A 281776-nucleotide genomic window follows, 5' to 3' on the forward strand; every position below is an offset into this window, starting at 1 on the left:
GGAAGTTTTAATTTTGATGAAGTCCATTCATCAATTTTTTTCTTTTATGATTGATGTTTTTTGTGTCCTAAGATAGCATTGCCTAACCCCAGATCACAGATTTTCTATTTTTTTCTATACGTTTTATAGTTTTAATGTTTGGATCTGTGATCCATTTTGAGGTAATTATTGTACATGGTATGAGGTAAGGGTTGAAGGTCATTTTCTCCCAAGTGAATATCCAGTTGTCCAGCACCACTTGTTGAAATGACTTTGCTTTACTCATTGAATGACTTTGGCACCTTTGTTGAAAATGAACTAACCATGCATGTGTGGGTCTATTTCTGGACTTTCTAGTCTGTTCCACTGATCTCTATGACTATCATAATGCCAATAGCACAGTGTCTTGATTACTATAGCTTTATAGAAAGTCTTGAAATCAGGTAGTAAGTCTTTCTTCAGAATTGTTTTGGCTATTCTAGCTCCTTTCCATTTTCATATAAATTTTATCATCAGCTTGTCAATAACTACCAAAAAATCCTACTAGTGGTTATCTTTTTTAGCATTTGAAACATTTCACTGGCTTCCCGCTGCATGCAGGATGAACTGTTCACCATGACTGACAAAGCCCAGTGCAGTCGGGCTCTCCACCTCCTCTCTGTTCACCTCTCCACTCTCCCCCTGCTCACTGAGCTCCAAACACACTACCTTTCTTCCGGACTCTTCACTTCCTCAGAAAAGTTTTATCACCTCTATCTAAATCAGATACTGGTTACAATCTTTTATCACACGCTTTATATTTCCTTCATAGCACTTAGCAGTTTGTAAACTGTTATATACGTTCAGAAGCATATCTGATTACCAGAAAGCAGAAACTGCACCTATTTGTTCACTGTCGTTATTGGCGTGCTCAGTGCAGTGCCTGGCACAGAGAAATCGCTCGATATTTATTGTTTGAATGAATAAAGGCAGATACACATCTTTCTGAATATTTTATTAGGGCAAAACAGGATATATTTGCATGGGAAAAATCTTAAGTCATCTCAAGTAGCTCCCTTTGGTTCTCAACATGCGCTCTCAAAACTGATACACCTACCCCAACCCACCATTTGTAACTTCACAGTCATCCAACAAAATTAAAAAAAAAAAAATCATCTGCCAAAAAGTGGGCAAGGTGTAAGAGGAAGAGAGACTTAAAATGTTACTGGATTTTCAAAATTTAAAAATTTTTATTTACATGTCCTCTCCTTTCATTTTCCCAGATTACAGCAACAGAGATGAGGTGTCACAGAACACCTTGCAAATTCCAGTTTACAGGTAACTTGATAATGGAAAAATATGGGCCAAGAAAATAAGATATCAGCTCCCCCATAAGCAATTTCTCTATTCTTATTCTATCTCTTTCCCCCTTCTCTCAGTGTTAGCTGCCTTTACACGGAGAGGGATCATCAAGATTCTGTGGGCATGCTGCCTGAACTGACGGGGTGATTTCACCAGTATCCTGGGAAGAACCTGCAAGGATGCTTTTATCACACCAACCACTGTGAAGTTTAACGTCACCAAGGTAACAAGATCTAATGCTAAGGGATAAAGACAAATCACCACTCCGCCCTCATCAGTGATGCCCTCCACTCCCTTGAAGGCCTGGGCCAAACACCCAAGCTTTGCACAAGGAATCTGCAAATTATACTGGAAAAAGCAGACGCTGAGTTGGCTCAGGGCTCCTCGTGCCTGGAAGGGTTATCCATGCAGATGGCAACAAGGCAGGACATGTAGAAAGCACGACATCAGGCTACTCCTCTTATTTTTATCTTAGATTCCATCTGTCCCCAACTGCTCCGAAAGGACAGAGCTTTGGGTATTGCTTCATAGTAACTGCAGTTTAAGAGCCATTGCATTCTTTAGGGTCACTTTATTATAAGTCATCATTCCAAAAAGAATCAACAGTTTAAGGCTATTTATCATGTGCACTATAAACAAAACCTGCCCATAGCTCCCCCTGACCGAGCCTCTCCCAAGGGTAGACCGGGAATGTGAAACCTCCAGAGTCACCAGAGAAGACTAGAAAACATTTTCATTAAGGACACAAGCTAGCCCCCCTGGTGTCCCCCCTAGAAAAGACTCAGTCTATAGCAAAAGATGCCCAGAAAAGAAGTCACTGGAAACAAAAAAAGGGACGACAGTACTCTATACAACTAAAAACAAAGGGCTTACTGGCTAGTGCTAGCTTTTCCTCTGTATGGTTAAGGGAGGAATCCACCCTTCGATTCTGCTGTATGGCAAGAATAGGGCTGGGGGCCTGAGGACTGCATTTCATATGGATAAAGCCGAGCAGAGAACAGACATGCTTCTGTCCCTGTGGAAAGTGTCTGATTAACTAGCACATCTATGGTTTTGGGGTTGTATTTAAGCAAACAGCTGCTCAACAGCCAATAATAATCCTTTGAATTTCATACTTCTCTTCACAACCCCCCTAAGCTAAGCTGATTTTACCTCTGTGAAATGCTCAACAATTCCTGATCTTCATGAAGGTAGGCAGTTAGAAGGAAACTCTTCTCCCTCCTTTCCTAACCACACAAGCAGAGATCAAAACCCATTTTGGGTTACCTAGGACTCGAGGAGAGGAAAGATACCTAAGTGGGAATGAGATTACAGCAGTTCTTTATGCAACAGAACCCCCAACAGTCAATTGTACTAAACTTCTCTAGGTGTTTTTGCCACATGCCTACAAATTCTTACAAAGCGAGAATTGTCCAAATTCTCTTTCTGCACTAACCTACGGCATGACTAGCAGTTCTGCACTGCTGCCCATTCCATTATCACTGGGGGCCAGAGTTGCTCACTAATTTGGAAAAGGGGGCAAAAACAGGGAGGTGGTGGTAGATACTATTTCTTTTTTATCCTTCCCCGAGAAGCCAAGAAATCTCCCTATGTAAGCCATTCTTCCTCCTGGTTTTCACTAACACGAAGGAAGAGAAGTATACTATACACTAGAAAATTTAGCTAGACCACACTAAATCAAAAGACTTGGATACAGGCTCCCTTAGGCTGGCAAGAAATAAAAAGCTCTCTGCCTCCTCTTGGAATGTAAAGCTGAATGTACAAAGAGAATCAGGAGATCTCATTTTCTGAGCCCCCAAGGCCCAGCACTACCACGTATCAGTTTTCTCTGGGGTTGCAATCTAAAAATTGAGAGCCGGAAAACACACAAAGGCCAAATAAAGGCAGGAGAAACTAAAGGGACGAAGCACTGGAAGAATGTTAAATTCTTTGGCTGACATAAGGGCATTAAGCAAGTACAACCTTTAGTAGCTGCGTGGGCTGTTTCTGTTCACCTTACATGACTGCATGAGGAAGATGTTTGCTTTGACTCTCTGACCCTAAAAAGAGGGATGAGAAAAAATGACGAGGATTAGTCATGTCTCCACTGAGTGACCCTATACTGGCTTTCGGTAGTGACAGTTAACTGATGCCCACTTGAATTCCATCAGATTCTTGAATCAGGCCACGTACTAACCTGTGTACTAAACTATACTTGTTGGACCCAAATTTCTACTCATTCTCACTGACTGTATTTATAAATACTTGTACCTTCCCCAAGTGCTTGGATAAATAATGATACCTGTGATATGACTTGGATGACCCTAGATCTCTATTATAGTTTCGAGACAACCAGTATGTATAAGTAAATATAATATTTTGTCTCCTCAAAGTACAGAGGTCCTGGGTAGATCAGAGAACTTTTGTCCCTTCAAAATAAACTTGTGGCTTAACTACATTTATTGTGAAAAAGCTTCGCACTGGCACAGTGATGATAATGTTGTTTAAATGCCCATACTAATTGACGTGTTAATTTGCAGTCATTTCATGCATGCCAACATAAAAAGCACTAGCAGGTGAGTTCATTGCTTAACAAAGTTTGTGACTTTTGCAAACCTTACACCATTAAATATGAAACTAGAGTGTGAGAGCTAGTTAGTACTGTAGTATTGATTCTATGGGAGCATCTAGATGTATATGAAAGGTTAGCAATGTCTTTGATTTTACAGGACTAGTAACTCAGTTTTGCACCCATCGCTTTTTTACTTCCACCTGTACATGCTAAATATTTTCCCTGCATCTCCACTTGGCTCTATTGTTTACCCCTTTCTATTCTTTAAAAGGGTAAAATAAAACTTTGGAATATCTCAAGGGCTTAAAACTCTCAGATGCTGAGAGTAACCAAAGATAACTTCTACTCAAGACAGGAAAACAAAACTTGACAAACAATAAGATTGCAAATATTCCCCACTACACACGTGCAGTGCTATGCGAGAGACCCAGAATAATTTAGACTGACACTTTACCAACAAAAGGAGCAATTTCAAAATAGAGATGTGCAAAACTACTTCCACACATTCCTCTCCCACTCTGTTCACAATCCTTCCCCTGTAATACCTGATGGTGACTAAAAGACAGGCTGATCTTGGGTATAATAAAGCCAAAAGTTCTCTTCAATTAAGCTTTGGCCAACAGAAAAACAAGAACGTAAAAAAATGGTGAATTTCAGCTTTGTTCTTTGGTCATGCAGCATAAAGCTCTCTGAAAAAAGTCCATTTACACTGTTACACTATGAAGACTGAGTTGAACTAAGGGACCCCACTTTAGGAAACGGATATGCCTCCAGAATTTCTCAGAAAAACGGAAGATGGGATGGAGACTGAAAGAAGGAAGGATAGGGAGACTTTAAGCCCCAGATGCTAGGTTAAAATTGTTTTAGGACATCAAGAATAAAAGAAAACTAGCCATCAAAGAGTAATATTTAAATGGGTCAGCTTCTAAAAGGGATAAGTTAATAACTTTAATCCTTCAATAGGAACACGACAATTGATTTCTGAGCAGAGAATTTACCAGTACCTTCCTTTCACAGGTAAAGTCCTGACCTGGACCCAGACACAGCAGAGGCTGTCATGGTTTTGATTAGTGGAAAGCAGTAAGAAACTCAAACCGCAGGCATTCTGCAAAGTAGCAATCAATTCTTTCCACACTTCTCCTGTGCCCTCACGCCACCTGGTGTGCCCGTCACTCTACAGACCAGCTTTGTACACAAAATAGTGAGGTGTGACAATCATCTTCACCACAGAAGTCTGACTAGGATGAGAGTGGGTGCTTTTAAAGCAGTAAATGTTCTAAATAGAGGGTGTGTGTGTGTTAGGGTTAGAGCTTGGGAAGAGCCCAGACCCTGACCCTCATGAAGAAATATTTGATGGTGGAGGAAGAAAACATCTGGTGGCCAGAACAAAATGGAGTAAGATCAAAGCCTGGGGAGGTCTCTGGCCAGGGGGAGTTAGATAATGAGCCTTTCAGCAATGCTACCGGTTACTGTTTTTTCACAGACTAAAGAAAGAATACTTTGGTTGATCACTTGATGGGTTACATAAGGATTCAAAGGTTGGCAAACTGAGACCTGGTGGGAGGTAAGTGGAAGGCACTTGCTCCCTAGTGAAGAGGGCCAGGTGAGTCTCGAGGCTATGGGGCCAGGGCCAACAGTAGTTCTTGATGGGCCCAGAAGTAGAACCCCCAGTCTACATGGTGGATGGGAAAGAGGAATGGCCTGCATGGTTAGCCAGAGACAGGCTGGGGTCAGTGTGATTTCACAAGTAAAATAATTACAAAATTTCTTTTAATGGAAAAAAAAAAAAGTGAGCCACCTTTCTTTTTAAAGGTGAGATGTAGCAAAGGAAGTATATGAAGCAGTTTTTGACTATTTGTAAAACGCCATTTAGAGTGGAGGTGGCCACCTTTAGCAGTTGAGGAAACATCTTTCACGTGAAATGGCCACAGAAGTACGGTTCCTGGAACTGACTCAGAAAGGCCACACACTGTCCTGGACGAGGGAGGGTTCCTCTAAGGGAGCACCAAAAAGGCTCAGTCTTCTGTTTCTTCATATGTAGTCTCATCAAAGGGCCTGTCCAGTAGAGGAACCAACCGATGACGGGAATACTTCAGCTGCAGTAGGTCCCCAACTTCATCTATCTCCTTCAAAGTCTAAAACACACAAGACAAAGCAAAGGTCAGTCAGAGACAGCAGGATGCACTCCTGCTTGCTTCCTGATTTTTCTAAAAATAATCACGGGCAAAGCTATTGGTGGTGGGGCTTTTAGTGTCGAGCCCTTTTACTCAGATCAGAATATAGTACAGCTATTAAAAAAGCTGCTTTTTTGAGCAAGGACTTCAGGCCAACCATGAATAACGTGCTGTCAGCAGTTACGTCACAGAATAAAGGGTATGGTTCAATAAAGTATGATATGCTCAGCAGAAAAACGGATACGCATCCAGACTGGCTGCGATTTGTCATCTCTCCTCTTATACTTCAGTACTTGCTCTTCCAGTATTTCAGAAAACTCATGAAAAGCCTGAGTTAAGATGCTTCCTAGATGCAAGACTAAGAAGGTCCCCACAGTGGGCTACTGTGTGGCCTTACAAGAAAATGTACAAGCTGTTGGGTGGAGACTCTGGGTAGACAACAGAAAGGGTGTGTCTTAGTCATCTACTGCTGCTATAACAAAAATACCACATGTGGATGGCTTTAACAAAGAAAATTTATTCTCCCACAGTCTGGTAGGCTACAAGTCCAAATTCAGGGTGTCAGCTCGAGGGAAAGGCCTTCTCTATCTGTCAGCTCTGGAGGAAGGTCCTTGTCATCAGTCTTTCCTTGGTCTGGGAGCATCTCAGTGCAGGAACCTCGGGTTCAAAGGATGCGCTCTGCTCCAAGCACTGTTTTCTTGGTGGTATGAGTTTCTCCCTCTCGGCTTGCTCCTCTTTCTTTTCATCTCTTGTAAGATAAAAAGTGATGCAGTCTATACTCCAGGGAAAATCCCTTTACATTGGATCAGGGATATGACCTTAGTAAGGGTGTTATGATCCCACCCTAATTCTCTTTAACATAAAATTACAATCACAAAATGAAGGACAACCACACAATACTGGGAACCATGGCCTAACCAAGTTGACACATATTTTGGGAGGACAAAATTCAGTCCATGACAGGGTGTAAGCAAGGAAGTAATTAAAGGTCAGAGCTGGGATGTGAACCCAGGCCTCATTTCAAAGTCCAAAATCCTAAAGTGATGAATTATCTTGTTTTTCTATCAAAAGTCTATTATTTCAGTATAACTTTCTTCATTTTTGGTAAAACTTACTCTTCCGTTTCCAAAGTAAATTTTCTTGTAGAAGATTTCTTTTAAGAACGGTACGAAATGTATAGAAAAATCTCTCCTTGGTCAATCTACCTAACTACTAAAGATAATTCTTATATATATATATATATATATATATATATATATATATATATATATATATATATATATATATATATATATATATATATATATCCCCCATGTGTCTGTCAGTTTGTCATACTGTTAGGGCTTGTGTGGCGCTGGAAGCTATTCAGATTAGCTTCAGATACCGGTATTCAAATACCAACGGGGTCACCCATGGCAGAGAGGTTTCAGCTGAGCTTCCAGACTAAGACAGACTAGGAAGAAGGACCTGACAGTCTATTTCTGAAAACAATTAGCCAGTGAAAACCATATGAATAGCAGTGGAACACTGTTTGATACAGTGCCAGAAGATAAGCCCCCAGGTTGGAAGGTGCTCAAAAGACAACTGGGGAAGAACAGCCTCTTCAAATTAGAGTTGACATTAAAGACACGGATGGAGTCAACCTTCTGGGATCTTCATTTGCCGATGTGGTGTGACTCCGAATGAGAAGAGATAGCTGCAAACATCCATTAATAATTGGAACCTGGAATGTACAAAGTATAAATCTAGGAAAATAGGAAATCATTAAAAATAAAATGGAACGCATAAACGTGGCTATCCTAGGCATTAGTGAGCTGAAATGGACTGGTATTGGCCATTGTGAATCGGACAATCATATGGTCTACTATGCTGGGAATGACAACTTGAAGAGGAGAGATGCATTCATCGTCAAAAAGAACATTTCAAGATCTATCTTGAAGTACAACACTGTCAGTGATAGGATAATATCCATATGCCTACAAGGAAGACCAGCTAATAGGAATACGCACCGACCACTAAGATGAAGAAATTGAAGACTTTTACCAGCTTCTGCAGTCTGTAATTGATCAAACATGCAATCAGGATGCATTGATAATTACTGGTGATTGGAATATGAAAGTAGAAAACAAAGAAGGACTGGTAGTAGGAAAATATCATCTTGGCGATAGAAATGCTAGAGATTGCATAATGGAATTTTGCAAGACCAATGACTTCTTCATTGCAAATACCTTTCTTCACCAACATAAACGGCAAATATGCATGTGGATCTTGCTGGAGGGTATACACAGGAATCAAATTGACTATGTCTGTGGAAAAAGATGATGGAAAAGCTCAGTATCATCAGTCAGAACAAGGCCAGGGGCTGACTGTGGAACCATCAATAGCTTATATGCAAGTTCAAGTTGAAACTGAAGAAAATTAGACCAAGTCCACGAGAGCCAAAGTATGAACCTAAATATAACCCACTTGAATTTAGAGATCATCTCAAGAATAGATTTGACGCGTTGAACACTAATGACCAAAGACCAGACGAGTTGTGGAATGATAGCAAGGACATCACCCATGAAGAAAGCAAAAGGTCATTACAAAGACAGGGAAGAAAGAAGTGACCAGAATGGATGTCAGAAGAGACTCTGAAACTTGCTCTTGAGTGTCGAGTAGCTAAAGCAAAAGGAAGAAATGATGAAATAAAAGAACTGAACAGAAGATTTCAAAGGATGGCTTGAGAAGACAAGTATTATAATGACATATGCAAAGAGCTGGAGAGAGAAAACCAAAAGGGAAGAACACGCTTGGCATTTCTCAAGCTGAAAGAACTGAAGAAAAAATTCAAGCCTCGCGTTGCAATAGTGAAGGATTCTATGGGGAAAATATTAAACAGTGCAGGAAGCATCGAAAGAAGATGGAAGGAATACAGAGTCATTATACCTAAAAGAACTGGTCGACGTTCAACCATTTCAAGAAGTAGCATATGATCAAGAACCGATGGTACTGAAGGAAGAGGTCCAAGCTGCTCTGAAGGCACTGGCGAAAAACAATGCTCCAGGAATTGACGGAATATCAACTGAGATGTTTCAACAAATAGATGCAGCACTGAAAGTGCTCACTTGTCGATGCCAAGAAATTTGGAAGACAGCTTCCTGGCCAACTGACTGGAAGAGATCCATATTTATGCCTATGCCCAAGCAAGGTGATTCAACTGAATGCGGAAATTATAGAACAGTATCATTAATATCACAAGTAAAATTTTGCTGAAGATCATTCAAAAGCAGCTGCAGCAGTATATCAACAGGGAACTGCCAGAAATTCAGGCTGGTTTCAGATTTTTCAGAAGAGGACATCGAACCAGGGATATTACTGCTGATGTCAGATGGATCCTGGCTGAAAGCAGAGAGTATCAGAAAGATGTTTACCTGTGTTTTATTGACTATGCAAAGGCATTCGACTGTGTAGATCATAACAAATTACGGATGACATTGCCAAGAATGAGAATTCCAGAACACTTAATTGTGCTCATGAGGGACCTGTACATAGATCAAGAGGCAGATGTTCAAACAGAACAAGGGGATACTGTGTGGTTTAAAGTCAGGAAAGGTGTGCGACAGGGTTGTATCCTTTCACCATACCTGTTCAATCTGTATGCTGAGCAAATAATTGAAGAGGAACAGGGCATCAGGATTGGAGGAAGACTCATTAACAACCTGTGTTACGCAGATGACACAACCTTGCTTACTGAAGATGAAGAGGACTTGAAGCGCTTACTAATGAAGATCAGAGACCACAGCCTTCAGTATGGATTACATCTCAACATAAAGAGAACAAAAATCCTCACAACTGGACTTGGATCCACAATCAACACCCATGGAAGCAGCAGTCGAAAAATCAAAAGATGCTTTGTGTTGGGCAAATCTGCTGCAAAAAAACTCTTTAAAGTGTTGAAAGCAAAGATGTCACCCTGAAGACTAAGGTGTGCCTGACCCAAGCCACATCTGACCACATGTACATCTGTGGTCCCATAAAGTTATAAAAGAGTTTAGAAATTCCGACTGGACAGCAGAATTTCCCCTGAAGCCAATACCCCGAATTTGGACTTGTAACCTACCAGACTATAAGAAAATAAATTTCTCTTTGTTAAAACCATCTACTTGTGGTATTTCTGTTATGGCAGCACTAGATAGCTAAGACAGGATATTAACTAGTGACTCTGATAAACCAATCTGGGGCTAACGGCCTCAGATGCAGAAACAATGGATATATCTATGACATGAACTCATAAGAGACTAAGAAATCCGGAAGTAAGCATTAGAAGCCCTGTTTCCAAGTATGACTCTCCAATTCTCTATTGCACGGACGGTCTTTTCTCTAGTATTATGGCTATAATTTCATTTCAGAATGTATACTTTACATTTCAGAAAAGGAAATTCATTCATATATACTGTCATATTTAGTATAAGGATATATTTATTCTTAAATTTAACTTTTAAAAACCAGTTTTGGGAGAGAGAAATCAATAGTTTTCCTTATGTATTCTAGCTTAAGAAAAAAGACTCTTCATTTCCAAATGTGAAAAATATAAAAGGCAAATAAGAGTTGGACTTCAATGTGCTACCTGAACAGTGGTTCCTTCAAATCTCCATAAGGGAACAGTTTAAGATAAATTTCAGCTGGGAGAATCCATTAACCATTCTCTCCCTGACCTCTGATATAGGATTTATCAATTTAAAACAAAAGTCCATATGACTTACTAAGATCACAAAGGAAAAGGACATTTATGAACCTTACTTTATGAAAACCACAGCGACCAAAAGGGATACACAGATTACAAGATTTCCTCTGATCTCATGCCAAACACTCCAGGCAAAGCACAGTCATGCGTCACTTAAAGTCCACGATACGTTCTGTGAGAAATAACGTTACGTGATTTGGACGTCGTGTGAACGCCGTATTATAAACAGGCAGTCCCCAGGTTATGAACATCTGACTTACATACCACCTGTAGTTACGAACCAACCCCTGCAAAGGCTATTACATTAACAATCCCAGGTACATACGATGGTTTGTAATAACAAACAGGCACTGCTTTGCAACGTGCTTTAAAACATTATTACTACTATATTATTTATTTATTTTTATTATTATTACGTTAAAGATGTTTTAGTGTATCTGGAAGTGTTTCTTCAATGTGTTGTGTGGAGGAAGCTGTTGTGTTTGCTAAGTCTGGTTATTATGTCTGCTACGTCTGTTCTCCAATCCGAATTTCTGAACTCTACTATAACTTTATGGGACCATGGAACAGATGTTATGTGGTGCATGATTGCAGTTTTATTTACATAAAACATAAAATTGTAACTAGGAACTGCTGGCCATCGCATCTGGTATATTTAATTAGACTAGAACTAAGGAAGCATTACAGGTATCACCATTTGTAACAAAGAGCCTACACTGAACCTCTGGATCAAAGGGTAAGATGGGTTCTTAAGAAAACAAGTGTTAATGATAGGGTTGAGTGTGGTCCCTTGAATGAGGGAATATACTAGGACAGCCATCTCCCTAAAGAGTTGTCCTTGCTGTTCCCATTTTTAAAACAACAGCATTATTGAGATATAATTTACATACTACAAAACTCATCCTTTTAAGTATACAATTCAGTGGCTTTTAGTATATTCACAGAGTTGTGCAGCTATTACCGCTATTAGTTTTTGAACATTTCTATAACCCCAAAATGAAACTCCATACCTATTAGCAGTCATTCCCCATTTCTCCCTTCTTCTGGACCCTGGCAACCATTAATCTATTTTCTGGACCTGTGAATCTGTCTATTGAGGATACTTCATATACAGTTCATTTTCATTATGTGTTCTACAAAGTAACGGTGTTCTGTAAAGTTGCTACAAACACTAATGAGCAGTACTGAACCACTGCTCCCAGGGGAAATACAGGGTTAGGTTCCTGCAAGCCTCTAGTCACACATTTTGGCTAACTGATCAAAACATAGCCTTGTTTTATATGTATTTTTGTTTAAAGACACCTTATTTAATATATAGAGCCCTGGTGACACAGTGATTAAGAGGTAGACTGCTAACCAAAAGGCTGGCAGTTCGAATCTACCAGCTGTTCCTCGGAAACCCTATAGGGCAGTTCTACTCTGTCCTATAGGGCTGCTATGACTCAGAATTGACTCAATGGCAATGGGTTTGGGTTTTTTTTTTTTTTTTTTTAATGGTACTTAATATATATTGTTGATTCACGTTAGCACTGACTCATGGCCAACAGCACTATAATTCATGCTTGAATGAAGCTTATCTAATACACTTTTTTCTCTGTAAGGCACATCACAGCCTTTTTGTATATAGGAACACTAAACAGTATTTTGCTTGGGGTCAACTTTAAACAGTGAAATCAACAAAAAAGCACAAAAATTCAAAAAATGTGGCATCAAGCAGACTGCAAAAAGGACACCTGTTTACATTATGATAGCTGAAATAAGAAGGCTGAGTGAGTATCACCTTGTTAGACCTCAGCTCTGAATGTGTGTGTTGGGCAAGTCAAATTTTTCACCCCTCTGTGCATGTCTGCGAATGACTAAAAATTGCCGAGAGTATTGATTTTGGGATTATAAATAAATTTTGGCAAGTAGGAGAATTTGCAAATACAAAATTCACAAATAGTGAGGACCAACTGTAAATGGAATTATACAATATGTGGCCTTTTGGTCTGGCTTCTTTCACTTACTATAATGTTTTCAAGGTTCATCCACGTTGTACCGTGGATTGGTACTTTATTCTTTTTTTATGGCCATTGTATGGCTATATTTTGTCTATCCATTCATTCTTTAGTTGATAGACATTGGGACTGTTTCCACTCATCGGCTATTATGAATAATGCCAAGTGCATGAGTTTTTGTTTGAACATATGTTTTCGGTTCTCTTGGGTATATACTTAGGAGTGGAGTTCCGGGGTCATATGGTAATTCTCTTTTACTTTTTGAGGAACTGCTAAACTGCTTCCAAAGCAGTTGTGCCATTTTACATTCCCACCAACAATGTATGAGGGTTCCAATTTCTCCACCTCCTCGCCAACACTTGTTATGGTCATCTTTTTTATCATAGCTAACCTAAGGGGCATGATGTGCTTCTCATTGTGATTTTGATTTCCTTTATGACTAATGATGTTGAACATCTTTTGATGTTCTTATTGGTCATTTTTGTACCGTCTTTAGAGAATTATTTATTCAAATCCTTTGCCCACAGATACAATCCTTTATCAGATACATGATTTGCAAATATTTTCTCCCATTCTGTGAGGTTTCTTCTCACTTTCTTGATGATGTCCTTTGAAGCACAAAAATCGTAATTTTGATGAAGTCTAATTTATTTACTATTTCTTTGTCACTTATGCTTTTGGTTCATAGCTAAGAAACCATTAACTAATCCAAGGTCACAAAGATTTAGCCTTAGATTTTTCTTCTAAGAGTTTTATAATTTTACTTTTTATTTAGATTTGGACTAACAAGCAACATCACGATTAACAGACAAAATATTGAAGTTGTCAAGGATTTCATTTTAGTTGGATCCACAATAAATGCCCTTGGAAGCAGCAGTCAAGAAATCAAACAGCGTATTGCACTGGGCAAATGTGCTGCAAAAGACCTCTTTCAAGTGTTGAAAAAAAGTCCATAAAGATGTCACTTTGAGGACTAAGGTGCGCCTGATCCAAGCCATGGTATTTTCAATGGCCTCATATGCATGTGAAAGCTGGACAATGAATAAGGAAGATCAAAGAAGAAGTGATGCCTCTGAATTAAGGTGCCAGCAAAGAATACTGAATATACCATGGACTGCCAGAAGAAAGAACAACTCTGCCTTGGAAGAAGTACAGCCAGAATGCTCCTTAGAAGCAAGGATGGCGAGACTTCATCTCACGTACTTTGGACATGTCGTCAGGAGGAACCAGTCCCTGGAGAAGGACAACATGCTTGGCAGAGAGTCAGCAAGAGGGAAACCTTTAATGAGATGGATTGACACAGTAGCTGCAACAATGGGCTCAAGCATAACAACAATTCTGAGGATGGCTCAGGACCAGAAAGTGTTTCGTTCTGTTGCACAAAGGGCCTCTATGAGTCAGAACTGACTCAACAGCACCTAACAACAGCAGCTTAGGATTATGATTTCTTTTGAGTTAATTTTTAAATATACCGTGAGTTAAGGATCTCACTTCATTCTTTTGCATGTGGATAACCAGTTGTACCAGTATCACTTGCTGAAAACACTATTCTTTCCCAGTTAAACGGTCTTAGCATCCTTGTCAAAAATCAACCATAAAAGGAGAAGTTTACTTCTGGATTCTAAATTCTATTCTATCGATCTATATATGTCTGTTCTTATGTCAGTACCACACTATCTTGATCACTGTAGCTTTGCTGTAATTTCTGAAATAGAGAGATTCCTTGCAAGCAAGTATTCAGTCTTTCACAATTAAGTATGATTTAGCTGTGAAGTTTCCACAGATGGCACATTGAAGAAATTCCCTTTTATCCTTGTTTGTTGAGTGTTTTTATCACGAAAGAGTGTTAAATTTTGTCAGGTGGTTTTCCTATGTCTACTGAGATAATCAGGCATTAAAAAAAAAAAAAACTATTTTGTTAACGTAATTTATTACTCTGATTAATTTTTGTATGTTAAATAAACTTTGCATTATTGGAATAAATTCCACTTGGTCATGGTGCATAATTCTACATATATATTGCTGGATTTGGTTTGCCAGTATTTTCCTGGGGATTTATGTGCCTATTTTCATATGAGCTATTTGGTCTGTAGTTATCTTTTTTGTGTGATGTATTTGTCTGGTTTTGGTATCAGTAATACTGGCCTCACAGAATAAGCTGGGAGGTGTTCCTTCCTATTCTATGTACTGGTAGGGTTTGTGAAGAGGTGATGTTAATGCTTTAAACGTTTAGTAGAATTCACCAGTGAAGCCATCTGGACCTGAGCTGCTTTTGCAAGAAGTTTTTGGATTATTAATTTAATCTCTTTGTTATATGTCTATTCAGGTTTTGTATTTATTCTCGAGTCAGTTTCATTAGTTTGTATCTTTCTAAGAATTTGTCCATTTCATCTAGGCTATGTAATTTATTGCCATATAATTGTTCATAGTAGTCCCTTTTTACTTCTGTAAAGGTGGTTACTGTTTCCCCTTTTTCATTCCTGATTTTAGTAATTTGAGGCTTTTTCTTGTTCAGTCAAGCTAAGGTTTGTCACTTTTGTTGAACTTTAAAGAACCAAATTTGGTTTTGTCCAGTATTTTCTCTATTCTCTATTTCATCAGCTTTTATTCTAATCTTTATTATTTCCTTCCTTTCTTGAACTCATTGGTTACTTATAGGAGTGTGTTGTTTAATTTCCGCATATTTATGAATTTGCGCCAAATTTTCTTCCGGTATCGATTTCTAATTTAAACCCACTGTGGTCAAAGAACATACTGAATATAATTTCAATCTTTTTAAATGTATTGAGGCTTGTTTTATGGCCTAGCCTATCCTGCAGAATATTCCATGTGCATTTGAGAGGAACTGAATTGTGCTGTTGCTTCATGTATTTTAAAGCTCTGCTGTATATATTTTTATAATTGCTTTGTCATCCTGATGGACTCACCATTTATTTTATCATTAAAAAATGTCCTTTTTCCTCTCTGATGAAACAAAATTTTTGTCTAAAAGTCTATTTGGTCTGATGTTAGCATAGCCACTCTAGCTCTTTTGGTTATTGTCTGCATGGAATATGTTTTTCCATCCATTTACATTAAACCTATTTCCATCTCTGAATCTAAAATGTGTGTCTTGCAGACACATATAGTTGATGTTTTTTTCAATTAATTCTGCTAATCTCTGCATTTTGACTGGAGTGTTTAGTCCATTTACATTTAATGTATTTAGCAATAAAGTAGGATTTACTCCTGCCATTTTGCTGTTTGTTTTCTGTTTTTATTGTTCCTGTATTCCTCCATTATTGCCTTCTTTTGTGTTAAATAGGTATTTTGTGGGATACCATTTTAATTCCCTTTTTTCTTTTACTATATATATATATATATATGCATATATACATACACATACATATATATATAAACAAACCCTGGTGGCTAGTGGTTAAGAGCAATGGCTGCTAACCAAAATGTTGGCAGTTCGAATCCACCAGGTACTCCTTGGAAAATCTATGGGGTAGTTCCACTCTGTCCTATAGGGTTGCTATGTGTCAGAATTGACTTGACGAGAATGGCTTTGTTTTTTGTTTTTTTTAATGTACATATATGCTTTAAAAAAAAAATTTCTTGGTGGTTGACATGGGGATTATGTCTTAGAACATCTAATTCAGATTAACACCAATTAAATCTCAATAGTGCAGAAAAGGTTTCCTCCAATATAACTCCATTCTCTTCCTTCTCCCTTGTGCTAATGTCTTTATAAAGATTACACTATAAGCCCATCAACCCAGTTTTATAATTATTGATTTATGTAGCTGTTTTTTAAATCAAAAGGGTTATAAACAAAAATGTTTATACTGTCTTTTTAATTCACCTATGTAGTTATGATTATCAATGTTCTCTTTTCTTCACGTGGATTCAAATTACTATCTAGTGTCCCTTCATTTTAGCCTGAAGGACTCCCTGTAGGATTTATCATGAGGCAGATCCAATAGCACTAAATTCTCTTCATTTTTGTTTATCCATAAATATTTGGGTTAAAAAATAATCAAAGCAGAAATTACTGGTAAGATTTTGAGAAATGGGAAAATCTATCCAAAAAAAGGTGAAAGACAATCAAATTAAAAAAAAAAAGAAAAATACAGTATCAATAAGCTGAATCCAATTTGACAATGTCAGAATGTGATTAAGAATATATTCATATTTGTAGTAATTCTGCTGTACAGCAACAGGGAAGAAACATAAAAAATCTTTAGCTATTCAGATATGTAAAATGTCAATTAAATTGTTATAATGAACTTTTCAAAACAGATATTTATAATGTATGTGTATTCATAATATTCATAACAATATTCTTTAGGATTAGTAGCTCTCCAGTGAGAAGCCCTGGTGACACAATGGTTAAACACCTGGCTGCTAACTGAAAGGTCGGCAGTTTGAACCCACCCAGCTGCTCCACAGGAAAAAGAGTTGACGATATTCTCCTATAAAGATTACAGCCTAAAAACCTTATGGAGAAGTTCTACTCTATCACATGGAGTCACAGTGAGTCAAAATAGACTGAGCGGCATCTAATAACAACAATAATAGCTCTTCAATGAATCAGTGGGTATTTCTACCAACTAATGTTATGCAAATTTCATGTTCTAAAGCTCTAGAAACTCCTAGAAAGACTTATTGAAATTCTGAAGTCTGAGATGTGAAACAACAGTATATTGAGGGTTACCAAGAAATAAGAGTATAGTAAGACTATGAATAATTAAATTCTGTAATAATTATGAGTCCCCACTATGTGCTAAAAATGTGCTAGGTGCTGGGAAATACAGAACGGGCAAAACAGACTTAGTCTCTACCCTCTAGGAGATTGAGCTACTAGAGAAAATAGCCATTAAATCATTACATAATTGTGAAGAATTTATTAAGGAGAAAGCTTAGGATTCCAAGGGAACATACGACATAAGTTTTTGAGAATACCCCTGTGCTAGGTTGAATACTGTCCCCCAAAATTCACATCTACCCAGAACCTCAGAAGGTGACCTCACTTGGCTATAAGGTCTTTGCAAAAGTAATTAGTTAAGATGAGATCATAGTGAGTTAGGATGGGCCCTAAATCCAATGACTGATGTCTTTATAAGAGAAAGGAAAGGGAGATTAGGATATACAAAGACATAGACACACAGAGGAAAGATGGCCATGTGAAGACAGATGCAGAAATTGGAGTGATGCAGGTACAAGCCAAGGATTGTTGGCAAGCACCAGAAGCTAGGAGAGGGGCACAGCACAGTCTGTCCCTAAGAGCATCCAGAAGGAACCAACCCTGCTATATCTTGATTTTGGACTTCTGGTCTCCTGAACTATAAGAGAACAAATTTCTGTTGTGTTAAGCCGCTCAGTTTGTGGTAATTTGTTAAAGCAGTCCTAGGAAACTAACAAATTTCTCTGAGCAAATTTCTTTTAAGTGGAATATAAAGAATGAATAGGAGCCAGCCAAGCAAAGGGGAGAGGAAGCTCAAGAGAGAAATTCTACAGGCAAAATAACATACAAAAGGTTACAGCACAAAGAGAATTGTACAGCTACAGAGTCCATAATGAGAGGAAATGTGGAACAAGATGAAGCCAGAGGGTTTTGCAGCCCTGATCAAGCAGGGCCTAGTGGGCAAAGCTAGAGATTTTGCACATTGTTTCTAAATAACAACATTGCATGCAGCAGTGCACACCACCTCCTCTGTTTTACCAGTAAATTTCTTAGGTGCTCCAAGAACATCGGGATTAACATGCGATTAATCTCATCTGATATAAAGGCCCTCTCAGTATAAGGCATATTTATATCAAGGCAAAAGGTCTACTTACAGTATCAAGTATTTCTTTGGTATGAGCTGCTGACAAGCAAAATCTGGCTCTGGACTCAATAATAGGGGTAGCAGGAAATCCCACCACAACCACACCTATGTTCCGCTTCAACATCTCCCGTCCAAAGGCACTGTAAAGAGAAAATAAGGAAAATAAGCCAGGAAGAGTAATAATGCACACAGTAAAAAGGTCTTGCTGTCCTGATTTGGACTCTCTGGTGATGTGGCCACTGGAGACTTCTATTAGGAGTTCCCTCTAACTTCTCTTAAAGTTAAAACTGACAGTTCACAAAAACTTCTTCTATCCAGTCCTAAGGTGGTTTTCTCCCAAATGGTTCCCTTCACAAAGGTGAAATAGTTGGTAGAGGCCAATTAGTGCAGCTACCCTAAGAGATTTGAAACTGAAGCCTTAAAGAATGTCCCTGATATAACAGTGGCTTAGAAGCTTCCAGATGAACTTGAGTTTAAAACCTGGTCCTCGAAATGATAGCTTGGCAGTTTGAGGGTGCAAAGGATCTCCTATAACATGGACATCTTTCTGCAGATGGGAGAGCCAACTGGCGTGAGCCCTCCAGGCCAGACATTTCACTAATCAACTAGGGAGCAAGGCTGACTTTGGAATTCTGGGTTTCTTTTGGTATTTGTTGGAGGCCTGGTGGCACAGTGGTTAAGAGCTTGGCTGCTAACCCAAAGGTCGACAGCTCGAATCCACCAGCCCTATGGGGCAGTTCTATTCTGTCCTATAGCGTTGCTATGAGTCAGAATCAGCTTGACGGCAATGGTTTTTTGTTTTTGTTTTTTTGGTATTTGTTAGGCCAGTTCATCCCCTGGCTTCAGCAGCTAATTATCTAGATGGCATAATTCTGTTTAAAGTCCCTGCCTCAAGCCAAATTGGTGGCATGTAACTTTACTCATCTGTATCTGGTCTAAGTAACACAATTTTAACTTTCATGTAAATTTTGTTATTTACTAAATTATGTTGTTCTTTGCCTTTTCCTATTGTATCTCATCTAGATAAGATATATTTTATCTTTGTAAAAAAACTTTTCCTTTAAGCAGTTTACAGTATTCCTTTGGGAATAAAACATCCTGCACTACATTAATGCCAACTTTTCAGTGCAGCTCTCACAGAGTTTCTCACCCTCTCCAGTGCCAGTCCATCTTCTTCAGTGTACCTCTCCTTTGTACCAGGACCTGAACACCCATATTTTCAGCACATGCTCCCAGACTATCTAGTGCTTTATTCTAATTCTAGAGCTTCGAAGTTTCATCTTCTCTGAATCTTAATCATAATTTACAGTCAGTTTACCTGTGTAGAACAGATTAGACACAAGACCACCAGCTGCCAGTGAGTAGACTCCAACTCATGGTGACCCCACGTGTGTCAGAGTAGAACTGTGCTCGACAGGGTGTTCAATGAGTGATAAAAAGTGGATCGCCAGGTCCTTCTTCTGACGTGCCTCTGAGTGGACTTGAACTTCCGACTTTTCAGTTAGCAGCTGAATGCTTAACTGTTTGTACCACCCAGGGGCTCCAGATTAGACACAGTCCTCTCTAATGAAAGGACTTCAGAATAAGTGTGTCCTCCAGGTCCAGTGGAAACCCTGGTGGCGTAGTGGTTAAGAGCTACGGCTGCTAACCAAAAGGTCAGCAGCTCGAATTCACCAGGTGCTCCTTGGAAACAATATGGGGGCAGTTCTACTCTGTCCTGTAGGGTCGCTATGAGTCAGAATTGACTCGATGGCAGCGAGTTTGTTCGTTTGTTCGTTCTTTCCAGGTCCAATAATCCTTCAAGTTTATTTATGATAGTTCCATTTAAAGAAGTGTAAAGAAAATCCTACACCTCTGCTTTGGTCCATTTCTATCATACTCTCCGAAGGCCACACTGCCAATTCCCCGTACGACTGTATGAAAACTGAACTCATGTTTTTCCCTCAGTAATCACATTTTCCCAATTTCTTCTTGCTACCTTTGGAACCACCATACTTCCAGTTTCCCCAATTTAATTGTCTCTGCTATTCATGTCAATAAAAACTTACTGAATATCTCAGAGGACTGTGGTAGGCGCTGGGGATTCAAAGATGAAGAAAAATATCTGTTCCCTTGGTAAATTCAATCAAATCTGAGGAATAATCCTTATCCAATCTTATATTTAAACTTCAGCTAAAACTCACCTATTCCAAAAAGATTTTTTTTTTAACTTAGCCTTACTAAGAAGACCATTTCTTTACTCTCCATCTCCTCTGCAATTTTGCATATAATTGTTTTTCATATAGTTTTATTTGTTCACATTTGGCTTTCAAATGTCTTTTGGTTTCGTTATACATCTGGTCTTTTCAAATACACTGAAAGCTATTCCAGGGTAAGGCTTTCCATTATATATGCCTTGCACAAACCAAAGAAGCTAGTGTAATCTCACATCTGGTAAATATCCAATAACATAGCCCTGACATAACCTCTCTGACCTCATAACCCACAAGTCCCCCTTGGGCACTGCACTCTGGCTCCACTGAGCTCTTTGCTATTCTTTCATCAACTGAGCTGGTTTCTGTGTTATGGCCTTAGCAACGCTTCCTTCCCCAAATGGCTAACTCTCTCAGCTCCTTCTAGTCTTTGCTCAAATGTCATTTTTTTCTGAAGTAAATTCCCAACAAGGTCTACCCTATCTTATTTAATATCATAATCTGCCCTCTCATAAGGGATTATCAATCCCTCTTATGCCGCTCTATTTTTTCCCACAGCATATCTTCTAACATACTGCATAATTTACTGATTTATTACGTCTGCCTGACTCTGGCCTCCCTAGAACGTAAGCTCCATGAGGACATGGGTTTTTGTATTTTGTTCACTGATCTATACCACTCCCCTAGAACAGTGCCTATGTGATCTGCTCAAATGTTTGTCTAATGAAAGAATAACAAGTCAACAAATTTTGCAATTTAGAATCTACTATTTAATTGATGGCATATCTAGCAAATGAAACTTAACACAAAGAAAATGAGACTTTTTCCTCAACAAAATTCATAACCCCTAGTCTTATATCACAGCTATCTGAAGTCTAGTGAGAGACCAGTCCACAGTCTACAAAAAAACATACCCGATTTTGGCCGGCATGTAGAGCATCAAAGGCACCACTGGAGAATCTTCATTTCCATAGATGATGAAGCCCATCTCTTTCAGGCGTCTCCTGAAATACCTGGTGTTTTCAGCTAACTGCTGTATACGCTCTTTGCCTGGAAAATCATGGGGAGGAAAAACAAAATACCATTAAGAAAAAGGAGAGGAAAAGGGACAGTTGTCTGCTCTATCTCCATTCTCTCTAATCAGTCCTATGGATTATTTTTTTATTTCCAATGTAATATTTTGGTACAGTGAATTATACAGAATATAAATACGGATTTTTGTTTTAAACTCATGAAATTAATATTATTGGTCTTAAGACTTCAACACCCAAGCTGGGACCACATCTGCTATCTTCAGTGACATCACCAGGGGGACGCAGGGGAGGGGGCGTACAGATTGCACTGGGTGACACCAAAATGATTGTCTATTAAAATTTTTGTGTGGTGTTTCTGCAGGAATTTATTATATTTTATAAAAATATCCCTGTAGTTAGTTACAACAATAAAAACATTGTTCGTAAGCTCATACATATATCAATGTACCTACAAGGCTAAAACTCTATGCTAACTTACTTTTTGAATCTTCTGATGTTCTCCAGTCAGAGCTGTCATTATCACCCAATTACAACGATGCCTAGAATCACGTGGTTTCATCTGCCTGCTACAAGCTGTGCTACAAGCACGTGCTGTTGTTGTCGTGGCTGCCAGTGTTTTGATAGTTGCTGATTTTGTCAAATTTTCTGGTGTTTTAGCTACAATATTGTGTTAATTAGTATTTGTGAACCTAATCAATAACTTTTTAGAGAATGAAGTAGTAATTAAAGGAAAAGAAGGAGTGATATACAGGAATTACGGTTTACAAGTAACACTAGTATAAAAACATCACTAAGGATTCTGTATGGTCTGGTACAGGAGGAGGTCCATGGCGGATGGTGACACCATGAGCTACCGAACTGGGTGACACCAACCCCAGTGACACCACTGGCTATCTTGCTTTGTATCCTACCATATTAGGTGTTGATCACAGGTCTTATAATAATTTAGAAAATAAAGTTCAACAACTAATAGCTGAGGCACTATAGTTTCCCTAAACATTTTCAGCCATACACTAAATTAGCACTCTATACATCCCTATACAGTAGGTAGGATATATTTATTATTATTCTCATTTTACAGGTTAGGAGATTCTCACAGAGGTGATAAATTGCCTACAGTCACACAGAAATAGGTGGCACAGTTCTCTCAACTGTTGAAGTCTCCCAACTTCAACAACTGTCCCAACTAACTGTGCTATAATTAATTTTATAGGTAAGACCAGAGATAAAGCCAGTTAGGGCCCAAAATTTTCAAGGGTTTCATTTTTATTACTGCCTCCTTAAAACTCCTTAAGTAAGGAGCTTTAATAAAAAATATATCCATAATAATATTGCAAAATAATATTTTAATCTTCCTTGGTTCATCTTCCCTAAAATGCAAGTGGATTAAAACATATATTACTCTAATTGCTAGAGACTAAATATTTGGCCAGGTTGACACTACGGTGGGTCAGTCTGTGAACACATATACAATTGTTCCATTATCTGCAGCAAGCCAATAAATTTCAAGGATCAGCTCACCAATAGCTAAGAACTGCCTATGGTCTTCTCAACCATGAACACTCATGAGTAGGAAAAGGTTACAGTCACTTTCCCACATATATTAGAAAGTCAGCATATTCATATTTTAAAAAAACCCAAAACATCATACAAAAGACAAATTATCCAATCAGAAATGCAGATGGCTAATAAATGTCCTTAGAAATAGATTATTAACATACGCATTGTTGATGGGAAGCCGCTCTAAGTAAGTTTGCTACAAATAACCTGACATTAATACTCTTTATGTAGATAATTTCAAGCTGACCTGAGAATTACACTCAAGCTTAGATTAGCCTAATTGATATGAACATTGAAGAATATCATTTAAACGACATGTTCACATCTTACAAAGAATAAAGCAGATATTAAAGCGTGTTATATTTAAGCAAGTTGGGAATGAAAGAACCAATTTTCTCCTAGAAATAACAATACGTATGTACATTTAGAAGAGGCTTCCACTCTGACCATGATGGTGTACCAGGGACCAGATTTACCCTCCTGCTGTGAAACAAGAGAAAATTGGACAAAATCACATTTTTCAGACTTTGGACCACAGGCGGTGCAGGACTGCTGCCAGAAGGCAAACAAAGAGGTAAGCCTTGCGACTGACCCCCTACTGCCTGGAACAGGTTCCAGGCTGTAGCAGAGGAACGGGGAGCCCAGTCTCTTGAGTTGAGGATACCAGAGATTGGAGTCCAGGAAGGCTAAGGTGGTAGAATTTGTTGGACCACCCACAGGAGAGGAGGGAGGTACAAAGAGAGAGCTTTGGAAATCTGCAGAGGGGTCCTGCTGGCCCTTTGGCTGAGTACTGCTCTGCACATGTATGAGAAGAACTATTAGAGGCCAAAGAAAGATCCATGGGAATGTGGTAGACCAAACAACTCCTGGTGCTCACACGGAGCTGGGGATAGTTTGAATTCTTACCTGCCAGGATGGAAAGACTATAACACATGGGGCATCTATCTGATAGACTCCTCCAGAAAGGTGGAGCTTAGCAGTGAAGCTAAATCAGCCCCGAACTAAAGGCTGCTCTGGATCTGCCCTAACAAAGCTTAAAAATAAGCCCTGAAAGGATCCAGCTGATTCCAAGAACAAAGTCCAGCATTATCTAAAAGTATGCAACAAAAAACAGCACCCAATAATGTAAAATTCATAATACCTGACATCTAATTTTAACATTCTAGGCATTCAAAGAAACAGGAAAATATGACCTACAACCAGGAGAAAAGTCAATCAATAGAAAAAGACCAGAAATGAGTATTAGCAGACAAGTATGTTAAAAAGCTATTATAAACATACTTTATTTGTTCAAAACAGTAGAGGAAAACATAAACATGACGAGGAAAGAAAGGAAATATATAAAAAGGAACAAACTGCTGACACACAATGAGGATGAATCTCCAAAGCATTATGCTGAGTGAAAGAAGCCAGACACAAAAGACTGTTGTTGTTGTTAGGTGCCGTCGAGTCAGTTCCGAACAGAACGAAACACTGCCCGGTCCTGCGCCATCCTTACAATCGTTGTTATGCTTGAGCTCATTGTTGCAGCCACTGTGTCAACTATATATTGCATAATTTCATTCAGATGAAGTTCTAAAACAGGCATAATTATAGTGACAGGAAACAGCTTAATGGTTGCCAGGGAGATGGGGAGGGGACTGAAAGCAGCATAACGGAACTTTGTGGGATGATGAAATATTCTATACCTTAATTTTATGATGGCTGCACACATTTGTTAAAACTGATAGAATTATATACTTAAGTTTGGTTAGTTTTATTGTATGGAAATGATACCTTATTAAATCTGGTTCAAAAAACTAAGTGACACATTTGGATATTAGTATGCATTAATTTTTTCCTGTATGGACTTTGTCAATTTGCAACCCATCATTTTTCTTATCTCTCTGTCCTCTTATCACAAACCTACTAGCCTCTGTTAAAAAAACAGAAAGAAATTTCATTCTAAGCATATTTAAAAAAAAAAAAAGATCAAGGAAAAAAGAAATGTTAAGAGATTTAGATTTCGACATTTGCTAATCAATTCTAAATAAGTTTCTTTTAACAAAAGGAGGTGGAGATCTCAGCCCCATCATTCACTGTCATATGTTCCCTGACAAGAGTCACAGAAAAAAGATACATCTAAAACAACAACCCTGTACACAACTGAATATACTGGAAATATGTACTTAAAACCTCCAATTTATTTATTCTTATAATTGCAGAGTACTATTCCACTGTATGGACCCCGGTGGCACAGTGGTTAAGGGTTTGGCTGCTAACCAAAAGGTTGGCAGTTCAAATCCACCGGCTGCTTCTTGGAAAACCTATGGGGCAATTCTACTCTGTCCTATAGAATCCCTATGAGTCAGAATCGACTCCACGGCAAAGGGTTTGGTTTCTTTCATTCCATTGTAAGGATATAGGACGATTTGCTTATCCATTCAGTTTACCCCACCTGTTGAGGGACATCAGAGTTGAGCTTACATCAATCTTCATTTTGACTTTATAGTTTAGATTAAAAAGAACTCTCTCCTAAATACATATTTAAACATCCCAGTCATAGGGTCATAACCAAACAAGAAAATAGTTACGGAAACTAGCAGTTAATAGCTCAATTTCATTTGATCCTAACGGCTGTAGGTGGCTAGTAAAAAAATGTACAGTTAACATTTTACACATAAAGAAACAGGCCCAGAGACGTTAAATTACTTTCTCTAAGATCTTTTATTTAGTAGGAGGCACAAGATCTTCTGACTCCAGTCTAGTCCTTTCTCTTCTACACCACGGCAAGAAAATTATTTAATTTTCACATTTTAAAGTGTAACCCTTTGCTGGGCAACAATATCTGTACTTTACATTTTAAACAGCTCTTACTGGCAAGTGTGTGGGGTGGAGTGAGTGGGTGAAGGAGCCTCAGGAGACACAGGGTGACTCTGAGGCAAGTGAAAAGTAGTCCTTCCAATCAGCTCATCTTTAGCACCGGAACTGTAATCATCACCGGTGGGTAGAGGACTAAAGACTGAGGGGGAGACTCAAGGCTAGTGACTGGGAGAAAAGTCGCCTGACTTTGGGTGGGAACAACAAAAACAGTGGTCAGGGTGAATCGCAGAAATTACGTGGTCTGTTTATCCGACAAAACTCCCAGGCCGGACCATAAAACCACCAATATTTGACTCTTTTTGACCGAAAAAGGCAGTTTCTTACGGTTTAACCTAATAATTTCAAAGATACCCTCTAATAGGAAAAGCCAAATAAAGTAGACAAATCAGTAAGCCCTGGCAGTTATACAAATTGCAAAGTGGTTACCTCTTACTCCTGAGGCGATACTGAATTTTAATGGACCATACGGTAACTCATTTTGAATTAAATATATAAAGTACCAGTTAATATTAATGCAACCAGGGCAATTATGATTTAAGTCCAATGTGCTAGACTTTAGAGTTTCAGCAAGTAACTGGTCTAGCACAAATTTAAAACAAAGAAGAAAGCTGGTTAAGCATTGTTAAAAAAAAAAATACTCAAGTTTTAAAGGTCTTTATCCTCACCTCAGAAAGAGCACAGCATTCTTCCCTACTTGTCAATCATAAATCTCTACTTTTAAGGGTGGAAACAGCTTTACTTTGGAGAAGCAATTTGGAGAAAACAAGCTCTGTACTGATTCTCTTGAACTTTACAATTGAACATTACTGACAATTTATTTATATAGTAAAGCTTTTCCGGTGTGTGTACTTCTCTGATCTGAGTATACACAGAAACGAACAACCAAAACAAAGAAACTACACCACAAAAACAACCAGGAGAGTTGAAAACTGTGTGGCTGTCCTTTTGGACTTCTTCAATACAGTTTGTTAGAATGAAATCATTTTTAGAAACTCTTCTAATAAAAACTATGGAAGAGAGAGAAAAAAGTAAACATGTGTGCAGTTAATTCTGAGAAAATGTAGCAGACATCTTGAATAGGTCATTTTTAGTCTGCAACTTCTTTGCAATAAATTTTATGCTCAGGAAAGAAGTAATGAATATGAAAGATCAATAGGCTGTGATAACATTGTTAGATTGTTCTTTTAAGTAAACACAAAGCCTAGAAAAGGTGGGGGGGATAGGCAAAGAATCACAATTACCTACCTATTCACAACCACTAAGGGCTTTAAATCGCTTTTACAAAATAGATTTAGAGAGCCGTATTTATTTCCACTGCCAAATAGGGTTTGAAGTTGTACCAACCGCATGCCAGCCATTTTAAAAAGGAATCTCTATCAAGGTTTTTTTTTTTTTTTTTTGGTTATCAAGTCTTAATCCCAATTTCTCAGGATTCTCAGCTATATAATCTTAAAATTGGAAGGAACTACTATATTATTACTTAAATAAATTTCATAAGCCCTCTTAGACAAGTACCCATCAGAACAGACAGTGGTCTATGAGCTACAAATGTTCTAGTCTCTAGGCTGGCTAAAAAATCTGGGTAACACCTAGATACAAGGTTAGGGGTACAAAGGCAGCAGGCATTTTGTCTTTAATGGCATTAATGCTAACCACTCAGAATTTATGCTTCAAAGAGAACAGCAAGTACTCACCTGCTTAAATAGCAACATAATTTTCAATTTAGCTGATGAGCTTTTATTAACTTGTACTATGACCCACAAAACATATCTGAACATGCAGCTTCAAAAATAACATTTCCAGTGTTAAGTGACATCTTTCAAGATAAATTTAGGACACACATAGAAAGGATGTTCAGCCAGCGTGGACCCCTAACTCACATTACACTCCATTCCCTAACTCACATTACACTCCGTTACACAGCTCTTCTTAGGTTTCCTGGATACGCTGACAAAATCTGCCTCTCTGGGAAAAATAAAATAAAAATACTGCTGCTCCTCAGACTTGTACTTTCCAACTAAGTATAGTAGGCTGGGTGAATCTGAAATCAAAGAATTCTCCCCCATCCCTTCTTCTTAATGGTCATAATCTGAAATCAGATAGGAATAGACTTATGGGTTTTCTTAGTTTAAAAACCCCAAACCAAACCTGTTGCATCAAGCCGATTCTGACTCACAGCAACCCTACAGGACACAGCAGAACTGTCCCACAGGGTTTCGAAGGCTGTAAAACTTAACGGAGGCAGGCTGCCCCAGCTTTCTCTCATAGAGCAGGAGGTGGGTTCCAGCTGCCGACTTTTCGGTTCGTAGCAGAGTTTTTTTAACCACTGCGCCACCAGGGCTCCTCTTAGTTCAGGGTCCTCCAAATAGAACAGATAGTCCCAAGAATGATTTCAGTTAGTTTTCAACATTAACTAGGAGTTAAGGAACATTATAGAGGGATAAGATGTGGAAAAGTACTATCCATCCATCAAAATTTACATTGAGAGTATTTTATATAATGCCCCTTTTATTCAATACTTTATATCTAAGACTTGAACTCTGACTTTGTCCCAAATATTAGTTTCTACAAATCTGAGGAGGTAACATCTCAAACTATAAACTCTCCTGTACAAAAGGTATTACTTTTGCTATTTGGAAGTTTACTTTTTCTAAAATATTTTACTTTGGTTGGATAATACTGAAAAGAGACAAAGGAGCACACTTCACTCCTGTGGTTTTCTCTTCAAAAGCATGTTTTAAAAAACAGAAATCAACTCAGATATCCCCAGTGTTTGCTTCCCCTATGGTAAGAATGTGTCTCCACTGAGATCTGAAATTGGAGCACCTATCTTAAAGACCTCACATTCAAGTGTTTATAATATTAGATAAGTCAAATCCCATAAAAGTTCTTTTCAAAGGTTACTCCCACAGTAATCATGAGCGCCTTTAGTACTGGCTCCCCTTTGGGTAGAGAAAAGCATGTGATATACCAAGTCCAGTATCAGGCTCAATAAATGCTTGTTCCCTTCCTTTTTTTTTTTTTTTTCCCTAGCAAAGCAATTTTTAATCCAGGGAAAATTATATTTCACCTATCTCTAAACATTACCAAATCAGCTTACTCACTTGCCTTCCCTCCTGCTACTTCACAGTCTACTGTAAGTGAACGGAAGAACATGTTGATTTACATGGAGTTAAATTAATTAAGCACTCGCTCGCACCTGTGGTGCTACAGTTAACTCAATGCTAGGACAGCAGCTCAATCGTTTCTTCTCAGCTAGAAGTATTTTAGGCTTGTATGAGGGAGGAATCAGGTGTGACTTACTAACTGTTGCTACTTTGTTAGCTCCAAGAATTTTAAGTAGTTTGCATGGCTGAAAATCTGAGATGCAGTCAAGATGACCCTTGACTGCAAGTGTCAAAGAGACAAGCAAATTTGAACTAAAAATTCAAATTTCTTTAATGCTCAACACTTAAAACCACAGCATCTTTCATGCACCAGGTCAGTAACTTCTAAGAGGAAGAACAGACTTGGTAGGCCTTTTAGACAGAAGCAAATTTAAGAGTTATTTTACAGCTCTGATGCCCAGAGAGGTTAAATAATTCATAGTGGAGGAACCAGGATTCGAATCCCCTGGTTCTTCTGGTACTTTTAACCACTACTTACTGATCCACTCCAGCTCCTGTATTAAGTAGGACTGACTAAAAGAGAATGTTAGGTAACACAAGGGTTTAAGGGGAGAACACCTGAGGAACTCTGTTTAATTACACATAAGTGACGGTGTATGCTGGCCTATCCCCTTGAACCTGACCTGCCTACTAGGAATCCTTCACTGACTAACCCTGCCTCCACACCAGTCCAGGTGCCCACACCATGTCTCCTTGATTCTCTGGCTCTGCTCCACCTGTGCAGAGTCCCAGGGGAAGAGGTGGGACCAAAGACTTCCTTTTACCCTGCATTCTTTTTTTCCAATTTCCATTCTAAGATATCTGCCATTTCCCCCTTTCTGCACCCCAGAAATACTTCAGTCAACCAATTCTAGTGCTTCTCAGTAAGAATGCTATTGCTATTTTGGGCAGGATAATTCTTCAGTGTTAAGGCTGTCCAATACTCTATAGAAAATTTAGAATCATTGGTCCCTGGGCAATAAATTCCAATAGCATCTCTCCCCACCCTGGTTGTTGTGACAACCAAAAATGCCACTACACTGTTCCAAATGCTCATTAGGTAGGTGGTGCTGTCCCTTGTTGAGAACTACTATTGGCCCTAAGAGTTATTTCTTCATAGCGACCATGGGTTTCTTTTCTCTTGTACTCTTAAAACTGAGTTGGAGATTCACTGCCACTTTATGATCTTGGGCATGTTTTTACTTCTCTTAGATTTAATTACCGTATTTATGGTACAGGTAGATATAAATGTGGGGCAGTACAAAGCCACGCACTGGAAAAATCTAATATAAATATTAGCTAATTGACTAATAGTATATTAAAAGGCAATATTCAATGATTAAGGATGGCCTATCCAAGAGATGCAAGAATAGTTTAATATTAGAAAAATCTATAGAATTCATCACAGTACAGAACTAGAGTAGAAAAATCACATTATTTTCTTAACAGATGTAAAAATAAAGCATTCAGTAAATTTCAACGCCTCCTTATGAGAAAACCTTTTAGAAAAATAGGAAGAGAAGGAAACTTCTTTAACTTCACAAGGACTATCTACCAAAAACAGCAGAAGCGATGCTTAACAGAAAATCTTTAAATAAATTTCACTTCAGGTTCATAATCTGGAATAAGAATAAATAACATTTCTTCTTTTCTACTTCCATCTCTACTTTCCCCTATGGGAATTTGTTTTAAAAATGGTTAAAAAGGTTACCCCAGGTTGGCAACTCTCATACATTGCTGGTGGAACTGTAAATTGGTACTTTGTAAAAGTGGCCAATATGTACAGAACCTAAACAGATGCCTCCTCTATGACCCAGCAATTCCACTCCTACACATATATATACCCAACAGAACTGTGAGCCAAAAGACATGTACGAGAATGTACACAGCACTCTTAATAAGGGCGAAAACCAGGAAATAACCCAAATGTCCATCAGCAGAACGGATAAATTGTAATATATGTAAACAATGGGATACGAGACGGCAATGAAAATCAATTACTGTTATAGTCTAACACATGGATGAATCTCTAAGACATAATGATGAGTAGAATAAGCAGCATCCAGTCACACAGTGAAGAACGTATGATTCCATTTACATGAAGTTCAAGAATGGGCAAAACTAACATTTAGTGACATAAGTCAAAATGGTGGTCATCTCTGGCAAGAAGATGTGGACTGAGAAGGGGCACAAGGAAGCCTTCTGGGATACCGGAAATGTTCTATATAGTGATCTGGGTGGTGGTTAGATGAGTGTGTTTTTTTATAAAAGTTCAATGAATTGCATACCTAAGATTTGTGCACCTTTCTGTACGTATATCAACACTTCAATAAAAATGAAGATAAAATTTTAAGCAGTTGGAAAATCAGCTGAAGTAACAAAACTTAGAATCATGGTTAAAATTCTGATCCTTCTACTCATAATCATTCATATATATATATATATATGTATATCTCCAACTAATATTTAATAATCACTCTTTTATTAAAACAGAACAGCACCATTTAGATACAACAGAGGTGGGTTCCGGCATTCTCCTCTTGGCTTTTATTAAGACAAACCTGAAAATCTACCCAAACTTTTGATGCTGGTTGCTCCAAGAATTTGCAAGCCAAGGGAAGTATTATGAAAACAGTACGTCAGAGTCGCAGCCCTTGTCTTCAGGCGGAAATGAAAGCATAAAGGGGCTAGTCCTTCCTTTCTTTCTCCTTGTCCCTTTTTAAATAATCGTATGAATGAATACACGAATGAAAGAATGTTGGCCATAAAAAAATTATTTTCCATCCATGTATTTACTTTCATTCCTTTAAAGTCCTTTTTTCCCCCTAGATGTTTTTGGTATAATATTTTTCTTCTGCATACTCTACCAAGAGGGAGAGGCTGACGGAAGGCTGGTACGAAGTATTAATAATGTAATACAAACCTGGTTCAGCCTATCTACTGAAGGCTGCCTTTTAGAAGAGTTGTAGGACAATATAACTGAAACTATTAGGGTGCAGTGGAACTATTCAGCAAAGTTAAGGATGATACCACTGTAACACTGAAGCATGAACAGATGCTTCACGTTCATGGAAGATGTCGACTTGGGATTAAAATGAGCTTTCCTGTCTCTGGGTGAGCATAGTATCAACGTACAATAAAAGTTCTCCTGAAACACTTTCTTAGAGAAAATATACTCTCTAGGAAGACTGGAGCCTGAAATTCTGAATATCTAATTTGGTCATACTGGTAAAGTAATAATTTCTGAGCACTAACACCTTTGAGAGTGTTAGAAGGAAGGAAGGGTTCACTGAGAAGTAGAGAGTCACTCCCACCTTAAAAGGGATGAAGTTGAGCGGGGTGTGTATACACGGGGAGAGAGTTTGAGGAAGGGCTTAAGTGTGATGTCTCAGAACTAAATAAACCCGGGTAAACAGAACATTCTTTACATGTGCAAGCATATCCTTTAAGAGTGAGAACAGCTAGGATTCCTGACTCTGCTTATTCAGGAAATCTGAGTTCCAAAAATAACTTTTACTTCTTCCAAGTAAGGGGAAGTGGAGGTGGCAAGTGAACATTTAGATTTGATACCAACAGCAATAAAATATACTCCTAAGTCTCTGGAGTTTTCTGAAACTCGAAGGAAACCAATAAAATTTCAAATCCCCATTATAACTGCTACCTATTTCTTTTAAAATAAATATGCACATCTATAAAGGTCTCAGTTAAAAAAAACCAAACCCATTGCCATCAAGTCAATTCTGACTCATAGTGACCCTACAGGACAGAGTAACTGCCCCATAGGGTCTCCAAGGAATGGCTAGTGGATTCGAACTGCCGGCCTTTTGGTTACCAGCCAAACATTTAACCACTGCGCCACCAGAGCCCCATAAAAGTCTTAAGAGAATATGTAAATTTGTTCCACAACATACTATTTATATACACAATAAACTGTTATTAAATTCAATGTTAATTAAAGCAAAAGTGCTCAATTTTGAGAAAGAAGTTTACACTGAGAAGTTCACCAAGTCAAAGAGTTAAAAGAAACTGCATATACGATAGTTATGAATAAGTTTCAGAGTTTCTTAGAGAAGCTTAAAAACAGATACCAAAGAAGTCAAATTTGGGGGCTACCAACATATTTTGAAGCTTTAGGGCAGCTGAACTTTTAGATATAAAGCCAATTTTTTAAAAGAAAGGAAATACATAGCCACTAGAGAAACGCAAATCAAAACTACAATGTAATACCATCTCACCCGAATATTTCTGGCACGAATCCAAAAAAGAGAAATTAACAAATTGTTGGAGAGGTTGTGGGGAGAATGGAACTCTTATGCACTGCTGGTGGGAATACAAAGTGGTACAACCATTTTGGAAAACGATACAGTGCTTCCTTAAAGAGCTAGAACTAGAAATACCACAAGATCCAGCAATATTCCTCCTAGGAATATATCCTAGAGAAATAAGAGCCATGAATAGACATATGCACACCCATATTCACTGCAGCATTATTCATAATAGCAAAAAGATGGAAACAACTTAAATATCCACCAACAGACGAATGGATAAACTACGGTACATACACATAACGGAGTACTACAAAATGATACATACAGTACATACACACAACGGAGTACTACAAAATGATAAAAATAGTGTCTGGGGTCATAAAAGCTTAAGATGCTCCACTGGTCCTATCCCATCTGGAGCAAGGGAGAATGAAGAAAACCATAGATACATGGGAAAGATTAGTCCAAAAGGCTAATGGACCACAACTACCACCGCCTCCACCAGACTGAGTCCAGAACAACCGGATGGCACCCAGGTACCACCACCGACTGCTCTGACGGGGATCACAATAGAGTGTCCTGGACAGAGCTGGAGAATAATGTAGAATGAAACTCTAACTCACAAAAAAGGACCAGGCTTACTGGTCTGACAGAGATTGGAGAAATCGCAAGAGTACGGCCCCTGGACACCCTTTTAACTCAGTACTGAGGTCACTTCTGAAGATCACCCTTCAGCAGAAAGATTAGACAGGCCCATAAAACAGACAATAATACATAGTTCAACCACGTATACAAGGCTAAATGGGCACACCAGCCCAGGGGCAAGGATTAGAAGGCAGGAGGAGACAGCAAAGCTGGACAAATGGAAACAGGGACCCACGGTTGAGGAGGGGATTGTGTTAACACATTGTGGGGTTGGCAACCGATGTCACAAAACAATACGTGTATTAATTATTTAATGATAATCTGCTCTGTAAACCTTTGTCTAAAGAACAATAAAAATAAACAAACAACCATTATTTATACAGGATGAAGAAATTACTATTCAGAGAACCAATTTTTAAATATATTCTCTATTTGAAATGTTGTCTTCCAAATAAAAAACTGACCCAATTGCATTATAACATCATTGGCTAAAGATGAAATTACACTCTAACAAAAGGAAAAACAAAATGCATACAGAAAAATCTAAAAAAGAAAGAAATCTAATACATTAAATAATTAAAGAATCAAAGTTTCATTTATTTCAGCAGATATTTGCTAAATGCTACAGGAGATACATCAAATAAATTATGGTGTTGGCAAAGAGTATTGAATATATCATGGACTGCCAGAAGAATGAACAAGTCTGTCTCGGAAGAAGTACAGCCAGAATGCTCCTCAGAAGCAAGAGTGGCAAGACTTCGTCTCACAAACTTCGGACATCTTATCAGGAAGGACCATTCTCTAGAGAAAGAAATCATGGTTGGTAAAGTAGAGGGTCATCAAAAGAGAGCAAGGCCCTCAAGGAGATGGACTGACACAGTGGCTGCAATGATGGGCTCAAGCCTAGCAATGGCTGTGAGGATGGCACACAGGACTGGGCAGTGTTTCATTCTGTTGGGTAGCTGTGAGTCAGAACCAACTCAAAAGCACCTAACAACAACACAGGAGATACATAGCATTGTGGTATTACACCAAAGGCAAAAATCTCACTAGGACAACTACACAGAAAGGAGAGACTGTACTGCGTGCTAGGAAAGCCGACTTCATTAAAAAAATACATCCTTAGTACCCACTATGTGTTGAACACTGTTCTAGGCCCTAGATATATAGTCGTGAATTACACAGACAAAAACTCCTGCCTGCAAAGAACTTATATTCCAGTGTGGGAGATGGACAAAAAGCCAAATAAATACCTTACTAAAGTGGCATTTGAGAAACGACCCGAATGAGTTCGGTAGCCATCTCCATAAAGTGCCAAGGCCCTGAAGCAAAAGCTCGCCTGGCATTTTCAAGGACTGAATAAGAGTGGTTGGAGCCAAGTGAATGATAGGAAGAATAGGGATAAAGAAGGTCCACAGAAGGCCAGATCACAAGGGCCTCAGAGATCTTCATTAGAAGACTGACTCTAAATGGGATGAGAAGCTTCTGGGAGGGTTTTTAAGCAGAAGATTGATATGCTCTCACCCTGACTCCTATATTTGGAACAGACACAAAGATGGAAGCAGAGAGACCAGGGGAGACAGGATGGAGGCTTGGACTAGGGTGGTAGCAATGGAAGAGGTGAAAAGTGGATTGAGCACATATTTCAAAGAAAGACTGAAGTTTCTCAAGCCTTCACAACACGTTGTCGTTGGCTGCTGTTGCATTGATTCTGATATTGAATGAATGAATGCTGAACAGGAGGGAGAGACTATTGTGAACTAGAGCACTAGAGGTGTAAAATCTTAGTGCAGCTCTCTGCAAGGATAAAACAGTCTCCTATTCCTGCATTACTTATTTATCACTAATTCATTTTTCCTTGGTTGATCTCTCTACTATTATGGCTGGCTATTAAATCCAGGTGAAAGTAAACGAGAGTCTGAACCAAATGAATAGCAGGGGAGGTACAGAGAAGTGGACAGGTTCAAAGGAGGCAGAACCCACAAGCTCTGGTGATTAATAAATATAGGCTACAAAGATGACAGAGAAAAAATAGTATAGAAATTTCTTCTTTGGACAACTTCAGGAACAATGGTGTCATTATCTGAGATCAGGAACACAGGAGAAAAAGCTCGTTTGAGGGGAAACAAGTGGGAAAAGCAAAAATCTTTGGAAACAAAATAATTTGGGGGAAACAAGTATTTTTAGAGTTTAGGGGTTCAAGACTACTACTTCTGAACCTAGCTTGGCATATTAAAGGTTAGTTATTCATTTAAAGCAAGAGTGCTTGCTCACTACGGGCTGTTCCGTTTTTGTTTTCGTTTTTTTAGTAACTTCACTGAGATGTAATTCATATACCATACCATTCACTCATTTTAAGCGTACAATTCAATGGTCTTTGGTTTAGTCACAAAGTTGTGCGACCATTACTACAATCAATTTTAGAACATTTCTGTCACCCCCAAAAAGAGACCCCCTGTGTATTAGTGGAAAACCTGGTGGTGTAGTGGTTAAGTGCTACGGCTGTGAACCAAAGCGTCGGCAGTTCAAATCCGCCAGGCGCTCCTTGGAAACTCTATGGGGTGGTTCTACTCTGTCCTACAGGGTCGCTATGAGTTGGAATCGACTCAACGGCACTGGGTTTGGCTTGGTTTGGTTTGTGTATTAGTAGTTACTTCTCGTTTCTTTCTTGCCGCCCCCTCCCCCCCAGGCTACAGGTCCAGTTTTAAATAACTTTTTAAAAAATGTAATATAATTTACATTATATTAGCATAGTGGCAAAGATACAATCCTACAATGAAAATCTCCATGGAAAACTTTTCTGCAATTTAGATGAAAACTCATATAAATCAATAAATATAAGCCATCTGTTTTTCATTTTATTTTTGTTGCTGTCTACAAATGTTTATGTATTTTCTAATCTTTTAAAACCTCCAAAGGAACCAAAAAGTGCTGTGAAAGATGAAAAACAGAAGTGAAAAAGTTAGGTTATGGAAAATTCCCTATGGCACATTTTAAGACATGCCTCTGCTTTGCACTACATTCATTTTCTCTTGCTCATAAGTTCCTGTTACTGTTCTTAGACCTTTCATGTGTGTTCCTGTGTCGCCAAAGCAAGCTGCAATCTCTGAAAGCAAATGCTGTGTTATTTTTCTCGTACTTCCTCCCCAAATACAGAGCAGATATTCAAGTTAAAATATTCTGAGAAAACGGAAACCCTTCTACGTACTCAAACTAATTTTATAAATTAAAAAGTAGAACTGTCTATATCCAATTGAATTAAGGCAAATAACAATTAAATATCTAGTACCCAAGACACATTCTATAGCTGGCCACCAGGGTGAAATCCTGGCTCTGCCACTTACTAACTACATGACCTTGGGTATCTGACTTAACTCTCTCTTTCCTTAACATGTAAAATAGGGAAAATAACACCTAATACTTGTTCTGAGAATTTAATGAAAAGCGCTTAGAACAGGGCCCAGTACACAATAAACACACAATAAATGGTCACTACCATTACTTCCGCGGTGGTTCCGTGGTAGAATTCTCACCTTCCGTGAGGGAGACCCAGGTTCAATTCCCAGCCAATGCACCGCATGTGTCTGTCAGTGAAGGCTTGCGTGTTGCTCTGATGCTGAACAGATTTCAGCGGAGTTTACAGACTAAGACAGATTAGGAAGAAAGGTCCAGTGATCTACTTCTGAAAAGCAGCCAACAGAAACCCTACGGCTAGCTAATGGTGCATGGGGTCACTGGGAGCCGGGGATGACTTGCCGGCAGCTAACATTATTACTTCACTCTGTTCCTGGGTCTTCCCTTAAAGCTTATGCCACTGATATCTTCCACACAACACTACACATTCTGACCTTCTGGATAAGCCTTAGCTAATGAAGGCTTACCTTACTTTTCCTTGATTTTAGTACTCCATTTTCTAATTTTTTAGCAACCAGATCTCAGATTATCTTAACACATAGCACAATTTACTAACATATAATTACTTATTTCATTTTCTAGCACTCTGATTTACATCAAGAATCTTTACTGCCAAGCCCAATATGGAGGGGAAAAGTTTATGGGCCTAGAACAGAGTCTACTCATTCAATCGCTTCTACTGAAGCTGGAAAACTTTGAAAGCAAATTTCATGATTCAAATACAACAGGCTAATTAAGTGAGAATATTTACTGGGGTCTTTTTTTATAGTAATGAACTGTAGTGGTAAGAACAAGAAAGGTCTAGCAAATGCGTTAGGTGATGATTACTGTAGCTTTGATGCTTCAGAAAGCTTAACATCCCTTTCAAGAGATGGCCATCTATTCATTTCATCAAGTTATTCCAGGCTCAATGGGACTTAAATGGTACATAATAGAATGAAATCTTCTCGAACCATAGCCACACTCTTACTTTACTTGAAGGTTAAAAATAATCTCTAAAACCCGTTGCCACTGAGTCAATTCTGAGTCATAGCAGCCCTACAGGACAGAGGAGAACTGCCCCATAGGGTTTACAAGGCTGTAATCTTTAGAAAGCAGGCTGCCACATCCTTCTTCTGTGGAACTGCTGGGTGGGTATGAACCACCAGCCTTTCAGTCAGCAGCCAAGCATTAACTACTGTCACTAGGGCTCCTTAACAATCTATAACTGCTGCTAAAGCCATTTATCTTCTACTGCCTCCTTTCTACCTTTCTCCCAAAATGGTTACGATCTGTTGAAAAAGTACAGAATTTGAAACAGCACCAAACCATATAATTACTGTACTTGTTTAACTGGTTTTTGGTGACTGAAGGAGACAGGAGAAACCCTCCCCCCAAAACCAGATACAAAAATGGCCAAGTACTTCTATTATCCTCTGTCAACAGCAAACAAACAAACAACAACAAAAACCACAACCCTCTAGGTCTCCAGGGGAGAGAGCACCCTGTCATGGATAGGATGTTGCTTAGGAAACACTGAATGGTTCACATTACTCAAAATCAAATACCAAACCCAAACCTACTGCCATGGAGTTGATTCCAAGTCACAGGGACCCTACAGGACAGAGCAGAAGGTTAGCCGCCAAGCACTTTAACCACTGTACCACCAGGGCTCCTCCAAAACCAAATAATGGGGGAAAATATCTTAGAGAAAAAATGTTTGTAGCCATGCTTTCTGTACACTCCTCCAAGAGCAGGTTGTGCTATCTCATTTAAAACTGGACAACAAGTGAAGGTAAAAACCCATTACTGTCCGTAAGTGACAGGAAACATACAGCACTTGTTAGAATCTGATAAATGATTTGGCTTGTCTCATGATTCTTACAGTATATAGGCACTAAAGTCGACTTCCGTGCCAGCAGAAATACCCTGATAGTGTAACAGGGTTAAACAATTAAGGCACATCTGCTCCACAATATTTTCTTATACATTTAGATGATATCTTAGCGGGTAGACTGGGTGGAACAAGGATGAATGCTTAACTAAGTCATCTAATTTTCTTTTTTAAAGAAGCAGTCTGTTCTTCACTCCTTCTTCTTGTCAATGGTCACTTTCACTGAACAGCTCTAAAGGGGGTGGGTGGAAGAAGCAGGCAGCAGAAAACATTTGAAATTCTCATTAATTGCACTTTCTAGACCAGTAAATGATGCACTTGTCACAAGAATCCTGACAGAACGCATCAGGAAGAGCAGCGTGCCATGGCCCACTGTAACTGAGAAAGAAGGATGAAGGTATGCCAGTAAACACACAAATCCACTGACCTGTAAGGTCATCTATTGTTCTGTAGCTTCTACATGAACACCTGCGGAGATGTAGGTTAAAATCAAGATCACTGTATCTAAAAGCATCTTAAAGTAACAAAAGGGACTGGAGAAGGAAGTAGGGTGAGAGGGAGAGCGTGGGATGTAAAGGAAAAACCAGTAAAGCAGTTTTTAAAACCACCCTCTATTGGAATTTGGATTTATCTGCTCTGGTTTTTCAAATCATCTGAGACAAAGAAGGATCTTTTTTTAAAATGCTATGTAAAACAAAAATAAAAGAAATAGTTAAAAGGCAGGGCAGACTGATTTGAATAACATTTTCCTCTTAAGTCCTGACTAAATAAATGCACTGAAAAATCTTTCTGTTAGAATCTTAAAAGTCCCAAGGGAAAGAAAAACAAATATCCCTTCAACAGGCTCTTCACAAGTTAAGGCATTTCGTGCCTCAGTGAACAGTCTTGTAAAAGAGATACTTATAAGGCACTTCCAGGGAGCGGACTTCAGTAACTCTGTAACACTGAAGCAAAGTGAGCAAGTAAGCTGGAACGGTGTTTACCATTTCCAAGACACAGGCCCTATTTCCCTAGACTGGTGACAGATATCAAAGTGCGCAGCCTGGGCCATTGTCAAGCTAATGAACATCAAAGCCGTTGTTCTGCCTGCCTCTCTGTACAGCTATTAAGCAGTCCCTTGCTTTTCTATCTCCCTACAAGTATTCTAATTTCCCCTCAAGCATACACGTATTCCATCTACTCTTAATATTAACTACGGAGATTCCTCTCATCTGCAACTGTAGCAGCTTTTGTTAACACCAAGCACTGCACAGTAAACTCCTCTAACAAGCATGGTTTATCACCCCCTCCCTAAGTAGCAGCTTAATCCTTTAATTTGTTTCAATGCCCAAAACTAGGATTTCCTGGGGACTGCTGCAGGATGTGCAACAAGCATCAGGGGACAGGGCTTAAAGTTGTTGACTCAATAGAATCAAGAGTTCCAGGGAACAGCTGCTAATGCATGAGCAGAAACAGAGGGCTCTATACGAAAGGAAGAGGCCAAGTGCCTTTGAAAAACAAAGGAACTTGATTTTAAAGGGTACCAACTGGACCCTGTTGCCTCAAGTTCATTCCCACTCATAGTCTGACTGCTGACCTTTTGGTTAGCAGCTGAGCTCTTAACCACCGTAACAGCAGAGCTCCACAGTCAGGACAGAAGGTCTTATTAATTTGTCCAAAGAATATTCTACTGTCCTCCTCTGACAAGGTTGGAAAGTATCACAAGCTACTTTAATTAGCAAATAAAGGCAATTGCTAGTAAAGGTTTGGTTTGGATTTAAAACCATTTTAGACTGTAAAACAAGGTATTAAATAAATGTTCAAAATGGATTAATATTGAGATGTTCTCTAAAAAGTTGACAGCGGGCAATATCTTCTGTATGCTATGTACTAAAAAATTTGGGATTCTAAATTAAAACAAAAATATTATATCCCAACCAGCCTTCAAGCAGCCCGAGCACAGATCTCTGAAGCCCTGGTTCCTTCTCTGAGTTCCTCCTTCTCCTACTTTGTCTCTAACTTCTCCACTTCTGTAACCGATTCATTCAGCAAGGATCATCAGCCGCTGAGAATAAAGGGTCAGGATACCACACAACTGGGTTTCCATACACAATGCGAATTGTGTATGGAAACTCTTGCTCCATATGCCAAAATTTCCCTCATTTTCATTTAAAAGAAAGAGACCTAATACCTTGCCTTCCAATTTCCTTTCCTTTGCCCAATAATCACCAAGCAGTAAAGTTGCTGGAGCCTTACCCCAGATATTCTGAGTCAATGCATCTGGAGAGGGGCCCTGCCACTGGTGTGATGATTTTTTTTTAAGCTTCCCCTTTAAGCTTCCCGGTGTGTAAGCAGAAGGAGCCCTGGTAGCCCATGGTTAAGAGCTCAGCTGCTAATCAAAAGGTCAGCAGTTTGAATCCATCAAACGCTCCTTGGAAACCCTATGGGGCAGTTCTACAGGGCTGCTATGAGTTAGAATCAACTCGACGGCAACAGGTTTTTTACAGGTGTGTAAGCGTTTTTTTTTTTTTTTGTAAGCAAAGTTAAGAACTACCATATCGAAAGTAACTCTGATACAGAGGGCCCATGACGAAGTTTAAGGAACAAGGGGTTATACCTTAATGAGGTCCTTCTGAACCTCACTCCACCACCAAACCCAAACCCACTGCCCTCGAGTTGACTCATAATAATCCTATAGCACAGAGTAGAACAGCCCCATTGGGTTTCCAAGGCTGTAAATCTTTACAGAAGCAGGCTGCCACATCTTTCTCCGGAGGAGTGGCTGGTGGGTTCAAATGCTGACTTTTCAGTTAGCAGCCGAGCACTTAACCACTGTGCCACCAAAGCTCCTCCGCCACCAAAGTAGAGGTCAAATATTTAGAAAATTAGAAAAGTTAGATGACAACTTTTTTTTTTTTAAACCAATTTATCCTTAGAAAGCTCTTAAATCTAGCAAGCTATTAAGAGGGTAACAGATCCTCGTTCTCCGTCTTGGCATTTGTACGTACTATGCATGCATGAAGCAATACATCTAGCATCAAATCTCCTAGACACAGCCCTTATGCGTAATTCTAAGGGGTGGGGGGGGGAGGCAATTCTATTCATGTTAAGGTTTAGAAAGTTATTCTTTAAAAAAACAAATCAGGACTGGGCTATGAGGTTCACAAACTAGAAAAGGCTGAAACAATGGTCATGTGTGTCAGCTCAACGGTGGCTGAACATACTGTATCATGGGAAATCTTTAAAATAGATTTTAATATGAAATAAAACTAAGATAATTCACCCACTTTAATGCTAAAAAAAAAAAAACACTCGACAAACAGCCCTTTATTTAAGAGTTTATTTTCCTTACGCCATCTTGCCACAAACTTATCCAAAATGAGGGATATCTAATTTAGGGTCCCTTTCCTGCCCCAGAAGAACACACTGAAACCCCTTATTTATGCTTTGTACTAAAAGCAATATTCTACTTAATAAACAAGTTTATATTTGTTCAAAGATTAGCTTCTAGCCTGCTGCCTGTGGGCACCTTAATTATCTGCTTCAAGAAAAACCTGAAACAAGACCCAAAAGGAGAGACCACTCTCCTGGCAAAAGCTTTTATTAGCATGTGGATTTTAGAACAAAGATATGGGAGTGGAGGAAGAAACAGAAAAGACCATGCTACAAAAAGTCTCGAGTATTCAGAACAGATTTCTGAAGCAGAGAGGGAAGTGAAATGGGTGACTGATCCATGGAGAGGAAATAGGCAGGCAAACACCCAAAAGGGCTTTCATTTGTAGGCCTCATCACTCACAACTAAGCTTAGCTACTTTTTGGAAAATTAGCAGACCAGAAATCAGAACATTAGAAATAAAAACGCAGCTTCAGAAGTTGAGACACTGAGAAAACTTGTCCCATTTGTGAGGTCAAATTTCCCCCCCTGTGAAGTGGTCATGTTACTTGCTGGTTTCAGTCAAAGCCCTTTGTACTAGATAATGAAGAGGCTTCTTTACAAAAGGAAAATATTTTCATTTTCACTGATTGTTAGTAACTCACTAGAAAAATTCATAAGGAATTTCTGTCTCTGGATTTTAGTGGATTCTGGGTTAAGAGTTGAGTTTGCTTTAAAGAAGGTTAAGGTTTCTTTGGGGCTGGGTGAGGAAGGAGGTTGTAGGGAACGAGAAGGCAGGAAGAAATTGAGAAAAGGGGAAGTTGAATAAAGGAAGAATTTATCTGTGGCTCTGAATTCAGTTTTTTCCCCTGAATCTTAGACGAAATTTTCTTAAAGGCAAGGATCACGTATTGTTCCACTCTGCACCTTTCACACAGAATGTCTACCACAGGGTACAGAGTGGATGCTTGATAAATGTTGAATCAAATCTTTTTTAACAACAGTATTTCAGGCAGTCAGTTATAAGACACTAGGATTCTATCTAGTCTTTGACTCTCAAGGTCAGATACACTACTAAACAGTACTATGGGTGAAAATAAAACTGTTCGTTAGAAAATGTAATTTTTATTTAGATGAACGTCTAATAGTAAAACGAACTACTTCAAAGCAGAGTGTTACAGGAAAAAAAGTGAAAAAATGCAAGCTGCAAAACGTTCCTGGGCTCAAAAAGCCTAGTGCTTGGTGGGAGGGGCGCAGAGGCTCAATGGGTGCAAAGTCTTCCCACCAAACACACAAAAAAAACACAAGTGGGTATTAAAAGCTCCCCCTACCCACAAGCAGGAAATTCTCTCTTTATGACCCTCAAAGAATTTATTTTTTCAATAGTTTTGCCCTCTCAGCATGTGAATCCTGTATTTTTTTTTTTTTTTTTTTTAAGTTTCTCAGTTCTCCTAAATTAGTTGTTGACAATTCCTTGGGGTTCTCAAGGTGATCATTTAACACCTCATTAACAAGTCTATTACTGGAATAAATTCAAATGAGCCAAACCTAATCTTAATCAAACTTCAATGTGCCCAAGATATTCTTTTCTTCTCCTACACCAAAAGGCACCTGAATGGGCCCAGTTCCTTTCAAAACTAAGAGATAAAAGAGCAGTTTTCTACATGTATACAATCTTTACATTTCCTATCATCACTTTTAATTTTATCTATCAAAATGTACCCATCTAGTTTATTCTGCTCCAAGATTTGGCCAGTTGGACTTAGCATTTAACTACACAATCAATGCTATAATAAAGTACTTAAGAACCCACTTATTCTCTAATATTTCTGCATCATTCTTCATTCATTCAATAAACTTATCAAAAGCCTACTAGATGTCAGACACTAAGCTGGGTGCTATGCATGTTTTTAGCTACATCATTGGCCAGAAATAAAACACATCAAAACACAACTCTGGAAAAGAGAAAAGGAAATTTTTGGTTGCTCTGCTCAGACATTTTGTCTGGATTCATACACAGATCTTATGGCTAAATTTCCATTACTGGACATGGGTTAGTGATGTGTGAAGAAAAAACTAGAATGTTTTTTAGTGTATTCTGTCAGAATTTCCTAGGGCTCACTGTTTCTACTCTCTAGCCTGTTCTAACTCAATCTTCCCACTCTAGGGGCAAGCACACTGGCAGTGCAGCTCCCATTCAGTAGAATCTTACCTTGGTTCCTAGGTAAGATGTCTTTCAGCATCTATCATGTCTCTCTCTCCTTTGGGGGAATAGGACAGGAATTAGAGGCAAAAGGAGGAAAAGGTGGGGAGGAGGGGGAAAGGAGTGGCTCAGTAGGGTAGGAATTGAATCTCAACTTCCATAGCACTCTCCAGTTTTTCTGAAGGCTCTACAGTGTATCACACCAAGGTACAACATGTCTTCCACAAAAAAGATGAAAACTAAGGTTTATTAATAGTCAACCATATATTCTTTCTGTATGTATTTAAGCCCTACTTTCTGTCTTATTTTAAGCAGGAGTTATTTCCATATAAGTGATTTATCTATATGAATCTGTAAGAATCTAGTCATACATAAAGTGATATTCGTGAAAAGGGTGTTTCCTAGCTCAAGTAGATAAACAAGACTAAATGGGCAGCTCCTGTTCAGAGGTGAGATGAGAAGGCAGAAAGGAACAGAATCTGGCTGAACGGACACGGGAAATCCGGGGTGGAAAGGAGGAGTGTGCTGTCACACTATAGGGAGAGCAACCAGGGTCACATAACAATGTGTGTATAAATTTTTCTATGAGAAATAACTTGAACTGTAAACTTTTACTTAAGAAATAAAAAACAATAAAAAATCTAGTCATAAAAAAGTTTTAATCACAAAGGTAACTTATTTACATGGCAAAATAAAATTCTAGTAGTACAGAATATTATTAAATAAGAAATAGAAGTCTCTCTCTCCCTCCCTCCTCCCTTGACCACCTCCATAGCCATTCCCAGGAGGTAGCTCTAGGTTCTGTTTTTGGCTCTCCTGGTAGCTGGCATCACAATGTTTGAATGACACACTTAAACACCTCTGATTCTTGTCCCATCAACTGTAGATGGTGTCTCGATGGGTTGTTTGTGCTTTCACTACTTTCCATGTTTACTCCACTGATTATCACCATTTTTTGTTATATTATCATTTTTAATTCTTTTAGTGGCTAGTTATCTTTGTAAATTGAAAGTCTATTTCTTAAACTTTTAAAATTTGTTGATTTATAAGCTTAAAGTAATATCTACTGACTTAGCACCAAGTATGCTAATAGAAACAGAAATACCCACATGTCCCTCACCTTCCTTCGCTCTCTTTCTACAACCCTACTTTTCTGTTAGCACAATTTTTAATATTTATGCCTGGTTTATATCCATAGTCAAACCTTCTATGCTTTACCTATAAATGACCCTAAAAACTAAAAGCTCATTAAAAGCAATAATATTATGATTATTTCACTGTACTTGTGTTAAAAGAAAATTTTCTAAGTGTCAAAGTTAAATGGTTTCTCATTTTTTAACCCCACCAATTGCTCAAAAATCAAGGCACCTTTTAGTTTTTATTTTATCTTAAATGTACTGCTACCTAAGAAGAGTTGTTCAACATTTCACAAGAAAACAGTACTATCAGCATGAAACGACTATTTCAAAATCACTAATTCCGATTTTGGAATATAGAAAAATAAAGAGAGATGGTAGCCATTGTGTGAACATATGCTGCCACAAACCCTGCAATCTGACCCATGTCATATATTTGCTTGGAACGGAATAAATGTTAAAGGACAACCTTAAAACCCAACTGAAGCATTTAATGACAAGCAAGTACTTAACATCTTAACTCAAGTCCGGTCTGCTTTACAGTTATCTGTGAGTCCTAACTGTAAGAAACAGCTCAGCTTCTCTCTCAGTCCTAATTTGAGTCTTGATGTTCTTCCAGATGATTCCTACTCTCTGTACCGATAGCTCATTGATGAGCTCCAACATCTGCCAGTTAGCACAGAGCAAACACATCTCTGGCTCTGAGTACCTGTTGCCGTCAAGTTGATTCCAGCACACAGCGATGCCATAGGACAGGCCTGCCGCCTGGCCTCTGCCACTGGGTCTCTCTTGCCACCGCTTCTCGCCATTGTCAGGGTTACAGTTCACTCTCTCTCTCTGTCTCCTGGTCCCAGGAGCCTCCCAGTACAGGGATCCTGGGTCCAAAGGATGTGCCAGCTCCTGGCTGTTCTTCCCTGGTGGTGGTGGTATTTCTTTCTGCTCTAGAATTGGCTCTCTTTTAAGGGAAAACTGACCAATTCCCTTGGTTGGTCATAATTACCCTATTGCACAGTCCCACCCAATCAACTGGGTGGGAGTTATGAGACCATGGCTAGAAAGGACACACAAAAGTGATCTGTGGTACCGCAATGGGTACAAATTCTAAATTGCAGCATCTAGCATAAAAGTCTATTGACTGACTTTCATACACACTTTGAATTTTGCCCCTGTGAGGCAAAATTATAAATTTAAGATATTATAAAATTGTGGTGTATGGCTTTTGGAAGGAAAAAAGACACTAGCACAAAGGCATTCTAAAAGACAGTGTTTCAATTGGCCCTGAAGGATGAATATAAGCTGGGGGATAAGAGGATAAGCATTCTGTGCCTAGAAAACCAAGGGATTTAAATATGGGCATCTGAGAAGGTACAGAAAAAGATAGGTTAAGCTGGAGTCAGATCCTGAACATCATATGAAGAATTTGAACTTTATTCTTCAAGCAACTGGTAGTCACTAAAGATTGTTATTACAACTATTATTTGTATTTTTAATCAAGGAGTCCCCAGGTGGTATAAACAGTTAATATGCTTAGCTGCTAACTGAAAGGTTGGAGGTTAGAGTCTACCCAGAGACACCTCAGAAGAAAGGCCTGGTGATCTACTTCTGAAATATCAGCCACCGAAAATTCTACGGAACGAGAATTACCTTAGGTGAAGGGAAGGACAACACGTAATACAGGGTGAGTCAGCACAACTGGACGGAACTAAAAGCTAAGGAGTTTCCTGAATACAAACAAACCCTTCAAGGGACAGAGTAGCAGGGGCGGGGGTCTGGGGACCATGGTTTCAGGGGACGTGTAGGTCGAATGGCATAACAAAGTTTATTAAGAAAATGTTTTGCATCCCACTTTGGTGAGTGGCATCTGAGGTCTTAAAAGCTAGCAAGTGGCCATCTAAGATGCTTCAACTGCTCCCAAACCACCTAGAACAAAGGAAAATGAGGAAGACCAAAGACAAAAGGAAAATATGAGCTTGAGAGACAGAAAGGCCCATATAAACCACAGACTTCATCAAGCTTGAGACCAGAAGAACTAGATGGTACCCAGCTACCACCAATGACTGCCCTGACAGGGAACACAACAGAGAGTCTCTGACGGAGCATGAGAAAAGTGTAGTGCAGAACTCAAATTCCAGTAAAAAGACCAGACTTAATGGTCTGAGACTGGAGGGACCCCAGAAGACATGGCCCCTGGACTCTGTCAGCCCAAAACTGAAACCATTCCTAAAGCCAACTTTTCAGACAAAGATTAGCCTGGACTAAGACATAAAATGATACTTGTGAGGAGTGTGCTTCTTAGTTCAAGTAGATACATGAGACTAAATGGGCAGCTCCTGTCCGGAGGTAAAATGAGAAGGCAGAGGAGGGCAGGAGCTGGTTGAATGGACATGGGAAAACTGGGGTGGAAAGGAGGAGTGTGTTGTCATACTATAGGAAGAGCAACTAGGGTCACACAACAATGTATGTATAAATTTTTGTATGAGAAACTGACTTGAACTGTAAACTTTCACTTAAAGCACAATAAAAAAAAAATTTTATGGTGCACAGTTCTACACTGACACTGCAGTATAATGGGTTTCTCGTATATATGGCCTTTTTGGCCTTGGGTTTATAATTCTGCCAAAAAATAATTGGTTGAACCACAGCCTGCCCTGTGACTGGCCTACTTAATGTACCTTGCAGGGATTAGACAGTTTACTACGCAAATAAGGTACATAAAACACTTGTGGGGATTGGTCGATTACTGTGCAAATTAGGTGACTGTGGTCTTGATGGCAAGAGCAGACTTATATAAGGGCCAGTCCTACAGTGGTTGAGGAGGAACTCACTACCATCAAGAAAATGAACCTGGAGTAGAGTGTATCCTTTATACCTGGAATCCCTGTGCTGAGAACCTCCTAATCCAGGAGACAAAGGGAGCTGTAACACTGGAGATGACAGGAAATGGCACGGGATAGACTGCACAGCAGTACAAGTGGTGGGAACCAGAAGACCAGTGTGAGATGGCTGTGGTGGGCTCCTGGTCAATGGAGTGAGAGAGCTGAGCGCCTTTGGGCAGAAGGCTTGCTGGTGGAGTGGGGTGCCTCCAGGCACTTGTTGGTGGAGGTAGGCTTGCTGACCCACGGAGCAAGAGAGGACTGAGTGCTTATAGGCAGGAGGCTTGGTGGTGGAATAGGGTGCCTCTGGGCACTTTTGGTGGCAGAGGCCAGGCTGAGTGAAGCCCAGAGGCAGAGACCAGGCCAAGAACAAGGCTGGACAGTGGGCATGACCGATAGAATGCTGACAGCTGTCTTGGTTAGAAACTGTCCTAATTAAAGAACTGTATCCTATCTCTTGAGTTGTTCCTGTTACTTCCCTAACAAACCCCATAATCGTGAATATGGTCTATGAGTTTTGTGTGGCCATGGCAATGAATTATCGAACCCAGCAGAGAAGTAGTGAGTGCCGTGGGGAGGATGGCTAGTATCAAAATTGGTAAAAAAAAAAAAAAAATTTGGAGAGTGAAGGTATGTCTGACCTCCATCTCATGGGAATCAACTTTGTGCTGATCTTGATTCTCATCCCTCCTCTTGAAGTCAGAGGACTTCTGATGCTAGTTACTGGGTTACAGACACACATGGGGTCACCATGAGTCAGAATCCACTCAACAAAACTGGCTTATCTTTAAGCAGGTTGCAAACAATCTGTATGTTTAGAAGATTAACAAGTGTTAGTGTATAAAAAGAGCAAAAAAAAGGCTGTTAGGGGCTGATGCAATAGCTTAAGCAATAGGTAATCAGAGCCTGAAATAGCATTGAGGCAATGGGAACAAGCAGAAGTGAGACAGGCACAATCACCAAAATCTGACAAGGGCTTGAAGCTGGGGAAAGTTGGCTAAATAACTCTGAAGACGGGAATGGATTTAACTGAGATAACAAAGAGAGGGTGCAATAAGAAAAACTGCAGCATCACTTCTGTGATGATCCCGTTAGGAATACAGAACCTGAATCCTACCCACGAGGAAACTCTGGGCAAATCCAAATTGAGAAACAGTCTACAAGATAACTGACCTGTAATCCTTAAAAGTATCAACATCACGAAGGTCAAGGAAAGATGGAGGAACTGCGACCAAGTAGACGACTAAAGGGATGTGACAGCAAAATGCAACACGTGATTCTGAACCAGGTCCTTCTCCTATAAAAATCATTGCTGAGACACAAGCAAAACTTAGAGCGGGTCTGAAGATTAGGTCAGTATTAGTTATTTTATTTATTAATATTGCTTTCGCCTCAATTAATGAATGTATTAATGTCAGCTTTTCGATTTCAATGGTTGCATTGTGGCTGGGTGGGAAAATGTCCCTGGCTTGTAGAAAATACACTAAAGTATTTGAGATGAGGGGTTTCAGGTCAGCAACCTACTTTCAAATGGTTCAGGGAAAAAAAAAGTTCTTTGTGCTGTATTTCCAACTTTTCTGTAAATTTGTGATTGTTTCAGAATTAAAAAAAAAAAGATGAAAATATATTATACTCAGAAATATTAACTCTGACATAATGACTCCAGACCTAATTCATGAGATCTAGGGACAGTTAAAATTACTGATTTTTTCCACAATTCTTAGTTCTTCTCCGTTGCCCAACGCCCCTTAAGCCAGGGGGGGAAGCAAGAACATCAGGAACACTAGAATGTACAAATTTTCTATTTTCTTCCAGAAGTTACAGAGAGTTTTGAAAAAATAAAACAATATGTACATTTAAAAAAAAAAGGACATGTCAAAGATATCGTCATGCTTCAACAAGAGAGCTACACTACAAGTCAAGAAGGGTCCATACTGGGCCAAGAAGAAAAAAACAAGACATAATTGAGCAGAAATCATATATAAACTCTTTAAGTTCCTAAATCAGTCTCAAAACTGAAATTCTGAATAGAAGCTTCAAATTTACAACCACATATTAAAAATACTAAAAGCTCCAACAATAGAGTAGCTTACAGAAGAGATACATAAATTTATGGGTTTTTCCTGTGTGTGTGTGTGTGTGCTTTAGGAGAAAGCTCACGAATCAAGTCAGTCTCCCATACAAAAAGCCATATACACCCCACCATGTACTCCCAGAAGCTCTCCCCTTAATGAGACAGCACATTCCTCCTCTCCACCCTATATTCCCCATCTCCATTCAACCTGCTCCTGTCCCCTTCTTCCTTCTCCTCTCTCCACCAGCCAGGAGTTGCTCACATAGTCTCACATGTCTACTTGAGCCACGACGTTTATTGCTCACCAGCATCATTGTCTATCTTATAGTCCAGGCCAATTCCTCTCTGTAGAGTTGGTTTTGGGAATGGTTCCAATCTTGGGCTATCAAAGGGTCCGGGTTCCATGACTGGTCTCAGTCAGACCATTAAGCCTGGTCTTTTTACAAGAATTTAAGAATCTGCATCCCACTGTTTTCCTGCTCCATCAGGGGCTCTCTGTTGTGTTCCCTGTCAGGGCAGTGATTGCTGGTAGCTGGGCACCATCTAGTTCTTCCGGTCTCAGGCTGATGGAGTCTCTGGTTTATGTGGCCCCTTCTGTCTCTTGGGCTCATATTTACCTTGTGTCTTTGGTGTTCTTCATTCTCCTTTGCTCCAGGTGGGTTGAGGACAATTTATGCATATTAGATGGCCAGGTGCTGGCGTTTAAGACCCCAGACGCCTCTCACCAAAGTGGAATGTAAAACATTTTCTTAATACATGCTGTTATGTCAATTGACCTAGATGTCCCCTGAAACCACGGTCCCCAGACCCCCGTCCCTGTTCTTCTGGTCTTCGAAGCTTTTGGTTGTATTCAGGAAACTTCTTTGCTTTTGGTTTAGTCCAGTTGTACTGGCTATCCCTGCGTTTTGTGTTGCCCTTCCCTTCTCCTAAATTTTTTTTTTGTCTACTATCTAGTTAGTGAATATCCCTCTCCCTCCCTCCCCACCCACATAACCATCAAAGAATATTTTATTCTGTGTTTAAACTTTACCTAGAGTTCTTACAATAGTGGTCTCATATATTTTTTGTCCTTTTCCAATTGACTAATTTCACTCAACATAATGCCTTCTAGGTTCCTCCATGTTATGAAATGTTTCATAGATTCATCATTGTTTTTAATCATTGTGTAGTATTACATTGTGTGAATATACCATAATTTATTTATTCATTCATCCATTGATGGGCACCTTGGCTGCTTCCATCTTTTTGCTATTGTAAACAGTGCTGCAATGAACATGGGTGTGCATGTATCTGTTCATGTGAAGGTTCTTATTTCTTTAGGGTATATTCCAAGGAGTGGAAATGCTGGGTTATATAGTAGTTCTATCTCTAGCTTATTAAGAAAGTGCCAAATTGATTTCCAAAGTGGCTATACCATTTTACATTCCAGTCTCTCCACAACCTCTCCAACATTTATTATTTTGTGTTTTTTGGATTAATGCCAGTCTTGTTGGGGTGAGCTGTAATTTCATTGTGTTTTGATTTGCATTTCTCTAATAGCTAATGATCATGAGCACTTCCTCACGTATCTGTTAGCAGATACATTATCTTTGGTAAAATGTCTGTTCAAATCCTTTGCCCCTTTTTTAAATTGGGTTATTTGTCTTTTTATTGTTGAAAATTCATGATCTTAAAAAATACTTCTTTCAAACACAGTACCTGCAGAAAAGTGAACCTGAGTCCCAAATGGGGTAGAATATATGTGGTAATGAGATTAAAACACATATGTGGTAGTTCAAGTGCAAAAACACAACAAAGAAATTGCCATAGTCTTGTAATTCTTTGAATGATCTGAAACTGACACTTTAGAAAAAAAAAAAGACAGTGAAATTTCCTGGTGACTCTTCACTGTCTTTAGTTCCACCTGCAATGGAATTCTATCAGCTTACAGTTTAGCATCCTGTTTGGCAAGAGAAAGGCTTCTGGAGTGGCCCCAGGGGAAGGACTGTTTATGGTGAAACAACAGTGTACACAATATCTGAGAAATCGTAATAAATGTGGACTTGAACAAAATTATTATACCTTGCAAAAAGGAGAAAATATTATGTCAACGTGAATTTATGCAAATAATATTTGTACATCTAGTAACAGGAATCAGAAAATTAGCATGTAAGGGCATGAAAGGAAAACTGGGAAAAACAGAACCAGCTTTTTCTTTCTAATATTCCCATATTCCCATAGACGGCCATAAAATCTAGGACTAGGCACTCACATTACTTGTGACCTTTTCCTCTCTATGCTAAATGGAAATTTTAAGCGTCATCTTTATCACACAGTAGTGAAGGAGTTCGTTCATTTACAAAAGTCTGCAGCTTTTTAATCTATGATCCAGGAAGCTTAGATAATCCAAGATGAAATTCAAAATAGTAATGCCCCACAAGTAAACCACACATACACACACACATATAATCATGCAAAAAGATGCACAATAAATGAGCAAACAGAAAAAAACAAGAAACATTTTTGTACGATATATTTAACATTAAGGTGAGAAAAATTTCTTAATATAAATTGTACTATATTAAAATGGGCAGGATTAAAAGAAAAGCCAAAAACTAAGAGAAAATATTGACAAAGAATTATTATCCAGAATATATAAAACCAAACCCATTGCCAACGAGTCAATTCTGACTCATAGCAACCCTATAGGACAGTAGAACTGCCCCAGAGGGTTTTCAAGGAGCAGCTGGTGGATCTGAACTGCTGACCATTTGGTTAGCAGCAGAGCTTGTAACCACTGCACCACCAGGCCTCCAGAATATATAAAGAACTACAAATAAAAAAGACAAACTAATAAAATAATGGGCATAGAACATAACGAGCAGCTGACAGGAAGAAATCTGGGTAGTCAAAAAACATGAATCAACAAACCAAAAAACCCATATGAACAGATGGTCAACCTAATAATCAGGGAAGTACAAATAAAAACTACAATGAGATAATGTTTCACACCCCATCATACTGGCAGGATTAAAAGAACTGACAATATCTTTTAATATCCTTAGGCAAAGAAATGAGAAAACTCTAACTTTCATGCTACTAATGGGAGAGCAACCCTATGGGGGCAGTTCTACTCTATTCTACAGGGTCACTAGGAGTCAGAACTGACTAGACGGCAATGAATTAACAGGAGAGTGAATTGATGTAAGCACTTAGGAAAGAATTTAGTAACCTTTAAAGATGCCCACCAATATCACTACAAGGCATAAACCCTAAAGAGACATGTACAAAGATAGCTACTGCAGTATTATGTAACATATAAAAACAGCTAACAATCTAAATGCCCATCAAAAGGTAATGAACCAAAAAGTTGGGGTAAGTTTAAAATATGGAATACTATAAAATAATGAATTTGAGAAAGGAGGCTGCAGAAAGATTCATACAGTATGACATTTTACAACACAGAACAGGACAGGAAGCCCTCATTATTGTAATACAATCTGTTTCTACAAGTGTGTTACCTGTTACCGGTTGCCGTTGCGTGGATCCCGACTCATAGCAGTCCTATAGGGCAGAGTAGAACGGCCCCATAGGGTTTTCAAGGAGCACCTGGTGGATTCCAACTGCCAACCTCTTAGTTAGCTCTTGGCCACTAAGCCACAAGTGTGTTAGACGGTGAATTTTTAGGTAGAGGGCCTATGTTAGATTATCAAAAATAGAAAAAAATTGAACGTGTTCTTGGCTCATTCAAGAACTGCAAACAATTTCTCCCCAAACTACTCACTCTTAAATACCTATATAATAACCCACCAAGAATTTCTACGAAGTATAAAGCATCTAAAACACGAATTATCTATTTAATCCTCACCAAAAAATTTAGGTATGTCGGAATCGACTCGAGGGCACTGGGTTTGCGTGCAGTACTTAATGATATTGTACAGGATCAGACATATAGTATTTCCCATTTATGTGTTTATCTGTCTCAGTAAGCTTTAGCACTTTTACACTTTCTTTGAATGTAGGGGCTTTTTTGTACATCTTGGGTTCGCATACTTCCTTCGTGGGCTTTTCCACAATGTCACAAAACATTTTTGTTAGTAATGTGAGGAAGATGACTGAGATATTGTACTACACATTTAAACAACTCCAATGAACAGGAGACATGGTCCTACCAGGAGAAGAGCCAAGATATGACTTAAGTACAGGTACATCCTCTTCCCCAGACTCACGTACAACTGAAAATGTTTTTGTTAGTGTGCACACAAAGATGTATTATTATACTAGATTTTGATTTAGTTAACTCTTGTAAACATTTTTGAAGTTATTTTGCAGATAGTGAGCCTTCACACAGTGTAAGATACTCATAGTATCCACTATTTATGGGCACATACATAGTAAAATTATAAAACGATAGAAGGAGACAATTTCAGAATAGTGATCACCTCTGAGGAAGGCAGGAAAACAGGAGCAGAGGGAAGTACTAAACAGGTTTTATATATCTGGTTATTTTATAAAAGTGAGATAAACAGGGCAAAATACTAACATTTTTAAATATGGGTAGTGGGTAGATGAATGTTAATTACATTGTTTTCTGTATCTTTTCATGAAATCTGAAGTTTAATAAAATTCTTAACCTATCTGCAACAGGCCAATATTAAGCAGCCCACAGAAGCTATTTATTTCAAGAATTTGAAGTTGACACTACACTACACAGGGCAAGAGAACTAGTGTGGGTAGGTCTGTTTCCATGTCAACATAATACCCTTACAAGCCCGCCTCCTGTCAGGATACTCACCCTCCATACAACCCCCACCTCCCACCACCTCCCTGACCTCACTGTCACTCACTGGTCACCCCACTCCGCCACACTGGCCTCCTTGCTGTTCCTGGAAAACAAAGTCACCTCCATCTCAGGGTCTTCTACCTCTGCGTATTTTCAAGGCTAAAACCTCCTTCAAAATCCTTCAAATTCTTCCTACCCTGACCACCCTGTCAAAAATTACAAAATGGTTCCCCCAGCATTCCTGATCCTCAGGCTTCCCTGCTTTATCTGTCCAGAGTGCTTACTTTTGAGCACACTAGAAACTCCGTAAGGCGGGAACTTTGGGTTGTTCTGTTCTTTGATGAATCCCAAGTGCCTACAGCAGCAACTAGCACACAGCGGGCACTCAAATATATAAGGAATGATTAATAAAACATCAATTTTTCTGTGCTACAGAACAACCAACTTTTCTCTGCATCCCAATACTCTTCAAGCATATTCTCTATTCAAATGGTCTATGGGTTCTGATTCATATGTGGTATGATATTCAGTGTTTGTGGAATTAATGAAATTCGATGTCCTGCATATAAGACATGAAGTTTCTCTCAAGTCAGGCCATTTCTATTATAATAATACCCTTAGGATATTAACAGTAGATGCTTCTTTTCATGCTAAGGCATAGTAAAAAGGCCACTGCTCTGGTTCATACCTCTTTTCCTACAAAGACAATACAAAGATGCATTCAATGATGTCATAAAAATAATCGTTACCTTACACACTCAAATCTAAAAGAAATCAGGTCAGATTTAATTAATATCAGGAAGCAGGCTTTATGATAAATAGTACTTATCTCTACTTTTCTTCATTTTGGTTCAATATCTTTTAACTTCTGTTCTGCTAGAGAAACAACATAGACCAACAGAAGTTCGTCCCACTAATTAAACATTTTAAGGAGTAAGTTTTAAAATACATTATTTAGAAGCTGGTTTTTTAAACAGCTGTAAATTCTTTGACACGTCTCCCATTGAAAAGTGGAGTCTAATTTTTCCATCTACTTATTTCAATCTGAGTTAGCCTTAGGGACTTGCTCTAATCAACAGGGTGTGGTTAGATCAGTAAAGGCCATGAGGTTTCTGCCTGTTGCTCTTGGAACACTTGCTCTTTGGAAAGTACCTCTCTGGACACCCAGTTATCATGCTGTGAGGACCCCAGCCATATGGAGAGGACACTCGAAGGTGCTCTGGACAACAGTCCTTGCTAAGCCCACCTGCCAAGTCACTCCAGCCCAGATGACATGTGAGTGAAGAAGCTTCCACGTGATCCCAGCCCCCAACCATCTGAGTCTTCCTTGGCCGCTAGAGTGTTCCAAGCTGAAGCTCCAGACATTATGGAGCAGAAACAAGCCATCTCTGCTGTGCCCCGACCGAATTCCTGACCCACAGAATCTGTGAGCACAATAAGATGGTTATTGTTTCACACCACTAAGCTTTGGAGTGGTTACAGAGGCAATAGATAACTGGAAAACTAGTGCTAACCGAGAGCCTTTATCTAGTTACCAAATTTCATTTCCTCACCACTAGCAAAGCCCTGATTCTATTATTTATTACAGATAAATCATTTATTCAGAGGTAATGCATCACATAGATCTATCCTCTAGGACAGGCAAGGAAATTATCCAAAGTTAACTTTGACAGCTGTTAGCCAAATTTTGTCACCTAAATCTATGTCCTGAATTGATATGGTTAATGTATCTATGTGAAGTAACTAGATAAAGGCCAGCCCCAAACCAACCAACCAACACACACACACACACACACACACACCTCAGATCAAAGCACACAATTTCCAGTAACACCATATTGGAAGGAGGAGATAAAGCTGTAGCTACTCCACAGGGCTCCATCTCATGTTCACAACAATAATGAAATATTTTCTTTCCCAGGGAATCAATTTATGAAACTGAAAATGATCACGTCACTATTTTGAAAACAAACAAAAACCTCTCACTAGAGATAACAAGGACCTATCACACATCAGAAAAAACATTAAGGCAAATTTCTGATTTAAGAAAACAGATTTAAATTCAATCAAATTTACACGTACCATTTCATTCATGTTTTTCAATACAAGCCAAATGAATCTCACAACAAAATATTACATAACTGTAAACTGGAGGGCTCCAAGGTTGACAATGTGAAATTAAAAGAGTGAAACTGATTTTACACTAAAATTTAAAACATTAAAAAAGCAACAAGTAAAATTAATGTGTGTCCCATACTCATGATGGAAATACATTTTAAAGTTAAGGAAAAAAAAAAACCAATTGCAACTTTCACCTAAAGCACACACACAAAAAAACAGATCAGATTTACTGGTCCAAGAGAGACTGGAGACTGGAGGAACTCCCGAACCTATGGCCCTTAGACACCCTTCTAACTTAGAACTGAAGCCGTTCCCAGAGATCACTTTTCAGCCAAATTATAAACATGCCTATAAAATAGACAATAACACCCATGAGGAAAGTTCTCCTTAGAACAATCAAATGAGACCAAAAGGGCAATATCTGCCCAAAAGCAAAGATGAGAAAGCAGGAAGGGGCAGGAAAACCAGAGGAATGGAAATGGGGAACTCAGGGTGGAAATAGGGAGAGTGCTGACACATTGCAGGGATTGCAACCAATGTCACAGAACGAGTTGTGTAATCACCTAAAGTACAATAAAAAAAAGAAGAAGAAAAAAAAACAGCTCCAATTGCTCCCCTTTATTGTAACTGCTCTGTAGTCAACACTGCCCTCTGGTGATCAATGATAGAAGTTAGATGCCAGAAAGCAAACATCATACTTTTTATTGTTCACTGCCTAAGTCAAGATATCTACTTTGGACTATAATTCCCATCAAAGACAGAATAAATGGATTCAGGACTATCTTTATCACCTAGTGTATATTCAATTAGAAACTTGTTAAAAAGGCATCAAATCAAGGACATTAATTCCATGGGAAAAACCAAAAAAACCAAACCCACTGCTGTCAAGTCGATTTTGACTAGTAGCAACCCTAGAGGACAGAGTAGAACTGACCCCTAGGGTTTCCAAGGAGTGGCTGGTGGATTCAAACTGCCAATCTTTTGGTTAACTGCTGAGCTCTTAACCACTGGGCCACCGGAGCTCCAGTTCATGGAAAAAGCAGCTTTTAAATATTTCGTCAGTAAAACACCACTGCACAATGAAGAAGCCCTTGATGGTGCAGTGGTTAAGCACTTGGCTACTAACTGAAAGGTCAGCAGTTAAAACCCACCGTCGCTCTGCAGGAGAAAGATGTGACAGTCTGCTTCTGTTAAGACTTACAGCCTTGGAAACCCTATAGGGCAGTTCCACTCTGTCCTACAGGGTTGCTATGAGTCAGAACTGACTGGGTGGTGACAATGGGTTTTGGGTTTTACACAATGAGTTACATTTTCACATAAAAATTGTGCAGTTCCAGGAAGACCCTGAAGGTGTATTACCTGCGTTAGGAGGGTGTGTAGCAGAGTAAGGTTAAAGCCACACCCTCAATAAACAAGGAACAAGTCTAGCTCTCACGGCATATGTCTCTAACCGGCAGAAAACTGACCACAGAAACCAAGCCTCCCACGCCTGCCAGCTCTGCCCTTTAGCACACCTGACTCCTTAAGAAAAAAGCTATTTAGCTTGGCTGCTAAATACTTACTGAGCCTAAGAATTTTTCCAAGAAGAGAGACTTACCAAGGCTGGTGCCATCCAGCCCCATAATGCACTTCATAGAGGTGATGATCTGCTCCACGACAGGTGGTGACAGAGACGTGGCGTACACTGCGCTATGAGAATGTGTCCGCAGATAGTCTATCAGCTCCTAGGGAGACAATCAGAGGCAAGTCTTGAATTCACTGACAAGGTCAGTGCTGCCCTCCTAGGCACTAGCAGACTCCTTCCTTCTACAGTGCTGGAATAGGGACACTTACCTGGGTTGCAAGGTCAACCAATGTGCTCAAAGCATGCTCTCAGCAACAACTGGGCCAGAAACATGGCAAAGTTCTTAGGCTTTATTTTGTTTTTTAAACAAGTCATAATATGGAAGAAAAGCTAGTTTTAAAGAAACCCTCTAAATTTAGGAGAACATATCATTTGATGTCATCTTCATCTCACTCTATACTGCCTATCTTTACACTCTTAAATAGTAGATGGCTCTCTAACATCAGTCTTACAGGCATTAAATATTCTCCAGGTACACAGAGATTTACAAAATGACGTAAATGTGACAGAAACTAAACAGAAATTCACTAGGTCTTTCATTAGAACACAAGAAAAACCAGTCAGTTACAAGGATTTCAAAACAACCAACTGTATATCCCTATCCCTGTATATCTTTTAAATTTACTAAATTTTTTAATAAAATGTGCACACAAGAAGCTTATAGTATGTATCACAATAAAGAGCATCTTTAGTACACAGACATAAAATGTGACTATAAAACAGTCTATCACTTCAAAAACACTAAAAAGTGTAGAAACAACACATTCTTTTTTCCGATTTTTCCTCAAACAAATTGGTGTCATGGGATTTATCTTCAATCTCACTAATTCTGATTTATTGTCTTAGTTCTGCTTCTATGGCCTTTGTGATCGTTAAGGTTGTGTCAACTTGGCTGGGCCATGGTTCTCAGTGGTTTGGCAGTTATCATGTATTGTGGCAGTCGTATGATGATGTGATCTCAAGTCCAACAGAAGACTACAGCAAACAGGAAGTATCACTGTGTGTTCTTTCATACAACAGGGTATTCTGTACCTCAGACCAGTTTAGAAAGAAGCTAAAACAAGAAACAATAAACAGAGCCAGCATTTACTTCAGTGAGGAGACATCAGAGTCACTCACCAGACAGCTGAAGTGTGAAGCCTGCTGGCAGTATGAGCCTCAACCACAAACTAACTCAGGATTTCAGCATCCCAGTTCAGGACCCTCTGTGCTAAACATGACCTACTAAGTCTAGTAGCCAGTATCTTTATCTTTACTTACAGAGTCTCATGGCCCATTTACCTTCTTGCCTCCAATGTATCCTCCAGCGGCACCAAAGCTCTTTGTGAAGGTTCCCATCATAATGTCCACATCTTCAGGATTCAGGCCAAAGTAGTCCACCACACCTCGACCTGTAGGGCCCAGGGCCCCAATGCTGTGAGCTTCATCTAGATACAAGTATGCTTTGTATTTCGTCTTAAGAGCAATCACTTCAGGAAGGCGAACAATGGATCCCTCCATGCTGGCAAAACAGGATACATACAAATATATAGAAAGCTCATAATAATGGACAACATTAGACTCTGCATCACATGGCATATGCAATTGAAATTACACAAAAGAACAGAAAACATTAAGAGATAAGGCAATAAATGTAAGGGCAGCAAATAGTTATCCAAAATAAAATACCCCTTATAATTAAATGGTGTGTAATTTGTTTTGATAGATTAGAAAACTTATTCTAATTCTTCCCCCTACGTAAAAATTTCCTCTATAAACAGTAGAAAAATAAAGGACCCAGATAGAAAGGGAGAGGGGGAGGTTGGAGACAGTGTAGTATAGCGGAAAGAACAAAGAGCCTGACAAAAGGACTCTGTTCTAGTGCTGGCTCTGCCTGCAGGTATTTTTCCCAAGTCATAAACACCATCTCCTTAGTTTCCAGAGAAGGTCTACATGAGAGCTCCCTTCAGCTTAAAAATTATATGATTTCACGGGGTCAAGTCACAACAATAAGAAAATAAAGCAGGATTACCTATATATTCCTTCCACAAGGATCAGAATTTTCTTCCAGGGCCTTCGCGTCCGAGGCTGACCATAAACAATGGCATCTTTCAACAGCTTCTCCAGGCTCTGCATATCTATAGCACCCAAAAAAAACTTCAGCACAAACTATTTTCCTCTTTCCTAACTTCATTCCAGAAGTGCAGATATTCATTTCTTAATCAGGGAGTATGTCTCAAAGAGCAAAGGACATTAACATATTTTCAGTTGGACAGAAAAAGATCGGGCAAAATGGGTGAGTTGCTGCTATACTGAATTAAAATAAAAAGTCTAACAAATGCCCAAAACCATAAAAACTCTACTAAATGAGTACGGCATTGTGGGCTAGGTTAGCACGCTATAAAATGACCCATGTTTCATGTGTTTTATGTGAAATAACCTTGCCATTCAGGTAGCTTTTTTGTGTCTACAGAATCAAGTTGCTTCTCTAATCCTAGTCAGTCATTCAGAAATAAATGCATAAAGAAGACTGAGCAAGAGGACAAATACATCTACCTCCTAAAAAGCAAACATGGGCATAAAGAATGTTCTGACGAATGGTGTCCACATGTATTGTAAAAAGAAAACAGCAGGTTACACAACAATGGGGACATAAAACAAAATACTGTATGCACCATTCTCATCCTAAAACACTTTAGACAAGACAAAGACAAAGACAAAATGGAAGTAACTGCCACCCATAATCCTTCCATACAGAGATATAGACCCAGAATTATGGTATATATTCTTCTAGACATTTGTCTATATGCATACTTTTTTTTAAATAAGTTTATTGTGCTTTAAGTGACAGTTTACAAATCAAGGCAGTCTCTCACATAAAAACTTATATACACCTTACTACATACTCCCAGTTACTCTCCCCTCAGTGAGACAGCCCACTCCCTCCTTTCACTGTCTCTTTTCGTGTCCATTTTGCCAGCTTCTAAGCCCCTCTACCCTCCCATTTCCCCTCCAGGCAGGAGATGCCAACATAGTCTCAAGTGTCCACCTGATCCAAGTAGCTCACTCCTCGTCAGCATCCCTCCCCAACCCACTGTCCAGTCCAATCCATGTCTGAAGAGTTGGCTTTGGGAATGGTTCCTGTCCTGGGCCAATAGCAGGTTTGGGGGCCATGACCACCAGGGTCCTTCTAGTCTCAGTCAAACCATTAAGTCTGGTCTTTTTATAAGAATTTGGGATCTGCATCCCACTGTTCTCCTGCTCCCTCAGAGGTCCTCTGTTGTGTTCCCTGTCAGGGCAGTCATTGGTTGTAGCTGGGCACCATCTAGTTCTTCTGGTCTCAGCATGATGTTGTTTCTGGTTCATGCAGCCCTTTCTGTCTCTTGGGTTCGTAATTACCTTGTGTCCTTGGTGTTCTTCATTCTCCTTTGATCCAGGTGGGTTGAGACTCATTGATGCATCTTAGATGGCCGGCTGCTACTGTTTAAGATCCCAGACGCCACTCTTCAAAGTGGGATGCAGAATGTTTTCTTAATAGATTTTATTATGCCAACTGACTTAGATGTCCCCTGAAACCATGATCCCCAAACCCCTGCTTCACTGACCTTTGAAGCATTCGGTTTATTCAGGCAACTTTTTTGCTTTTGGTTTAGTCCAGTTGTGCTGATCTCCCCTGTATTGAGTGTTGTCCTTCCCTTCACCGAAAGTAGTTATTATCTACTATCTAATTAGTAAATACCACTCTCCCACCCTCCCTCCCTCCCCCTTCTCATACCCACAAAAAAATGTGTTCTTCTCAGTTTAAACTATTTCTCAAGGTCCTATAACTGTGGTCTTATACAATATTCATCCTTTTGCAACTGACTAATTTCACTCAGCATAATGCCTTCCAGGCTCTTCCATATTATGAAATGTTTCACAGATTCATCACTGTTCTTTATCAATGCGTAGTATTCCATTGTGTGAACACACATGCATACACATTTTGGCAAAAAGACAATATTAAACACAGTGTTTGATAATCCTTTCTCCTGACATGCGAGTGTTTTAACTATGAAAATTATGAATTTTTAAAATGCAAATGATTAATAATGTACAAAGATATTTCCACTTAGGAAGACAAAGATTTGGCTTAGTACCACTTTCCCCTGAGCTTTTAGGACATCTGTTCATATCTATATTTTAGTATGGAAACGCTGGTGGCGTAGTGGTTAAGAGCTATGGCTGCTAACCAAAAGGTCGGCAGTTCAGATCTACCAGGTGCTCCTTGGAAACACTATGGGGCAGTTCTACTCTGTCCTATAGGGTTGCTATGAGTCGGAACTGACTCAGTGGCAACAGGTTTGGTTTTTGTTTTTCTATCCCTTGTACTGTAACTAGTGGTTTATCTCTAAGTCTCTTCACTAGCCAGTCAAAAACCCTTGCCATCAGAGACTTTGCTTTATTCATCTCCATACTCCTAGTGTTACAGCAAGACAGACCACAGTTTTATCTAGTAAATGTATACTGAACAAGTATACAAGGAAAAGGGAGGACACAATTGAAAGATAAAGTAAAAGGAATACATTCTATTTTATACCAAAAGGCTTCCTTCAGCCTCTACTTTTACTCTAATGAGGAAGAGAAAAACTCTAAAAATTGGGCCAGATGGACGTTTTAAATGTTGCTACTTGAGCTTCATTTGTATTTTCTATCATTAACATAATTAATGTTACCACTTCCACTGACCAAAGAATATTAATGCTAAGGCTGGCAGTGAACTCCACAACAAACTCACTGTTATGTTTGAAGATTCGAATGGTTGCCCCTGACAGTCTTGCTCCTAGAACGAGCGACGCATGGTTCAGTTCATCACTCAGAATCAGGCAACCCTGCAAAACCACAAACACAGTGCGTTAAGAAGCTGGAAGGGAAAGGTTTAGTTACACAAATTACAAAACGCTAAAATCAATAATATCTAATTATATCCTCTTAAGGAAGTCTTGCACAACAGTAAAACCATCAATTTTAAGAAGAAAAAAAAAAAGAGGAGACTGTACATGATTTTTTTTTTTTGCAAAGAATATCTTATAAGTAGATCAAAATTCTAGCCTGTTAATATCATTTCTTCAGTCCTGTGAATGACTCAGTAAACGTGCAGATATACAGTAACAGGTTTTTACTTATTTTGAAAATCTGATTTTTTTTTATAGGGGTTTGGGTTTGTTTGATTTGAGGACTTCCATATGAGCTTTGATAGGATGTACTGTTTTATTTGTGGGAAAAAGGCTTCAGGGGATGGTGGCTGAGGGAGTAATGCCTGTGGAAATTGTACATTCTTCCCCTCACCCCTAAGAAGTTGTAGAGTCCAGTGATGATTCTACTTATTAGTCTTTCTCTCAAATGACATAGGGTATAAGCCTATGTTTAGCCCTTAAAATTCCTTAACAAGCTTTGCTGTTGTTGTTAATTGCCTTAGAGTCAGTTCGGACTCATGGTGACCCCATGGGTGTACAGTAGAACTGCTCCAGGCAATTTTCAAGGCTGTGACCTTTCGGAAGCAGATTGCCAGGACTGTCTTCCCAGGCGTCTCTGGGTGGGTTCGAACTGCCAGCATTTCACCTAGTAGTTGAACACTTAACTTTATGCCACCCAGAGATGCGTTAACAAGCTTTACTCTACACGTGAATGTGAGTTTCTGCTAAGGCAACAGGTAGAATCTAAAGCACCTTTTAAAAAATTTCTTCCCCAGTTCTTACTCTTCCATCTCTCGTGGGGCTCTTCAAACTGTCAAGAACTTAATGCAGAGAAAAAGTTTTTTTCTTTGTCAAAAAAGAAAAGGCCTCCTGTATAGTAAGGCTCATTGTTACCATGCCTGAAATTGACTTAACATAAGGAATTTTATTTACGGGCACGTCAAATAGTAGTTCAGGGCTGCCTGGCTCTCGTATAACTTTCTGCTGAAGGAAAGTGAAGAAGAGCCTCGTCCCACACTAGAAGTTACCGTTTTCCTTAATTTCCTGGTACACCATAGGATTAATTCCAATCACAATGTACGTAAAGCTGATGCTCTAGAACTCTAAACCAGAAAGCCTTGGAGAAATGGTGTCTAGTGACTTACTGGGACAAGCATGTACAAGATCTAAGGAACAGTACCAGCTCTTAACCAGCAACAGCACGTAAGTTACCACTTGTGGAATCAAGGCACTTCTGAAATAAATTGTATCCTATAATTTTATTAAATTGCTTCATTTCCCCATTTTCCTATCATAAGATGCTCTATTTTCTTCTTATAATCTTTGATTCCATACCGCATTCCAAGACTATACACACAACAAAAGGTTTCAACAAGGTTAACAGGATTTTAATATACAAAAGGCACAGTACGTGGCATAAGGAGACTCTTTTTACAGGCGATTCTTTTGAAATGCTTCACCAGCAAGGTCAGTGACTCATCTAATTGGTATGTGGATGCTCCTTAAGTCAGGGCATCTCTCAGTGCTTTGTGTCTAGGTCAAGGGTCCTTAACATTACCTTTTTGTCACAGAGACAGAAAATTTGATAATTGCTGTAGCCCCTTTTCCAAAAAATACACAGGCACACAAACAAAAGTTTTCAGACAACTTCAAGGGTTGCACAAATTGACTAAAGTCCATCTAAACGTTAGAAGATTAAAATACACTGTGCTCCTATGTACTGCTGGTGCGAGCATAAACTGTAGAACCTTTACAAAGGGCAATTTGGCAAAACTACACATGCATATGGATTTTAGCTCAAAGATGTTATGTATAGTAATTTATCTTATGGATACAGCAACACAACGTATAACGTGACACATACTCAAAATTGTTCCATGTAGCACTGTATGTGCAGTAGAAAGACGTGCAGAAATGATAGATGCTTAAATGTACCCAGGCTATCTCAGGTGTGATTCTCAAGGAATTGGTGACACTTGTTACCTCTGAGGAGAGGAACTGGGTGATTAGGTCCAGCAGGGCTAGGTAGGAGGAAGATGTTTCACAGTATAATTGTCTGTGCTTGATTAAAATATACATATTTTTTAAATTCTGGTGTAAGTGGTAGCCAAATTTACACAATTTTCTCTTTTAAAAGTTCAACTTCTTGTTACCAGTATTCTCAAAATCTACTCAAATTTCTATCAGTAAAAACTCCATATATTTTTGGATGCTCTACCCTCCCTTATTGACTGGCTCCATTGTGATCCATTACTTTCAGGATGTTTAAGCTGAGTCATTGGATTCTACAAATACACCTCTCAAACTCTTGTAAAATTCCTTGAGGTAAGCGCTCTACAAATAGTAAAACCTATCTCTGCTGGAAAGGCCTTCTGTAAGCCACATGCACTTGATCACAGAGTGTGATGACCTCTGGCAAGCTCCCTTTCCCTATCTGTTGAAGGGATATAAGAGTTTTTAAAAAAAAAAAAAAAAAGACCTGGCTACTCAAACTCATTCAAAACACAAGACACCACAGGAGCGAAGCACGCCCACTGGCCAGAGGAAACTTCATGTGTGTGTGTGTATATATATATATATAAAACATGGCTGCAGCACACTGAGACACATCAAACACATAGAAATCTGTGAGTTCATGATAATACTCAAAACAAAACCAACAGACTCAAACTCACTGGTCACATGTGGCGGTTGTTAGAGCACTAACTCATTCTGAAACTTGATAAACAAAAGGAAATAATCAATTATCTATTTACCTTTTTGGTTCAAATTGATTTCAGGGTTACCTAATAGTTGATGAGAAAAACTTCTTTTTGGAAGAACTCCAGCTAACAAGTGCAGAAGGAATGGAGGATTAGGAAATCACTGTTTTGCAACGAAAATTTATCAATGACTGCTAAAACCATTAAGTGAAGGACTGATAGGGAACTTCATAATGGGCTGATCAGGCTAACGCCACCTAACGTCACAAAAAGAAGACATCAAGTGACTCTTGTTGTAATACAACAGAAACTATACCGTAAAAAAAACCTGACAGAAAAACTAAGCCTGAATCTAATTAAGAAGTCTAGATCTAACTAAAACATGGTTAAGTGCTATGGCTGCTAACCAAGAGGCTGGCAGTTCGAATCCACCAGGCATTCCTTGGAAACTCTATGGGGCAGTTCTACTCTGTCCTATAGGGTCACTATGAGTCAAAATCAACTTGACAGCAATGGGTTTGGGTTTTTTTTTTTTTTTTTTGGAAGATCTAACAATTTTTAACTATCAGTCTATAGGAAATACTGAGGGTAGAAGAACATGCTGCATGATACCACAAGGATGCAATATGCCAGAACAGTAAGCAAACCCAAAGTGAGAGACATTCTACAAAATAAGTGACCAGTGATTTTCAAAAGATAGGAACTATCACAGATAAAGGATACCAAGGAGATACAACTAAATGCAATGTAGATCCTGGGTTGGATCCTGGAATAGAAAAGGATATCCATAGAAAAACTGGGGAAATCCAAATAAGTTCTGTACTTCCATTAATTGTATTATATCTAGATTAATTTGTTAGGTTTGATAAATGTTCCATGGTTATGTAAGATGTTAACATAAAGGGAAGCTAAGTGAAGGGTGTAAAGGAACTCTCTGTACTATTTTTGCAACTTTTCTGTAAGTCTAAAATTATCTTCTACAAAGTGTTAAAATAGAAAAAAGGACAGAAGCTAGATTTCTCTTCTGCAAGTCTTCAAATTCTTTATTTACCCTTCTTGGGATTCCACTACAGCTTAAAAGGACCGCCCAGCTACTCCTTTCCTCCACGAACAATTTTAATTTTGGGGGGTCTGGAAAACCTAAAATATAATTGTATTCTTTTTGTTTATCACCTCCTTTTTAGATGCCTTACTCACCATTCCTATGTGTATATCTTTTTCTCTTCTAATCTACTATGAGGCTCTAGTATATCCTTGGTTCAAAATCAAATAAAAATTAAAACATCAGCAGCTGACATCTAAGGCATTAGACCAGGAATTTTAAATGCATTACCATTTTTATTCCTCATAACAACCCTTTGAGGTAGATACTATTATTATCCCACCTTTACATATGAGGAAACTCCCACTCAGAGGACTTAAATATGTTGCCCAAGGTCACAAAGATATTAAATGACTCAATACAAAGCTTCTGGTTCCTCAAAATATTCTCTTAATTAATATACTGCCTCCCCCTGCCTTTAAGTTGAATAGCCCACCACCTCACATAGAAATTTAGGATCAGATTCAAAGAAATTTAGAGCTGGGCTATTCAGTTGCTGCCTTTAAGTGAACTGTCATATGATTAAATGATATTTAGTAATATTTCAACTCTAATTTTTAATTTAAAAGATAAATCTTTAGGGTTGTTGGCGTTGTCAGGTGCCCTCGAGTCGATTCCAACTGATAGCGACCCTTTAGGACAGAGTAGAACTGCCCCATAGGTTTCCAAAGAGTGCCTGGTGGATCTGAACTGCCGATCTTTTGGTCGGCAGCCCAGCTCTTAATTACTCTGCCACCAGGGCTCCAATTCTACATAATGGTTTGTTGGTTTGTGAGGATACATGAAAAAGCAAAATGAGATTACTTAATCCTTTAGTGTGAAAATTCTAAGAACTTTCAAATAAAAATCCCAGGTGTACAATGCCAAAACGCAGAACAGCAACGTAATATAATCAATCTAAAGTGAAAGAACTACATGTTTATGTCTTTTATGGAACTTGTCCGTTTTATCAAAGTCATTGAATTTACCGGCAAAAAGTTGTTCATAATATTTCTTTCTTATCATTTGACTGTTTGTAAGATGTGTAGTGATATCCCTTCTGTCTCATTTCTGCTACCGGTAGGTTGTGTTTTCTCTCTTTTTCTCTTGACCGCTACAGTTACAGAATTGTTCATTTTATTCATCTTCTCAAAGACTCAGCTTTAGTTTCACTGTTTTTCTCTATTGTTATCTCTTTTCTACTTCATTGATTTCTGCTTTTATCTCTATTAAGTCCTTCCTTTTGCTTGGTTTGAATTTAATTTGCTCTTCTGTCTCTAATTTCTTAAGGTAGAGGGTTGATAAGGAAACTTCTTTTTTCCTAATCATTTAATGTTATAAATATCCCTCTGAGTACAGCTTTAGCTTCATCTCAGAAATTTTGATATACTGCACTTCCATTTAGTTCAAAATGTTTTCTATTTTCCCTGTTTTCTTCTTTGACCTATAGGTTATTTAGAAGTGTGTTTAATTTTTCAAATATTCAGGGATTTTCCAGATGGCTTTGTGTTACTGGTTTCTAATTTCATTGTGGTCAGAGGAAATCCTTTGCATAATTTAAATTACTTTAAACTTGTTTAATGGCCCAGAATGTGGTCTACCTTGGATGAATGTTTTGCTATTATAGGGTGAAGTGTTTCATAAATGTGAATAAAGTCAAGTTGATTGATAGTGTTTTTCGAGTATTCTATCTCCTTACTGATTTTCTGTCACTACTTCTACCAATTATTGATAAAGGAGTGTTGAAATCTTCAAGTATAATTTTGAGATTTGTCTATTTCTCCTGCTTCATCAGTTTTTGCTTCATGCACTTTGAAGCTGTTATTAGCCACCTATACATTTAAAATTACGTCCTCTTGATAAATTAACCCCTTTGTTGGTTTTTTTTTTTTTTATCATTATGAAGTATCCCTTTTTGTCCCCAGAAATATTTCTTGTTCTAAACTCTGTTTATATTAATTTAGTCACTCCAGCTTTCTTTTGATAGTGTTTGCATGTTATAAGATTTTTCATTCTTTTACTTTTAAACTATCTGTGTCTTTCTATTTAAAGTAGGTTTCTTGTGGACAGTTTTTAAAAATCCAATCTGACAATCTCTGCCTTGTAGTTACAGTATATGAACTATTTACATTTAATGTGATAACAATATGTTGCTGTTTGCTGCTGTTTTAGTTGACTCTGACTCATGGTGACCTTATGTACAATAGCACAAAACAATGCCCAGGCATGCATTATCCTCATGATTGCCAGCATGTTCAAGTCCATTGCTGTGGCTACTGTGCCAATCCATTTCACTGAGAGTCTCCCATGACCTTCTTGGCCCTCTACTTCACCAAATATGATGTGCTCTGCTAGGGATTGATCCCTCCTGATGACATGTCCAAAACAAGCAAGTTGGACAACATTCTATTGTGATGCGTAAGATATTCATTGCCTAATTTTTGGAAGTAGACTGTCAGGCCATTCTTCCAAGTCTGTCTCCCTTAGTCTGTCTGGAAGCTTCGCTAAGACCTGCCCACCATGGGTGACTCTACAGATATTTGAAATACTGGTAGCATAGCTTCCAGAATCATAGCAATAGCAAGCTGCAGTATGACAAACTGACAGACAGGTGGTAGGATATCAATATAACCAAAACCAGACCTGGTTCCGTTGAGTTGATTCCAACTCAGAGTGACCCTATGCAACAGAGCAGAACTGCCCTGCAGGGTTTCCAAAAAGCAGTTGGTGGATTTGAACTGCTGACCTTTTGGTTAGCAGCCTGAGCTCTTAACCACTGCACTACCAGGGCTCCAGGATATCAATATAGTTGGGTTTAAATATTTTATTCTGCTAATTTTTTTTCTATTTATCCCATCTGTTTTCTTGCTATATATTTGTATAACTATAAAGGATTTTTAAGTTAACCTGGTTCAACCACCTCATTTTAGGAATTGAGGTCAGAAAGTTTATGTGACATGCTCAAAAGTTTATGTGACATTTGAGTTTCACTATATAATCAACGAAATAAAAACTCAGTCTCCTGACTAATTAATCCATTGTTTTTTCAATATACCATGATAGTTTAATTTCCTAGACATCAATGCTACAATGAGAATAAATAACCTTAAGGGCCCTTTTGAATTGATAATGCCAATCATAAATACAATTTACTCCACCAAAGAGGACATTCAAGGGGTCAACAAACACATGAAAAGATGCTCACGATCATTAGCCATGAGAGAGCTGCATCTCAAAACTACAATGAGATACTATCTCACCCCTGCAAAAATGGCACTGATCAAAAAAAAAAAAAATAGTGCTGGTGAGGCTGTGGGAACAATGGAACCCTGTCTACTGCTGCTGGGATTGTAAATTGGTTCAACTGCTATGGAAAATGGTATAAGTGCTTCCTTAAAAAGTTAGAAATGGAAATAAATTATGATCCAGCAATTCCATCCTATATACCCTGGAGAACTAAAACTACTGTCTCGAACAGAGATATGCACAACTATGTTCACTGCAGCATTATTCACAAGAGCAAATAGAAGGAAACAGCCCAATTGCCCATCAACAGATGAATGGATAAACAAACTGTGGTGTACACACACAATGGAATATTATGCAGCCATAAAGAATAATGATGAGTTCTCAAAGTAATATAACATGGATGAATCTGGAAGACATTATGGTGAGTGAAATAAGTCAGTCACAAAGAAGACAAACAGTGTATGATTTCACTATTATAAAAAGACAAGAATAGGTATACATATAGAAAGCAACATTCTTTGCTGGTTACCAAGGGATGAGAGGAAAAGGGAGGAGGAATCACTTTTTAAATAGCAGACATTAGTTAGTTTTGGTGATGGGAAAGACAATACCGAACGAGGGTGAAGCCAGAACAATGTTACCAAGGTAAAAGATGACACTAAGAAGGACCTAAGAATAGGGAAAATTTTGGTAAAAGCTACAACATATATAATTTTGCAATAACAGTAGTAATAACCACAGGATGTGTGTGCGGTTACAAAGGTAGATATGTATGCTTATATATGTATAACCCGTTGCCGTCGAGTCGATTCCAACTCACAACAACCCTACAGGACAGAGAAGAACTGCCCTATCAGGTTTCCAAGGAACAGCTGGCAGATTCAAACTTTTGGTTAGCACCCAAACTCTTAACCACTACACCACCAGGGCTCCGGATAGGCACATATAAATATAAGGGTACGCATGTATAGGTGTTTCTATATGCAAATGTATATACATGTTTGTGAGTGCCGCACATATATTCATACATAAAATAAAGCACATAGGAGGCACAGTATGGATACTTCCTAAACATAACCAAATACCTCATAGGATTGGTTTTACTGAGTTTGAAGGCTTAGGACCATAGTCTCGTGGAACAACTCAGTCAATTGGTGTAACACAGCTCATAAAGATAATGTTTTACATCCTAGTTTGGTAAGTAGCGTCTGGGGTCTTAAAAGCTTGCAAGCAGCCATCTAAGATACAACTATTGATCTCTATGTGTCTGGAGCAAAAGACGAAGAAAACCAAAGACTTAAAGTAGAAACTAGTCTACAGACTAACAGTCTACAGAAACCACTTGAGATCAGAATTAGATGGTGCCTTGGTACCACTACCAACTGTTCTGGCCAGGGACACAATAGATGGTGCAAGATAGAACGGAAGAAAATTGTAGGGCAAAACTCAAATTCCTAAGAAAGGCCAGACTTACTGGACTGACAGTGAGAACACGAACCCCCAAGACTATCACTCTGGGATACCCTTTAAACTTGTAACTCAAACCACTCCTATCAGCCAAAACACAGAGTGGCTCATAAAATAAATAATATCACCCATGAGTACTGTGCTGTTGTAAATAATCATCTAAATGAGAACAGTCAACATTTACCCTAGACCAAAGATAAGGGGGTACAAGGAAGCTCGATTAACGTAAACAGAACTGGAATGGAAATAATGAGAATGATAACACATTGTGAAAAAGTGTTAGCAATGTCACTGAATAATATGTATAAACCAAAACCCACTGCCATTGAGTCAATTCCGACTCGCAGCAACCCTATAGGACAGAGTAGAACCACCCCACAGAGTTTCCAAAGAGTGCCTGATGGATTCAAACTGCTAACCTTTTGGTTAGCAGCCATAGCTCTTAACCACTATGCTATCAGTGTTTCTGAATAATATGTATAGAAATTGTTAAATGACAACCGAATTTGCTGTGTAAACTTTCACCACACACACAATAAAATATTTGTTTAAAAGTATATAATTTTCAAAATCTCTTATCTGTTCTCTTTTAACTGTCCTCACAAGCTCTATTCACAGGAGGGAAGAAAAATGTATGTACATATGTATGTATGTATGTATGTATGCATGTATGTACGTATGTATATACACATACTATCTGCCTATAAACCTCTGAGCAAAGTACACTGCAATGAGTATAAGAACTATTAGAGTCATCTATGTATTTTCATGTTTTTCTACTTAGGAAAAACCACTTTTTAAATAATTTTCCAAACTAAACATTCTTTCTTCCATAACTTTAGCATTTTTACAAGTTATTTATCAGAGTCACTTAAAACTCTATGAAATGAGAAAGGCAAGAGTTATCTAATAGTAGAGGGAAGAAACATGGATTATAGCAAGAAAGCTCCAATTTGATATAAGGCTCCATGGAATATACTTTTCCAGAGATTTTTGATAGAAGTAGTATTTCTGGATAAACTAAGTTTAAAAGGACACTGGTGGCTCAGTGGTTAAGTGCTTGGCTGCTAACTGAGAGGTTGGTGGTTGGAACCCACCAGCCACTGCACAGGAAAAAGATGTGGCAGTCTGCTTCTGTAATGACTACAGCCTTAGAAACCCTACGGGGCAGTTCTACTCCATTCAGTAGGGTCATTATGAGTCAGAATTGACTCAATAGCCAACAGGTCTGGGTTTTTTTTCTTGTTTTTGTTTAAACTAAGCTTAATCTAAAGTTGACAATAGTTTATCCCTTCTTCTGAATGCTTTTCAAAACAAAATAAGATATATACAAGAGAGTTTTCATAAATGACAGACGAATTCTTACTTTGCCAACAAGAGCAGGAATGTTCATTGAATTGGTTGCAAACCCCATGCCATATGCCATAGAAGCTTCTACTCCCAAGAAAGTTGCCAAGAGCTTCTCTAGCTCTTCATGCTTGTCCAGGTTTCCTGTGAGAAGAAGTTAATGAAATCAACATCACAAATTTTAAATTTAGGAATTACTCATCACTTTATAAAAAGAAATCATAATTCATGTGTTATAATGCCCCAAGCTAAGGACTTTTTAGAAAGGAGTCAGAATTATAAAGAATGATGGCTCAAAAAGAACACAATAGTTGGAATAAGTTCAGATTCAGCACCTGTGGTAGAATTTCTGCAAATATGGTTGCCAACAATTTCTCCTATCACTGTTTGCTGTGTTCTGACTGCCCCTCCCCATAAATCTGGGCTGGTTTTGCGAATTGCTTTGATCTATGGGATGCTGCACCAGTGACACTGTGCCAGTTCTTGGTCTAGGCCCTAAGAGGTCCTGCAACACCCGCTTTCACCCTTTTGAAGTCAGCTGCCATGTAAAGTAGTCTAACTAGGCTGCTGAAATGAGAGACCCTCAGTCATACTGCCCCTGCAAACATCACATGGAGCTGAGATAAACATCACCTCCTCCCCAAACTGCAGAATCATAAGCAAATAAATGTCTGTTCTTGTTTTAAGTCATAATGTTATACAACAAAACACAGGTCAAACAGCACTTTTCCCCATTCTGATCTGACTGGTAAAATTGTATCATGTTTTTACACTGGTACTCAAAGAGAGTAGCCTATTATTATTTACTGAACTATTCTAAGTTCAAAATCTTTAAAACTTTGACTATTTAGATTTAAAAAGTTGCATACTACATGCATGTTATGGATTGAATTGTGTCCTCCAAAAATACGGTCAACTTGGCTAGGCCATGATTCCCAGTATTGTGTGATTGTCCACCATTCTGTCATCTGATATGATTTTTCTTTGTGTTGTAAATCCACCTTTAAGATGTTAATGATATAGGATTAGAGGCAGTTATGTTAATGAGGCAGGACTCAATCTATAAGATTAGGTTGTGTCTTAAGTCAATCTCTTTTGAGATATAAAAGAGAGAATGAAGCAGAGAGACAGGGGGATCTCATACCACCAAGAAAGCAGCGCCAGGAGCAGAGCACATCCTTTGGGCCCAGGGTTCGTGCGCTGAGAAGCTCCTAGACCGGGGAAGACTGATGGCCAGGGCCTTCCCCCAGAACTGACCAAGAGAAAGCCTTGCCCTAGAACTGGCACCCTGAATTTGGCCTCCTAAACTATGAGAGCATAACTTTCTCTTTGTTAAAGCCACCCACTTGTGGTATTTCTGCTATAGCAGCACTAGATAACTAAGGCAAAGCATAAATATACATAAAAAATTAAGCCAAAATAAAAACTGACTTTTAATCTTTAAAAATAAATAAAATATAACCTGAGCTTTTAATGCTCAGGTACCACTTAATAGAGTATCCAAGGACCCTTAATGGTATCTAAGAAAGCAAATACAAGCCTATTTCTGGTGTTTAAAAGAACACAGAACCCAAGAAAATTTAGGGAGAAAAAAAAAAACTAAAAGAAATTCAACATATTCTAAGTTTCACTAGAGTTTACTTTTAACTGGAATCTGCTTTAAAAAGCAACTCTGAATATTTTCTAGGAAGAATGTTTGTTCTTGGCCTAGGGCAATGAAGCCCAAACCTAGGAAATCCGGGAATAATGACTGTAGCATGAATGACCACAGGAGCTACCTAATAAACTTCATTTAGCAACTGAAACTAGGGGCCTTGAAGATCGCCAACTTGTATACATGACATAAAAATTCCTATTTAAATAATGAACTAAACCAGTTGCCATCGAGTCAATTCCAACTCATGGCGACTCCATGTGTGCCACAGTAGAACTGCGCTCCATGGAGTTTTCAATGGCTGATTTTTTGGAAGCAGATCGCCACCTTTCTTCTGAGGTATCTCTGGGTGGACTTGAACCTTCAATCTTTTGGTTAGCGGCTGAGAACATCAGCCATTTGCAGCACCCCAAGGACTTGTAATAATAATAAAAAGAGTTAACATTTACTGAGTGTTTACAATGTTACAAGCACTTTACATGAATTAGCTTATTTAACTCTCAAAACCATTCCATGTGGCAGGAATTATTTTAGCCCTATTTTACCTGTATGAAAACAGACTAACCCTCATCGGCCCATGGGCTCTGTGCTAGTAAGGGGCACTCTTAACCTCTACCACTTGCAAAACATAATAAAGTCAACATTAAATTTATAAATGAGTCAAATCCGGAACTTCTCTAAAGACATTCTATATGTATAAGATACTGGATAGAATAAATATATCTTAAAATTTGTTGAAAGTATTAAAATCATCCATTACTTCAGAAAAAGAAAACATTTTTTACCTGATCTAACAGAGCTACATGGCAAAGTAAGTGCTTGTATGCTTATACCGTAGCTATCAGCATTGTTCCCTCCTGAGTAAAAAAGTCAAAAATGGCAGCAGGCCAAACCTAACCAGCACTTACCAATTTCCTGCCGAGTGCTGCACACTCCAGCTCCATACTCCTTGAGGACTTTGGCGGCTGCCTCTTGGCATGACCCAGTATTCTGCGCAAACCCAAGATAGTTGTAGGAACCCATGTTTATAACACCTTTAATTATATTCCCTGTGTACCTGTGTTTCAATAGAATAAAAGTTCATTAAATTCATAAGCAAATCAAATGAGACAGGAAATGTACTCATAATACAAATTCAAGTAGAGAGAACATGGTTGTATAGGAAAAGAACCTGAAACCACTACCAATTAGAGAAAGGAAAGTTGAAACAGGTTTTCTTTTTTTTAATAAGTCAAATTTTATTCTCAACTATAATCCAACATACTATCAAATATAATAGAAAAATATATTTTAAAAGTCCCAGTAATAACGAACAATATGCAAAGAAACTAATCACGACGTACTGTACTCTCAGCTGCTACCCGTTTTGAAAGAATACTCAATTTGCAATAAAATATTTTCTTAAATGAAGAAATTCATTTTTTTTTTTTTCTCAAGAGCTATTCCCTCCACAGGGACTCACTTGAATGACCAGTTGTAGTCATGGGACTGTCTCTCCATGATGTCCACTTTGGCGCCAGGCACACTACAGATGGGTCGATTCCAGTTGTCTCTGATCCGCATGTAGAGGTTCCTTGTATAAAAGTTTTCAAAGTCCTGATACAACGACACGAAGTCCTGCAAACAAATGACGAAACGCTATAAATTTAACTGAGTTACTTTAAAAAAAAAAAAAAAATCACAACTTCCCTTTTTATATTGTAAGAGCCCCTGAGAATGAGAGGTTAATTATATTTAATTGACTGATAAGGTAAACATTTGAAAAGGCACCAATTCTCTATGTTTATCTTAATCAGATAAAAGTCACCTAGCTTTGATGGTTGGCCTGTATTGAATGCTTTCAAAAGGATCTAGCTACATGAGTGGTGCCAAAGACGTACACCTAACTAAGTGGGTTTCATAAAAATAAAACTTTGTAGGACAATTCATCATTAAATGGTTTCCCCTCCTAATAACCTCAAAAATACTGCCTCCCCCAAAATATATTAGGAGAAACTGCTGTAAAAACTCCTGTAATTTTGGTTTCAAAAAGAAAAATAACTCCAAAATTAAGATTTCCATCCTCTTCAGATTTTCAAGGATCAAAGTGAAATAAATTCAAAGAAAAATGATAAACGAGGAACACGAAAAGGTAGATTATAGGAAGCGACTTCCCTTAGGAAGTTTTTCCCCTCATGCCCAGGAACATATAGCGTCCCTTTCCTCCCCTGAAATGAAATTACACTAAAATTTAAGTTAGAACAAGTCACAGTGGAGCTGAAATGAACACATATTGTTAGGCCCAGTGTGTATGGCCACTGATCAGAACACACGTGACCAGACCAGATGAGAATTACTTCCACTCTTGAGGAGAAAGGAAAACAGAAAGTTGTACTACAGCTTCACTATAATCAGCAAACCACTGAACTTCTAGTCCTCAGATCTAGGCTTCGTTCCAATCTAAATTAACCTGTTAAATAAGCTAGGCAAAAACATTCAAGCTTTAAGTCTTATTTTATAAAAAGATTTTCATTGCTGAAGAAGACCCTGTATAAACCTTTAAAATTTGCAACCTTCCATGACATTGAATTCTAAAATATCTAGTAAATAAACCTCACCATAGATGATAAAATCTCCTTAAGTAAAGCTGGGCAGAGTCAGAAAGCACTATAAGAACTGCAGCACCTTACACCATCTCCCTTGCAATCTGGTTCTACTGTTTACATTCCCTTAAGATAGAAAATGGAGTCCCTGGGTGGCCTAAATGGTTAAATGGTTAAAGGTTGTCAGTTTGAACCGACCGAGAAGTGCCTTGAAAGACAAGCCTAGTGATCTGCTCAGAAAGGTCACAGCCTTGAAAACCCTATGTACCAGTTCTGTTCTGCAACACACAGGGTCACCATGAGTCGCAATCAATTGACTACAACTGGATACTGGAGGACAGAAAATATCCACAAATAATGTGTCAAACACCACTGGAAATTTATTATTTTGATAGGAACAGACACACTCAAGTTCTAACTAAAAGCTTTTTTCTTTTTTTTTTTTTTTTGGTTAAATATTATTCACCATGCATTTATTCCCCCAAGGCAGGGGGGAAGTAGTCTCAACTGCACTGCAATGGCTCACTTTTATATGGTCTTTCTTGTCATGTTCTTGTAACTCCCACCAAATGACTGGGTGGGGCTATGCAAATAAGGTGCTTGTTGCCCACCAAGTGGATTGGATAGCTTGCTAATAATGAAAATAAGGTGCATGGCACCTTTGTGGGGGTAAAAAAAAAACCCATGCAATTAAGGTGTATGCAACCCTAATGCAGGGATCGATCAGTTTTGCCATCCCGCTAGGCTTAAAATGAGCCACCCCTGAGGTGGAAATCAGGGACCTCACTACCACCAAGAAAGAAGAGCTAGGAGTGGAATGTGTCTTTTGGACACAGGATCCCTGTGCTGAGAACCTCCTAGATCCAGGAGACACAGAGAGAGCTGTAACCCTTGAGATAGTGAGACAGAAAGAAACAGTGGCAGGGAAATGGCAGCAGCAAAAGCAAAGAAGAACCAAGAGACCAGCAGGAGACGGTGTGGTGGGCTTCCTGGCAGAGTGGGGTGCCTCCAGGTACTTGCTGGTGGAGCTAGGCTTACTGACCCAGAGCTAGAGAGCTGAGCACCTTCAGGCCAAGGCTTACTAGTGAAGTGAAGTGCCTCCGGGCACTTATCAGTTGAGGTAAAGAGCTTTGTAAACTTAACAGAGCAGGGCAAAGGCTGAGCTGAGGGGCTGAGGGGCAAGGGTCAGAGGCCTGCCTGTGGGCACGGCTGAGGCTTCCTCATTGAAAAACTGTATCCTGAGTCATCCCTGATCCCTGTTACTTCCCTAATAAACCCCATAATTGTGAGTATTGTCTGTGACTTCTGTGTGGCCACTGCAAGGAATTATCGAATACAGCAGAGAAGGAGAGTGTCATGGAAGGGATGGCTGGTGTCAAAACTGGTAAAAAGGTTGGAGGGTGGAGGTATGTCTGGCCTCTGCTTCATAGGAATCAGCTTTGGGCTGTTATCTTGATTCTCCTTCCCCCTTGTGAAGTTAGAGGAGGCCAGACACCCCCACCATGCCATTTTTACACCAACTCTCTTCAATTCACATTAAATGAGGTAAATACTACTCTTTTAATGAAACCAATAGTATTTTTTTTTATCATACTTTAGATGAAGGTTTACAGAACTAGCTTCTCATTAAACACTTAGTACACATACTGTTTTGTGACATTGGTTACCAACCCCATGACATGTCAACATTCCCCTCTTCTCAACCTTGGTTTCCCTATTACCAGCTTTCCGGTCCCCTCCTGCCTTCTAGTCCTCATTCCTGGGCTGGTGTGCCCCTTTAGTCTCATTTTGTTTTATGGGCCTGTCTAATCTTTGCTGAAGGGTGAATATCAGGAGCAACCTCAGTGCTTAGCTAAAAGGGTGCCTGGGGGCCGTATTCTCAGGGTTTCTTCCGTCTGTCAGACCAGTAAACCTGGTCTTTTTTTGTGAGTTAGAATTTTGTTCTACATTTTTCTCCAGTCTGTCCAGGACCCTCTATTGTGATCCCTGTCAGAGCAGTTGATGGTGGTAGCCAGATACCATCTAGTTGTACTGGACTCAGTCTGGTGGAGGCTGTGGTAGTTGTGGCCCATTGGCCCTTTGGACTAATCTTTTCCTTGTGTCTTTGGTTTTCTTCATTCTCCCTTGCTCCAGAGGGGTTGAGACCAGTGGAGTATCTTAGATGGCTGTTCACAAGCTTTTAAGACCCCAGACGCTACTCACCAAAGTAGAATGTAGAACATTTTCTTTATAAAGTATGTTATGCCAATTGAGCTAGATGGTCTCTGAGACCACTGTTCCCACAGCTCTTAGCCCAGTAATTTCATCCCTCATGGAATCTGGATGTGTCAAACCAATAGTATTTTTTATCTCATTTCCTTGTCTTTCTAAACACTGCACATTAATGTTCAAGGTATTAACTTGAATACTTGAGAGAAATATACTGTCACAGACAAATTTTTATTAGTAACGAAGAGCAATGTTTTTTGTTTTTACTATATACCATCAGAAAAAACTTGCAGTCTGGTCCTAACTACCAAAAGGGTCATCAAACTCCAAGATATAAAAAGGGCTGCAGCAGGCTAGAATGAGGTAGAGCTTTCCCCTTCAGCCTTGGACTAAATCCAGGTAATGATGACACAGCTGTGTGTGGTTAGAAAGGAGGGGATGGGTTCCAAGCTCCTAACAGAGAACTGAGAGAACAAGTAACTCCCGGAAACGGGAAGAGATTTGCACAGAGTGAAGGAGGAGAAGCCGACACAATGAGGGATGTCACAGACCAAAAGCAGGTGGGACAGAATGGTAGAAAAGATGAACTCTTGACCAAAGTCTTCACTTCCCTTTGCCCCCTACCTAATGTCCGGGGTAACAGCTTGCACTGCAGTTAGAAGATTCGGTAAAGATATCCAAAGGACAGCTAACCAAACTCCTTGCAGCTTAGCAATGAAGCAAGAAACCGGGAGGATCACTACTTGGGGTTCCAGTTTTAGGCAATGGAAGCACTCATTTCTAAAAATATTTCATACATTTTAAATACATTAGGACTGGGGTTAAACTAGAGAGCTTATCTTTTCATTCATTCATTCAAATATCTTTTGTTGAACACTCAATATATTTTGGATCCTTGCTAGTCTCAGGATACATTAAAGAACAAGATCGTCTCTCTGCTAACAGTGACAACCCCACCCTCATTCCCCCCATGCCAGTCCTCACCCTTGCCTCTCTCCTCCTCCTCGCTTCATCACTGTAGTCACTTCAGTCAGTGACAACTTAATACTCATTTGCTCAGTCATTGAACAAACACTTACTAAGCAGTACTTTCCAGGCACTCAGCTAGGCATTGAGGATAAAAATGAGTAAGACACAACCTCTACAAGTCCCAGGAGCTGTTAGTGAAATGGAGAGGGACACACATACAAGAGATATCATTACCCCCATTTTCAGAGGCGTTAAATGGCTTTCCCAGTTAGGCAACTAGTCAGAGGCAGAGCCAGGAACTGGTCCAGGTTTTCTAATTCCAAAGCCTATCCCCCAGCCCCAAGGCCACAATGCGTACCATTTTGTGATGTTGCTAAATCAATGTGAAATATTCTCTATTCCATTCAAAGCACTTTAAGACCACTGTGCTACTGGCCTTCATACTTTCTTCCTATGTTCTGCCTGCAGCCAGCAGACACCTCACACCACCACCACCACCACCCCTCCACATACATCCCCCCCACAGGATCTGGAAAGCTAAAAACTGCATTTCCCAGATACCCCTGTGATAGGGCTGTAGATGTGATATAGATTCTACCAGGGAGAAGCACACACAGGATTCGGAAGGCAGAGCCTACTTTTCTGCACCAGTGTAGGAAGCAAACTCTAGCAGACCTTAGTGCTGGCAACATTAGTTAGACTACGTGTTCCACAGCCTATTCACCAGCTTCACGGCTGCAGAGCGGGTGCGAGTCAGCACCTGCAGTACCCATGGCAGAAGCAGTTTCCTAATTTGAGAGGGTTGCTTAGCTGGGGGAGGAGGCTCTAACTTCACTGCTCCAGCACCTCCACGATGTTATAAATGCCTAATTTCCTATATTAATGCCCAGAGTGATTTCAGCTAGCCCCACTGGAACATGATTGTTTCAATAGCACATATATTACATTTCTGAGAAATAAATACTTATTAGTAACTTACTACCACTGTTTTACAGAGTAACAGAAGAAAACTTAAATTATTTGTCCGAGTCACACAAGCATTCAGTGATAAAGGTGAAACTGAGACTCTAGTACTATTCCAGATTGAGCCCTCCCACTAATTCCAATATAAGAATTCTCAGTGCAATTTGTAATTTAGTGACTTTTACTTATTTCTGAGTCTGGGGCACAAATCTCAACATAGCAGAGAAAATTTCTCTCAAACATGAGCACTGGTAGGCAAACAATCACTGCTCTGATGTTGGGATGAAAAGCTTGGAAAACACGATCAGAAATGTTCCTGTGCCTTGTCAATACCAAAGTGATTTAAGGCTCCACCCCTGACCTGTGCTATGGTGCAGGGGAAAATTGGGAAAAGTAAGCCAATTACAGCACTCAGGAACTAGTCTTTAAAGAGTGAAGTGTATCAGAATTGTGAAATAGCTTTATTTCTTCTATTTAAAACCTGGCTAAGTAAAGAAAAATAAGTGGAACAAATATTGGTCTACAAAATTATAATATATGGTATTTAGATGTTCACAGGCTTCTTTTAAATAGCATATTTATTTTAAAAACAACTTTCTTGCTCAGGCAATTGGATATCACTAGGCAAAAAAAAAATGAACCTCGACCTAAACCTCACACCTTATACAAAAAATTAGCTCAAAATGGGTCACAGACATAAATGTACAATGTAAAACTGTGAGACTATTAGGAAAAAAAACAGAAGAAAATCCTCATGCCCTAGACCTAGACAAATAATTCTTAGACTTGATACCAAAAGTATGATCCATAAGAGAAAAAACTGGCAAATTAGACCTCATCAAAACTAACATACTTCTGCTCTGTGAAAGGCCCTTTTAAGAGGATGAGAGAGAAGGGATAGAATATTCAAAACCATGTATCTGATGAAAGATGAGTATTCAGGATGTAAAAAGAACTCTCAAAACTCAGCAGTTAAACAAAGTAAAACACAAACCAATTAGAAAATGGACAAAAAACATGAAGAGACATTTCATTGAAGAGGTCAGACAGATGGCAAACAAACACATGAAAAAATGTTCAACATCATTAGACATTAGGGAAACACGAACTAAAACCACAATGAGATGTCACTATACATCTGTCAGAATGACTAAAATGAGTGACAACACCAAATGCTGGCAATGATGCAGAGAAATGTAGTTACTCATACATCGCTGGTGGGAATGTAAAATGGTACAGCTACTCTGGAAAACATTTTGGCAGGTTCTTAAAAATGTAAACATGTTGGAAGCTGGCAAAATTGTCACGAAAGGAGAGACTGGAAGGGCTGACACATTAGGGGGACAGCAAGTGGGAGAACAGAGTAAGGTGTATATAAACTTATATGTGACAGTCTGACTTGATTTGTAAACGTTCACTTGAAGCTCAATAAAAGTTAATAAAAAACAAAGATTGTATTCAAAAAAAAAAAAAAATGTAAACATGCAACTACCACAGGACCCAGCAATTTTGCTCCTGGTCATTTATCATAGAGAAATGAAAACTTATCTTCACACAACAAACCCGTATACGTGAACGTTCATATCAGCTTCAACCATAACAGCCCAAACTGGGAACAATACAGATGCCCATCAACCAGTGAGTGGCGACACAAACTGTGGTACACTCTGTAAAAAGGAATGAACTTCTAATACATGCAAAGACTTGGATGAATTTCTAGGGAATTATGCTGAGTAAAAGAAGCCAATCCCAACAGGCTAAATACAGTATAATTCCATTTATATAACATTCTTGAATCGACTAAATTATAGAAATGAAAAACAGATTAGGAGTTGCCTGGTGAGCAGGGGGAGAAAGATGGCTGTGGCTAAGGAAAAGGGCAACATAAGGGATCCTATGGGGACAGGAATGTTCTGTATCTTGACTGTATCAATGTCAATATCCTGGTTGTGATACTGTACTACAATTTTACAAGATGCTACCATTGAGGGAAACTGAGTGAAGTGTACATGGGGGGGGTCTCTCTGTATTTCTTCCTACTATTGCACACGACTCTACATTTATCTCAAAATGAAAAGTTTTATTAAAAATAAAAGAATGGCAGCAAGACCTAGTTTTTAACAATGGATTAACAGATACCAACAAATGCACAAGCAACAAAAGACAAAACAGACAAATGGGACCTCATAAAAATCAAATACTTTCGTTTATCAGAGGACTTTTTTTGTTGGAAGCTAAAAACATTTACTAAGGGGTATTAAAGACAGCTGGAGTGGAAAAGGCATTATGTTCCCGGACGAAAACATTCAATATTGCAAAGATCTAAAATTTCCCCCAAATTAGTCTTTTTTTAAAAAATTTTATTTTTTGTTGTTGAGAATATACACAATAGAACATATAATTCAACAGTTTCTACATGTACAATTCAGTGACACTGATTATATTCTTCAAGTTGTGCAAATATTCTCATCCTCCTTTTCCAATTTGTTCCTCCTTTATTAACATAAACTCACTGCCTCCTAAGCTTCCTACCTCATCTTTGAGTTACTGTTGTCAATTTGAACCCATATAGATAGTTCTTAAAAGAACACAATGCTCAACCCAGACATTCTTTAGTAGTTAAGCTAAACTACTGTTTGGTTTTAAGAAGATTTCAAAGGAATTTTTGGCTGAAGTTTTAAAGATTATCTCAGGGCATATTTCAGGCTTCATTCAGCTTCAATGGCTCCAGAACATCTGGATTCCAGGAAAATTTGAAATTCTGTGCTGCATTTTCCCTCTTTTGATAAGGATTAGTCTACAGAATCAAAATGTTAAGTAATGGCAGTTGGGCACTATCCAGTTCTTCTGGTGTCATGGCAAATGAGGCAGTTGTTCATGGAGGCAATCAGCCACACATTCCATTTCCTCCTCCTACTCCTGACTCTCCTTCTTCCTCTGTTGCTACAGGCATATACAGACCAACTGTTATACCTTATCAATGTACTTTATTAGAGAAATGAAAAGACCATCTACATATTAGGAAAAAATTTTTCAGAACTATATATCCAATAAGGGTCTAACATAAAAAAATACATTTTATATATATATATATACATACATAAAACAAAAACTATTTCTCACCTTGCTCTTTGGCATTCATTACTGCCAGACATAATAGTTAATGTGCAAAACACTGGATAGTAGATTTTTTACTACTGTTGTAAATGAGAAATGTTAGATAACAACATAATAAGTAAGGAGAAGGTGTACTGGGCAAAAAAACTGAGTTGCACATTATGCTGGGTAAAATAAGTCAGTCACAAAAGGACAAATATTGTAATATTCCAATTATATGAAAAATCTAGAAGAGGCAGGTACATAGAGACCAAAGTTGATTAGTGGTTACGAGGCGCAGGTAGGAGAGAAAGAGAAAGGAAGACACAATGCTTGGGGGCACTGAAATTCTGTTAAAGGAGATGGAAAAATTTGGGTACAGTTAATGGTGATCGTGAAACAACATGATGAATGTGAACTGTATACGTAAAGATTGTTGTTGTTGGGTGCCATCAAGTAAATTCCGACTCATAGCGACCCTACGCACAACAGAACGAAACACTGCCCATTCCTGGACCATCCTCACGATTCTTGTTCTGCTTGAGCCCATCGTTTCAGCCACTATGTCAGTCCATCTTGTTGAGGGCCCTCCTCTTTTTTCACTGACCCTCTACTTTACCAAGCACGAAGTCCTTCTCCTGATATGTCCAAAGTATGTGAGATGAAGTCTCGCCATTCTTGCTTCTAAGGAGCATTCTGGCTGTACTTCTTCCAAGACAGATTTGTTTATTCTTTTGGCCATTCATGGCATATTCAATAATCTTTGCCAACACCATAATTAAAGGCATTAATTCTTCTTCGGTCTTCCTTATTCATTGCCCAGCTTTCACATGCATACAAGGCAACTGAAAATACCATGGCTTGGGTCAGGTGCAGTCCTCAAGGTGACATCTTTTCTTTTTAATATTTTAAAGAGGTATTTTGCAACAGATTTGATATTGCTTATTGATCCAGTTGTAAGGATTTTTGTTTTCTTTTTATGTTGAGGTACAATCCATACTGAAGGCTGCAGTCTGTGATCTTCACCAGTAACTGCTTCAAGTCCTCTTCACTTTCAGCAATCAAGGTGCTAATTTTTTTCAGAAGTAGACCGCCAGGTCCTTCTTCCTAGTCTGAAGCTCAGCTGAAACCTGTCCACCATGGGTAACCCTGCTGGTATTTGAATACCAGTGGCTAGCTTACAGCATCTTGCAAGTACCCATAGTATGACAAACTAAGAGATGTGGGGTGGGGGGGGGGGCGGTAAAGATTGTAGAAATGGTAAATGTTCTGCTACATATATACTTACCACAATAAAAAAGTGAGTTGCAGGAGGGGGAAAAAAAAACTCCTACAACTTAACAAAAAGACAAACGACCCAATCAAAAAATGGACAAAGAACTTCAACACACATTTCACCAAAGAGGATATTCAAATGACCATCAAGCACATAAAAAAATGCTCAATGTCATTAGCCATTAGGAAGATGCAAATCAAAACTACAAGGAGATACCACTTTACTGACATTAGAATAAAACCTGTTGCTGTTGAGTCGATTCTGATTCATAGCGACCCTAGAGGACAGAGTAGAACTGCCCCATAGAGTTTCCAAGGAGCACCTGGTGGATCTCAACTACTGACCTTTTATTAGCAGCTGTAGCACTTAACCACTATGCCACCAGGGTTTCTGGTATTAGAACGGCAATGACAAAAAAAAAAAAATGCAAAACAACATGTTGGCAAGGTATATGGAACCTGTGATAGCTGGGGTTATGTGTCAACTTGGCTAATCCATGATTCCCAACATTATATGGCTGTCCTCCATTTTATGTGCTGTGGATCCTTCTGATACTCTACATGTTGAAGAGGCAGGGTTGGTGTACAGTGTATCTTGGAACAAAGCCTTGCAGGAGTGTGTGACTCAAATTCTATCCTTCCTCAAGTTACAACCTTCCCTGAAATGTGGCCTGGATCCAGATATATCTGTGTGTGTCCTGGCGAGGCTCCCTTTCTCTGCATCTGGATCCTGTGTCTGGATCATGATAAACTAATCTCCAGTTCTTGGGACTCGATCCAGAGGCCTGCTGTCTGACCTGCCTATTCTGAGATTCACCAGCCTCCACAGCCCCTTTGGCCAGCAGCCTATCATGTGACCTCATTTGCCAACTTCCGCAGCTTTGTGAGCCAGCGACCTGTGGTCTGAACTGCTGGTTTGGGTTCCTCAGCCCCTGCAGCCACATGCCTACACCTGGCCCATAGATTTGGGACTTGCCAGCCTCCACTACCACGTGAGTCTTTTCCTCTATATGGTTCAGGAGTTCTGTGAGACACTGCAGCAAACCCAAAGATGAGAGAGAGAGTACTGAGGGGAGAGGGAGTAGTTAGAGAAGATGGAGTGGTACAGCAACTTGGAAAAGTTGGACATTTAGGACATCTTTAACTTCCTCCTCACTGGAACCAGCTTTGTGATGATCCTTGTAAAATAAATGATTTGTTTACCAGAATACTTAGATCTATAGAGACAGAAAGTAAATTTATGGTTACTTGGGGCCGGGGGAGGGAGGTATGGGGAATGACTGCTTAATAGGTACCGGGTCTCCTTTGAAGATTATGAAAATGGGAACTAGATACAAGTTGTGGTTGTCCAATATTGTACATTTATTATAAATGCCACTGAATTGTATGCTTAAAATGATTAATTTTACATTGTATGAATTTCACATGTGGGAAGTGGTCTCTGGGGTGATGGTAATATGCTGCTTCTGAGGAGGTGGTTACATGGGCGCTTACTTATACACACATTATTTCTACTCCACATTTACCTTTTATTCACATTTTAGTACGTGTGTTATACTTATGTGAATATCAGTTATATATAACTTTTAAACATACAGGTAGTCCTCAACTTACAATGTATTTGAGTTACGGCAAACCACACTTAAAACTGTCCTTCTTTTTAATCTTATCAATAATAATATGTACTACATACAATGTTGCAGTGCATAATTTGCCGATGTTATCATTCTCAGGTGTTCACTGGAAGATGTCCAATTTTAGGGTTTACTGTTCAAAACGCTGCTGTATAGATTTAGTTTTCTAAATTAAATCAGGGGCTTCAGTTGCCTGAAAAAATGGACCCAAACGCTGACTGCTTTGCTAAAGTCAAGAGGCAGATTTGAGAAACAATGTTACCGTGAAACAATGAAGAAAAAAGAAAAGGACCACACAGACAACTCTCACTAAGTTTCTGACTAGAAGTGTCATCCCCATTCACGGGGATAATCCAGACGATCCAGAACCTTCCACAAGTGGAGTTACTACCACAACTGACAAAATGCCAACATCGTCCAGCTCTTCATTGGACTAAATTTTTATGATTTATGTATTATTTTACATATGTGTGTCTCGGTCATCTAGTGCTGCTATAACAGAAATACCATAAGTGGATGGCTTTAACAAAGAGAAGTTTATTCTCTCACAGTCCAGTAAGCTGGAAGTCTGAATTCAGGGCACCGGCTCCGGGGGAGGCTTTCTCTCTCTGTTGGCTCCGGAGGAAGGTCTTCATCATCAGTCTTCCCTTGGTCTGGCAGCATCTCAGCACAGGAACCTTTCTTGGTGGTACGAGGTTCCCAGTCTCTGCTTGCTTCCCTTTCATCTCTTGTAAGATAAAAAGTGGTGCAGGCCATACCCTAGGGATACTCCTTTTACATTGGATCAAGGATGTGACCTGGTAAGGGTGTTACAATCCCACCCTAATCCTCTTTAACATAAAATTACAATCACAAAATGGAGGACAACTACAGAATACTGGGAATCATGGCCTAACCAAGTTGATACACACATTTTTGGGGGGATATAATTCAATCCATGAAAGTAAGTATGTCAATGTATCTGTGAGTTTATATGTAATGCTTCTAATGCCCAAAGACAAATAAAGATCAGATTTATAAAGACACTGATAATAAAAGGCAATAATAAAGAAAACTTTACCAAAAAAATGAGGTACAGTATTTATGTAAGAACCAGCTTACAATGGAGTCGCTGGAACTGAATCCTGTCATAAGTTGGGGACTACCTATAATGGAAAGGCTGTGTTCTAATTAAATAAATCTCATATTTTCTATGCTGAAGGAAAACCTATTTTTTCTTTCTTTCTTTCTTTTTTTTTTATTGTGTTTTAAGTGAAAGTTTACAGTTCAAGCTAGTTTCTCATACAAAAATTCATATACGCATTGTTGTGTGACCCTAGTTGCTCTCCCTATACTGTGACAGCACACTCCTCTTTTCCACCTCGGATTTCTCATGTCCATTCAACCAGCTTCTGTCCCTCTCTGCCTTCTCATCTTGCCTCTGGACAGGAGCTGCCCATTTAGTCTCATGTATCTACTTGAGCTAAGAAGCACACTCTTCACAAGTATCATTTTATGTCTTATAGTCCAGTCTAATCTTTGTTTGAAAAGGTGGCTTCAGGAATGGTTTCAGTTTTGGGCTAACAGAGAGTCTGGGGCCATGTCTTCCACAGTCCCTCCAGTCTCAGTCAGACCATTAAGTCTGGTCTTTTTACTAGAATTTGAGTTCTGCACCCCACTTTTTTCCTGCTCCGTCAGGGACTCTCTGTTGTGTTCCCTGTCGGGCCAGTCACTGGTGGTAGCCGGGCACCATCTAGTTCTTCTGGTCTCAGGGTGGTGGAGTCTCTGGTTTTTGTGGCACTTTCTATCTTCTGGGCTAAGGAAAAACTATTTTCCATGACATACAATTTATTCTGCAAGTTTTATGTAACAAAGTTTGTTGCTGTACCTGACTCAAGGAAAATGGGTGTCTAAATTTACTTAGCCTAACATCTGAGCACAAGAAAATCCACACTGTCAGATGATGCTAAGACCTTGTCTATCTGGGAAAGATCAGGGTGCTTCAGAACTCTCAGCCTCTGAGACTGAAGGCTATACATCTGAAAACCTTATCTCCACACAAGTCAACAATGTTTGGCAGTTACTACAGTATTGCTAAAATATTTCACAACATTTGATGGTAATAAACATAATGCTGGATACCAAAGACAAGCTAGTGAAAAAAGTCCTGTAGCGTTTGGAATTTTTATTTAGGTAATGTCTTTTCTACAGAAGGAAACCTTATAAGCGATTTAGAAACAGCTTAAACATGACTAAATTGTTCCAAAACTTAAACTAAAAGAATTTTAAACTCTCAAAGAGTTCCACCTGAAGAAGTGTTGACATCAGAGGGTCATTATAGTCAAAAACCATTACTCAGCTAAAAATATTTATTTTACAAATCAATAATTCTATATTTCTATTTAATGGGTGGGGGAGGTGAAATAAACTGTGAAAGATTGTTAGACTATTGACTTTAAAACCTCTGAACCACAGTTAATTAGGACCTTTCCCTACTGTTTATATGGCATACTACAGTGGTTAAGAACTCAGCTGATAACCAAAAGGTCAGCAGTTTGAATCCACCACCCACTACTTGGAAACCCGGTGGGGGTAGGGCAGTTCTACTCTGTCCTATAAAGTTGCTATAGTCAGAATCGACTTGGTGACAATGGTTTATTTATTTATTTACTTTTTTCCCCCTGTTTTTATATTAAACACAGGAAGCCACTTCTTTGTTCTTTCTATGCTAACCGTAAAGTTTTTAATAGACAATTTTTTCCTAGATCTAAAACTGGGTCATATACACACCCCTATGCCCCTGATTACTATGAATATGTCAATTCAAAACACTGGAAACTTTTCATTGTTCTTATTACCACCATTCACAATACCACTCATATATTAAATATTTGTTGAGTGTCTAATACATACCAAGCAGTCCTCTGGGCACTGAGTATATAGTAGTAAACAAAAAGATAACAGTAAAACTAGATGGTGCCCTGCTACAACCGATGACTGACCTGACAGGGAACACAACAGAGAACCTCTGAGGGAGCAGGAGAGCATTGGGATGCAGACCCCAAATTCACGTAAGAAGACCAGACTTAATGGTCTGATTGAGACTGGAGAGATCCCGGAGGTCATGGTCCTCAGAACTTCTGTTAGCCCAAGACAGGAACCATTCCCAAAGCCAACTCTTCAGACAGGGATTGGACTATGGGAAAGAAAATGATACTGGGGAAGAATGAGCTTCTTGGATCAAGTAGACACATGTTGGCATCTCCTGTCTGGAGGGCAGATGAGAGGGAAGAGGGGGTCAGAAGCTGGCCAAATGGGCACAAAAAGAGAGAGTGCAGGGAAGGAGTGTGCTGTCTCATCAGGGGGTGAGCAATTACGAGTATATAGCAACGTGTTCATAAATTTTTGTATGAGAGTCCGACTTGATTTGTAAACTTTTACTTAAAGTACAACAAAAATTAAAAAAAAAAAAAAAAAGAGCAATCCCTACCCTTGTGGAATTTATATTCTGGTGGAAGACATGAATGAGATAAATGTATAAAATATAAAGTAAGTTTGATAGTGAAAAATGTTAATGGAAAGAAAAATCAAGCAAGAAAGAGGGATGTAATACGCCAGAGTTACGACCAGGCTAGAATACAGGATGCAAAGGAAGAGAGGTGTGATGCTTAAGGTTGTGTGTCAATTTGGCTAGGACATGATTCTCAGTGGGCTGGCAGTTATGATATAATTCGGCAGTTACGTAATGATGTGATGAACTCTATGATGAGATCTGCTATGAGCAGCCAATCAACTGAAAGGAAATTTCCTTAGTGTGACTTGCCTCCAGTATATAAATGGATGTACCAGCAAGGTTCTCGCTCTGGGTCCTGCATCTGTCCTCTCGTTCCTGGGACTTGAGCTTGGCAATCTTGGGATTCGTTGTTCTCCATCTGACCTGCAAATCCTGGGTTCACTAGCTTCTGCAGCTAGGACATGAGTCAGGAGAAGTCTCCAGCCTGATGCCTGACTCACAGACTTGCCAGCCTTTACAACTGCATGAGCCATTTCCTTGAGCTAAATCTCTCTTTCTTTCTATAAATATATGCACTTCACTGGTTTTGTTTCTCTAGAGAACTCACCCTAAGACAAGAAAGAACTATCCATACACTATCTGGAAGAAGAGCTTTCCAGGTGGGGTGAGCAGGAAATACAATGACAGTGAGGTAGGAATGTGCTTGGTGTGTCTAAGGAATAGCAGAGAAGCCAGTGTGACTACACCAGAATGAGTAAGGGGTTGGTCAAGGGAAGATGATGTCAGGGAGGTAATGGAGGGTGATGAGAAACAGTTCAATCAGGATTTGCTGATGGATCACATGTGACATGTGACAGAAAAAAGCATCAAGGATAACTGCAATGTTTTTAGCCTAAGCAAATGGCAGAAGATAGTTGTCATTAATGGATGTGGGGAAGACAGCTAGCTGGCTGGGAGAAGCTATCAGCTCAGTTTTATACCTGTAAAGTTTGAGATACATATGTGGAAATGTCCAGTGGGTAGCTAGATACACAGGTCTACAGTTCAGTGGGGAAGTCAGTGCTAGAATTATAAATCTGCAAGTTATTAGCACACAGTATTTAAAGGCATGACAGTGGGTGAAATCACCAAGGAAATAAGTACAGAAAAGAGAAGAGGTCTACAAGGAAGCTTGGACCACACCAACACTTAAAAGTCGAGCAGATAAGGGGGATCAAACAAGAAGGAAAAAAAAAAAAGACAGCCAGAAAAACCAGGTAACTACAATGTCCTGGAAATGGAGTGAACAAAATGCTTCCGGAGGGAAGGTGACCAGTTGTTTCAAATGCTGCTGATAGGTCAAGCAAAGGGCTCAGAAAGGGCTACTGGATTTCTGCAACACAGGGGTCACAGGTGACTCTGAGAAAACCCATTTTGGTTGCAGTGGTGGGGGAAAAAGCTGACAGGTAAGGTTTCAAGAATGAGAAGCCAGACACTAGAAAGAGCAATGTCAGGAGGCGTGCTCTAAAAGGAAGAAAAAATGGAGCAGGAGATGGAGGGGACAGTGGGATTAAGGGAAGACTTTTAAGATGGAAGAAATAACTGCATGTGTGCATGTTAATGAATGATCCAGTAGAGAAGGACAAACTGTTGCAGGAGCAGAACCACCGGAACCCTAAGGGTCAAACCTGGATGTGTATTAGGAGCTTCAGAGCACTCACCCGCCATCACGTATCCTCTCTAGCAAGCTCTCCTGGACATACTGATTTGAATAGAGTGGATCATATATTTACATTTTCAGTTATGTACTACCAGGGTGTTTTTAAAACACTTTTCTAGTGAGACACATAAAGCCAAAATATAGCTTAAAACCTAAGGAAATTTCATCATGGTTTCTTAAACTGGGATCTAAAGATTGCTGAGGGGCCCATGAATTCTATGATATTTTTTTAACTTTATATATATATATATATAAATCCTCTCTGAGATAAACCCCATGTTTTTCAAAGAAAGACATTTTCACAGGATAAGACTTTTGCTTCTTAAATGAGCATTTCTCATATAAGCGGGGACAACAGAAGGATTGAGAAGTGTCCTACAGAGAGCCTCTCAGGAATCCCTTTTTGTTTGTTTGTTTTCCTCCTTCAAAAGGGGTCTAAGTATTCCAAAGTATGGAAATCAGGAATAAGACACTGGCAACTGTGGGATTTTTAACACCTTGGTATTAATGACAAGTCCCCTTAAGTCTTAAATTTATTTTAAAAAGTCAGTTACCAAAATCTCATGTAACATGCCAACAGTACTCAATTTAATCTTGGAATAGTTTAGAATATCAGACAGGGTACTGGTTCTTTAATGTTTACATTCTCAGTTAATAGTAAAAAATGGTTCCAAATTACAGATGAAAAGGAAAATCTGAATAAGGAAATTGAACCTTAAAGATTCAAAAGACAAAGTCTTCCTTAAAAAAAAAACAAAAAAAAAGCTATACTTTGCTCAACACAAGAAAACCCAATACATGACACAGAAAAACTTGCAAACCTATTTATTAATGGTACTAGTACAAAAGGATAAACCGGCAAATGTGCCACAAAACTCTTTTAAAAGATTTTATTTGGGGTATATTTTCTTACCAGTGGGAAACTCCTAGGATAAAAAAAAAAAAAAATTGATGACTACTCCACAAAGTGGAGTAATAAAAAGAAACAAACTACTTTTGAACCTCAACAACATTCAGCCAAGTGAAAGAAGCCAGACACAAGAGGCCACACACTGTATGACTGTATTTGTACCATACAAAGGATTGCATAACCCCATTTATATCAAATGTCCAGAACAAGTAAATCTACAGTGGCAGAGAAGGAACCCTGGTAGCACGGTGGTTAAAGCGCTCGGCTGCTAACTGAAAGGTCGGCAGTTAGAAACCACCAGCCTCCCCGCGGTCTGCTTTCCTAATAATTTAAAGCCTTGGAAACCCTATGGGGCAGTTCTACTGTGTCCTAAAGAGCCACTAGGAGTCAGAATAGACTTGATGGCAGCGCGAAGGGCACAGAGGGCAAGGACGGAGTGACTGCTAATAGGCAGAGTTTCTTTTCAGGAAGATGAAAATGTTATCAAATTAGATTATGGTGCTGGCTACATAACTCTAAATATACCAAAAGCCATTGAATTGTACACTTTAAGCAGGTGAGCTTTATGGTATGGCAATTATAAATCAATAAAGCTGTTAAAAAAAAAAATGAACTGCTGTCCTGTGTCCCACGCCTATGCAATGCATCATAGAATTAAAAAAGACAAACCAACTAATCAATCCCCTAGCTTACTATACATTATTAGTTCCCTAAGGGACTGCTAAAATTATCAGAATATTCTTAGCAAGCTATTTTTTGAAGGAGGTAAAGAACAAAAGCCTTCGAGGAACTCCTATTAATGTATTTCAACTTCCTTCTTTATTATTTTTGAAAATTAACCACATCAGGATGTAGATACACAATGTTCCTTCCCAGTATCCAGTCCTTCTCATTTGTGAATATCTGATCATGAGTAAACCATAGAGGCAAAACGTTAAAGTTTGGTAAATGTGTGATAACTACACATCATAATTTATTCCTTAGATTTTCTAGGCATTTCCCATCTTAATATTGGAAAAATTTCATTAATTCAAGCTTTTAGTACATATAACACGTACATGTTTCTGGACTACTAGCTTCTCCTCACATAAAAAAGAAAACACAGAGGCGGGGCCCAGATGGCGGACTAGGTAGACGCTACCTCAGATCCCTCTTGCAACAAAGACTCGGAAAAACAAGTGAATCGATCACATACATAACAATCTACGAACCCTGAACAACAAACACAGACTTAGAACGGGGAAGCAGTGACCGTTTTCGGAGCCTGGAGCCAGCGACCCAGTCACCAGATTTTCTGGAAAACAAGTTTCCCAGGTCTGATATCTCTGCTTATTCAACAGAGCCCTAACTGACCCACAACAGGGAACTGAGGGCTGAAGCTCCCCCCAGACCACCTAGCCTCTTGCCTTAGGGGTCTAAGGAGGGTGACACCTACCAATCAGTAGAGGTACTTGCATTGGGGGCCTAAGGTACAGCTGCAGTGCCCTCCCACCAAGGTGCTACAGGAATAGAGACACACCTACCTCACTGACACTTGGGGGAAGCCTGTCAGCATCCTGCCCCCCCGGAGGCTGAACCCCAGCTGCTAATAGAATCTGGTGCACACAACTATCACCACTACTTCTCGAGGTGGATAGGTGTTAGGGTGCAGAACACACTTGATGACCCAAAATCAGATTCTACTCAAGAATAGTGAATAGACTTAGGCATATATATCTGGCCAACAGCCCAAACCAGCTGGTAATAGGTCTTAAGTAAGTCAAGGGCTACAACAAACAAGACAGCACAATCCAGTAGCCCATCCACGTATACTGAAAGAAAACAAAACAAGATAAGACTCAGTGAGCAATTACAGAATAATCCACTACTATATCTTAGTGATGGCTCAGAGACAGCAGTCGATATCAAACCACATAAAGAAGCAGACCATGACAGCTTCTACAACCCCCCAAACAAAAGATTCAGAATTTTTCCCAAATGAAGATACAATCCTGGAATTATCAGATACAGAATATAAAAAACTAATTTACAGAATGCTTCAAGACATCAGGGATGACCTCAGAAACGAAATAAGGCAAACTGCAGAAAAAGCCAAGGAACACACTGATAAAACAGCTGAAGAACTCAAAAAGATTATTCAAGAACATAGTGGAAAAATTAATAAGTTGCAAGAATCCATAGAGAGACAGCATGTAGAAATCCAAAAGATTAACAATAAAATTACAGAATTAGCAAACGCAATAGGAAGTCAGAGGAGCAGACTCGAGCAATTGGAATGCAGACTGGGAAATCTGGAGGACCAGGGAATTAACACCGACATAGCTGAAAAAAAAAATCAGATAAAAGAATTAAAAAAAATGAAGAAACCCTAAGAATCATGTGGGACTCTATCAAGAAGGATAACTTGCGTGTGATTGGAGTCCCAGAACAGGGAGGGAGGACAGAAAACACAGAGAAAATAGTTGAAGATCTGCTGACAGAGAACTTCCCTGACATCATGAAAGACAAAAGGATATCTATCCAAGATGCTCATCGAACCCCATTTAAGATTGATCCAAAAAGAAAAACACCAAGACATATTATCATCAAACTTGCCAAAACCAAAGATAAAGAGAAAATTTTAAAAGCAGCCAGGGAGAAAAGAAAGGTCACCTTCAAGGGAGAATCGATAAGAATAAGTTCAGACTACTCAGCAGAAACCATGCAGGCAAGAAGGCAGTGGGATGACATATACAGAGCACTGAAGGAGAAAAACTGCCAGCCAAGGATCATATATCCAGCAAAACTCTCTCTGAAATATGAAGGTGAAATTAAGATATTTACAGATAAACACAAGCTTAGAGAATTTGCAAAAACCAAACCAAAGCTACAAGAAATACTAAAGGATATTGTTTGGTCAGAAAACCAATAATATCAGATACCAGCACAACATAAGGTCACAAAACAGAACATCCTGAGATCAACTCAAATAGGGAAATCACAAAAACAAATTAAGATTAATTAAAAAAAAAAATGCTCATAACAGGGAATCATTGCAGTCAATATGTAAAAGATCACAAGAATCAAAAAGAGGGACTAAATACAGGTGGCACAGAACTGCCATATGGAGAGTGATACAAGGCGATATAGGACAATACAAGTTAGGTTTTTACTTAGAAAAATAGGGGTAAATATTAAGGTAACCACAAAGAGGTATAACAACTCCATTAACTCAAGATAAAAGCCAAGAAAAACGTAACAACTCAACAAACATAAAGTCAAACACTATGAAAATGAGGATCTCACAATTTACTAAGACAAACGTCTCAGCACAAAAAAGTAAGTGGAAACATGAAATTGTCAACAACACACATAAAAAGGCATCAAAATGACAACACTAAACACTTATTTATCTATAATTACGCTGAATGTAAATGGACTAAATGCACCAATAAAGAGACAGAGAGTCTCGGACTGGATAAAGAAACACGATCCGTCTATATGCTGCCTACAAGAGACACACCTTAGACTTAGAGACACAAACAAAAACTCAAAGGATGGAAAAAAATATATCAAGCAAACAATAAGCAAAAAAGAAGAGGAGGAGCAATATTAATTTCTGACAAAATAGACTTTAGACTTAAATCCACCACAAAGGATAAAGAAGGACACTACATAATGATAAAAGGGACAATTGATCAGGAAGATATAACCATATTAAATATTTATGCACCCAATGACAGGGCTGCAAGATACATAAATCAAACTTTAACAGAACTGAAAAGTGAGATAGACACCTCCACAATTATAGTAGGAGACTTCAACACACCACTTTCGGAGAAGGACAGGACTTCCAGTAAGAAGCTCAATAGAGACACGGAAGACCTAATTACTACAATTAACCAACTTGACCTCATTGACTTATACAGAACTCTCCACCCAACTGCTGCAAAGTATACTTTTTTTTCTAGCGCACATGGAACATTCTCTAGAATAGACCACATATTAGGTCATAAAACAAACCTTTGCAGAATCCAAAACATCGAAATATTACAAAGCATCTTCTCAGACCACAAGGCAATAAAACTAGAAATCAATAACAGAAAAACTAGGGAAAAGAAATCAAATACTTGGAAACTGAACAATAGCCTCCTGAAAAAAAGACTGGGTTATAGAAGACATCAAGGAGAGAATAAGGAAATTCATAGAATGCAACGAGAATGAAAATATTTCCTACCAAAACCTCTGGGACACAGCAAAAGCAGTGCTCAGAGGCCAATTTATATCGATAAATGCACACATACATAAAGAAGAAAGAGCCAAAAGCAGAGAACTGTCCCGACAACTTGAACAAATAGAAAGCAAGCAACAAAAGAATCCATCAGGCACCAGAAGAAAATAAATCATAAAAATTAGAGCTGAACTAAATGAATTAGAGAACAGAAAAACAATTGAAAGAATTAACAAAGCCAAAAGCTGGTTCTTTGAAAAAATTAACAAAATTGATAAACCATTGGCTAGACTGACTAAAGAAATACAGGAAAGGAAACAAATAACCCGAATAAGAAACGAGAAGGACCACATCACAACAGACCCAACTGAAATTAAAAGAATCATATCAGATTATTACGAAAAAGTGTACTCTAACAAATTTGCAAACCTAGAAGAAATGGATGAATTCCTGGAAAAACACTACCTACCTAAACTAACACATTCAGAAGTAGAACAACTAAATAGACCCATAACAGAAAAAGAGATTGAAACGGTAATCAAAAAACTCCCAACAAAAAAAAAGCCCTGGCCCGGACGGCTTCACTGCAGAGTTCTACCAAACTTTCAGAGAAGAGTTAACACCACTACTACTAAAGGTATTTCAAAGCATAGAAAATGACGGAATAGTACCCAACTCATTCTATGAAGCCACCATCTCCCTGATACCAAAACCAGGTAAAGACATTACAAAAAAAGAAAATTACAGACCTATATCCCTCATGAACATAGATGCAAAAATCCTCAACAAAATTCTAGCCAATAGAATTCAACAACATATCAAAAAAATAATTCACCCCGACCAAGTGGGACTTATACCAGGTATCCAAGGCTGGTTTAATATTAGAAAAACCATTAATGTAATCCACCACATAAATAAAACAAAAGACAAAAACCACATGATCTTATCAATTGATGCAGAAAAGGCATTTGACAAAGTCCAACACCCATTTATGATAAAAACTCTTACCAAAATAGGAGTTGAAGGAAAATTCCTCAACATAATAAAGGGCATCTATGCAAAGCCAACAGCCAACATCACTCTAAATGGAGAGAACCTGAAAGCATTTCCCTTGAGAACGGGAACCAGACAAGGATGCCTTTTATCACCGCTCTTATTCAACATTGTGCTAGAAGTCCTAGCCAGAGCACTTAGGCTAGACAAAGAAATAAAGGGCATCGGATTGGCAAAGAGGAAGTAAAATTATCTCTATTTGCAGATGACATGATCTTATACACAGAAAACCCCAACGAATCCACCAGAAAACTACTGAAACTAATAGAAGAGTTTGGAAGAGTCTCAGGTTATAAGATAAACATACAAAAATCACTTGGATTCCTCTACATCAACAAAAAGAACATCGAAGAAGAAATAACCAAATCAATACCATTCACAGTAGCCCCCAAGAAGATAAAATACTTAGGAATAAATCTTACCAAAGATGTAAAAGACCTATACAAAGAAAACTACAAAGCTCTACTACAAGAAATTCAAAAGGACATACTTAAGTGGAAAAACATACCCTGCTCATGGATAGGAAGACTTAACATAGAAAAAATGTCTATTCTACCAAAAGCCGTCTATACATACAATGCACTTCCGATCCAAATTCCAATGTCATTTTTTAAGGTGATAGAGAAACAAATCACCAACTTCATATGGAAGGGAAAGAAGCCTCGGATAAGCAAAGCATTACTGAAAAAGAAGAAGAAAGTGGGAGGCCTCACTCTACCTGATTTCAGAACCTATTATACAGCCACAGTAGTCAAAACAGCCTGGTACTGGTACAACAACAGGCACATAGACCAATGGAACAGAATTGAGAACCCAGATATAAATTCATCCACATACGAGCAGCTGATATTTGACAAAGGCTCAGAGTCAGTTAATTGGGAAAAGATAGTCTTTTTAACAAATGGTGCTGGCATAACTGGATATCCATTTGCAAAAAAATGAAACAGGACCCATATCTCACACCATGCACAAAAACTAACTCCAAGTGGATCAAAGACCTAAACATAAAGACTAAAACGATAAAGATCATGGAAGAAAAAATAGGCACAACCTTAGGAGCCCTAATACGAGGCATAAACAGAATACAAAACATTACCAAAAATGATGAAGAGAAACCAGATAACTGGGAGCTCCTAAAAATCAAACACCTATGCTCATCTAAAGACTTCAGCAAAAGAGTAAAAAGACCACCTACAGACTGGGAAAGAATTTTCAGCTATGACATCTCCGACCAGCGCCTGATCTCTAAAATCTATATGATTCTGTCAAAACTCAACCACAAAAAGACAAACAACCCAATCAAGAAGTGGGTAAAGGATATGAACACACACTTCACTAAAGAAGATATTCAGGCAGCTAACAGATACATGAGAAAATGCTCTGGATCATTAGCCATTAGAGAAATGCAAATTAAAACTACAGTGAGATTCCGTCTCAGTCCAACAAGGCTGGCATTAATCCAAAAAACACAAAATAAATGTTGGAGAGGCTGCGGAGAGATTGGAACTCTCATACACTGCTGGTGGGAATGTAAAATGGTACAACTACTTTGGAAATCTATCTGGCGTTATCTTAAACAGTTAGAAATAGAACTACCATACAACCCAGAAATCCCACTTCTCGGAATATACCCTAGAGATACAAGAGCCTTCACACAAACAGATATATGCACACCCATGTTTATTGCAGCTCTGTTTACAATAGCAAAAAGCTGGAAGCAACCAAGGTGTCCATCAACGGATGAATGGTTAAATAAATTGTGGTATATTCACACAATGGAATACTACGCATCGATAAAGAACAGTGACGATTCTATGAAACATTTCATAACATGGAGGAACCTGGAAAGCATTATGCTGAGCGAAATCAGTCAGAGGCAAAAGGACAAATATTGTATAAGACCACTATTGTAAGATCTTGAGAAATAGTATAAACTGAGAAGAACACATACTTCTGTGGTTATGGGGGGGGGGAGGGAGGGAGGGTGGGAGGGTGGGAGAGGGTTTTTTACTAATTAATGAGTAGATAAGAACTGCTTTAGGTGAAGGGAAGGACAATACTCAATACATGGAAGGTCAGCTCAACTGGACTGGACCAAAAGCAAAGAAGTTTCCGGGATAAACTGAATGCTTCAAAGGTCAGTGGAGCAAGGGCGGGAGTTTTGGGACCATGGTTTAAGGGGACTTCTAAGTCAACTGGCAAAATAATTCTATTATGAAAACATTCTGCATCCTACTTTGAAATGTGGCGTCTGGGGTCTTAAATGCTGACAAGCGGCCATCTAAGATGCATCAATTGGTCTCAACCCACCTGGAGCAAAGGAGAATGAAGAACACCAAGGCCACACGACAACTAAGAGCCCAAGAGACAGAAAGGGCCACATGAACCAGAGACCTACATCATCCTGAGACCAGAAGAACTAGTTGGTGCCCGGCCACAATCGATGACTGCCCTGACAGGGAGCACAACTGAGAACCCCTGAGGGAGCAGGAGATCAGTGGGATGCAGACCCCAAATTCGCATAAAAAGACCATACTTAATGGTCTGACTGAGACTAGAGGAATCCCGGCGGTCATGGTCCCCAAACCTTCTGTTGGCACAGGACAGGAACCATCCCCGAAGACAACTCATCAAACATGAAAGGGACCGGACAGTGGGTAGGTGAGAGATGCTGATGAAGAGTGAGCTAATTATATCAAGTGGTCAGTTGAGACTGTGTTGCCATCTCCTGTCTGGAGGGGGGATGGGAGGATAGAGAGAGTTGGAAGCTGGCAAAATTGTCACGAAAGGAGAGACTGGAAGGGCTGACTCATTAGGGGGAGAGCAAGCGGGAGTATGGAGTAAGGTGTATATAAACTTGTATGTGACAGTCTGACTTGATTTGTAAACATTCACTTGAAGCTCAATAAAAGTTAATAAAAAAAAGAAAACACAGACTGGGAAAATGAACATTCTAATCCAAAACACCACTAGTAACAGGATCAAGGGGTAAAAAATTCCAAGAATTTTATGCAATTTATATAAAATAGAACAAATCCATACTAAGTTATCTTTCTTAGAGGGACCATGTGATTCAGTTCCACCCAAGGAAACATACATGTTTGTCTCTGAAGAAGAACTAGCATAAGCAGTTAAACTGGGCTCTCTTTTGTAATGGAATGAGGAAGAAAACAAGGATGTGGTTGGGGACTCCACTTACTAAGTGAAACGAGGAAGTGGCCAACATCATATTTGTTATTCTATGAGTCTAGGCAAGCACTTTCCCTCACCTCTTTCTAGCTTAACAATTTAAAATTTGCCTTCCTCTCTCACCATATCTAATCCTGTACCTAAAAAGGTCTACCTAAATGATCTTTTCTTTCCCTCTAAAAGCTGGACTTTTAGAGGGAAAGAATTCAGCTGTTGTAACCGCTGAAGTAATCTATTGTGAAAATCCTATTGAAATGAACTTAAATAATTTCATACAGTTCCCCTCCTGTGAACAAACTGTCCTCCTCTGTCCCACGTATTTCCTCCTGTTACTTCCCTCAAGAATTACTTCCTGATTAACCCTACGCTACTGACTACTTTTTTTTTGCTCTATATATTCATACAATTCAAGCACTATTTATTTGTATTAGTCTAATCCTTTACAAAAACCCTAAGTTTGAAGTGTTTACGCTTCCTCAACAAAATAAACTAAGAATCAAAATCTAAGTCTTCCAACTCTTCAACACAAAATTAAGTACACACAAGTAGCCCCCTACACATGAACATTCACCTTACCCTCCGGGAAATGAAACACGTTCCAAAGATAATGTATTCACTTACAGTGTAATTCAGACGCATCTTCCTCTTTTATTCATTCACTCGTCACACACTTTGTCTGAGCATCCGCTGTGCAAGCTCTACAGTCACTCCCCTGCTCAAAAAACTGTCCATGACTCCTCATTGCCTACCAAACTTCTTAGTTTGGTATTCAAAGCACGTTTCTTAGATACCCACATTCCAGGTTCTCCCAAACACTTCCCATGCCTTTGCCTGCACAGTCCCTTCAGCCAGGACCGCTCTACTGCAATCTGCACTCTGCCACAGCACCACCTCTAAAAAAAAAACCAAACCAACTCATGGAGACTCCATGTGTGTCAGAGCAGAACTGTACAGTAGATATTATGTTATGTAATACAGAAAGTTTAAACTGCAGAACATTTTTTGAAAAGTATACGTCATAAAATAAAAATGGGGAGTAATTTAATAAAAATTATTAATAGAAGGTCCCTGTTACAATGGGTAAAAAAATGAAGAACAAAATTCAAATTCAAAGAAAAAAAAAAAGACCAAACTTAACTGGTCTGAAAGAGACTGGAGGGATCCCCAAGACTATTGCCCTAAGACAACCTTCTAACTTGAAAATAAAGACACTCCCAGAGTCCACTTTTTTTTTTTACTGTAGTTTAGATGAAGGTTTACAGAACAAAATAGTTTCTCATCAAACAGTTAGTACACACATTGTTGTATGACATCAGTTAACAACCGCACAGCATGTCAACACTCTCCCTTCTCAACCCTGGGTTCCTATTACCAGCTTTCCTGTTCCCTCCTGCTTTCCAGTCCCTGCTCCAGGGCTGGTGAGCCTCTTTAGTCTTGTTTTGCTCATGTGCCTGTTCAATCTTTGGCTGAAGGGAGAACCTCAGGAGTGACCTCAATACTGAGCTGAAAGAGTGTCAGGGGACCATACTCTCAGGGTTTCTCCAGTCTCTGTCATTGCAGAGGCCACTTTTCAGCCAAATAATAGATGGGGCTATAAAATAAACAATAATACCCATGAAGAATGTGCTCCTTAGAACAATCAACTGTACAAATCCCAAAGGGCAACATTTGCCCAAAATCAAAGATAAGAGGGCAGGGAGGGACAGGGAAGCCAAACTAATGGAAAGAGGTAACCCAGGGAGGAAACAGGGATGGTGCTGACACACTGTGGGGATTGCAACCAATGTTAAGAAACAATATGTAAAAGGAATTTGCTATGTAAACTTTTACCTAAAGTACAACAAATTGTTAAAAAAAAAAAAAAAAAAACTTTAGCTCCCATCAGTCATGAGTCACAAATGCCACCAACTCAGTCTAGTAGGAGGATAGGCATATAAACAACTGCAATAATGTACACTACAGTAAGGGGCCCTGGTGGCGCAGTGGTTAAGTGTTCAGCTGCTAACCGAAAGGTTGGCAGTTTGAGCCCCCTAGCTGCTCCTCATGAGACAAACGTGGCAATCTGCTTCCATAAAGATTACAGCCTTGGAAATGCTACTCTGTCGTACAGGGTTTGCTACCAGCCAGCATCAGCTCAATGGCACGCAACAACAGCAATCCCTTCTCTAGCCTAGTACATTCCCTGGGCTGGGGATACCTGCTCTATACTTCACATGCTAAGAACAAACCAGCTTGTATAATTTTCAGTAAGACCAGACATTTTCCACCCTGGTTTTATTTGTTGAAGATAGGCGATACAAGTACATTGTACAAAGCTCTGAAAGCACAAAGAAGTATACAGACAGAAGAGAAGTGCAGTGAATGAGGGCCTCCCCAGAGGCAACCATTATCATCTCTGTTTACCGTGACTAAAACAAGACTATATCCCACTGTCAACAGATGCGCTGGGCCATATCCTGTTTTACAGCTTGTTTGCTTGGGAAGAGAAGCGGATCTGTGAACCATACAACTATACATAACACGTCAATGAGGAAACACATCCTGAGTTCTTAAGAACACAATCTTTACAAAACATTGTAGACAAGCTTGGGATATGGTACTGTACCATGAAGAGACAGAGTGTGGCTTTTAGCACCTCACAGAGCTGTGTCTGAATACTAAATCTGACACTAAGTATCACAGGAAAGGTTACTTGGGAATTTTAGCTTTCTTATACATAAAATAGGGATACTGTTGCTTAACTCATTAGGTTCTTACCACAATTAAAAAATATATGTATATTAAATGCTTTAATTTCTCCAGGCCTTTAACCTTGTTTTCAGTTTTCTTTGTGGAAAGTTTTCATTTAACTGCATCCGGAAAATTTTTAAAATTTAACACGTACCCAAATTTCTAAAGAAAAAAAATGAGTGAAAATACTAAAATTTCTATAAAAGGCTTCCATTTACAGGCTCAAAGACTCTCTAACAATTACCTTTTGTTCTTCTCTTTCTGTTGCATGGTGACACTTTTCAATTCTCCAATGCCTCAAGAAATCTCGAAGATATCCAAAGAGGGTAAGTACACCATACCCCACATAAGTAAGCACGGCAACCAGCATTGGTGTTTCTTCAAAAGCTTCGTTAAATGGTCTTTTATACAGTCCTCCATTTTCTGTAATGTGATGGATCTAGAAGAGAAGTTTAAAACATGTACTTCAACCACAGTAAGAAAAACACTTCTACTTAAAATCTAAGTCTTCAGGGATTTGCAGGCTATACCTTCATTATTTAGTCAGTAATAGTCAAATGAAACACAAAAGGTCTAAGCAGGACATAACTGTTTTCAAAAGAAATAATTTATAAGTTATATGTACTTAAAATGAAGAGAAAAAAAAGGGAAATGAGCCAAAGAACGTCTAACACTAATTTGTTTCATTATCTGCCTTTATGAAATCATTCCTAAAATGTCCTGGTTGGACAATGCATAATTTCCTTTGTCTGATTAAAAAAAAAAAATACATACAAGTCAACAAACAAAAAGTCTATCCTGAGAAATAGTATGTTAGCTTAACCAGGAAGTGATCAAAAGTAAATTCAGTGTTAAGACTATAAAATAAAGTATCTGTTAATGTTTTACTGCCACGCATTCTTAAAGCCACCCATCCACGGTACTCCAAACAATTATCGCACTACACCCCTGTGGAAACATCCTGTCCATGCTAGCCTTTGCTGTCGGTGATAACACAAATAAATTCTGCACAAAAGTAAAACGTTTATGTAAGAGTGGGCCAGTATTGTAGTAAGAAGGGAGAGAGAAAAAGAAAGTAAAATCCAAAACAAGGGAAAAACGGAGTGATCCTAACTGCCGAGATCAGTAAATGGCATTCTTTCCCCCTCCATATTGACTTAAGTATCCATTTCCAAACATTGTGTAATTACCCCTGATTTTATCCTTTGGAATATCTGAATTTTAAGATACACAAAGCAGACTACTTTTGAGCTTGTATCTTAGAGCTTTTTACTTTTTGGTCAATTTTAAGGAAAACGTTTTGCAGAAGAAATCGACTAAAGAAGAGGTTTGAGGAGGTTTGCGTATTAACTCTAATCTTAGCAACTCTGGAAACAACTGAAGGTAATGAGGCTGGTCAATCAAAATTTCCTAGAAGCATATTTACAAGTAAACATTATACTAGCATTAAGAAAAGTCCCAAAGGAATAAAAGATTCTTTCTTGCCCTCTAAGGCAACCTGATCAGCGATATGGTATAAACAAAATAAAACAAATTTTAATAACTAGATACAAATTAATTGACATATACAAAGGCTAAATATATTTTGGAATAATGTATCTTGGTAATATAAGTTTGGGAAAGCTAATTGAATGCTTCAAGTCAGACCAGTTTTGAAAGAAACAGTCATATTTGACAAGGAAGGAAAGGCCTTCAGGTAGGCATGATACATAGAATCTGCTGGTATCGATTCAGTATCATGGCCTGAGTAAGAACTTTTGAGAACTATTTGTAAAACTGGTTTCAGGCTTCATTAGTCTCGTCCCCAACGGGGTGGAAGATTGTGTCAATATTTAATACTTAAAATTTTATGCAGGAGTAAGGTTGTAATGTGTTTAGAACAGAATGGCTAGAAATGACCCAGTATTAGAAGGTATAAAGTGGTTTGAAAACTAACAATTTGTAATGAAGCTATTAATCTGGGCAAGGCAAAATGAAAAGCATTTTAATACACAAGGGGGAAAAAATTCTGATCGTCTCTTTAAAAAACTATATCTGAAAAAATTTTGCTATGTGTAATACCGGTACCAATCCTTCCTTAATTCTGAAATTGCTTAAACTATTTACTGTCAAATGAACATACTAGTAAAAAGCTGGGTAATTTACAGAGCCCTCCTGCCCCCAGTCTTTAACTAATGTGCAGCAGTTTACATGTCAGGAATGCTGTGGTTGGATGGGTATAAAAGATATCCTCCTTGATTTCAGGCACACCCAAACCAGCATGACCAAGTAAATGCATACGGTTGGTGTGCTATCTAGAAAGAAAGAAGTTAAACCATTAGCTTTCTTTTAAATATTGTGTCTATTAAAGCCTCATTTAGAATTAAATGCATTTTAAGGGATCGAGGTTCAAGTATGAAGTGACTTTTGGAATCAATCAAAACAGGGGTGACTCTGATCATGTCTGTTAGGTGCCATCCAATTCTGACTCATAGCGACCCCATGTGACAGAGCAGAACTGCCCTCTGGGGTTTTTTAAGCTGTAATCTTTACGGGAAAAGACTGCCATCAGGTCTTTCTCCTGTGGTGGCACTGTGTGGGTTCGAACCACCAGCCTTTTGGTTAAGAGCAGAGTGCTTAAACACTGTGCCACCAAGGCTCTACTCTGATCATGCAGGGGTAGAATGGCAAACTGACATTCAAACCTCTCACAAAGGTTTGAATGTCAGTTTGCCATCAAGTCAATTCCAACTCATATCCACCCTACAGGACAGAGCAGAACTGTCCCATAGGGTTTCCAAGGAGTGGCTGGTGAATATGAACTGCTGACCTTTTCATTAGCAGCCAAGCTCTTAACCACTGTGCCACCAGGACTCCAAATCTCTCATAGGTGGGAAAAGTCTTATAACTTGGAGAGACTAAAATTACTTGACCTTCAAGTACTAATGTTAAATTTTCTTTGACAGGATTCAAACAGTATATATTAGAAGATGGTAATGTTATTACCATCTTCTAATATATACTGTTTCATGAACATTATATATTTAGTTCATTATTGCATACCTAGCACCCAGGATAGTATTTAGTAAGCGCTAACAAACAGTAAGTATTCAATAATGTTTCCTTTTATTACTACTATTACAGAAAGTGGCACCTCATAGGAGCTCAACAAATATTTACTGAATGTGGGAAATACACATTATGCTCTTTAACAATAAGTAGCCTGGCATAGAAAGGGTAAGTTACAGAAGTAACACGGAATTAATATCAAGGCATTTCTAAAACTCAGATGTGACACCTTTTAAGTCTCCAGTGGGTAGTCAGTGAGATCAGGTCCACATGGGCCACACACTGTGTATCTCAAATTCTGGATTTACCATGCAGGAGGGCTCATAAGAAGTCTTTCAGCCATTCAAACTTCAGAGTTACAATGTCAACAAAGCAATCAAGAAAAAAATAGCATATTACTCTTTCCAGGTAAAAAACAAACAAAACAGACTGTTCACAGGCTACCTGGGTGGTGTCAAAAGGCTGGCAGTTCAAGCCCACCTAGAGGCATGTGGAAAACAGGCTTGGCAATCTGCTTCCAAAAGGTCACAGCCTTAAAAACTCAATGGGGCAGTTCTATTCTGCACACATGAGGTCACCAAGAGTCAGAATCCATTGAATAGCAACTAACAACAACAACAATCTGTTCATATTAAGCAGACAAGAATATGACACTGTTTCAGTATTAATAATCATGGGAAGATTAAGATTTAACAACTCTAATCAATACCAAGGTACGTTCGCTTGACCAGTATTACTGATCAAGAAAATGTGAAAAGTTTTCTCAGTCAAGTCCACAAAAACACATTACAAGGCAGAAGGAAGGGGGGAAAAATCAAACTAATAAGCCATTTTGCTTAACCAAATTCCTAATCAAAGCAATAATGGGAAAATATAATCAAATATACACAAAGGTATTCAGCTGTGTGGATCATAACAAATTATGGATAACAATGTGAAGAATGGGAATTTCAGAACACTTAAATGTGCTCATGTGGAACCTGTACATAGACCAAGAGGCAGTCATTCAAACAGAACAAGGGGATACTGCATGGTTTAAAATCAGGAAGGTGTGTGTCGGCATTGTATCCTTTCACCATACTTATTCAACCTGTATGCTGAACAAATAATCCAAGAAACTGGACTATAGGAGGAAGAACGCGGCATCGGGATTAGCGGATTACTCATTAACAACCTGCAATATGCAGATAATACAACCTTGTTTGCTGAAAGTTAAAAGGACTTGAAGCACTTACTGATGAAGATCAAAGACTACAGCCTTCAGTATGGATTACACTTCAAAATAAAGAAAACAAAAATCCTCACAACTGGACCTATAAGTAACATCATGTTAAGCAAAGAAATAGTGAAGCTGTAAAGGATTTCATTTTTGGACCCGCAATCGACGCCCATAGAATCAACAGTCAAGAAATCAAAAGCATCGCCCATCAGCCAAAGATCAGACAGGCCCATAACACAAATACACACAGCTCAACCATGTATATGAGACTAAATGGGTACACCAGCCCAGGGGCAAGGACAAGAAGGCAAGAATGGACAGGAAAGCTGGACAAACCCAAGGTCAAGAAGGGGAGACTGCTGACACATAGCAGGGTTGGCAACCAATGTCACAAAGCAATATACGTATTAATTATTTAACAAGAAACTAATCTGCTCTGTAAACCTTTACCTAAAGCACAATAAAAAACAAATCAAAAGCAAAGATGTCACTTTGAAGACTAAGGTGCACCTGACCCAAGCCATGGTATTTTCAATCACCTCATATGCACGTGAAAGCTGGACAATGAATAAGGAAGACTGAAGAAGACTGATGCTTCTGAACTACAGTGTTAGCGAAGAATACTGAATATGTATCATGGACTGCCAGAAGGACGAACAAATCTGTCTTGAAAGAAGTACAGCCAGAGTGCTCCTTAGAGGCAAGGATGGTGAGACTTCGTCTCATATACTTTGGACATGATATCAGGAGGGATCAGTCCCTGGGGAAGGGTAACGTGTTTGGTAAAGCAGAGGGTCATCAAAAAAAGAGGAAAACCCTCAATGAGATGGACTGACACACTGGCTGCAACAATGAGCTCAAATACAGCAACAATTGTGAAGATGGCGCAGGCCCCGACAGTGCTTCCTTCTGTTGTACAGAGTTGCTATGAGTTGGAACCAACTCAACAGCACTGACCAACAACATAATCAAAAGATAACCCACACACATAATGATGCTGTTGTCGTCAGGTGCCATCAAGGTACACATACCACAGACGCTTATATAAGCATGGAAAGCATCTGGAAGGAGTCATAAGAAATTGGGGTAGTGAGTGGGACAGGGAAAGAGGCACACTTCTTTATACTGCTTTATAACCCTCTGAACCTATTTCTTTTTTTTCAAAGAGCATATATTACTGAATCCTCATTTACTATTTTATTTCTTAAAGGTTTAAACAGAATTTTCTCACTGATTTTATTCACTGTACGGACTAAAACAGAGTTAATAATAGCAACATATGCCTATCATTACAACCTCAGGTCATCTCACTATCTACAGCCCTATAAAAAATTCTCATCTACTGGTTAGCTCTCAAAGAGACTTTACATGTGGGCAAGTACTCCCAAATTTACATTTCAATTCCAATTTTCTTTCCAGAACTCCAACTTTATAATTTTTTCTGGGGCCTGTATATCTCCCTGTAAATACCCCATGGGCACTGCAAACTCATATCCCAAAACGAAGACCTTATCTCACCATCCTAACCTTTCCCTCAATTAAAACCTGATTTTCCTCCTGTATTGCCTGTCTTAGTTGCCGGCATCACCATCCAGTTTACCCAGTCTCCCAAGTTTGGAGTCATTTTTAGCTCCTCCTTATATTCTGGCTTCTACCTAGAACCAGTAAGGAATTTTTGTACCTTAGTTCAAGACCTTCTTCTGGGAACCAGGGAATTTTACAGAGGCTGGAAATGTTCTATACTTTGAGGCAGGTATTGGTTACACAGTACACACATATGTAAAAAATCATGGAGTTGTACATTTAAGACTAGCATACTTTATGCATTTGACTATACGTATGTTATTCCTCAATTAAAAAAGATCTCAAAGCCTCTTCCTTAGGTGGATCACTGTAACATCCTCCTTCCTATTTGGTCTCCCTGCCTCCACGGTTCTTCCCACACTACAATTATCCTCCCCAAACAAATATGATCAGGACACTCCCCTGCTCAAAAAGCTCCGCTGTGCATACAGGATAAAGTCTCATCTCTTCAAAAGAGCCACAACTTAGTCTCCAACATCATGGCACAAAAGTAACTCTCCAGCCCCTCATCTTGCCACTGTTTCCTTCTTCCCGTCTCCTGAACTCTTTGTTACAGTCACACCAAACTTCTTGGCACAGTCTTTCCAAAAACAATCTTTCCCTAGAAGGAGTGAAAATCTTCCAATAGCAATAAGTCAATAAATAATTTTCAGTTGTCCCATACACATGTGAAAGCTGGACAATGAATAAGGAAAAGGCTCAGGAAAAAGAGGAAGACCCTCAACGAGATGGACTGACCCAATGGCTACAACAATGGGCTCAAACATAGCAATGACTGTGAGGATGGCATAGGACTGGGCCGTGTTTCGTTCTATTGCACATAGGGTTCCTATGAGTCAGAACTGACCAGAGGGTACCTAGCAATAACAATACTGAAAGGCAAGAAGCAGTGATACATTATTTAGCAACACAGAGGTTAACACCAAAAGAATCTGCTAAATCGAAAGCAGTTGCTTCTGGGGAAAGAGAAAAATGGGAAGAGAGTAGGAGACTGCTGTATATTTCATAATAAGCCTCATGGCCACATCTGACTCTTAAAACCTCGTGTTATAAGAGAGGTAAAGGGACATAACGCATATATGTACTCTCAATTGGTTCAAGAAAAAAAAATGTGTGTGTATGTGTGTGTGTGTGAAGAATTTTTTTCCTGAACCATTTGTGAGTCAGCTGCTGCCCTGATGTACCTTTAATATTTCCCTGTGTACTGGTTAGAAATAAGTTCTCTTACATAATTACAGAATAATTACCAGAATTAGGAAACTGATACAATACTACTATCTAGTCTACCAATTTTATTTCGCCAATTGTCCTAATGATGTCCTTTGCAGCTAAAGAAAATCCTGGATCATGTGTTCTGTTCTCTCTCTTCAGTTTCAGGGAAGAAAAAAAAAGTTTGAGTACACTGTAAACTGACTCAGAAGGAACGATTGTGAGCAGAGGTTTTAAGAATCTCACGAAAGGACATAAAGTAACTGTGTAGCGATGCAATAATTGAGGAAGTAATTATTGGAAAACAAGTATAAATTCTCTGATATGAATACAAAATCACAGAAGCGTGATTTCTTTAAGCCAATAAGCACATTCCAGCAGAACATTACGGCAGGATGACAGAACCTGCCCACATCATGAAAAACCTTCACACCAGTACGAATCACCCATTATTCTTCAGCTTTCAGAGGACTGTCATCAGGCCTCTTCCATAAAAGGAACCCGAACCATTTCCAATACATTCTGTTGCTCCTCGAAATCAGTTCTGCTGAAATGGTCTCTTCCTGGAATTTACTGAAATGGCCTGGAATTCACTGAAATGGCCTGGCCTCTCCCTACCACATACCGCGCATACTAGAGAGAACAGTGTCCCGCTCTGCACATGCCACACAGGCGGCTCAGTGCTCTCAATGTCTGGCTCCAGAAGTGCTTTTTTTTTCCAGCCAACAGAGTTTGAAAATTAGAGACTCTACATTTTTTCTTGGAATCAGGATCCATTCCCAAATTTTTGTCTATCTCACATCAAATGGGCTGAAAAGTGCTTACAAAGCTAGCTGTGAAACAAGTTTACATTTTGACATCACTATTTTTTATCTAAAACCCTGGCGCATAGTGGTTAAGTGCTACAGCTGCTAACCAAGAGGGCAGCAGCTCGAATCCACCAGGCGCTCCTTGGAAACTCTATAGGGCAGTTCTACTCTGTCCTATAGGGTTGCTATGAGTCGGAATTGACTTGATGGCAGTGGTTATTTTTTTACCAAAGCCCCAAAATGGAAACCTCTGAGAATCCGGGAACTGAAACAGTGCAGGGTGAAACAGCTCAGCCTGTGGCATCCCATACACACAGGGCAGTGGTGTTACGCATGGGAGTCGCCCTTCTAACTTGCCACCCATGGCTCCCTGTAGCACTTTTCCATCTCTAGAGAAGCATCATGGTATAGAGATGGGATAGTCAGGAGATGTGTGCACAAGTGCAGCTCTGCCACCAATCCCCGATCTTCATCAGAGCTCTCTTCCACTTCTAACACGTTCTGAGCCTGTGATACATACCCTCCATGCTGCCTCTTCCACACTCTCAATTCTGGGTTTGTAGTGCATACCACCTGAAGAGGCAACCTGGTTCACATCAATTTCCCTCCTCTGGGAATACTCCCTGACATGCAGGGATGGGCCCCAGTGGTCATATCGGTGCTAGGTGAACCTATTTCCTGGGCCGTAACTGACTAACACAGGGGCAGATACCTACACCAACATGAATCCAATAGCCTTCTCTCATAAGGATTTAAAATTTCAGTGGGCAGAAAGTCTGGAGACCTCCTGCTGTACAGGTCCCAAAAGCTATGCTAGTTCTTGCCTTTCCAGACTTAATTATTCTTAATCGTCTCCTTTTTATTTATCTATTTATGCATACCTATTATTCTTTCAATAAATCACCTTTTTTGTTTAGTTTAGCGGGAGTCAGTTTCTGCTACTCTCAACTGAAAAAAAAATTAACAAATACAGATTCTGTATTAAAGTTTCTTGGACATCTTTTTTACACTTTTCTTGGGTTATTTCCCATGTTAGCATAACCTAAAAATTTTAGGGCTTCGAGAAGTGTTTTTTTAATTGCTTCCAACATTATCAATTTTTGCATTTGAAATACTGTTTACTACCTTATTTTGATGACTAAGGTGCACCTGACCGAAACCATGGTCTTTTCAATCGTCTCATATGCATATGAAAGCTGGACAATGAAAAAAGAAGACAGAAGAGAAATGATGTGTTTATATTGTGGTGCTGGTAAAGAATATTCAATATATCATGAACTGCCAGAAGAAGGAACAAACAAGTCTTAGAAGACATAAAACCGAATGCTCCTTAGAAGCAAGGATGGCGACACTTCATTATGCTTACTTTGGACCCATCAACAGGAAAGACCAATCCCTAGAAAAGGACACTATGTTTGGTAAAGTAGAGGGTCAGCAAAAAGAGGGAAACCATCAATGGAATGGATTAACACAAGGGACACAACAACAGGCTCAAACATACCAATGATCATGAATATGGTGCAGGCAACATTTCGTTCTGTTATACATAAGGTAGCTATGAGTCGGAGTCGACTCCACAACAACTAACCACAACATCTTATCCAGGATGAGGGATAACCCAGATGAGGGATAAATCGTTCAAAATCATAAGTAGTACTTTCGTGTGTCCCTGTACTGAAGGACCTCAGATTTGAACTGTCTATCATAACTAACCTCTTCCTAAATGCTCATTAATACACATGTACAAACACACACACAACATCAGAATCTGTATTTAAAAAAAGGACAACAGAACACTCCCCCCCAAAAAAATTATATAGGATTTATCTAAGTTTGTCTAGCTACACAGAACAAGCTCATAACCACTAAACAAGACTAACTCTTTAATAAGAAAAATAACAAACCAAAGGGAAAGCAACAGATAATTTAACACGAAGTTTTAGGGAAACCAATTATTTAGAAAAAAAATTCTAATTAGAGATTCTCCTCACACTCTACTATGGTAGAACTGCTAAGCGGCCCCCACTATACGTTCTCCCCATCTTCCTTTCAGCAATGGAATCTCTCAGGTTAGCTGGGAACGTTGCCACACTGCTACACTAGCTACAGTCTGTATTTTCTGGTCTCCTTTGCCGCTAGCGGTGTCATGCGATAAAGTTCTGCCCAATAAACTGTGAAAAGTGATGTGTACCACTGCTGGATTAAATCCCTTCAAATAAGAACTGCTTTCCCTCCACTTCTCTTTCCCTCTTCCAGTGGCCTGGAATGTGGATCTGGTTGAAGATGCAGATGCCAATGAGGACAACATCCTAAAAGACTGCAGAGGAACAAGAGGGAAGAAACCTGGTTGGTGTCATGGATTAAACTGTGCCTCCCCCAAAAGGTATGTTAAAGTCCAAACTCCCCTCCCCCACCTGTGAACATGACCTCATTTGGAAATACAGTCTTTGAAGATGTTATAGGAGGTTAACATCTTTGAAGATCATACTGGAGGTAGGGTGGGTAGTGTCCTAAAAAACAGAAAAGACACAGATACAGAAGATGCACCTATATGCCACGGGATGCCTGGGGCTTCCTGAAACTTGGAGACAAGAAAGACAAGAGTGACCCCCAAAACTACTGCCCTAAGATAATCTTTAAACTTCAAACCTTAAACCAAAACTATCCCCTGAAGACTCGTTTGAACCAAAAGATCGTTTGTCTTAATAAGTATGTCTGCCATCAGCATTGTGCTCTTTTAAAGAATCATCTATATGAGACAAACTTGACAACAGCAACTAACAGCAAAAGCAAACTGATAACAGCAACAGGTTAGACGAGTATCTTAGGGGCCAGTGAGTTTAAATGGTGGTGAAACAACTTGGAGAAGGATGGCAAAATGTTTGTACAACTTGAAGGATGTAATCAATGTCACTGAGATGTACATGCAGAAATTGTTGAAATGGTTTATAATTGTGTATATTTTCGCTAAAAAAAAAAAAAAAAAAAGGCTATTTTCAACAACAGCAACAAAATTAACTCAAACAAAAAAGAAGGAAAGAAAGCTAAGAGTAAGAGAAATAAGAGCCGTAGGAGAGAGTATGGCCCTGCAGACACTCTGAATTTCCTGAATTTGGATTTCTAGCCTCCAGAACTTTGAGATAATAAATTTCCGTCATTTTAAGCTACCTGCTTTATGGTACTTTGTTATAGCACCCCTAAGAAACTAATACACTTGGGTCCGAAAAAAAACAAAAACCAAACCCACTGCCATTGAGTCAATCTTGACTCATAGCAACTCTATAGGACAGAGTAGAACTGCCCCACTGGGTTTCCAAGGAGTGCATGGTGGATTCAAACTGCTGACCTTTTGGTTAGCAGCTGTAGCACTTAACCACTAGGCCACTAGGGTTTCCACCAGGACTGACCATTTACATCCAGATATTTATATCTTGTCCGAACAACTTTGGTTTTATCTCATGTTTGTAGCAAAAACATTAAAAAAAAATTGAGATTTCTGCTTTCAGGTTAGACATGGTAGGTAACAGTCAAGCCATCGTTTTCATGGTAACAATTAGATAAAACTATATAGATCATACACACAAATAGTTTTAAAGATATTGAAGAGCTGTCTTCAGGACATAGCAAAGAGGGCTAGATGAACTAAAATTCCAGAGAGGGAAGAGCCCTCTCCCTACCCAGGTAAGCTGAAATTGCCAGCCATTTTCCTTCCTTGAGGTATTGGCAATTTGAGCTTGGGCTGATGGCTGCGCTTACCACGGGCAGAATTCTACCAAGAAAAAGAAAATCTAGGGGAGCTTAAGACAGCTGTGTAAGTTGGCATGACACACTGAATTCTAGAAGAGCCCCAAATACATGGCCAGTCTTCTGCACAAGACATCGGTCAAGTGCTGGAGGACTGGAGTAGAAAGGCAGCTTGAAATCAACAACAATCTCACAGTGCTTAGGAGATACAGTCCTACTAGAAAGAGGGGCCTTCAACACACACACAATAGATCCCAGAGTGGGCAGATTCTACCTGTCTCCTCAGCCCAGCCTGACCTCGCTCCATCTCTGATTGGATGGATATGCTCAGATCCTCACTCCGCCTTTCTAAGAGAGGAAAAGTTGAAAACAACACAGATTTTGGTCTCTGAAGGTCTGTATACACAATGCCCACCAACTAATCAAAAATCTCTGCTTTCCAAGGAGGAAGAAAAGGAAGGAGGGGGTATGACTACGAATGAAACAGAGAGAGAAGCCACAGTGTATGGTCTATGTATTCACATCTCATTGTTCTGGTTCTGTTAGCCTTGGGAAATCTTTCATAACTTGATCTCCCCTTCCTTTAATTTCACTTGCCTAGCAATGGAGATCTCTCATGTTTAATTTTTTAACATTTGGAAAACCACAAAAATAATTTTCAGACATCAAAGCCTCCCCACAGAAACCCAAAGCCCCATTCTTGCAAGGAGCCTAAAATCATTACAATCATTCCATTTTTTTCACTCATTCTACACTATTAATTTCTATATATATGTCAAAAACTGTACTCTATATTTGACGATACAAATAAATAATTCTTTATGAATTCTGCAGTCTTTTTTAAAGGAAAAGGATGCAAATATCAGCATGATTTTTCAGATAAAGAGAATAAGGAAATTATTTTAAGAAATGCCAGTCTAAAAGGATTTATATTTAAACATGCAGGATTAATAATAATAAGCATTTCTCTTACAAGTGATTCTCAAGCTGCCTCACTCTTCCTCTTCACATGACTAAATAACAAAACCAAGGAAAGGAGATTAAGCAACTTGTTCACAGTCACAAAGAAAGTTACACATCAAAGTTGGGGCTAGAATCCAGGTCTCTACATTTTCCATTTATTGTCATTTCTTAGTCATATACCTGAGATTTTTCCATGAATCAACTTTTCCTGTGACTGTTTCAGAGGCACTACACCTTAATCTGACTGATTATAAATCATCAATGGTCTGATGTTAGAATTTTACTTTAAACTCATTCTCCATGCTGATGGGAGGTATTTCTGCTATTCACGTAATTAGCCACACTTTGATTGAAACAAATCGTTGTGTTTCCTGTGCTTTAAAAAAAAAAAAAGTCTGCGTTTAAGAAACCAGAACACCAAACAATTTAATTGCCCTGGAAATAACCTTTGCCTCTATAAAAACCAAGCTTTTACAGGAGGCAATAAAGTTATTACTCTTTAGCACGAGCAGCAAAGGTCTCCAACAGGTAGGTCTCTTACAGTCTCATTGGTGATCACAAGGCCCATTTCTCAGCCTAGCTTCTAAGTGTTCCAAATCAAGGTGAGAGGAGGGGCGCTTATCAGAAAGTCAATGCTACGGATTTCTCCCTTTCTTTGTAGCACCAACCAGCGCCTCAAAGTTTCAATTCCTACTAAGATGGTGGGAAGGGGTAATGCAGAAGGCATACTGGGTATGTTGCAGAAGTCACCACTGGCTACTCTGTCCCTTTGGAAGAGCTATGGGAAAGCTGATGCAGTAATCCAGAGTGTGTGTGTGCCATTTCCAGACTGTCAGGACCTTCATCAGCCTCTTCCTAGTCCTCCTCACAAGCTGTCCACACCACTAATAAGAACATTCAGTAAGCCCTTCTTGTTTTTAACTACCTTTAAACCTCAAACACACACAAAAAATGAGGCTATGGGTTTAACGGTATATGTACCACAACCTTATTCCTGTGTATGTTTATAGCATTATTTTGGAGAGCTAGCTTTTTATAAACCAGCAAAAAAAGAGAGAAAAGTACACACAACACTTAGCTTTATCAAAACTTACCAACTGGCTTACTATATGCTATAGATTGTAATCTTTGCATGAAATAAAACATTAAAGTTATCACTCATTTATTCACTCATTTACTCCGCTAATATTGAGCCCTTACTATGAAGGTGCGATCTGAGAATTAGAAATACAGCAGTTTACACTCTGGTAAGATAGGTGGACAATAACAAAACAAATAGGCATATAATATCAGGCAGTTATAAGTGCTATAATCAGGGAAAAAATCACGGTAAGAGGACAGCATTTAGACAGCATGGTCAGAAACAATCTCTCTGAAAGAGGTAACGTTTGAGTAGGGAGGAGAGGAGGAAAAGGTTTTTCAGGCTGAGGTAACTAACTGAGAGGGCGAAAGCCCTGCTTGGTGGGAGCGCAGTGACTGGCAGGTATGGGAAAGCCGGATCAAACAGGCCATTGAAGTCCTATGCAAACTTTGGATTTTATTATCAGTGATAGAGCCACCAGGATAGTATCATGTTCTGACTTATGTTTTAGGTTCCCTAAGCTTTTTAATAAGCTTGTGGTCAATGGCACTTTAGAAATCAACAAACTTTTAAAATCCTTCTTTAAATTTCTCTTACTGAATGATACTCTGCTCAGAATCTAATGTATATAGGTACACTCTTTGAGCCAGCAATCTCATTCCTAAGAATTTAACCTTAGGAGAAAGTATCAGAAGTGTGAGGAGGTGTACAAAGTGCTTACATATTGGAAACGTTGGGGAATGCCTCAATACAATGACTGCGGTTGGCTAAATAAATTACATCACATATTCTTACTATGGAATTCTACACATCCGTTAAAAGAATGATGCTTATCTACATTAGCTGAAGAAAGAATATACAGCGAAACCTGTGAGAGCCAAACTCAACGGGATTGCCTTGTTTTTCCAGGTCTCACAAGTTTTCCACCTTTAACAGGGTGCAGTCACAACTTTTCAATTGATCTCTATTTACTGGAAAATACTTGAGTTTTCCTTCTCTGACAGGTTTCAGTCTTACACAGGTTCCGGCTTCCACAGGTTTTACTGTATTAGTGATATTAGGTGGGAAAAAAGATCATAAAACATGTGTAGTATTTCTTTTATGTAAAATTTTGCATTTCTAGCAAATTACACGCATACTGTCTCACTCTCTCGACATGTATGTATGTATATATGTCACTGCTGGTCTGAGAGGATGTACATCAAAATGTTACAGTGGTTTTCTCTGGCTCTGGGTTGTAGAATTTCAGAAGATATTTGTTTTCTTTATATTTTAATGTGTTGGGTTAATTTTCTGCAGGTGTATACCATATTTTTCCAACTCCTATATTTTCAGGCAAGAAAGTCTAAAAGGCTCTTACTTTAAACAGGAGAAACATATGTCCACCTTAAATTTTACTGAAAATATACAAATGGTCAATAAATACTTTCTTTTACAACAAAAAAATGTAGAACTGTTCTGGTGTGTAAACATTGATAAGGAGTATATTCTACCTAAGGCCAGACTCTCTCCCCATTCAAATAGTAAATCCCCATCAGAGAAGGTGGTTGGGTTCACGTTGGTGTAGGTGTTTACCCCTGTGTCAGCCAGTTATGGCCCAGGAAATAGGGTCACTTAGCACAGATAGGCCCACCCCTGTGTATCAGGGAGTACTCCCAGAGGAGAGAAATTGATGTGAACCAGGTTGCCTCTTCAGGTGGTGTGTACTACAAACCCAAAATTGAGCGTGTGGAAGAGGCAGCATGGAGGGTATGTATCACAGGCTCAGAACGTGTTAGAGGTGAAAAAGAGCTCTGATGAAGATCCAGAATTGGTGACAGACCTGCGTTTGTGCTCCAATCTACCGACTACACATCTGCCTGTTATACCATGAGGCTTATCTAGAGATAGGAAAGTGCTACAGGCAGCCATGGGTGGCAAGTTAGAAAGGCGACTCCCATGCATAACAGCACTGCCCAGTGTGTACAGGATGCCACGGGCTGAGCTTTTTCACCCTGCACTGTTTCAGTTCCCAGATTCTCAAAGGTTTCCATTTTCAGGTTTTTAATCAGAAAATAATAAATATCAAAATATGAACTTGTTTTACAGCTGGCTTTGTAAGCACTTTTGAGTCTATTCAATATGAGATACTTATCAACAAAAATTAGGGAATGGATTCTGATTCCAAGAAAAAAATGTGGACCCCCTTTCTGTGTGGCAAAAAAAAGAGAATATTTCTGTTAATACACATTCAGAATGTGGAACAGCCTGGGTGACATGTGCAAAGCTCCAAGCTATTCTTTCTAGTATGTGTGGAATATAGTTAGGAGAGGCTAGGTCATTTCAATAAAATTCCAACAAAAGATCAAGCCTCCATAATCAACCCTTAAGAGATGAAATCTATTCATTATCCCTAATAAACTTTTCTCAAAGGTTACTAGTAACTTCTGAAGTGCCAAACCCAGTGGCATGGTAGAATCAAATCTGAATATAACCCAAGCTCTATCAAAACTCACTGCTGACCCTGAGTCAGTTATTTAAATTGTCTGGACTTCAGTCTTCTTTATTTGTAAAACAAGGATAATATTTACCTAGCAAGGCTCTTGTGAGGATTAGATAGGTAAAGAAGCTAGGAGAAGATCTAGCACATAGTAGGTACTGAGTAGGTGGTGCCTATTACTAGCTTTGGTTTCCTAGCAACCGAAAGATGTTGCTCTGTTATGGACTGTACTGTATCCCCTAAAAATATGTGTTATAAATCCCAACCCCTATACTTGTGGATATAATTCCATTTGGGAATTGTGTTTTCTTTGTTACATTAATGAAGCTGTATCAGTGTAGGGTGTGTTTTAAACCAATCACCTTTGAGATTTAAATGAGTAGATTAGGCACAGAGAAGCAAGGAGAGATGAGGTAAAATAGATGCCATGCCACACGAAGATCACCAAGGAATTGAGAACAGAACCTGAAAAGAGACAAGGACCTTTCCCCAGTGCCAAAAGAGAAAGCCCTCCTCTAGAGATGGAGTCCTGAATTCAGACTTCTAGCCTCCTAAACTGTGAGAAAATAAACTTCTGTTTGTTAAAGCCACCCACTTGTGGTATTTCTGTTACAGCAGTATTAGATAACTAAGACACCTTCCTTAATGAAACAGCCTTCATTTCCCTTGGGTTTCTGACACCACTGCCTCAATCTTCTTCGTGTGTGTGTGTGTGTGTGTGTGTTCTCAACACCACGGCCTCAGTCTTCTGCAGGTGTGTGTGTGCTCTCCCAGGAACATTATGGTGGTTCCTCAGTATTACATCCTTGGTACCTTCTTTTCTTGCTTAACGTCCTCTCTTGTATCTACTTCAAGGCCCAAGACTTCAACTACCTCTGGTTCCTTCCTTCAACTAACATTTCCTGAGTTCCTATTACATACCAGGCACAAAGCACATAGTAAAAATAATTGCTGAAGGGGCTTACTGATTTGGCAGCAAGAGGCTTATACAGAGTAATTCAACGCCATCACATTTGACAAGGCAGCACTTTATCAGTACAATACTTTCTAAATCTTCTCAGATTACAAAAATAGTTGAATACTTTCCCCAACTGCAATGTCCTATTCAAGTAAAGTTGGAGCAGATCCTAGTCTCAGTACAACTATATATTAGAAATTACCAGAAAGCAGGAGACTGATTTAAAACAGACCACATGAAAAAATGAAGCTCCACTGCAGGGGTTATCCCACTCCTTTAGGGTCCTATGTAAACACGTATTATTTCTACAACCGGAAGAAGAAATTACTTAAAAACAAATGAAAAATAGCTGTCTCAAGCTTCATAATGGGTCTTCAAGGTAACCTTAAAGACAACAAACATAAGATGCATTTTCTGAAATAACTGGGTCTGTCACAAATTGCAAATTATATTACAGGAACCTTCTTAGAAGCCATTCAGAACTTCTGAGGCTGCAAACCATTTATTTAATCAAGTGAGGCACACCCATCCAGAAGGCAAACACAGCCTCTACACAATCCTTTCGATTTCCTATTCTACCAATAAACACTACTTCTTTCTTTCAAAAATTCAACTTAATTGAATCTCAACCAATTAACTATCTTGCTTAGAGTACTACAAAGTTTCTAGGGCACCTGAACCCTAAAGGGCAGGCAAGTCTGCCTTCCCTGAAAATCCCCATTCTAAGATACTATCTTAAGTACACAGCGTTTTATATACTAAATACGGATCTCATTTCCCAAGAACTCTCGTTAAGGAGAATTCCTCAGTACCTCATATGATTCTGAATCTTTCAGACCCAGCTAGTAAGAACTGCAAGGCTCTTCCTCTTGGAGTAAAAATTATTTGAAACAAAAATCTTATTCCACAAACTGTAAATAGTTGCAACATTATTTCTGCAAAGTCTTGAAGTCTTTGGGATGTCTCCCCAGGCTCTGCTAAACCTGAACAAGTATACTGGCCATTCCAGCTACTCCTTCTGTTTCCGCCTTATAACTACCTTCTCTTTTTCCTCAGTTACTATCACATTAAATCCTTGGTTACAGTTTCTCCTCAGTGGAAACAGAAGCTAGTGGCTATTTAGTAAACCATCTGCATTAGTTATTCATTGACTCCTAAGTGTAAGTATCAGGACCAACACGTTGTTTTTTTCAACTTTGCTTGTCTTATTATTTATACAAATAGGAACATAACTTGTGCCCCAACTCCTTTTTGAGACAGAATCTTATTTATTCTGCTAGCTAAAAGGCTTTCCTCCTTCTAGTGTCTCCATAAAACCACTCCCGAGGGACAAAATAATATAAATAAAAAACTACTCCCACGGGGAAGAAGGTTCAAAATTGTCTCAGGGGAAGATCTGTTTTTTTCCTTTCATACCTGTAAATTAGGGAAGGTAAAATGTGTGTCCAACTCTTAAAAGTTCTAAGAATAAATGAACGCTAAAAAAAGTTGTTTTTAAAATAAAAAAGCATTATATTTCAAGTGCAACCAAAATAGGATTCTGTATTTAGTATTTAATCATATGTTAAATCCACAGAAAGAAATTCTTGGTTAAGATCACTGAATACTGCAATATGCTGTTGGGAAATTCTCCTGCAAATCCTTGAGAGGTCTTTTAAAAAAGGCCAGAATCATCTAAAGAGGTTGGTTTTAATAAATTCCTAAAAAAGACATAAATGGACTGAATTACATAAACCCCTAAAGGTTCCTTCCAGGTCTAATTCCGTCAAGGCTTCCCTATTACTAATTGCTACCCCTTTACCTTATATAAGCAGCCCTCGTGGCACAGTGGTTAAAAGCTCTGCTGCTGACCAAAAGGATGTCAGTTCAAATCCACCACCCACTCCTTGGAAACCCTATGGGGCAGTTCTGCTCTGTCCTATAGGGTTGCTATGTGTCAAAATCAACTTGATGGCAACAGGTGTCTCAGTGAGTAAAAGCTTGGCTGCTAACCAAAAAGTAAGCAGTTCAGATCCACAAGCTGCTCCTTTGAAATCCTATGGGGCAGTTCTACTCTGTCCTATACCGTTGCTATGAGTTGGAATTGACTCGACAGCAACGGGTTTGAGTTGTTTTGCTTTTGTTTTTTGATACCTTATATAAGGACCCCTGGTGGCACAGTGGTTCAAATCCACCAGCTGTTCCTTGGAAACCCTATGGGGCAGTGACTCTGTCCTATAGGGTCACTATGAGCCAAAATTGACTTACTGGCAACTGGTACCTTATATAAAGGCTGACCCTCCTTCCACTCATGTGAATGGCAGGGAGGAAAAATGACTGGTTTATTGTTCAACTGCTACTCTTCCCTGTGAAAACTGTGCATACTGTCATCGTTAAACGGAGCCCTGGTGGCACAATGGTTAAGAGCCTGGCTGCTAACCAAAGTCTGCAGTTCAAATCCACCAACCTGCTCCTTGGACATTCTATAAGGCAGTTCTACTCTGTCCTGTAGGGTTACTGTAAGTCAGAATTGACTCCACGGCAACGGGAATGGTCATCGTTAAACAATTATGTATGATTGTTCACGCTCCCTTTCTATCACAGGGTCTATTTAATCAAACTCTAAACGCAAATCTAATAGAGTTGCTCTTTTTAACATATACATTTACCCCTTCAGACTAGAACCATGGACTATTGAGAGTGTAGAGGAATCTTAGGGGTTTTCAAGTCTAATTTCTCTCCTGTTCATTAAAAGCCAAATGTTGGGATATATGAGGAAATGAATTTACGTCTTGGTTTTAAAACCATGTTACAATCTAAATTTACATCTTAGAAAAGGCATGACACACAGCTGTGCACCTAACACCTTATCTATATTCTTTATGGCATAATTGGCAACATTTCCCCCAGAAAGAGGGGGAACTAGGTAGAGGTTTGGAGCCCTAACATATTCAATTAAAACATAAAACAGCTTTTAAAAATATTTTTGAAGGACTCTATAGTTCTTGTGAAGTTACCAAGGTCTGCTCTTTTGCTTAAGAAAAAGGAGGAAAAAAAATATTTTCACAGACAATATTCCTCTATATTGTGTACAGAACTACAAGTCTAAAGTCTTTATTTAAAAAAAAAAGATTTGTAAAAAATAGTTTTCTAGATCATATATTGCAGACCTAAACATTCCTTAGGGCATTCCACTTGATCATTCTTCCAAATTCCACCAAAGTGCCTTGGATAGAATTTTTCACTAATATATGTTTGAAAAAGTCAGCCAGACATTAGTCATACAAAATCTTAAATTTCATTTTAGTCATTTGATATTTCTTCACTTTATTAGCTGACAACTGCTGAAGAAATATCATGCCTACAAAAACTAAATTGTTATGGATTATGGGAGCAAGGAGCTTGATTTACTGCTAAATCAGAACATAACTTCTAGGGACTGAAAAGAACACTTACACACAAAGCATCCCTAAAATGTAAACACTTTTCTCTTGATTTCCTTTTACCTCATACACCATAGACTGCCAGAAGGACAAATAAATCTGTCTTGGAAGACGTACAGCCAGGGTGCTCCTTAGAAGCCAGGATGGCAAGACTTTGTCTCACATACTTGGACACGTTATCAGGCGGGACCAGTCCCTGGAGAAGGACATCATGCTTGGTAAAGCAGAGGGTCAGCAAAAAAGAGGAAGGCCCTCAACAAGATGGAATGACACAGCGGCTGCAACAATGGGGTCAAACACAGCAACTAAGATGAGGATGGCACAGGACCAGGCAGAGTTTCGTTCTGTTGTACACAGGGTCGCTATTAGTTGGAAGCGACTTGACAGCACCTAACACACACACGTACACCTCTCATTCACCTGCCATCTACTAACTCATACCCATTAAGTTCATATTTTATCCCACAACGATTTCATCTAATTAGTCACTTACATTGCTAGGAAAACAAAAAAATTATTCCACACTTTACAATTAGTTGATTCTTATCATTTCCTCGCCCTTTTTTTTTTTTTTTTTTTAACTAAAACAAACCTTTTGACTGTATTATTTTGCCTTACACCTTATAACCTCAGGGAACAAAAAGGTTCTTTTATGTATTTTTTCCCCCAACTCTCATAGTCTCAATATCTCAATTCGACCTGGAGAAATGCTTTATTTACTGATTTACAGCAAACAATAGCAGGTCTAGCCATCATACATACTGATCGGGGGAAGCTGCGAGATATTTACATTAAAGCCACAGTAAGATCACTATCCTGTCAAAAACTGCAACTAACTGTCACAGCTCCTGCTAAGGGGAACGGACTACTTTTTTATATTTTCCTTAATATCTGAATGAGACCTATGAGTCAGTTGCAAATTATCACAACACTCAGTTTTTGCATCTTTATAACTAGCTCATCTTCAAAAACATCTATCTGTAGAGTATCTGTCAGCCCAGAGAATTGGAAGGTTGATATATTGTCTTGATCTTGGAACTTTTCAAAATATTTTAGAACTGCCTGAACTTGGTTGGTGATTCAGCCTCGGTTAATTAGTACAGACTCATCTCAAGTCACCACTAAACAATCCCCTTGCGTGGTAACAGTCTCACTCAAAGGGTCAAAGGGACCACAACTCAACAGGGACCTCTCCTGCACCCGGGATGGGGTGCCCCCCAGGCAGAGTATGAAGACAATGCTTTTGAGGCACGGGGCAGTGTTACATTGCCAGATCTATGGTCCAAAGTCCTGCATGTGCAGCGGACCCCGAACCTGGGAGGAAGAAAATAATGTATTTCCTCCTCGCGTTGCTATTGTTAGGTATCTTCCAGTCATTTTGACTCCTAGTGACCCCATGTTACAGAGTAGAACTGCGTCCATAGGCTTTTCTTGGGTGTAATGTTTATGGGAACTGATAGCCACGTCTTTCTCCCGCGGAGTCACTGGGTGAGTTTGAACCGCCAACCTTTGGTTAGCAGCTAGGCTTTTACCCATTACACCACCCGGGCTTCCTTCCTCCTAACTAAAACCCATTGCCATCAAGTCCATTCTGACTCATAGTGACCCTACAGGACAGAGCAGAGCTGTCCCATAGGGTTCCCAAAGCTGTAAATCCTTACGGAAGCGGACTGCCACATCTTTCTCCCTCAGAGCGGCCGGAGGGTTCCAATCGCCGACCTTTTGGTTGGCAGCCGAGCGCTGTAATCACTGCGCCACCAGAGCTCCTATCCCTCCTCATAGCACCTCCTAACTTTTTTTTGCCTCTTAAAGACTCCAAGGGTGGTTTTCCGTGGATGCCTTCAGGACCGAGAGGAAGCAACTACCTCGAGTTTGAGGAGGGAGCCTCAAGAGAAAGAACCCAGAGCCCTTGAAGGGATCCTAATGGGTCCGAGGGAGTCACTCGCTGCCTTCCCTGGGAGAGGCTCACACCTTTACCCGGATCAGGTAAGGGAAGGTACCCGTGGCTCTGAGCAGAGCCCAAGCCTCCGGCGGGGAGGAAAACAAGACCGTCAGGCACGGAGAGAGAGGAGCCTCTGCGCCGCCCTTGAGCCCTCCGGCTCGGGCCAGGCCCGGTCAGCGCCAGGACCCCGCGGCCAGCACGCCCGAGCCGCCCCCGGCGCCCGGCCCCGCAGAGAGCCACCGCAACCCTACGCCGCCCGGCTGCCCCTCGGCCGGCTCCGCTCCGGCGCCCGCTCGCTGGGTCCCAGCCCGCCTCCCCCAGCCGCGCCGCCCGCTGCGCCCGCCGCCCAGCCCCACGGTACCTGGCCAGCGGCGGCGGCGGCAGCTGCGCTGCTCCGCACATATCCGTTCAGCACCTCCCCGTTCGCAACGCAGCCGTTCGCCCGCATCGGGCGACGGCAGCAGCAGCCTTCAGACCCCGGCCGCATCGTCCCAGCAGCGACAGGCACAAGGCAGGCTCTGTAGGCGATGGCAGCAGTGGCGGCAGCCAGGGGTCCCACCCTGCTCCGCACCCCACCCACCTCCTCGAAACCGGAAATGGCTGCAGAGCAGCGGCCAATTCCTGGCCTAGCCGTCACAGGGGGCGGGGCCTATCCCGCCAGAAGGCCGCGGCTCTCCGCAGGCCCGGCCAAAAAGGGAGAGACGGGGCGGGATCGGACCAAGGAGGAGCGTGTGTCTGAGGGCCGTCGACCAATCTGTAGGAGTAGGAGGCGTACCTTATGCGGCCGCTTGGCCAATCACCGGCCAGAATAAGGCGTCTCGCCGGGGTAGATGGGGATTCTCCGGAGGGACTGTGAGCCTGCCAGCTGATTGGAGGCCCAAAGCGGGTTGTGGATAGGGCTTGGCTGCTTAATGGTCTAGACGAGGAGGAGGCGGGGTCCAAGAAGAAGTAGCCAATTAGAGTGTGAGGAGAGAAAGGGGGCTGAGCGTAAGTCTCGAGCGGGTTTCCTAGTTGTCTTGGATTGGCGGTGCCCTCTCTGCCCTTGCCTCCAGGGAAGATGGTTTGAACATCAGCCCAAGACTGGCAAGCTCCTTTATTTAATTAACTAATTCCTCTGTGGGTGTTTATAGAATAGCCTTTTTGACATTCATTCTCTTCTCATTATTCTTCAATATATACCACACATTCTTTAGATATGTTAACACATTTTTTAATACAGATGTCCCTTTGCCGTTTACATAGTTTCTCTCAGGGTTTTCTGTACCATCTTCTTTAAAGCCAGGAAAGCTGGTCTATTTCCAGCTCTGCCAATTACTGGAAGCTAAACTTTGGGTACTTAAGCACTTTGGGAGCCAGTTTCTTCACCTGTAAAGTGGAATTACTGCTTCCCGCTTCATAGAGTCACTGCAGGAATTTTATTAATAACGTGTTGTGCACATTAACCCATTGCTGTTGAGTCGATTCCGACTCATAGCAACCCTCATAGGACAGAGCAGAGCTGTCCTATGGGGTGTCCAGGTAGCAGCTGGTGGATTCAAACCGCAGATCTTTTGGTTAGCTGCCATAGCTCTTAACCACTGGGCAACCAGGACTCCATGCACTATTAAAACAAAAAACAAAACCCATTGCCGTGGAGTTGATTCCGACTCATAGTGACCCTATAGGACAGAGTAGAACTGCCCCACAGGGTTTCCAAGGAGCGCCTGGTAGATTCAAACTGCCAACCTTTTGGTTAGCAGCCAAACAACCAGTACACCACCAGGGTTTCCACACTTCCTCCTGGGTTCGAACTGCCGACTTTTGGTTAACACCGTAGCTCTTAACCACTGTGCCACTAGGGCTCCAACAGCCTTAGTGACTGAAAACCTCAGTGTCATGGTTGAGGTATGGACTCTGGAGTCAGCTAATTTGGGTTTGAATCCTGGCTGCACGATTTACTAGCTGAGTGACCTCTGAGTGTCTTCATTATTAAATGTAGATAATAATAGTTGTTGTGAAGATTAAATGAGTTAATACATCTACATAGAGTATTTTGTACAGGCCCTAGCAATTAGTAAGCATTCATTAGGTGTTGGTAATTAGCAATTGTTGAATGTACCTTTGACAACTCCTTCATTCTTTTTACCTGGGGGAGCTTCAGAAAGAGGGTTGACAAGTTACGTGTTTTGAATGATTTAGGAGTAGAACAGTCTAACAACATGTGGGCAGAGCAGATATCCTTTTTGAATCAACAAACACTATGATCCCAAAGTGTGCATAAGTCTAACACAGATGTATGAATATTAAAAAGAAGCATGTGGTTTCAGCCTTATGGATGTTACATTGTACTGAGAGACAAGATGTACCAAAAAACAGTTGTTGTCAAGTTGACTCTGATTTATGGCGACCCCATGTGTGTCAGAGTAGAACTGTGTTCCACCGGGTTTTCAGAGGCTGATTTTTCAGAAGCAGATGTCAAAGGTCTTTCTTCTGAGGTACCTCTGGGTGGACTCGAACCTTAACCTTTTCATTAGCAGCCGAGCCCCTTAAATGTTTACACCACCAGGGACTAGTGAGAGACAGGATGTAAACATATAAACAGTAAAAGGCCAACTGAAGGCTGGAGAAATTAGGTGACAGGAGTTCTGATGAAGGAGAGTGGATGGCAGTGATAAATTTAGATTTTCTATCCAGGAAGCTTTCAGGGCAGGAATCTGGTTGAAAGCAGGATTAAGAAACTAATCTTGAAACCTAGATAGTGGGCTAAATGAATTTGGAGAAGGCTTGGGAGAAGATGTAGAATGAGCTTGATGTTGAAGGCTGAGCAGGATTTGGAGAGCTGAGAAGGAAGGGGAAGATTTTAATCGGGGAAGGACCTTCAGAAGCTAAGGTACAGAGACTGGAATGAACAAAGCCTAAACAGTAAAGGAGTCTGGCTACATTAGAGCAATTCTGTTAGCCAGTCTCTCCCTTCTGAGGGTGAGACACCAAGTTCTTTTCTTGTTCTGCCACTTACTGAACATGTGTGGTCTTGTATGAGCCATGCAATATCTCAGCCTTGGTTTCCTCACCCTTCTTACAAAGTTAATACCTGTGCTTCTTACCTCACAGGGGTTTTGTGTGTATCAGTGATGCAATATACAAAAGATCTGATTACCTCACATGCCATTGCTAAATCACGAAGATGATCCCTCAGAAGGCAATGGGAAACGCCCTAGGCTTCTTATAAACAGGAAAATAACTCCTTCCAGATGCATAAGCCATTTACTTCATCATCGTTTTACTTGAGTTCACAAGCAAAGTTTTGGGCTAGGAACCAGCCATACAACCAGGGATTCAAACCCCTTTGAACAAATTTCCAGAAAGATATGCATAAGAATGCCCTAGAGATCTTGTTAAAATGTAAATTCTGATTCAGTATATCTAGGGGTGGAAATGCAAGTTCTCAGCAGGGAGCTTATTAGAAATGCAAATTATCTGCAGGGATTCAAAACAGAACAAACCCCTTCAAAGCACTGGATAGGACACTTCTCTTCCTTCAAGATTGCTCATACCACCTCAACCATGAACTCCAATCTCACCACAAAATTAGGCATTTTCTCTTCTGTGAACTTTATCATGTATTACATTGCTTTGGGATTCTTTGAGAGTTAGGTTACGCAGTGGTTAGAAGGAAGAGCTCTGTAATAGACATACCAGGAATAGAGACCAAGCTGCAGCGCTTAGAAGCCTTGTAACTCCAAGAAAGTTGCCTAACCTGTCTGTGCCTCAGTTCCTTCATCTACGAAATGGGACCTACCACATACAGTTGTTGTGAGAATTAAATAAGAAAAGTATGTAGTACAGGGCCTGTCATGCAATAATCTGTGTGTCATCTATTATTAGTTGAATGAATGAGTTATATGTTGAGTGAATGAATGATCGATTGAATACATTTATATCCCAAACTAGACAGAGAGCAAGTTCAGGGGATTGTCTAATTCATCTTTGGGTCCCTAGCACCTAGCACAGTGCTTGGCACATAGTAAGTGCTCAATAAATTTTTGGTGAATGAATAAATCAATTAATGAGTGAAAATATGGTCCTGCCCCCAAGGAGCCTTATATTACACAAAGACTGTTAGTTAAGGTTCGTATGGCTGCAAATACAGAAGCTAATGCTGTATTAGAAAATGTAATTAAGACAGGGGAAATTTATTGGAACTCTCCTCAACGATAGGAAATAAGTCAAACCTTAACAATAGGAAATTACAGACCCTCCTTCTAGCACCAAACCGCTTCTGAGGCTTACTTCTCAGTAAGGTACCATTTTCGTGTTCCCCAGATCAAATTTCTAAACTTCCAGGGAAGAGAAATCTATTAGGTCTCCAAAGACTGTTCCAGCTTATGTAGGATAGGTAGGCTAGCTTAGGTAGGGTAGTTAACACTACTAGGTCAATTAACAGTGGCCAGAAGTAAAAGGTCAACCTGCTGGAGGTAAGAAATCATTGCAGTGAGGCGAGAACAATCCTATCAGTGTCCTGTACAGGGAGATAGGGTCTGAAAAGGAAATGGCAAGTAACTATAGCTTGGAAGGAGTGTTAAAGCAGGAGGCTTAAGGTGTAGGATTTTTAAAAGGGCTAGGCAGAGATTGCTGCCTAGAAAGAAAAATGAGGCTACAGAAACCAGTTTATTTCTCTGGAGAAGATGCCTGCCTGTACTACCACTACAGGTAGGGTTCTGGGTTGCATGCAGCTGAAGTCAACATTGCCTGACTTCCACAAAAGGGAATTCATTGGGAGGTTATTCCTGGGTCAGAAACCTGTAAGACGGCTGGAGAAGCAGGCTTAGAAAAAGTCAGGAGCCAGGGGAGCTCTAGAGAGCTGGACAGCAGGGACCACAGCAAGGATTTGTGGCAGCAACTGTCTGGCGAGCACACCACTGCCAAAATAAATGAGTCACTTGCCCAAGAGGCAAAGTCCTGGGAGAGAACATCTGGCTAGCTGAGTTCAGGCTGTGTGCCTACCTCCTGTCCACACCAGTGCAGATAGGAGGATCTGGCCTCTTCATCTTTCGTGGTGGGAGATGCTTATCAGGATTTATCCTCCCAAAAAGACACACAATGAGAAGAAGTAACTTCCCAAAAGGAAATTTGGAGACCTAATAGAAAATGGAAACTGGTACTTGGCAAACAAAAATAGCCCATGTCCATCAAGACCTCAGAAGCATTCAAATGGCAGAAAGGACACTTAAGAGGTGAGCAGCTCAGAACTATTATCTAATCCTGACTATGAGAACATAATTTAGTCTTCCATATCCAAACTTTTCATCTGTCTGTCTGGCGATCATTCAACAAGTACTTTTTGTTGGGCACCATGCTAGGCACTCCAAATACAATGAAAGCAGAAGGAAACACCATCTCTTCCCTCCTGGAGTCACAGTTTTGATTTACAATAAATGGGTCTTCTCTGACCAGGACCACATGGTAGATCATGGACAGAGGGTAGAGAGAAATGTAGAACTAAATTCAAACTCATAAATAAGACTAGACTTACTGGTCTAAAGAGCCCTGGTGGAACAGTTGTTAAAAGCTTGGCTGCTAACCAAAAGGTCGGCAGTTTGAGTCCACCAGCCACTCCTTGGAAACCCTGTGGAGCACCCCTACTCTGTCCCATAGGGTTGCTATGAGATGGAATCCACTCGACGGCAGTGGGCTTGGTTTTTTTGGGGGGGTTACTGATTGGAAACCCTGGTGGTGTAGTGGTTAAATGCTACAGCTGCTAACCAAAAAGGTTGGCAGTTCAAATCCACCAGGCGCTCCTTGGAAACCCTATGGGACAGTTCTATCCTGTCCTACAGGGTCACTATGAGTCGGAATCGACTCGATGGCAACGTTTTTTTTTTGTTGTTTTTTTACTGGTCTGATAGAGACTGGTGGAACCCCTGAGAGTATGGCCCTTAGATACCCTTCAAACTAGGAACTGAAATCACTCCCGGAGATCACATTTAACCATATAATAGACAGACCTCTAAAATTAACTATCAACCAGTGAGGAATGTACACCTCAGTACACCCAAAAGCAAAGTTCAGAAGGAAGGTAGGGGCAGGAAAGCTGGGCAAATGGACACAGGGAGCCCTGAGGGGAACGAGTGAGAGTACTGACACATTCAGAAGTTTGCAACCAATGTCAGGAAACAAGCTGTGTATAAATTGTTGATTGGGAGACTAATTTGCTCTGTAAACTTTCACCTAAACCACACTAAAATTTTAAAACAAACAAACAAAAACTAGTGTATAAGATAAAAAAAAAAAAAAAAAACAGAAATGGGCCTATTTCCATTGTTATTATCTTGAGGCCTGGGCTCTTTAAAAGAATGACTGCACGCAAGTAGGGAGCTTTAGAGGAGTGATGGTTCATGATTATTCACCTACAGGGTGCCTGTTGAACATCCCCTGGAGTGATTTTAATCTGTGTCTAACAAGGCATTTGCAATGGGAGCTCTGAGATAAGACAGATAAGCGTGCCAGGAATATGCAGCTAGAGCCTATGTCTCAATGACAGGTCTTTGCCCTTATGTTTCCTCTGCCCTAGAAGCACAGAGCCTCCTACTCAACCACCACATCCCACACTGCCACCCTAGACTTCCTGTGGATATTTAGCCTGCTGATTGCTGCAATCATCTGAGGCCCTGCTTCAGGAAGTAGACTTTTGCTTCTGGCTCCAGTAAGGAAGAGGAGGGGGTGATACAGATAAGGATTATGATAATGGTGGTGACATGAGTCAAGACTCTTTGTGTTTCAAGTTTTTGAAAGTAAGTTCAAGTTGGTTTAAGCATAGAGAAAACATAATTTAAAAAAAGACCAGGTAGACCTCACTGGATCTAGGTGCTCAAGCAATGTCGTCAAGGATCTGTCTTCATCCTTGGCTTGGCATCCCTCTGAATTGACTTCATTCCCAGATAGGCTGTTTTCATGTGATGGCAAAAGATGACTCCTTGCAGGAAGGCTAAGAAAGAGTACTCTTTTCTGAGGTTCCAGTGAGAATGCCAGATAGGCTCCCATTGGCCCAGGTTAGGTCACAAGCCATAGGCAGATGATAAATTCCTTGGTCAGGCCTAAATCCTGCGCCCACCCACTTCCCCAGTTTTGATCCCCAAGCTATGAGAATGATTTCTATGGTGCAGTGAATTACTTAATATGGCCCTTCTTGTGACTCCCATAAAATAGTTGGGTGGGGCTATGCAAATAAGGTGCTTGTAGCCCACCAAGAGGATTGGACAACCTGGTAGTAATGTAAATAAAGTACAGGGAACACTTGCAGGGGTGGAACCACGCAAATAAGGAGTGCAGAACCCTAACAAGGGGACTGGTCAGTTTTGCCATCCTGCTAGGATTAAAATGAGCCATTCCAAAGGTGGAAAGGTGGGGGGCTCATTACCACCAAGAAGAAGAGATGAGAGCAGAGCATGTCCTTTGGACCCAGGGTCCCTGTGCTGAAAACCTCCTAGACCTAGGGAACAGAGAGCTGTAACACAAGAAATGGGTTGAGATGGCGAGAAGCAGCAACAGAACCGGCGAACCAGCACCAGGCGGCTACAGTGGCTGTGTCGACCCATGGAGAGAGAGAGCTGAGTGCCTCTGGGCAGAAGCCTTGCTAGCAGAGTGGGGTACCTCTAGGCACTTAATAGCAGAGCTAAAGAGTTTTATAACACTTGCCAGGGCAGAGGCCAGGATGACGGCTAAGGGAGAGGCCTGTCTCCAGGCGCAGCCAAGAAGAAGCTGTCCCGATTAAAGCAGGATATCCTGAGTTGTTCCTGATCCTGACTTGTAACCTACTACTTCCCTAATAAACCCCATAATCATGAGTATCGTCTGTGAGTTCTGTGTGGCCATTGCAACAAATTAATGAACCCAGCAGAAAAGTAGAGAGTGCAGCGGGAGGGACAGTTAGTCTCAGAATTGGCAAAAAGATTGGAGGGTGGAGGCATGTCTGACCTCCGCCTCACAGCAATCAGCTCTGGGCTAATGTTGATCTTGATTCTCCTCCACTTTTGTGAAGTTAGACAAGGAGGGAAGACACCATGCTGTCATTTTTAGTTTCCGAAAAGGAGGAGATGAGTGCTCTTAATAGAAAAAGGGATGCTGGGCAGGCATAAACACCAGATGTCCCTCACACAGATCATGTTGAATATGATGTGGACAGTAAGAACCAGGAAGTAGGTAATGTTACAGAAATACTGGGTTTAGACTCTCCTTCCTCCTTGAATCCCACCTCCAAAGTTTACCCCAAATTAATTTTTCCTTATGGTAACTATATGTTGCATTTGCTTAACTGATTAAAGTGGTCAATATTTTTGAGAATAGAAGGACTAGAGACTTTTCTCTAATAATGAATGCCATCGAATATTTATTATGTTCTTCTAAATTCCAAGTACTGTGTTAGGGTCTGGAGATAAAATGGTCAGAAGCAATGTCCATGTTCTCTGCTTTCTTGGAATTTTCACTCTAGTGATACCAGGCAGACCAGTTGTATGGAAAAAAGCACTAGTATTTTCAGAAATACCTGACGGATATGGAGTAGTGGAGTAAAGAGAATTAGTCTAAATATCTAGAGACCCAGGTCCTAGGTGCATCCAGTAATGACTATCAATTACATTCTCAACTGTAAAATAAAGTTCAAAACATTTATCTCACAGTTTTTCAGGTGGCCTAGGAAATATATGATTGTGACAATATTGTTGGGGACATCTCTTTGTTTGTTTTGTTGTTGTTGGTATTGCCTACTGTATCCTCACAGTCTTGTAGTATTTCCAGGAACACAGTAAATACTTGATGTAAATTTGATAAACAAAAGATTTGAAAACATAAAAGTGATTGATATTTTATCTTCATCCACGTCATCATCCCAAAGCAATTAATAAGTAACCTCTGTGTATGTAGCTGTAACAGAAAAATAGACATGCCACCTCTATAGATTGAGAATTTACTAAGAGAACACTGATGGGGATGGAGAATCTATGAGAACAAAGAACTCACAGAAGCCACACACGCTCTGCTACCTTAAATATGATCGATACAAAATTGTATTAAAAACAAATACAATTTGTAAAAATGATATAAATAAGTGCTCTGACTGAGATCACAACAGAGGGTCCTGGACAGAGGGGGAGAAAATTGTAGAACAAAAAATCAAATTCACAAAAAGACCAGACTTACTGGTCTGATAGAGACTGAAAGAACCCCCCCACCTCATCCCCCCAGACTATGGCCCTAAGACACACTTCTGACCTAGAACTGAAGCTATTTCCGGAGACCACCTCCCAACTAAACAATAGACAAGCTCATAAGATAAACAACAACACCCAAGAAAACATACTCCTTATAATGGTCAAGGCATTATCTGCCCAAAAGCAAAGATGAGACAGCAGGAAAGGGCAGAAAATCAGGACGAAAGGAAATGGGGAACCCAGGGTGGAAATGGGGAGAGTGCTGACACATTTCGGGGTATGAAACCAGGGTCATAAAACACTTTATGCACAAACTATCAAATGGGAAACTAATTTGCTCTATAAACTTTCACCTAATGCACAATCAAAAAAAAGAAGATATAAATAAGAAAGTGCATTTGTTTCCAGGTAACATGGCATAGGTATTGCATGGGTAGTGGGATTTGCATATTTGGACAAAATAGGTTTAAGAGAAAATTACTGTTTTTTTTTTTTTTTAACTTCATCCAAGAACTCTTCGAAGATTTCACTGTCTTTTCCATCATTCTCTTTGTATTTACTTGGCAATGCTACATATTCTTGGACAAAATAATTTAATTGCCTTTAAAATGACCTTTTGGGGTTCTTTTCCCTACCCTCGATATTTTCCTAACTTTTTCTTAATTTTTCCTATTTTATACCACCTCCTTCCCTTCCAATAATTCCTGGTGCTCCCAGACTGGGAGAGCCATTTTAACCTCTATTTAGAAGAGTGCTTTTCTGTTGATTATGCCCCCAGGGTGGCTCCAAAGCCACATGAAGGTTGTCTTAATAGATGTCCTGAAAAGCACAGGCTGTAGGAGTCAAAAAAGGACCCCAAAAAAGTTGACAGAGAAAAGGAAATTTCTTGCATCTGCTTTAAGACCCTGAGACTCTAGCATTTTAAAATATATAGTACACTCTGGTTTTATAGCAATAACACCTTTTAAAACAGAAATAATAACTTTAGAGTCACCTTTTATTTCAATCCAAACCAGCCTCTCTCCCCATGCTGACCACCCTATACTAATCTGCCAACCTATATCCCACAGTTTAGCTTGTGACTTCTCCATCACCCCCTCCACTATTCCTTCACTGGTTAGTAGTCAGGTATTTGGAGATTGATTGACTCTCTTACCCAGGCCCTTGTCACAGTGATTAGTTCAGGGACAGATGCATAATTCAATCATGGTAACACTCAAGACTTTGAAACAATGATTGGGGGAAGAAAATTTGTGTCATTGAACTGCACATGTAAAAACTGTTGAATTGGTATATGTTCTGCTGTGTATATTCTCAACAACAATAAAAATAATTATCACAAAAAGAAAATCTCTCTGTTCACCTAGAATGTACAGTACGACATTTGATCAGCACAAGAATGAAATCAACATCAGGAGGGGAACAGAGAGTGCTTCACAGACACATGGAGGTCTGATCAAACCATGCCTCAGGCCTACTTCTGGATATTTCAGTTATGCTGAATCAAGCAATTCCTCTTAATTGTTTATGCCAATTTAATGTTTTTAAGTTGGAACTTAAAGTATGATAACTATTACAATCATTCAGTAGAATCTTTCCTTTTTACAGCATTATCGAGTTATAAGTGACATTAAGTAAACTACACATATTCAAAGTGTACGCCTTGATGAGTTACAATGTATGAATACACCTGTGAAATCATCTCCACAATCAAAATAATGATCATTTCCATAATCCTCAAAAGTTTCCTGGTGCCCTTTTGGAAAAATGGTGTGATGGGGGCATCTGACCTCCTTTAACGTCACAAGAAGGAGGGAAAATCAAAATCAACAGCCCAAGGCTGATTCGTGTGAGGCGGAGATCAGACATGCCTCCACCCTCCAAACTTTTTACCAATTCTGAGACTAGCTGTCCCTTCACACAGCATTCTCTACTTCTCTGCTGGGTTCAATAATTTGTTGCAATGACCACACGTAGCTCACAGACAATACCCATGATTATGGGGTTTGTTAGGGAAGTTAACAGGTTTACAGTTCAGGTTCTTCAACCAGGACAGGTTCTTCTTAGCCATGCCTGCAGCAATGCCTCTCTCTGGCTCTTTGGCCTTTGCACTGTTTGGGCAAGTGTTACGAAGTTCTTTAAGCTCCACCAATAAGTGCCTGGAGGCACCCCACTCCACCAGTAAGCCTTAGCCTGAAGGTGCTCAGCTCTCTGACTGGGTGGAATGGTGAGGCTTGTTCCGCCACCAAGTGACCAGAAGCACCACACTCCATCAGGAAGCTTTCTGCCTGAAGGTGCTCAGCTTTCTCACTCTGCGGGCCAGGAAGCCCACTGTGCTGTCTCCTGCTGGTCTCCTGGTTCTGCTGCCTCTGCTGCCACTGTTTCGCTGCCACTGCTTCTCGCTGTTTCCTGCCATCTCTGGTGTAACAGCTCCCTTTCTCTGTCTTCTGGATCTAGAAGGTTCTTGGCACAGGGATCCTGGGTCCAAACGATGCGCTCCAATCCTGGCTCTTCTTTTTTGGTGGTTAGTTTTGGGTAAATCTGCTACAAAAGACCTCTTTAAAGTGTTAAAAAGCAATGCTTAGATATCACTTAGAGAACTAAGGTGTGCCTAACCCAAGTCATGATATTTTCAATTGCCTCCTATGCATGTAAAAGTTGGACAATGAATAAAGAAGACCAAAGAATTGATACCTTTGAGCTGTGGTGTTGGTGAAGAATATTGAATATACCATGGACTTTCAGAAGAATGAACAAACCTGTCTTGGAAGAAGTACAGCCAGAATACTCCTTAGAAGCAAGGGTGGTGAGACTTCATCTCACATATTTTGGACATTTTTTATTAGAAGGGGCTAGTCCCTGGAGAAGGACATCATGTTTGGTAAAATAGAGGATCAGCAAAAGAGAAGAAGACCCTCAAGGAAATGGATTGACACAGTGACTGCAATATTGGTCTGAAGCATAGCAACGATTGTGAGAAAGGTGCAGGACTAGGCAGTGTTTTGTTTTGTTGTACATAGGGTCACTATGAGTTGGAACCAATGTTACAGTACGTAATAATAATAATAACACCCAGTCATTTGGTGGGAGTTACAAGATCATGGCAAGACAGGCCATATAAAAGCGATCCATTGCACCCCAGAATTCCTCGTCATCCTTCCCCAGTCCCCAGACTTTCTGTCATAGTTTGCATTCTCTAGAATTTTATATAATTGAAATAATATTGTATGGTCTCTTCTTCATTTGGATTTTTTCACTCAGCATAGTATTTTTAAATTCATCCATGTCGTTGTTTGTATCAATAGTTTACTCCTTTTTGTTGCTGAGTAGTTTTCATTGTATGGATGTACCATAGTTTGTTTATCTACACCTCCGTTGATGGACATTTCGATTGTTTTTGGTTCTGAGTTATTACAAATAAAGCTGCAATGAACATTTGTATACAAGTCTTTGTGTGAACATAGGCTTTCATTTCTCTTGGGTGGATACGTAGGAGTAGAGTTATCTTTTAAATAATTTTTTTCTATTAAAAAAAGTATCTATTTAATGTAGAAAATTAGACTATAATACAGGCAAAAATAAAATAAAAATTAAAAAACACTAGTAATATACCTTAATGAATATACTTCCAAGAATGATAACCTGGAGGAAGTGTGGGGTTTACATTAATTTTAGCCAAAGAATTTGATCTTTGTCCTTGGTTCCTGAGATAAAATCCCTAAAAAAAAAAAACAAAAAAACCTTGGAATTTCCCTAAGGGTTTAAGTGTACTCAGCAAAGACTCCAGAAATGACAGGTTATGCTGGAGAGGCGACCCTGGGATGGGGATCAGGCCAGGTCAGAGGGACTTTCCTCATGATGATTATCTCATGGTGGCCAGATCAAAGGGCCCCACTTTGTGAGGCCTCCTGATCACCTCTTGATATCTGCTGATCTCAGGGGGAGGGGCTTGAATTTGCGTTATGTAATATTCCAGTTTCATCGAGTTGATTTGGACTCATGGCAACCCCATATGTGTCAGAGTAGAACTGTGTTCCATAGGGTTTTCTTGACTGTGACCTTTCAGAAACACATCCCCAGACCTTTCTTCTGAGGTGCTCTGGGTAGGTTTGACCCTCCAACCTTTCAGTTGGTAGCTGTGCTCTTAACCACTTGCACCACCCACAGTTCCTACAATTATATACACAGAAGGTGCTTATTAATTGCTTTGGGATGACAATGTTGATGAAGATGATGATGAGACCCCCCACCCCACACCAATAAAGGCTCTGGACACGGAAGCTCCATGTGCTGCCTGGTTGGTGAAAGACGTCCAGGTACATGGGAGGGACATGGAAGCTCTGCACTGGGAAACTTCTTAGACCTCACCCTCTGCATTTCTTCATTCATATCCTTTTTTCTACAATAAAACTGAAATTGTAAGTATAGCACTTTCCATGAGTTTTGTGTTGTTGCAGAAAATTATTGAACCCAAAGGAGTAGTGAGAGGCAGCTGGTCAGAAGTCAAGGAGCCCAGGAGAGGCCCCTGAACTTGCAGCTGGCATCTGCCTATTTGGCAGTCTGAAGGATGCTGTCCTTTTAACTTGTGAGATCTGATCTAGCTCTAGGTGGCTAAGGTCAGAGAAAGAAGTGCCACATGAGCTGGGTGACTGGTGTTGGAACTGAACAGAGAAGTGGAAAAGTGATTTAATTTGAGATTTCCACGTGAGGCATGGGGAAAAACCGTGAAAGAAAGATGGGAAGAGAATTTCAGGCAAAACAAACATCATGAGCAGTCACTGAAATACAAAACACCCAAGAGTGTGGGCAGACAACCCAGACAGCTTGTTCTTTCTGGAGCAGATATCTAGAGGAACACTCCCCATTCTGCAGTCCCATAATGAGATAAAGCACTGAATATGCGGTATTTTATATTCAAGGTATTTGTGTACTCGTTGCGTTTATTTTCTCACCCCAAAATAAAAAGTAATGAAACACAGTTAGTTTGTGGGATCACTTACGCATTTTTTCTTTTGTTGCATTTATATCCCAAAGAATCAGATCCAAGAATCCTGTGGTCAGTTTGTATTTGATTCCATATCTTCCTACCTTTTGGCACTTTCCATTTTTTTTAATAATGACTCTATATTTATAATAATTAAAGACCCAATGACAGTGGGGCTGCAAAGTTGCTTTAACGTTTGAAAAACAATTAATGTAATATACTACATTAATTGAATAAAGAAAAAAAACACAAAATTGTTTCAATAGTCACAAAAAAAGCATTTGAGAAAATCCAACACCCCTTCAAGGTAAAAACACTCAATAAACTAGGAGGGGGGTGGAATAGGACTTCCTCAACCTGATAAAGAGCATCTATAAAAAACTACAGCTAACATTACACTAAATGGTGAAAGACTGAATGCTTTCCAAGATAGGGACAAGGCAAGGAAATTCACTCTTGCCACTTCTATTCAATATTTGTCTTAGTTACATAGTGCTGCTATAACAGAAATACCACAAGTGGGTGGGTTTAATGAATAGAATTTTTTTTTTTCTCACAGTTTAGGAGACTAGAAGTCTGAATTCAGGGTGCAGACTTTAAGGGAAGACTCCCTCTGTCCCAGCTGGAGGAAAATCCTATCTCAGCTTCTCTAGTGTCCTTCTCTGTGGTCTTCGGAGATCTCCACATGGCATCCATCTTTCCCCTATTCTTGTTTGAGTTCTTCTGTGCCTAATCTGTCCATTTAGATAACAAAAGTAATTGTCTTAAAACACACCCTACAGCGTGATGGCTTCATTAACATAAAAAAGAAAACCCTGCTCCCAAATGGGATTACATCCACAGGAATTGAGTCAATTGCCACTCATAGCAACCCTATAGGACACAGTAGAACTGTCCCATAGAGCCTTCCACTGGCATAGGGATTAAGATTTACAACACATATTTTTGGGGGACACGATTCAATATTGTACTGGAACTTCTAGCCAGAACAATTAAGCAAGAAAAAGAAATAAAAGGCATCTAGTGTGGAAACACAGATGACATGATCTTATATATTTTTTTATAGAAAATACCGATAAATCCGTTAAAAAACAACTAGAATTAATAAACAAGTTCAACAAGGTTGCAGAATATAAGATCAACACACAAAAATCAACTGTATTTCTGTAAACTGCTAATAAACATTCTGAAAATTAAATTAAGAAAAAATTTCATTAATAACAGCATTGAACCAAAACCAAACTTGTTGCTGAGTCGACTCTACTCATGTGATCCCATGTATTAAAAAGTCCAACTGCTCCACAGGGTTTTCTTGGCTGTAATCTTTACAGAAGCAATCACCAAGCCATTCTTCTGCTGTGCTGCTGAGTGGGTTAGAATTGCCAAGGTAGGAGTCAAGAGCAAACTGTTTGTACTACCCAGGGAGCTAATAGTAACATGAAAAAGAATAAAAGAATTATGAAAAGTTCTTATCAAAAGAAGTATAGGACTTGTATGCAGAAATTATAAAACATTGTTGAAAGAAATTAAAGTCTAAAAAATGGAAAGACATCCCATGTTCAGGGATCAGAAAACTTGATATTTTTAAGATGCTAATACTCCTCACATTTGTCTACAGGTTCAACACAATTGGATTTTTTGGATAAATTGAAAGGCTGATCCTAAAATTCACCTGGGAATGCAAAGGACACAGAATAGTCAAAACAATTTTGAAAAGAAGAACCAAGATGGTAGGTCCACAATTCCCAATTTCAAAACTTACTACAAAGCCACAGTAATCAGTACAGTGTGGTACTGACATAAGCCTAGACATATGGATCAGTGGAATAGAATCAGTGGAATAACCCTTACATTTAGGATCAACTGATTTTCAACAACAGTGCCAAAACAATTCAGTGGGGAAAAATGGTGTTTTCAACCAATGGTGCTAAGACAACTGGATATTCACATGCAAAAGAATGACTTTGGAAACCTACCTCATACTATGTACAAAATTAACATAAAGTATATCAAAGACCTAAATGTAAGAGCTGAAACTATAAAACTTCTAGAAGAAAATACGGAGTAAATATTTATGATCTTGGGGTAAGCAATGGTTGCTTATATACACTGCCATAAGAATAAGTCATAAAGAAAAGATCAATAAGTTGGCCTTCATCAAAATGAAAAACTTTTATGCTTCAAAAAATACCATCAAGAAAGTGAATAGACGGATTACAGAATGGGAGAAAATATTTGTAAGTCATATGTCTGATAAGGTTCTTGTATCCAGAATACATAAAGAACACTTACAATTCAATAATAAAAAGACAAATAACTCAGTTGAAAGGATTTGAATAGACACTTTTCCAAAGAAAATATACTGATGGAAATTATGCACTTGAAAAGATGCACAACGCCATTAATCATTAGGGAAATGGAAATCGAAATTAGTAAGACACTACTTCATACCCACTGGAGCCCCTGGATGGTGCAAATGTTTAAAGTACTCAGCTACTAACTAAAAGACTGGAGGTTCAAATCATCTCAGAGGTGCCCTGGAAGAAAGGCCTGAAAATCTGCTTCTGAAAAATCAGCCACTGAAAACCCTATGAAGCACAATTATACTTTGATACACATGGGGTTACCATCAGTTGGCATTGACTCTACGGCAACTAGTACTGGTCATATCCACTGTTAAGGACTGAATTGTTTCCCAAAACTGTATATCATCTTGGCTAGGCCATGGTTCCCAGTACGGTGTGGTTGTTCTCCATTTTGTGATCTGATGTAATTATCCCATGCATTGTAAATCCTTACCACTGTGATGTCAATGAGGCAGAATTAGAGGCAGTTATGTTAATAAGGCAGGACACAATCTACAGGATTAGGTTCTATCTTGAGTCAATCTCTTTGGAGGTATAAAAGAGAGAAGCAAGTACGGAGGAGGGGGACCTCATTACCACCAAGAAAGAAGAGCCAGGAGTGGAGCGCATCCTTTGGACCTGGGATGCCTGTGCTGAGAAACTCCTAGGCCCAAGGGACGACTGATGACAAGGACCTTCCCCCAGATGCAACAAAGAGAGAAAGCATTCCCCTGGAGCTGGCATCCTGAATTTGGACTTCTAGCTTCCTAAACTGTAAGAATAAATTTCTGTTTGTTAAAGCCAACCATTTGTGGTATTTCTGTTATAGCAGCATTGGAAAACTAAAACACCCACTTTGTTGCTGTTAGCTGCTGTCGACCTTAACTCATGGCAACCCCATGCCCAGTGAGATTCGAACTTTATGATCCATAGGGCTTCCATTGACTAATTTTTTTTTTTTTTTGGAAGTAGATGACCAGGCCTTTCTCCCCAGTCTGTCTTAGTCTGGAAGCTCTACTGAAACCTGTTCAGCAACACAGCAACATGCAAGCCTCTACTGACAGACAAGTGGTGGAAAGGTCATACCCAATAGGATGACTAAAATTAAAAAGATGGACAATAACAAGTGTTGGTGAAGATGTAGAGAAACTGGAACCATTATATATTGCTGGTAGTATTATAAAATGGTACAGCCTCATTGAAAAATAGTTTGGCAGTTCCTGAAAATGTGAAAAATTGAGTTACCATATGACCCAGCGATGCCCCTCCTAGAAACCTACCCAACATAAATGAAAACACATACCCACACAACTTTTACATAAAGGTTCATAGCAGCACTATTCATGATAACTAAAGAGTAGCAACAACCCAAATGTCCATCAGCTGTTGAACAGATGAACCAAATGTGGTGTAGCCATGTAATGGAATATTGTTTGGCCATAAAAAGCAAGGGAGTACTGATACATGCTAAAACATGGATGAACCTTGAAAACGTTATTCTAAGTGAAAGAAACCAGTCACAAAGGACCATATATTGGTCCAGAATAGACAAATAAGAGACAGACTTAGTGGTTTGCCAGGGGCTGATTGAGGGGGAGGGTAGGGAGAGGAGACATGGGGGGATGAATTGGAGAGTGATAGTTATGTACCCGGTTTCTTTTGGGGTTGATGAAAGTGTTCTACAAGTAAATTAGGGTGATAGTTGCACAGCTGTGTGAAGGTACTAAAAGCCAGTGCATTGCACATTTTAAATGTTGAGCATTATGGTATATGAATTATATCACTAAAGCTGTTTTTAAAAGCCTAAGATCCTTTATTTAATAAATAAAAACTCTCACAGGGATAATTTCCTGTTCATTGATGGGGGCATGGACTATCTTTCTTAAACTCTATAATTTCAGCTCCTGCCACATTGCCCAGTACCTGGCAATGAAGCACTCAATAATGATTGAATAAAAGAAGAAAAGAAAGAAGGAACTTATATGACCATGAGATTCCTTCAAAAACTACTTATTCGCTTTCTATAGTATACCAAGCACCTAATACAGATGACTATTAGTGCCACTTTGCAAATGAAAAAACTAGGTCTCATGGAGGATTAGTAATTTGCCCAAATCTGTACTCTAGTACAAGGTAGAGGAAAAATCGGAATCTAAGTCTGTGTACTCTTAAGCCCATATTCTGCACATTCATTACTATGATTTTGATGGTGAGACTGAGGGGCAGATTTCAAAACATAGGCATGAATCTAAGCTATCTTGACATGAGTAAGAGAGTTGTATACACATGTGCATGAGGGCATTGGGGGAGTTGGGGAAGGAAGGAAAGAGATATCTTCTGAAAATTCATGTTAGGTATTGTTGAGGTTCAAAAGGTCTCAATAAACAATATAACCTTCCCTACCAAAGTTCTGAGCCAATTAAGAAATAAGACAAAAAGATCAGCAGATGCAGAATCAAAATGCAGAGCTGAATTCATGGGCATCGGACCTGTGAGAGTTTCACAGGGCCCTACACTTGGTATAATGTTCTGTGGTCGCCATTTTAAAATTTTTTTATAATTTTGAACAAGGGGACTCACATTTTCATTTTGCACTGGGTCCCACAAATTATGTAGCTGACAAAAATTTCACAATGTCCTCTATATTACTGTTATAAGTGATCTGGGAGAATGTGGCTAGTGTGTGAGAGCTGACTCCTGACCTCCAGTCTAGGCCTTGGGTCAGCCCACCTGAGGCAAAGTTTGAGTCTGCAACAGGGACCCAGGCTGCTGCCTCCCACTGGTCCTGGTGGAGAAGAAAAGAGGAAGTCCAGGAGCTTTAACAGATCACCCCACCCAGTGCAGAAACATGTACCAGGGGCTGTCACACACCAACCAGGTACCCCACTCCACCTCCCTGGGCAGGAATAAGGAGCAGGGAAAAGAGGCCAAGAAGGAGTAGGAAAATCAGAGATATGGGAAAAAAGGTGTTCCTCTTTAACAGGCATCCTAGTAAAAATTCTTTTAGCTGCAACTGACAAATACAATTAAATTAGCTTAAAGGGAACAGAAAGTTTTGGGAAGGTGTGGCAGACTTTGCTTATTTTATATCTGACACCAACTCCCCCTTCTTCCCTACTAACAGAAGACTGATTTTGTTGAGGTGCAGGGCGGAGATCCTGCAATCTCAGAGAAGTAGACATCCTTCCAGCTCTATGAATCATGATTGGTCTAAGCTAATCATGGAAATTCAGTTCCCCTTTGCCAGGCACCCACTTTCCCAGCCTCCCTTACAGGTAGGATGGATATATGACACAGTTCTGGCCAACGAAATGCAACAGGAAGTCTTTTGAAGAGCCCCTAAGGAAGAGAAATGTTTCTTTGTTAACTACAGTTGAGTCCTTTTCCTGCCTGCTCCCTTCCTTCTTACTGATAGAATGATATGAGGACAGGATGTCTAGGACCATGGCAGCCATCTTGAGACCATGAGGCAACAAGCATTAAGAATGTAAAATCAACATGACAATTAGCATAGCAGAAAGATGAAAGAGTCTGGATCCTTAATGAAATGCTCGAACTGAACAAACCCTGGTTTGCCTGCCTCCAGGCTTCTTAAGGAAAGAATTTGTCCTAATGGTTCAAGCCACCATCTTTTAGGTAATCTCTTACATGCTGCCAAATACATCTTGACTCATACAGACCTGTAACACATTCATTGTGAATCTCATGGAACCCAAAAATCAGGAAGCAGGAACTGGACAGCTGTCATAAACCAGGCAGTTCCTGTCTCTGAGAGCCTCATCTCTGCTTCCCTCTGAGAATTTGCATCACTGTTCACTCTTTCTCTCCATATGGACTTTCACTGATTCGACATTCACATGGCAAAGTCCTAAGCTTCCTGTCTGTGTAACCTGTGTCCAAGAGACCAGCTCAGGCTGCAACTAGCATCTCAAGCCCAATTCCAAAATCCGGAACAGAGAAATGCCTGACCAGCTTAAGTCATGTACACCCCTGGCCCAATTAACAACGCCTTGGGGAGAGGGAAAGGGTCATGTGCTCAAACATGCCTGCCCAGAACTGTGTCATATATCCATTCTACCCCTAAGTGTGTGTGTGTACGTGTAGGAAATTGTCAGAAATAGAAGGCATGGGCAAAGGATGTCCTAGAGTATCTTCCACATTAGGTGAAGGAGGAAGGAAGGGGGATAAAGAGTCAGAATGAGTGTTTTAGGAGTCCTAACAAATTGGTGGAGCCCTGGTGGCACAGTGGTTAAATGTCCATTTGCTAACCCAAAGGTCAGCAGTTCAGCCGAGTTCAGTGGGAGAAAGATGGCAGTCTACTCCCGTAAAGATTATCTTGGAAACGCTATGGGGCAGTTCTACTCTGTCCTATAGGGTCACTGTGAGTCGGTTTCAATTCAACGGCAATGGGTTTGGGTTTTTTTGTTTGTTTTAATGAACATTTAACACACTCAGCTACTGACTGAAAGGTTGAAGGTCCACCGAGAGCCACCTCAGAAGACAGGCCTGGGGACCTGCTTCCGGAAAATCAGACACTGAAAACGCTATGGGGCACATTTCTACTCTGATACACACGGGGTTGCCAAGAATTGGAGTCACCTGGAAGGCAACAGGTACTGGTATGTTAGGAAGCAGTTAGGAAGGTGTCCTTCACCTGAGAAAGATGGACAGATTCCAACAGAAAGTACAGAAGACCAGAGAGGTAAAAACCATCCCAGGAGGTAGCTAAGAGATTCCTCAAGAAGAAAGTATAAATTCAATCCCCTAAAGGTTTTTCTTGAATAAGGAATGAGGGAAAGGGGTGGGAAGAGAAATAAGGACGAAGGAAAGGAGTGGCCCTAAAGAAAAAAGAAGTTGTCAAGGAGAAAACATAATGTAGGATTGGACTACATCACCTCCCCCTACCCCCGCCCCCAAAAAAGAGTGAAAATCAGGACGTTTGGTTATTTTAGGCTGAAGTCCCCAAGAGAACGTGCGCTTCCGTGTGTTCACTGGCCATCTCCCACGGCACCGTTTCTCTCTAGAAAAGCCGCTGGAACAGATCGCAGTTTGATAAACGGCTCTCCACGGAGATGAGAAACCGGGAGGCGAGGCCCGAACGCTGCTGAGCGGGCCGCGGGGTTCCCGTGTGGCCGTCCGGATAAGGGCCGCGGGCCGGATGGTAGGGCGGGGCACGGAGCGATTCTGGGGTCCCTGGCAGGGAAGAGGGTGTGATTTCCAACCTCTCGCCTCTGCCCTGCAGGCTAGGAAGGGTCAGGCGGAAAAGATGACCTGGCCGAGCTGCTAGCCCAGGAGACTGAAGACGTGTTTTGGAGAAAGCACCGGAAGGAAGTCGAGGAAGCAAGATAGCAAGGACTGTGGAGTAATGCAGCCACGATTCTGGGAATAGAGGCGCTGGGAGCTGTGCGAATCCAGCTCCCCCTCCCTCTCGCTTTCTCTGCGTTCCCACACCCTTCATCTTCAGGGCACAGAACATCTGGCTCTGTGCTCAGCACGTAGGAAGTGCTCAGTAATATTTCTTTCACCAATAAGGGGGCCCTTGGGGAGGTGAGTTAATATTACGTCAGCGTTTGGCCTCTACCCTTTGAAATGTTTCTGATAGATGTTTGTGCTAGTGAGGAGTTGTGGAGGCAGGGAAATGTTTTGAACCACTGGGCTAATCAGTAAATTTCCCAAACTTATTTGTAGGAGGCACTGGGTTTTTTTTTATTTGTAGGAGGAGCACTCTTTGTTGCAATGAAATTTTACCTGGAAGCCTAAACGAATAAAATAGGTTAAAAACAACATAATAATAACAAAATCAACAGTTGCTCTCCTGCCCTTCCAACAACCCCATCCTCACTGAAGAGTGAGTTTTGAAAAACACTCCTTTGCTGCCATTCCTGGGTTACTGGTAAGACTGCAGCACAGAAACGCTAAGTTACTTAGTGTTACAGAGCAAAGAAGGAAAGAGAGCCACAAAAAGAAGCATGGGAACTTGAGCAAAAGCCAACACTGAAAATGTGTAGGGCAGGGGTGGGCCAAATTCTGCCTGTTTTTGTATAGTCTCCAAGCTAAGAATGGGTTTTACATTTTTAAGTGGTTGGAAAAAAAAAATCAAAAGAGGAAGAGCATTTCATGACATGTAAATATTGTATGAAATTCAAAAGTCAGTGTCCCTAAGTAAAGTTTTATTGGTACACAGCCAAGCCTGAAAGGTTGAAAGTTTGAACCCACCCAGCGGCTCTTCAGGAGAATGACCTGGCGACCTGCTCCTATAAAGATTATAGCCAAGAAGACCTCATGGGACAGTTCTACTCTGCCACATGGGATCACTACAAGTCGGAACCGACTCGATGGCACCCAATAACAACAACAGATGTAAGGTGTTCGTGGTCATTATGAAGTTAGTGACAACCTAACTCTCTGAGACCTTCCCATATTCTAATCACTGTGCTGGGGAATATAAATGAGCTGCTAGGACACTGCACACAAAAGGCTTACAGTGTGAAGACTGATAAAAACACCCGTCATGGATTGAATTGTGTCCCCTAAAAATATGTGTTAACTTGGCTAGACCATGATTCCCAGTATTGTATGGTTGGCCTCCATTTTGTGATCCGATATAATTATCCTCCATTTTGTGATCTGTTGTAAATCCTAACTTCTATATGTTAATGAGGTGGGATCAGCATAGGGTGTATCTTGAGTAACAGCTTTACAAGAAGTGCGACTCAAGTCACACCCTCACTCAAGCCATGCCCTTGTTTGAGTCACACCTTTTATCTTACAAGAGATAAAAGGAGAGAGAAGCTAGCAGAGAGGGAAGGGACCTCATTACTACCAAGAAAAGAAGAGCTGGGAGCAGAGTGCATTCTTCGGACCTGGGGTGCTTGTGCTGAGAACCTCCTAGACCCGGGGGAAGATCAATGCCAAGACGCATGGAGATCTCCAAGGAACACTGGGCCCACAGATGTTGAAAGAAGATGAGGACCTTTCCCTAGAGCAGACAGAGAGAGAAAGCCTTCCGCTAGAGCTGGCACTCTGAATTTGGACTTCTAGCCTCCTAACCTGTGAGAAAATAAAATTCTGTTTGTGAAAGCCATCCACTTCTGGTATGTCTGTTATAGGAGCACTAGATAACTAAAACAATACCTTAAATGATGAGATCACTCTGCTACTTATGGCCAACAATGTCAGCTGCTCGCCGGCCCCTGACCTTTCTCTTACTATGTTGTTGCTGCTGTTGTTAGCTGCTGACAAGTCAACTCTGACTCATGGTGACCTTAGGTACAACAGAACTAAATGTGCCCTGTCCTGTGTCATCCTCATAGCTGCCAGCGTGTTTGAGTTCATTGTTGCAACTATTGTGCCAATCCATCTCACAAAGGGTCTCCCACACCCTTCTTGGCCCTCTACTTCACCAAACATTGTGTCCTCCTCTAGCAGTTGATTCCACCTGATGACGTGTCCAAAGCAAGTGATTCTGACAATATTCTGTTGTGATCCTTAAGATTTTCATTGGCTAATTTTTGGAAGTAGATTGCCAGGTCTTTCTTCCTAGTCTGTCCTGTCTGGAAGCCCCACTGAAACTTGCTCAGCATCATAGCAACACGCAAGTCTCCACTGCACCACCAGGGCTCCTGTTAGGTAGGGATAGTGCTTTGGGGGAAAAAAATGTGTATTTATATATTATAGATATATATGCCGATATATTGCTATGATATATATGATACATATATATCAGCAGAGTAAGGGGAGGGAGAAAGTTGGAAGCACAGAGGGGCTCTTTTGCACCAGAGGATCCCGGACCACCTGTCCCTGGAGGATCCAGAAGACGACCCCTGTGGGGATGAGGCATGTGAGCAAGTGGAGGCTGAATGAGGGGCGCTGAGCTGATCTGGGAGGTCCAAGGGCACAAATGGAGGCATGAGGAACAGCTCAGAGGCCCAGGTGGCTGGAGCAGAGTGGACGGGGCAGGGTGGAAGGAGGCAAGGTCTGAGAGGATGACAGGTACTTTGCAGGCCACAGTTAGGATGCTGGGTTTCACTCTAGTGCGTAGTAAGCTACAGAGATTCTGAGCAGGGGTGTGACATGACCTGTTTTGTATTAAGCAATCACTGTAGCCACTGGATGGGGACGAGGCAGAAGCAGAGGCCCAGTAGGGACTCTTGCAGGCATCCAGGAGAGAGAATATGGTAGTTTGGGCCAGAGCAGGGCAGTGAATGAGGTGAGAACAGATTCCAAATGGGCTCTGAGGACTCACTTATGGGTTAGATGTGGGGTCTACCAAAAAGCAAGAATGTAGGGCTGACTCCCAGTTCTTCAGCCTGAACAGTTGAGTAAACAGCAAAGCTGTCCTCAAGGTGGAGAATGCTGGGAAGAAGCAGGGTCAGAGGAAACCGCAGGAGTTCCATCTTGGTCACACTGAGTTTGAGATATCAAATAGCCATCCAGGAGGGGTTGTGGTGTAGGTGGCTGGATGCAGGGGAGAGTTAGGCTGCAACATCATGCAACATGCAAGCCACCCCAGTATGACAAACTGACAGATGAGCACTTACTTATTGAGCACTTACTCTGTACCAGGCACCTAGCTAAGGACTTTTCAAGCATTATTTCCTCTATAAGGTTTTAGAATTATTGCCATTTTGCAGATGAGAAAACTGAGGCTTAGTGAGACTAATGTCACACAGACAGGAAGTGGGTGGAGTCAGGACTCAAATTCAGGTCACAGTCTAATGTTAGAGTGTTTCCTAAGCAGCACACTATATTGCCAGTGACTGGATTTGGCTATGTCATAGCCCACATAATGTCTTCAGGAATGATACAATGAATCAGTCAGGGTCCAACCAGGAAGAAGGAAACCTCTCTGAGTACTTGAAACAGAGGGAGTTTAATGCAAGAACTAGTGATAGAAAAGCTAAGACGTTCACAGGTTTCAATGAGACAGCCCAGAAACTGGCAAAAGCAGGAAGCTACTACCACCCCTAGGCTGGAGGGGCAAAGAGGGGACATGTGTTACTAGAGCCCAGGGAAGGGGGTCAAAAATTATGGGGTCTTTATTTTTTTTCCAATAAAATTTACAGAGACTATATGTATGCAGGAAACCCTGGTGGCATAGTGGTTAAGAGCTACAGCTGCTAACCAAAATGTCAGCAGTTCAAATCTACCAGGCGCTCCTTGGAAACCCTATGGGGCAGTTCTACCCTGTGCTGTAGAGTTGCTATGAGTTGGAATCAACTCAACAGCAATGGTTTTTTTTTGTTGTTGTTGTTATATATATGTATGTTTATGGAAACCTTGGTGGTGTAGTGGCTAAGTACTATGGCTGCTAATCAAAGGGTCTGCAGTTCAAATCCGCCGGGTGCTCCTTGGAAAGCTTATAGGGCAGTTTTACTCTGTCCTACAGGGTCACTATGAGTTGGAATCGACTCTACGGGCAATGGGTTATGTATGTTTATGTTATAGATTGAATTGTGTCCCTCCAAAAGTCATGTTGAAGTCCTAACCCCTTGTATTGGTGAATGTGACTTTATTTGGAAATGGAGTCTTTGAAGATGTTTTCAGTTATGTTAACTTGAGTCATCCTGGAGTGTGGTGGGTCCTAACCCAATCTGAGTAACTTCTTGTAAAAGAGGAGAGAAGAGGCCCTGGGAGATGGAGGAAAGATCGCCATGTGAAGGGTTATGGTGCAGCTGCAAGCCAGAGAATGTTGGCGGCTACCAGAAGCTGAGAGAGACAAGAAAGTATCCTCTTCTGGAGCCTTTGGAGAGAACATGGCCTGCCGAAACAAAATTAAAAAAAAAACCATTGCCGTTGAGTCGATTAGTGGCCCTATAGGACACTGTAGACCTGCCTCATAGGGTTCCCAAGGAGTTAACGATCAGCCTCTAGAATTGTGAGATAACAAATTTTTGTTCTTATGAGATACCTGATTTGTGGTACTGGTTATGGCAGCCCTAGGAAACGAATACAGTATCATATCATATAGAGAGAGTGTTCATTAGTATATAATTATTCTTTAAGTTTAAATTTATGACATTTATTTCTTATAAAGTCAACCAGTGAGAAAATATAGGCCATTTTGATGAACAGAAGAAAGTTAAATGGGGCACTATTGCAACCTATCGCCCTACCAGATTCAGCACCAGAGTTAATGTTTTTGGTTTGTTTGCAAATGTCTTGGTCAGAATAGGTTAAGTTATACTGCAGTAACAAATGACCCCAACATTTCAGTGACATGTAACAACACAGGTTTATTTGTCTCTCATTCTCTGTGTCCATCGTGGGGTGGCTGCGACTCTGCTACATGCTGTCTCCATTCCAGGACCTGGCTGCCCTCATTGTGGCAGAGGAAAGACAGAACTGTGGTGAACTTGCTGGGTCTTAGCACTCTGACTCTCCAGTGACGCACATCATAATTTATTGTGCTAACATTTTTTTGGCCAAAACAAGTCACATGGTCCAGCTAATGTCAACAAGGCAGGGAAATATAATACTGTCGAAAGGAGAAAACAGTGGGCATTCTGAAAAAGCTATATAGTCTACCATAGCAAAATACCATATGCCTTAGTTTCTTAGTGCTGCTATAACAGAAATACCACAAGTGGATGGCTTTAACAAACAGGAATTTATTTTCTCACAGTTCAGGAAGCTTCAAGTCCGAATTTAGGTTGCTGGTTCTAGGGGAAGGCTCTCTCTTTCAGCTCTGGGAGAAAATCCTTCCCTCAGTTTATCTAGCATTTTTCTTGGCATTCCTTGGTAATCTCCACATGGCATGCATCTTCCGCTCTGTTTGTGTTTGTGCTTGCTTCTCTGTGCATTCTTGTTGCTGTGGATGCTGTCAAGTTAATTCCGACTCATAGCAACCTCATATAGCAGAGTAGAACTACTCCATAGGGTTTTCTTGGCTACAATCTTTACAGAAACAGATCGCCATGTCTTTCTCTCACAGAGCCGCTGAGTGGGTCTTAAACACCAGCTTTTCGGTTAGCAGCCAGCACTTAACAATTTGTACCACCAGGGCTCCTTTCTCTGTACTTAATCTGCTCTTTTCATATCTTAAATGTGAGTAGGTTTTGGACACGCCGTACACGGACATGGCCTCGTTAATATAATAAGGAAAACCCTGTTCCCAAATGGGATTACATCCGCAGATATACCCAAAACCACACCAAACCCGTTGCCATCAAGTCAATTCAGAGTGATTGCAACCCTATAGGACAGAGTAGAACTGCCCCGTGGGGTTTCCAAGGCAGTAATCTTTATGGAAGCTGACTGCCACATCTTTCTCTAGCGGAGCTGCTGGTGGGTTTGAGTAGCCAGCCTTTCAGTTAGCAGCTGAGCACTTAACCACTGCACCACCAGGGCTCCTTACCCACAGGTGTAGGGGTTAGGATTACAACACACATTTTGGGGGGATGCAATTCTATCCATAACACTGTAGAAATCTTGAAGGGTAGTTAGAAACAGTAACAGCACAACTTGCAATCTCGAAAACCCTTTAATTAAATGAATCCCGAGTTTGAAATGAAAATGAGTTTGTTTCAAAGTCAAATCACTAAGAACTGAGCTTACTACTTATCCTAAACACAAGAGCCAAACAAGAAACACTCACTCTTAAGGTAAACATTAAAACTATCTCTAGTTTGTTATTATGACCATGCAATGTGTTAAGTCTGTTATCATGACCATGCAATGTGTTAAGTCTGTTATCATGACCATGCAGTGTGTTAAGTCTGTTATCATGACCACGCAGTGTGTTAAGTCTGTTATCATGACCATGCAGTGTGTTAAGTCTGTTATCATGACCATGCAGTGTGTTAAGTCTGTTATCATGACCATGCAGTGTGTTAAGTCTGTTATCATGACCATGCAGTGTGTCAAGTCTGTTATCATGACCATGCAGTGTGTTAAGTCTGTTATCATGACCATGCAGTGTGTTAATCTGTTATCATGACCATGCAGTGTGTTAAGTCTGTTATCATGACTATGCAGTGTGTTAAGTCTGTTATCATGACCATGCAATGTGCTAAGCATTTACTTTTTATTGCACATCTGATCGTTACCTTGTGATAAGAGCAGAACCCTAGACCGTATACCTGAACTTTGCCCAGCATTCAATTGAGTGCAGTCCACATGTGCTATAGGTGTGCATCTGCTTGTATCATTTCATGTGAACAGACATATCAGACCTGGCATTTTCAAAAAGAACCAGTGCAGGCCACACCTTCCTAATAAATGACACGTTTACAAAACGTTCAAATACATTTCTAGAAAGGGCAGAAAAATTCATCCCAAGACTGCCCCAAAGTCTAGCTGCCTTAGTTATGCTGTGGTTTCCAATGTGTTCAAATGTATGTTATGGGAATATAGTATATGATTATTGCATTAGTAAGGGGGGAAATGTGAATGGCAGAATGAGAGAGAGAGAGAAACTTCTTGTCTTAATGCTGCTATAACAAAAATACCGAAAGTGGATGGCTTTAACAATTAGATATTCGTTTTCTCAGAGTTCTAGAGGCTAGAAGTCCAAATTCAGGGCACCAGCTCTAGGGGAAGGCTCTGTCTGTCTGCTCTAGGGGAACATCTTTGCCTCAGCTTCTCTACCCAGGCATCCTTGGAGTTCCTGAGCTTGTAGACTGATCTGCCTTTGTAGTCTCGGATAGTGTTGACCTTCCCCATGTGTCTGTCTTCTTCTGTGCCTAATCTGCTCTTTTTTATCTCAGAAGTGATTGGTTTAAAACACATCCTACACTGATAATGGCTAATTAACATACTAAAGGAAACCCTATTCCTAAAAGGGATTATATCCCTAGGTCTAGGGGTCGGAAGTCCAACACATATTTCTGGGGGACATAATTCAATCCATAACACTTCTGTTGATCTACAAATAAAGACATAGAGAGGGCTTGGAAATTCAAACACCTGGAGGGATCAGGCAGATAATGCACGTGGAGAAAGAGGATGACAAATAGCAATTGACAACTGGGCTCATTGTCAACAGCCTACAGGGAAGGGAAGAGATCAATAAACTGCCCCACTTCTGTTTGCACATGTCTTGGTCAGAATAGGTTAGATTATACTGCAGTAACGAATGACCCCAACATTTCAGTGACATGTGACAACAAAGATTTATTTCTCTCTTATGCTGTGTGTTTATTGTGGGGTGGCTGCAAAATTTCTTCAAAATTTTGAAGAACTGCATGTTGTTGTTAGGTGCCATCGAGTCAGTTCCAATTCATAGCGACCCTATGAGCAAGACGAAACACTGCCCGGTCCTGCGCCATCCTTACAATCGTTATGCTTGAGCTCATTGTTGCAGCCACTGTGTCAATCCACCTCTTTGAGGGTCTTCCTCTTTTCCGCTGACCGGTACTTTGCCAAGCATGATGTCCTTCTCCAGGGACTGATCCCTCCGGACAACATGTCCGAAGTATGTAAGACGCAGTCTCACCATCGTTGCTTCTAAGGAGCATTCTGGTTGTACTTCTTCCAAGACAGATTTGTTCGTTCTTTTGGCAGTCCGTGATATACTCAATATTCTTCGCCAATACCACAATTCAAAGGTGTCAGCTCTTCTTTGGTCTTCCCTATTCATTGTCCAGCTTTCACATGCATATGATGTGATTGAAAATCCCATGGTTTGGGTCAGGCGCACCTTAGTCTTCAGGGTGACGTCTTTGCTCTTCAACACTTTAACCCAGTGCCATTGAAAAGAGGTCCTTTTCCAGAAGATTTACCCAAAGCAATGCGTCTTTTGATTTCTTGACTACTACTTCCATGGCTGTTGATTGTGGATCTAAGTAAAATGAAATCCCTGACAAATTCAATCTTTTCTCCATTTATCATGATGTTGCTCATTGGTCCAGTTGTGAGAATTTTTGTTTTCTTTATGTTGAGATGTAATCCATTCTGAAGGCTGTGGTCTTTGATCTTCATTAGTAAGTGCTTCAAGTCCTTTTCACTTTCAGCAAGTAAGGTTGTGTCATCTGCATAATGCAGGTTTTTAATGAGTCTTCCTCCCATCCTGATGCCCCGTTCTTCATATAGTCCAGTTTCTCGTATTATTTGCTCAGTTTAGAGACTGAATAGATATGGTCAAAGAATACAACCCTGACGCACACCCTTCCTGACTTTAAACCAATCCGTATCCCCTTGTTATGTCTGAACAACTGCCTCTTGATCTATGTAAAGGTTCCTCATGAGCACAATTAAGTGTTCTGGAATTCCCATTCTTCACAATGTTATCCATAATTTGTTATGATCCACACAGTCAAACGCATTTGTATAGTCAATAAAACACAGGTAGACATCCTTCTGGTATTCTCTGCTTTCGGCCAGGATCCATCCGATATCAGCAATGATATCCCTAGTTCCACATCCTCTTCTGAAACTGGCCTGAATTTCTGGCAGTTCCCTGTCTATATACTGCTGCAGCCATTTTTGAATGATCTTCAGCAAAATTTTGCTTGCATGTGATATTAATGATATTGTTCTATAATTTCCACATTCAATTGGATCACCTTTCTTGGGAATAGGCATAAATATGAATCTCTTCCAGTCAGTTGGCCAGGAAGCTGTCTTCCATATTTCTTGGCATAGATGAGTGAGCACCTCCAGCACTGTATCCGTTTGTTGAAACACCTCAGTTGATATTCCATCAATTCCTAGAGCCTTGTTTTTCACCAATGCCTTCAGAGCAGGTTGGGCTTCTTCCTTCAGTACCATCAGTTCCTGATCATATGCTACCTCTTAGCACCCGAGTGCTTAACCACTGTACTACCAGGGCTCCTCTGAAAAGGTTAAAAATCTCCCTAACCTTCTATTTCAAAGTCCTCAAAGTCCCAGGCTACCATGTTCTCCTCCCTGCTCTCCCTCACTCTATGCAGTCTCTCCTGGGCCACTCCTCTCCTCCTTTGGATCTTTATCTCAGAGATTACAGGCTGATAACCGACAGCTCCTAGGCAGCCTATGAAAGTGTTTTGTTTGGCCTACGCCATTCTTCTTCTTGCATAGGCCAAACAAAACACTTTCATAGGCTGCCTTGGAGCTGTTGGTTGTCAACCTGTAATCTCTGAGATAAAGATCCAGGGTTAAGACCTTGGAGGAGGGAGGACAAAACTGGAAAGGAGGAGAGGAGTGGTCCAGGAGAGAATGCATAGAATGAGGGAGAGCAGGGAGGAGAGAGGACAGGCTGGCTCGGAAACCCTATAGAGCCGTCCTACTCTGTCCTATAGGGTAGCAGTGAGTCAGAGTCAACTTGACAGCAATGGGTTTTATGGGTAACCTTTTCACTCTTCTCTTTATAAAACTTTCAGGAAAATAGGCTTTCTGCATTAACGCTTTGAAGTCAGGTTTGTGTTTTCTTTATGGAACATTGTTGTGTTCAGACTGGCTTCAAAGAGGCCCAGTTACATTTGAATTATGTTTAAGAGTCTCCAAGTAATGCCTTTTGTTCTAGTCCAGTGAAACTTGTGACAGCAATCTGGTTTCCCAGATGGGAAGATTGGCAGGATGGGGAAACATTTCGGAGCTTGGGTCTTGGAGGCAGGCAGAACGGGGTTTGAATCCTGGGTTCCCTACCTACTTGCTCTAAACATTTCTGAACCTCTTCTGCAGGGTGGGATTTTTTTTGCGTAGCATTGTAGCGTTGTTGTTGTTAGGTGCCATCGAGTTGGTTCAAATTCATAGTGACCCCATATACAACAGAATGAAACACTGCCCCATCCTGAGCCATCCTCACAATTGTTATGTTTGAGCTCATTGTTGCAGCCACTGTGTCAATCCATCTCAAAAGGGTCTTCATCTTTTTCGAGGGCCCTCTACTTTACCAAGCATGATGTCCTTCTGCAGGGATTGGTCCCTCCTGATAACATGTCCAAATTATGTGAGAGGAAGTCTTGCCATCCTCGCTTCCAAGGAGCATTCTGGCTGTACTTCCTCCAAGACAGATTTGTTTGTTGTTCTGGCAGTCCATGGTATAGTCAATATTCTTTGCCAACGCCATAATTCAAATGCATCAATTCTCTTTCAGTCTTCTTTATTCACTGTCCAGCTTTTGGATGCTTATGAGGCTATTGGAAACACCATGGCTTGGGTCAGGCACACCTTAGTCCTTAAAGTGACTTCCTTGCTGTTTAACACTTTAAAGGGACCTTTTGCAGCAGATTTGCCCAAAGCAATATGTCTTTTGATTTCTTGACTGCTGCTTCCCTGGGTGTTGACTGTGAATTCAATTAAAATGAAATCCTTGACAACTTCAGTTTTGTCTATGTTTATTATGATGTTGCTCATTGGTCCATTTGTGAGGATTTTTGTTATCTTTAAGGTGTAATTCGTACTTAAGGCTGTGGTCTTTGATCTTCGTCAATAAGTACTTCAAGTTCTCTTCACTTTTAGCAAGGAAGATTGTCATGTGTGTATCGAAGATTGTTAATGGGTCTTCCTTCAAATCTGATGCCCCTCATTCTTCTTCATATAGTCCAGCTTCTTGAATTATTTGCTCAGTTTACAGACTGAATAAGCATGGTGAAAGAACACAACCCTGATGTACACCTTTCCTGATTTTAAACCGCACAGTATCCCCTTGTTCTGTTCAAACGACTTCTTCTTGACCTATGTACAGGTTCCACGTGAGCACAATTAAGAATTCCGGAATTCCCATTCTTCGTAATGTTATCCATAATTTGTTATGATGCACAGAGTCAAATGCCTTTGCATAGTCAATAAAACCCAGGTAAACATCCTTCTGGTATTCTCTGCTTTCAGCCAGGATCCATCTGCCATCAGCAATGAGATCCCTGGCTCCACGTCCTCTTCTGAATCTGGCTTCAATTTCTGTCGATGTGCTGCTGCAACCACTTTTGAATGATTTTCAGCAAAATTTTGCTTGTGTGTGATGTTAATGATATTGTCTGATAATTTCCATATTCTGTTGGATCACTTTTCTTTGTAATGAGCACAAATAATGGATCTTTTCCCATCGGTTGACCAGGTAGCTATCTTCCAAATTTCTTGGTATAGACAAGTGAGACCTTCCAGCACTGCATCCATTTGTTGAAACATCTCAGTTGTTATTGCTGTGGTGCTGTAGAGAAATGTAAATGAGAAAATGTGCTCAGCTCAGCTCCTAGCACATAGTAATATGTACTCAACAAAGAGTAACTGTTATTATTATTATTGTTGTGTGCTGTTGAGTTGATTTTGACTCATAGCAAGTTTATATGCCAGAGTACAACTGCCCCATAGAGTTTCCTACGCTGTAATCTTCACAGAAGCAGATCACCAGGTCTTTTCTTCAGCAGAGCTGCTGGGTGGGCTCTAACTGCTGACCTTTCAATTAGCTGCTGAGCGCTTAACCACTGGGCCACCAGGGCTTCTTATTATTAATATATTATCATTGTTATTATTTGCAGTTATAAGCCCACAAGGAGAGAATGTGCTGACCAGCAGACACAAGTATCCAGTCAAAAGTTTTATTTCTTATTAGAAAATGGTTCTGGTTTTTATGCATCAAGCTGTTGTGAGTTTGGTAGTGGGAATCAGCCCGTCAGATTGTAATTATTGCTCTACACATATCTGGCATTTGATCCTTTGAGTAGTTTAGCCTCGATGCTGCCATTCCCCCATAGAGAACAGGAATTCTTCCCATAGCCTGTGAGCTCCTCAGGAGAGGGAATCTTGTATTATCGTCAGCCAGTCAAAGTTGGTTGAATGAATGAATGCCTGATGAAGTGAATTTCTCTCTCTAGAACTGTACTCTCAAAGACTGTGCCACCCTCCACTTTGTCCTAAAGGGGAGCTAGCAAATTACCTGAGAGCAGAGTCTCATTCTCATGGAGGGAAACATCATGCCAGTGGGATTTTGGTGAATATGTATAAATATGAACCTTGCTCTGAAGTGGTCTGAGAAGACTTCCTTTCTTAGGTCTGAGTAAAGGTCAGTTTATACACAGACCTTTTAGGACCAGTTAGTATAAGGAGCTCAGGGATCTGGCATTAAAAGTTCTGAGATCGCCTGTCCTTATTCCTCCCACCTGAAGTTAGAAAATTCTCTTGGGATGGATCTGGGTGGCTTTTGACAAAGACCTGGCAGCAGCATTATCATTTCAACCTAGGACTGTTGGACTAAAATTACCACTGAGGGAAGAAAGACAGGGGTCTTCATTTATGATCAAAATGAAACTACACACACATGCACACGCACACGCACACACACACACACACACACACACACACACACACAGATCCAGAATGCTATAAACCCAACTGAAAACAGTTGTTATCTTGGAGTAGACTGGCAACTTTCACTTTCTATTCTTCTGCATTTGAATTTTTTATAATGAGAGCGTATCACTTTCATCGTCAAGAAGAAAAAAAAAAGAAGCCCTCTCTTTCCATTTTGAAGAAAAAAAGGAAGAAATGATGCAGCTTTGAGCAGCTTGAGCGCTCGAGATGGGCAAAAATGTGTTTATTTAATGCATGTTGCTAAAATTAAAGAAAAGAGTAAAGAAGGAAGGCAGGAAATTAGGGAGAAAGGAAGGAAGGAAGAAGGGCCGTTAGGCTGGTCCCACCCACCTGTGAGAGTGGGTGGGGGGAGGACAACAGGACTGGGGGCCTGGGTCAGGGAGGTAGCCCCCTGGGGGACAGATTGGAGTCATGAGGGAGCAGCTGGGTGTGTCAGCACAAACCCTGACAGTCCTGACCTGTTTGCTGTGAATTCATTTAGAGAAGGGGAAATCAGGGCTCAGTTCCTCTGGCAACTGCCCCCAAATTACACCCTGTTTCTTCCTGTTAGTTACTTTAGTGCTTTTTCCACAGCAAACTTCTGTCCTTGGTCGTTAGGTATACTTGACTGGCTCCATGTGGAGAGCAAGATGCTTAGTCTTAGATGGAAGATTTAGAATCAGGGTTCAGAGCTAAAACCAAACCAAACATGTTGCCGTTGAGCCGACAGAGTAGAGCTGCCCCATAGGGTTTCCAAGGCTGTAATCTTCACAGTAACAGATAGCCACATTTTTCTCCGTTGGAGTGGCTAGTGGGTTCAAACCACCATTTCAGTTAGCAGCCAGGCACTTAGCCACTGCACCACCAGGGCTCCTTCAGAGAGAAAGGACTTGAGAAAAATTGTTGTAGGCAAAGCTAGCCCGTCCTACCTGCCATTCAATTCAGGAAATATGCTGAGGGCCTGCCAGACACCAGTCATGGGGGTCATTATGTTTCATGCTGGGGACTCAGAGAGGAAGAAGCGTCTCTCTGGAGGAACTCCCAGGCAGGCAGGAAATAAAGACCTCCGTGCTAAGAGGCATGGTTGAGGAGGTGGGGTGGCCTGGTGTTCAAGAGAGCACTGTGCTTCACACTGCCCTTTTGCTTACTATATGTGTGACCCAAACCCCTCTCTTCTCAGTTTTCTCATCTGTAAAACAGGGATGACAATAGTGCTTTTAGGGGTTTTGTGAGGATTAAATGAAATAATGGCTGTAGAGTCCTCAGCACAGGAAGTGGCATCAAGTGCTCAATAAATGTTAGCTATTGTTTTTTTTTTTATTGTCCTGAACAGAAGTGCTTAGGGTAACCAAAAAAAAAAAAAAAAAACCCAAGGAGGGGCAATTAATTCTCCCCAAGGAGGCCAGAGAAGGTCACAAAGAGGCTGTGATGTGAGTCTTTATGGAGGAGTAGGGATTTGTTTGATGGACAAATGTTGGTGGTTTACTGCCAGCAAAAAGCACAGGCGTGCCTGCTGTGTGGGAAGCTGAGACAGGGGAGGGAGGTGGTGGCAGTGTGTGTGTTAGTGTGTACATGAGTGTGTGTGTGTGTGTGTGTGGTTGAGCGTGTGTGAAACAGAGCGGATGGAGGGAGGGGTGACTACAGTGTATGTGTATGTATGGCAGAGGAAGTGGAGGGTAGGGATGCAGCATGTGAGGTGTGTGTGTGTGTGCGTGCCCGCGTGTGGCAGAGACAGTAAAGGAAACATGGCAGTGTGTGTGTGTGTGTTTGTATGTGTGTGGAACAGAGGAGGGGAGGTGATTGTGGTTGTATACACGTGTGTGTATGTAATTTTGTATGTCTGTGGAACAGAGGTGGGGAGGTGACTGTGGTTGTATACACGTGTGTGTATGTAATTTTGTATGTTTGTGGAACAGAGGTGGTACTGGGGGTGACTGTGTGTGAGTATGTGTGTGTGTGTGTGTGTGTGTGTGTGTGGCTGGCTCTGAATGGCTCTGGAAGCTGGCTTAAAATTGAGAAGGATGTTGTAAACCAGGCTAAAGGACTTGGGTTTTATTCCTCCTTGTGGGACCCTGGAGGATTTGTTTTTGTTTTTGAGGTTTCTAAGCAAAGAACAACAGGATTAGATGTGTTTTGGAAAGTGGGCTCTGGAAGGTGTCCATTCAGGAGAATGGCAATGAGCTCTGGCTGTTGTCCCGTGACTGGGCACTAGAGGGAGGCCTGGGCTCAGAAGTGGCATCACACCCATCTTGTTGGGGAACCGAGGGTCCCAGGGGTGGCTGCGAAGGGCTGCAGCAGGGGCAGTCAGATCTCCACTCACCTCAGACCCTCACGTAAGGCTAAGGCTGACTCGCTAGGTTATAGAGAAAGGCACTGGCAGGCAAGGAAACAAAGAAACGCCCCTGAGGAAGTCTTGGGGGCCATAAGGACCTGCTCAGTGGATTCCCCACCCCTCCAGGTCAACATTGCCCAATAGAAATATAATGTGAGAAACATAAGTAATTTTAAATTTTCTAGTAGCCACATTAAAAAAATTTACAAAAACAGGTGAAATCAATTTTAATATATTTTATTTCCCCTACTGCATAAAAATATTCTCATTTTAACACAGAATCAAAGTGAAAATTATTAATGACACATTTTACATTACTGTTTTGAACTATGCCTTTGAAGTCTTGATTTGTAGTAAACAAGTAGGTTCCAACTTATACTGACCCTGTAAGACAGAGTAGAACTGCCCCATAGGGTTTCTAAGGAGCAGCTGGTAGATTTGAACTGCTGACCTTTTGGTCAGCAGCTGAGCTCTTAACCACTGTACCACTAGAGCTCCTGGTCTGCACTAGCCAGTTTCAAACACTCAGCAGTCACACAGGGCTGGTGGCTACTGCACCATATACATATACAGGGTGGCTCTAGATGCTTCTCTCCACTCCTGTGACTCCTGCTTTGCTCACCTGCTGGTCTGGGAGGCCATCTGCTTCTTTATGATTTTGCACGTTTTTAGCGCTGAGGCATTATGGACCGAATTGTTGTTGTTGCTGTTAGGTGCCATCGAGGTGGCTCCAATTCAAGAAAACACTGTCCGGTCCTGGGCCACCCTCACAACAACAATGGGCTGAAACATAGCAACAATTGTGAAAACCGCATAGGAGCCGGCAGGGTTTCATTCTATTGTATGTAGAGTTGGGTCATTATGAGTCTGACCCAACTCGAAGACACCTAACAACAGCAATTACGACATATCCCTGGGCAGTGCAAATGGTTAAGTGCTCATCACCGAACTGAAATTTTGGCGGTTTGAGTCCATCCAGAGGTGCCTTGGAAGAAAGGCCTGACAATCTACTTTTGAAAAATCAGCCATTGAAAACACTATGGAGCAGAGTTCTACTCTGACACAGAGTTGCCAAGAGTTGTAATTGACTCGACAGCAACTGGTTTATTACGACATGTATCCAGGGACAGATTACCCAATAAGGAAGGTATGCACGGGTTTAATTGTGCTTCCTTACAAATCTGTGATGCACAATTTCACATGGGTTTTGGGTGAAATTGTGGACTATAGATTAGTGAGTTAAGGCCATGCGTACCTTGCTTACTGTAAACCCATGCGTACCGTGCTCACTGGTTAATCTGCCCCTGCATGAATCATATTGCAGTACAATTTTGAAATCTAGCTCTTTTGTGCAATAGATTGAGTACTTCTTGAGGGCAGGTCTACCTCTGGTCTTACCATGTATCTCTGTATTTAAAAGCTATAAATCAAGCTAGCAATCTGTAAAATAAAATATATCCGTTCATCTTATATACCTTCAAAATGACCTGGAAAGTCCAGGTGTGAATTTTGAATTCTTGTACTCCAAGTTGTAGGCTAGAACAGCTACCACGCACGTGCTGATGGCTCCCAAATTTACATCTCTAGTTTTGAACTCAAGACTCATGTACCTAGTTGCCTGTTGGACATTTCTTCTTTTATGTCCTGTGGAAACTTCAAACTCAATGGATCCAACAACTAAATTCTTCATCTCTCCCCCAGCTTGTCATTTCTCTCACGTTATGTCCGCCTGTGTCCCACACCATGAGGGTCTTTGCAAACATATGTGTGGACACCCCAGGCTTCATGGACAAGTTTTGTTCACACTCCCATAAATAGCCACCTTGGGCCCAGGGGCGCATATACCAGCAGTGGAATAAGCCTGAGGATGAGGCCTGCACAAGCCCAGGAAGCAGGCTTGGTGCCATTTGGGAAGAGATTATGGGGTCCTGGTTTTTAGATAAGGAAACGAGATCCAGAGAAATTCAGGGACTTGCCAAAAGTGGGGTGCTGAGATTCCCACCCAGGCAGTATGGCTCCAGGATCTGCACGCAGACTGTAGCACCACACTGCATTCTTCCAGTCCATACTTCAGAACCTCCTTCAAACCTGCCAGTTCAGAGAGCAGCAGAATATGAAGGGCTTCGTAGGGTTTTGCAGTTAGAGGGATCTGGGTTTGAATCCCAGCTCTGCCACTCAATGTCCTGCTATTGTCCTACCATCTGCAAATTCAGAATATCTTCCTCCCAAGGAGCCCTGGTGGTGCAATCGTTAAGTGCTCAGCTGCTACCTGAAAGGTTGGCGGTTCAAACCACCCAGCGGCTGTGCAGGAGAAAGATCTGGCTCTGTGCTCCCCTAAAGATAACAGCCTAGGAAACCCCATGGGGCCATTCTTCTCTGTCACATGGGGTCATTATGAGTTGAAATTGACTTGTCAGCACCTAACAACAACAATAGTGGTACTCAGAACACAGTCTAGAAGGAGGTCAATGGCTCTAGGTAGGCACTTTACCTCTGGTGAAGACTAGTGGGTGTGGCTAGAGAAGAGGAAGCCTTCTGAAGTGCGTGACCTAAGGATGGTCCTCTTTCACCCAGCTCTTGAAAGGGAGCGTCTTGCATTGTTTCTGCCTTTAAACACAATATCTAACATGAAACCCAGTAATTAGTGGGTTTTCAATAAGAGTTGTTTGAATGAATGACTGCTCCTCCCACTCTTGACTGGCTTCTCCTGTGAGAGAACCAAATCACTTAGCTGTGTTGAGGGCTCTGTGGTGGTTTAAAGAAAGATCCACAGATTCTTTGACACTCCCCTCCAACTCCCCTCCCTTTTGGGTGTGAGTTGGACTCAGTAACTCATTCCTGAAGAATAGAATAAAGGAAAGTGATAGTGGGAGACTGGAAACTAGGTCATAAAAAGTCACTGTGACTTCCTCTTTCCCTTGGGTGGATTGCTGGTAAAAGACAGCTGCTGTGTCCCGAGGACACTCAGAAGCCCACGTGGCAAGAAACTGAGGCCTCTTGCCAACAGCAATGTTGAAAGCAGATGATCCTGTCCTGATCAAGCTTCAAATGACCGCAACCCTGACCAACAGCTTGACGGCAACATCATGAGAGACTCTGAGCCCTAGCTAAGCCACTCCCTCAAAGCTGTGTGAAAGAATGTTTATTCTTTTAAGCCACTAAGTTTGGGGATAATTTTTAATGCAAAGATAGCTAATACAGGCTTCAAGGGGGATACTGATAAATAGCACCCTTATTCCCTGCTTGGGTTTTGAATAAGTCAAGAAATAAAACAAAAGTATATGTGGAAGGTGAAATGTCACCTTTATGTGTCATAAGAAGCCAGATCGCAGGATTTGGCCTTAGGTCCCTTAGCTGATAGAGCCTGCTAGTACTGAATCCCAGAATTTAGGCAAAGGAACATTAGGTTGAGATAGGCTTCCCCTTGCAGAGGAAGGTCTGTCCATTAAGAGTAAAAGCATGAAGGAGGGAAGAACTTATACTCATCAAGAAGGACATCCATCAAGAGACAAGGTGTGAACCTGAGCCAAGGATACCCAGGTATTCTTCCCAAAATTAACAGTGGGTAAGTCACTCTTGACCCCTCCATAACCAGAAGCGGAGGAGGGAGCGATGGGGCAGAGAGTCCAGAAATTCCACTAATTAAGCTTCCTTCACAGGAAGGAAAAGTCCCCGGGTGGCACAAGTGGTTTACTAACCAAAAGGTTGGTGGTTTGAATCCACCCAGTGGTACCTCAGAGGAGAGGTTTGGTGATCTACTTCCATAAGATCACAGCCATTGAAAACCCTGTGGAACATGGAAATTCACTGGTTTGCCATGAGTCAGAACTGACTCGACAGCAATGGGTCACAGGAAGGAAATATCAGGGGTAGAAAAGTGGGTGCCTTCCTCAGACTTTTCCATTACATCTCTGGTCCTGTGCCACGCATGTGACATCTTGCCCCTCCATGGGGTTGTACCTGGTGACTTCTCAACTTCTGATATCTTTCTTTTTTTCAGGTATCAGCTGTCTTTTTTTCTTCACTGAGTTAAAAAAAAAATTTTTTTTTTAATTTTGCTGTTGTTGACAACATACACAGGAAAACATAGGCCAATTCAACAGTTTCTACACGTACAATTCAGCCACATTGGTTACATTCTTGGAGTTCTGAAACCATTCTCACCTTCCTTTTCTGAGTTGTTCCTCCCTTGTTAACATAAAATTACTGCCCCCCAAAGTTTCTATCTAATCCTTCGAGTTGCTGTTGTCAATTTGATCCCATATAGGTAGATCTTAAAAGAGCATACGGCTCAAGGCAGATCTCGCTTTTGACATCTTCTAACAGTCTTTTTTTTTGGAAACCCTGGTGGCGTAGTGGTTAAGTGCTATGGCTGCTAATCAAAAGGTCAGCAGTTCAAATCTGCCAGGGGCTCCTTGGAAACTCTATGGGGACAGTTCTACTCTGTCCTATAGGGTCGCTATGAGTCGGAACTGACTCGATGGCAATGGGTTTGGTTTTTTTGGTTAATAGTATTATTCTCCTGCCTCTCCCTACTGTGTCCTGGGAACTCCTGGTTAACGTGTTTTGCACAACGCTCCCCACCCCCATACCAGTCCCTCATTCAGGACCTACTGTGAATCACAATGCTTCAGACTTGCTATCTTCAGAATGAGGTCTTATTTTCTATTTAACCAGACCTCTTTTTTCCTAGCCTTTAGTGCATTGTTTTGTTAAATCTTATACCTTATCAGGGAGGATCATTCCATTTCATGGGTAAGAATGTGGTTCTGGAATTTACTTAATGTCCAGCAAGCAGTGGCAGAGAGCCAGAAGAGAACGAAGAGTCACATTATGCATTTTGATGGCTCAGTAATAATATGTACATCTATTTCACATGTAAAGCTATTTCAAGGGCTGATTACATTTATTTCTTTTAAATGGGAATTCAGTGAAATACCTATTCTTTCTTCCTTTGTTCTTTCTCTAAGGTTCACGCTTCTCGCCCACTATATTACTAGTCAGTGTTGTCAGATCCCTTGCCTCGGAAATATCAATTTCAATTTCACCACAACTGATTTACTAAAAAAAAAAAAGAGAGAGAAGAAAAGCTTGCCACAATTTTGTATCCTAGACTAGTAACCTTGAGGTCATCTTTGACTTTTCTTTTTTTGAACAGTTTATTGTTGTTTAGGTGAAAGTTTACAGAGCAAATTAGTTTCCCAGTCAACAATTTATGTACAGTTTGCTTCATGACATTGGTTGCAAACCTCTGAAATGTGTCAGCACCCTCTCCCCTTTCTCCCTGGGTTACCCGTGTCCATTTGCTCAGCTTTTCTGACCCTATCGTTCTTCTGAACTTTGCTTTTGGGCAAATGCTGGCCTTTAGGTCTCACATAGTTGATTGTTCTGAGGTGTACATTCCTCGCTGGTGTCATTGTTCATTTGATAGGCCTGTCTATTGTATGTGTATAATGTGTTCTCTAGGAGTGATTTCAGTTCCAAGTTTGAAGGGTGTCTAAGGGCAATAGTCTTGGTATATTAGAATTTCTGAGTTATGTGTCAATGAAATTCTCATCATTCTTTCGTATGTCTCTTAGATACACCCTTTCACTTTTCTTTAATTTCACACATGTAATGTTGTTATTGTTAGTTTCTTTTATCAAGTCAGCTCCAACTGATGGTTACCCCATGCACATGAGAACAAAAATGTTGTCTGGTCCTGCACCATCTTCATGATCATTGGTATGCTTGAGTCCATTTTTGAGGCCACTGTGTATTTTGTACTCACTGTAGGACCTGTAAGTGCCCTCCTACGTAGGGAGCTTATCTTCCAGCACTGTATCAGACAATATTTTATTGTGATCCACAGAGTTTTCATTGGTTAATTTCTTTCCCTAGTCTGTCTTAGTCTGAAGCTTAACTGGAACCTGTCCACCAAGGGTGATACTGCTGATATTTGAAATATCGCTAGCATGACTTCCAACATCATAATAGCATACAAGGCACAATAGTATGATAAACTGATAGACGAGTGGTGAACACATGTAACTCATGAACACAAAGTACAAAATTATATACAGTAAAAATTGAAAGAAATCCATGGTTGGTGGTTTAATAGCTATACATTCTACCCATCCCTACACATATAGCCTTTTGCAATGTAACTTTGCCATTTTTCTCATCAAGACGTGCAGTCTATTTTCTCCTCTCTTGAAACTTGGGTGGACTTTAACTTGCTTTGAGCAGTAGACCGTGTCCAATGTGATTCTGTGTGAACTCCAGAGCCTCGGCCTCCAGAGGTCTTGCTGCTTCTGCTTTCATCGTCTTGGAATGCTGCCCTGGGACACCATGTTAGGAAGCAGTCTAGCCTACTGGATGATGAGAAGCTATGCAGAGGGCTGAGGCAGCTCCACTGGCAACCCTCATCAACTGTCACACATGTCAAGGAGGCCATCGAATGCCATGCATGGGTGAACTCCGGGGAAATCAGCGGGGGATCTACTCAGCCCACTCACAGAATCATGAAAATTATGGTTGTTCGAAGCCTCTAAGTCTTGGTGTGGTTTGTTAGGCAGCAAAGGATAACTGAAACAGCCCCCATCACCCCTCTCCTGATCCCACTCTTCAGACTTTTCTCTACATATTATAAATATCTAGTGTATATAGTTAAAAAACACGGGCATACATTTGGGTTATGTGCTGTGATGGATCACTTTTATATGGCCTTGCTTGCCATAGTCTTATAAATCCCACCAAGTGATTGGTTGGGGCAAATAAGGAGCTTGTGGCCCACTGAGAGGACTGGACAACTTGCTAATAATGCAAATAAGGTGCAGGGCACCATTGTGGGGGTGGGATCATGCAAATAAGGTGTATGGAACCTTAACGAGGGAATTGGTCAGTTTTGCCAACCCACTAGGCTTAAAACGAACCATCCCACAGGCAGAAAAAGGAGAGGGGACCTCACTACCACCAAGAAGAGGTGAGAGTGGAGCATGTCCTTTGGACCTGGTGTCTGTGTGTTGAGACACAGGAGACAAAGTTGGTGTCAGAAGTGGGATTCATTACAGTGGCTCCAGACTCATGGAAGCATGGGACTTTGTAAGAGAAAGAATGATGGGCATGGGAAGTGAAATTTTTGATTCTGAGATGGTTACTTTAGTTGTTGTTACCTGTAATGGCTGAAAGGAAAGTAAGAGATATTATGCTGCAGCTGAGGGGAGAAAAGCTGCATCTGGAGTAGCTTGGGGCAAAAGCCAGGCCGGTTAAACAAGATGATTGATAGAGGTCCAGAGTCTTTTGATTCCACCAAGCAGAGGCTTAAGGCCATATGCATATGAATGGGAAGATAGTCAAGGAGTGCATAAGAGAAGATGAAACCAGAATGTTTTTAAAAAGGTTATGTGTTTATTTGAATGTACTATAGATGTTGGTTGTTTCTCTCACCTAGAATTGTAAAACAGGCCTAAACTTATGATGGAAATGAATATTGGGTATTATAGATTACAGAGAGTGTGTAACTCCACCTTCAGCCAATACTTGATTGGATATGCTAAAAAGGGAACTAGGATTTGCTTGAAAGAAACAGAGGCTGTTAGTTTGAATGCAGTAACCCTTGTGTCCAGTGTTGATTGTGTAGGTAGAAAACCTGAGCCCCACCCAGAACAGTCAAAGTCAGAAAATTTGCATTCAAAAAAGACATGCAGGCCCACTCTGAGCTGCTAGGAGAACAGGAAATTCGCATTTGAAGGAAGGACTTGCAGGAAAAAAAATGACTGTTTTGCTTTTTTGAATTTGGAGCAAGCAGCTTGTCTTTGGGAACACTGAGGCAGGAAAAGTCAGTGCCCATCAGAAGAATCCCTTTCTAGGACTGGGAGTTAAAGGGAGCTGGTGAGTAGACAGCTTGGTACACTTGCTTGTGGTGACCATCTGTGTCCTCTTGATGAGTGGAAGTGGGGGAGGTGCAGCAACGAAGAGACAGGCTGAATTTGGACTGTTCCATTGGCACCCATTTACCTAGCTCAGGGAGGCTAGGGATGAGGGAGAGAGAGAGAGAAGGGGCTGGCTGGTCTGAAGTGCAGGAAGGCATGTGGACTCCTCAGCCTACAGTGGTGTCTATTGACCTAGCCTGTGGGGGCTAGGGACGAGCTGACCAGAGCCTGACTGAATGAGGAGAAAGGTGTTTGGCAGTGTGAGCTGGTGTAGATTGCTGCAAGTTGATGGATTGCTCTGGACTGGACTTAGCTTACGGATGCAGATGCTTAAAGTTCCAACCAGAACAGAAGATTTTTTTAGATCAAGGATGACGGATGCTTGTTTCTTTAGGGTATTGGTTTGATAAAACAAGCAAACAAAAAAAAACAAACCCGTTGCTGTCGAGTCGATTCCGACTCATAGCAACCCTATAGGACAGAGTAGAACTGCCCCATAGCGTTTCCAAGGAGAGCCTGGTGGATTCGAACTGCTGACCTTTTGGTCAGCAGCTGTAGCTCTTAACCACTATGCTACCGGGGTTTCCATGTTGGTTTGACAGGGACAGGTAATTTAGAATTGAGTACGTAAAATGTGGGGGTGCAGCAGTATATCGACAGGGAACTGCCAGAAATTCAGGTCGGTTTCAGAAGAGGAGGTGGAACCAGGGATATCATTGCTGATGTCGGATGGATCCTGGCTGAAAGCAAAGAATACCAGAAGGATGTTTACCTGTGTTTTATTGACTATGCAAAGGCATTCGACTGTGTGGATCATAAAAAACTATGGATAACACTGCGAAGAATGGGAATTCCAGAACACTTAATTGTGCTCATGAGGAACCTTTACATAGATCAAGAGGCAGTTGTTTGGACAGAACAAGGGGATACGGATTGGTTTAAAGTCAGGAAAGGTGTGCATCAGGGTTGTATTCTTTGACCATACCTATTCAGTCTGTAAACTGAGCAAATAATACAAGAAGCTGGACTATATGAAGAAGAACAGGGCATCAGGATGGGAGGAAGACTCATTAACAACCTGCGTTATGCAGATGACACAACCTTGCTTGCTGAAAGGGGAGAGGACTTGAAGCACTTACTGATGAAGATCAAAGACCACAGCCTTCAGAATGGATTACACCTCAACATAAAAAAACCAAAATTCTCACAACTGGACCAATGAGCAACATCATGATAAATGGAGAAAAAATTGAAGTTGTCAAGGATTTCATTTTACTTGGATCCACAATCAACAGCCTTGGAAGCAGCAGTCAAGAAATCAAAAGACGCATTGCATTGGGTAAATCTTTTGGAAAAGGACCTCTTTAAAGTGTTGAAGAGCAAAGATGTCACCTCGAAGACTAAGGTGTGCCTGACCCAAGCCATGGTACTTTCAATCACATCATACACATGCGAAAGCTGGACAATGAATAAGGAAGACCGAAGAAGAGTTGGCGCCTTCAAATTGTGGTGTTGGCGAAGAATATTGAATATACCGTGGACTGCCAAAAGAATGAACAAATCTGTCTTGGAAGAAGTGTGGCCAGAATGCTCCTTAGAAGCAGCGATGGCGAGACTGCGTCTTACATACTTTGGACATGTTGTCAGGAGGGATCAGTCCCTGGAGAAGGACGTCATGCTTGGTAGAGTACAGGACCAGAGGAAAAGAGGAAGACCCTCAACAAGGTGGATTGACACAGTGGCTTCAACAGTGAGCTCAAGTGTAACAACGATTGTAAGGATGGCACAGGATCGGGCAGTGTTCTGTTCTGTTGTGCATAGGGTCGCTATGAGTCAGAACTGACTCGACAACACCTAACAACAACAACAAAATGGGGAGAGATAAAGGCGTGAAGTGGCTGGCTTACACACTTTCATAGGTGTGCTTACGCTCAAAATTAGGTGGATAAGGGAGGATCTCCATTGAATGGTTTTCTTTTCCTGATGGTCTGGGGAAGAGAAAGTGGGGGAAGATGCTAATAGCATTATATGATTTAGTTGTGAGTGTTGATGGTTAACAGGGTTAATACTGGTTGTAAAAACTGTAATTGTACAAGCTGTAAGTCTGAAAGGATGGACTAAGGGGGAGGCACTGCTGGATTGAAGTACAGTGGCCAAACCTAAAAAACAAACAAACCTATTGCCGTTGATTCCGACTCATAGTAACCCTACAGAGTCCCTTAAAAGTTTTGCTATGCTGATACCTTGAGAAAGGTCAATCCACAGCAAGGGAATAATATTCTCTCAGTTAAATTTTATCAGAGGCCAGAAAGGGTGAAGCTGTGATGACTTTTGGAGAACCTAACCAGATCAAATGCACACCTGCAGCATATCTGAATGGCTGGTAACTTCATCCTGAAGACTCTTTGCCCTAATGAGGGACTAATTGTTAGTAACTGTTTTGGACTGGTAAAATGATTGGGAGGAGGAAGCTATCCTCCAAGTGTGAAAAGAACCATGGGTAGAAAAGCTAAGGGGTAGCCTGCAGTATGATGGATTGCTTTTATATGGCCTTTCTTGTCATGATCCTGTAACTGCCACCAAATGATTGGAAATGACTACGAAATAAGGGGTTTGTGGTACACCAAGGCGATTGGACAGCTTGCCAATAATGCAAATAAGGTGCATGACACCCTTTTGGGGGTGGGACCATGCAAATAAGGTGTATGGAGCCCTAAGGAGGAGATTAGTCATTTTTGCCATCCCAGAGGTGAAAGGGGAGAAGCCTCACCACCACCAAAAAAAGAAGAGATAGGAGTGGAATGCATCCTTTGGACCTGGGGTCCCTGTGCTGAGAACCTCCTAGACTCAGGAGACACACACACACAGAGAAAGAGAGCTGTAATGCTGGAGACAGTGCAAGACATTGAGAAGTGTGGCAGAGAACTGGAGGCAGCAGAACCAGGAAACCAGCGTGAGATGGCGCAGTGGGATTCCCAGCCCATGGAGCAAGGTGATTGCAGTGGGTGGGCTGACCTACAGAGCAGGAGAGCTGAGCGCCTTCAAGCAGTCTTACTGATGGAGTGGGGTGCTCCCAGGCACTTATTGGTGGAGCTAAAGAGCTTTGGAACACTTTGCCAAGCAGGTCAGAGCCCGAGCCGAGGGGCCGAGGGGCCAATGGCTAGAGAGAGGTCTGCCTGCAGACATGGCTGAGAAGAGGCTGTCCTGATCAAGGATCTGCATCCTGAATTGTAACCTGTTACCTCCTTAATAAACCCTATAATTCTAATTATGGTTTGTGAGTTCTGTGTAGCTCTTGCAATGAACTATTGAACGCAACAGAGAAGTAGAGAGTGCTGTGGGAGGGACAGCTGGTGTCAAAACTGGTAAAAAATGGAGACAGGAGGTATGCCTGACCTCCACCTCATAGCAATCAGCTTTGGGCTGTTCACGCTGATGGTGATTCTCCCCCCTCGTGAAGTTAGAGGAGATCAGATGCCTCTGTGCCACCATTTTTACGGGTTACTCACTCTTAAACCTTACAGAGTACCTCATTGTGCAGATACACCACAATTTATTTTACTACCCCTGGTTAATGGACATTTAGGCTATTTCCATTTTTTGGTACTACAGATCATCCTTGTGCCTTCATGGCTCCCTGGTCAAATCCGTCATACTTAATCACTGCTCGAGTTAAGGAACGGGTAGAAGCAGAACACCAGTAGGTGCTTAGAGGCCTCTGTCATGACCCGCAGGCTTTTGACCCTTTATACTCTACACCCAGGAGTCCTTGGGTGGCACAAATGGTTAAGTGCTCAACTACCATCCAAAAGGTTGGCAGTTCGAACCCACCCAGAGGTGCCCTGGAAGTCAGGCCTGGTTGATCTGCTTTCCAAAGGTCACAGCCTTGAAAACCCTATGGAGCAGTTCTCCTCCACGTGCATGAGGTTGCCATGAGTTGGAATTGACTCGATGGTAACTAACAACAATAACCCTACTGGAGAGGCTAGCCCCCACCCCTCAAAAAAACAAAGAAGCATTTGTGCACCAGGGGCCACCACTGCTCCTCTCTTCCGTTACCATCCTCTGGGGGTTTATTAGTGGGTTGGAGATGACAGGCAATGGAGATTTACAAAGGAAGATGAAGCTACGGCTGTGTGTTAGGAATGCTGGAAAAGCATACGGCTCCCAGCAGGTGTCTGTGTCAGGCTGCTAAGGAGGGTTTGCACTTGTGTGGCACTCTAAACCCGTGGGAGTGTCCTACGCTGTCTGGGGTTCAGGAGTCTACATGACTGGCCGTGGTGTGGTAGGAAAGGGTATGAGGACGTGCGTGTGTCCGTGATGGGAGGAGGGGCAGGGAGTGGGCTTTGCATCCTGCAGAGGGATTTCTGCTTGAGGTATGTGTGTGCATTGTGGGGGCTGCTGACAGGGTGCTCTATGTGCCTGAGTGTGCATGTGACCAAACTCAGGGATATGCTGCTGTTAAATGAAGCGAGGCATTGCCATGGCAACATAGCTCTCTGCTCTCAGCCAGATGCCAAGCCCTTAAATTATATTTTTCTGGCTGAAGGCGCCTCGATTACCTCTGGTCTCCAAAGCAATGGGACTGTGGGGGCACCAGATGCCTCACCCTCATCTCTAACCTTTCAACAAAGCCCAAGAGGAGGGATGTGAGAGAGATGATGGTGGGACACGGACAAAATTTTTGTTTGAGGGAGGAACCTGAGAATAGCCTCTGGTGAAGGGGGCTGGGGAGCACCACGGACAGTTCCCACTTCCATCATCTCCTGGCCCCATGATCCGGGGTTAACAAACATTCTTCAGCACTTTATTTGAGAAGGAAAACTGTACAATGAATGTCAACAGAGAAGCCACTCATTTCTTCCACTAATCATTTCCTTTCCATTGTCCTTCCTTTGATTTTGGAAAAGCAAAGTCCTGGGTATCAAGTGGCCCTGCCTCTCTGGCCACAGCTGACTGTGTCCTTCAAAGAATAAGATCCGTAAGAGTTTTTTCCGTCTTGTTCCCTGCTATGTCCCTGACACCTAGAATAGGTGCCTGGTACATAGTATCTGTTCAGTAAAATATTGTCGAATGATTAAGGTTTCTTTATCATACTGCTAATGCAACACTGTATCTCACAAAAGTCCTTCGAAAGTGATTCCTGCAGAAGCGAGGCTGCATCATTTTGTGGATGTACCTATCTAAGCAGCCTTTTTGAGGCATTCACTGCTTACCCTGAGTGGGAATGTAGCTAAAAAGCCACCTCTAGCATCACCAGCCCAACGTTATCCAAGTATTCTTCATGTCTTAATTGGGGATCCTTCCACTACAAGACTTGAACGTACTAAATTACGAAAAAAGCATCCAAGGAAAGCAAGTGCAGACAAGCCTCACTGGGAACTAGAATCAGGAAAGACATCAGGACCCCCAGGAGCTTCCTTGGGTTTTACTCCCACACGTTGTTGTTGCTGGTTGCCACGGAGCCAGCTGGGACACACAGCACCCTTAGGCATAGCAGAATGCTGCTGCCCCATCCTGGGTCATCCTCACAGCCATCAGCATGTCTGAGCCCACCACTGCAGCCATTGCGTCAGTCCATCTCATTCAGCTTCTCCCTTTTCCGCCGACCTGTACTTTATTTGCTCGTGGCTGCCCCCAAATGGCACTTTAGTCCTCAACTTTCTGGGTTTGTTGTGTATAGATAATTAACTCAAATGCGTTTGCTAGAAGGAAATCGGCTTGGCTTTCTTTGGATCGGTTTCCAACCCCTTCTTCTGGGTTAAATGCCCCTCCCACTGCGCCTTGTACCCGGTCTCTCGCAGCACCCAGCTGCCGCTGACTGACTCACGGCGACCCCACGTGTGTCAGGGCAGCACTGTGCGCCACGGGGTTTCCAACGGCTGATGTTTTTGGAAGTGGACCACCAGGCCTTTCTTCTGAGTGGATTCAAGCCTCCAGATTTTCAGACCGTTTATACCACCCACGGACTTCCAACCCGGCAGTTTCTGGTAACCGCCTGGTATCGCAGGTGTTTTCCCCAGGCACTGTAGGACCTGTGAGGGCAGAAACAATGCTAGCCACATTCACCTAATACAGTGTCTCCCACTTCACAGATGCTCAAGAAATAGTTGTTTGATGAATAAATAACAATGGCTTGATACTTAACCAGCATCAACACTGATGCTCCTTTGACCCCTTTAGGCAGTTCTTTCACTCTGTGAACCCTCCAAAGGCAGGGTGGGAGCTACAAGACCATGGCTAGAAAAGCCATATAAAAGCAATCCATTGCACTGCATTGACTCAACTAGTTTTATTGTTAAGACACAGTGTGGTGTGATGAATGACTTTTATATGGTCTTTCTTGCTATGGTCTTGTAACTCCCAACAAATGATTGGTGGGACAATGCAAATAAGGTGCTTATGGCCCACCAAGAGGATCGGACAGCTTCCTAATAATGCAAACAAGCTGCATGGTACCCCTGTGGGGGTGGGATCATGCAAATAAGGTGTATGGGGTTGGAGGGGGAACCCTAACAAGGAGGCTGGTTAGTTTTGCCATCCTGCTGGGCTTAAAATGAGCCATCCCAGAAGCGGAAAGGTGGGCCCTTACTACCACCAAGAAGAGACCGGAGCGGAGTGCATCCTTTGGAACTGAGGTCCCTGTGCTGAGAATCTCCTAGACCCAGGAGACAGAGCTCTAACAACGGAGGTGGCGAGAGACAGCAAGAAGTAGTGGCAGAGAAATGGCGGCAGCAGAACCAGAAGACCAGTGTGAGATGGCACATTGAGCAAGGTGGCTACAGTGGCCATGCTGACCCATTGAGCAAGAGAGCTGAGTGCCTTCAGGCAGAAGGCTACTTGGCAGAGTCGAGTGCCTTTGGGCACTTATCAGTGGAGCTAAAGAGTTTTGTAACAATTTCCCAAGCAGGGTAGAGGCAGGGCTGGCCCAGGAGGCCTGAGTGGCCAAGGGCTGAGAGACTGAGGGTAAGGGAGAGGCCTGCCTTTGGGCATGGCTGAGAAGTTGTCCTGATCGAAGAACTGTATCCTGAGTCATTCCCCATCCTGAACTGTAACCTGGTACATCCCTAATAAATCCTATAATCATGAGTATTGTCTGAGTTCTGCAGGGCCATTGCAATGAATTATTGAACCCAGCAGAGTAGAGAGTACTGTGGGAAGAAGGGCTGCTGTCGGAATTGATAAAAAGATTGGGAGAAGGGAGGTATGTCTGACAGCCATGTCATAGGGATCGACTTTGGGCAGATGCTGCACTTGATTCTCCTCTCTCCCCCTTAAGTTAGAGAGTCTGATGCCATCACGCTATATTTACAGCCAACAAACCCATCATGGGGGTTTGTGTTTGGATGGTATAGCTGATCAAGAGGAAAATCAACACAAATTTACCACCCAGGCTAAGAAACTAGATTTGAACTGCTCTTTCCACTGTAACCTTTGAAACAGTACAAAACAGGCGAGGTGTCTTTCCTGCCTAGCTCCTCCACCCTCTTAGGCTGGGATCAATAGTCATTCCCAGGGCTCCTTTCTGCCTTATTACCATTCTAATTTGCTTTAGTTGAATTTATCTAGGGTATTAGCATTTTGTTTTTTTTTCTATTCTGATAAACTAACCATTAGATTAAGGAAAAAGAGAAAAGGGCTAAGACCAGCTTATCTTAGTGAAAAAAGAATTGAGAAAATTAGAACACTGGAAAGCCAAGGCTTGCAGTACCTGCCATATTCTCTTTCTGAGAGTCCAGGAGCCTTCTAGAAAAAAACAGGCTATCATGTGGGCTGCTGGAAATCAGCAACAGGTAAGAGGCTCTGCTGAAATAATCAGTGACGAGCATGAATGGCTCCATCTTAGCCAGACATATTTTAAAGGGAAAACTGGAAGGGCCTCACTCAGACTGTAATGGAACCGATCAGGGAACACATCTGCAAAGGTGAGTGACACTACAAAGCCACTGCTGATGAGCTCAGTGTATGCCTTACCTGCCCTCTGTCAAAAAGTACCACAAAGGCTTTCTTCAGAAGAAGACCTATAGAAAATTCAGGAAATATAAGATTATAGTCCTCCAGCCTTTTCTAGGCATATACATTTAAAAACACATTAAGATGCTGTGCACAGTTACTGTTTTTCTTAACATATTGAGCATTTCCTCCAATTACTGGATAGTCCTCTACAACATGACTGATAGTGGTGACACGATGTTATTACATAATTTAATCAAACCAAGTCCCTTTGTTAGACAATATGCTAATAAACTTCAGGTAGAGACAGAATTACCAGGTCAAAAAATATTATCTTTTTAAAAAAGCAAGCACTTATTATTTAAAAAATAACTTAAACAGTAACTTTTCAATGTAAAAAATATCAGAAATACAAAAAAGCAAAGCTAAAGTAAATATCAACTGTAATCTCACCACCATTGACATTTTGGTGTGTGTATATATATATATATATCCTTCCAGTTTTTTAAAAATATGTAAACATTTTGTGCAGAATTAGGTTACCATGCATGGTTTTAGAATTGGATTTTCTCACCTAAATGAGTACTTCCCCGTATCTTTAAAAGTTCTTCTAAAACAGAGCTTTCAGTGACTACAGCTTCCCAGTCTGTGGTATGTCACGTCCACTAGGATATAAGCTCCCTGAAGAGACACTTCTCCGCAGACAAAGAACAGTGCCTGGCACAGAGCAGTGCTCAACAGACATTGGCTGAAGGAATACATCAATTTAATTAACCAACTCCCCGCTGCTGAACACTGAGCTTATTTTAAATTTTCATTATTATAAACATTCTTACACAAAAATCTTTGTGTACAGCTGTGTTATTTTCTTAGACTAAATTCCTAGAAGTGAAATGGGTTGGGTCAAATGGTAGACATTTTAAAACATAATTAGGGTGACCACACAATCTGTCATCGAACCAGATCACTTCTGAGGGGAAAAGGGGATAGTCCAAGACTGGCCTGGTCCAACCAAGATGAAGTACTAGCCTTTACACAATGTCAAACTCTCCCCTAGACCGTACAGCTCTTGCATTCCCACAGCAGACTTAGAACGCCCATTTCCCAGGCCTGACATCTGAACATTTGTGACTCCACTCCTGACACCACAGACCACCCTCCCCACACACATCCTAGGTCATATGGAATACCTACTCTGGCATTTTTACTTCTTCCTTTGGTAAAAAATAACAATGACTTTTTTAATAAAAAAGAAAATCTTCCTCTTGGTCCCATCTCTGGGTTTCATGTTCGTTCCTGGGGTGTCTAGTTTTCTTTCTAGGTGTCAGCAAACCTGTTCTATAAAGGGCCAGATCATACCTTTTAGGTTTTGTGGGTCATATGGCCTCTGTTGCAACTACTCTACTCTGCCATTGTAGCACCAAAGCAGTCACAGGTAATATGTAAATGAGTCTGGCTGTTTTCCAATAAAACTTTATCTATGGACACTGAAATTTGAGTTTCACATAAATTTCATGAGTCACAAAACATTATTCTTTTTTTTACCATTCAGAAATGTAAAAACTGTTTTTAGCTCATTGGCAGTACAAGAACAGGAGGTGGGCCGTAGTTTGCCAACCCCTGATTTAAAAAACGTCTGGTAGACAACTAAAACAAGCTCAGGGGATCACTCTCACGTAAGTGTAGAAAAACCACTAATTTTTCCCTTTTCCCCAAATTGCATAATTTTCTTCTTACTGTCAAAGACAAGTACGTATAGTTGTATCATATACTTTCAATAATAAATATAAATAAAAGTGAAGAGTAAGAGAGGAGTAAATTGTGCAAACAAATCTGCTCATCATTCCACTCAGTGAGCACAAGCCCTTGAGTGAGCCTGGGGTGGTGGGCCTCCGTTTCCACGTGCCTCTCGTAGCGTAAGCATCTCGCTTCATGGAGTGTGTGGGTCTGCTTTAAATACGTACTTTCTGGTGCCACATGGCCCCTAAACACAAGTCAACATCTTCATCTGATCTTCAACTGACTAAACAGCAATCTGTTCTAATGCTGAAGAATAAACTGACTGCTGGATTTATTAAGCAATGGTATGTTGGTTTGCAATGGGTCATGTGTAATATATTTTGAAGAAAACCTAAGGGATCTTCCAGTGGCAGTTTTAATTATATAAAATTTTCCTATCATGCACTAACTTTAGAACCTAGCTTACACAAAATGGATGAATCTATATTGACTTTTATTCCTTAAAAAACAAAGCCTAACGAAGATGAGCTTATGAACTCAAATGTTCAATGCTGTTAAGAAGAAAAAAAGCAGGCATAGGAGAGATGCTAATTCAGCAAGACACGCCGCGAATGGCAGGTGTCAGAGTGGCTTCCAGCCAGTTCTCAACACAAACAAGCAAGCTAGGATGTTTCTAAGAGCCCATACAGCAATAAAACAACATTGACACGTTTCTAGGAGGAAACACTAAAGTCCCATTATCACTTTAAATACCACCACCCTTTTAGGAAGACGGTACTAAATATTATCCTAATTTGATGAATGAGAACACCAAGGTCCAGAGCAATATAAAGTAACTTGGCTCAGGGTACAGTGAGCTGACATGACGGGAGTACAAAGATTAAGCCTGGTGGTTCATGAGTTTTCCAAGCTGTTTACTATTAGAAAAGACAGAAGTGAATGGAGTGCTGTGAGACAGCCACAAAGAATACTTAGGTTAGAGCAGGATGGTGTAGGGTGAAAACAGCTCAAGGGTTTCAACAGCATGAACAATACGGCAAATAAAAAAAGAGGAAGGAAAAAAGAAAAAACCCAAAACTAATCCCCGATATAAACCCAAGAAGATAAAATTCAGTAAGTTTGTTTATTCATGGAGAAAACAGTGACAAAACACTCTTGGGACTTTTTCAGTGCAAGAATTAAAATTGCATTAAAAAGCCAACAGGGAGAGTTTGGAGTCCTAAAAGACGTGGAGAAACTAGAGTTCCCCTTGCCTTGGATTACATACATTTACCTTTTAGGCAAGAAAGACAGTTGAGATTAATTTCTTTTCTAGGGGATGAGATTTCCAGTTCTACTGTCTGAATGTGTATAAGACTCTTCTACGAGGGTCAGAAAAAAATGAAGGGAAGATCAAAGAATGGCTTGAGGAGTTAAGACTGTGAGACTAATGGCTGGTTCATGGAACCACATTTTCACCCCAAGTCAACAGATGCAGTGGGCAGAGGGATACTATATTTCCATTAACATACTATATAAGTCTGAGGTATTTAGACTCCACAGACATGGAAACTCACTTCTACCTCTCAGAGGTAGGGCAGAAACTGAAATGTCAATACTTAACTAGATTGGGCCATGCGGATCACGTCAAATACTTCTCTGCGCAAAGTGGTTCATCAATTTACTCTTCAGGATGTGCTTCAAGGCAACAGTGTGATCAACGACGGGTTTTTCCCTGTCTGTTTTTGGCCTGTCTTGCTGCTAAAGTCCATCACAATACAAAACAGATCGACCTAGTAAAACAATGGCATCTTGAAGCCTCAGTTGTCAGGGTTTAATCTGGCCCGTTTTACTTGGCTATTTTTGTCATCCAGGTGACAGCAACCTTCTGTGGTGATGTCTCTTTTTTTCTCCTCCACGGGTTCTAAAGGGAAGTTCTGGTCTGTGGCCAGCACCTGTCGGACAGTCACGTTAACGCGAGCAGTTTTCAGGTAGCTGGCACACACCTGCCAGTCTTCCACAGAACAGGGCTCTACCACTGCATCTGTGGGGAGCACCGCTGGGAGAGGTGCCTCTAGGCAGCGAGGCAGGCTTTCCCCCGTAAGATCTGGAAGAACCCGAGGGACTGCATGGTTCAACAGGCGGCTGAAACCTGACATTACCATGATGTCCCCACTGTGCATAAACATGGCTGTGGGGGCTTCATCTCTTTTGAGGCCACCCAGGAGAAAGATGGCAGACTGTCCAAAGCTACAAAAAAAAAAAAAAAGGCAACAGTAAGTTTTGGTTTTAAACTCTGGCTGGGAAGATCACACCGACTGCCTTATTTTCTATCTTCAGTTCAATACTTATTGCTCCCAAATCTTCCCTTAGAAACTGTGCTTGAGATCCTTCTCTTGGCTTGTGTCTAAGTGACCAACCCATGATCCACACTTCTGACAGCCTACAGAACTGCTCCAAAATAAAATTTACTTACTAAAAAGTAGCCGAATAAGGAAACTAAAAGTTGAGCATTAACAGTATCCATATACATTTCATTGATGCATCTTTATGATTTAGGTCTTCCAATAGAATGACCTGAGTACTGTATTATTTATCATTTCTGTTCACTTTAAAGATAAAGACATTAATAGAAGATTCTATGTAGGTACTTCCATGGTAGGATACAGGTGTAGTACTTTGAACAAATTTAAACTGATGTGCAGGGAGTCATGGATGGTAAGCTATTCTGGCTTTTGTGCTTTGTTCTTCTCTGTTCCAAAAAAGTTGGTCACATTGCTATATGGCCTTCTACTTGTCTATTCCACACAGCACTAACAACACCTCTTATTACAAAAGACCAACCAAACCCACTGCCGTCGAGTCGATTCCGACTCGTAGCGACCCTATAGGACAGAGTAGAACTGTCCCATAGAGTTTCCAAGGAGCGCCTGGCGGATTTGAACTGCTGACCTTTTGGTTAGCAGCCGTAGCACTTAACCACTACGCCACCAGGGTTTCCTTACAAAAGACAGACCCTATAAATCTTAAGCAGAAATATTAACTATAATCTTATCATTGCTCTTAAAGGAGTAGGCTAATTTCATTCATGTTACAGTGTTAAGGTATCTAGAAGTGACGGATTATAGGCTTCAACCATTTTTTAAAGCTGAATGACTTTTTTGGTCACTTTAATCAATCATTTTATTTATTTATTTAGCTTAAATGTGCTTTAGAAAATACTAAAAAGGTAATCCAAAACCCCTGGAACTAACTCACCTGAATGACAGGAGGGGTTTGGAGTGATCTAGTTCAGATTTGTCTACATGGATTCCCAGTGTGGAGTCAAAGTGGTAGTAATTCAGGATACCTGCTTCGGCTTGGAAGCCCTGAAATCCGCAGGCAGTGGCCACTTGCTCTGAGAGGAAAGCCAGGTCAGAAGGAAAAGGTGTATAATGATCTGCTGAGTATTTCTTTGGTAAAAGTAGGGAAAATAAGAAAAACAAACAATGATCTCAGGAACATAGGGAACTGCGGTATAAGATTACGTATCACTCTAAAATTATCTAACTTACATGTAATGAAAAGACAATTACCTATCCATTCATTCTTGAAGCACTCAGTAACCTGATAATGAGCCATTGGAAAATACTGAGCACCTAGTACACGGCAGGTGCTGTGCTATGTAGTAATACACTAGCCAAATATACCCTCCATGATCTACACGTGAAGCAACTGCTACACCACTTGCTAGTATACTTTAATCCCAAACAGAATAATTCTTTTAGGGTAAAAACACAAGTCAAAACTCTCACAGCCAAGAGATGCCTGAGGAGATAAGACTATTAAATGTGGCATCCTGGACAAGAATCTGGAATAGAAGAAAGACATTAGGTAAAAACTAAGGAATTCTGAATGAAGCATGGACTTCAGTTCATAACAATGTATCAATACTGGTTCATTAATTATGCCAGGTATGGCAGGTACCATACTAACGTAAGATTTTAAGAGGGAAAACTAGGTGGGGACTGTACAGGAACTCTCTGTACTATCTCTTCAACTTTTCTGTAAATCTAATAAAACTATTCCAAAATAAAATGTTTATTTAAAAAAAAAAGGAGGGGGGAGAAACTCAAACACCATGGCCAATTTGGTTTTTGACCTCTCAGCCTGCAAAATGGCTTAGCGCCAGTTTCACTGGTCAGCCTGCTGGGCTGACGTGCTCAAAACATCTGAATAGAAACTCTGACTTCACTGTGGCCTGGGAAGGACCTTAAGATGGAAGTAATTTTCAGCACTTCCCTCCCTTAAGTGCTCGGAAATGGCACCTGAAAATCCCGTTTTTAGCACCTAAGGATCACAAATATCCTTTTCTTTTCTTAAAAAAATCACTCACATTCCCTCCGTCTAGACACTCTTTCTGCGGACTTTCATAAGGATGACAAGACTGCAGTTGGGATTCAGACTTGCAGTAGTGTGTCCTGCGCACAGTTGACTGTGACAGCCTGAAGCTGCCCGGCAGAGGCTTCTTTTGTCTTGATGCTCCCCGTCTCTCACACTTCCTTCTTTGCTAACTCAGCCTCCACTCTGATGAGGAAGCCCACTTTTGTCTCAGAAACCCATTAGTGTTCTGGTGCATGCAGCTGGAGCGACAGCGTCACAGCTCTGAAGAGAATGTATGTATTTTGGGCAGAAGTGAGCTTTAAAATCAGGTATAAGGAAGAGCCACAAAAGTCTCTGATGAAGCCTCTCTGCTTTTTCTCTCTCCTTCTGTTGTTAAGTGCCATCACTTGGTTCTGACGCATACCGACCCTACGGGACAGAGCAGAACTGCCCCATAGGGTTTCCACAGAGCGGTTGATGGATGTGAACTGCTGACCTTTCGGTTAGCAGCTTTTCTCTTGACCATGTGCCACCAGGGCTCCTCTCTCTTTTTACTGAACTGCGAATATGAAGAGTTCCTATTTAATTTCTCAAAACTAAGGGTGTAGTTAGAGAACTTTAAGGGTTCTCCTACCATTTTAACCTTCAGTCCTTCAGAAGACCAACCACTCAGGGCTGCTGTTCTAGCTCTAGGTCACCTCTGCTATAATAATCATCTTTCCGGGCTTTCATGCCCTATCCAAACTGGATGCCCCTGTACTAACTTTTTTCTTAATTCTCTTTCTTTTTCTGATTACTCATTCAGCAATTTTCACCCCCCATTTTTCTTAGTAAATGAGGCTAACTTTGAGGTCCTTGGGGGGTAACAAAATCAATAATAATCATCAAAAACAACAGCTAATATTCATTGCGTTATAACTGCTTAAAACAGTACCAGGTGCCATTGTAATCCCTTTACAAACACTAATCATTTAATCCTTACAGCCATTTTATGAGGAAGGTACTACCATGACTGGAGGCAGGATTCAAACCCAGGCTGTCTGACTCAAAGAAAACTACCTGGCCACTTTCCCAAATATAAATACCATTAAATCTGCACTGCTGAAATAAGGATTATATCATGAATAATTTCTGAGCAACATCTATCATTATCTTGTGCAGTTAATATATTTGTAACAGTAAGTTGGGTTGACTGAAGCCGTACACCTTTTAGAAAGTAACTGGTTGCTAGGCAGAGAAGATGGGCTATACCAATCTGTTTTATTCAGTTTACTCTTAGAATCAGTCCTTCCACCTGGTGACAAACATTTCATTGAGACAAAACGCACTGCACTGCTACTCACAAAGGAGGCACTTTCTGAAATACAGAGGACAGGGAAGAAGAAATTGCACCTCAAGGAAACATGGAACTCTGGTAACTGCAGGAAATTCTTTCCCACCTCTCTGTTGCCCAGACCTTACATAGCAGGCAGAGGCAGAGGTATCCAGTTTTGCAAGTTCTGTTGTGAGTTGATAGAAGACGACACTAGAAGTACATGAATCTCCTTTTATTCCAGGCAGACATTATGTAACAAAATAAATGCTCAGTGGACACTAAACAATGATGGAAACAAAGATGGTAACTGAGAACTGCTCTTGGGTGCAGTAAAGAAAAATCTGTATTCCTGAAACCCACTCAGAGAAAGCACTGATGACTTCTGATGAAATAATTTAACTGTCTTAGTTATCTAGAGCTGCTAAAGCAGAAATACCGCAAGTGGGTCAATTTAACAAAAAAAAATTTATTTTCTCATAGGTTAGGAGGGTAGAAGTCTGAATTCACGGTGCCAGCTCTAGGCGAATGCTTTCTCTTCTGTTGCGCCTGGAGAAAAGTCCTTGTCTCTTCTGTTCAGCTTCTGCTCCTAAGCAATCTTCATGTGGCTTCGCATCTCTCTTTTTCCATCTCTAGTTTACTTGTTTAATCTCTTTTCTATCTTAAAAGAGATGGAGTCAAATACACCCTACACTAATCCTGTCTCATTAACGTAACAAAGATAACCCTTCCCTAGCGGGAATATAACCACAGGCATAGAGGTTGGAGTTCACAACACATATTTTGGGGGGACGCAATTTAATCTATAACAGTAACCTCAGGCATATGGAGAAGAAATATTCTCTTGAAAATTTATTTCTTTCGAGGAACCTCAAGAGAGGATTAAAAAGAAAAAAAACAAAAACAAACCACCATTGCCACTGAGTCAGTTCTGACTCATGGTGATTCCACACGTTACAGAGAAGAACTGCTTCACAGGATTTTCTTGCTGTAATCTTTATGGAAGCAGATCGCCAGGCCTTTCTTCCTCAGTGCTGTTGGTTAGGTTCGAATTGCTCGTGTTTAGGTTCGCAGTCTAATTGTAAGCCATTTAGGCCACCCAGGGTGCCTTAAGAGATTATTGAGGGAAGGATAAATGAACGAGACCCTCCTATAAATGGATAATCTGATAGTTTAAGCTTGGCTAGAAAGCATGTAAATGGAAAATAACAAAATTAGCAAGAAAATATGAATACCTTAGTGTCCCAGTTATAATGGTAGCCTAAGGTCACCCAGCGCAGTTTCTCTAGTAAACTTCGGGGTCTCCGTTTGTTCACGTCTTTATACCTGCAAAGATCGGTGACAAAAGAAGATTCGTTCATCTCAAATAGCAACAATACCCGTTTTTATGGACTTCTGAGTCTGCATCAAGTATTCCATGATATAAACTGTTAGCCAAGACTGTGGGAGGGGAAATTAGAACAGATAAAAATGAGCTGACCAAGGATAATAGTAAAAATATATTAGTGTTCGTAATTTCTAGTTCTTGGCTCTAAACTCATTGCCGAATGGGATCAACTTTAAATGGCAAGTCTCCAGCATCTCAGTAATGACAAAACAAGAACAGCAACAGAAATGTCTTACCTGTCCATGGGAAATGGGACCAAGAGTACTACGGGTAACTGGAAATTTCGTTAACAGAGCATGTTCAATCTGGCTTGCCAAAGGTGGGGTATAGTTAATCACTATGTGTGCAATCATGACGGCTTCCCAGAATTGCAGGCTGGGAAAAAAAAGTCTGGCAAAATACAGCATACAATCAAAAACAACAGGTTTAACATGAGTTCTTCAAGCCTGTATAATATAGTTTCGATAATTTACACTTGGCTATGAAGGTAATACTGTAATTGACTTGGTTTCTGACATCCTCTTGTTCAAACCACAGGAGGCTTCTGTAAAAGAGAGAGGTGCCCTTTCTGAAATTATACCTTATCTGGTAGGATCTATGGGATTAACTACTCTTTCCCAAAGAGGAAATCTGTCTGGCTTATGGCTAAGTATCTAAAAATATGAGAATGCTAGGTGTATTCATTTTTATTTAGTTTATTTTTTCTACGTAATTTACATCATTAAACAATCAAAAAACTTTTTGTCCAAAAACCACTGCTGTCTTAAAAAAAAATAAAGATTAGACTCCTTGCTTTTAAGGAGTCTAACAGGAGACGACAGGTACGTGTAAGAAAAAATGAGCGGACAACTGAAGCAGTATAAAATCCAGACTTTGAGGACTACTACAATTCAAAAACGGGAGAACTCAAGTCAGCTGTCTCATCAGCTATGGTTTCACGGCAGAGCTGGGAGTTGAGCACGGCACTGAAGAATAGTCAGCTTTAAACAGGGAGTGATGCAGTAGGCAATATGGGCACACAGCATGAGCAAAACCAAGGGATTTACTGGAGGTTAGCACTCTAAGTGGCACCGACCTCATGTCTGACAAAGAGATTATACAATAGATGTTATCTGTCCTCACAAAGCTTACATTCTAGGAAAGAAACTGTGACACAAACATATATCAAGTCCAGGAGCTAAAAGGAACTGAGCTAACACTGATTTATTTACGCAAGGTGTGCACAAGAGAGACCTAGCAGGCCTAACTGCTCTCCTCTGAAATGGCTGCTTAAAAGTTGGCCCGTGGCTAACACCAGGAACTTGGATTTCAAGAGAGTTCCCGCTTGATTCCCAGAACTGATAAGAATGATGTGTAAACTATTTGTACAAACAACACCTGCTTTCCTTCTGGGAGCCTGGAATTTCAATACATGCCAAGCAGAGGCTGCCTATGTAACCAGCACCCAGTGAAAACCTGGGCACTAGATTTTAATAAGCTTCCCTGCTGGGGGAATAACTCCAAAGGAAGAAGACTCTTGGAAGCTTGCTCCTGGTTTCCCCTAGACACTGCCTCATGCACCTTTTTCCTTGGGTGATTCTACTTTGTATCTTTCTGCTGTAATAAATCTTAGCTGCAAGATTACATGCTGAGTCTTGTGAGTAGTCCTAGCTAATTACTGAACCCAGGGGTGGTCTTGCGTACGCCTGACACAACAGGAGAGAGACAACCGTTAATAATTTAGAGGAAAAGATGTGTAGGGCTTGGCCGATGACTGCAACTAGTTATCTGAACAACTACCAAGGATTTCATTTTACTCGGATCCATAATCAACACCTATGCAAGCAGCAGTCAAGAAATTAAATGCCTTATTGCACTGGGCAAATCTGCTGCAAAAGACCTCTTTAAAGTGTTAAAAACCAAAGATGTCACTTTGAGGACTATGGTGCACCTGACCGAAGCCATGTTATTTTCAGTCACCTCATATGCATGTGAAAGCTGGACGATGAATAAGGAAGATGTAAGAAGAATTGACACCTCGGAATTATGGTGTTGGTGAAGAATACTGAATATACCACAGGCTGCCAGAAGAACGAACAAATCTGTCTTGAAAGAAGTACAGCCAGAATATTCCTTAGAAGTGAGGATGGTGAGACTTCATCTAACGTCCTTTGGACATGTTATCAGGAGGGACCAGTCCCTGGAGAAGGACATCATGCTTGGTACAGCAGAAGGTCAGTGAAAAAGAGGAAGACCCTGAACGAGATGGACTGACATAGTGGATGCAATAATGGGCACAAACCTAACAATGAATGTGAGGATGGTGTAGGACCCAGCAGTATTTCATTTACACAGGGTTACTATAAGTTGGAATCGACTTGAGGGTACCTAACAACAACGTATTTTGGATATGTGCTAGACCCACCTAGGCACAAGATTCCATATCTTGTTTCATATTCTTTTCCGAGAACTCAGTTTCAATTTCTGCCTTTGTATTTTCTAGAAGGAATGTGGCAACAACTGATGCAAAATAAGTTGTGACTAGGACTGGTCAACACTATATATTCATAGTCAAGTACTAAAACAGTACTACTTAGCACTCCATTTTGTCCCAGGGGCCAGTAACGAAGATTCCAAAAACTTCACTCTTGAATACGGTGAATAGTTTAAGGCCAAAACCAAATTTACCATGCTCCCAGATAACTTTCAAGCTGAAAATACTGAGGGATCACTGAAGGGGAGTGGGTTGTTCTCTTCTTAAACTTGACTTGTCTATAAGGAGGCCAAGAAGGCTAAGTAGCAATGGAGCTTCCCCGTGCACCCTGAAGGATGCAGGAAATATGCCGGAACCTAACTTTCAGTCTTTATCCAATTATCCAAAAGTATGTTTTCAAGTAAGCATGACCCTAATTATTGGCTGTTACTGCAAATACACTCTGCTCCCTGCCCCCTCCAGGGATTACCTTATGATGGATGGATGGGCTGGCCACCTTCTCCCCTGATGAATGTGTCTACACAGCAGTTTGCTCACTTTCTGTTATGGCTAACTGCTCTGTATAAATGCTGGCATTCCGCTCAGCAATCATGTCCTACAGTACTGCTTTCTGTCCACTCTCTGTCCAATGTGTAGCTTGGGTGCCATAACTAAGCATTGGTATTTTCTTTTTTTCTTGCCTGGAAGAGGTATTAGTGAGTCCTGGTGAAAGCAAACCTACTCACATAGGATAGAATAAAGCCTGAAGGTTGTTTATGACAAAAATCTTCAAAATCCTACTGCAGATATTTATTTTTGGCTTGGGAATTCTGTCCTTCACAATTCCCTCCATGACCAGAACTTTGTCCTTCATCCTTTCCTATTCTTTCATTTCCATCAAATCTGAACGTCAGCCTCCTGTCCTTAGAATCCCAGTCTTTCAGTATTAGAGTGCTTCCTGTTTCCTTCCTCTCCTTGCTCCATGTGAACTTCCCAATCACTGCAACTGCTCCATTGGCACCTTACTTGCTAACATCCCTTTGCTATCTTGTAAATATTCAGTCTTACCTAAACTTCCAGCTACTGTTCTAAACCTTCACCATTCATCTCATGTTCTCAGTCTTGCTCTTATTCCCTTCCAGGTCAACAAGAAAACTGAGGCCTGATCAAACAATCCACTGAACAATTTTAACTTTCTCCCCTATCCCTTTAAACTTCTCTAAATCTTTACCCTACACATCCCTCTTGGTTTTAGAAGTAGTACTACTTCTTTCCACCAAGGCTAATTCTCTACCCAAACTAGATCCCATTTCCCTGACACCGCCTCTGAAGTCTTCTTCCATTAACAATCTTCCTTCTCCTGTATCTTCAAGTCTCCGTACTTGTTTCTTCCTCCTGACCTGCAAACATGTTCAACACTTCTACATGCTTAAGAAAAAACAACATTTTACCCACTCTACCACCCGCTGAAGCTATGCTGCCTATACCCCGCTTCCCCCTGCACAGCTTTCCTTTCCTTCACAATTAAACTTCTGAAAAAAGACTATTTGGTGCCCTCTTACTGCAATCTGGCTTTTGCTTATACCACTCCAACAAAACTAGTTTCTTAGTTTCAATTACATCTTATATTTGACATGGCATCTAATAGCACTTTCTTCTGTTTCTCCACGTATCTCTGGCTGCTCTGTGCCCACTGCTGCTCTATTTTCTTTACCCAGTGCTGATGCTTCCTAGGGCCAATGGTCTTCTTCTCTGTTTTACATTAAAAAAAATCACACCCATTCCCACTGCTTTGCCATGATCTTCATGTGTAACTCCCATATCTGTCTCTCCAGCCCTAACTTTGCTCCCAAGCTTTGCTGCATATTTCCAATGGCATGCTGACCATCTCCACCTGGATCCCCCACAGGTGCTTCAAACACAGTATGTCCCAAACTACAGTAAAGATAGTCCCTGCTCATTTCTCTCCCTCTTCAATTCTTACTTTCATTAAAAGCCTCAGTATTATCCAAACTGCCACTTAAAATCTGTGGATAATCCTTAGACTTTTCTCTTACTCTTCATATTCTTTTGGTCATCAAACCCTGTTGAAATATCTTTTGAATGTCTTTTCCAGGCCTTCATCATCTTTTGCATGGACGATTAAGCTGGCTTCTTAATGGTGCTTTCTGCAATCCATTTTCATCACTGCTACAAAAATTATCTTTCTAACGTGGAAAATCTCACAAGATTTTTGGGGAGGATATTACGGTAGATAGTCAGGATTTCCAGGGGAAACTTTTTGAACAACTGACCCCTTCCTTTTCTCATACGCTACGGGAAAGTGGGGGGAAGTGGCATGTACCAGCCAGGTGACTCTAAGTACAATTAAGGAACCTTGAACTGCTTATCTAGTCTCATCCCCTCATTTCCAGACTAGGAACCTGAAACACTTATCACACAGTCACAGAATCAGCACTAGGGTTCAAACGGACTTTCAATGCCACTGTCTGGGCATACCTATTTCTTCCAATCCCTGACACTATAACATGTCACCCTCACATTTTTTTTGTTGCTAATTTATTAGACCAAAAAAAAAAAGGTATCTCACCATTGTTTTCAGGATGATTTATTAAAGAGATTTATCTGTGCTATTTTAGAAGAAGACAGCTGGGGTTTCTGCAGTTATATGTCAGAAGGAAAATAATCAATTACTTGAAAATATAGGCTCATTTAGTAAAATTCTAGGCTCTCTGTGACTAACTCCACTCATCCATGATGATCCTCAACTTTGCCCCTAGTTCTAAAGAAGGCACTACTAAGAGCTTAAGAACATGGTTTTCTTCCCTGCTTCTACCTATATCCTAACGTATAGACCAAGAAGGATCTAAAGGAAGAAGTCACTGAAGTTTAGTTCTCCTTTTCCCTTTCAACTTAAGAAAACCTTCTATTTTTCCTGTTAGAATCAGCATGACAGTTTCTGAAAAATGTACCATTAGAGCTACTTAAGTTCACATAGGGCACATAGAGCTAGTATAATGGTTTTAACTAGCACTGTTCTAAGGACTTCTCACTCACCTTAATTCTCATAACTCTTCAGTGAGAAAAAGATTATTATGAAGCACAGAAAGGTGAAGAAACTTGCTCAAGTTTACATAGCTAGGAAGTGGCAGAGCCAAGATTTGAGCCCAAGCAATCTCTGTAACTAGTGCTCTACATCACTAAACCCTTTTACCCTGGCCCAAACCTACCTTCCAGCGTCATCTCTTGCTGATCCTTTCCATGACTTCCAGGAAGCTTTTTCCATAATTCCCCAACCCCATCACCTAAGTGAACATCTTCTGTATTCCTGTATTTGAGAAAAATCTCTATTCCTCTACCTGCCAAATTGTATTGAACTATCTGTTTAAAGGTTTTAAGTTACAAACTCCTTAAGCGGAGACATGCAGCAGTGTCTGACACACAGGAGAAACCCAACAGATACTTGTCGAGTAAATAAACACACGAATGCACACGATTTGCTCCACACTCACAGAACAACACACTCCATCTCAAATACTACATGTTTGCTCAAGCTGCTTTCTCTACCCAAAACTGCCTTCTTGCTTTTCTGACTGGCAAACAACTAGTCATTTTTGAAGACCCAGTTCACTGGAGAGAAAGAGAAAAAAAAAAACAGGATGATAGACCCAATTAAAAAAATCATGTTTTTTCTTTGACACCTCCACCCTGCCTGGAAGAATTAATCATTTCCTCCTCTGTGCTCTCAGAGTTCAGAACACCGAGTGTAACACTTTCTGAGCTCTGTTATAATTATTCTCGTAGATACTGAGTTCCTGTCATAGACTATGCACTTTTGAGGGCAGGAACAGCGACATATATATCTTTTTCACCTCCAGTGTTCAGCATTATGTCTGGCACACAGCAATATTTGTGGAGTGAATGAATTTTGAAAGAACAGTAAGGTACAAGCATCAGCTCTTCTCATGAAGAACAAGTGCCTCGATTGTAAAACAGCTAATAGCATCAACTTCATCTAGAAGAACAGAAGCAAAGAGCTTTCATTGTTACTTTTTCTCAGGATACTACTAGTCTTCAAAGGAACTCTGAGTGAGTAGAAAAAAAGGCTGAAGCTGAATGAAAATGGACCATCTGATGATTAGTGAGGATGAAGTTAATATTTCAGCTATGATTAGCAAATCTTTAAAATGGATCTCAATTTAATATAGCTGTCAAAGCATCTGTCTAAATGTTCCCTGGGGAAAGAAAACAATTTTGGTGTATTTGTGTGGGAACAAAGAATGAAAAAGAAACAAACCATTCACTTTCATTGCATCATTATAGAGCAGTTCCTCCAAAGACCTGTGATGATCTGAGCTGAATACTAACACTTTCTTGTGACTGATAACACTTACCTCAGGAACTCCTTACTTTGTTCCCACAGATCTTGGGTCTCTTCTTTAGTCATGTGTTTGTCCAGGTTGCACACATTGGGTTTCTGGGAATATAACTTAAGGCACTGCTTCACCCAGTGCCACTGGTAACCTGGCAGGAAGGGGTTTGAGATAAAAATAAATCCTATACAAAAAGAGTGGAAAAAAAGGAGAGGAGAAAATTCTCCATCAGTTATTCATATAATTTCTTTTTCTTAACATCCTTATTCTTACTACTCTGTTATTTACTCTTACCTCCTTTTGATCATGCTTCAGACGAATGAAAAACTAAGTTTTAATGAACGTTAGACATCTACTGTTCAAGTACCTCTGTCTCTTTGGGTTATTCTCGAAAGAAATAAATATTCCACAAGGTTAACTATCCATTATAATTGTATTTATTTAAATTACCCACGTGTTACCCCAAAGCAAGTTTTGGAATTGAAAATGCCAAAAATTCCCCCCAAATTTTTTCTAAGTATATCATTTATACAGTCATCTGAGACTTTGCTAACTCCTTATTTCATTTACCTCAGGTATAGAAGGCTAACCTCTGACATTAAATTTAACTAAAATATTGAACTGAAAGTCATCATCTAGTGAAAAGAGTGCTGGTAATTAATCTACTGTCTGTCGGTTTCAAATTCATCCTTCTACATTTGCCATCATAATGTGGGGTTGGCACTCTGTAAACTACATTTCTCCTTTGCCAGCTGTTAAAACTTGTCTGTATAGGGGACTTAACACAACACTGGGTGGCAGAGGTTGGCTCTGATTGACAGTTTTTCCAAATCACCAGAACCAGGCTCAATATGCCCCTTCTTCAGAAGTCTGAGTCCTAGTTCTATGGGGCCACTCCTCTGAGCTTCTGAAATTTACTAAGTCAAAACTCTTCCACCCACCTCCCCATCCCCAAGTCCAAGGAGTGGTAACTGCTTCCTGTGATCTGTGTGATCTCTCTGTGTTCTCTTTTTTTTTGTCTTTTCAGTTTTCCAGTACCTGGCTAATGATTTTCTATATTAAATTATCTCAAGTAAAATAGCTGGTGTGATTTCTGCCTCTTGACTGAACCCTGACTGATATACCAGGAAAGAAATGATATGCATTTTTTCTCAGTATGGTACGATGCAAATAACCATAGCGTGTGTGTTGAAAAGATCTCTGTGACCTTTAAAGTAACCTAACTTCATTTTTCTCCTCTGTAAAAGAACAATAATAAGATTAACTGGAATCCTGTACATGGTAATCATTCGTTCATTTATGAAATATTCAACAAACACTATGTTATCATACACTCTCTTAAGAATTAGTGAAAAAGAGAAGAAAATCTTTGTCCTTGATGAAGTATCTGAAGATAGGGCAGTAAAGAGTTACACATATAACTCTTTTTAAAAGACTGGTTATGAAACGACACAAAGACTGAAGAGTAATAATGGGGGAATAAAGAATGAGGAGAGGAGCTTATGATTTTTAGAGATTGGAAACATTTTTTTTTGATTCTAAGGTTTTTTTTTAAAATAATTTTCAGTGTGCTTTAAGCGAAAGTTTACAAATCAAGTCAGTCTGTCACATATAAACTTATATACACCTTACTACATACTCCCATTTACTCTCCTCCTAATGAGTCAGCCTGCTACCTCCTTCCAGTCTTTCCTTTCGTGACCGTTTTGCCAGTTTCTAACCCTCTCTACCCTCCCATCTCCCCTCCATAGTCTCAAGTGTCCACCTGATACAAGTAGCTCACTCTTTATCAGCATCTCTCTCCAACCCACTGTCCAGTCCCTTCCATGTCTGATGAGTTGTCTTTGGGAATGGTTCCTGCCCTGGGCCAAAAGGAGGTTTGGGGACCATGATCGCCAGGATTCTTCTAGTCTCAGACAGACCATTAAGTCTGGTCTTTTTATGAGAATTTGGGGTCTGCATCCCACTGCTCGCCTGCTCCCTCAGGGGTTGTTTGTTGTGTCCCCTGTCAGGGCAGTCATCGGTTGTGGCAGGGCACCAACTAGTTCTTCTGGTCTCAGGATGATGTAAGTCTCTGGTTCATGTGGCCCCTTCTGTCTCTTGGGCTCATACTTATTGTGTGACCTTGGTGTTCTTCATTCTCCTTTGATCCAGGTGGGTTGAGACCAATTGATGCATCTTAGATGGCTGCTTGTTAGCATTTAAGACCCCAGATGCCGCAACTGAAAGTGGGATGCAGAATGTTTTATTAATAGAATTTATTTTGCCAATTGACTTAGAAGTCCCCTTAAGCCGTAGTTCTCAAACCCCTATCCTTGCTCTGCTGACTGTCAAAGCATTCAGTTTATCCCAGAAACTTCTTTGCTTTTGGTCCCGTCCAGTTGAGCAGACCTTCCGTGTATTGAGTATTGTCCTTTCCTTCACCTAAAGTAGTTCTTATCTATTATCTAATCAGTAAATAACCCTCTCCCACCCTCCCTCCCTCTCCCCTCTCTAACCACAAAAGAATATGTTCTTCTCGGTTTATACTATTTCTCAAGATCTTATAATAGTGGTCTTAAACGATATTTGTCCTGGAAAGACTTTTTGCACACTCATAGGTTGTGGGGAAAGTGCCAGCAAAGAGGAATTGGTTGAAAATAGAAGAGAGGAAAGGAACAGAGCAAGGTCTTGAGAGCTGGGAAAGGTAAAAGAAGATGGGTCGAGAGGGTAAGGCGAAGAGGCTCTGAATGGAAGGAATTCCTCTTCCTCTAAGATTGGAAAGTAAGAATAAGAACACTTGCTTCTAAGTGTGAGTATCACTGTAAGTGTAGGGGTTCATGCCTGATGTACTCAATTTTATCAGTAAGGCAGACAGCAAGGCCACCTGTGCAAGAAAGAGGGTGCAGGGTCTTGAGGAAGAAGGAATCAATGAAATGATACAGTAGGCAATCATTACATATTAGTGTAATATCCTCCCTCCCCCTGCAGAAAGGTACTAAAAGCAGATGAACAGACTAAAGCTCAAGGGTTCCTGAGTTAAATGCTGGCAATTATTTGAAGGCCTTCAGTTCCTATCTGGACTCTATACCTAGTCTAGACCAAAGGTCAGCAAACTTTTCATGTAAAGGACTAGACAGTAAATATTTTAGGCTTTGAGGGCTATACAGTCTCTTTCACACTCAACTCTGTCATCATAGTACAAAAGCAGCTATAAACAGTATGTAAAACAAATATGCACTGCTATATTTCCATACAATTTTACATATAAAACCAGGTGTAGGCTCGGTCCCTAGACTAGTTTATCAACCTCTGGTCTAGACTATTTACAATGATAGCATATATTACAAAAATGTCCTCAGGGAGAAAAGTAAGACACAGGGCTGAGATTAAAATGAATACAAAACAACAAAAAAACCCCAAAGCTTTGGTATTAATGAGCTACTCTGCCTTTCTTTTCTTTGGCATATAATTTAAACAGAGAATAATGACAATGTTTACTAACGGATATTAACAATAAATTAACTCATTCTAAATTCACTAATTACAACAGCTACCAAAAATAACCAGATGCTTACCAAGTGTAGCCAGTGTGCTAGGAGCCTTATACAATCTCATAAATCCTCAATAACTAATTAATCCTGTTTTACAGAAAAGAGACCAGAGGTTCAGAGAAGTAAAATGACTTCACTGATTCCCCCCTCTCCTGACCCATCTTGTGGCCAAGGGCACACATTTGGGAGATGACAACAATGGTGAGTTTGTGGTCATGGAAAAGAGAAAAATCCCTAAGCCCACATCGGGGGCAATTCTTTGATTTTCGCGTTTTAATACTAGGCTTTAACCAAATGAGTCTCATTTCTCTGCTGTACTAAATCTTATTAAAATCATTAAAAATTTTAAGTCTAGACTCTTGCAGATATGGAAAAACGTGGACTGCTTAGAGATGTTCACTGAGAAGACAGGCTAGTAACTGCAGTTGATTACATCCTATTTCACTCATTTAATATTATTAACAGCATATACTCCCGACAAAATCTAATGACTAACATTAGTTCTGCTGGCACCAAGAAAGCTCTATACAGCTGAAGATTTTTACTCTCCAAGAAAAAAATGGAAAGCTATTGGTGGATTCTATGATCTAGGCAGAAGATTAGGTAGTAATGTAGCAAGAAAAAAAAAAAAAATCAATTGTAAAAGGCTGATCAATAAAGATGTTTAAAAGATATATAAAGGATCAGAATCACAGAAATTCACCTTAATGGTCATCTAGCTTAATCATTCATCTGATTCTATAATATGTTCTCTAAAATATCTCCAAAAAGAGGTCATTCAGCTAGAGGTTCCCATTTTGCATTTCCTATATCAGTAAAATTCTCCAAATAATTTGGGAAAGTGACAGGAATGCTAACTATTTTGACAAAAAAGGATATTAAAAACAAAACAAAAACCCTACCACCTGCTATCACTATTATGTCACAAAATAAAGAATATTATAATACCCTGAAAATATCAGATGAAAGGAATACTTCTGATCTTGTTCAAGCTTGAAAAGTAACAGGGAATTCTTTATACATAGTCCATTTCAGACAACTGTTTAATAAAATTCTTCCTTTTATTGGGTTAAAACCTGACTTCCTCTCATTTCCATGGATCGGTCTTAGGCTCTGACATCTAGAGCAACCCCTTGTCAGTTTCAATTCTTCTTGCTAGATACCTATAGCTTTATAGCTAACATTTACTGAGCACTACGTACCAGTCACTGTATACTCGTATTTAATACTCACAACGACCTCAATACGTGGATACCAGTGAAGATTAAGAAACTCGCCCAGGACCGTAGAGTCAGTAGGTAGAGCAAGGATGTGAACTCGGGCCGCCTGGTCTAAGAGCCTATGCCTTCACCACTAGTCTGCACTGCTTTCCTTCCCTTCTTGTGTATGAGAACTTCTCAAATATTTGATGCTATCCTGTTCACCCCAAGTCTTCTCTTCCCCAGATTAAGTTTCTGGTTTTCAGATCCATTATCTTCTTGTTCACTTCTTAAAGACAGGCTGTAGTATATTCAGGTTCCTCCAGAATAAACAGGACACAGAAGTAAACATAACCCTCCTGATCAAATCAGAGTAGGGGGAGACTGTCACCTCCCATGAGAAGTATAACAGAAACACTGTATTTCTACTAAATGCAGCTTACAGTGGCAGGGAAGACTGAAGAAATTCTCTGAGAACATAATGAGGTACCAACTCAAATGATGTATAAAATCCCAGAAAACCTCAAAAAGCAAGCACACCAATTCTGGCATTACAAAACCAAAGTGGGGTTGCTAACTTTGGTATAGGCAGTTTGAACAGTCTGCTAAGGCAAAAAACCAGAGCAACAGAAAAATTCAACTCTGAAAACAGAAGCTAGAGCTGAAAGTTAAAGGGAAGCCTTCAAGAACAACAACTGTGTAAGGCTGCTGGTGATGTAATCGTTTATCCAAACTTATGGACAGCAATGCTTTCATACATAAGTTATTATTCAACAGTTTCCTTTGTGAGTTCACAGTACAGAACTAAAGTGCATGTTGTCCTTTATAGGAAGTATTAAAGCTGTTCCCAAAAAACTCATTGCCATCAGGTCAATTCCAACTCTCAGAGACCCTGTAGGACAGAGAACAACTGCCCCACAGGGTTTCCAAGTCTGTAAACACATATATACATATGTATTTTTTTAAATTGTACTTTAGATGAAGGTTTACAAAGCAAACTAGTTTCTCATTAAACAATTAATACACATATTGTTCTGTGACACTGGTCAACCCCATATATCGACACTCTTTCCTTCTCGACAAGCTCCCTGTTACCAGCTTTCCTGTCCCTCCTGCCTTCTAGTCCTTGCCCGTGGGCTGGTGTGCCCATTTAGTCTCATGGGCCTGACTAATCTTTGGCTGAAGGGTGAACCTCAGGAGTGACTTCATTACTGAACTATGAGTGTCCAGGGGACCTCCTCTTGGGGTTTCTCTAGTCTCTGTCAAACTAAGTAAGTCTAGTCTTTTTTTTTTTTTTTTGTGCATTAGATTTTGTTCTACATTTTTCTCCAGCTCTGTCCAGGACCCGCTACTGTGATCCCTGCCAGAGCAGTCAGCAGTGGTAGTCAGGCACCATCTAGCTGTGCTGGATTCAGTCTAGTGGAGGCTGTGACACTTGTGGTCCATTACTCGTCTGGACTAATCTTTTCCTTGTATCTTTGGTTGCCTTCATTATCCCTTGCTCCAGACAGGATAAGACCAATTGAGTATCTTAGATGGCTGCTTGCAAGCTTTTAAGACCCCAGGCGCTACTCACCAAAGAAGAACGTAGAACACTTTCTTTACAAACTATGTTATGCCCATTGAGCTAGATGTTCCCCAAAACCACAGTCACCACAGCCCTCAGTCCAGTAATCTGGTCCCTCAGGGAGTCTGGATGTGTCTATGGAGCTTTGGAAATGCTGGTGGTGTAGTGGTTAAATGCTATGGCTGCTAACCAAAAGGTCGGCAGTTCAAATTCATTAGGTGCTCCTTGGAAACCCTATGGGGCAGTTCTACTCTGTCCTATAGGGTCGCTATGAATTGGAGTCGACTCAATGGCAAGGGGTAAGGTAATGGAACTTCTACGATCTTGCCCAAGGTTGTAAATCCTTATGGCAGCAGACTGCCACACCTTCTCCCAGGGAGTGGCTGTGGGTTCAAACTGCTGACCTTTTGGTTAGGAGCTGAGCGCCTAACCACTACACCATCAAGGGTCCTTCTTTTTTTTTCCCTCCTAAATTTTATCTATTTTGATGTTGTTGAGAATATCTACGGCAAAACATACACCAATTCAATAGCTTCTACATGTACAATTTAGAGACACTGATTACATTCAAGTTGTGTAACCATTCTCCCCCTCCGTTTCTGAGTTGTTCTTCCCTCATTAGCATAAACTCACTGCCCCCTAAGGTTCCTATGTAATCTTTTGAGTTGCTGTTGTCAATTTGATCCCATATAGACAGCTCTTAAAAAAGTATAATGCTCAAAGCAGGCCTTTTTTTTTTTTACTAGTTTGGCTAAATTATTGTTTGGTTTTAAGATGACTTCAAGTGATATTTTTGGTTTAAGGTTTAAAGAGTATCTCAGAGCAACAGTTTCAATACCAGGGCTCCTTCTTAAAGCTGTTATACCTTTCCATATTATTAACAAATATTTCAGTGGTCATAATGTAGTGAATAAGAGCTGTAACATAAATAGACCTAGCCCTTGTCCAAGCATTCGAATCAGTGCAATAAAAACTAACATTTCTTTTTAGAGACTTTTCTTGCTTTTAACTCCTACTTGAAATCACAGGTGTAATACTAACTCCGTCTTCTAGAAAAAAACAGGATGATAAGATGATAGACTGTCTAATACTACTTGGTCCAACTAAGGCATTTCCATAGCTTCTAAATAGGTCCCAGTAACTAATTTATAATGTCCCAATGACTCTCGGAAAAAAGGTTAATGATATTACACTCACTATTATTTTAATTTCCCTAACTGTAAAGTGAGCTACTAAATATCACTAAAATTCAAAATTCTAGACTATTTAGTCTTTTATGACTTTTGATCTCATTAACTGTAACTCTCTTTCAAATGTTCAGCTTTGATGATAACAACAATTTTTAAGTTGTTACAGCATATGAGAATGTAAGGGTTTTGTGCCTGGAGTGGCAATTGTGAATTACTCTATCCTTTTTGCTCAAAGTGGTTCTTCTGCCAGAGTAGGTGTCCAGAGTTGTGGCGGGGAGCCTAAACGTCCTTATTCTTGATTTGCACCTGGCATGCCACTTTCTGCCATGTAAGGCAGATACTGCTGACGCCTATTCTTCCCTTTGGGAATGACAACTCAATACCCCATAAGTGGAAACCTTGGATGATACAGAATTTAGGAGGGGTCTGGGAGTGGAACATTTATGAATGTTCAGCTTTCTCTTTTGTCTATCTGCTTGCTCACTGCTCCTCCTCTGAAATTAAACAAATGATTCTTGCATGATTTCATCTTCTTGGAGGTTGGTTGCACTCACCAGGATAGCCTTCGAGTCCATAGGCTTGCCACTTGCTGACTGGCTGAAGTCCTGCTCTATGTGCATTGTGCTCGCTGACTGAGGACACGCTTAGCTGAGATCTGACCACCTGGCAGGAAGCAAACAGAAGTCAGAGGGCTAAAGCTATTTTACCGACCAACTCTGGAAATCTCTAAAGACATTTCTGGTATGCAGCAAAGCTAGAAATCAAAAGTCCAGGCTCTTAGTCTTAGTTCCACCTCTTACTAGATTAGGACCTTAGATGAGTCACTTAACCTCTCAGAACCTTAGTTTCCTCATGTAACAAACATCAAGAGAGCTACATAAAATTAAGACAAGTGGTAAAGTGAAAACTTTTCCTCTACCATGAAGTAGGCTGATTTGGGCCTCAAGAGTACCTTTTCCTGATACCATACCTTTGTGATTTCTAGGACTGTGAATCACGAAAGATGCTTGGTCTACAGGAATACCCCAGGTTGCAATGCTGTTTACTTTGCTTAGGGTTAACAATCATGCTTTCAGGCACTTATATACAGTCAGTGTTTAGACAACAGGACTATGAGGAACAACAGTGTGGGGAAGGGTGAGAATGAAAACAGAGCGCTTTAAAAACACAGAAAAAGTCCCAATAAAATGTCAGGAATTCCGTTCTGCTAAAAGTATAATCTTTGCTCTCTTTCAGATGAAACTTCAAACCGAAGCTCAGAACTTCTGCCTTTGTTAATTACTTAGAAATGAAGTATTTCAGGGGCTGATAAAGTTTCCTTTACACATGAGAGTATCTTATGAATGGTTCATTAAACTGCATGAGACCAAATATACAATCATTAAAGTATGGACATGAATAAAAAACAAACAAACGTTATTCTTTCAAGAATAATAAACTTAGGGTCTGCCTTTCCTTAGAACATACCAAATTTTCTCTTCCAAAGAGATACGATCTTTCATGCTATCAACTTCAAGTGTGGAGATTTCCAGACAAAATACCAAGTGACTGATATATTTAAAAAAACAAAACAAAACAAAACCAGACCCGATACCATTCAGTAGATTCTGACTCGTGGTAACGCCACGCATTTCACAGAGCTATGCTCTATAAGGTTTCCGATAGTTGTAATCTTAAGGAAGAAGTCCCTGGATGATATGAACCGTTAAGTATTTGGCTGCTAACAGAAAAGTTTGCAGTTCAACACACCTAGAAGGACCCCGGGAGAAAGGCCTGGTGATTTACTTCTGAAAGGTCACAGCCATGAAAACCCTATGGAGTGCAGTTCTTCTCCGAAACATATGTGGTCTCCAGGAGTCAGAGTCAACTTCATGGCAATGTTGGTTTTTTTTTTTAATGGTAGGGAAGTAAAATGCTGGGTGGATTCCAACTGCCAACCTTTCAGTTAGTAGTCAGACAGTAGTCAAGCACAGAACAGTTGTGCCACCCAACTCAGTAATGCCCTCAGAGCTAATGCAAGTTTGTGGATCTATTCTATCATATGCTGAACTGAACCAAATCACACAGCTTTTTTTTTTAAAAGTTTTTCTGCTTCTTTACTTGCCAAGCTATCACCTTCGCCATCGATGTGATCAGATGCCTTGTAGTAGCGTCTTTCTTTTCTCATTTATTACTTTTAATCTGCTTTGAGCTAAGCAACTAAACACCCAATTTTTCATGTACTCAGCACATACTGTACTTATTGAATGCTTACTATGTTTTAAGATCCTTGGATCGTGTAAAGGGTTTGCACTGAGGACTGTTAACCTAAAGGTTCAAACCCACCCAGTAGCAGAAGGTCTGGCGATTTTCCATAGGTTACAGCCAAGAAAACCCTATGCAGCAGTTCTACTCTCTAATGCACAGGGTCACCAAGAGTCAGAATCAACTGTACGGCAAGAAAGTATTTTATTTATTTACTTAGGTTTAATACGTTTTAAAAAGGAGCCTTGGTAGGGTAGCGGTTAAAGCATTTGGCTGCTAACCGAAAGGCTGGTGGTTCAGATCCACCAGCTGCTCTAGTGGGAAAAAAATGTGGCAGTCTGTTTCTGTAGAGATTTACAGCCTTGGAAACCTTACCAGGCAGCTCTACTCTGTCCTACAGAGTTGCTATGAATAGGAATCGACTGCATGGCAATGGATTTGGTTTGGTTTTTTAGGTTACTGTTTCAGGTACTGTGGTAGACACGCATGGTCCTGTTTTCAGGTGGCTTGCATTACATTCCAAAAATATGTTATATTATGCTAAAATATAGGTAAAAAGAGCCAAATCAAGGCCTGGGGGGCTCTCCCAGGAGTCAAGTATATTACCGTTGGGGTGCAGACTTTCTGCACGTTATTTTGACAACTCCAAAACCATTTTTACTAACAAAGTGTCTGAGAAGTTGAGCTCTAGATGAACACAGTGCAATCACAGTACTCCAATTTTATTGAGAATTTGGAAAACTTGGCAAGAATGCCTCATTCAGACATCTTTGGACAACACCATGGGCAAATTAAGGTACGTATTCTCAGTGTTAAAGTGATCATAAAGAAAACATACATAGGACTATAGCTGTGGTTTTTCTCTCGTAGTCTCTCTCCAATATTGTGTTCCCTTTCTCAAATTTCCACGGGAACGGGTTTGGATTCCAAATACACTCCAGTGTTTACCTTTTATTTTCAACCTCGACGTATTAGTTAGATTTCTCTAATGTCCTCTTTCTAAAAGGCCCAGAAAAGACGAGACGTTTTATGGGCGACTGCTTGATTGACAATATAGAAGCGAAGTCTGGGATTACTCGGACTGATTTTTCAAAGCTGCGGAGCACTAGTCCAAAGTCTGCGAAGACGTTCTACGGAGTCTTGTACAAATCGAAGAACTATAAACGGACAGTTAACGAAAGACATAAACACCGATTCCCAGGCACTTTTTGACCAAGACCGTCCACCGGTAACGGCCGTGCGGAGAAACAGGCAGCACTGCCCTTCACCGCCCAAGTGTGACGCTTCTTGGGCCGTTAAACTGCACGCCCAAGGAGGGCGGGGACAGCTCAACAATCGGCCTGGAGGCCAAGAGGGGCGAGGGCTTGGAAGCCCCTCAGCGAGGGAAGGCGAAGCGCGCGCCGCTCCTCATTCCGTACCTTGTGGGCGCTGGGACCCGCGCCCCGGCCTGCGTGGGCCGCCGAGAAGTCGATGACCCCGCCCAGGTCCGCGGTCCCGGGACGACTTTGTCGGTAGAAGCGGAAAAGTTTTCTGAAGGCGTCCTCCCCAGGCTCCACTGCTAGCGTCACCGCAGAGCCCACGGCCGCTGCCATCTTTCCCATCTTCATGCCCGGCCTCTGCTAACCCGGAAGCAGATTCCTATGCTCCGGATGCGGTACTTTCCGGCGTCGCGGCCCCAGGTCACGAAGGTAGGTCAGAGTAAAGATGGCGGCCGCGGCTTTGAGGAGTGCCATGGTCACGCGAAAGAGCCGGCCCATTGCTTTTGTTAGAGACATTCCCTGGACTGCGGCCTCGAGTGAGTGATGGAGAAGTGGGGGGGCGGAACTTTTAGGTCCAAGCGGTTCTCAAAAGCTCTGCTTCCTGTGGAATACTTAAGTCAGCGTGGTGGCTGCGTTAGAAGCTTGCCCGTGAGCAAGTCCATGAGCAGATTTTGTTTGCAGTTAACCAAATTTAGAAATGCTTCCCCCGCCTCGAGCTTTTGGGGCATGAATTCACGGTCTGCTGCTTTTCGAGGTGATTTTGTGGAAAGGTGTATTACTTTGGAACTTGCAGATTTATTTTCATTGGTAAGGCAGAGAGTCAGCGAAAATGAGGAAGATCCTCAACGAGGTGGACTGACACAGTGGCTAGAACAATGGGTTCAAACAGCAATGATTGTGAGGATGGCGCAGGACGGGCCGTGTTTCCTTTTGTTGTACTGGGGGTCGCTTTGAATCGGAACTGACTCCGCGGCACAATGTTTTGACTGCAGGAGTTCCTGGGTGATGCAAAAGGTTGAGTTCGGTTGCCAACCTAAAGGTTAGAGGCACCTCGGAAGAAAAGCCTGGCTGTATACTTCCAGCCATAGAAAACGGTATGGAGCACAGTTTGGCTTGGACCCACGTGAGGTCACTATGAGTTGGAATTGTCTCAACAGAAACTGTTTATTGTTATGATTTTGATTGCAGTGTGGAAGATGGATTCAAGGTGGCAAGGTATTATAATCCATACACCTAGCACAATACCTAGTATTATGAAGACACTCACTGTTAATAGGGGTGGAGACTACAGTTAGCTCAGAAAATAATCTGCCCATGTCCCCATCCCACTGCCTCCCCAAATCTGGTACGTTACAACTTTATAGGCAGTGCCATGTGGTTATTTGCCATTGAGTAGATGGTGACTTGTGGCAGCCCCATGTGTGCAGAGTAGAACTGTTCCATAGGATTTTCAGGTCTGTGGACCTTTCAGAAGCAGATTGCCAGGTCTTTCTTCCACGGTGCTTCTTACAGGGTTCAAACTGCCTTTCAGCTGATAGTCAAGTGCTTACTGTTTGTGCCACCCAGGGGCTCCTAGTCAGTGCCATAGTTGTTTCCAAAATCATAAGACTTCAGGAAATGCAGCGTAGCTCCTGTTGACAAGAAGTTTCGGAACTCTAGGCCTCCTTTCGGCTTCTTTGTACAATCTAGAATGGAGAATACAAAATACGTTAACTACCTTTATATATTTTCTCCCCCGTATAGATGAGCTGAGAGAGCACTTTGGACAGTTCGGCCGTGTACGAAGGTGCACACTACCTTTTGTGAGTATTATCTTTAAAAAAAAACAAAAATCTTTTTAATTCTTGATTTTTTTTTTTAAATCAAAATATGTCAGCTCGTATTAATGAACAATGCAGTGAGGCTGTTCAAAGTTCTTATTGATAAACTTATGGGTGATACTGATTAAAAAATAAAAAGCTTTATCATAGTTATTTGTGTTAGTTTTTTCTTGCTGTATAAACAAATCATTGCAAACTTAACAGCTCTAAACTACACACATATGTTGTGTGTCAGTGTCTGTAGGTTAGCTGGGCCTTCTGCTCAAGGTCTCATATAGTGCAGTCCAGAAGTCAGCTGGTGCTGTGGTCTCAGCAGAGGCTCTACTGGGGCAAAGATAGACTTCCAGGCTCCCTCAGGTTATTGGCAGAATTTGTTTTGCTGGCCTTCTGCTGGTGGCTGCTCTCAGCTTCCAGCTGCAACCTGCATTTCCTTGCCACCTGGCCTCTCTGTAGGCTCTCTCATAACATGGTGGCTTGCTTCTTTAAAGCCAGTGATGGAGTCTTTCCCTGTCTTTCCATCCTGCTAAGACAGCATCTTATAAATGTAATCATAGGAGTGACATTCTATCATCCTTGTAACCTAATGTGGGAAGTGACATCCCCTTACCTTTGCCATATTCTGTTGCTTAAAAGTAAGTCATTAAGTCCCACCTACTCTGAAGAGGAGGGCATTATACAGGGTGTGAGAATTCTGCCATTTTAGAATACTACAATATTCTAATAAGGATTTTAGGTAGTAGAGGCCAATCATAAAATTGGCAGAGGATATTTTAAATTTTGTCTTCATTGAGTGCCATTTTAAGAGGTGATTTCATTTTTTTTGTATTTAATAAGACGGTAATTTTATATCATTTACATTTGCTTTGCTTTCTCATGAGGGTCTAGAATTTAGTCTATAAGTTTGTTTTACTTTATCCTGGGCTGTATTTTGCTGTGGGCTTTGTAGAATTACTGGGCTTTTTGGGGTATGATGTGAGTACAGAGTTTACATGCGCTTCACTGAAGCCACCCTTTTCCTCATGGCACTGAAAAGTCTGTGGTAAAATATCAACCATAAGTAACTTAAGCTCTTAACTCATGGATTAAATGTTACTTGACTTCTGAAGATGTAACAGCTTACTCCTATCTACTGCTGGTGAAGGTGTAGGGGGACTGGCACTCAAATTATTGAGAAGTTCAACTGGTGCCTTCAGTTCTGAAGGATAGTTTGGGCAAAATCTATCAAAATTAGAAATTTGCATTTGTTCTGATCTAGCAATTCCACTTCTAGGAATTTATTCTACAGAAATGCGTGGTCAAGAGTGTTCAAAGCAGCATTGTTTAATATCAAAAAATTGGAAAGAAACTAATGTACATCAACTGGGTTAATTACAAATATTAATTCATCAATACAGTGGAATTCTATAAGTTTGAAAAAAGCTACAACAGATTTTTCTTGGTTTCTTTTCCCCTCCTAAAAGTATAGATAATTTAGGACCTGGAGCTAACAGAAAAAGACTGATTCTTGATAAAAAACCAGGAAACCCACTGCCGTCGAGACAATTCTGACTCATAGCGACCCTATAGAACAGAGTAGAACTGCCCCATAGAGTTTCCAAGGAGCACCTGGAGGACTTGAACTGCTGACCTCTTGGTTAGCAGCTGTAGCACTTAACCACTATACCACCAGAGTTTCTTTGATTCTTGATAGAACTAAATAAAATGTAACCAGGAAAATTGATTTCTAGTTAACAAAATTCAGTGTACTCAAGTTAGAAATTCAAGTTCCTGTCTTAGATACATAGAATCTAAGTTTTAACACAAAAATAAACTTTATAATGCCTTTACATGTGGAAATGGTTTAGAAATTGCCATATCTAAGGGGTAAATGAATCACTGGGACATCAGAAAATTTTCCTTTATACGTTAACCTGTGGAAGAGGTCTGCATTCTAGGTTAATACTTACGAAGCTACCTTTGAAGTATGGGGGTAATTTCTGACTCTTTTGGCAATGCACAATGTAACTTTTGTACCAAGACTAACAGGACCTGTTGATCATCTACATTGACTGACTTAGACATCTTGGTACCTGTTTTTTACATAGTTTTTGGGATGAAGGAGCAGGGAGTGTGTCCAAGCACAGTAGAGCCTCTTTTCCATTTGTGCTGATGTGTAGGTTGAATGATAAGCACTTTGCCTTTTGCACAAGGGTAAGTAGCAAATTGTTTCAGTTAACCAGAAGTTTGGAATTGGGTAACTGTAGGTAATATTTTATGTATCTTCTTTCCTATTTTTCATTAGGAACATATGATGATAAAGGTGGTGTTGATGATGGTGATTGGCCTCAGAAATTATCAGAAACGCTACTGGAGGCTTAGTTTTTTAGTTTCTGGAAGCGAGGAACAAAAAAGAGTGTTTATGATTAAAAAGCCTTTACTACTGTGGCTATTTACACCTAGAACTATACAGAAAACTCATTACCCATATTTTACTTCTCCAATGCCAGTGGAAAAGCAAGAGAGAATGTTTTAAGTTTGACATGGGGACTATATGTTGGGTAAGTAGGAAGGTGGATGTGCACTAAAGCAAGATGATTGACATTTATTAAAATGTCTGTAATCCCATATTGGCAGATGAAAAGATTGGAAGTTTGATTCGGAGTACATGGAAACTTTCTGAGGTTCATGATTAAGCTTTGTATATTTTTAATTTTTAGGACAGAGAGACTGGCTTTCACAAAGGTATAGCTTGGATTGTGTTTTCTTCTTCAGAAGAGCTTCAGAATGCACTACAGCAGGAAAATCATACTATCGATGGAGTAAAGGCAAGTCTTTTTCTATGTCGTATCATGAGCTTTCTGCATACCAATTAAACAGGTGGAAAGTGAGGAATGGTAGGGACTTTCGGAGATTTGTGGTTGAAACTGCCTTAGTTCAAGAGCAGTAATGGTATGGTAGCCAGTTCCAAAAGGTTTGGGGAGGGAAGACCCTTTAGTGGTTAGCAAGGTATATGTAACATGGAACAGTGGCAACAGCAGTCCACTTTCAAGTCAGGCAGAAGGGGGTTGAAATCTTGACTTTTCCACTTGCTATAGGAGGGTGGCACAGGACTGGGCAGTGTTTCATTGTTGTACATAGGGTTGCTATGAGTTGGAACCCACCGGACGGCACTTAACAATACGTGACCTTGAAAAGGAGCCCTGGCAGTGTTTAAGTGCATGGCTGCTAACCAAAAAGTTGGACATTTGAACAGATCAGTTTTTTGGCAGGAAAAAGGCTTATCAGTCTGCCTCTGTAAAGGTTTATGACATTGGAAACCCTGTGGGGCAGTTCTACTCTGTCCTATAGGATCCCTATGAGTGGATTATGCAGTGGGATTGGTTTTAGGTTTTTATGTGACCTTAGGCCAAAATGACTTACAAGTTTTAAATGAAGTTCAGGGAGTCTTAAGAAGAACAAGAGTTATTGGTGGTGACTTCCTACTAAAAGGCAACTTTAAAGTGGCAATTTCAGTTCTAATGTTTTCGCAAACATTGCCTTTCCTTACTGTACTTAATTTCTTTCAGGTCCAGGTTCAAGCTCAAAAGCCAAGTTTTGCAAGGGAATCAAGCATCTGATGAAGAGAAAGATTTTTGAGAATACTAGTCCCTATTAGATAAAGTAAACAAAACTAAAATGTTTGTCTAAATGTTTTTATTTGAAACAAATAGTTGCACCAAGCAAGAGCTTACTTCCCCACTCCAAATTAAAATAGCACAATAGGGGCAAACATTCATTAGACACGGCTGTTCCAATATGTCAATGTCTTCCTACTCACTGAGGTTGGAGTTGCTTTATTTATAAGCTGTCTTTCTTCTGTAACATATTAACCCCAAAGTACTGGTGTAACACAAAAGGAAGTGATCTTACGTTCGTATGCTGGGCAATATGTTCTGTAAATGCTGAAAGGTGGGAAAAGCACAAACACTACCCACTCTTTAAAAAAAAAAACTAAATAGTTCAAAGTAGAATTGTCCATCCCCTCTTTCCCCTGTAATAAAAAGTAGTGCTGGGATCTGGTACCCAGATTTGGTTTTTATCCTGACCATTTACAAAGCATTCCCCCACATGACTTGTGCCATTAGGGTTACAGATCATAGTCCATTCACTCTGAAGAAGGTACATCTACTCCTTCCTCCTCTTCTTGCCTTCATGTTCATGTTCCTTGGGGCGGCTGCTATCTGAGGGTCTTTTAGAGCCACCATGCTGTTTGGCTTCTTCCAAAAACTTGTCCAAACCAAAAGGATCTTCCTCAAACTGCACTGGTCCTTCTCGGCCTCTCTGCCTACGATCTGAACCAGAAAACTCCTTATCGGGAACAAACCTAGGGAAAAAGAGAAAGGATAATGAACTACCTTGTTTTCACTGGTAGAGACATGGAAACTGAGTTCTCTGCCTTGGTACCTGTTGGTCTTTATTCTGGCTTCTAGGTCATCACCATACATGTCCTTGTCCAAATTTTTACTGGGCCTGTAAATACTCTGGGCCATATCTTTACCACCTCTCCAGGCTTGATCATAAACATTGTAAATTTCGTCTTCTCCACCTGCAAAACCACTGTCCATACCCTGTGGAAAAATAAATGACATTAAATTAAAATGTATGTATTATGATTTATCGATAAAGTTGAATCTGATTATACTCATGTGAAGCGTAGTCCCTTGGTCGTTTATAGGTCACATTTTCAACAACCTGAACTGCAAATTAAAAAGGTCTTCATTAAACAGAAGAAAAAAAAAAAAAACAACCCTCAAAGTCCATAAACTTGTTCATGTCACCTTTGAGCCCTTACCCAAGCAATAGATTAAATAAGGTACTCATTAACAAGTTTGACTACTTTTGGAAAGTAGTTTTAATCATTAAAACCGAGGGGTGCTACTATAAGCAGGTATTTGACAGCTGCAATTTATACAGACATGGAGGCAGAAGATGGAAGAACTAGAAAACATTTCCCTGATGCCATTTAGAGCAATAACATATCCCTTAACTGAGAACATTACTATTACAACGTGAGACGATAAGGCTCAATGGAAATTTAAGAAGAAACAAACTTGTTACATATATTTGGATGGTTTATTAATATAGGGATGTGCCTTTTTTAGAAAAAATTTCACAACTTTTAAATGATTTAAGCCTGTAAGAAGTGAATGTCTTGAAAATATTTACTTACGTGGAACTTTTATCCCTAACTATGTTCAGGCTGTTTCCTCTACCCGGGAAGTTGCTGTTGCATAGTGGTTAAGAACAAGCTTTGGAATCAAGACAGCACTGGCTTGACTCTTAGAAATCACTTACTAGCTAAGGGATATAACCTCTATCAACTTCCTCATCTGTAGAATGGAGGCAGTAATAATATGACTCATAGGGTTTTTCTGAGGATTAAATGAGACAACAGAAGTAAGACTTAGAACAATGCCTGACACAGAAAGCAACCAATAAGCTTTTAATACCTGCAAAGTCTTACTTAAATGCTTATTTTAAATCTTCCTAAAACCTCCAAGTCTGTAATTTTCCCCTCCATATTACACTAATAGTTTATATTCTTACATATATGTCTGGTTTCTCCAGTTAGACTATGGGTTCCTTGTGGGCAAAGGCAGCATCTGTGATCTCACTGTAATTTATGCACAGTAAGTAGTCAATGTTGGGTGAATTAAAATACAAAAGTACTTAGTTCTTCAGGGCTAACCTGTCCTAGTTAATGACGACCAGTACTATGAAACCAGATTTCCTGACTACCAGCCTAGTACTTTAATCCTGTTTTACAGTTTAAATTCTTAAAGATTCCGGGTTGATGGTTTTGTGTTGCTGGGTGCCGTCATGTTGATTCTGACTCAGCAAACCCATGTAACAAAGAACTGTCTCATAAGGTTTTCCTGGCTGTAATCTTTTATTTTTTTAATAATTTTTATTGAGCTTTAAGTGAACGTTTACAAATCAAGTCAGTCTGTCACATATAAGCTTATATACACCTTACTCCATACTCCCACTTACTCTCCCCCTTATGAGTCAGCCCTTCCAGTCTATCCTTTCGTGAAAATTTTGCCAGTTTCTAACCCTCTCTACCCTCCTATCTCCCCTCCTCCTGGCTGTAATCTTTACTGGAGCAGACTGCCAAGTCTCTTTCCCGCAGAGTCACTGGGTGAGTTTGAATCGCCAACCTTTCAGTTAGCGTAGCATTAAAAAAAAAAAAAAAATTCAAAGATCAACAAAAAATAACTCAAGAGGTACCTTTAGAGGACACTTGGCTCTACTTTAGAAATAAAATGATTCACATACCAGAACCAAGGTTTACCACCTATTTCATTTTTTTCTAGTGTCTCAAATCTTAGCTATCCAACTATAAGAGGACAGCCAGCTGTTTCATCTTGTTTCTTAAGTTACAACATGCAACTTCCACTTGTTTTCTGTCATCAGGCCAGCATACCTTAAAACCGAAACCAAATGCCTTGCTGTCGAGTTGATTCTGACTCATAGCAACCCTATGGGACAGAGCAGAACTGCCCCATAGGGTTTCCAGGGAGCAGCTGGTGGATTCAAACTGCCGACCTTTTGATTAGCAGCTGAGCTCTTAATCACTGCGTCACCAGGGCTCCCAGCATACCTTAGCTGATCTGAATCTACGCTATGTAAATTTTCTTTTCCCTGAGAACATGTATTCCTATCAATACACAAGACATGGTGTTTCTAAACTTTTAGTACCTTGGATTGGTTGAAGAGCCTTTGGTCATACTGAACTTCGTTGGAAGTCCGGGGATTGGGCACACCAAGAGCAATGACTTCACTGATGTCTCGATTTTCATTTCTCTGCAGTTTCGACCTATTTTGAAATACATCACCAACTGAAAACTCTTTACAGACAAGCTGAATATTTCAATTTAAATACAACCAATCGCAGAAAGGAAATGAGTATGTCATGTTCACGTCTTATGAACATGTATTCCCTGATAATGCATAATCAGGTTGGCAGCCCTTACGGCATTTCAGATCCATGATTATTAGAGGAGGTAGGGTTTAAAATTTGGCCTTCCTGTTAGCTCAGAAGAATAGCCAAGAGACTCATTCTTGTCAAGGAATTCTTTAACACAAGCAATCACAAGGCATGCTGAGGAAGGAAACTGCTGTGGTCTACACTGGCTATTCTTGTATGAGGGTAAGGGGGAACTGGATGCAAATCGAATGTATCACATGAATCTTTTTCAATAAGGTAGAATCAGTTCTTTTACCTGAGTTTAATAATTTTATCCTACTAGAATTTTAAGGAAAGCACATCAATGACTGGGTTATCAGTATGATTCCTAACATTCAGATTAATTTCCCTGGCTGTTTCTGTGCATATGCAATCTAAATCACAATGAAACCACAGTAACTGTCATTATATGTCACTGTAAGTCTTAAAATGATTTCTACAGAAAATGTAATTTTTCATTCAATAGCAAGTTTACAGTTGTTCTATGTTAACAATTCTTATTGCCACTATACTGGTTTTAAGGTCCCAATTTATCTACAGAGCCACTTTAATTTTTACAACTTAGGAATTTCAAAACAAGAGTGTCATTAATTGTACACTTTCACACTTAATTCCTGTTTCATTTACAATGTACATTTTACCCACAACTCCATGACTTCACTCATCCAGGGAGATGAAACATGCCAATTAAAACAATAAAAAACACCAGCAGCAATCTATTTTCATGTTTAAGACTTGATTTGGAAAAAAACAGATTGCATCAGCTCACAGAATGATCAGAGCATGGAAAAGTGCTTGTTTGTGAGGAAAATGTTTTATATTTGCATTTAATTCCCACTCAGAATTCTGCTCCCTTACATTTCCTCAACTTTTTAACAGTCTCATCTCCTCAGTCTTTGGGGAAGCACAAACTTCTATGAACCCTACCTACTTTACTCTGTGTCCCATACGTGTGTTTGGTTTGTTCTATAAAAATCTGTACTTACTAAGAGTGCTTTGTACATTTTCTCAAATCATTTTATACAATAGTTCTGTCTTTCTGAATTTTAAGTTAAACTACTCATAAAAAGGGGCTGATTTTCACTTCTTTCAAAACCTGCCCTTTTCCCCCACTCTTTCCATGTAAACTGAACTCAATAAAGGTATGGCAGCTTATTTCCTGTCTAGAGGAATAAACCAAAAACCAAAACCAAACCCAGTGCCGTCGAGTTGATTCCAACTCATAGCGACCCTACAGGAGAGAGCAGAACTGCCCCATAGAGTTTCCAAGGAGCGCCTGGTGGATTTGAACTGCCAGCCTTTTGGTTAGCAGCCATAGCACTTAACCACTACGCCACCAGGGTTTCCTCTAGAGGAATCCCAAAACCCAGTGCCGTCCAGTCGATGAATAGCACATGATAAATCTGTCTCACCATGTGAAGTAGGAAAAGAATAGAGACCAGGACAGTCCTATCCACTGTTTCTCTTTCACAAATATGATCTGCATTTCCTTTTCTATATCCCCATCATTATGAATTCTGACTGACTGTACAAGGTGATGGAAGAAAGATTACTTCCAGGAATGGTCAGTTCTTCTGCTGAGACATAGCAGTTAAGTGCAAGAAAAGTGACTGAAACTCCTTTCTAAAAGGTATTTATTTAAAATGGTACCTACCTCTTATCAGGGGCTGCCCTGGAAAGATTCCGGTCATGCTGTCTCTCTTTCCGCCTATCATGACGAATTTCATCCCTTTCACGAGCCTCGCCATCCTCTGCGTGCAGACAGGTGAAAATTAGTTCAGCACTGTATTATGCATTAACATTTTGAAGAAGAGAATAGTCTTTAACCTTAAAAAAATTCATAAGCTTTATTTTGTGGTCACATTCAGCCTTTCTAAGCCTTACTTGCAATTAATTTAAATCCAATAGCATTAATTTAATTTTTGAATCTGACTTCTAGAATTATGCATGCAGCTGAAGTGTTTAGAGGTAAAGCACACTGATGGCTTCAACTTACTTTGAAATACATCACAGTCAGTTGTGACTGATCAACGTGTAGAGTTGGACAGGTATGTGATAAAGCAAACCTAGCAATAACAACTATAAAAAAAAGTTAATTGTAGGATCTAGATGGTGAGAATATGAGCATTCATGATACAATTCTCTTTATGTTTGAAATTTTCATAATATTCATAAAAAATTCTATATGTTTGAAATTTTCATTATAAAGTATCAGGAAAAAAAAGAATTACGTCTAAGTGTGCCCTTACATTTTCAAAGGTTGTTACTAAATAAGGAACCTTTTGCTTGTGGTCCATGGGGCTGGCTGCGTCTTGATCACCTTGTTTATGTCCGTGTTCATTTTCTCTACCCTCCTGTCTAAGGGGATACAGTGTACTGCTTAATCCTGGTTCTGTGACAGATCAGGTGTACAAGAGGCAGGTACTTACATCTTACTTCATCGAGTCTAGAACCAGTTGCCTGCTTGACACCTCCACCTTAAACTCAACATGTCTACAATAAACTACTAATCTTTCAGTCCCAAGTATGTTCCCTCTGCAGTCTTCCCAATATTAGTAAACAGCAACTCAAACCTTCTAGTTGCTCCGGGCAAAAACTTTGGAGTCATCCTTGACTAGTCTTTTTCTCTCATAAAAAAACAAACCCGATTGCTATTCAATCAATTCCGACTCATGGTGATTCTACAGGACATAGCAGAACTGCCCCCACAGGGTTTCTAAGGCTGTAATCTTTATGGAAGCAGACTGCCACATCTTTCTCCTGCGGAGTAGGTGCTAAGTTCAAACTGCAGACCTTTTGGTTAGCAGCAAAGCCCTTAACCACTGTGCCACCAGGGCTCCTCTATCTGATCCATAAGCAAATTTCATCAGTTCTACCTCCAAAATATGTCCAGAATCTGACCATGTTTTCGCTACCTCTTGTTATCTCTCATTTGGATTATTACAATAGACTTTCAAATGGTTTCCCCGCTTTTGCCCATGCCCTTCCACAGCTTTCTATTTTTCCCTCAGCAGCCAGAGTAAGCCTTTAAAAAATGTCAGATTATGTCACTTTATGCAAAACCCTTCAATTGTTTCCCTTGTCACTGAAGAGTATATTCATTCTTACCAAGTCCTTACAATGGCTAATTGGTGACACATGGTATGGTCACTACTCCTGCCACCCACCCTTACCACTCTGACACCTCATCTCCTACTATTATTCTCCTCCTTCCTCACTCCACTCCAGCCACACTGGCCTTCCTACTCCTTCTGGAACACACCAGGTATGCTCCCAACTCAGTTACTTTGCATTTACTGTTCCTCTGTCTGGGATGCTCTTCCCTCAGATATCCACATGGGTCACTTCTTCAATTCCTTCAAGTTTTTGTCCTAACATTACCATCTCAGTAAGACCTATTCTGACCACCCTCTCCTTCTGGCACTTTTATCCACCTCCCCTACTTTATTTTTCCCCATCGTGATTATTACCTTCTAATATACTAAACAATCAACTTTTTTGGTCTACCTACACTTACTAGAATGCTTACTGCTTTGTACCACCACCACTGCCCCCATGCCTGTCTAGCAGAAAACCTTGTGTCTAGAAGAGAACCTCGCACATACAAACCAAACCCACTGCTGTCGAGTCGATTCTGACTCATAGTGACCCTATACGACAGAGCAGAACTGCCCCATAGAGTTTCGAAGGCGTGCCTGGCAGATTCGAACTGCCAACCTCTTGGTTAGCAGCCATAGCACTTAACCACTACACCACCAGGGTTTCCACCCTCACACATAGTAGGTGCTTAATATGAAGTGAAAAAATGAAACAATAAATAATTGTATTAGTCTAGGATTTTTTAAATGAAACGAAAACCACTTTCACAAATTTTCTTAAATTAGGAGCAGGATTTATCTTTCCACTCTAACTGAATACCCCCACGGTAAACTACTAAATCACGCTAGAGAGGAAGTATTAGCAGATTTAATGGTTAGAGATATATTAGCATACAAGACAGAAAAACTCTAGATTATTTTATCACGTGGGGGAGCTGGGTTATGCAATTGGAGATATATTTCTCTAAGTTTCAAGAAAATTAAAATAAGAGAAAGCCAAGCCTATCATTTAACTAATAATATGATTTTTTAAAAGCATACTGCTTAGAACTTAAAAGTTCTAGTATAATCCCCTAATGAAGACCTACATGCAAGTTATATGCTCTATTTCCTACTGCTCCAGTTCAAGCAGAGGTTTACTCAGATGTTTCAATTCTATACTATTTCTGAAGTATCTGAATTTTCCTTATATGCACTTAACTAATATTTTCGTATGTCATGAAAAACAATAAAGATGTTCTAAAATAAGATACATTGTTTACAAAAGGAATTCAATTCAGTAATGAGAATGTCAAACCTTTTTCCACATGGGTTTTGATCCCAGCTCTCCTCTCCCTGGCTTTCTGGGCCATTTCTCTAAGTTTCTCTTCATGCTTCTCCTTTTCTTTTTGAGCCATCTTTCTCTCTACTTGGGCACGCATTTCCACAGCTTCGCGAGCCTGTTAGACAAACATGAGATTAAATAGGATACTAACATGAGCTTAATATTTATAGCTAGCATCCAACTCCCTGACTAGAGTCTGGCTTAGAAGAGTAGTTACACAGAGTTCGGATTTGTTGTAGCTGATGAAAACAAAGATCCTTGTCCATGAAAAGATATCCTGCCAAGAAGACAGTGCGAACAGCTTTTTCACGTTTTAACGCTTAAATCTACAGTAAACCCAGCCAATCTTAAAAGTTAGTGTTTCACTAATGCTTCATGAGAAAACAAAAAATAAAACAAGATTCCAATAAAACAAATTTTATTGTCAGTAATATAAATGGTGACTGATTACATTGGAAAATTAAGCAAGTCAACTCAGGATAAAACCTCAGTTTAATCTACATCTGCTGGAGATAATTTTTATAGGGTACTCACAGTGATAAGGGAGCTAATACTCTTCTGTGTTCTAAACACAAGCCGTGATGTATGGGAACTTCAAGATCACATGCAAATTAATACTATAATATTTAATATCCTATTAAGAACAGACAGCCAATAATGTTAATGGTATCTTCTGTGCCATTCAATGTATTAGAATGTTCACTTGTGTTTTCTTGCCTCTGTCCCTTTGGGGAGACACCTACATTTAAAGTAGAGGAAAGTTACAAAATCTAGAGAAGCACCTAGCAATCCACATGAAATGAGATCAGTCTAGTGATCCATTATTCTGGCGTGCTGGGAGGGAGCTGGATTGCATATGGTGGGGTATGTGTCTGAGTCTACAAAGTTGAGACCATGCACCCATTACAACTAGCACCTGCCATCTTTGGCACACACATCACAGGATAGAGTCTCTCTACGTACTCAGTACTGCAGCTAAATTAACAGTACCTTAGGTAACAAAGAACGAATTTACAAATTATCAAGAGCACTGTTGTTGTTGTTGTTAGGTGCCATTGAGTCAGTTCGACTCATAGTGACCCTATGTAAAACAGAACACTGCCCAGTCCTGCGCCATCTTCACAATTGTTATGCTTGAGCCCATTGTTGTAGCCACTGTGTCAATCCACCTCATTAAAGGTCTTCCTCTCTTTTGTTGACCCTCTACCAAGCACGATGTCCTTCTCCAGGGATGGATCCCTCCTGATAACTTGTCCAAAATATGTGAGACGTGGTCTCACCATCCTTGCTTCTAAGGAGCAGTTTGGCTGTATTTCTTCCAAGACAGGTTTGTTCGTTCTTCTGTTAAGTCCACGGTATAGTCAATATTCGTCATCAACACCATAATTCAAAGATGTCCATTCTTCTTCAGTTTTCCTTATTCACTGTCCAGCTTTTGCATGCATATGAGGCAACTGAAAACACCATGGCTTGGGTCAGGCATGCCTCAGTCTTCAAGGTGACATCTTTGCTTTTCAACACTTTAAAGAGGTCTTTTGCAGCAGATTTGCCCAACCCAATGCGTCATTTGATTTCTTGACTGCTGCTTCCATGGGTGTTGATTGTGGATCCAAGTAAAATGGAATTCTTGACAACTTCAATCTTTTCTCTATTTATCATGATGTTGCTTATCAGTCCAGTTGTGAAAATTTTTGGTTTCTTTATGTTGAGGTCTAATTCATGCTGAAGACTGGTCTCTGATCTTCATCAGTTAAGTTCTTCAAGCCCTCTTCACTTTCAGCAAGCAAAATTGTGTCATCTGTGTAACACAGGTTGTTAATGAGTCTTCCTCCAATCCTGACGCCACGTTCTTCTTCGTATAGTCCAGCTTCTCGGATTATATGCTCAGCATTCAGAATAAATAAGCATGGTGAAAGGATACAACCCTGACACACACCTTTCCTGACTTTAAACCACGCAGGATCCCCTTGTTCTGTTTGAACGACTGCCTCTGATCTACGTACAGGTTCCTCATGAACACAATTAAGTGTTCTGTAATTCCCATTCTTCACGATGTTATCCATAATTTGTTATGATCCACACAGTCGAATGCCCTTGCATAGTCAATAAAACACAGGTAAACATCTTTCTGGTATTCTCTGCTTTCAGCCAGGATCTATCTGACATCAGCAACGTTATCCCTGGTTCCATATCCTCTTCTGAATCTGGCTTCAATTTCTGGCAGTTCCCTGTTGACGTATCGCTGCAATCACTTTTGAACGATCTTCAGCAAAATATTACTTGCATGTGATATTAATGATACTGGTAAATAATATATGCATTCCATTGGCTCACTTTTCTTTGGAATAGGCATAAACATGATCTCTTACAGTAGGCTGGCCAGGTAGCTATCTTCCAAATTTCTTGGCATAGACGAGTGAGCACTTCCAGTGCTGCATCCATCTGTAGAAACATCTCAATTGGTATTCCATCAATTTCTGGAACATTGTTTTTCACCAATGCCTTCGGTGCAGCTTGGACCTCTTCCTTCAGTACCATCAGTTCTTGATCATATGCTACCTCCTGAAATGGCTGAATGTCGACCAGTTCTTTCTGGTATACTGATTCTTTGTGTTCCTTCCATCTTGTTTTGATGCTTCCTGAGTCGTTTAATATCTCCCCTGGAGAAGCCTTCAATATTGCAACTTGAGGCTTGAATTTCTCCTTCAGTTCCTTCAGCTTGAGAAATGCCAAATGTGTTCTTCCCTTTTGGTTTTCTAACTCCAAGTCTTTGCACATGTCATTAAAATACTTTGTCTTCTTGAGGCATCCTTTGAAATCTGTTCAGCTCTTTTACTTCATCATTTCTTCTATTTGCTTTAGCCACCTGACGTTCAAGAGAAAGTTTCAGAGTCTGTTCTGCCATTCATCTTGGTCTTTTCTTTCTTTCCTGTCTTTTCAATGACCTCTTGCTTTCTTCATCTATGATATCCTTGATGTTATTCCACAACTTATCTGGTCTTTAGTCATTAGTGTTAAATGAGCCAAATCTATTCTTGAGATGGTTTCTAAATTCAGGTGGGATACACTCAAAGTCATACTTTGGCTTTTGTGGACTTGTTCTGATTTTCTTGTTTTAACTTGAACTTGCACATGAGCAATTGATGGTCTCTTACACAGTCAGCCCCGGCCTTGTTCTGACTGATGATATTGAGCTTTAAACAATTAAATTATAACAGACAAACCTTCCGATCAGCAATGTAGAGGGCTTCAGCCAGTTTGGCAAAATTTTCATTGATATGAACTGTCTGCAGTCCTCGTCCATCAGCAGCCAGACGTTTGTCTAATGGAATTGTATAACCCTAGTGTGAAAGCAAACAGAAAACACCAGTCACAAAAAGAGCTACAAGACATTCATTAAAATTAAATCTAAATATGTTTATAAACACTTCAACTTAGTTGAAGTTCTTTTTCTTGTACCTTTTTTTACAATTATGCAACAGTAGCAGCTAATACTAAGTGCTTTGTATGGAAGATTTTTTATATCTATGGCTCATTTGTCCTTCCTAAAAACCCTATAATGCTGGTAACGTTATTGTTTCCTTTTCACAGATGAAGATACTGAGGTACAGAGAGCTTAGGTAGTGTCCCCAAGGACACTAACTAACCCTAACTCTAAAAAATAGATTGTCATGTTATAAGAAAAGGAAATCACTATCAAATTTTTATATAGTTTTTCCTCAATAAATATAATAGTCATACAAAGGTAGAACAAAATCACTACAATCTTAAGTGTTTATAAGTGATCTAATGTGCTGTACTGGTTTAACAATTTAGAATTCTTAGAATCTTTTGGTTTTAGTAAATGGAAAAAGAAGATAGTTTGCTAGATAACTGATAGTCTGTGTTCTCAAATTTTACATCCTACTTCAACATCTCAAACCATATACTTGAACATCCATGTAACAGGATTATCTTTATTTTTCCAAATTTCTGAATAGACTCTCAAATGCTGACCTCTATTCCATGGTATTTATTCCTAATACAAGGAAGTGTAACAGAATCAGCTCAAGATACCACAGTTAAATACACATTAATCAACCTACCCAACAACCTTTTTGTTTTAGATTGATTACATAACTTCCTTTAAGGAACAATTTTTATTTAATCCATGAGTTAAAGAAACTTTCTTCATCCATCAAAAATAAAACCATGAAATATCATTTGGGGATAGCAGAGTGATGAGAAAATGTACCTTATATCATTCTACGGATTCTTAATAACTCCTGGGAGCTTTGCTGATTAGTAGCGATATATAGGATTTAAATAGCTTAAGTCTGCAACATTATAAACAGAAATGAATAGTTTGAAAATTAAGGCACTGAACATACCCAACCATTTATTTTGTTATTTTGTCATACAGTCATTTCAGAGATTATCTTTAGATATAAATATCTGAGTTTTTTAAAGACCATTATCTTTTATTGACATGATACTTTATTTTACATATTTTTTCTCTATGTACTCTGATAGCTACAATTCACTAAAATAATCTAAATGGTATTCATGTGTCTGGCATATTAACATTTCTATTATATACTTAAAAAAAGAGAGTCACATAAATTAGGTGTTCCGTTTTGAAAACATCTGGCTAAGTAAGGTGCTAAGGTTTCAACTAACGGACTTCTCTTTCCTGGGCGCTTCCCAGTAGGTCATAATACTAAGAGATTGATTTTGTAACAACTTAATTACCTTCGCGTTTTTCCAGTTTGAAATACAAGGAGGAATCTTCCACTCTTGTTGTTCCTTCACGGTCATCTGAGTTGAGAAAAGAGGAAAAGAAAAGACATTTTTAGATTCACAGTCTATCTAAAATTCCAAGTAAAATTTTTCTCTTCAAAGGCAGCTCAACATATGCGAATACACAGAAAGACATAATCAAAGGTGAAAATTTCTGTATCATGGATTCCAGTAAAAACATTAAACTACTGTAAAAAATGGAAAATAATGTAGAAATTATTTTTGACAGTTATAAATGCTGGCTAGTGTTTTTCCATATTTAAAGAGATGTGACTTCTTTCAGACAAAAACTTGAGTAATAAAACTGACCTTAAAAAGCCATTTAGATTATCAATCAGAGACCTAATGAACCCATGTACTCACCTCCTATAACTGTGATAACATCCTTCATGTGCAATAGCAGGCCTTGTTCATTCCATTAAGAGCAGGGATTAAGTTAAAGAAAATAATAAAACTAATAGCTAGCACTTTACCTATATCCTCATAAGCACTCTGGGAACTACACTTCATAGTCTTGATTGGGTCCCTATTTAATCTTGAAAAATTTAAAAAACAGAAGACAATAAGTGGTGAAATGTACTTTACAGGCCCCCAGATTATATTCTATAGGAGGTTATTTGTAAAATTAATAATCATGAGTAGAAAAAAAGATTTTAGACTATAGCAAAGATTACCTTTCGGCTAGGAGAATGCATGACAGGTGCAGGAGGAGAAGGTGGTCCCCGGGGAATTTTCTTATTAATCCTGAAGGATAAATTGAAGCACAACCAGAGAGTGATTTACTTTTCCCCCCTTAGTTAATATGTCAGATCCCACTCCTCATTTTTTATTATGTAAAGCTTTAAACAAAAACAGATACAGTATAATGGAGATCTATCTACCATACACCTATAACTTAGCTTCAACAATTATTAACACATGGCCAACATTGTCATTATCCACACCAAAATGTTATTATCATTTCATAGAGTAGCATACTTAAAAACAAAGAATTTTAATAAGATATAACTGACATACAATAAACACATAAAGCGTACAATTTGGTAACTGTAACACATATACACACCCATGAAACTATCGACACAATCAAGATAGTGTATACATCCATCAACCCCAAGAGTTTTGTATGCCCCTAGCTCTCTCTCTTGTTCCTCCCATCTTCTGCCCTCCATTCTCACAGGTAAACAATGACCTACTGTCACTAGAGATTTGTTTGCATTTTCTAGAGTTTTATGTAAGTAAAATCATACAGTATATATTCATTTTTGTCCAGCTTCTTTCAGTCAGCATAATTATTGTGAGATTCATCTGTTTCAGACCGTATTATACTTTTAACTATTAAACAGTTATTATATTAACACTTTATTTCTTTTTATTGCTCTATAGTATTCAACTGTATGGATGTACCAGTTTGTTTATCCATTTACGTGTTGATGGGCATTTAGGTTATTTCCAATTTTGTAATAACAAAATCTGTAATGACACTTTCTCCTTTAATATCTTTTGCCTTTAATACCTTTTTTATTAACAGTGGTTGATTCTCATGAAGCCACCTACTTACTTGAACCTTGGAGGTTCCATTGGATCTTTCTGCATTTCCACCATCCGAATAACCCTCTGTTTAGCTCCAGAATTGAAAGCCACTCCTTGTTGAGATGGTGTGTACCTGAAGAACAGATGAAACTAAAGGTGTGACTGGTTCAGTAGGTACTGTCAGTAGGTACTGCTCTTCTATTACAACCCTAAGAAAGACCACATTCTCAACTCCTTTCAGAAAGTATTAAGAAAAAAAAGAAAAATATTTAGGTAGAGTAGATAACTCCAGAGATCAGGAGAACTAACTGAGAGTATGAGTTACAAGCAAATTGTAAACTAAAGCTATACTAGTTTGCAAATAATCCATCCTCGTCCATCTTCTACCATGGAAGGCCATGCTCAGTTTCACATAGAAGAAGTCTAAAAAATAGTACCTATTTTCTAAGTCTGCTTTGAGGAAAAAAATGCCCCAAAACATTTCCAGCAGGGAACTTAAAGTTAGTAGTTTCTGACTAGTCATATATTGTAAAATAGGAAAAGAATAATGGGGGCAGTACTGCTAGCTCTGAATTTTCCCTATATGTGAACTATTCCTCTAAACAAAGATTCAGTAAACTGAAATCCCTCAAAATTTAGGAGTGCCATATAGGTGCCTATTATATATAAATGGAAAACTATAAATAATAATGACTTGGATCAAATACTACAAGTAATTATTAATTTCTAAAAACAAAAAATATATTTTGAAAATAGCTAACATCTTAAAAGTGGGTATCTTAAAAAAAAAATCCATCGGCTTTCAAATGTTTGCAAAGAGAGTTAACAGGCTTTAAGTCATTATTCAAGAAGTAACATAGCTGTGATTAAGTAGGAAAGTGAAATACTATCAGGACCCTCTCCCCAAGCCCAGTTAGCCTGGAATGAAACTAAGACTTCCAAGCATGATTCATACCGGATGTACTGAGCAGGAGCCAGTTTATCAGCTGCTCGAACTGGCATGGCTGCGGCAACCTTCTGTGACACCGATTTTTCTAAGGCTACCCTTGTCTTTTCTGTTATCTGAAATAAGAAAAACCGCATTGAGTAGCTTGGAAGTTGATAAGGGTGTAAAAAGTCATACAAAATAATTGGATATATCAATTCCCAGTTACCTCTTTAATGGCTTCTTCATCGGGTCTTTGCAGGTCTGGGTCATCTGCATTCATAACTTCCTTGGGAACCAGGTCAGTGTACTTGCTATAAATGACCTAAAATGTTTAAACACAAGCAGGCTTAAGAAAAGCAGAGAATAAGAGGAAGCAACCTCATTAAGTCATTTCAGAAGTTAATATATTCTCTCAGCACCCTTACAAATTTAGGACACTTAGATTTTGTCTTTTAGATTTTAAAACCAAGGAAGCTTAAAATATAAACACAAATTGCTGCCCTGGCTATATGAGTTAATAATTTTCCTTTGACCCCATACATTTAAATTATTTGAGATCTTCTAATCCAGCCAGTATCCAAATAGGTAAACTGTGTCAATAAAATCTTATGTATCAGTGATCCCTATTTTTCAGGATCACTAGGACTTGAAGTTAATAATGATATAAATTGCCTAGAGTACCATTATCTTGGATTACAAGGCTCATCAGAATTTAAGTCAGGTTACTGAATAATTTCCAGATTCACTGGGCCTTGAAAATTTCATTGACGTCGCCCTACTTATAATGTTTTTCTTTTCTGGCATCAACTTTATTCATAGGCTAAGAAAATGAGCATATGCCACAGTCAAAAAACCCAGAACGATTTCTTCCGTGGAAAAAAACAAAATAAATTCTCTAGACACCAATTATTTTATCCAAATTTAGGTGTACTATCGGATTTCTACCAGGCCCAACACAGTTGTTATCAGCTGACCCTGACATAGTAGGCCCTTGACAAATGGAATACTTCTCACTTCCATGCCATCTATAGTTCTTAAATACCTTTATAAAAGCTTACGTGGCAGATTTTAAATAAAAAAGGAGGTGCTGGAAATTTAACAAATAATAAACTTTCTAGTCTGTGCTGCTTTAGGCCAATTCTTTGAAACGCATACAAAGAAATGACTACTTATGAATATGAAAGAAAACCAAATTCCTAGGCATTTGAGAGTTTAAAAAAATGTTCTACAGAACACTCTATCACACAGCATTCCTTAAAACAGTTTACTCAAGGAAATGAATACCATTCCTAATTTCTCATTCTACACCATATAGCAAAAGCCACTTTACGGCCTATATAACCTGACATCACCTGGCTTTGCCTCCTGCTTCAGTCTTCTCTTGTGTCTCTCTCTTCCTCACTCTTTATGCTTCCATCGCACTGGATTTTCTGTTTTTTAAACATGACATGCTTTTCCTCAACTCTGGGTCTTTATAGAGTGTTGGTTCCAGTTCAAGTGACTCTTCAATCTTTGAGTGTCAGACCAAAAGTCATACATTGGTGAGGCCTCCCCCGATTACCCTCATTAAAGTAGCAATCATCCCCACCCAATTACTCCGCATTATAGCACCCTGTTTACTGTCTTTAAAGCACTGTTCACAGTGTGGTAATATTTATAAGAATGATATGAACTACCATTTAATGAGTACTTATTGTGTGCCACTGTTCTTTTGCTTTATATATATTAACGAATTTAATGCTTGTAAAAAGGACAAGAAGAGCCCTGGTGGTGCAGTGGTTAAAGCACTTGACTGCTAGCCAAAAGGCCAGCGATTCAAACTCACCAGCCACTCTGCAAGATTACAGCCTTAGAAACCCCATGGGGGCACTTCTACTCTGTCCTATAGGGTCGCTATGAGTCGGAACTGACTCAACAACAACAGGTTTAGTTTTTTTGATAAAAAGAATAAACAAATCACTCTTACGAGAAATACAACCAGTATGTTCCTTAGAAGAGAGGATGGCAAGACTTAGAATTACTTACTTTGGAACGTCACCAGGGAAGACTAATTGGTTAGAAAGGAACACCATGTTTGGTAAAGTAGTGGGCCAATGAAAATGAGGGGAACCCTCAGTGAGGTGGACTGACACAGTATCTGCAACAATGGATTCAAATATATGGCCAATAATCATGAAGATGGTGCAGGGCCTGGCAACATTTCATTTTGTTATACATAAGGTAGCCATAAGTGGAGAAAATTAGGGGGCAACTAGCAACAATATCATCCCTTTGAGGTACGTACAATGATTATACCTGTACTACTGATAAAGAATCTCTTGTTCATTAAAGTATCTCCAGTACCTATAACAATGCCTGGTCCATAAGAGGCATTCAATCAATATTTTTTGTATGAATGAATGAATTTTAGAGATGCTCTATTCCATGCTAAAGATGCTTATATTTTAGGCCCTGCAGAACTTTCTATATAAGTTGTTGATTTCTCACGCCCCAAAAAAGACAATCCCATGACTATATAGACTGAAATCTCTAGTTTGTCTTTCTGAGGAATGACAAGTATAGATCATTTAGCCCAAAGCATACTATTCATATATAAGCTATTAGTTCCTTCCTCCTCTAAGACTGTTTACTTTGAAAACAACTGTAAAGCTCACTCCAGTGATAGAAGAAGACTGAGGCTCAGTGTGTTAAGGTCACACAGCTAGTAACTAACTTCCCAAGTCTTCTTTCCTTTCAGCATGGAAAAACCCATACCATCACGAATTGGAAATTATATAACAATACTCTATAGAAAAGGTAATCACTTTTACACAGCAATCGTTACAGGAAGGGATTCTAAGTAAATAGCTCCCTGGTAGTCATACATGCGCAACATAAAGTCTCAATACTAATTTAGCATACAAGAGTCATTTGCTGCTTCTTATTTGGGTATTCCAAAGTTAATAACCCTTTAAATGAGCATCAATAAGATTCTAGCATCTCACAAAGCTGAGTGAAGGACATCTGAAAAGCAAGACTCCTCCACAGTAATTAACTATAAAACCCCAAATTTTTACTGCCTAAGAATCAAATGTGCTGAAAAAACTCAGTATATGCCAGGAGGCAAAGGGTTTGGGGAGAGTTATCTGAAAAATACATTATGTACTTGAATGTATAAGGAGCAAAAACGAGCTTTGTGAACAAGAAAAACCAATTAACTCATCTGCGAAACAGGTATTTTCCTCGTTACTAAAAACTGGCGAAGAATTGATGGATGAAAACAATAAGCCTGCCAATATATTTACCACTTCAGAGGTAGAAAGAAAACGCTACCTTTAGACGTAGCTAGTTTCTAAGATCGTACAAACAAGGTAATAACATACAATTTATCTTGGGGCCAGTTTAAAGTTGTTTTTTTTTTGGGGGGGGGTGGAACAGTAAAGGGCGGGTGACATCTTTTAGATAATATCATGTATGCAACATTTCTCGTGTAACTATTTCAGAAGAAAAATGCATACACCAAGGCCTTTTATTTCAAGATTTATCACTCAAGTCACAATTAAAAAAAAGGGGGGGGGGCATTTAGTTCTAATCAATACTTACTTCGAGAAACCTTCTTTTTTCCAATTTTGTATTATCAATAACTCTTACACATAGTATTTATTTTTTACATGTACAGTGATTGGTGGCCTTAGACGTACCCTAGAATATTATCTCTTGGAATCTGGTCTTACTCTTCACCTCTCTTGTTCTTTCACTATTAGTATTTCAGTGAGAACTCCCTAGTTTCTGAAGAATACCAGACCCCTCCGAAATAAATCAGAAATCTTTGCACCTTAGTACAAATTCAATAACGCAGTAAACTACCTTCATCCTATGTAGACGACTGCATAGCAGTCTCAGAGTGACAATGAATTTTATCAATCCCATTTTGTACTTTCACTAGTCAATTCCTATTTTTTTCTAACAACAGGAAAACCAGTGGCTTTCAAACAAGGTATCACTGCCATGTCCAGTCACTCCGCCCCTCTCCCTCCACCGCCTTCAGTCTTTGTAAATGTTGTAAGAATGCTTCTGGCTAAGACTATGGGCAGGGCAGGGGGAGGCACTACTGGCATTTAATAGGTAGTACCAGGTATGCTAAACATTGTACAATGCTCAAGAAAGTCCCAATCAAAAAGTGCCCCCACCTCAAATGCCAATGGCACATAGTGGGTACTCAGTTAATGTTGAATTACTAAATACATACTAAAACTTCATTCATTAGTCCATGTACTTTAAAAAATAAAAAAGCTGTATGAACTTGAGACTGGTACCTCTATAAAACAACCAGTTATGTTCAGTTCTTGTCGCTGAATCATAGACAAACATGTAAAGCTTTCACTATACAAAAGAATGATGCTTGAAGACCTTACTTAACCAGAATACAGAAATTCAAAAATAAACAGCCCACTTTTAACAACTCTACTCTATTTTCAGTATACAATAATGACCAATATAGATGATTGCTGGAATAAGAAAAAACTTTGCAACATGTCTCAGAAATTAGATTAAGTTCTTGGTTTCTAGTCCTGAAATACAATGCAAAATGGGCTAAAGCTGTATTTCATTCAAAATAATACAACCTGCCAAGACCAACTTATTGACCTAAAATGTTGCTTTTTCCTAACAAATAGAAGAGGCAGCAGATGCCAATAATAAATAGTGACTACCCCAAAGGAGAGATGTACCAAAACAAAGGCTGCTAGAGCCAAGTGAAGGTCTCCATCGCATAGAGAACTTGCCAGTACGTGCCCTACATGTACAGGGGCCTACTTTTCCTTTTGCAGGAGTTGACTATCCTTCCTTACTGACTTTAAGAGAAATAATTTTCTGTTATACAATGGAAACAGCTATCATTCACCCCCAAAACACTGATGAAGGCCTGTGTGTCAAGCTGTCAGGCACTAGGTTTTCGTCTCAGAGTAGGTACTGAGAGAAAAAGATGAGGACATAATCCCTGTCCTCAAAGAGTTTATAGTCAAATGACATAGATAATGAGTGAACAGATAATTACACTGAAAGATGTGACGGCTCTGTTAAGAGTAAACATGGGGCGTAGAGAGGAGGGACACACAAATCTAGCCAAGGATGATCAGGGAAGAGTGTCCTGGAATAGGGAAGAATGAGATGAGGTTTGAGCAATAGAATTTAGTCAAAGAATAGGACTTTCCAGGCAGACAAGGAAATCCATGCAAAGTTCCCGAGGTATGGGAGAATATACCACGTTAGAGGAACTGCAAGTTGTTCCTCATGGCAGGCGTTTCCAGGGAATCCCCTGAAAGTTTTTTCTTCTCTATCAGCCACTTGAAATTATTTTCTGCTGTAAATAAATAGAATGGTATAAAACTGGACTGTTTATTTTTAGATTTCAGTATTTGGCCATGAGAGTTGAGGCTAGAAAGGTACGCAGGGCGTTGAGCATGCCAGAGGAGCTTGGCCCTTATCCTAAAGACCACTGGAAGCCATGTAAAGGTTTTAAGAGGCATGCCCATGTGTGTAGTGTGGGAGAAGAAGAGAAAGACAGAGATGGGGAGAGAGAGACACACACACAGACATAGCTGAGTCTGTTTTTTCACATAGGCAAGAAGATGGCAAGGTGGGTTCAGAGTCTGTTCCAGTAAATCAAGCAAGAAATGTTAAGAGCCTGAACTAAGTAGCAGAGAAGGGAATATACTTGTTAAGGAGAGAAGATAGGTTCATAGTGACTGAAGGGATGGTCTGAAAGAAATAAAAGAACTGGAACAATGGCTGCCAAAGGATTTTTAGAGAATATACTGGCATTATGTGTCACATTTGACATGTGAATATCCTTTGACCCAATAAGTTCACATCTAAGAATGTATTTTATACAAATATTCACATGCAAAAAGATGTCTGTACATGTATCTTGAATAAAGTATTGTCTGCAATACTAAAAAACTGGAAAACAAGGCTTTAAAAAATTAGGGCACCACAGCATCATGGAATTCTGTACAGATTTTTAAAAATAAATAGACTTATATGTGCTAACAAAAATCTTCTCAACACACTGTTAAGTTTAAAAAAAGGAGATCAAAGAAAATTAGGAATATTAAAATCATTTTGGTAAAAAAAAGATGTGTATGTTTATGTGTTTATGTGAAGTGGGAATTCATATACATAAATAGCCACAGAAAAGGAGAAGGACACACAACACTGTAGTAACAGTAGTGAGAGTGGGAGAAGCAGGCAAGACTATATCCTCATATAGTGCTTTTTATCTTTTGCCTTAAGAACGTATTACTTGTGTAATTTAAAAACATGTATCAATAAAATGAGGGAAACAAAGAATGATGCCTATGTTTTTGGCACTGGCAATTAGAAAGCTATTATTTACAAAAGGTAAACTACGTGGAAAATGACTCATTTGATTAAGTAGTACTTTGGGCAAATCCAGATATACCTGCCATTACAGACAGTAAGCTATAAGGACCTAAATCCCAGGAGCAAAAACTGACTAGAGACATAGATCTGATCAGCATATAGGTGGCAACTAAACCCACGGGAATAAACTAGTCAAGAGAGAATATGTTGTGACAAAATAAGTCTCAGACCTTTGCCAGGGAACTATCTCAGCAGCCTGGCAGAGGTGAGGCCATACTGCAGTGGGTAAAGAAGTTAAAAGTAGGCAAAGAAGTGGAAACGTCAGAAAAAAACAATTCATGCAAGAAGCTTGAATGTAAAGTGAAGGAAACTAGGCTGCAGCTAGGGGGAGCTATGAGGGTGGTGGGGGTGTTGGGGGAGGGAGATAAGAGAGGGAGAGGAAGACAGGCATAAAGAGCAGACACTGAAGACTCTCAAGTATTTTCCCCAACAGCTTAAATTCTAAAGAGATCTTTTACTTCTATTTGGAGAATTTATTTATAAGAAAAAAGAAAAAAACTAGATCTTAAAATTAGTTCCTCAGCTGAGTATAGCTGCTCTGTGATGGGATTATTTTAAGTAATTTTATTTTTGGTGTTTGGATTACTTTGTAAGCAGGGCCATCCTAAATCTGGGTGGTAAATGCCAGTTTTATATTTAATCAAGGGCTAAAAAAGTTTGTATAATTTATTACATTTAAGTGAACTATTAAAATAATTAAGTATCCATGTAACTACTACGTAAGTCCATGGAAAAGAAAAACAGACAATAACAAAATGAAGGAGACCTGGTGGCGGAGTGGTTAAGTGCTTGACTGCTAACCGAAAGGTTGGTGGTGTGAACCCAACAGCTGCTCTGTGGGAGAAAGATGTGTCAGCTTGCTTCCGTAAAGATTTACAGCCTTGGAAATCCTCTGGGGCAGTTCTGCTCTGTCCTCCAGGGTCACTATGAGTCAGAATTGACTCAGCAGCAATGGATTGTTTAGTTGGTTATGACAAAATTAAAAGTTGATATTTTAGGGCGATGGGATTATAAATGTTTAAAAATTTGCTAGCAATTTTAAAATGTTAGTACTATAATTTTTTTTAAAAATGTAAAACAAATAATACCTTAAGTATATACAAGCTATCACGAATTTAGGGAATTATAAAGGAAAAAGTCATCACTGGATACTGAAGTTCACCCAAACATACTTCACTGCTACTTTAAACACAATCCAAATAGCAAGAGATTCATCATTTCCAAACAATATTTTTAAATTCGTCACAAAATATTTCTTAATGGGGGAAAAATTAGTGAGAGGATTACCTTGTCCTTTGACTGTCCTTGTCGAGCAATTGCATCATATTTAATTTTCCCTTCAGCATCCACCTGAATGGCCAGGGCATTGGACATTTTTTTCTTTCGTCCCATCTCCAGTGGATACTGGGCCACATGGATCTCTGGAAAAGCACCCCCATCTCCAAAATCCTACACATTAAAAAATAAGAAAAGGAATATTTAATAGTAATTTGAGATTTAAGATATATTCATTCATTTAACAAATATTTATTGAGCCCTTATTATGCTAAATGATAGAGATATAGCAATAAACAAAACAGAGGTCTCTGATATTGTGGAGTTTACATTATAGCGGGTAAAGAAATAAATAAACACTATCTTTGGTTTGTGCTAAGTGCTACAAAGGTAAGAAAGGCTGGGGAGAGGGGCTACTTTCCATAGGGTAGTTGAGAGGCTTTGTGAAGAGGTAACCCATGAGCTAAGGCCTGAATGATAAGAAGCCAGTCAGTCATTCGAAGATCCGGGAGAAGCATTTTCTAGGCAGACCAAACAGCAGTGTCAAGATCTTGCGACAAAAATGAGCTTGACATGTTCCAGGGAAAAAGTCCAGTGGAACTGGAGCTTACTGAGGACAGAGGCGCTGACACAGACGCAATAAAGTAACATAGGTAGACAGACACCAGATTGTGAAGGGGCTTCGAGGCTGTGGTTAAGAATATGAATTTTATATACATTGCTGGAAGAAAATTAAATGAAATTTTTAAAATAGGGCGAAGATTTTAGTTTTACCATACATATATATATATATATATATTTTTTTTTTTTTAGCAAGGACAGGTCCAGGTACAGTTAGGGTAGACATGTAAATAATTTTTTCTTGGAATCAGATTTTATTAACATAAAATCTTGTATTCACTGACAAATGAAAAGCAAATAAATTGAGAGCAGGAAGGAAGGGACCCAGGAATGAATTTATTCACATTTCTGTTACAATTAGTGGTTATAAAGAATTATTTAGAAGAGTACTAAGATTCTTAAAGTAGAGCAAGCTATATAAAGTCTGTCAATGAAGTTTAATACTACAAAAAAGTAGAATAACAAACATGTGAATATCAAGTATATTTTTTAAATTGCTGTGTTAAATTTAGCAATTTTTGCTTGTGGTTGTGTTGTGCGGAGTCGATTCTAACTCACAGTGACTCTACAGGGGATTGTAGAACTGCCCCATAGGATTTCCCAGGCTGTAATCTTTACAGGAGCAGATCATCAAGTCTTTTCTCCCGTGGAGCTACTGGTGGGTTTGAACTGCTGACCTTTTGGTTAGCTGCCGAGTGCTTAACCATGTGCCAGTACCTTATAATTTATAATATTATCTCATTTAATCCTTACAATTTTTCAAGAGCCTCATTTCTTCATATGGAAAAAATTCTGCTTTAGAAAGGTTAAGTGATTTTCCCAAGGTCTTGCAGCTAGCACATGTAGGACTTGAGCCCAAGTCTTTTGACTCCAAAAAACGTTGCTTTCTTCCCCCTAGACTGTGCTACCTTTCTCTTAGCTCGAAAAAGCCAAATAAGCGCTACTAATAAGAAAAACATTATTCATTTAGAGGAAATTTGATGAAAAAAATATATGAAAATATATGCTTTCATAAGACTTCCTCCTTAAAGCAATTATTTCATTAGATCCAGGATACATGGTATAACATGCTTACATGCTAAAGAGAAATTTGAAAAAGAATGAAGTTGAGCGAGACATTTTCTTGTAAATCAGGTAAAAAGAGTTAAATCATTGCCATGAAAGGTGCTACCCAGGCTGACAATCTTACATGCTCAGATTTGCTAGAGCTTTCCGACTACAAGCACTTCAGAACATAGATGTGGCATCGTGCAGTCATTAAGCTTGACAGAAAATCACAGCTTTTATTTTGAAAACTAGAACAAAAATGCCTTCTTCAAAAGAGAACATTCACTCCCCCAAGAAGCATTTAGATTAACTGCCATTTTGGTTTGATTTTCACATAAACTATTCTATTCCACCAAGATACATGAAACCTTTAGTAGTCAAGTAAGATTTTAAAAAGCTAATTGTAACTGGGAAACCCTGGTGATGTAGTGGTTAAGTGCTGCGGCTGCTAACCAAAAGGCCGGCAGTTTGAATCCACTAGGCGCTCCTTAGAAACTGTGTGGGGCGGTTCTATTATGTCCTATAGGGTCGTTAATGAGTCAGAACCGACTCGATGGCAACAGGTACGGGTACAGGTAACAGTAACTGGAGTGTCATAATGCTGAAATGGAAGCAAGGACGAGATTTCCACTGTATGTAAAACGATGCCGGCCACCCCCACTCTGCAATCTATTGATAGGCCAAATTAAGACTATCTGTGATTCCTGCAAAGAGACGCTCAACTCTTCTATTAGGTGATGCCGATCACTGCCTTTCTGCTTCAGTTAAGAGGGCATTATAGCCTCTCTGGTGATCTTTCATTTTCCTCTGCATCTCACAAATTATACCATCAGTGGGAACAAAACAACAACAACAAAAAATCCCTTAATAACTGTAATAAGACTGGCCTTCAAACACTAGAGTAAATAAGGACCAGGAGAACTGAGAAAAAATAAATATAACCAGAGAATATGTTAAGACTCGATATGATGTAGTTGGCTAGTCACATTCTAGGAGGTAGGGAAACGACAAACACGGGGAGTCTGAGAATACAAATGTCTTCTTGTGGAATTCTAAGCAACAAGTTTCAATCCCACAAATAGTTCATCATATTCAACACTTGGACGCATACGATAAAAAGCTAAGGGCATGAGCCTTTCACATTTGTCAAATACCAATAATTACCTTATAAAGACAGAATATAACAAACTGATAAAATGAAAATAACTGTGCAAAAAAAAAAAAAAGTGGAAACCCTGGAGGCACAGTGGTTAAGAGCTACTGTTGCTAACCAAAAGGTCAGCAATTCGAATCCACCAGAAGCCCCTTGGAAACCCTATGGGACAGTTCTACTCTGTTCTTTCGGGTCGTTAAGTGCTGGAATCGACTTGATGGCAACGAGTGTGTGTGTGTGTGCGCGCGTGTGCATAAATGAGTAGTACAGGCACTTAAAATTTCTAATAAAAAAAAAACCCAGTGCCGTCGGGTTGGAATGTATATTTCTTGGGATGTGGGGGAAGAAAATTTGCAGGAGTCAGAATGAATATTGGGAAAGGGAGAGACAAAAGGCTTGATGAAAGAGGAGGTGGTCTTGGACATACAAAATATTTAAGTCTCAAAAGTTTGCTTTTCTCCTTAGATAAGAAAGGTTATCAAGCTTGGGAAAGTTGCTCTGGAATTAGGAAAAGGAATATGTATTGAACTGATTCCAGTACAGGATCCTGAGCAGTTAGAAGGACAGGCGCTGCCAAGGAAGACTGTCTTTTGGGAACAAGCTAGAGATACAAGGATCATTCCAGAGTCTTCCTTTTCTCACCCCACTAAATCAACCACTCAGTTATCTCTTTTCACCTCCTAAAATTTTATCTGATCTGTAGATCTGACCAGGCATGTATTAACACTTTCAAATAGAAGAAAACAGGCTAAGAGAGGTAAGGGTCGCACAAACAGTAAGTAGCACAGTTGTGATGCAAAACCATTTATTTATTTTTAAGTCCTTATTAGCACTCTTTCCACTACACCTAAGAAGAAATCAATCGGAAAAGGAAACGATGCTAGAGTTGCCCTGGGGGAAGGTTGTCAATTCAGGATTATGTGACTCTGTGTGTGTGTGTGTGTGTGGATGTCTGTGTGTGTGTGTGGGGAGAGGGGACACATGAAATTCACTGTCTTTACTCTTCTATTTTTCCCTCTTACTTTTCCAATTTTTCCCACATGCTATAATCCCTGCACTCGTAAGGGACTTGTTCGTTTCTTTTGTACAGGGTGAAGAGTTTGGCATAAGAAAAGGCATAAACTGTCACAATTCTCTAGTGATCACAAAGCAGTGATAAGAAGAGAAAAAAGAGAAATCTGCTGAGGGGAGACCATGTCTTAAGAACTCACAACCAGACACTGTATCATGTTGACAGTCATAAGCAGAGATTCTAGGGTCTGAATTTATTTTACAAGGGTTCTATAAGAAATTTCAGCACAACTTAATAAATCCAAACTGAAGATCCATACTTACTTCTAATAATCGCGGTATCCAGCCTTTCCGGTACCCGTATGGGGGAGGTTCTCTTCTGGAGGAGACGAGTGAGGTTTGCCGTGATCTCTGGGATCTTGCCTTTTCTTCAGCCTCAAGCTGGTCCTGAGATAGCTGAGTTGGTGCAGGTAAAAAGCTATAAGGGAAGATAATAAAGGTTAGAATTTAAACACACACACACACATACATTTAATTTGGTTACTACAACTTGGTCATCAAAGGAGTCCTAGTGGTGAAATGGTTAAGTGCATAGCTGCTAACCCAAAGGGTGGCTTTGTGGTTCAAATCACCAGGTAGCTCCTAAGGAGAAAGACCAGGTGATCTCTTTTGTAAAGATTATAGCCAAGAAAACCCTATAGGGGAGTTCTACTCTGTCACACGGGGTCACTATGAGTCAAAATTGACTTCATGGCACCCAACAATTTGGTCACCAGAGACAATTTTTCCTATAATACTTTATCCTTTGAACAAATCAGCAAGCATTTTACTGATTTATGGCAGTATTCTATACCAGTTATTTTATTTACCTGGAAAGAAAGGAGTAAAAAAATCTGACTGGGGGGTAGGCATATAATGTCTAGAATCAAGAATTAACATTTATTTCACATAATAGACAAACTATTGAGCTCTTATGCTTCCACATTTCTTTTAACAAGCAAGTCAACATTCTCAATTATCCAGGGGTCACTGTCCAGTATATGGTTTTCTTAGTATCCTTATTTATTCTTATATTCCTTACTTTTATCTATTTTACTCTTAGGCTTCTAGTTTTAACTATTTTAGGGTTTTAACTACTTTAGGGTCAATACAAAAGAACAAGGATTAGGAGCAAATATAACACAAGTTGTGTATTTAAGTGCTTTTTCCCAAGGATATTTAGTTTAGAATCCAATTTAAAACTTAAGAGGTCAAAGAACCAAAGTAGAAGTCCTAGAGATATAAGTTATTATTCTTTAATCAAGGTAGCATTTCTACTAAACAGTTCTTGGCAACTTTTAAGTATTATAAATGTTATTATAGCAACACTCCAAAGTACCACAAGAGGATTTCAGTAGATGAATATGTTTAATGTAAAAAATAATTAAGGTTCCCTTATGATTCTTGGGTAGTAAACATGTCTGAATAAGCAGTAGAGTCTATTCATTTATTCAAAAATATTTTTGGATCACTTAGGCACAGGGCACCATGCTAAGTATGTGATGAAACTACAACATTGTAAAAGACAGCTTATATTCTCTCAGAAGAACAATCACATCACAGAAATCCACAGTTATGAATTCTATTAAGTGATAAGGGAAAAGTACAGGGTGCTAGGAAAGCATACATCAGAGGGATTCTAATCTAATCTGGGGGGTTCTGGAAATGCAGTGGCTAGGAGCTCAGAGTTCAAATTCTATGCCATTTATTAACCTGGGTAAGTTACTTACCTTTCTGAACCTCAGTTTCTCATCTGTAAAGATGGATCATGACAGTACCTACCTCATACCCAAACCCAAACCAAACTCAGTGCCATCGAGTCGATTTCGACTCATGGCGACCCTATAGGACAGAGCAGAACTGCCCCATAGAGCTTCCAAGGAGCGCCTGGCAGATTTGAACTGCCGACCCTTTGGTTAGCAGCTGTAGCACTTAACCACTACGCCACCAGGGTTTCCACCTACCTCATAGGGTTGTTAAAAGTATTAAACAAGGAAAGACATAAACTAGTTGGCAGTGTCTGAACACTGTTCAATACGTGTCCCATAAATGTTTGATTATTCGGAGCACCACAATTCCCCTAGTTTATGTAAGTTGCCTCCATGTATGCTCCCATAAGACCCTACTCACACACTATTGTAATGTTTATCTGCTGTACTGCAGTTGCCTATTCACTTATCTGGAAACCCTGGTGGCATAGTGGTTAAAAGCTATGGCTGCTAACCAAAAGGTTGGCAGTTCGAATCCACCAGGCGCTCTCTGGAAACTGTATGATCTGGAAACCGTATGGAGCAGTTCTACTCTGTCCTATAGAGTTGCTCTGAGTTGGAACAGACTTGAGGCAATGGATTATTCACTTACCTATCCATCTTTCCCTAGACTGTGAACAACCTGAGGGCAGGAATCATGCATTATGATTCTTTCATCCCTAAGTCCTCATGCATTGTCTGGCTTACAGCAGGGGCTCCTTAAATGTTTGAGGAGAAATAAGTTTATTCTAACCCTCAAACTCCCCATCCTTCTTGCCTTTCCTTAAACAAGCCACCTCAGGATCTTTACATATGCTATTGCCTGTGACACAAATTACTTTATTTATTAACAACAATTTTTCCTATAATGCTTTTATAGAACACTCTTCTCCAGATCTTTCTGTGGCTTGCTTCTTAGCATTCATGTCTCTGCTCAGTTATACCTCCTAAGAGCTGTCTTCTGACTATCCTGTCTAAAACAGCCAGTCCCACCTTGAGTCACTCTAGATCCCTTTATCTGTCTTTATTTTACTTAAATTGCACTATTGATTTGTTTACTCATATACAGTCTGAGTCCCTTACTAGAATGTAAGGCCTGTAAGAATGAGTTTACTTGATTCAATACTATAAAACCAACATTAGAATGGTGCCTAGCACATGGTAGAACTTCAAGAAATATTTACTAAGTATATGAATGAATAAATAAACAAATGGAGTCAAAAGTCTTAGGCTTCTTCCAAAGTCATTTTCAGTAAACCATATGTAAGTAACATACAATGATAAAGAGCTACAAAGACACCAAAATTATGTACTTCTGTTTCATTTCTTTTCACTTTTCTTTACCTTCTCTTGGAAGAAGCATTCACAGAAATGATCAAAAGGCAGGCAGCCTGCCAGAGAAGCAAAGGGCTTTGACAATCCAGTAAACAGGTAACAGAGCCTGAATTATGGTCAGAATATACTCTAGCCTTCCAGAGGGTCTTAACTTCGTTCTTCCCTGAAAAGGAAGGCCTTTGCATAAAGTCGAACACTCCCATGGGGAGATGAGAGGCTGGTCTTCCCAAACCCACTGCCTAGGAGTCAATTCCGACTCACAGTAACCCCACGGGACAGAGCAGAACTCCTCCATCTGGTTTCCAAAGAGCCGCTTGTGGATTTAACTGCTGACCTTTTAGCAGTCAAATGCTTAACCACTGCACCACCACGGCTCCAAAGAACCTTCAGATAGCATAGATAAAATAGACTGCTAATTATATGTACAGCAGTAAGTCTACCAGATCTCAACTAGTGGCAATTTTGCCCCCCTGGGGTATCTGGCAATGTCTAGAGACATTTTTGATTGTCAAGATTTAGTGAGAGGGGGTGCCACTGATATCTGGTACATAGGGGCCAAGGATGCTGCTAGACATCCCACCATGTACAGGGGTCCCAAACAACAATGAATTATTCAGACCCAAATGCCAATAGTGCCACTATTGAGAAATCCAAGTTTACCCTTTTCCCTTTACTAAAGAAAGTATATTAAATGCAAGTAATGTTAATATACCCATAACTTCGAATACACTCAAATATAGAAAATTAAATCAGTTAGACTTTAAACCTTTAGTATTAGTAACACATCACTGGTGACATCAAGACTGACACATCAGTATGTCAAGACCTTGCTGTTAACATTCCCTGGTAGATCTTGGAGTTAATATAAATTAACACCTCACCTATAAACTTGAGACTATCTGTAAAAATCAAGTTAGCTAGGACTAATTCAACAAAAAGGAGCCCTAGTGGCGCAGTGGTTAAGCACTGGGCTGCTAAACAAAAAGTGGGCGGTCTGAACCCACCAGTGGCTCCCTAGGAGAAAAGACCTGGTGATCTGCTCCCATAAAGACTACAGCCTGGGAAATCCTACTGGACAGTTCTATGTCACATGGGGTCACTATAAGTTGGAATAGACTCAATAGCAGGCAACAACAATTCAACAAAATCAGAAAGCCATGTAGTCCCCAAGACCAGCCATTTAAACATTACATTGTGTCAACAAGCACACAATACCCATGACATCTCTGGTATTTTTCCTGTGCATCCATTTCCAATTCCACCTTTTCCCCAAACAAATCTTTCCCTCATAGCTCCACTAGCCTCTATCACAGTGCCTTGCACCTAGAAGGCACTTAACTGCCTGTAACATTTACTAAAGAAAACTCTCCAGTCCATAAAGCTCATTCCATCTAACTCTTTTCACTCTTATGGTTTGTGTTGCTCTTCAATCGTTCATATTTGTATGCATTGCTCCCCATTGTCTCTGAAGTCAGACAGTCAGATTTCCTTCTGCATACACCACAACTCCTAGAATGGGTCAGGGCACCCCATTTAAAAAACCAAAAAAAAACAAAACCAACCAAACCAAACCCACTGCGCTCAAGTCGATTCCGACTCATAGCGACCCTATAGCAGTTCCCAAAAGAATCTTCTGAATAAAACATGTTTCGGATTCATAATTGTCATCTGCCAGGAAAAATATCTGAGGAGAATAAGGTGTGTTAAGAGAGCTCAAGTCGATATCCTAAAAGGATTACTTCTAAGGACCAAAAATTCTAAGAAATTCTAAGGTCCAAAATTACAATCCTCTTTGACACTCGACTTTCCTGTTGAATTCGCATGGCAAAGTTTTTCTACTTAAATGGGGCAGCAAGGTCGCGCACTAGTAAGGGTTATGTAACTTCTTGGGATCTCCCACTTAGAGCATCTTTTTCTCAAAGGCGGGGACCCTTTACATATGGTTACCAAGGCAACCGCGAACAGCAAAAAATTGGAAGCGGTTCTATCTAGGGAAGAAATTCTAAGGTCCAAAGTTAAAGCCGGGCGCAGCGGCGCATATTAGTAAACAGCGGCCACTGCTGAGGCTAGTTCAAAATCTTTATTCACTTCCAGGCCTCTTTCTTAGGAGACCTTGTTTCGGGAAACGGAATGGACAGAAAGCCCCCGGCAGCAAGCGGACAGAAGTCCGCGTAGTCGCTTCCCGCCGGCTTCGCTCCGCCGAGACAAGCAAGCAACTGCCCACACTCCCCTCTCTTCTACCCAAGCCGCCGACTTGAGGTAGCGGTCTCCACGTCCCCCGCGATGCTGAAGCGAAACACACGTGCGACTCCTCGCATCTGGGCCGGAGAACTATTGGCCACGCCACGGCTCCGGCCTCGGGGAGGGGGCGACCCCAACCCGAGGAGACGCTCGGGAAAACCCACCCTCAGGCGAGGCCTAGTCGCCGCGGCGGCTGGCGGGAGGGTCTAGCCACGGCCTTGGTCTAAGTCGCTCTCTTCCCAAAGCCGGGTCCCCGCCCGGAGAGCGTGGACAGAGAAATGAAAAAGATGGGTCGTCTCAGACCCTTCCGTATCGAGGGCTCGAATCAACAACCCACCTGGTGAGCGCCATCTTCTTCCGCTTCTTCCAGCGCGAGCGACAGCAGCGCGGGGCGGACCTTCCCTGGCGAAGGGGCGGGGAAGGAAGGAGCGCGCAGTGCGCAGCCGCACCTGCCGAAAGGCCTTCTGGGCTTAGTAGTTATTTGATAGGGAGTACAGTTCGGGTCTCTATTTCGGGTCTCTTCTAACCAGCCTAAGCGGTCCTCCTTAGATGATCTCATTAGGAAGAGTAAAGACTTATCTGTACTCTATGATATCATAGGGCGTTCGCTAAGCGAAGTAACAAAGTTAGAGAAAGCTACCTTTTTAGCCACTTTTTCCCCCACTCAGTCCCATCACCGTCGTGTAACACGTTGCCATGGAGTTGACTCTGACTCGCAGCGACCTATAGGACAGAGCAGATCTGCCCCATGTGGTTTCCTAGGCTGGGGAGGAGCCCTGGTGGCGCAGTGGTTAAGCTCTCGGCTGCTAATTGGAAGATGGGCGCTTGGCTGCTAACCGAAAGTTCGGCAGTTCGAACCCGCCAGCCGCTCAGAGGGAGAAAGATGTGGCAGTTGGCTTCTGTAAAGATTAGAGCTTTGGAAACCCTATGGAGCAGTTCTACTCTGTCCTATAGGGCCGCTGTCAGTCGGAATGGACTGAAAGGCAATGGGTGTGGTTTGGGAATCTATACAGAAGCAGATAGCCACATCTTTCTGCAGAGGAGCAGCTGGTGGCTTCCAACCTCTGACTTTTTGGTTAGTAGCCCAGCGCTTAACCACCGCTCCGCCAGGACTCCTGTTCCCCTAGATTAAAAAGAAAAAAGAAAAGCCCGTTGCCATGCAGTCTATTCAGACTCATAGCGATGCTATACGACAGAGTAGAACTGCCCCTTAAAGTTTCCAAGGAGCGCCTGGTGGATTCAAACTGCCAACCTTTATAGTTAGCAGCCATAGCACTTAACCACTACACCACCAGGGTCCTCCCCTACTGTCCCAAATACAAAAACCTTCAGGTGATAACCACGTTAAATAAAAGGTAACAGGGTTTGAAACAATAGGATAGTCAGAGATTAGCGAACGGAGAGTTCTGGGACGTTCTGAAAACATTGACGTTCAAAACTTTTTCCTTTAAATGCTATCCCCTTCACAAAACCCTCTCCTGGGAAAGGCATTTTGTGATCTTCAGTAAATTACCTTTTGAAAACTCCTGATATACGTAGTATATATGTAGGTATGTTTTTTAGGTACACATAGTTTATGGATTCATAGTGAAATAATAGTATAAACGAAATCTGCTTCAAAATATTGGGAGGAGGAAAGAGTGTGGAGCATAGATGAAACAAGATTAGCCATGAATTTTGATCATTGTTGAAGCTGAGTGATGGGAAAGTGGATGTTTGTGATATTATTCTCTCCACTTTTATATACGTTTGAAATTTTCTGCACGCATACAGAAAAGTGCATACATTGTATGTGTACAGGCCTTTAGATTTTCCCAAACCACAGCAGTGTGAACAGCCCAAGAAGCTTCCCTCATCCTTTACACTCACCCTTCCTCCCAAGAATCCTCATAGTCTTTGATCTTCACGTTCTAGTGTGATAAGAGCATCTTGTACATTTTCTGCCCCAGATCTGGAGTTGGTTCTCTGTCATTTGCAATTGAAGGGAATTTACTAATGTGTTTTCTCTGTGCTCTGATAGTACTTGTGTTTCACCTATTTTTAACAAAGATCACATTCTATAGATTTTGATGGTTTACCTGACTGAGAGGAAGATTAAATCTCTCTTTGTCACCATTGTATCTCTATCACTGAGCCTGAGCAGTCTTGGGCAAGCCTTCACCCCTCACTGGATTTTGGTTTCCTCAGCTGTAAAAGGATAAACCAAACCAAAACACCAAACCGGTTGCCATTGAGTTGATTCCAGTGCAAAAGATAGGGTGGGCTCAAATAATACCAGAGATCCTTCTGGTGTCAATATGATTCTAGATACTTTATTTCCTTAGTTTTTAAAACTTCTAAAGAGGTTTAAAATTTTCCCATTCCATGAACTATTGATACATTCAACAACTTGGATGAATTTCAAAGGCATCACTTTCACTGAGTGAAAAAAGCCAGTCTCAAAAGGTTTCTTATTGTACGATTCCATTTATGACATTTTGTGTTGGGGGGGAAGGAATTAGGAATTTTTAGGACTTATTTTTTTTTTATTTAAAATTTTTATTTATTTTGTTGTTGAGAATATACACAGCAAAACATACACCAATTCAAGTTTCTACATGTACCATTTAGTGACTTCGATTATATTGAGTTGTGCAACCATTATCACTCTCCATTTCCAAGTTGTCCCTCCCTTATTAACATAAATTCACTATCCCCTAAGATTCCCATCTAATCTTTCAAGTTGCTATTGTCAAGTTGATCCCTTGTAGATAGTTCTTAAAAGAGCATAAGGCTCAAGGCAGACATTTTTTAGATTTATGTCATTTTTGAAATGACAAAACTAGTGACAGAGAACAAATCTGTGGTTGCAAGGAATTAAGAGTAGGCGGTAGGCGTGATTATTACAAGGGAGTTTTTTTTTTTTTTTTTTTTTAGTTGACAGAACGGTTCTGTATCCTGATTGTGGTGGAGGTTACGGAACCTGTAAAACCAAAAAAACCAAACCCATTGCCATTGAGTTGATTCTGACTCATGGCAATACCATGTATTACAGCAGAGCAGAACTGCCCCGTAGGGTTTTCTTGGCTGTAATTTTTATGGAAGGAGATCACCACGCCTTTCTTCTACGGTACCACTGAGTGGATTTGAACTACCAACCTTTAGGTTAGTAGTCAAGCACAAACTGTCGTCATGGATTGAACTGTGTCCCCTCAAAATATGTGTCAAATTGTCTAGGCTGTCATTCCCCATATTGTGGTGTTGTCTTCTGTTTTGTGATCTGATGTAATTGTCCTATGTGTTGTAAATTCTAATCTCTGCCTGTGGTTAATGAGGTGAGATTAGGTTAAGTTACAGAGGATTAGGGTAGGATGTAATACCCTTACTCAGGTCACAGCCCTGATGTAAGGGGAGTTTCCCTGGGGGTGTGGCCCACATCACCTTTTATCTTAGAAAAGATAAAAGGAGAGAGCAGCAAGCAGAGAGAAAGAGGGACCCCAGGCCACCAAGAAAAAGGCACCAGGGGCAGAGCATGTCCTTTGGACCCAGGGTCCCTGTGCTGAGAAACTCCTAGGCCAGGGAACAATTAATGACAAGGACCGTCCCCCAGAGACCACATACAGAGAAAGCCTTTTCCAGAAGCTGGGCCCTGAATCTGGTCTTCTTGCCTCCTAGGCTGTGAGAGAATAAATTTCTCTTTATTAAAGCCATCCATTTGTGGTATGTCTGTTACAGCAGCACTAGATAACTAAGACATCTACCCAGGGCTTCCTATGAATCTATACATGAGTTGAAATTCATAGAACTGTATGCCAAAAAAAATGAGTTTTACTATATGATAATTAAAAAAATAAAAATTTAACAATGCCTGGTCTAGCTCTTACTATCCTGCTGTTAGAAAAGTCTCCTTAGCCTCATTCAGCATCAGCAGCATTTTCTCTTTGGCACTGTTTCATGGCACTTTTTGGGTTCCTAGAGCCATAGGAGAGGTTACAGAAGATCAGTATTTTTAAGAAGAGTAGAGGGACAAATGACATACTAGTTTTCTATGCTACGTAACAAATTAACACAAACTTAGCGGTTTAAAACAACATCCATTTATTAGCTCACAGTTCTGTAGATTAGACGGCTTGCACATGGTGACTGGGTTCTCTGATCAGGGTATTACAAGGCTGAAATCAAGACGTCGGCCAGACTGAGTTCTTGTCCGACGTTCTAGAGAAGATCCATCTCCAAGCTCCTTCTTGTTGATTGCATAACTCAGTTCCTTGCAGTTGTAGGTTGGAGGTCCTTGCTTCCTTGTTGGCTGTCAGTGGGGGTGCACTGCCATAGCTTGCTTTTGTGTGGCCTTTCTAGCCATGGTCTTGTAACTCCCACCCAAGTGATTGGGTGAGACTGTGTGGTAGGGTGGGATTGGTGGAAACGAAGGGGATTGGTGGAAACCCTGGTGGCGTAGTGGTTAAGAGCTATGGCTGCTAACCAAAAAGGATGGTAGTTCGAATCTACCAGGCTGGCCTTGGAAACCCCTGGGGCAGTTCTACTCTGTAGTATAGGGTCACTATGAATAGGAATTGACTCCACAGCAAAGGTTTTTTGTTTTTAAAGGGAATTTGTCAGGCTAGCCATCCCACTTGGCTTGAAATGAGCCACCCCAGAGATGGTAAAGAGAAGATCCTACCACCACTAAGGAAGAACAGCCAGGAGCCAAGAGCTCATCTTTTGGACCTGGAATTCCTGCTCTGAGAAGCTCCTGGAACCAGAAGACCGAGAGAGAGCAAGCTGTGACCTTGAAGATGGTGCAAAGTGGTGGCAGGAGACTGCAGTGGGCTTCCAGGCCCACAGAGAGAGAAAGCTAAGTGCCTCTGGACAGAGGCCGAAGGAGAGAGAGAGAAGTGGGCCTTGGAGCATGGCTGGGAGGAGTCCGTTCTGTTGTCAGAACTTTATCCTGAGTGTTGCTAAGCCTCAATTTTAACTGCTACTTCCCTAATAAACCCCATAATCATAAGTATCGTCTGGGAGTTCCGTGTGACTATTGCAATGAATTATCTAACCCAGCAGAGAAGTATAATGTGCCATGGGACAGACGGTTGGTGTCAGAGTTGGTAAAGATGATGGAGCGAAGAGGCATGTCTAAACTCTGCCTCATAGGAATCCACCTTGGGCTGATGATCTTGATTCTCCTGCCCCCTTGTGAAGTTAGAGAAAGTCAGACAAAGCTGCCAAGCTGTTTTTACAGGGGGCCATCCTCAGCTCCTGAGGCCACTTTCAGGGCCTTTCCATATGACTCCTATAGGCAGTTCGCAAGATGGATGTTTGCTTTCTTCCAGGCTGGTCTAAGCATGTCTCTCTGACTTCCTCTTCTGCTGCCAGTTGGAGAAAGTGCTTTGATTTTAAAAAGCATGAGTGGTTAGGTGAGGCCTACCCAGATAATATCCTTATCTTAAAGAAAACTATGCCATATAACGTAACCCAATCAGGGGAGCAATATCTCATCATATTTACAGTACCAGAGATTATGTAGGGTTTGTATACCAGAGGGTAGGGAGATGGAGGAGGAAATCTTGAAGAATATCTTAGATTCTGTCTGCCACAGGATATAAGCTGAAAGAAAAAGATATATATTTTAGTAAGTGTTGGAATTTTAATCCCATTTTGTAAAGTAATATACACAGCCTGAGAGTCTGAAGATGTCAGTTTAAGCTACAGCTTCTTGACCAAAGACCTGTGTTACCTTGATCAAGTCACTTACTTTTGTTGGTCTTCAATTTTACCAAACTTAAAATGCTGCTCATGTTATCTGCTTTATGTATATATCATAGGGTGATTGTGAGTCTTAATTAAAGTAATGCAGGTGGAAATGTTTTTTCTTGACTGTAACGTTATTAGTTATTGCAGTTCATATTTTGGTTGGCAGTGATCTGCTTTAACCTCTGCTCCAGGGATGTATTATTTCTAAAAAGAGAACAAAAGAGGAGCAAATTAGAGAAGGTCCTGCAAGGCAGGATCAAGGAGCTTAGATTTAATTCAGCAGGTGATTTGGAGCTGAAGGAGGACCTACATAGTGGGCTGGGGTGAAAGAAACCGGCAGGAAAGACAATTTTAAAGCAGAATGAGTTTCTATGGGGATGACAGACAAAGGGGGCCACTGAGGAAAAGGTTAAAATAATTAACATGGAAAATCAGTAAGATACAGACCAAGATCTGGGATGTAGGATTGAAAGAAAAGGGTAGAGAAGAGCTTTTACAACCCACTCTCATTTTCCACAGAGGCATATCTGTGTGAAGCATTTCCACCAGTCATGGTCCTTCCCTGTCCTTGTGGTGTACAGAGAATAGCAACTGACTTTAACAGCAATTTTAGCAAGACATAATTAAGAAGGTAAATCCACTATGAAAGTAATGTACCCCAAGGCCAAGTACGTCACTCAATTTTGCAGTGGGAAGGGATTTGGCATTTGGCTGTGTGGAATCTTCCTTGCAGCAGGCATCCTCAGTACCGTAGGTAATTAGCAGCTGCCTGCTTGGAATAGGGAATCTCTGGATGGTAAAAAGGGTTCAAACACTTGGTGCTAACCGAAAAGTTGGAGGTTTGAGGCTACCTAAAGGTGCCTTGGAATAAAGGCTTGGTGATCTACTTTTGAAAAGAAATCAGCCATTGAAAACTCTATAGATCACAGTTCTACTTTGACAGATATATATGGTGTTGTCATGAGTCAGAATCGGTTTGATAGCAACTGATAAGAAATATGCTTGGAATAGATAGCCCAGTGCAGACCAACTCAGTAATGTTCCAGGTTGCAAGGAACAAGCTACTTGCCCCACTCTTGGTGATATTCCAGGTAGAGGATGGAATTTCTCCTCGGAGACCCCAGGACCCAACCTGGTTTCTAATTAGCTGTGGTTATGGGCAGGTAACATCATTTGTGAGGCGGTAGAGTGGAGCAGTTAAGTGCACAGATCTGGAATCTTACTTCCTGAGTTCTCATCCCAGCCCTCTAAATTACTAGTCGTGGGTACTGGGCAAGTCATTTAACTTCTTTTTGTCTCAGTGTTCTCACGGGGGAAAAAAAATAATGAGGAAAGTAAGTATAACCTGTTCTCACGAAGTTGTTGGGAGGATTAAATGAGTTAATCATGTAAAGTACAGAGAACAATGAGTAAACGCTCAAAAAATTTTGACTAGCATTATAATTACTTTCTGGCCTAAATTTATTTGACATTGACAACATTTATGAAGCTTCTTGAGCTTCAGATTTTGCTTCTGTAAAGTGAAGCAATTGAATTCAATTTTATTTTCGAGGGTACCTTCCAACACTATATTCTCCTATATGCTGTGTGTATGTTTATATTTATTTCAGTATTAGCATTTTATGTTCTGATACCATTACGCTTTAATTATCACTGTTTTACAATCACTCTTTGGTAACAACTAGAGCTATTTCACCTCATTCTTTCTTTTTAGAAGTCTTTCATATGCTGTCCCAATTGTTTAAAAAAATTATCCAAATATTGGTTTATAATAAAATATGGTAAAAAAAAAAAAAAAGGTTAGACTACAGATTACTTAGTAACTACAAAAGAAAAAAAAGTACTTTTACAGTGGCGAGAACGGGCCATCATCACTTTAGCATCACTAATATTAAGACCCACCTACCAGTTTGTTGAACCGTGGTGGCTTGTGTGTTGCTGTGATGCTAGAAGCTATGCTACTGATATTTCATATACCAGTGTCACCCATGATGGGCAGGTTTCAGTGGAGCGTCCAGACTAAGACAGAATAAGAAGAAGGACCTGGCAGTCTACTGAAAAAATTGGCCAGTGAAAACCTTATGAACAGCAGGGGAACATTGTCTGATATAGTGCCAGAAGATGAGCCCCTCAGGTTGGAAATCACTCAAAATATGATTGGGGAGAGCTGCCTTCTTGAAGTCAACTTTACTGAAGTAGACGAAGTCAAGCTTTCAGAACCTTCATTTGCTGATGTGGCAAAATGTGACTCGAATTGAGAAGAAACAGCTGCAAACATCCATTGATAATCAGAATGTGGAATGTAAGACATATGAATCTAGGAAAATTGGAAGTTATCAAAAATGAAATAGAATGCATAAAGATTGGTATCCTAGGCATTAGTGAGCTGAAATGAACTGCTATTAGCCATTTTGAATCAGACGATCATATAGTGTACTATGCTGGGAATGACAACTTGAAGAGGAATGGAATTGCATTCATCATCAAAAAGAACATTTCGAGATCTATCCTGAGGTACAGCACTGTCAGTGGTAAGATAATATCCATATGCCTACAAGGAAGACCAGTTAATATGACTATTATTCAAATTTATGAATGAACCACCAAGGCCAAAGGTGAAGAAATTGAAGATTTTTACCAGCTTCTGCAGTCTGAAATTCATCAAACATGCAATCGGGATACATTGATAATTACTGGTGGTTGGAATGCAAAAGATGGAAGCAAAGAAGAAGGATTGTTAGTTGCAAAATATGGCCTTGGTGATAAAAACAATACTGGAGATCACGTGATAGAATTTAGCAAGACCAACAACCTATTCATTGGAAATACCTTTGTTCAACAACATAAACAGTAACTATACATGTGGACCTCACCAGATGGAATTCAGAGGAATCAAATTGACTACATCTCTGGAAAGAAACAATGGAAAAGCTCAATATCAATGATCAGAACAAGGCCGGGGACTGACTGTGGAACAGACCATCAATTGTTCATATGCAAGTTGAAGTTGAAGCTGAAGAAAAATTAGACAACTCCATGAACACCAAAATTCAGCCTTGAGTATATCCTACCTGAATTTGGAGACCAATTTCCTACCAAGTCCCCTTCCCAGTAAGAGTGGTCTCTCTGGCTCTCTCTCCACTGGCAAAAAAGATGACTGAACCCAGTTGTCTTAGTTATCTAGTGCTGCTATAACAGAAATACCACAAGTGGATGGCTTTAACAAACAGACATTTATTCTTTCACAGTCTAGGAGGCTAGAAGTCTGCATTCAGGGTGCCAGCTCCAGGGGAAGACTTTCTCTTTCTGTCGGCTCTGGCGGAAGGTCTTTGTCATCAGCCTTCCCGGTCGAGGAGCTTCTCAGCACAGGGACCCTTTGTCCAAAGGACATGCTATTCTCCTGGCTCTTGTTTCTTGGTGGTGTGAGGTCCCCCTCCCCCACTGGACACATTGAACACTAATGACCAATTCCACATGTCTTACCTGGCCAACCAACTGGAAGAGATCCATATTTATGCCCATTCCAAAGAAAAATGATCCAACAGAATTTGGAAACAAAAAAGCAAACAAACAAACGAAAAATGAAACCTGTCCTGTTGCTGTCAAGTAGATTCTGACTCACAGCGACCTTATAGGACAGTGTACAACTGCCTCATAGGGTTTCCAAGGAGTGGTTGGTGGATTTGAACTGCTAACCCTTTGGCTAGCAGCCAAGTTCTTACTCACTGTGCTCCATTAATACCACACCTGGGCTCCATTAATATCACATGCAGGTATAATTTTGCTGAAGATAATTCAAAAACTGTTGCTGCAGTACATCGACAGGAAACTTCCAGAAATTCAAGCTGGATTCAGAGGAGAACATGGAACAAGGGTTATCAAACAGATCTTGCCTGAAAGTAGAGAATACCAGAAAGATGTTTACCTGTGTTTTATTGACTGTGCAAAGGCATTTGACTGTGTGGATCATAACAAATTATGGATAACATTTCGAAGAATGGGAATTCCAGAAGACTTAATTGTGCTCATGCAGAACCTGTACAAAGACCAAGAGGCAGTCATTCCAACAGAACAATGGGATATTGCATGGTTTAAAATCAGGAAAAGTATACATCAGGGTTGTATCCTTTCACCATAATTATTCAATGTGTATGCTGAGGAAATAACCTGAGAAAATGGACTGTATGAAGAAGAATGTGGCATCAGGATTGGTGGAAGATTCATTAACAACGTACAATATACAGATGACACAATCCTGTTTCTTGAAAGTCAAGAGGACTTGAAGCACTTACTGATAAAGATCAAAGACCGGAGCCTTCGGTATGGAATACACCTCAACATAAAGAAAACAAAAACGCTCACAACTGGACCAATAAGTAACATCACGGTAGATGAAGAAAAGATTGATGTTGTCAAGGATTTCATTTTACTTGGATCCACAATCAACCTCCATGGAAGCAGCAGTCAAGAAATCAAAAGATGCATTGCGTTGGGCAAAAGATCTCTTTAAAGTGTTAAAAAGCAAAGATGTCACCTTGAAGACTAAGGTGTGCCTGTCCCAAACTATGATATTTTCAGTCACCTAATGTTCTGTACAATGAATAAGGAAGACTGAAGTTCTGTACAATGAATAAGGAAGACCGAAGAAAAATTGAAGAGTTTTAATCATGGTGTTGGCGAAGAATGTTGAATATACCATGGACTGCCAGAAGAACGATGCAAGTCTGTCGAGGAAGAAGTGCAGCCAGAATGCTCCTTGGAATCCAGGATGGGGAGACTTCATCTCACATTCTTTGGACTAGTTGTCAGGAGGGACCAGTCCCTGGAGAAGGACATTGTGCTTGGTTGAGTAGAGGGTCAGCGAAAAACAGGAAGACCCCCAAGGAGATGGATTAACGCAGTGGCTACAACAATGGGCTCGAGCATAACAATGTTTGTGAGGATGGTGCAGGACTGAGCAGTTTTTGGTTCTGTTGTACATAGGGTCATTATGAGTTAGAACCAACTCGATGGCACCTAACAACAATAGTAAGACAATAAATGCATGGTTTTGTTTCTGGACTCTCAGTTCTATTCCATTGGTCTATGTGTCTATTGTTGTACCAGTACCAGGCTGTTTTGAACTATATATTCTGAAAGTGTGAATTTTATATTATGTGAAATATATCTTGATAAAACTGTAAACAAAAGTTAGGCAAAATACAAAAATAAATAAATAGTATGACATAGTATCCCTTCATTCATTTTTTTCCAAATGAAATTTAGAATTATTTTGTTGAGTTCTAAAACAAAAAAGTATAGGAATTTTGATTGGCATTGTCTATAAATTAACTTCTAGAGAACTGGTATCTTTACAATTTTATGTCTTCCCATTCAGGAACACTGTTTAGTTCCTGGCTTATTAAAATCTAGTTTCATATCTTCCAATAACATTTGGAAGTTTTTCTTTACATAGACTGCACACATCTTTCAGGATATTCTTAGATATTTCATTTTTTGTTGTCATGATTGTAATCTCTGTTCTTTATATGATTACTTAATACAGTGATATTTATATATATATAGCAATAATTTTTATTAAGCAAGCCAAAAATGTTCTGAAACAAGTCACTCAATGTATAGGCAGAGTCAATTTTTTGACTGTAGATGACAAATTTAGGGTCAATTTGTATTTGGTGAGACATGCTGCTGTACGGTCTTCCTGGGATTGAGCAGTTCTTTGGGTAGGTGGGTAGGGAGCCACCTTTACCATCAGCAACTTCACTCCACGAGCTCTGAGACTTCCTGTTTAAAAGCACTTGGAGACCTGCTGACCCCATTTCTTTCCAGATTTAATTATTCTTTTTGAAAGTTGGCTGTAACTTTAAGGGGTTATGAAACATAAGGTTCCAGTGGGGATGAAACTTTAGACCTATTGAACAGCCTGGCAAGTGAAAAATTTGCCCCTTGCCTTGAGCACTGTCATTGTTTCGATCATTTTCATTCTTATCAATTGTGCTGTTGGCATCAGAAGGCAGTGTCTGAAGTCACTGCTTACATGCCTTTTTTGTTTTTTTCTCTTGGTAACACAGCATTCCACCAGAGGTTAACAATGCCCATTTGTGGCCTGGGGAGCTGTAGTGGGTGAGGATGGCTATGATTTAACAACCCTAAAAGGGGGGAAAAATGCCCAGATAATAATAATGGTTATTTTTTTGTTGAGGAGCTTCTCCGTCCTTGGCACCTTGCATAATTCATCTCATTTAACTCTTACAGCATCCCTGTGAGTAGTGAAGTAGTGTTATCTCCACTTTACAGATGAGAAAATTGAGACTTAGAGATGTTATGTAACTTGCCCAAGATGACAAATAAACAAAAAAAAACCCAAACCCATTGCCATCAAGTTGATTCCTACTCATGGCGACCCCATGTGTTACAGAATAGAAGTGCTCCATAGGGTTTTCTTGGCTGTAATCTTTATGAAGCCAGATTGCTATGGCTTTCTTCTGCAGTGCCATTGGGTGGGTTTGAATTCTCAACCTTTAAGTTAGTAGTTGAGTGCAAACTTCTTCACAACGTAGTAAGTGCTGTGCTGAAGTTTAGCCTAAGATGCTTTGGAAGCACCAAGAAAAGGCACTTAACCAGGCCTAGGGGTTCCTAGTAATGTCACCTGGCCAGGGTTAAGTGCCATTAGTAGGTGAGGCCCAGAAGGACAGTGGCAGAAGTTTGGGCATCGGATGGAGTGAGGAAGCCATTTAAGCAGAAGGAATAGCATGAGAAAAGGCTCAGAGGTAGCAGCAGAAGCCTCGGTCTCTTATCTATTGATCTGCTCTTGAATTTCCTACCAAGTCCCCTTCCCAGTAAGAGTGGTCTCTCTGGCTCTCTCTCCACTGGCAGAAAGGATGACTGAACCCAGTTGTCTTAGCTATTCAGTGCTGCTATAACAGAAATACCACAAGTGGATGTCTAACAAACAGACATTTATTCTTCCACAGTCTAGGAGGTAGAAGTCTGCATTCAGGGTGCCAGCTCCAGGGGAAGGCTTTCTCTCTGTTAGCTCTGGGGGAAGGTCCTTGTCATCAATTTTCCCAGTCAAGGAGCTTCTCAGTACAGGGACCCTTTGTCCAAAGGACATGCTATTCTCCTGGCTCTTGTTTGTTGGTGGTATGAGGTACTCTCCCCGCCCCCACCCCGCCCCATCCTTACCCTCCTCCTCTCTCTGCTTGATACTTCAAAAGAGATTGATTTAAGACAGGGCCTAATCTTATAGATTGAGTCCTGCCTCATTAACATAACTACCTCTAATTCTGCCTCATTAACATCATAGCGGTAGGATTTACAACACAAAGGAAAATCACATCAGATGACAAAATGGTGGACAATCACATAATACAGGGAATCATGTCCTAGCCAAGTTGACACATATTTTGGGGGGACACAATTCAATCCATGACACCAGTCAGTGACCAAATTCTCCTGGCTCCAAAATACCAGCTACACTCACATCCCTAGAGTCTCCTTGACTCACGAGACACATATGTGTCCTCGGGAGCACCCCTTAAAAGTACTATGAACACAGGCTCCGTATAGGAGTTGTTACACCTGTTACCCATTTACACACCAATAGCAAAAAAGAGGAAGACCTTTGACATGATGGACTGACACAGTGGCTGCAACAATGGGCTCAGACATAGCAATGATTGTGAGGATGGCACAGGACCAGGCAGTGTGTTGTTCTGTTTTACATAGGGTTGCTATGAGTTGGAACTGACTTGATGACACCTAGCAAAATAACAACAATTCCTTCATATGTGGGTCTCAGAATATTTTAGTTTTTAGATAACAAAAGTCAGAATCAGTGCTGCAGGTAGAATTTACACTCCTTCTCCACCATCAAATAAGCCACTCCCAAATGCTTATTCCTAACATAGGAAAATCAAATACCTCCCAGGACAATAAGAAGAAGCCTTCAGAGGTGAGGGTGTTTCTCGGGGAGGAATTCAGAAAAGTGGAGAGGGAAGGAATCCTCTCAACACAAGGATGCAAGCCCATCTTCCTGGCCAGGGCCAGTCTCAGCCCATAGGAAAAATAGCTCTCTCATAGTAGTTGGAAGGTTAAACTGAAAGCGAAGGACTTGAGCTTACCCTGGCTCACAGGCAGGAGCCTGGAGCTGAAACACTTGGCAGAGAGTGGGTGAAGACTGAGGATGGAGGAGACTTTCCTTGTGCAGTTCTAGGTCAAGTCCAATCCACAGTCAAGTTCTCTGCTCGATACCAAAATGACATACTACTTCACACCCACTAGAATGGATATCATAAAAAAGATGGACACAAACAAGTATTAGGGAGGAAGTGGAGAAATTGGAACCCTCATAGACTGCTGATGGGAATGTAATATGGTTCTGCCACTTTGGAAAAAAGTTTGGCTGTTCCTCAAAATGTTACAATAGGTCTGAGCAATTCTACTCTTGGGTATATACCCAAGAGAATTGAAAACATGTCTACGCAAAAACTTGTACATAAATGTTCATAGCAGCATTACTCATAATAGCCAAATAGTAGAAACAATCCAAATGTCTATCCACCATCTGATGAATGGATATTCAAAATGTGATCCATCCGTACCAAGTGATACTATCTGGCAATACAAAGGAATGAAGTTCTGATATATGCTTCAACATGGTTGAACCTTGGAAACACTATGGTAAGTTAAAGAAGTCAGTCACAAGAGACCAGATATTGTATGATTCCATTTGTACGAAATGCCCAGAATAGGCATATCCATAGAGAGAAAAAGTAGATTAGTGGTTGCTTGGAGCTGGGTATAGGAAGGGAGGGAGAGGAAGCCAGGAAAGTAGAGTTACTGCTCATGGTTATGAGGTTTCTTTTTGGGGTGTTGAAAAAGTTCTGAAACTAGATCGTGGTGATTGTTGCACAACTCAGTGAATATAATAAAAACTAGTGAATTGTACACTTCGAAAGGGTAAATTTTATGGTATGTGAATTATGTCTTAATAAAGCTGTTATTTAAAAAAAATAATCTCTGCTCTCAGGCTCCTCAGACTCCCTCTAAGATAACTAGAAGCCACAATCAACTTTTGCCTCTCCCTTTCCATTTTTATATTGCTGATCCTCCCTATACTTATTAACTGCTTATCGATTACTTTTTCTTAAGACTTTGTCTTAGACCCTTTTCTAGTGATTAAGATCCATGAAAGCAGACTGCCTTGGTCTGAATCTCAGATTTACAACTAACTAGTTGTGTGACTTGAACAAGTTAGTTAACCTCTTGATCTCAGTTTTCTTATTAGAAGAATAGGGATAATGATAGTACCTCAGTCATGAGTTAGTGTAAGGATCACAAAAACCAAAGCAAACCCACTGCCGTCAAGTCAATTCCGACTCCTAGAGACTCTATAGGACAGAGCAGAACTGCCCTATGTTGTTTCCAAGGAGCAGCTGGTGGGTTGGAACTGCCAACATTTTGGTTAGTAGCCGACCTTTGAAATCTTCTGTTCAGCGCTTTCACTTCATCACTTCTTCCATTTGCTTTAGCTACTTGATGTTCAAGAGAAAGTTTGAGAGTCTCTCCTGACATCCATTTTGGTCTTTTCTTTCTTTCCTGTCTTTTTAATGACCTCTTGCTTTCTTCAAGTCTGATGTCCTTGAAGACATCCCACAACTCTTCTGGTCTTCTGTCATTGGTATTCAACGTGTCAAATGTATTCTTGAGATGGTCTCTAAATTCAGGTGGGATATACTCAAGGTTGTGCTTTGGCTCTCGTGGTCCTGTTTTAATTTTCTTCAGCTTTAGCTTGTACTTGCAAATGAGCAATTGGTGGTCTTTTCCCCAGTCGACGCCTGATCTTTTTCTGACTGGTTATATCAAACTTTTCTGTTGTCTCTTTCCACAGTTGTAGTTGATTTGGTTCCTGTGTATTCCATCTGGTGAGGTCCACTTGTATAGTCGCTGTTTATGTTGTTGAAAAATGGTATTTGCAATGAAGAAGTTGGTCTTCCAAAATTCTATCATGTGATCTCTGGCATCATTTCTATCACCAAGTCCGTGTTTTCCAACTACCAACTCTTCTTCATTTCCAACTTTCGCATTCTGATCACTAGCATCCTGATGGCATGTTCTATCAATTTCAGTCTGCAAAAGTTGGTAAGAATCTTCAGTTTCTTCATCTTTGGTGCGTAAATTTGAGTAATAGTCATATTAACTGGTAATCCTCGTAGCCATATGGATATTATTCTATCACTGACAGTTTTGTACTTCAGGATAGATCTTGAAATGTTCTTTTCAATGATGAATGCAACACCATTCCTCTTCAAGTTGTCATTCCCGGCATAGTACGTCATGTGATTGTCTGACTAAAAATGGCCAATACCAGTCCATTTCAGCTTAGTAATGCCTAGAACATAGATGTTTATGTGTTCCATTTCATTTTTGATGATTCCCAATTTTCCTAGATTCATACTGCATACATTCCATGTTCCAATTATTAATGGATATTTGCAGCTGTTTCTTTCATTTGAAGTCGTTCCACATCAGTAAATGAAGGTCCTGAAAGCTTGATTTCATTCACCTTATTAAGGTCAACACTACGTTGATGAGGCAGCTCTTCCACAGTTATATTTTGAAAGCCTCCAACCTGAGGGCCTCATCTTCCGGCACTTTATCAAAAAATGTTCTGATAGGTTTTCACTGGCTAATTCCTTTCAGAAGTAGACTGCCAAGTCCTTCTTCCTAGTCTGTCTTAATCTGGAAGCTCAGCTGAAACCTGTCCACCTTGGGTGGTCCTGTTGGTATTTGAATACCAGTTGCATAGCTTCCAGCATCACAGCAACATGCAAGCCTCCACGCTATGACAAACTGACAGACAGATGAGAGATTTTTTTCTTATTAGAGAGGGTAATAATGGTTAACACTTGTCCAGAACTTTATCTGTCCTGCTGTTGATGTACATTTGAGCTATTTCCATTTTTGGGTTATTGATGGATAATGCTGCTTTGAATATTTGTGTATCCATTTCTCTAGGGTATACACTTAGGAGTGGATTGCTGGCTTATAGAGTATGTGTATCTTCATATTTACCAGATAATTTCAAGCTGTTTTCCAAAGTGGTTGATTCAGTTTACATTCACACCCATAGTAGATGAGAATGCCTGTCACCGTACATCCTTGCCAACACTTGATGCGCTCGTCTTTCTGGATTTCAGCTAATCTGATATGTAATGGTGTCATACTGATTTTAATTTACATTTCTCTGATTACTAATGAGGGTGAGAATCATTGGACTGCCTCTTTTGTGAAGCTCCTGTGCAAGTCTCTCATCCAATTCCTTACTGGGCTATCTGTCTTTTTCCTTTTGATTTGTGAGAGTTCGTCTTAGGTTATGGATACTAGTCCTTTGTCTATTGCAAATATTTTCTAGCACTCTGCTTGTCTATTTGCTCTAACAATGATATCTTTGGATGAACAAAAATTTTAATTCTGAAGTAAACAAATTTATGAATCTTTTCCTTTATGGTTAGTGCTTTTAGTGTCTTGTTTAAGAAATTCTTCCCTTTCCTGAGGTCATGAGCATACCCTCCTATACCAACCCCACTGCCATCAAGTCAATTATGACTCACAGTGACCCCATAGGGTTTCCAAGGCTGTAAATTTCTATGGAAGCCGACCGCCACATCTTTCTCCTGCAGAGCTGTTGGTGGTTTCGAGCCACTGACCTCTCTGTTAGCAGTCGATCGCTGTAATCATGGTGCCACCAGGGCTCCTTATAGTCTCCTATATTACCTTGTAAAAGCTTTATATTTTTGCCTTTTACACTTAGACCAGTTTTCATTTGGAATAGAAAATTATGTATAATGTGAGATAGGAGAGCAATTTTAATTTTTGTACATGGGTGCTCAATTTTATCAGCACCATTTATTAAAGAGTCTGCTCATTCCTCAGTAATCTACAGGGCCCCTCTGTCATGTGGCAAGAGTCCATGTATATAGGTCTGTTTGGAAACTTTATTCTGTTCCTGGTACAGCAACTTTTCCCACTTTTTCTTATTCTAGAGTGTATTGTTTCATCTTGGTCCTTTACCTTTAGCATCAGCTTCTCAAGTTCTACCAACAAAACAGTTGTCCCAATCGGTACAGATGTCAAGATCTGATTGGATGGTAGTGGCTAGCACTCTTTCTCTACCTGGGAATGAATGAAGAACCATGTAGCTATGGCTACTCTTGACATTTGCCTTACTCTATGGACCTCAGGAAGAGCAGTCAGACCAGGTCTGAGTCCTTCTTACCCCTGGGTGCTGTAGTTACATCAGTTTGCTTTGGGGGTTCTGTTACTTGTAACTCAAAGCATCCTAACTTACCCATGTTGTTGTTGTTAGCTGCTGAAGAGTTGGCCCCCCGATTCATGGTATTACGGATTTAATTGTTTCCCCCCCAAAATGTGTCTTTACTTGGCTAGGCCATGATTCTCAGTATTGTGTGATTGTCCACCATTTCGTCATCTGATGTGATTTTCCTATGTGTTGTAAATCCTGCCTCTGTGATGTTAATGAGGCAGGATTACAGGCAGTTATGTTAATGAGGCAGGACTCAATCTACAAGATCAAGTTGTACCTTGAGTTTATCTCTTTTGAGACATAAAAGAGAGAAGTGAGCAGAGAGATGAGGGACCTCATTACCAACAAGAAAGGAGAGCCAGGAGCTCACATGTCTTTTGGACCCAGGGTCCATGTGCTGAGAAGTTCCTAGACCAGGGAAGATTGATGACAAGGACTTCTGCCAGAACCAATAGAGAGAAAGGTTACCCCTGGAGTTGGAACCCTGAGTTCGGACTTCTAGCCTCCTAAACTGTGAGAGAATAAACTTCTGTTTGTTAAAGCCATCCACTTATGGCATTCCTCTTATAGCAGCACTAGATAACTAAGACATATGGCGACCCCATGCACAATCAGACACAATGCTGCCCAGTCCTGTGCCATCCCCATGATTGGTGGGGATCAGAACATTGTGATTCATAGGGTTTTCACTGGTTGATTTTTGGAAGTAGATCGCCAAGGCTTTGTTCCTAGTTCACCTTAATCTGGAAGCCCTGCTGAAACCTGCTCAGCATGATAGTAACACAAAAGCCTCCCCCACTGATAAACTGTGATGGCTGCACATGGAAGTGGCCAGGAATTGAACCTGGGTCTCCCCATGGAAGTTGAGAATTCTACTACCAAACTATCAGTTGGGAGCAGTTTGGCAGTATGTATTAAATGCCTGAAAATATTTATATTGTTTGAACTAGTAATTCTACTTTTTAAATTTGTGATGTCCCAAAATAAAGCTTTTCAAGGCTGTTCCTAGTACCAAAATATTAATACCAAAAATAGAGGATTGATTACATAAACATTAGGGGAACTAAAAACCTTTGCAACTATTAAGAATAATGCTTTAGAATTTTTAATGTCAAGGGGAAGTACATTATTTTAAGTGAAAAAAGTGGATTACAAAACAATATTCACAGCAGGATTTCTATTGTCTTTATTATTTAAAAGGCAAGAAGGATGTACTATGAAATGATAGTAGTGATTATCTCTATGGGGTAAGATTATGGATAATTTAATTTATTTCTTTTACTTTTCTGAATTTTTCAAGTTTCAACCGTGAACTTGTAGAACCTTTTATTTATGAAAAAAATTCAAAGGTATACAAAAGTAGAGAGAATAGAAAAATAAACCCAAAGTACTCACCACCAGCCTTAATTTTTGTCATAGGACCAATCTTTTTCATCATACCCGTCCCACTCCCTCCACCAAATTATTATTATTATTTTAATCAATTTTTATTGTGCTTTAAGTGAAAGTTTACAAATCAGGTCAGTCTCTCATACAAAAATTTACATACACCTTGCTATACCCTCCTAATTGAGAGCGCCGAGACGATGAGACAGCACGGTTATTCCCTCCAATCAGACAGCACAGTTATTCCCTCCACTTTCTCTCCTCGTGTCCACTCAGGTAGCTTCTGGCCCCCTCTTCCCTCTTATCTCCCCTCTAGACAGGAGCTGCCCACATAGTCTCATGTGTCTACTTGATCCAAGAAGCTCGTTCTTCACCAGTATCATTTTCTATCCTGTATTCCAGTCCAATCCCTGTCTGAAGAGTTGGCTTTGGGAATGGTTCCTGTCTTGGGCTAACAGGAGGTCTGGGGACCATGGCCTCTGGGGTCCTTCCAGTTCCAGTGTGACCATTAAGTCTGGTCTTTTTATGAGAACTTGGGGTCTGCATCCCCCTGGTCTCCTGCTCCCTCAGGGCTTCTCTGCTGTGTTCCCTGTCAAGACAGTCATTGGTTGTGGCTGGGCACCAACTAGTTCTTCTGGTCTCAGGCTGATGTAGTCTCTGGTTTATGTGGTCCTTTCTTGTCTCTTAGGCTCATAATTACCTTGTGTCTTTGGCGCTCTTAACTCTTCCTTGCTCCAGGTGGGATGAGACCAATTGATGCATCTTAGATAGCTGCTTGCTAGAGTTTAAGACCCCAGATGCCACACTCCAAAGTGGGATGCAGAATGTTTTCTTAATAGATTTTGTTATGCCAATTGACTTAGATGTCCCCTGAAACCATGGTCCTCAAACCCCCGCCCCTGCTATGCTGGCCTTTGAAGCATTCAGTTTATTCAGGAAACTTCTTTGCTTTTGGTTTAGTCCAGTTGTGTTGACCTCTCTTGTATTTCCACCAAATCATTTTGAAACAAATATCAGACATCATACTTCATTGGTAAATGTTTTAGCACGTATCTCTAAAAAATAAGGATTCTTTTTTGAAAAACACAACCACATTTTCATTATCACACCTGAATTAAAAAATTAATTTGTTCATATCATCAAATACCCAGTCAGAATTCTACAGTTTTAAAATTTTTTGTGTGTGTTACCTTTTTTTTTTTTTAATTTATTGTGCTAACAACCAAAAAGACCAAACCTGGTATAAAACTTGCTATTTTAACCATTTTAAAGTATACAATTCAGTGGCATTAATTACATTCACAGTATTGTGCAACCATCCGCATTATCTGTTTTCAAAACATTTTCATTATCCCCAAGAGAAACCCTATACCCATTAAGTTATGACTCTTCATTCTACCCTCCCCCCTTCTGCAACTCCTGGTAATCTCTAATCTACTTTTTGTCTCTATGCGTTTGCCTATTCTAGATATTTCGTATAAGTGAGTCATCTAACATTTGTCCTTTTGTGTCTGACTTACTTCATTCAGCATGTTTTCAAAGTTCATCTGTATTGTTGCATGTATCAGAACTTCATTTATCTTTACGGCTGAATAGTATTCCATTGTGCGGATGGACCACATTTTGGTTATCTGTTCTTCTGTTGCTAGACCTTTGGGTTGTTGCCACCTCTTGGTTATTATGAATAATATTGCAATGCAGTTGGTGTACAATTATCTGTTTGAGTCTCTGCTTTCAATTCTTTTGGGTATGTACCTAGGAGTGGAATTGCTGGACCATCTGGTAATTCTGTGTTAACTTTTTGAGGAACTGCCAAACTTTCCCACATTGCATGCACCATTTTACATTCTAACCCAGCAGTTCATGAGGTTTCTAATTTCTCCACATCCTCGTCAACACCTGTTACTCCCCGTTTTTGATCATAGCCATCTTAGTGGGGGTGAAGTATCCATACATTGGACACTTGGAATTTAAAATTGTGTATGATGTGAGATAGGAGATCAATTTCAATTTTTTTTCCATGGGTGCTCAGTTTTATCAGCACCATTCATTACAAAGTCTGCTCTTTCCTCACTGATCTACAGAACATCCTATCTGGCCATAAAGAGAATGAAGTCCTGATACATGCCATGACATAGATGAACCTTGAAAACATTATGCTGAGTGAAATAAGTCAGTCATAAAAGGACGAATATTGTAAGGTTGCACTTATATGAGAGGAGTCCTGGCAGTGCAGTGATTAAGTGTTTGCCGCTAACTTGAAGATCCACATATCGAACCCACCAGCCACTCTGAGGGAGAAAGATGTGGCAGTCTGCTTCTGTAAAGATTTACAACCTTGGAAACCCTATGGGGCAGTTCTATTCTGTCTAGAGGGTCACTGTGAGTCAAAATCAACTTGCCAGCAACAGGTTCAATTTGGTTCACTTATATGAGATATCTAGAATAGGCAAGTTCATAGAAAACAAAGTTTATTAATGGTTACCAGGGGTGGGGGGAGGGTAGCCATTGCTGAGGGGCTACTGAGCTTCTATTAAGGGTAATGGGAAAGGGTAGTGGCGACAGTCACATAATATTCTGAACATAATTATCACTGAATTGTACATATAAAAAATGTCAAAATGACAAATGTTTTATTATATATGTATTCACAACAACAACAACAAAAAAAGGAAAACATTATAGTGGTTCTTTTCCTGATTTAGAAGTAGTTTGTTCTTTGTGGAGAATTAAAAAACAAAACAAAACTAGAAAAGCAAACAGAACAAAATAAAAATCACCTATAATCCGGGTGCCTGGACAGTGGAAATGGTTAAGCACTTGACTACTAATCAAAGAGGCTGGTGGTTGGAACCCACCCAGAGGCAGCTCAGGAGACAGGCTGGGGATCTGCTTCCAAAAGATCACAGCCATGAAAACCCTGTGGAGCAGTTCTACTCTGCAGCGCATGAGGACGCCATGAGTTGGCATAGGCTCGAAAGCAACAGGATAATCCTATTATCCACAGACAATGTGCTTTAAGTTGGCATATGTCCTTCCAGACTTCTAAAAGGCATTTCAATCGCTCCTATTTGCTAGCACACACCAGCAGTGATTTGCCCTGGGTCTCTGGATGCGGGAACCCACTGCTGAATCCTGAACTTCATTATGATTCATTGTAACAGGATCAGAGGAGTTCTGCCCCATGAGTAAAGCATGACTTTACTCATACGTCTATTATAGCACATGTAAGGTGATCATAAAAATCTGAAGAAAAAAAAAATCTATGTCTACCACCGGGCTAAGGGCTCCTCAGCAGGGCATGTACATCATCTTAATTATATCTCTATCCTTAATTATATCTCTATTTAAGTATGGTGCTTAATTGTGGCTCAGTACCTGGAACATAGTAGACCCCCAATAAATGTTCCTTCCAGCCAGGAGCCAGGGAAGATCTCCATTGCCTCTCGTGGAATAGAACTGCAGCTGTCCTAGATTTCCCAAGACTGACCTGGTTTTCTCCAAAGAAACAGAGTGTAGCGCCACACTGTACAAGAAACAGAATATTTTCCTGGATGCATGATGTGGGAATGGGCAGAAGAAAACAAGTCCTCTTAGTTCCCCCTCCTCATTTCCCCTCCCGTCTCTAAGCCCGAGACCCTTGACAAAATTGGGGTAAGCTGCCTCCAGGGATGGGTCAGGAAGCCAGATCACCCTGCTGCAATCATAAAGCTAACCATGTTTAGGAACAAAAGCCGGCTATCTTCCTTCCTCTCTTATTCTCACAAACAGCTTCTGTTTGGATTCTGACTACGAGAAACAAAAGTACGGGGGAGGAATAAAGGTGGAAGTAATTGATAATCTTTTGGTATGTAAATACCAACTCAATGTGAAGAAATAAGTTTGTCAGCTTCAGTACAATCTACTTTGATTTACTGGAGTGAAAAGTCTGGTGAAATACATATACGGTTGCAAGACTATGAAACACTCAGAAGGAAATGAACCTGTGCAGAGAGAGAATTGGGGAAGTAATAAATTCCCCAACTGTTTGCTTTCTTTTTCTTCCAGGTAACATTTTACTACATGTGCTTATTTATTTATGCATGCATTCATTCCCACAGTTCCTTTCCTAGAGCAGACTTTATGTGTGGGTAGCACTGTGCTAAGGAACCCTAGTGGCACAGTGGTTAACTGCTCAGCGGCTAACCGAGCAGCTCTGCTAGAGAAAGACATGGTGACCTGGTTCTGTAAGGATTATAGCCAGTTCTACTGTGTCACATGAGATCTCTAGGAGTTGAAAATCGACTCAGCAGCACCAAACAACAGCACTCTGCTGGAAGAAAGGATTAGCGATCTACTTTTGAAAATCAGCCAGTGAAAACCCTGTGGATCACAATGGTAAGGTCCACAACTGATCATGGGGATGTCACAGATCGGGCAACGTTTTGTGCCATTGTGCATGGGTCCACCACCAGTCGAGGGCCTACTTGACGGCAGCTAACAACAAGGGTCGTGCTAGGCCCAAATGGGGTAGCTACATAGTAAATGAAAGTGAAAGTGGTTGATACTTTGGGCAGTGATTTTTTCCTCTTGCTCATGGACGCCTTTAAGCATTTATTAACTGCTATGAGTTCTATGTCCAGAAAGATACATAGATGTATACAAATGCATATAATTTCAGGGGGTTCATGATCCCTAGGAAGCCCATAGGAGCCAATAAGCCAGAACCCTGCTCTAAGAATTCATGATCTGGTTGGGTAGATATCTTTAACAGTGCGTAAAGCAGGGCTATGATAATGATTAAGTCATAAAAAGAAAGGTGTTGACTAAAGCAAGATCAGTGTGTGCTACAGTGGCTGGAGGAAAGTTCTGGGGAGAAAGACAGGAAGTAGACCTTAAAGTATGGGTGAGATGAAAGATAAGGCATGGAGGAATAGCATGAGCACAGATCTGGAGTGAGGAATAAGCATGAAGTGTCCAGGAGGGAGAGGGGAGTGTGGGGAGGGCATCACAGAAGAAGGATGGGAAACAGGTGAGAGGCGGAGCCAAGATGGCGGGATAGACAGACGCTTCCGTCCAGCCCTCTTTACAACAAAGACCCAAAAAACAAGGGAAATGAGTACACTTGTGACAAGCTGGGAGCCCTGAGCATCAAAGGCAAGCTTAGACAACGAACTGAGGGGCAGGTGGAGGAAGAGGCCGTTCAGAAGCAGAGAGGAGTAGCCGGACCTGAATCGCGGGGAGCCCTCAGGCACCATTCCCGGAGCATTGGTGGTGGCTGCGGCGGGCTGGTCCTAGCGTTGGGCTGCAGTCTCCTCAGGGAGAAGCAGCAGCCACACAGCCCACTCACACCTCCGGAACCTGAGGAGAAGGGCACTCTCGGCAAAAGCTAAGTACTTGCGTATATTTTACCATGCCCCCCCACCCCCAAGCCGGATTCAGCGGCTGAATCCCTAGGCCTGAGATGGACCCTGGTGAGCACATGGAGCCGTCCTCCCGGCCTTGGGGAAGAAAAAAATTTGCAACTGGAGGGGGGTGGGAAGATAATCTGCTAGCTCCATTAACTGGGGGAGCTCAGGACAGAAGCTGCCCCTGCCCAGGCATAAACCATCCGTGGACCTTGAGCACCTTTCCCTTCTGCATGGACCTGTGTGGGCCTATTTCGGGAGAGTAGACGCTTGTTGGCAAACTCCAACCATTTCAGCAGTGCGGTGGAGAGGTGGGTGTTTGACATTTGATATTGCTTTGCCTATTAAACAAGGTCCTCACCTACCCACAACAGGGACCTAAGGACTGGTGGCTCCACTAGGGTCACCCAGCCACCCGCAACAGGGGTCCAGGGATAACTGGTACCTCTTAGTCCTTACAACAAAAACTTTGGGTGCCCATGGTCCCTCTGCAGAGCCCACCTACCAGCATGCTCTAGGAACAGAGACGCGCTTTCCTCAGAGACACTTGGGGATTGGTTCTCAGCCCCCTGCCCTGTTCAGAGCGTGACCCCCTGCTGCAATCTGATACGGGTATATACGCCAATCACCCCTGGCTCTCTAAGTCTGTAGGACAGAGCCTTTACCACACACTTGATATCAGCTACCTGGAAACCTGAGCTGAATTCATAGAAGAAAACTGAATGGACTCCTAGACTGATATACCTGATAACAGCTCTAGCCAGCTGGGGACAGGGCACCAGAGCTCCAAAGGTGAAAATAATCAAGCTAGCTCACTCAAGCAACCCACAGGGGTATACCAAAACAAAACAAAGCAAGCAGCTATGACATAGTAAGCAAGCATAAACTAATACAATAACTTATAGATGGCTCGGAGACAACAGTCAATATCAAGTCACATAAAGAAACAGGCCGTGATCACCTTAACAGGCTCTCAAAACGAAGAATCCAGGGATCTTTCAGATGAAAGTGCATTCCTGGAATTACCAGAATCAGAATACAAAAGTTTAATATACAGAATCCTTCAAGACATCAGGAAGGAAATGAGGCAATATGGAGAACAAGCCAAGGAACACACAGATAAAGCAACTGAAGAAATCAGAAAGATTATTCAGGAACATAATGAAAAGTTTAATAAGCTGGAAAAATCCATAGACAGACAGCAATCAGAAATTCAGAAGATTAACAATAAAATTACAGAATTAGATAACTCCATAGAAAGTCAGAGGAGCAGAATTGAGCAAGTAGAAGCTAGAATTTCTGAACTCGAAGATAAATCACTTGGCACTAATACATCTGAAGAAAAATCAGATAAAAGAATTTTTTAAAAATGAAGAAACCTTAAGAATCATGTGGGACTCTATCAAGAGAAATAACCTATGAGTGATTGGAGTACCAGAACAGGGAGGGATAACAGAAAATACAGAGAAAATTGTTGAGGATTTGTTGGCAGAAAACATTCCTGATATGAAAGATGAGAAGATATCTATCCAAGATGCTCATTGAACTCCACATAAGGTAGATCTTAAAACAAAGTCACCAAGACATAATATAATCAAGCTCGCCAAAACCAAAGATAAATAAAGAGACAATTATAAGAGAAGTGAGGGATAAAAGAAAAGTCACCTGCAAGGGAGAGCCAATAAGAATAAGCTTGGACTACTTGGCAGAAACCATGCAGCCAAGAAGGCAATGGGATGACATATTTAAAAAATTGAAGGGAAAAAATTGCCTGCCAAAAATCATATATCCATCAAAACTGTCTCTTAAATATGAAGGTGAAATTAAGACATTTCCAGATAAACACAAGCTTAGGGAATTCATAAAAACCAAACCAAAACTACGAGAAATGCTAAAGGGAGTTTTTGGTTAGAAAATCAATAATATCAGGTATCGACCCAAGACTAGAACACTGGGCAGAGCAACCAGAAGTCAACCCAGACAGGGAAATCCAAAAAAAAAAAAAACACAAACACACAAAAAAAACAAAGCAAGATTAAAAAAAAAAAGCCCAATACAGGGTAACAGCGATGTTATTATATAAAAGACAACATTAAAATAATAAAGAGGGACTAAGAAATGTAATCATACACCTTCCATATGGAGAGGAAGATACAGTGATACAAAGAAATAAAAGTTAGTTATAAATTTAGAAAAATAGGGGTAAATAATAAGGTAACCACAAAGGAGACAAACTATCCTACTCATCAAAATAAAATACAAGGGAAAAATACAGGCTCAGCAGAAACAAAATAAACAACAACAAATATGAGGAAAGGACAATATACAAAGAAAATCTACTCAGCACATAAAGAGGGAAAAAGAAGTTGTCAACACACAAAAAAAGACATCAAAATGGTAGCTCTAAATTCATACCTATCCATAATTACCCTGAATGTAAATGGACTAAATGCACCATTAAAGAGACAGAGAGTGACAGAATGGATTAAAAAACAAGATCCGTCTATATGCTGCCTACAGGAGACACACCTTAGACTTAGAGACACAAACAAACTAAGACTCAAAGGATAGAAAAAAATATATCAAGCAAACAACATCAAAAAAGGAGGAGTGGCAATATTAAAATCTGACAAAATAGACTTTAAAGTTAAATCCATCAGAAAGGATAAGGAAGGACGCTATATAATGATTAAAGGGACAATACATCAAGAAGATATAACCATATTAAATATTTATGCAGCCAATGACAGGGCTGCAAGATACATAAAACAAACTCTATCACCATTGAAAGGTGAGACGGACAGCTCCACAACAATAGTAGGAGACTGCAACACACCACTTTGGGTGAAGGACAGGACATCCAGAAAGAAGCCCAATAAAGACACGGAAGATCTAAATGCCACAATCAACCAACTTGACCTCATAGACATATACAGAACACTCCACCCAACAGCAACCAAGTAACTTTCTTTTCTAGTGCACATGGAACATTCTCTAGAATAGACCACATATCAGGTCATAAAGCAAGCCTTAGCAGAATCCAAAACACTGAAATATTACAAAGCATCTTCTCTGACATAAGGCCATAAAGTGGAAATCAATAACAGGAAAAGCAGGGAAAAGAAATCAAACACTTGGAAACTGAACAATACTCTGCTCAAAAAAGACTGGATTATAGAGGACATTAAGGATGGAATAAAGAAATTCAGAGAATCCAATGAGAATGAAAACACTTCCTGTCAGAACCTTTGGGACACAGAAAAAGCGGTGCTCAGAGGCCAATTTATATCAATAAATGCACAGATACAAAAAGAAGAAAGGGTCAAAGTCAAATAATTATCCCTACAACTTGGACAAATAGAAAGAGCAACAAAAGAAACCCACAGGCACCAGAAGAAAACAAATAATAAAAATTAGAGCTGAACTAAATGAAATAGAAAACAGAAAAACAATTGAAAGAATTAAAAAGACCAAGAGCTGTTTTTTTAAAAAACTCAGCAAAATTGATAAACCATTGGCCAAACTGACAAAAGAAAAACAGGAGAGAAAGCAAATAACCCGAATGAGAAATGAGATGGGTGATATCACAACAGACCCAACTGAAATTAAAAGAATCATATCAGATTACTGTGAAAAACTATACTCAAATTTGAAAACCTAGGAGAAATGGATGAATTCTTAGAAACACACTACCTACCTAAACTAACACAAACAGAGGTAGAACAACTAAACAGACCCATCACAAAAGAAGAGATTGAAAAGGTAATCAAAAAACTGCCAACAAAAAAGAAGCCCTGGTCCGGACAGCTTCACTGCAGAGTTCTACCAAAGTTTCAGAGAAGAAATAACACCACTACTACTAAAGGTATTTCAGAGCATAGAAAAGGATGGAATACTAGCAAACTCATTCTAAGAAGCCACCATATCCCTGGTACCAAAACCAGGTAAAGTCACCACAAGAAAAGAAAATTATAGGTCTATATCTCTCATGAATGTAGATGCGAAAATCCTCAACAAAATTCTAGCCAATAGAATTCAACAACATATCAAAAAAATAATTCACCATGACCAAGTGGGATTCATACCAGGTATGCAGGGATGGTTCAACATTAGAAAAACAATTAATGTAATCCACCACATAAATAAAACAGACAAGAATCACATGATTTTATCAATTGATGCAGAAAAGGCATTTGACAAAGTTCAGCACTCATTCATGATAAAAACTCTCAGCAAAATAGGAATAGAAGGAAAATTTCTCAACATAATAAAGGGCTTTTATACAAAGCCAACAGCCAACATCACGCTAAATGGAGAGAGCCTGAAAGCATTCCCACTGAGATCGGCAACCAGACAAGGATGCCCTTTATCACCGGTCTTATTCAACATTGTGCTGGAAGTCCTAGCCAGAGCAATTAGGCTAGATAAAGAAATAAAGGGCATCCAGATTGGCAAGGAAGAAGTAAAAGTATCTCTATTTGCAGATGACATGATCTTATACACAGAAAACCCTAAGATACCCTCCAGAAAACTACTGAAACTAATAGTTCAGCAGAGTATCGGGATACAAGATAAACATACAAAAATCAGTTGCATTCCTCTACACCAACAAAAAGAACATCGAAGAGGAAATCACCAAATCAATACCAGTTACAGTAGCCCCCTAGAAGATAAAATACTTAGGAATAAAGTGTGTAAAAGACCTATACAAAGAAAACTACAGTACACTTCTGCAAGAAACCAAAACAGACTTACATAAGTGGAAGAACATACCTTGCTCATGGATAGGAAGGCTTAACATTATAAAAATGTCTATTCTACCAAAAGCGATCTATACATTTAATGCAATTCCGATCCAAATCCCAATGACATTCTTTAATGAGATGGAGAAACAAATCACCAATTTCATATGGAAGGGAAAGAGGCCCAGGATAAATAAGGCATTACTGAAAAAGAAGAACAAAGTGGGAGGCCTTACTTTACCTGATTTTAGAACCTATTTTACCATCACAGTAGTCAAAACAGCCTGGTACTGGTACAAGAACAGATACATGGACCAGTGGAGCAGAATTGAGAATTGAGACATAAATCCATCCACATATGAGCAGATGATATTTGACAAAGGCCCCAAAACAATTAAATGGGGAAAAGACAGTCTTTTTAACAAACGGTGCTGGCATAACTGGATATCTATCTGCAAAAAAAATGAAACAAGACCTATACCTCACTCCATGCACAAAAACTAACTCAAAGTGGATGAAAGACCTAAATATAAAATCTAAAACGATAAGGATCATGGAAGAAAAAATAGGGACAACGTTAGGGGCCCTAATACATGGCATAAACCATATAGAAAATAATATAAAGAACATAGAAGAAAAACTAGATAACTGGGAGGTCCTAAAAATCAAACACTTATGCTCATCCAAAGACTTCACCAAAAGAGTAAAAAGACTACCAACAGACTGGGAAAAAGTTTTTAGCTATGACATTTCTGATCAGCGCCTGATCTCTAAAATCTACATGATACTGCAAAAACTCAACTGCAAAAAGACAAATTACCCAGTTAAAAAATGGGGAAAAGATATGAATAGACACTTCACTAAAGAAGACATTCAGGTGGCTAACAGATATATGAGGAAATGTTCACGATCATTAGCCATTAGAGAAATGCGGATCAAAACTACAATGAGATTTCATCTCACTCCAACAAGGCTGGCATTAATTCAAAAAACACAGAATAATAAATCTTGGAGAGGCTGTGGAGAGATTGGAACACTTCTACACTGCTGGTGGGAATGTCAAATGGTACAACCACTTTGAAAATTGATTTGGCGCTTCCTTAAAAAGTTAGAAATAGAACTACCATAGGATCCAGCAATCTCACTCCTTGAAATATATCCTACAGGAATAACAGCCTTTACACAAAAAGATATATGCACACCCATGTTTACTGCAGCACTGTTTACAATAGCAAAAACATGGAAGCAACCAAGGCACCCATCAACGGATGAATGAATAAATAAATTGTGGTATACTCACTCGATGGAATACCACGCAGTGACAAAGAACAGTGAGGAATCTGTGAAATATTTCATAACGGAGGAACCTGGAAGGCATTATGCTGAGTGAAATCAGGCAGTTACAAAAGGACAAATATTGTATAAGACCACTATTATAAGAACTTGAGAAATAGTTTAAACTGAGAAGAAAACATTCTTCTGTGGTTTCGAGAGAGGGGAGGGAAGGAGGGTGGGAGAGGGTTATTTACTGATTAGATAGTAGATAAGAACTACTTTAGGTGAAGGGAAAGACAGCACACAATACAGGGGAGGTCAGCGCAATTGGACTAAACCAAAAGCAAAGAAGTTTCCTAAATGAACTGAATGCTTCGAAGGCCAGTGTAGCAGGGGCAGGGGTCTGGGGACCATGGTTTCAGGGGACATCTAAGTCAATTGGCATAATAAAATCTATTAAGAAAACATTCTGCATCCCACTTTGAAGAGTGGCGTCTGGGGTCTTAAATGCTAGCAAGCGGCCATCTAAGATGCGTCAATTGGTTTCAACCCACCTGGATCAAAGGAGAATGAAGAATACCAAGGACACAAGGTGATTACGAGCCCAAGAGACAGAAGGGGCCACATGAACCAGAGACTATATCATCCTGAGACAAGAAGAGCTAGATGGTGCCCGGCTACAACCCATGACTGCCCTGACAGGGAACACAACAGAGAACCCTTGAGGGAGCAGGAGATCAGTGGGATACAGACCCCAAATTCTCATAAGACCAGACTTAATGGTCTGACTGAGACTGCAAGGACCCCAGTGGTCATGGCTCACAGACCTTCTGTTGCCCCAGGACAGAAACCATTCCCAAAGCCAACTCTTCAGACATAGGTTGGACTGGACGATGGGTTGGAGAGCGATGCTGGTGAGGAGTGAGCTTATGGATCAGGTGGACAATTGAGACTATGTTGGCATCTCCTGCCTGGAGGGGAGATGAGAGGGTGGAGGGGATTAGAAGCAGGCGAAAAGGACACGTAAAGAAAGTGGAGGTAGAGAGCAGGCTGTCTCATTAGGGGGAGAGTAATTGGGAGTGTGTAGCAAGGTGTTTTTGTGTGAGAGACTGACTTGATTTGTAAACTTTCACTTAAAGCACAATAAAAATTATAAAAAAAAAAAAAAGAAGCAGGATGGAAGGCCATATTGCATAGGTGAAGGGGGACAGGTGGACGGGGTCTTGCTCATGCCAAATCTGGCGTTTGAATTTCACCCTTTAAACAATGGGAAATCCATAGACCTGGGTTTCTCAACAGTGGCACTATTGACACTATGGGCCAGATAATTCTTTGTCAAAGGTCCCTGAGTGGGGAAAAGATTTGTAGTCACTTTGGAAGCTAGGATGGAGAGACTTTGTCTCATCTACTTTGGACATGTTATCAGGAGGGACCAGCCCCTGGAGAAGGACATCATGCTTGGTAAAGTTGACGGTCAGTGAAAAAGAGGGAGACCCTTGATGAGATGGATTGACACAGGGGCTACAGCAATGGGTTCAAACATAGCAACAATTGTTAGGATGGCTCAGGACCGGGTCGTGTTTTGTTCTGTTGTATACAGGGTCACTATGAGTCAGAACTGACTCGATGGCCCCTGACAAGTAACATGAACCTAAAGGTTGGTGGTTCTACCTCACCCAGCAGTGCCATGGAAGAAAGGACTGGTGATCTGCTTCTGTAAAAATTACAGCCAAGAAAACCGTATGGAGCAATTCTACTCTGTAACACACGGCACCGCCATGAGTTGGAATAGACTCTGATGAGTTAATTGCTGGGGCTGTCCTGTCCATCGTAAAACGTTTAGCAGCACACCTGGCCTCTACCTACTACTAGATGCCAATAGCACCTCCTACATTATGACAATCAAAAATGTTTCCAGACTTTGCCAAAGTTTTCCTGGGTAGAAAAATCACCCCAGGTGAATACCACTGCCATAGAGTATTTGAGTTCGGCGATGTTTTTCAGGTACCGCCTGCATGACTTTTGTCAGATCGTGTACCTCCTACACTCTTATTTCCTGTGATGTTTTGTTTTAAACCAACTCACTTCTCGATTTTTTTCTTGAGTAAATTTAATCTCATCCTAAGAAATAGTATCCCAGATCTTGTAGATGAAATGTGCTGATCATACTTGTTCTAAACCTTATTAAAATATCTAACTACTACTTAAAAAAATAAAGTTTATCCACCTACCACTTGTTTGAGAAGCAGAGCCTGAAACAGATTCTTGTTTAAATGATTTATTGAGCAAGGGCCCTTAGGAGAAAAATTTGTAAGGAAGTGGGGCAAACGGGAAAGGGTAAGCTAAGAAGCCAGGCAAAGATATGGTTCACCTGAACCTGATCCTAGGTCCCTGGGTGGTGCAAATAATTTGTGCTCTACTACTAACCTAACGGTTGGTGGTTTGAACTTACCCAGAGGTGCCATGGGAGAATCTGCTTCTGTAAAGATTACGTCCAGGAAAACCCTATGGAGCACAGTTCTACTGTGTAACACATGGGGTCGCCATGGGTCAGCATCAACTCAATGGCAATGGATTTTGGAACCTGATTCTACAGGGAGTTCCAGAACGTGCATCTAGTCCACTCTGGTTGCTGTCTAGTCAGTTCCAACTCATGGTGACCACGTGTGTGTCAGAGTAGAACTGTGCTCCGTAGGGTTTTCTATAGTTGATACTTTGAATGTAGATTGCCAGGACCTTCTTTCGAGGTGACTCTGGGTGGACTTGACCCTCCAACCTTTCTAACAGCTGAGCGTGTTAACTCTTCACACAACCCAGGGAGTCCAGAACAAGAATAGCACCACCAAATCATCCAGGTTGGAGGGAAGGGGTTGGCCTTTTGTACTGGTGTGTCTGTCACCCATTGGCTGTGGGACTGGGGGTGCAGGGAGGCATTTCCTGGTGAGACAGCTCCCTTTCGTCAGGGCAGTTCTCCAGAGAAGAGGGCAGCTGTGAGCTGTTAGCAGCCAACATTCACAGCAGGTAAATGATGGGGTGCACTGGCCTGGTGAAGGAGACCTGGGCGGGGTACCAATAGCATATATTACACTACCTAAAATTTAAATTATCCAGTGTACTACCGGGGGTACTTGTACAATAGTTTAGAAAACTCTAGATTACAGAATGACATAGTGAATGCAGTATTTTAGGAAACTGGTCTGGGGGTGATTTTGAGGAATGACTTTGAAGCGGAGGGGTCTGGAGGAAGATGGGTCAGATGGAAGTCAGCGGAGAAGTTTAGACATGGGATACTCAGAAAGCTTGACACGTGCTTGTGGTGATGGAAATGGGGAAGAAGGGAAAGATGGGAGGGGCATATAGACGGAAGCATCAATAGGCCCAGTTAGCAATAAGGGATTGAGGAGAGTGAAGAAGAAAGGGGTGGCCCATGTTTGGTACCTGGGTGAGAATAGCAGTGCTTGGGCAGGAATGAGGATTTTGGGTGAGGAAGCTAGCTTGGCCCTGTTTTCAAGACCAAGAGGGCAATTCTCTAGCACTGACATTTGTGGGAACATCCTCTCCTCTGCTTTTGTCTGAAACATCCACGGGTAAAGATAAGGATTTACTCCTCAGATTTTAGCAAAAGGGGCATAATAGATGGGTGCCAAGGCCTATCTTCCTCCTCCTCCTACAAAAAGGCCATCCCACCCGCCTCCCCCAACAGCAGAGTAGGGCTAGGGTGTCAGTAGCTCTTAGGGGAGGCTGTAAGGCTCTTTCCTTTCTCAGGATCCGATTAGTACCTGGCATGAGTCATATTTCCAATTGCCTTTCTTTTCTGATGAAAGGGTCCTTGCTGCCTCCTCTGCCCCCCTCTCTTGGCAACTGAAGGGTGGTGTCAGATTTAAATTCTCAAGAAAACAAAAAAAGAAGCCAAGATCCCCAGCTTCAGTCTCACGTTCGCCAAGATCTTCTCTGGTCTTAGAGGGTCAGTCCAGACAATGGCGCTCTGATCACTTGGGATGGTTTCTCTCTCTAATTATAGAAAGTATTTAGCTATTGTTCTCTAACTGCCTGCTGCAGTTAGGTTTGAGCATTGTTTTTTTTTTTTTCCAACAAAAGCCTGGTTTCTGATGAATTGTTTTTTTTTTCCCCCTTCTTTTCTGTTTTGGTCCATTGCCATACCAGCCCTTGGATATTCCATTGGAGAACTGAAGGAGGTGGTATGATATTTCTGGGGAAGCCAGGATACCCACCCATTTTACCTCATCTAATTTTTTTTTTTAATTGTTCACATGGCTTCCTTTCCCTCCCCACAGTAGCCTGATAGAGAGGAAGAGATTTTGCTTTTTTTGTTTGTTTGTTTTTGGTTTAGGCATTGTTCTGAACCCTGCCATAAATTTTTTATTCAATTCTTATAGCAAACCTGTGAGGTAGGCATTATTATGCCCAATTTACAGATGAGGAATCTAGAAGGCACAGATAGTGCTCATAGCTAGTAAGTAGCTGAGCCAGGATTTAAGCCTAGGTCTATCTGACTCCACGCGACCTCTCTCAAAAGAGCTTGAGTGTTCGTATAGACTTTTGGCTTATAGAACATTGGTGGGTGAATTGGAGCATCCTGCTCCCCTACCCTGAAAGTGCCTATTTCTAGGTCCCCGTTAGTTGTAGAAGGAGTCGTGGTGGCACAGTGGTTAAAGCAATCAACTGCTAACTGAAAGGTTGGTGGTTTGAAACCACCAGTGGCTCTGTGGGAGAAAGATGTGGCAGTCTGCTTCCTTAGAGACTGACAGCCTTGGAAACCCTATGGGGTTGCTATGAGTCAGAATCGACTTAACAGCAGTGGGTTTTGGGGGTTAGTTGTAGGGCTTGGCAGGGACGCCTGTAGCACTCTGAAAGGAGGTCTGGAATTCCTGTGTTGGCTCATGACCAGTGGAGAGATGTCTAATCCCATGGTAGCAATGACAAGGAGGAAAGCCACCCCACCACTCTGGAGACTGCTGCAGTCAGAGTGCTGCAGGAAACAGATGGCACGCATGGAGGGTTTAAATGCAGGGAGATTAAGGAACGGACTGCTTGGAAGAGCTGGGGAAGTTGAGGCTGCAAACCAGTTGCTATTGACTCCAACTCATGGCAAAACAAGTAACAGAATAAAACTGCTCCATAGGGTTTTCAATGGCTGATTTTTTTTAGCAAGTTGATCACCAGGCCTTTTTTCCAAGATGCCTCTAGGTAGTTTCAAAGCTCCAACCTTTTGATTAGCAGCTGAGCACCTTAACTGTTTGTACCCCCCAGAGACTCCAGGACTAGCAATAACAGATATCTATTACCACCCCAGAAACCCTGGTGGAGTAATGGTTAAGTGCAATGGCTGCTACCCAAAGGGTGGGCAGTTCGAATCCACCAGGCGCTCCTTGGAAACCCTGTGGGGCAGTTCTACTCTGTCCTATAGA

The 281776-nt window shown here is 40.3% G+C and overlaps 4 protein-coding genes across 10 annotated transcripts; 1 reads left to right on the forward strand and 3 right to left on the reverse strand.

Moving 5' to 3' along the window:
* Positions 1–962: 962 nt before the first annotated feature.
* Positions 963–129178, reverse strand: SPTLC2 (serine palmitoyltransferase long chain base subunit 2). Of its 2 annotated transcripts, none has more exons than XM_003408797.4 (12): positions 128985–129173; positions 106410–106604; positions 77617–77771; positions 77063–77211; positions 74520–74644; positions 64477–64570; positions 61732–61837; positions 61002–61221; positions 59694–59820; positions 21688–21823; positions 18592–18721; positions 963–6006 (listed from the first exon to the last, which is right to left on the reverse strand). In XM_003408797.4, exons 1-12 carry the CDS (start codon positions 129108–129110, stop codon positions 5887–5889), a joined length of 1683 nt encoding a protein of 560 aa, XP_003408845.2. In that variant the 5' UTR covers positions 129111–129173; the 3' UTR covers positions 963–5886. The 2 variants fall into 2 exon arrangements, 1 of the variants encoding a protein (XP_003408845.2); XR_010323191.1 differs by lacking the exon at positions 963–6006 and adding an exon at positions 22286–22464 and having other exon boundaries at positions 18606–18721; positions 128985–129178.
* A 49202-nt stretch (positions 129179–178380) lies between these two features.
* ALKBH1 (alkB homolog 1, histone H2A dioxygenase) lies at positions 178381–208516 on the reverse strand. 6 transcript variants are annotated; one of them, XR_010323195.1, is made up of 8 exons: positions 208299–208516; positions 205191–205299; positions 197169–197331; positions 190171–190261; positions 186520–186713; positions 182117–185511; positions 181564–181610; positions 178381–179624 (listed from the first exon to the last, which is right to left on the reverse strand). XR_010323195.1 is itself a non-coding variant. In XM_064292802.1 (6 exons), the coding sequence occupies exons 1-6, from the start codon at positions 208485–208487 to the stop codon at positions 185082–185084; spliced, it is 1176 nt and encodes a 391-aa protein (XP_064148872.1). In that variant the 5' UTR covers positions 208488–208516; the 3' UTR covers positions 178381–185081. The 6 variants fall into 6 exon arrangements, 3 of the variants coding, with proteins under 3 accessions (XP_064148872.1, XP_064148875.1, XP_064148873.1); XR_010323194.1 differs by having other exon boundaries at positions 178381–181610; XR_010323193.1 differs by having other exon boundaries at positions 181564–185511.
* Positions 208517–208542: 26 nt separating this feature from the next.
* Positions 208543–213618, forward strand: SLIRP (SRA stem-loop interacting RNA binding protein). Its single transcript, XM_010588781.3, has 4 exons — positions 208543–208675; positions 209883–209941; positions 212656–212763; positions 213505–213618. The coding sequence occupies exons 1-4, from the start codon at positions 208585–208587 to the stop codon at positions 213553–213555; spliced, it is 309 nt and encodes a 102-aa protein (XP_010587083.1). The 5' UTR covers positions 208543–208584; the 3' UTR covers positions 213556–213618.
* Positions 213615–245957, reverse strand: SNW1 (SNW domain containing 1). Its single transcript, XM_010588782.3, has 14 exons — positions 245840–245957; positions 240464–240617; positions 236320–236481; positions 228836–228931; positions 228637–228743; positions 227710–227814; positions 226823–226892; positions 226101–226166; positions 224594–224710; positions 221343–221484; positions 218602–218698; positions 216680–216797; positions 214382–214545; positions 213615–214301 (listed from the first exon to the last, which is right to left on the reverse strand). The coding sequence occupies exons 1-14, from the start codon at positions 245851–245853 to the stop codon at positions 214103–214105; spliced, it is 1611 nt and encodes a 536-aa protein (XP_010587084.1). The 5' UTR covers positions 245854–245957; the 3' UTR covers positions 213615–214102.
* Between the last annotated feature and the right edge of the window lie 35819 nt (positions 245958–281776).

This window comes from Loxodonta africana, chromosome 10 (assembly GCF_030014295.1).
Source record: "Loxodonta africana isolate mLoxAfr1 chromosome 10, mLoxAfr1.hap2, whole genome shotgun sequence".
Taxonomy (NCBI): Eukaryota; Metazoa; Chordata; class Mammalia; order Proboscidea; family Elephantidae; genus Loxodonta; species Loxodonta africana.

What these genes read in the sequence shown, in the direction of transcription:
- SLIRP (XM_010588781.3), top strand. Translation starts at nt 208,585, where the DNA reads ATGGCGGCCGCGGCTTTGAGGAGTGCCATGGTCACGCGAAAGAGCCGG. An exon ending in GAAGGTGCACACTACCTTTT is followed by an intron (nt 209,942 to 212,655) that starts GTGAGTATTATC and finishes TTTAATTTTTAG; the next exon opens with GACAGAGAGACTGGCTTTCA. An exon ending in ATACTATCGATGGAGTAAAG is followed by an intron (nt 212,764 to 213,504) that starts GCAAGTCTTTTT and finishes AATTTCTTTCAG; the next exon opens with GTCCAGGTTCAAGCTCAAAA.
- ALKBH1 (XM_064292802.1), bottom strand. Translation starts at nt 208,487, where the DNA reads ATGAAGATGGGAAAGATGGCAGCGGCCGTGGGCTCTGCGGTGACGCTA. An exon ending in TGGACTCGAAGGCTATCCTG is followed by an intron (nt 197,332 to 205,190) that starts GTGAGTGCAACC and finishes CTTTTTGTATAG; the next exon opens with GATTTATTTTTATCTCAAAC. An exon ending in CAAAGTAAGGAGTTCCTGAG is followed by an intron (nt 190,262 to 197,168) that starts GTAAGTGTTATC and finishes CGATCTTTGCAG; the next exon opens with GTATAAAGACGTGAACAAAC.
- SNW1 (XM_010588782.3), bottom strand. An exon ending in CAAAACCCATGTGGAAAAAG is followed by an intron (nt 218,699 to 221,342) that starts GTTTGACATTCT and finishes GTCTGCACGCAG; the next exon opens with AGGATGGCGAGGCTCGTGAA. An exon ending in GGCTCTTCAACCAATCCAAG is followed by an intron (nt 214,546 to 216,679) that starts GTACTAAAAGTT and finishes ATTTTTCCACAG; the next exon opens with GGTATGGACAGTGGTTTTGC.
- SPTLC2 (XM_003408797.4), bottom strand. Translation starts at nt 129,110, where the DNA reads ATGCGGCCGGGGTCTGAAGGCTGCTGCTGCCGTCGCCCGATGCGGGCG. An exon ending in CTTGTGGAAGGAATATATAG is followed by an intron (nt 61,222 to 61,731) that starts GTAATCCTGCTT and finishes CTGTTTTGCCAG; the next exon opens with CATGGAGGGATCCATTGTTC. An exon ending in CCAAAGAAATACTTGATACT is followed by an intron (nt 6,007 to 18,591) that starts GTAAGTAGACCT and finishes TGTGTGTTTTAG; the next exon opens with ACTTTGAAGGAGATAGATGA.